Below are 288358 nucleotides of genomic sequence, written 5' to 3' on the forward strand. Positions count from 1 at the left end.
TTCGAAGGGCAAGCCGCTCCGCTGCCAGACAGCTCAAGATTCACATCATCTCGAGGCCCACGAGAAAGACAGCCGGTGGCGCGTACGTGACACCACGTGACACTGCAGGTCTAACCGAGTGCCAGCCGTCCCCGGCGGAGGAGCGAGTAACCATTTCAGAGGATTTTTATAATTCTTGACTGCGTTTTTAAATGCATGCGTGTTCCCGACAGCAAACGACAAAATTAAGACCTTTGGTGGGTACCTTTTCAATTATACTGATTTCTCGTGCGCCCTGCAGGGAGCCGAGCGTTCGCGAAGAGTAGCGGTCAAGCCGACTAGTGTGATGCGTCAAGTTCGTTGCAGGTCCCGTATGTCTCGTTGGTCCAGCTGAACAAACGTACTCGGCCAGTCGCTATTCTAATGGAGAACTGGCAACATCGTAGAATATGTTTGGCAACTATGTGACCGTCGATTACTTCCTGGTTTGGTTAAGAAATATCCTGGTAAATTCACTCCATATTTTATTGTCATTTAGATTAAATATTCGGAATTTATTCTCACGTTTCTCCATCTTGGCAGTCATTGGGATAACAAGGGAGGAGGGTTTGACGTACATGTGTGCTAGCTTAGCGGCAAGGGGTTCGCCCTTCGAGCGAAGCAGTGCGTTGGTTTTCGGTTCTAACCTCGCTGGAGACAAGGTTTTTACCTCTTCTATGAAAGGGCCTCTAGCAGGGAGGTCAAAAACCAGTAAAGAAACCCTGAAACAACTCCTCCTCTAATGCGTTTTGTTGCTATCTCTATTCTGTACACTGCAGATCTGAAGATTAAAAAATTGCTGAACTGCACAAGTGCTTGCTTTTTCTGCTTCTGTCAACTGTATTGGCATAACTGTGGCACCGAATGATTTGTTAACTGGAATTTATCTATCTATCCCTACCGCTACATTTGCATTCCGGGTGTCCATAATCAAAGTTCCAGTTTCCAAAAGCTGTAGAAAGAGAACATTGCTCAGACCGACGTCACATTTGAACAGCATACGGGGAAACGTCATGGAACAAAAAAATAAAAAAATAAAATAAAAAAATAAAAATAAAAAAATTACGAAAAATTTACCAATAGGTGGCGCTGTAAGCGTCTAAACATAAATGGGACCGGTTCAAAATGTGCATGACTGCAGAAGTTAAGCAGTCAACAGTTGTGGCGCTGCCAGTTACGTAAGCGCATCCACCGCGGCAAGGTCTTACCACATCAGACGCGAAAAATCTGTTTTTAATTGTTCTGGCGCCAAAACCCGCACAAAAACGCAAAATGATAGCGGTTTTTAACTGTCCTGGGGCCAAAAACCGCGTAAAAATCAAAATGACATTGGTTTTTAATTGTCCTGGGGACAAAAACCGCACAAAAAGCAAAATGCCATCGGTTTTTAATGATCGTGAAACTGGCGCAAGACATGTTCAGTGTGCGGTCCGCCGTTTTCTGCCACAGGCTGGAATCTTGAAACAGCATATTCCATAACAGATCGAAGTGTCTCCAGGGTCACGTTCAGAACGCTTTGCGCAATGCATGTCTTCAGTTCAGCCGCGTTCGTAATTGGAGCACTGAACACAACATATTTCAGATAACACCACAGGCAGAAGTCACACGGATTAAGATCAGGTGATATGGACTGCCAGGCTGCAGGGAAATGACGGATTATAATTCTAACATTTCCGAAATACCTCTTCAGTAGCCGCTTCACTGGCTACGGAGGAGCACCATCTTGCATAAACATGATGTTACTCACACATCCGCGCTGTTGAAGGGTTGGAATAACGTTGGTGCGCAAAAGACTCTCACAGTGTTTACTAGTGACGGTACAAGTAACAGGAACCACAGGACTCACCTGCTAGAAAAAATACGGCCCTACAATCAACGCTGCCGTTAACTCCACCTTTGCAGAATGATATTCGTGCGGACTTTCCTTTGCCCGTTATCTGAAATCCTGCGTATTGACATGTCCTTGGAGATGAAAATGAGCTTCGTCTGTCCACAGAATGTTATATGGCCATTCATTGTCCACTTCCATGCGAGCAAGAAGTTTCAAAAGAAATGGTTCAAATGGCTCTGAGCACTATGAGACTTAACATCTGAGGTCATCAGTCCTCTAGACTCAGAACTACTTAAACCTAACAAACCTAAGGACATCACACACATTCATGCCCAAGGCAGGATTCGAATCTGCGACCGTAGCAGTCGCGCGGTTCCGGACTGAAGCACCTAGAACCGCTCGGCCACCGTGGCCGGCCAAGAAGTTTCAGAGCGAACGTCTGTCTTTCTGGCAGGTCATCAGGAAGCAACCCCTGAACATGGGCAATTTTATGTGTATAACAATGCAGGATGTTTCGTGAGATTTTATTCGCCATGCTCACAACCAAGTCCTACGTTCAGGCAATTCCCTGTGCACGGCATGTTTGAACATCCCCTCTCGACCCTTCCTGCAATGCTGGGGCCACATCTTCGACAGGCTTCGGATCAGCTGCTTTCCTTCCGTTTGCCTCATCGCACTTTTCGAATTTTGTAATCATTTTCTCCAGACAGTTAGCTGACGTAGGATCAATGCTTTATTTCATAACGCTGAACCTCCGGAACTTCTGCAGGACTACTAGCACATAGTAACCGTACTTATAAAACAACTTTATCCGCAGAGCGCAATCCTTCATGCAGACAGTCATGTTGGGCGCCTCGAACGCAAACCAACGAACAGCCGTGCGCCGTGCGTCTGTTGGTGTACATATTCTGGGGCTTCGTCAGATTTTCGTTAATTTTTTTGTTTCATGACCTTTCCTACTGCGTCAATAATTCAAATTTTACGTCATTCTTTCTACGGCGTTTTGAAACTCGATCTTTAATTATGGACACCCGGTGTTTTCGTAGTAGTCCTGTAACACTACTTCAGTATTACTGCGGACAGAACGTAGACAAAGACCATTTTGAAACCAAAATTGCGCATTATACAACAAATTCGTTACGATTTGGGATACTTCGTTTCATTAAAAAATACCTTTATCGCAACATTATCGTAAGCCGTAATTCATTTGCATTAGTACACTTCATACTACATAGCTGTTTTTCTTTAGTTTATTGAACGCAGCAGATGTCAGCAGCCGTATAGTCTACCACATTATCTAAAACGGTCTCACAACGTTCAGATAGTTTTTTCCACTTCAAGCCTATAGACAATATATTGGTGGGACTTCGCCTCTTTGTATGTTAAGCTGTGTTAACAGACAGTAAAGCTGTGCAGTTCAGCATAACGATGAGACGAGGCGTGTCGTGGATTCTGTCACCGACTGTACATTTCGGACATTTATGACCGTTCAAGGGTGCGCTGGAAGCAATACCAGGGGAAATATTAGAGGAACCATGGAAGAAGCCGGAGAATGAAAAAAAGTATAGGAGGTCCATGTGCCTCATAAAGCATACGCATTAAGGCCCAGGTGGTAGCCATTATGTTTTTTGTTTTATTATGATTCTTGTGATTTTAGTTATTTTCTTTTGTGTATTGCATAGGTTACTGAAGTAACTTCTGGTAGGATCGTATGTATGTGTTGAGATAAGGATTATCTTTAATTGTTGGTGAAAGGCGCTGCTCAGAGACAGTAGGCTTCTTGGAGAGGGAGGTCCCTGCCCTCACGTTACCGTCTGCACAAGGCGAGGGAAAAGGAATTCTAATTTTGGGGGTGCTGTCCTCCTCCCCTGGTAGCGGGGGCGTTGCTAGAACATAACCTGGACATATGAGTTTTGTTTCCCAGGCAGCAGGATTTGGTGTTGTCTAGTTACAAATGGTTGTTAAGTTTAGTATTCAATGTATAGGAACTGCGGAACGAGATAAAGAGATTGGAAAAGGTGTCTCAAGTTTGCAGTAATTAGAAAGTACACTGACGGAAAAAAATCGCAACACTAAGGAGTAGTTGTGCGACATAAACAGAAGTTGGTAAGTGTGTGCCTACATCTGAAAGGTTATGTACGAGGGTTGTTTTTTAAGTAAGGGCCGTTTTTATTTTTAAAAAAAGATACAAATACTTTTGTAAAAAAACTTTTATTTTCTGATTCTACACACTTTTACCTATTTTTCTACATAGTTGCCTTGTTTATTTAAGCACTTGTCATACTGTACAACTAAGTTTTTAATTCCCTCTTCAAAGAATTCGGCCGCCTGCTCCGACAGCCAAGAGTTCACGGCCGCTTTCACTTCATCGTCGTCATTGAAGCGCTGCCCGCCAAGATGGTGTTTCAGGTACCGGAAAACGTGAAAATCGCTAGGAGCAAGGTCGGGGCTGTATGGTGCATGGTCCAAAACTTCCCAGCCAAAAGAATCAATCAAATCCCGAGTTTTTTGAGAGGTGTGAGGCCTAGCGTTATCCTGCAGGAGCAAAACTCCTTTTGTCAGCATGCCGCGCCTTTTGTTTTGAATTGCTCTCCGGAGCTTCTTTAGAGTTGCACAGTAGGCATCTGAGTTGATTGTCGTTCCTCGTGGCATAAAGTCCACTAGCAAAACACCGCGCCGGTCCCAGAACACAGTTGCCATAATCTTGCGCTTTGACAGCGTCTGTTTGGCTTTGACCTTGACGGGTGAGGTTGTGTGTCGCCATTCCATCGATTGTCGCTTGCTTTCGGGAGTGATATGGAATACCCATGTTTCATCTCCAATGACAATTTGACTCAACATGTCATCCCCTTCTTCCTCGTAGCGAATCAAAAAGTCCAATGAAGTGGCAAATCTCTTCCCTTTGTGGTCCTCTGTGAGGAGTCTGGGTACCCACCGAGAACACAGTTTCTTAAAGTTTAGGTTTTCAGACACAATTTTGTACAAAACCGATCTTGAAACTTGTGGAAATTCCAAAGAAAGAGTGGAAATTGCGAATCTTCTGTCCTCACGAATCTTTGTTTCGACTGCAGCCACCAAATCATCAGTGATCACAGAGGGCCGGCCTGAGCGTTCTTCGTCATGGACGTTTTGACGGCCATTTTTAAACTCTCTAACCCATTGACGCACTTTACCTTCACTCATTGCATTCAAGCCATAAACTTCTGTTAACTGACGATGAATTTCTGCAGCTGATAGGCTTCTCGCGGTCAAAAAACGTATCACTGACCGTATCTCACGCGCGGCGGGCGATTCAATAATCGTAAACATTATAAAGTAGCACAGCGATGCGTACACGTCAGCTACAGAGCTGCAACTTGCATCAGTGTGGACGGGAAGGATGCCGGCAAGTGGCGCGGTGGCTTGTTGCGGCGTCCGCGCGAACTACGGGACTATACGCGCGAACGGCCCTTACTTAAAAAACAACCCTCGTACATTCAAATTTCGCTCCAGTCACATAAGAGTGACGCTACGAGCATCAGTATGTGGATGCAAACCAGGATTGCTTTAAATACACTTGTAACGGTCATGAGTTTTAGTTGCCTTTGAGACTGGACATGGTGAGATGCTGTTAGTCAAAAGTGCTTTTAAAGTGACAAAGACGCTATTATCAACACCTCACTCTGTTTGAACGAAGTCATGCAACAGGGCTACGAAAAGCTCGATGTTCCTTCTGCGATATTGCAGAAAGACTTGGCAGGAATGAATCCACTGTACGTGACTGCTGGAAGCGGTGGTCACGAGAATGTACGGTGGCAAGATGGCCGGGCTCCGGATGGCCACATGGCACTAGTGCATTCGAGGGGATGTTTTTCAACGGGATAATGCCAAGAAGCTTTACGTACCACTGTGATTAGGAGGGTGAAAGCATCCGATTGTGTTACTCTTAGTTTTCCCTCTATTGGACTTTAAAAATGTGCAAGAGGCTCCTTAAAAATGGATGAAACAACATGCAGAATCACAATAGGCACATTTAGCGAAAGTATTGTCTGGACAATCCTCAGAACCACATTCCTGAGCTGCAGAATCAAATTTCACTTGAATCACATTCTTGAATTCAGCAACCTGTGCGGGCGTATTGTATCCAGCCGCTTTCCAAGAATACTGAAGCACAGCCTGATACTCTTGAGCAGACAGCTGAATATAAAAACAGATTGCGTTTTCATCATGAAAATTCTGTTTCCTAATTTAGTGTCGAAGTCACCACAGAGAGCCCTTATAAAGTCTGTTATTCTTCTTGTAATACCATCATAACGACCGGGAGAGCGGTGTGCTGACCCCACGACCTTCCTATCCGCATCCTCCATGAGGATGACACGGCGGTCGGAGGGTCCCGGTAGGTCACTAGTCGCCTGAAGACAGAGAGCTTTTTATTCTTCTTGTGGATATTTGTGCCGCTACACAGTTTTTAGGGAGATTAGTACGAAGTTATAAGAAAGCCACCATGAACAGTCAGCTGTGGGCTGGGAAGCACAGTGTGGCAACATGTCAGTTAGTACAACACATGCGCAAAATGATTTCAAGATGGGCTAGCCGTACTGAAGAGGAAACTTGTACCACACAGCGGTAATAGCCAAAGCGAGCAGCACGATCTCACCACACTTGTGAGCTACAGGACTGGAGGGTTCGGTGCCACAGAGCCGCTAACCTGCCGTCCACGCCTGCCATCGCCTACTCCTGCCAGAGGGCAGTGGGTCATGTCCTGTGCACAGCGGTCTCCACTTGCCTCTGCAGTGGACACATATGGGGCCTGAGACACCGAGAGGCCGTTCCACAGAGGAATGCCTTCGCAGCATCAATAGGAGAACTCCGCTGACGTCAAGGCCGTAGTCTACTGTAAGGCCAGCGGTCATCGGTCAGCCCGACGCCATTATCGCGGGGTGCCTATGTTGACTATGATGTTTGGTTTGTGGGGCGTTCAACTGCGCGGTCATCAGCGCCTGGAAACATTCCCAATCTGAACACAATCCAATCTCGCTACTTGCATGAATGATGATCTAATGATGAGGACAACACAAACACCCCGTCCCCTGGCAGAGAAAATCCCCAACCCGGCCGGGAATCGAACCCGGGACCCCGGGAACCAGAGGCAGCAACGCTAGCCACTAGACCACGGGCTGCGGACTTGGTACCTATGTCAGCATCTCCTCACCGAGGCGGAAGCAGCTGCCGGCCTGAGATGGCGGAGTGAGGCGTGTCTGCCTCGGATACTTTGTGATGTGTACTTAAATTTGAATAAAACATTTTTCTCGGTCAGCTACACTCTACAGTCTATATAGCACTTATAGATGACTTCCTGTAGAGCAGTGTAGCACTGTCAGACTGATTTTTACTATTGAATATGCATCAACGGTCCGTAGGATGCCGTTAAAACATCACCACATCCACACTATCAGACTGATTCATGTTTAACATTAAGCTCATCTGTTTCTTCCTAGCAGTTCTTTATTTTCGTTCTGTAGCGAGTGAAGTTGAAGAAGATTGTGTTTGATCTATGTCACGGAGGTTTTAACTGGTCTTAATAAGTTTCTCACCCCTCCTAGCACCATCACTGCCTGGCATCTCTTTGTCTTTGGACGTGTTAGACTTGGTTTTCAGTGGTGTGTCTGGGAACTATCAGCCTTCTGGATGACAGAGTGACTTGAAAAAACTATGACTTTGTAGTTATTAATAGCGTCATATCAGCATGATCAGTATGTGAGTGGCGCAGAAATGGCTTAAACCTGTTGTGCTGAGCCATTCTGTGATCGGTGGTTGTGACACTCCTACTGCCATGACAGGATTCTGCCACCAGCTGACATCTGCCACCTGGAGTTTTGCAGCCTCAGTACCTTCAGTTGTTTAAATCTTCCTATTCTACTACACCAATTGTTCCTGATGCTTCTGAAACCACTTCCCTTGGATGATCGAATATTAACTAGTACCTCTCCTCCCCCTTCTCCATCATCGACACTAACGCCTAACTATACTTTAGAATGAAATACAATTTTTATTACATGCTTTTATTCTTAAAAAGATATTTAGATTTTGTAGGAGTTCAATTAAAGCAAAAACTGATGAGTCAATGAGACAAGTGGTACAGCTTGTTTCTAACAGCCTTGTTAATAGAATGAGCAAGCGATTCTCAGTGCATCACGACCGCTACCTACAACTTCCTCACAGAAAAGAAATCTGTGTGTCCCATCAAGGGCAGACACTTGTTACAAAACATGCTTACTCTGCACCAGTCCTCTGCCTAACGACGTTCCGTTTACCCACACCTTGCAGCCATATTTAAAGTCAACCAAGTTTAAATCTATGCCCTGCACTTAGTTTATAAACCACTTGATTGTTGGACTCCTTACTTCTGGAATGAAAAAAAACTGGAAGACATCAAACAACCAATACTTTCTGCATGACCACTACCGCTCATCATAATAATAACAATACTGTGTATGGCCTACAGCACTGTAGTTGTCATTACATAGTTACTGTAAAATATCCTACGAAATAATAATCTTATCGAGAAACTCTGTGTCGGCCGCTGTGGTCGAGCGGTGCTAGGCGCTTCACTCCGGAACCACGCGGCTGCTATGGTCGCAGGTTCAAATCCTGCCTCGGGCATGGATGTGTGTGATGTCCTTAGGTTAGTTAGACGCTCAGAACCATTTTAACCATTGGGTACTCTCACCGGTATTATACCATTTCGTCGGAGCGTATGTCGTACTCGAAAGCGTTGAATTCCTTACTACCCACGGAAAATTCATTTTGACTGAATACTGGAAACTTCAAAATTTGCGAACTGAATCTTGTTTATTCTCTGTAGAGTTTATCTAAAATGTAACATAAACACGATGGAAGATTCTTAATAAACATTGTAAACTTACGTGCGAGAATTTAATGCAACTGCAACTTCTTTGTAATGATTTAAACACTGCGGTAAATCGTGACATTCTCTAAAGGAATTGCAAACGCCAGTTGCGCTGTCCAAACTATTAAAAGTTATTTAATCCTAGTGAGACACACTTAGTAAATGCTAACACAGCAGACATTCTGGGGTGTTAAAAACCCCAATTTTAATTTTGATGGTATGTTGTCATATAAGTACATATAACGTTACCCAACTACTTATTATTTCCAGAATGAGATTTTCACTCTGCAGCGGAGTGTGCGCTGATATGAAAGTTTCTGGCAGATTAAAACTGTGTGCCCGACCGAGACTCGAACTCGGGACCTTTGCCTTTCGCGTGCATGTGCTCTACCATTTGAGCTACCGAAGCACGACTCACGCCCGGTCCTCACAGCTTTACTTCTGCCAGTATCTCGTCTCCTACCTTCCAAACCTTACAGAAGCTCTCCTGAGAACCTTGTAGAACTAGCACTCCTGAAAGAAAGGATACTGCGGAGACATGGCTTAGCCACAGCCTGGGGGATGTTTCCAGAATGAGATTTTCACTCTGCAGCGGAGTGTGCGCTGATATGAAACTTCCTGGCAGATTAAAACTGTGTGCCCGACTGAGACTCGAACTCGGGACCTTTGCCTTTCGCGGGCAAGTGCTCTACCATCTACAGATAGTTTGGAAGGTAGGAGACGAGATACTGGCAGAAGTAAAGCTGTGAGGACCGGCCGTGAGTCGTGCTACGGTAGCTCAGCTGGTAGAGCACTTGCCCGCACAAGGCAAAGGGCCCGAGTTCGAGTCTCGGTCAGGCACACAGTTTTAATCTGCCAGGAAGTTACTTATTATTTGTCTGTAGGTTATTGTTGTTGTGTGTGTATAAAACTATTGGATTACAAGTAAAACTCTATGCATTATTATATATTGAACCCTTTAGTGTACTATTTTTGCACAAAATGTACATGGTAAATTTTTGGATTTTTTGTAAGTTTTTGTAACTGATTTAGGGCAATAATAAATTAATAAAAGTATATAATACAGAGTGTATTTACATAAAAAATACAAAATTCAAAGGTATAAACAGTAGTGTGGCTTATCCTGGACAATAATTATCCAATATTTTCAATTCTTGCACTCGTAGCAGAGTTTGACATGATGTTCGTCACACGTATACCTTTTCCAGGAAATACATCTAGTCTTTGTTTTTTTGTCTCTGTTTCTGGGTAGAAGTTACATCGTCTCTGAAGAGCTCGTCCATTACCTTGTGGGCGAATCACTGCTTCATTGTTTTGCACACCCATTATTTCACTAATTGAGTTGCGGATACTTCGCCTGAGTGTAGGAACTTCCAATTTTGCTTCGATATATGGTTTTATCATTGACAGTGATAACTCGATTAAGAACTTACGTCTCTTCATCTTTGTGTTTTGTGGCAGCAAATTGTAAAGGTTCAAATGGCTCTGAGCACTATGCGACTTAACTTCTGAGGTCATCAGTCGCCTAGAACTTAGAACTAATTAAACCTAACTAACCTAAGGACATCACACACATCCATGCCCGAGGCAGGATTCGAATCTGCGACCGTAAATTGTAAAGGACCATGGCATTTATACCACTTTGGCCCATCACTCCATACCACATTCATAATGGCTATCTGTTGGATTTCCTGCTAACTGTGTATGAATGACATAACCGATTGAATGAATCCTTCCCTCCTTTTGTTGAACTATAACATAAAACAACTTCTGGTTTTTGTGTGGTTTCATCAATCTCTTTGCTGAGATGCATAGAAGACAATAAAAAAACATTTTTGTTAGGTTTTGGGGAATATGAAACAAGCATCTTGTCATTATCAAAAGCAAAGTAAAAAGCTGCCTCTGATTTTCTTGCCGTGAACGATGGAGGTATTTCTGCTTTATTTAAACTCAAGGTGCCCACCATAGTTAATTTATGATCTTGAAGCTTACGGTGGAATAAAGGCACAGAACTGAACCAGTTATCAACTGTTATATTACGATTAGTTCTGTGGACTGGCTCAGACAATGTTCTTATATAATAGGATGGTATTGGTTCGTTATTTGGGGGTTTGAATTTTCCTACATATGGTGATGCTTTTAGCATACAAAATGTTTTAGCATCGTTCATCATAACAACCTTCAGGTCGTATTTATCGGACTTGTCTCTCATATACACTCTAAATGAACATCTACTGCTAAATCCTAGAAGCTGTTCATCTACTGTCACGTACTCTGACGGTATATACAAGGATTTACAGTTCTCTAAAAAATTTTCCCAAATACCACGTATTGCTGCAAATTTGTCTGTTGATTGCCTTTCTTGTCTTGTGGCTTTGTTATCAAATCGCAGGCATGATGCTATAAATTTGAAGTGGTTCAAAGACATAGTTGAGCAGTAAATAGATGATCCAAAAGCAACGGACCACAGTACTTGTAAATTTGCATGGCAAACTCGTTGTACCCCAGACAAATAAAGTAAACCTAAAAATGTGAAGAGTTCTTCTTTGGTTACAATCCCGTGATGGCTTTGTTTTGTATTAACTTCTTGGACTTTTCGTTCTATTTCTTGATTTGTCCTTAGTACAATTTCGTCTAAGACTCTATTATCTATTAGTAAATTCCAAGATGAGAAAAGACTACTTACATCCTTAGCCAGTCCTTTTGCTCCAGGCAAGTGTGTGACCAAATTTCTCGCTAGTGCTCGGCCTCGTCTCTCAGGTTCCTGAACGCTCCATATATGTCCATTTCTTCCAACGTGAGCAGCTGCATTTCTAACTCTTGCAAGTGGCACCGAAGTATTCAAAAGTCCAGGCACTAAGCTGCAGTTACTTTCATTTTGTGGTGGTTCTGGGTCAGCTTCTTCATTGCGATTTCTTCGTCAGAAAAGTCACTTTCTTCAAACACAAAGTCTGGATCTTCATCTGTATCATCACCACCAAAAATATTCTGAACACTTTGATTATCGCTGCCCTCGTCCATGAGCAAGTCTCTGATACTATCACTTCCTAAAGCCATATTATCATGAAAACTGCACCAAACACATTATAAGAACAGCGTTATGTAACAGACACAGTGCGGTGTTTAAAACCCCACTATGAGTACGTAAAGGACACACTGCGGTGCACGACACCCCAAGCGACAAACAATAAAAGCTGATGACTCAGAGAAAGTGCGGTAAACAATGACAGTGGTCGGTGCCTGTAGGCAATGGTACCAACTGAATTTAGAATGGGACCAAAATTTCCCTCTCGCTAAAATGTGGAACTATGGAAAAAAATAAAATTTGTTGGGGTGTTTAACACCCCACTGTGTCTCTTTAGGGTGAAATGGTTCCGAAAACCCTCCCCCTCCAAAAAAATAGAAATTTAGTAATGTAGCCATTTAGTTTAATAAATTATTTGGGAGATTTGGGACCAATTTAGGGAGATTTAAATTGTGATATAGGGGGAAATTGATTTCTTGTTGTGTAGGAAATGTACCTTAATGAAGCACTAGCAACAGCAGGGTTCAGCCAGCGCTCCCAGGTAGAATAAAAAGACATGTAATTACAATTAACCCTTCATGACATAATATTTAAACTAACCAATATTATTATTAACTAGCGACCCGGCCGGGTTTTGGGCTTCGCATGGGTAGCACTAAGTATCAATGGCCAGACGACTTTACTGACACAGCGTATTTTGTTTGCGAACCACGTATAAAATCATTCAGCCAACAACATTATATAAGTGAATATAATCAGTTTCATAGAGGTAAGCAATATAAGCAACATACGGCAGAAAAACTGCCGGGACGCAGACGACTAAATCATCCGCATCAGCAGTGCAGCAAAATCAATGTCCCCCCCAGTGACATCCCCAGCAGTCTTTGTTGTAGGCCACATAACAATGGTCCTAGGGCAAAGGCGTGCAGCAGCACTGACAGGGACACTGATGTCACACTAAACCCCTAATCAGGATTGGTTGTGTGAAGCTACTATTATACAGCACCCAGGATGTTACGCTGTGCTGGAGACATATGACCACCTCGACAGTAGTTTCTGGCTGTGCCATATGATGGAGGACAGCTGTAAGAAAAGAATTATCAATTCGATCAAATGTCTGGTGATACATGTTCGTAGGACATGACATGACGGGCTACCCCAAGTCGCACTGCCAAAAGACATGTAAAGACCTTCATGTTGCTATTTAGCAGGATTAAGGGGTGATGGTGTCTGATGTGTTGACCCCTGTGGGGTTTGTGAATAACCAAAATGAGGCCCTCTAGAAAGGCATCAGGAACTCTCAACATGGGGAATATCAGTTCTCCACAGATAAAAGTCCATGTGGGCACTAAGAAATATCAGAAAGCACAATAAAATTTGAGAGGAATGCCTTCAAGGCCTGGTGACTTTTTAGCTGCTCCTGCTCAGATAATACCGAGAAATTTGTCTTCAGTTACTGGTACCTCCAACTGGAATGCCGTGTCCTCTGGTATTGTTCCAAACATGAGCCGAGAGACTTCTTCACAGATAGCTGGTGAATGATGGTAGTTAGCATACAACCTAGCATAATGGGAGTGCAGGTAGTGTCCAGTGCCACATTAAGTGTTATGTTGTCTGCCTTAGTCATCACTGATGGTGCGAATCAGGACCCGGCACTGTTGTTGCCTGTCTGCTAGATGGTGGTATGTCAACAGAGCTTCCGAAGTCACAGTCACAAGTGCAGGCTCATATCACCATCTCTTCGAAGTGGCAGCTCATGAGGGCTGTGGTCTGTGCTTTGGTGCGGTTCACCATTGTACATCATCCAGGTGAAAACAGCATCCTAGGGCAGTCCCTCAACACTTGGTAATAAAAGTCCAGGGATTGCCTCCTCCAAGCTGCCAAGTCCCTGACATACAACATCATGGTCTGGCAGAGGGCAGGTTTTGCGCTGGACAGCCACCATGACATAGTAGATGGGTAAGCAGCATGGTGGCAGTGACACAAATCCCATGTCACCTTGATAAGCTGCTGACAGTCAGGTAGATGCCAGTAGGGCCACATTTAACTTCCAGAGATCCCTTCCATGGTGCATCCTCTGGAAGTCGAGGGTGACAGTACGACGTATGCTACATGGTTGGAGAAAGTGACAGGTCAAATCTCAGCCAGTCGGGTTCCTCCCAGCAGCAAGCTCCAGATAGTGATCAAGGTGACTAAAGAATGTGCAGTGCAGTGCATGAAATCACGCAGTCATCATGAACATGTTCCCATGTGTCTGCAAGGTGGAGACAGTGGATGGAAATTTTATGGTATTCCATTATCTCCTTTTTTACGCATATTCCAGCCATTCAGGAAATATGAAATGACTAGTTACACAGATAACTTAATATGTTACTAAACTCAGCAGCCCACTCTTTAATTAACTTTGTTGATATTTTATCAGAAGCAATAGAGTTTTCGGTTTTAAAGGTTTTATGGTGGAAATTATTTCTACAGGTGTAGTGAGGTTCATACTAAAATTACTGAAGTTATTAATACTGACTGATATCAGATATATCCATGCAGCATCTACTGAACTTGGGAACCCCTTCTTTTCTGTAACAGTTATGAAACACTTGTCAAAAAGCTTTGCAACACTGGCCATACATGTTACCAACATATCAGTTGCTCATAATGCTGTCTGCTCCTCTTCATAGCAGATTCTACCAGCCTCCTGGTTCACTACCTCCCATAGTGTCTTTATTTTGTCATCTGACATGATTATCTTTCCTTCGTAATACATTTGTTTTGATGTCCATAGTACTGTCTTAAATATTTTGCAGTATGTTTTGCAGTCAGCTATAGCATCAATATTAGAGCTCTTCCTGACTGACAGGTACAGTTTCCTTTTTGTTTTACAAGATACTTTTATTCCTTGAGTAATGAATGGCTTTTTTGTGCTCTGTCTCTCGATGTGTGTGTGTGTGTGTGTGTGTGTGTGTGTGTGTGTGTGTGTGTGTGTGTGTGCCTGTGTGTGTGTGTGTGTGTGTGTGTGTGTGTGTGTCAACTGTCATTTATATTGATCTGGTTTTATTGTTTTGATTATAAGAAATTATATTTTAAAAGTCTAAATTGCAGGACAGTATTCTCTAAAAGGCCATCTCTCATTCAAAGTCTATACCAAGTTTTCAAAATCAGAACTTATGATTGTTATGGATGGGGTTGGGGCAGGGAGTGAGGGAGGCATTGTAAATTCTTATAAATTAAGCACTGTTGGAGAGTGTCCTAAGATAATCAATTTTGGGTATACTGACTACTGATTATCCTCTTGAACTCAGATTTAGTAGATTTTAAAATGTAAGACAAAACACACCTTCAGCTGTCTATATTTCCAAATTTATTTGATTTTTGCTAGCACTTTTGGTGTTACACTACACCATCTTCAGGTCCCTTGACTGATGTGTATTGTCTGCATCACAATGCCAGAATCATGCTACAGTGGTTTGAGGAATAGGAAGATGAGCTCATGTTGATGTCTTGGCCAACAAATTTGCCTAGTCTGACCCTGATGGCCAAACCACCTGCCTATGATTTACGGGACTTGGTTGTGACGTGTGCATAGACATCTTGTGCCACATGCCTCCAGAAACCTAACAAGGCCTTGTAAAATTCATGCCTCGCAGAACTGTTGCTGTATTGGGTTCTACGAGTGGACCAAAATGCTATTAATGAGGTTGTTGTAATAGTGTTTTGGCTCAGGAATTATGTGTAACAAATAATGATCACTTAAATTTTGAAATGTTTAGTACAAAATGCATATGCTGTGAGCAAATAAGGCTTGTAGCTTTTTATTTCAATATAAATCCAGCAGATAATGTTGTGAATCAGTATTTTATCATATGACAGCTCATGTAAAATTACTTTAACACTTGTCTCTGACCTCATGTAGACGCTTTCTGCTTCAGTTTAATCGTTTTTTTACTTCTGTTCATCTGAACTTTATAAATTTGATGTTTCTTTTTACTTTCTCATTACATGAGATACTTTTGTCCACCATAGATGATAAAATGTGTATTTATTGACGCCTTCAGTGACATTCTCTTCTCTCTCTGCATTAGTTATTATTTCTATATTGTTCCCCTTAAACATACATTTCATTTTTTTCTCATTTTATCCAGAATAATTATGCCTTCCTCTTTTCCTGTTTTAGTTATTATGTCTCTACATAGCTTAAGCTACTAATTACTTGATACCAAATTTTAAACTAGTTTCAACCTAAATTAGGCTGCTGTTTTCTTGTACAAATTGAAGTTAAATGATGATGGTATACATACTTTTCTGGCACCTTTTCATATAGCCCACACACAAATAAGGTGCTACATGCACCAAGCAGCTCATTATTCAAACTTGCATTTTTCATGAGAATACACACAAACATTCAAACCTACAGTTACCTTTTCTCATGATGTAGAAGTCTAAAAGGTGTGAGTAGTTAGAGTGGAATGACTAGATAAAAGGGGAAGGGCTAAGAAGGAGTGAAGAATAAGGAGAGGAGGCACAGCATTTGGAGAGAAGGAAATAAATACTCAGCAGAGATAGCACCCAGAAGTGCAGAATGAGTGAATGGTATGTTGCACATGACAACGCAGGTGGTTGAGTGGGCAGAGGAAGAAGTAGCATAGGGACAGGCTTCTAAGAAAATAGCATGCATAGTCAACATCTGTAGAGGTGAAGAGTAGGAAGATATCTATGTAGATACTATAAATATAATTAATGTGAGAGGGAGTAAGAAGCATGTAATTAATGACAGAAAGGAGGGTTTTTTGGGTGGGGGGGGGGGGGGGGGGAGGAGGAGCAGGAGAAATAATGAGAATGGATGCACAGGGAACTGGACTGGAAAACACACAGAGTAAGCTTGAGGGAAAGGACTAAGTGATGTGAAGGCTGAGTATTAGAATGTGCGTAATTTTTTCTAATTTATGAATAACTTGCAATCTGTCTTAAAATTTTGTTCTTTTCTTTGCTCATCATGGTACTGTCATTGTCCCAACCTCTTCCTTTCACTATTTTTCCCAATACTTCTCAAACTGAAATTACATCTGTTAGATAATTGCTGCTTCTATCCCACATTCCGGTAGTAATTTCTGAATTTTTAATAGTATGACTGTGTGTGTATCTATGTTTAAGATAAGGAAGAGAGACAGTGAACATAGTTATGTGTAAATTGCTGAATGCATGTAACATATCATGTAAATTGTCAGCATGTTGCCAAATTTTCCATTGAGAACCTGTACTGTAATTGTAAAACTGATTTCATATCGTAGTGAGTGGTCTGATCTACAGAACATGCAACTAACTCACTAACATCCACAACTTGTACTTTTTCTTCCTTGATGACCTTATTACTTAGATTTTATCCCTGCCTTGTTTTTCATATGGTCATTCTTCCTTGTAATATACATACATACAACTTTCATACCTTTTCTCATTCTCTTTCCTTCTCTCAATTTTTCTCATTTTCGTACTCTCCTATTTCTTCCATATTTTGTTATTTAAGCATATGTGATATCATATTTGGTATTTTAATTGACATTTGTATGTTTATTTGAATAATTTCTTTTAGTGTTCATGTCATTATTTAAAATTAAAATAGTGTTGTGTTAGTTTAGTTTTCCTGGAAGGAAGCGGGGAAAAATCACGGCAATATTATGAAATTACAAATTTATTTCTGTCACTCTTCATTCACAGGACACACTACATAATTTACAAACTCAGTGAATGGAAATCATTAATTAAATGGAATACAGAAGAGAAAGACTAATTTTATTCTGCAAATACTTTACAAAAAAAATGCTTTATGCAACTGCTTACACACTGTGAGGAACTATGAGCACAACTTCAAATTAAATAAATACAGGACATAGACAGCAAACTGTTTAAATAATCAAACACATGCAAATTATGTCAGAATTCTAACACACAATGCTACCATGACAGAAAGTGTAGTGACTTACTATTTAGTACAAATCATGAGAATGTGATTTATTTAAAGGATGACAGTCATGTTGACAATAGTTAATGAAGTTTATGTAATGATATTTTTTGTGTTGCAGTCATACACTTTTTCTTATGAAAACACATTTCTGCTTATGATACTAGTTGTGTAATATACTACTGTGACTCAGTAGAGTAGCAGTTTCAGAACCTGGGAGTATCCTGTCAACTAATGTGTGGTTGTCCATTTCAACGTGTCCATGAAATTGTGAACAAAAACTCTAGAGTCCTTTGCCTCATGCATGAGGCTTAGAATTGCGTTTTTCACTTTCATTCCATATTAAGAATTTTTTACGAACATTCAGTTCTCATACAACGCAATACTCAAGTCACACAAGTCATCCTTTAACACCCTTAGTTCCTTTGACTCCTTTAACCTGTTGAAAGAGACGTAGTCTTTACTGAGGTAAGAAATACTTTTAGTAATACCAAAGCAACTGCAAAGCACAGCTAAAATAGTCTTTACAAAAAGTTAAAGAAAAAAAAGTGTGCATCATCAGAACAAATTTATACTTACACTTAAGTGTTCTTTTTCTCTTGCACCTGTCACCGCACATACAGCTCTTGTATGAATACCTTCAACTGGTAGACACTTACAGTCCTGAGTGAGTTCAACATTAGTAAGTGAATCAGCAATGTGCTGAGCAACAAACTTCTTAGCCTGTTTCAGGTTATTCTTGTTGAAAACAGTGCCGCTTGTCTGAAATAAAAGTTTATTTATTATCAATTTTTCTCTATATTTAAATAATCCTTGTTATAACACATTGCATGAACATTACATCCTATAATGTTGATGTTTATTCAAAGCATAGTGGGAGTAAGAAAATACAAACAAAAAGATAACTAAATATAACTTCTTTAAAAGTTACAATTTTTTATTAAATATGTGAATTGGATAAAAAATCAATTACCGCTAATGCAATTTGGCTGCATGCTGTTTCTGGGATTTTCAATGCTGCCTTTGCACTGCCACTGACTTCTGTTACCTGTCGTTTCTTTCCTTCCTGATTATAGTATGCATGATCGGCATCAAAGCCTGAAAGAGTGAAACAGAAGCGTGTACAAATTTATGCAAATGTTATTATTAAAAGAAAATAATAATAATAATAATAATAAATCTCAAAAATTTAAATCAATTATTCAGTTAATCCATAATAGAGTTACTAACCCACAATGTGTTTATTTTGAACGTTATCAACATTTGTGACTAGATGGAGGACAATTCCAGGACTACCAATTGAATCCTTCAGTTTCAGTGCTTTCACTGGCAGCTGTAACTTTGAAATATAAGATGAGTATACTTAATTTTTTAACTAAAAGCAATAGGTCATGCAATTAATTAGAAATTACTTACATGTTTCAAAAGTGTTGTAGTTTCGCAGGATGTGTCCAGAACATAGATAATTGATTTTGCAGCACCTGGCCTAAATGGGTAGTCCAAAATGGTCTCTGCAGTTGTGATGAAATGGAATGCTTGATCTGTAAATTCATCCAGCCAGTCTAAAGTATCAATGAAGCTTTCTAATGGAATTGGTCCAAGAACTTTCCGTTCACCAAACTCAATGTTCTTTTGTTTCCCATCATAACTAAATTTGCCACCAGCACTTGTGTAGAGGTGTGGATATTCTTGACCTGGTGCTCCATACCCAATTAATGAAATCCAGACATCGCTAAAACACAAATCATTGTGTTGTTAATTCACTCTAACGGTTGTAACTTAATTCAGAAAAAATATTAAAATCCAATTCAGAAAAATTATTAATATCTCTAACCTGATTCCTCTGCTGCCCAATTCCTGTGTGAGTTGAGAGACTATGGGGCTCACAAAATCTTTCACAGTTTCAGCATTTCCAGTCACTTGTTCCAGTACAATAAGTATATCTGCCGACTTCTGAGGAACTTTGACAGAGAATGACTGCCCAATATCAATAGCCGCATCTCCATTTACAGAACAGTGAACTGAATAACAAAATGAAAATTGATTATGCAAATATATTTGTAATACAACAGAATTTGAACATACCCCTCCCCTTCACACACACACACACACACACACACACACACACACACACACACACACACACACACACAACCCATTAAGTAAAAGTATTCTCAAAAGTTGGAATTAATTGAAAATTCAATTAAATAATGCCTGTTTTGGTATACAAATGGAAAAGTACAGGGTATATGTAGAGTATTTTGCAGAATGCGTTAACAGTGATGACCCAACAATCCTGCAAGCACTGTTTCCTATGGAAAACATCTCTCTTATTCCAGATGCAAATCAGAGTGCAGGGATCACATCCCATTCAGAATTCTCCCAGGATTGCAGTCACACATCACATATACAAAGGTATAAATTCTCATTCTAATTTAAGCATATGGAACTGATGACTAGTTCCAGCTATAATCAAGCTATGAGCTATTCCAAATAAAGGTTCTTACTTCACAGAAAAATACACACCAATAATATTTAATGAAAATTAAAACTGCTTATTACTCTGAGATTGAAATCCATATCTCTGAGTTTTACCCAGCCAATGACATGTCCATATGAATTTTATGGCCTAATTCAACATCTTAATTTCTCACATTCAATTTCTCTTATTACTCCAAATTTGATTGGTATCTCACATAACACATACTGATTGTCATACCAGGTACCATCTAGTTTCAATTTTCCACTATTGAGGGAAACTGGAAAATTTTATAGGAGACATATGTTGTACTCACATAAATACCATAATTTTCACATAAGTTGCAGAGCATTGATTTTATAACTAGAAAAAGAATTCGGCACTAGAGTAGGTCACTTATCTGACACTTCAAATTGTGTCCACTGTGCATTCTTTCCCTCCATTCTGCCTCACATTTCTGATCACATAGTTGCTTCATTTGTTTGTATTCACACTGCTCCCTGCATTTCACATATTTTTAGTTTTTGTTCCGTTTTTTGCACTCACTCACAAGGCAGTCTCTTCTGTTCCAGACTCTGACACTCTCTCAGTATTGGGAACACAACCCATGAGTAAATGAAGTTAGATAAATGTATGACTTTTACTGTCTTCTGAGCCCATGACTTCATTTATGCTTGTTGAGTATGCTACACAACAAATCTTCACGTATAACAAAACCCCTGAAGCCAGTTTATGAAAAAAATGGTTTATTCATAACTATTTTTTTCCCCACAACATCAAATATTTATCTGGTGCCATTTTCCTGATGCTTGTATTGACATTACAGAAAAATTAACTACATCCATTGTATTTCAACAATAGTAATTGGAACAGTAGAGTGCAATCTGTCTTCCTTAGCCGCACTGGCAAAAAACTGTTCTATGCCTTTTGCAACTGCTTTTGTGCCGTTCCACCTTCTAGTAAACCTGAACATGAGATAGCATGAGAATTAATGGAATGACATTAACTTAAGTAACTTGATTCCATTAGTTTTGGCTGTATCTCTAAACTCCTACCACTTTAGCTAAGATGTGGAGCAATTCATGTAGCAGTCTTTTACTGCAGAGATTCTTTATTATGAATGCTTCACCTGAAGTAGTCATCATACTCCCCACACAGCCAGTAATATTACAGATATACACCGATGAGCCAAAACATTATGGCCACTGCCCACAATGAGGTTGTATGCTGCCTGTTGGTGCTGAGGGCACCTGACATGGTAAGAGAAGTACCGGGTGATCAAAAAGTCAGTATAAATTTGAAAACAGAATAAATCATGGAATAATGTAGATAGAGAGGTACAAATTGACACACATGCTTGGAATGACATGGGGTTTTATTAGAACCAAAAAAACACAAAAGTTCAAAAAATGTCCAACAGATGGTGCTTCATCTGATCAGAATAGCAATAATTAGCATAACAAAGTAAGACAAAGCAAAGATGATGTTCTTTACAGGAAATCCTCAATATGTCCACCATCATTCCTCAACAATAGCTGTAGTCGAGGAATAATGTTGTGAACAGCACTGTAAAGCATGTCCAGAGTTATGGTGAGGCGTTGGCGTCGGATGTTGTCTTTCAGCATCCCTAGAAATGTCGGTCGATCTCGATACACTTGCGACTTCAGGTAACCCCAAAGCCAATAATCCCACCGACTGAGGTCTGTGGACCTGGGAGGCCAAGCATGACGAAAGTGGCGGCTGAGCACACGATCATCACCAAACGACGTGCGCAAGAGATCTTTCATGTGTCTAGCAACATGGGGTGGAGTGCCATCCTGCATAAACATCATATGTTCCAGCAGGTGTTTATCAGCTAGGCTGGGGATGATGCGATTCTGTAACATATCGGCGTACCTCTCACCCGTCACGGTAGCAGTTACAAAACCAGAATTACACATTTCCTCGAAGAAAAAAGGCTCGATAACGGTAGATGTGGCAAATACAACCCATACCATGACTTTCTCGTCGTGCAATGGAGTTTCCACGACAGTTCTAGGATTTTCGGTAGCCCAAATTCCGCAGTTGTGGGCGTTGACAGACCCTCGGAGTGTGAAATGAGCTTTGTTGGTCCACAACACGTTACTCAACCAATCGTCATCTTCTGCCATCTTTTGAAATGCCCAACCGTAAATGCCCTTCGCTTCACTAAATCGCCAGGTAACAGTTCATGATGCCGATGGATTTTGTACAGATAGCATCGGAGGGTATTCCTCAGTGCCAACCAAACAGTAGTGTATGGAATGCCGGTGCGATGTGTGACTGCACAGTCTCCATTTCTTCCTGAACTGTCTCAGCAGCACTACGCCTTGTGCTCGGTCGGCCACTACGGTGTCTATTGTCTAAACAACCCGTGGCTTCGAACTTCGAAATCATTCTCGCCACAGCTGCATTTGTCAATTGACCTTTACCCGTTCGAATCCCCTTCCTATGTTGATAGGATCATAACGCTGAACTAGCACATTCCCCATTCTGATAATACAGCTTCACTGAAAGCGCCTTTTCAGGTAACGTCAACATGCTAGCGCATCTGATTCTCTCTCTCATTACAGCTCATTTTATACACGATTGTCATGCGCAGTCACTGACGTTTTGCTGTCCAGCACCATCTGTTGGGCATTTTGTGAACTTTTTTTTCGTTCTAATAAAACCCCATGTATTCCAAGCATGTGTGTCAGTTTTTACCTTTCTATCTACATTATTCTGTGGTTTATTAAGTTTTCAAATTTATACTGACTTTTTGATCACCTGGTATATTATCAGAGCAAAGATGAATGGGGAATCATTCTAGTGATAATAAGGGGCGCAAAACTGGATATCCGCCAACTTAGTGACTTTGACATAAACCAGATTGTTGTGGCCAGTATATGGAGCGATCATCTCAGAAATGGCAAAGCAGGTTGCCTGTTCAAGTGCTACTGTCATGAGCATCTATAGAAAGTGGTTGAAGAATGCTGAAATCATGAGCAGGTGACAGGAATTTGGACATCCATACCTCATCAGAGAACATAGGGATCGGAGGGTTACCTGCTCTCTAAAACAGGATAGGCAGTGATCTGTCATAGATATGATGGCAGAGTACAATGCTGGCACAGGCACAAGGGTTCTGGAGCACACTGTTCAGTTCACAGTGTTGAATGTTGTCTTCTGCAGCAGAGCACACTTATATGTTCCCATGCTGACCCAAAAACATTGGAAATTATGATTACAGAGGGCGCAGTCTCATTGAGATTGGTCCACAGATCATTGGAATCATGTCACCTGGTCGGATGAATCCCACTTATGGTTAAACAAGGTTGATGACGATCCAGGCGAACGGTTGCTCAGAACATGCAGTATGCCATGCACGAAAGCATGTGGGGGTGGTATTATGTTGTTGGCAGATATTCACCTGGGCTTCCATGGGACCTGTGGTAGTATTTGAAGGCACCATGACATCTGTGGACTACATGAACATTATTAGGGTCCACCTGCATCCCATTATCCTTTAGGTCTTTCGCACCAGCAATGGCATCTTCCAGTAGGAGAATTGTCCGTGTTACAAAACCAGAGTCATACTGCAATGGATTGATGAGCATGATAGTGATATCTCACTCATGTCTTGGCCATCAAATTTGGCTTATCTGAATCCAATGAAACCCAACTGGGACACTATCGAGTGCCAGCTCCCCACCCACAAACCAGCCACTTGTAAATTACATGACGTGTGTGACCTGTGCATAGGCATCTCATGCCAAAAACCTCTGGAAACCAATTGAGTACTTGCATATCCATGGCATGCAGAATCTCTGCTGAATTGCGTTCCACAGGTTGACCAACATGCTCTTAAGTAAGTTGTCATGATGTTTTGGCTCATCAGTGTATTACCATTGATGTCACTTGTTAATTCTGTCATGGTATTGATGCAAACCTAACTATCACTGCAAATTACTAACTACAACTAATCACAGTAGGAGGTAAGTAAAGGGAAGCTTGGCAGGGTGCACTCATCCAGTCATAAATATTAACAACAGAGTGCCTTAGAAACAAATTAAATTAGTGTTATGCTATTATATTTAAAACTTACCACAGTGTGTTGGCACTGATACAAACACATTTTCAACACTGCAAGCTGTTACATATGCAGCTGCCGTCCTACAAGCAGCTAATTCCTTTTCTTCTTTTGTAGTTGCCTCATGTGCAATGTGATTGCAAGCTTCCAGATAAGGAGCTGGATCCACGAAGAGAGAGCATGGGCTGTAATAAATCAAAAAGATAGTGTACATGTAATGCAATACTCAGAAATTTGAGATGGAATTACAACGCTGGAATAAGTAGAAGAAAAACATAAGTTTTAAAGCTAAACTAAAATTTTCAGCTTCTTGTTTATGTGGCTATTGACTGCTCAACTTCTCCTTTCTGTGTTAGGCAGTTCTCACTTCATTTGGTGAATGACTGAATCAGAAAGATACTGTTAATCTAGGGCCCAGTACAACAATGGAAAATCCCTGTTGGAAAAAACAGTACAATAATAGAAAATCCTAGTTGGAAAAAACAATGGAGTGCATAAAAGAAGGTGGATATTGAAATATGAAGAATGGCAGCATTAATGGCACATGTTTGTTTAATCCACAGGAGGGCATCACAGATATAATAAAAAACTTGAATTAGCCAATGCAGAAAATTACGGCACAGTGCTAACTATCCCATGAAGCCCTACTTACAAAGTTTCAAGACCCAGCATTTCATGAGGGTTCTAGGAATATACCATATCTCCAACATATCACTCACATAGGGGTCACAATGACAAAGTTAGCCTAATCTCAGTGCTCACGGAGGCATTTAGGCAATTCCTTCTCATTCTCCATTTTGTAACAGAACAAGATAAAGCCTTAATAAGTGGCACAGTAGGAATTACTCTTTGCTATGAAGTTTACAGTGGTTTGCAAAGTACAGATGCAGATGAAGAAACATTGTTGATGTACCAGTAACATGCATTTACTCCATACGTAAGTTAATGAGCATAAAACATATGCAAAGAGCTAAAAATATGTAAGATAAATTATCTAATGTCATGTAAAATAACAACACACAAAGAAATTCCAGGAGCATCATCATCATAACAATAATCAGTGCTGTCAGATAACAGCCTTCTATAGAATTTTCGACATATTACTGTCAACTATGTTGCTCCTCTATGTTTCCTAACGTCATCTACCCATTTTCCATTACATCATTGTCTCATTCCTTTCTCTATTTCATGGAATCCCACAAAGAACATCCTTGGTCCGCCTATCACCTATTTGCCTAGCTATGTCCAACCCATTTCCATTCTGTTTTCATTAGAGTCATAATTATGTCTTCTGCTCTTTTCCTGACCAATTTGTTTGTTTTCTTGTGCCTCCTAGTAATTCCCAATATTAATCTCTTGACTGATTTTTTAGCAGTTATCAGATTTTGAATGATTTTTTGATCAAAAATCCACGTCTCACTTGTATCAGCCGAAACTGGTAGCATAAACCAATTGCGAGCTTACCTTTCCAGACACATCAGCTTTTTTTAATCTCATTCAAACTGTCAAAAGCACTACAGTCCATATTTAATCTTCTGTTTATTTATTTTGCTGTTCATCCAGTCACTGTCTTCAATTGCCCTAAATCTATTAGTCTCGTCCCTCCTTCACATTAAAATCTCCTATTATCATCTTGTAGTGGGTTTTGCTTTCACTTATTAGCTTTCAAAGTTTTTATAGACGTCATCTACTTTGCCAGCTGAATATGAGCATTGTGGTACATAAACGTGAATGATATCAGTGGAATATCTTTTCTGTCTTTAAAACCAGTTTTGCTATAATTTCTCACATTTTTCAATATCTGTAATATTATTTTTATTTTCTGTTTTAAATAAAGTACACCTATGCTCTGTTTCTCTGAAGCAAAGCACATGATTTGATTTCATTCTATTCATTCTCTGTTTTATTACTGCACTTCCAATAATCCCACTACATCTCATTTCATCTTAGCTCCCCTTCTAATTCTACCAATCTCTATTCTTGTTACAAGGTTATGCAATACACTGCCCCTAAATAAAAATGGTATAATCAGTTTGTTTTTTGACTGACTGATTTTTTTATTCATGCTGTTTTATCATACAGCACACATTGTACAACTGATACTGGACAGGGCAAAATGATGATACAGTTATATTTAGTATCAGAAAAAAAGAAGTGAGAGTAAGTAGGTAGATATTCTCACAATCTAAGTTTATCAGTTACTGTTTAAAGACAAATCACAATAAGGCTACAGTAATACAAAGTTTCGCCAAAATAAGAAGGTAAATTAAAATTACACACATATTCTTACTATATAATTGTTTAAGTAACATTTATTTTTACACATTTATAAATTTTTTCATATATCCAAGATTTGTATAGCAGGGCACTGGTGCCAAAGTAGTTAGACATGGCCCATGGTGTCACAGCAAATTGCAAGTGACTGCAGGGCCTTTGACAACCCTCCCCATTGTACACTAACCTGCCAGGGTCTGCAGAGTTTTGCAAGACCTATGTAGACTGCTAAACAACAGCAGAGCTGTGCTCACAGCACTCTCAGCCCAGATCTGACTGGTGCTAAATATCTGAGATTCGAATGAACAAAACCAGTACTGACCACATGCTAGCAAATTCCTATAGACCACAGTCAACATTTTCCTTTGGCAGTCAGTCATTGTGTCACCCGTAATAAATTTGGTCAGGAAGACTGCAGACTTGGCTCACCATAAGTGGGGCAGTGCCCATTTGTGAGAAGCCATTCATATTTGTTCTTAAAGGAAGTCATCAAGATTGTTACTTTGTGAGCATTTGGATTGGTCTTTAGGAGCTACCCTGATTAGTTCCCTACACAGTTACGTACCCATTATTCATAGTTACTGAAAAAGTTATATTAAGGATAAGTGAAAACAGATATAAAACTGTTCACAGGCAACATTTATCTGCTGAATGATGTTGACATACAACTGAAAGATATGGTAGCCTGTAAGATATTCTCAATATTCATACTCTGGTGGGCTATGGAAGTAGTTCAAATTAATGGAAAATACCTAGTATAGTTAAGACAGGGGCCAAAAACAAGTGACATCAATCAGTGACAACTGATACAGTTTTGTGAGTATTGACAGAAATGAGTTCAGCATTGATTGTATATAGATGTATCAGTTACTTGGCATTACTACATTTACAATTAAAAGTGATAGGCAATTTTATGACTGCAGCTTGTGTATGTCAAGATCTATGGAACTTATGCCATTTATTTGTCATCATAGAAGAAAGCGCTCACACTTAACTAGATCACGTGTAAACTGACATTCAATCACTGATAGTTATTTCTGTTCACATATGAGACAGTGATTCTCATTATGCTTTAGCTAGGGGAGGAATGGAGTATACTACATTCATCTAGTTTCAGCAAAATGAATTGAAATAGACATTTAGTTATGCCTGTTTCATATGATCTCCTGTTTGGAGTATTTTTGATTGATACCATGACAAACACATAACCGAGTTCATGAATTGTTGTATTAATGGCTTTCATAAGAAAGCTGCTACATCACTGATGGTTTTTATCAGAAGACACTTAGGAATATCTGTCTCTTTCCACTGCAATTATAGAGAAAAAATTTCTTTTTGACAGAGTCCCATCATTGAACTTGTCAACTTGCGCATGTCATGAGTAGATGTGTCCATCTGTTGCTTTATTCTAACATTTGTGCAATAAGTCAAATACAAATTGTATAGATGACTCTAAAGAGTTGATGTTGTTCCTGTCACAAATGATGGTGCAGAACATGTTCCCCATGTCTGATGGATAGCTGCCACAAATAATGGTTTGTGCTCTTGTTCCAACAGACATGCATGGGTTTCAAATTTAAGATATCTATAAATATTAATTCACATTCTCACTATCAGGAACCGTATATGCTGTTTCGTATTTTCTAATGAACCAGATACTAGTGATGAAAATCTTTTTCCTTGTATCAAAACTAAAAACAAATTTGGAGCACATATGTCACTGTACTGTTACAATTTAGAACCCTCCATAACAAAAGCATCTCAGATAAATTTTTCTGTTTAGTATCAGTGACTTTTTTTAGTCTTTTTCTGTTGAAGATAATTCAGTACCTGTAACTGAATATTTTAAAACACTTCTCTTACGTCCTGCAGTAGTTGTTACAGGAGGCCACCACTTATACATACATTAGTCAGCCCATTAAGTATTTTTTACTAAACATTGCAAGTTGTAAAAGATTTACATACCTCAAAAGACTGGCCTTTGAAAACACCTCCTCACATTCTTCAATTTTAATGTTATGTTCATGATGATCAACACCATCTACATCAGCACACTGAGTATTGACTTTCCATGCATTTCCAAATTCATTTGCTTGTTTAGCAACCTGAAAAAGGTTTTACTGAATTTAAAAGATAATATTTCAAAGTAATATTTCCAAAGCACATTTATATATATTTTTGCATCGTTACAACCAATAAGGCTAGAGCTAATTGCATAAATTTATTTTCATTTAGATTGAAATGATATATAAATTGTATAAGAAGGATAAAAAAAAAGAAATATACAAGAAATTTTAAGTGCTGTATTTTCCAAATTGCCACCTGCGAGCAGAAGGGAGATCATTTCATTTGTTCATGTATAAAATTGGTGCTTTCCTTTTAGACATCCAAAATCAGTAAATGATACAGTTTTGTTGTATCATATCTAAGACCACAAGTAAAAAATGGGACTGTCAAAATATTTTTTTTTTGGTGGAGTATGTTTCAGAGAAGATGAATTCTGATATGTTTTCTTATAATTTTTTTTACAATTTCTTATAAAGTGACTACAAATCATATCTTCAGTTTTTTTTTCAAGATTTTTGAGAGCACAGTGAACTAAGACAGGTCAGTTATTTGTTGATTACTATTTTTGTAGACTTTGTGTCAATATGAAATATTTGAAATCATCAAGAATAAACCAGAGGCATTGATTAAACTGAAAGACAGTCAAAAACAACAGGAGATCCATTATTCGCAAATCATCTTAGATCTTTAGACAATATATTGATATTAATTTATTTTCTCCTTCAGAGAATCAGATCCAAATTTTCTGGTGAATGTCAGCATATGTAGTTGCAATTGTCAAAGCTTGTTTAGAAGATACTGAAATATGTATGTACACACACACTGAGTCATCATCAAGTTTTGCATGCAGCAGTGGAGAAGCAAACAGCATTTTTTGACAAATGATAGATAGCAGGTGCCAAGAGGGCTGCACATTTGGCATTGACTGCATGATGTTGCAAAGGTGCCGCAGTGAGACAATGTCAATATTTATAGAAGCATGGGGAATCAATGAACTGTTTCCATAACTGTAGAATGCAGGAAGGACTAATAGTTGATGTGACAACTGAGTTTGATAATTTGTTCGCACCAACAGATGCAGCACTGGAGAACTGCTGTCTACCCAACACAACAATGGTCACTCTGACACGAGCTCTAGCATAACAATGTACCACAAATGCATGACAGCTATTTCCACAGATGGTTGTATCACCTAAAACTAATGGAAGTTCAGTAGTAAAACAGTTTGTCCAGTTGCAATGACTACATAAATTGGATAGTTCATAACTGGAAAAAATCTGTTGCATAATAGTTACAATCCACTCCACTCTGCTGTGTCTTTAGCAACACTACAAATTTATTGTATTGTTGCCCTTGCATACAACTGATAATGTTACTATTTTTTTAATAGGACTATCACCTTATAAGATGAGAAATCACCTAGGCATCATCATACTCATTGTGTAGGGTAGTCCGATCAATTTGGCATAGATTTTTGTAATCCTGGGTGTCTGCTACATTCATCATATCTGAGTCTTATTGAGTAACTGTGATTGCCTGGAATAACAACTTGAATCAGTTAATACTGCTATCACTTTGATATTCAACAGGAAACTGTGCCATCTCCATGGTCTTGTTATCCCAGGTCTGAACCTGGTAATCACCTCATATTTTTCTGGGGTGTAAAAGTCTGGAATGGCTGCACTCAGTCTTGAGACATGAGAAACTGTGCAATAAAATATGTAGCAAAATTTATGTGCCAGCCCCTGAAGAGGTATCAAATAATAAGGTTTGCAATTGCTGGAAGACACATGACATTTTTATTTTGACCAAGAATGCTGTATTGCATGCAACACGGTTGGCAACAGCATACCACTGATACTGACATATGATTATAACAGTGGCATGTCACATTCAAATATGTAGGTGATCACAAAACAATGATCATATGGGCTATTTACTCTCAAATATCCTACTCTCAAATACTGAAACAATAAGGTGAAAAGATATTTCATATTCAATTAAAAATTCAGCATTTTGTAAAATGGACAGAAAATCTCCCCAGCAGGTTGAAATATATGAGAGATAATCCTGAAAGTAATTTGTCTTGATGAATCCTGGCAACAATGCAATTTGACTGACATTTTGTATATACATCAGAAAAAGGTATTTTTTTGGCTAAGAATATAAATCATTTCACTTTCTTGTAAGTTGTTTATTAGTAGTGACAGATGCTGAAGATTTACAGAACTAAAATTGCAAACATTTGGTAAATCATGATTACCAAATCTGTAAAGAGTATGTGTAAGAGGCAATGAGTGAGGCAATGCTTCATAAATAGGTGTGAATGATAATTTCTGGGTTCGAAAATACTTATAATGAAGAACAAAATGGGTGCTAATCAGAAGTGAGTGAGGAACTGATGAAAATCGTCCTTCCATAATGGCAACAAAGTGAAAGAAACTGTCAACAGCTGGTTATCATCTCACACAGCAAATTTCCATAAGGAGCATATAAAAAAGTGGTTTTATTGTGTGCTACTATGAGTGGCTCAGAATTGGAGGCAAATGTGAAAATCATGGTAGGAGATAAGAAATATTTGGATGCGCAATAAAAAATATTCTTTTGTCTACTAAATCCTCTCCAAAGAGAAACATTTTGCTGTTCTGAAATATAAGTGCTGAATGTTTTGACAAGCTTCAAATCAGAATAAAAAATGTAGTAAACAAGTAAAAACAAAATTTGTTTATGAATCTTAATTCCACTTGACAAACGGAACTCAAAGAAATACAATATTGTTACCATTTATATTTTATCTTACTTGTCCATCTGGTTTGGTGAAGTCATCCCATGGTTCATTATTAATTGTTCCAAGTAACCCTCTTGTCTTTCCAAAATAGAATCCATTTATTTCAAATGTACAAAGTTCAATACTTGTTTCACAGGTAACTTTCACACCAGCTTTGTTTTGAATACCGACTCTGTTATATTCTCTCCAAGCATGGAAATCTCCTTCATCTGCAGGGTATTCTGTAGGTCTTCCATTAACCAATAACTGTAAAAAAAATCAACAGTAAGTGATGCTCCTGAAAGTATTTTCTATGTATTTATCAAAAAGCAACTACATTTTTACAAATACCAAGACTTAAAAAAAAAAAAATAAAATAAATAATGGTAGTGGGTTATTTATGTCCTCTGCCTGAGCACAAGTCAGATGTAACACTGTTTACACTTCTGATTAGTATATTTTATGTCTGTCTTTCTCTTTTTACCACTTTTGTAGTCAAAGGTTAGCACTGCTGCCTTTGCTGCAGAAGGACAGGGGTTAAAATCAGTACCTCCTCAGAATTTTTTCTAAGGCAGGGAGGTCTGGAATAGGGTCCACAGGGCCTCATAAGGCCAATTGAGGAGCTGCTTGCATAAAGAAACAGCAGCATCAGCACAATTCACCTGGCAATAACGACTGGAGAGATTAGCGACATGCTGATCACTTGTCCCACAATCACAGATCACCCCTCAGACTGCCTTGTAGGCAGCAGTTGGCCAGGTCTAAGACTAATCTATGAGTTGTGTTAACATTGTTTATTTTAATTTCTCCTTTTTATTTATTTTTTGTTAATAATTGATTACCATGGCATATGATTTGTCATCATGTAATGCCCAGTTTAAAAGAATTCTAATTGATAATATATAAGTTTAACCTTGATACACCATAGAGACATGAATGATTATTAATAGCAGTATAACTTAAAGTATAAAGTATGTAAAACATGTAGAATACTTGAGCAACATTATTAAATGGCTTTGCTTACCGACTTATCTGATGCCAACTCATATGTTGTTGCATGATCACTAACAATAATCGATTTGAGTGATCCACCTTCAATATTAGCAATTATCGTGAAGTTTCCATCCTGTGCATCTTGGGCCAAAATGTATGAACATATTCCTTTGAATGTTAGATGCCGACGATCAAATGTGAAGAAGTGATGCGAATTCAGTAGAATAGCTGTTGCTGCAAAATAAAATGAATAACATGAAAGTGGTTATCATCAGAATTAAAAGGTAAATTGTAAAGAAACTGACACCCCACATTAATGAATGTTATAGTTGTTGGAGGATATAAGGTACCTAAACTGGTGAACAAGATTTTTTTCTTTTCATTTTCTAATGAAAAATCTTAAAGTGCCAAATTTGTCATGTACAGACAGTCAGTATCATAACCTTGTAACTCCCTCAGATATTTCATCAAACATAACAAAATAGAAATCGTGCTACAAACAGTGTTTCTCTTACCATCATATGGTGGTATCAGTTTATCAATATCCAATGAAGGTCTGTAAGAAGCAATGAGTTCACTTAAACATGGCACTCCATTTGAAACAAGGTAGATAAATGGACTGAAACGAACTGAAAATACTCTTGGTAACTGTATGAAAGATGGCAGTGCTGCTGGAATCTGAAAGAAATAAACATACAGTTCTTAAACAGTTTCAATATTTGTTACATGTGTTATTATTTAGGTTTAATCTATCAGAAATTAAAATAAGATTTCTATTTGAGGACACAGAAAATTATCTACAAAATACTGCTTGACATTTATTTATTTATTATTGATTTATGAGGGTGGTTTGAAAAGTCCTCAGAATCACCATGAGAGATCAGTGCTAGCAACAAATTGTTCATGTGATATTCATCGGACTGTTGCCTGTGAACATGGGCCATGTCAGTGCTCTTGGAACAGAGCTGTGGCATTGATGTGGCTCCTTTGTTGTTCCCGCGTAGTGATTTGCAAAGATGGAAAAAATCGAGATTTGAGCAGTGATTAAGTACTTCACAATGAAAGGTATGAAAGCAAAGGACATTCATGCCGCTTTCCAGAATGCACTCAGGGACTCTACTCCTCTATATTCAACTGTTGCCAAGTGGACAAATGAATCTGAATTTGGTCAGGAGAGCTTACATGATGATCCGCGCAGTAATCGGCCAAGATGGGTCACTACTCCAGAAATCATTGCAAAAGCACACAAAATGGTCATGGAGGATCGCTGATTGAAAATGTGTGAAATTGCTCACGTTTGCAAGATGTCATCTGAAAGGGTATATGACATTTTAACTGAAGAATTAGAAATGAAAAAATTATCTGCAAGATGAGTGCCATGATTCATGACATGCTCCCGCACACATGCTGTCGCCATGGCGAAATTACACATCTACATTTATACTCCACAAGCTACCCAACGGTGTGTGGCGGAGGGCACTTTACGTGCCACTGTCATTACCTCCCTTTCCTGTTCCAGTCGCGTATGGTTCGTGGGAAGAACGACTGTCTGAAAGCCTCCGTGCGCGCTCTAATCTCTCTAATTTTACATTCGTGATCTCCTCGGGAGGTATAAGTAGGGGGAAGCAATTTATTCGATACCTAATCCAGAAACGTACCCTCTCGAAACCTGGCGAGCAAGCTACACCGCGATGCAGAGCGCCTCTCTTGCAGAGTCTGCCACTTGAGTTTATTAAACATCTCTGTAACGCTATCACGGTTACCAAATAACCCTGTGACGAAATGCGCCGCTCTTCTTTGGATCTTCTCTATCTCCTGCATCAAACCGATCTGGTACGGATCCCACACTGATGAGCAATACTCAAGTATAGGTTGAACGAGTGTTTTGTAAGCCACCTCCTTTGTTGATGGACTACATTTTCTAAGCACTCTCCCAATGAATCTCAACCTGGTACCCGCCTTACCAACAATTAATTTTATATGATCATCCCACTTCAAATCGTTCCGCGCGCATACTCCCAGATATTTTACAGAAGTAACTGCTACCAGTGTTTGTTTCGCTATCATATAATCATACAATAAAGGATCCTTCTTTCTATGTATTCGCAATACATTACATTTGTCTATGTTAAGGGACAGTTGCCACTCCCTGTACCAAGTGCCTATCCGCTGCAGATCTTCCTGCATTTCACTACAATTTTCTAATGCTGCAACTTCTCTGTATACTACAGCATCATCCGCGAAAAGCCGCATGGAACTTCTGACACTATCTACTAGGTCATTTATATATATTGTGAAAAGCAATGGTCCCATAACACTCCCCTGTGGCACGCCAGAGGTTACTTTAACGTCTGTAAACGTCTCTCCATTGATAACAACATGCTGTGTTCTGTTTGCTAAAAACTCTTCAATCCAGCCACACAGCTGGTCTGATATTCCGTAGGCTCTTACTTTGTTTATCAGGCGACAGTGCGGAACTGTATCGAACGCCTTCCAGAAGTCAAGAAAAATAGCATCTACCTGGGAGCCTGTATCTAATATTTTCTGGGTCTCATGAACAAATAAAGCGAGTTGGGTCTCACACGATCGCTGTTTCCGGAATCCATGTTGATTCCTACATAGTAGATTCTGGGTTTCCAAAAACGACATGATACTCGAGCAAAAAACATGTTCTAAAATTCTACAACAGATCGATGTCAGAGATATAGGTCTATAGTTTTGTGCATCTGCTCGACGACCCTTCTTGAAGACTGGGACTATCTGTGCTCTTTTCCAATCATATGGAACCCTCCGTTCCTCTAGAGACTTGCGGTACACGGCTCTTAGAAGCGGGGCAAGTTCTTTCGCGTACTCTCTGTAGAATCGGATTGGTATCTCCATCAGGTCCAGTGGACTTTCCTCTATTGAGTGATTCCAGTTGCTTTTCTATTCCTTGGACACTTATTTCGATGTCAGCCATTTTTTCGTTTGCGTGAGGATTTAGAGAAGGAACTGCAGTGCTGTCTTCCTCTGTGAAACAGCTTTGGAAAAAGGTGTTTAGTATTTCAGCTTTACCCGTGTCATCCTCTGTTTCAATGCCATCATCATCCCGTAGTGTCTGGATATGCTGTTTCGAGCCACTTACTGATTTAACGTAAGACCAGAACTTCCTAGAATTTTCTGTCAAGTCGGTACATAGAATTTTACTTTCGAATTCACTGAACGCTTCACGCACAGCCCTCCTTACGCTAACTTTGACATCGTTTAGATTCTGTTTGTCTGAGAGGTTTTGGCTGCGTTTAAACTTGGAGTGGAGCTTTCTTTGCTTTTGTAGTAGTTTCCTAACTTTGTTGTTGTACCACGGTGGGTTTTTCCCGTCCCTCACAGTTTTACTCGGCACGTACCTGTCTAAAATGCATTTTACGATTGCCTTGAACTTTTTCCATAAACACTCAACATTGTCAGTGTCGGAACAGAAATTTTCATTTTGATCTGTTAGGTAGTCTGAAATCTGCCTTCTATTACTCTTGCTAAACAGATAAACCTTCCTCCCTTTTTTATATTCCTATTAACTTCCATATTCAGGGATGCTACAACGGCCTTATGATCACTGATTCCCTGTTCTGTACATACAGAGTCGAAAAGTTCGGGTCTGTTTGTTATCAGTAGGTCCAAGATGTTATCTCCACGAGTCGGTTCTCTGTTTAATTGCTAGAGGTAATTTTCGGATAGTGCACTTAGTATAATGTCACTCGATGCTCTGTCCCTACCGCCCATCCTAAACATCTGAGTGTCCCAGTCTATATCTGGTAAATTGAAATCTCCACCTAAGACTATAACATGCTGAGAAAATTTATGTGAAATGTATTACAAATTTTCTCTCAGTTGTTCTGCCACTAATGCTGCTGAGTCGGGAGGTCGGTAAAAGGAGCCAATTATTAACCTAGTTCGGTTGTTGAGTGTAACCTCCACCCATAATAATTCACATTAACTATCCACTTCTACTTCACTACAGGATAAACTACTACTAACAGCGACAAACACTCCACCCCCGGTTGCATGCAATCTATCCTTTCTAAATACCGTCTGTACCTTTGTAAAAATTTCAGCAGAATTTATCTCTGGCTTAAGCCAGCTTTCTGTACCTATAACGATTTCAGCTTCAGTGCTTTCTATCAGGACTTGAAGTTCTGGTACTTTACCAACGCAGTTTTGACAGTTGACAATTACAATACCGATTGCTGCTTGGTCCCCGCATGTCCTGACTTTGCCCCGCACCCGTTGAGGCTGTTGCCCTTTCTGTACTTGCCCAAGGCCATCTAACCTAAAAAACCGCCCAGCCCACGCCACCCAACCCCTGCTACCCGTGTAGCCACTTGTTGCGTGTAGTGGACTCCTGACCTATCCAGCGGAACCGGAAACCCCACCACCCTATGGCGCAAGTCAAGGAATCTGCAGCCCACAAGGTCGCAGAACCGTCTCAGCCTCTGATTAAGACCCTCCACTCGGCTCTGTACCAAAGGTCCGCAGTCAGTCCTGTCGACGATGCTGCAGATGGTGAGCTCTGCTTTCATCCCGCTAGCGAGACTGGCAGTCTTCACCAAATCAGATAGCCGCTGGAAGCCAGAGAGGATTTCCTCCGATCCATAGCGACACACATCATTGGTGCCGACATGAGCGACCACCTGCAGATGGGTGCACCCTGTACCCTTCATGGCATCCGGAAGTGTTGCCACACCCGCCTTATTCACGTGATATGGGTCTGTCAGACTTCCATCTCTTCCAAAAACAGAAAATTTTTCTTGGTGGATGAAGATTCACTTCAAACGAAGAATTGATAGCTGGAGTTGACAACTATTTTGCAGGGCAGGAGGAAACTCAGTTTTGAGGTGGGATCAAGGCACTGGAACATTGTTGGACCAAGTGTATTAATCTACAAGGAGCCTACATTGAAAAATAAAAAAATTCGGTGATGTACTTTTTTTCTATTCTGTTTCGAGAACTTTTTAAACCACCCTTGTACATATTTTACCGATTCAAAATTGTTTTGAGCTCATTTTTTGTGAACCTATTGTCGGGAATGTTACAATTATGTCAGAAAAAAAGGTTTCAGTGTTCAAAAAGATTAATCCTGAAGCCATTCATAATGCAGTGGAGAGGATAGTGAAATTAGCAAAATAACAGTCACGTGAACTGATGAAGGAAAAAGAAGAGACACAGTAATGGAACAGAATTTGTGCTGAGGGAGACACAATTTTGAAGATAAAACTTATCAAGAATGATGAAATGTAATACGGGAAATGGAAAATGAGAGTTGAGAAAAAGAAGCTTCTGAAGGTGTAACAAATCAAATTAGTGGGACTATGAGGACATAAAATGAATTTAAGACGTTGCAGTGACATTTATCATAATCATAACCATCATCATCATCATCATCATCATATGGGACAAAAACTTATCACTAGGACATGATGACATCACTTATAAGTAAGTAGAGAGTAGGAAGCTTCTTACATAGATAGACTATGGAAACTACTGACTGGAAGACAGTGGCATACCCACTGTTATGCCAACGAAACAGGAATGATGATGATTTCACCAGTGCCATGTTTTAGAATCTCCATATCTTTTGCCAGCATTTGTTGCCAGTTTAGCTGGCCTCTCTGTATCCAGTGCCCAATTCCATGAAATGCCCAGTATGTAATCTTCGGTTCCTTTTAAGGTTGTTGCTTCTTTTATTGTGAAATTCCAGTAAGAAACAATCTGAGACAGAAACTGAGTTTCTTGGAACCTGATTTTGTTACAAATTTCCAAGCTGTGTTTTACATTGCAAACTTATCTAGTTCTGACTGTTCTAAGTGGCAATCAAGAAGTTTTTTGTGTGAGGTCCATCATGAAAAACTACAAAGTTGCATACTAATCTGAACTTCCAAATATTATACTAATTAGAAGTTTGAAATATTAAGATGACATATATTTCAACCATCCTTCTGGCAGTGTCTGGAAGACAGGACATGGGATGGGTTCTCTTGAAGTGATTCCAACTAAAATCATTTATAATGTTGATAATTATTTCCTGGTGGTCTTCTTAGATATTACACATAAAGGTTTTATAGAGTAGTCATAAAGGCAAACCCATAATATGGCAAAGAGTCTAATTAGATATCTTCAACTGTAGCTTCCAACTGCTTTATTCTTGAATTAAATGCTCAGAATGTGGAAAATGTATTCAAACTGCAAAAACGAGCCATCAGAATCAAAAGGGTCCACTGCATTGAGCTGTTCAAAAAATGGGGTATTCTGACATTTCCAAGTGAATATGTATTCCAAACTGGAGTTTTTATATACAAATTAAGCAATATGCACCAAACAGCTCCATACATGATCATCAAACTGGATATTAGTGATTGAGTGTACCTAGATAGAATGAATTGAGCAAAAACCCAAACCACTATTTTTTTCCAAGGGGTCAAGGTATAAAAAATGCCAAAAGAGATGAAGAACATTAAGGAACTCTTTAAATTTAAAACATATCTTAAAGAATATTTACGAAAAAATAGTTTCTACTTCATGCAACATAAAATTATTATACATAAATAAGCAGGTTGCCCAATTACAAAGTAGACAAAGAGGATGGAGTATGCTTGTAAGCAACACAATACATTGTAGTTTAATCCATGCAATACAAAACCAAGGTGTCTGATCGGAGGTGTCTTATGACTCATTTCTCTTGTTTGAAGCAGGCTCTTGTGCCTTATGTAATGCAGTGAAAAAAGGTGTATGTATATATCTGCATTATGAATTACATATACCCTGTTTTTTCAACTACGTACCTCTGTTATAAATGATATGTGTGCATCTATGCATGCGTGCGCACGTACATGGATGCTTGCATGCGTGTGTGCGTGTGTGCATGTGTGTGTGTGTGTGTGTGTGTGTGTGTGTGTGTGTGTGTGTGTGTGTGTGTGTGTGTGTGTGTGTAATGACGACAAAGCAATTTGTCTATGAATGAATGAGTAAATAAAGAGAAAAAATTAAAAAATGTTAATAGGACTTGTTTTCTTAGTTTATGTAGCAGTTGTAAATGCTCACAAGAATATACTTACATTGAAGTCATACAGATCCTTTGTATGTTCACCACCAGTAATTTCACTGACTATGAAATCAATTAGGGATTCTACTGCATCAACAGCCTTCTCAAAAATTACTTTTAGCTCCTTCTCTGTATCTGCATCTTTGTTTGTTGAAACCTGTAGATCACATTATAAATGATTACAATTAAATTAATAGGTTTCTTATTGGAATATTTTAGGTTCAAAATTAAATAAATTGCAACCAATATGTTCCTTATGTAGCTTAAGAAAGAAATGTAAAATTACCTTTTCAATATATTTTTCGATGGCTTCCAGGAGATCATGAATTTCTGGTGTTAGTGTTGATTGTTTAAGTTCACTCACAATATCTTGCACAAATACAAGTAGTTCTTGAGGTACTACTAGATTCTGAAGTTGTTCCAGTGTCTGCAAGATAGATCAAGTTTCATATTGAATTAATTTGTTACGACATTGAAGTTAAATGAGTATTCAAAATTTTTGCAGACTGCATGAAAGAGCTACATTCAATATTAAGTACTGCATGATCAACAATTAATAAAAAGAAAGAATTAGCACAAAATAACTGAATAGCACGCAGCCTTATTGTAGATCAGATTACACTATTTTATCATATTGTTCTACTTTTTGGATTGTTCTTCAAAATTTGGTACATACATCGACATACTAACAAGATTATTAAAAAAATACTGCCACACAGATTCTTTTCCATATAAACATTAATATCCTGACAACAAAGTATAAGGGTTGATAAAAGTCAATGAAGAGTCGATGATTTCTGTCAGACAAGCATTTGCAGCAGGCAGCTGCAGCCTTCCTCATGCAGCAGAACATTGTATTTTACCAAATGGGTTTCTTCAAACTGGCGCATCAGAGACATGGTTGCCTCAATGGTCACACTGATTTTTCCTGAGCAGTATACTGATTCTGGAGTGTACTGTCTTCAAACGGAAACTTTTTGATCACCCTTTATAGCTATAAAATTTATTGCACTATTGACAAAACCTTATCCCTTATGAATCAATATATCAGACTTCAATTTATGTACTTCTCTTATTATACTGAACCTTTATACCATATTTATTTTTATTTATTTATTTACACGTCTAGTTCCAGAGGACCAAATTGAGGAGCAAATCTCCAAGGTCATGGAACATGTCAGTACATGACATTACAACATAAAAGTATTAACAGATAAAATAAAATGTTTATGAACCCAAACAAGTCAAGCCAAAAGTTTAAGTCTGTTTATGACATGACTTACAATAAAAGCTCTTGTGCTTAAGATCATGCTTTTTCAATGCCATAAACACAAGTATGCCAGTTACTCAGTAGAAATTTATAGAAACTTCTTAACTCACACCTCAACAGAAGTAAATAATAAATGCAACAATGTCCAAGGTCTATGTATAAATGTAAATTGATTGACTGAATTTTTACTAAGACTGTTTATTTAAGATCCCACTAATACCACTATTTTGTGCCACATCTCTTCTTTATTTACACTGTCTATACTGCTAAGAGGACAACACATGGTTCGTACTTAGCTCAGTTAATAAAAATTATTTTTTAACTTTATCACAAAGATTTTTTTTCCTCCATGCTATTCAAATAGAAAATGCTAATACCATTTGCAAAAATAAAACAAAAAGGAAATGGCATAACTATCAATGATATCCCTAAAATACACTGAAATAAATCACAATTTTTTCAGAGATAATCCTTTACTTCCCTCTGCTATATAATGCATAAATGAAGTATAATATGATATTAGTGGTCTGTAATTTATACATCTATGATGCACGATTTGCAAGGACATTTCAGTATTAGTTATATAACTTATAAATAGGTAAAGCAACTATAAATGATGTACCAAAGCATGGTGTTTGATCAATGTAATGGTCAAAATGGTTATCCAACTATGTGACATGTACTGGTATGAAATGAGTTTGTTGGTGAATTGTAGTACAAATTGTATCAATGCAACTTGTGTATGAACAAAAGAACATTGCAAAATAGGAACTAATCAAATGAGGGTGTGTAGATATTCAGAAGTGATTTCATATTTGGGAGGATGGAGTTTTCTATGTCCAGCCATACTGCGTTAGGTTTTCCATCCGTGGTTTTCCTACATCATTTCAGGCAAAGACTGGGATTATTCCTTTAGTAAGACCATGGTCAACCACTTGTCCTAACCTCCTAAAACATCTATTCTGTGTTTATGTATATAGAGGTATTTATTTTTATTGTATTATGTTGACAAATCCTAGTTCCTTGTGAGATGATCCCTTGATGAATGAATGAATGAATGAATATATTCCTAAGGCAAATTTTGCAACTTCACAAGAAAAGTAATTTACAACTCTGAAACAACTGTTACAATTCCTGGCCTAACTAACTATTTCTTCAATATTTCTTTCTTGGCAACTGGTGTGACTTTCACCTTTGGTAATGTTTTTGTGTGTGAAAACTATAGTTCTTGATTACAATTCTGCATTTATCTACAAATTAATTATAAATCACTGTAAGTAGCAATTCTACAGACAATGATATATGATAGGATAGATTGCTACTCACCACATAGTGGTGGCATTGAGTGGCCATCTTCTTTCAATGTACCTGCCTGCCACTCAGTGCCTCCTCTATGTAGTGAGTAGCAATCTATTTCATACTGCTGTATTCCAGCTCAGATTTTCCATTGTTTAGTTACACAAACAAATTTGATGTATAGCATAAAAGAAACTTATTTAATGCTACAGCTAAACATTTTCCGTTTCTGAATACATTCAGTTTACTATGTATACCTATCCTTATGAATCCATGCATGAAATAAATTATGTGAAACAGGAAGCAGGGTTACTAATTGCAATATGTTGTGTAAGTTCCCTGTTATCTCTTATTAGAATGTCACTGACTTCCCGTTAAGTTCCCTTGAGCTGGAAGATATTATAGTCTTTTGTATTTGTCTGCAGCTCACAATGCCCTGCAAACCAGATACTCTGTGGCAAAAGATATTATATGTGTGAACTAAAATTCCTTGTTACAACATTCAGAATTGACAAAGGAGAAAAAGTCTCACCATCTGCGATCCATCAGCAACAAATTAACCTATTAAAGTTAATAAGTTTTATCTATTACTGTAACATTTAATCTACATTAGATTTTATCATTGTTCATTTTGCTGAATTTGTACATGGTGCACACAATTTATCAATAGGAGAGTTAATTTTATTTATATTTTAAGAAAGAACCACTGATATTACTTACTTCAAGAAAAACATTAAGTTAATATTTTCACTGTGTTAACATACTGAGGAACATAATGATAAATAAACCTCAAATGAAAGTTTAAGTTACCAGACACATGACCCACAATACAGTTCACAAAATATTGCTGATTCTCAATTACAAAATGAAGAAAAAACCAAAGACCAAGGAACTAACCTTGCTAAATCCAATGGCTGCACCAAAGTGAAGTCCCTCTATTTGCTCTACAATTGGTTTTGAAAATTCAATAACTCCTTCATAAATCACATCAGTGATTTTAGTAACAAACTTTCCAACATCTGTAATTATGGGAAATAAATTATAAATCACACAAAACATAAAAGAGATTCCATTTTACAAATCTATTACAAAATAAGTGAATAAATCTGTTTTACAAAAGAAAGGGCAATGCAACACAATAACGTTTCCTGTTTGGATATGATACATTATATATATATATATATATATATATATATATATATATATATATATATATATATATATATATATATATACACACACACACACACACACACACACATTGTCAAATTCACTGAATATCTAAAACTCTTATGTAAGACTACTGATCAGGAATTCCGAAGAGAAACAATAGTAGCTGGTAAAAATTCATGTCACTGCTGACTGGACATTAAAACCATGAACTACAATGGCATTAAAATTAGAACCCAGAATATCATAAGATTGTAAATGTGTTTAGTATCCAGCTGACTGGACAATTTCCAAGGAACAGAGAAGTGCACCTCATCACTGAGAAAGAGTAATGTCCAACTACATTAGTGGCCTCTGGCTGAGGCCCATAAGCACAAAAACTTAACAACAAAAATACTGTGAGTTATTTTCATCCACACAAGAAACATAAGTATTGAGAGTAAGCATGTTGAAATAATATGGTGTGAAATGACATGCTTATCTTAGAAACGTAGTTATACTATTGCTATACTCCAGATTAAAGGAAACAAAACTAAAAATATTTACTCATTGTGATACACCTTAATGCTGATTTTAATCTCCAAATGACCTATGACCCTTCTTCAAAAACTAAGTATATTTAGGTCTTGTGACAGATCTGATGATGTGTTGAATGGGTGATGTGGGCAATACCTAAGTGCTGAATACACTTGTCATATGGCTCCTCAGTGTCTACATATATGCACCTGTTAGAAAAAAATAAATATAATTGTTACTATTTTCTTTTGTCCACCTCTGTAACTGAGTTGTTAGTGATGTGACTGGCATGCAAAGGACCTGGGTTCAGTTCCCAGTATTGTCATTGATTTTTCGTTGGTGGTGAGATTGTAACATGGTGCACTCAGCCTTGTGAGGCTGACTGAGGAGCCATCTGAATTAGAAGTACAGACATCAAGCTTTAGAAAGGTGACAACAAAATGGTAACCACAAACGACCATATACAGTAACCACATATCATATGACAGAGGACGAGATGGTGAGAAGGTGGCATCATGTGGCCCTCCAGGCCTGTTTAAGGAGTTATCTTGTTTTATTATTATTATTTTCTTTTAGACATGTTTTGCAATAAACACTTGTCTTATCATTCTATTTTTAATATGATTTCTAGATACATCAAAATATTCTTTCTTGGAAAAGTAGAATGATTTTGTCAAGCAAATATTGGTATTCAGTACTTGATTTTCCATTTGTTGAGAATATATTAATAAAATTCAAATAAAGGCTAAAATAATCAGAACAGCAACACACTCTTAGTGCAAAAACTCTAAAATGAAAATGTTATAGTGGTATATTCTTCTCCTCCAATACAAATTTGCAGTCTTACCATTTGCCAAGTCAGCAAGTAAGGACAGGTATTCTCTAATATCTGCTTCATGCTTCTTGAGAATTTCAGCAACTGAAGAAAGAATATCCACTATGGTCTGGGCAAGTGTCTGTGTTGTTTCAACAATTCCTTCTACTAGCTGATTATATGCCTCTTGTAATGCAGGTAGTGATTTCTTCAGAGCATCAAGGATGGATTCTGCCAACTCATTAAATGTTTTCAGTAGTGCATCAATAGTAACAATAATGCCATTGACAAGAGTTGTTACAACTTCAGTGGCATCACCAATTATTTCTCTCCTGTTAAAAAAAAAAAAAAAAAAAAAAAAAAAAAAAAAAAAAAAACTACCTGAATAAACGTGTAGTAGATGCATTTGCATGAATTTTTATGTTTAATTTTTGCACTTACATGGAATAATAGGAATTAGAAAAATGTTCTTTCTGAAGTGGTTACTTATTTACAGTAAAATCTTTGTTTACATTTATTTCTCAAAACCTAAGAAAAATGTTAACAACACTTGACTTTATGATTAGTCAAACTGGCACAAGAAAATTATCTTGCCTTCATCTCTTCCTCCTCAACCATTTCCCACTGTTCTACAACACTATGAGCATACGTACCAGTTTTCGGATATCTCCTTAAGAACTTTGTCATTCGTAATTTCATTCTTCAAAGCATTTATCTGAGTTTCATAAGTGTTTACAAAACGTCCAAAATTTGGTAGACCACCTTTTAGTGACTCTGTCAGTCTAGTGACCTCCTTGGTTATTTCATTTCCTGCTTCCTGAGAAATTTCTTTTGCCTTATTTAAAACTTCTTTAATGTCATTTTTATGTGGCTCCTGGAAGCACATAAACAGGGTCAGGATAAAGCTTTAATGATAATCAGATACTGTGTTAATGACTTCCAAGCAACATATTTCTTACCAGTACAGACTGAATATTTTCTACAGACCACCTGAATTCAGGTTTGCGATCATCTTTCCTGGCTGAGAGGAAGGTATAGAAGAGTTCTTTCTTCCCTGATTCTGAAATGTAATCGGCTTCCACATGAACACCATCTGATAAATCTGCAATCAGTTCTAGCTTCTTATTTGGTGTACCTACAAAATGTAAATGAAGAACTGTCATAGTTAAAAATCTTATTTACTCAACAAAGAAAAGTCAGGTACACCATACAACTGCAAAGTAGTCCATCAGTTACAAGAAAAGTTTTCAAATATTACATTGACAATGAAACTTGTTTGGTTTATTAGGCAGTGCATATTCATTTTAGATTCTGTCATTACTACTAGAAGGCTAACTCCACAAGGCTTGGTTTCCACAAAACATTTCATTGATCATATGTTTTGAGAACAACACTTCCTTTTCTTCCTTACACATGTGGATAAGAATTATGCATGTTCTCATCAAATTTTGGAAGCAAATTGTGGCAACTTAAAACAACTATGCTCTGTAAATGAGAATGGTGTCTTGACATAATGTAAAGGGCAAAATCCTTAGGAAAATTTTATCCTGAAGATTTCAATTTAAATGATGGGCTTTACATCAGTCTGAAAAAATCTTAATCCAGGTGTCAGCAGAAATGTCGCTAATAAAACCTAATTAGCCAAATCATTATCTGAAAATAACTGTGTCTTTTTACAATTGTGGCAGGAATTAAATTGTAAAGAAATATGTTTCTGTATATGTATTTATTAATCCTTGTTAAGGTCATAAGATATGCAGCATATAAACTTTCATATGTATCACTGTTTTTCCCTTACCTTCAGAACTAACAGTGCCTTTGACAACTGGGAAGCCTTTGTTTTCACCTTCAAAATGAATCACTGATGTAGGGAGGCCAATGATATGTACAGATGCATCAACAGCAGCATGTTTGTTACTTCTTCTTGTGCTTGCATCAATATGAAGGAGATGATGATTGGGAACCTTTGCCTGAAATTTTAAAATAATAAATAACCTTCAATATGTTTATGTCTATTGACAACACATGCCTTTCTATTTTCGACTCACTCAATAAATATGTCCATTAGCTTAGCCTAATCAAATAAAATTAAATAACTTTGTTTTTTGTGTGCAAAATGGTGTTTTCAATACATGCATGTATATGCAATTAGGTTCAGGCAGTGTTAATACATAATAAAACTTTATTCATGATCATTTTATAATATTAAAAAGTTAGTATTTGACTCACTGTAAAGATTAGACATTGAGTTGCAGACAGGCATGACAAAAAGGCTATTACATGTAAGCCAGCAACTTAGTGTACTCACAGTCATATATATGTGAACACTTCTTTCACAATAGTTAGTACTTGGGACAGTAAGCACATCATTTCAGATAATATATCTTTAACAGAACATCAAGCTATTTGAATAAAAATACACCTTTTGGTTATCCTCAATAAGAGGATAACTTTAAATGGTAGTGAATACAACACCATTCATACATCTACATAAATTCTCTGCAAGACACTAAATGGTGCGTGGCAGAGGTTACCTTGTAGCACTACTAGTCATACCCTTTCCTTTCCTCACACATGCAGTAAATAGTAAAACGTCCCAATGCAGGAGTTTATCTGACTCAATTCATTACAAAGAACTGTCTAGAATTTTTGTATGAATTTAAAACCTTTACATTCTGTTTCTGAAATAAAACTTCAATGATGCTAGTCCTGGGACATTTATTCCACTGCTATGATCCTGTAAGCAACCCCTGGATACACGTCACTGCACAGGGCCACCAGTGTGCTACACTTCAAATAGTCTACCAACAGCAGCTATCCACAGGTGAGGCACCAGTGGCTGCCTTTGGTGGGTCACAAGACTAGTGCACACAGCATGATATCTGCCATGCCACCTACCAGAGCTCTCCTCTATATAAAGTTAGTGCAGCTGGTGCTCATCCTCAGATTGCAACCTACTGCTTATTGCTGTCTCAAATGATCGGCAGTACTTCAATGAACAGGGTGATCTTCATTTATCTGGTGCTAAAATATGTCAAACCACATTGTCTTAAACGAGCAGACCAACTGTTTGCAAGCTTTTGGTTGCATTAGTTGCTCTGTATTCTCAAGTACAGGTTTACAGTGCTTCTTGAAGTTGAACACATACAAAATGAGCAGTGCTGTGTGTTCAAATACTGGTATCACACAAGAGGCTGTTTAGGTGAGGCTAGGTTGATAATTTCACAAAAATATTTTTTTTCATAAACTTAAATTTATACCTCCACATTATCTCCATTGAGCTCAATGAATTTAGTTTAACAAGACCCCAGCTTCTTTTTATTCCTTCACAATTTTTTTTCAACTATCACACTCATATAAAGTAAAGATAATGCCTTCATTGTATAGAAGTTCTTTTTTCCAGATTGTTTACTTTTGTTGTATCAATGGCCAACATGCAAGCAGGAGCATTGCCCTGGTTGAAGAGAATATTTTTACACACTAATATTAGTCACCTCTGCTCTGTGCTTTATTATTTTTCTTGAACACACAAATTTCCAATTATTCCTATTAATGGCAAGCACTGTACAAAAATTCATAAGTTAAGCAGACAAAAATATGTAGGCTAATTCGAACCACAGAGAGCTCTATGATGTGTCTTTGTTATCAATGTAATATACTGAGGTTCTCATCTCAAGTTATCACTTTCAGAAAAGAACCCGCTTACACAGCCAGTGAAGGAGCACAGAGTCTAGTCGTTCCAAAGCATTGTGCAAAATGTAATTTGTAAATATGATAATTACTGCTTAAGGTTAAAGTCCTGGTAAAGACCAAAAATATCCTACTACCATAATCAAAACCAGAAAATTTTAGTCAAGTGAACTATAAAGTAAAATTATATTACAACACTTTTGATTATATTTGACAGAATGCTGAAAAACTTACATGCACAAGCAACTTCTCACTTGAAGCTTCAAACTGAAATTCAGACTCTTTTATTCGTTTGTCTTTCTTGTACTTCAACACAGAGTGCAAAGTAACTGATTTAGTAAGGATTATTGCTTCACCTCTGCCAGTTACATCCAACTCATGGCCCTATTAACAAAAAATTAATTATAACAAACAAAATACTCAAGTTGGAAATGTTTTTATAATGTGTAGGCAAAAGCTGAATATAAATGTAATCAAACCTTGCTTTTGACATCAAATGAACTCAGTAGTTTTAATCCATCATTCTGCTTTTGTTTCACAATATGAGACGAAATGGAGATTTTTTGATTCCTTTGTTTAAATATATCAACTTCCAAATTACTGTCAAAAAGTTTATCTTCAGATCCTAGCTGAATATAGCCTTTCACTGTAAGGTCCTGTAAATATATACATACACATATTATGTTATATATTATATAGCAGCCTCATTGTGTATAACATTGGGTAGTCATATAACTTAGTTGTAGATGAGGCAAGTGGCAAGCTTTATCGCTAATAAGACTGTGAAACTGTAAATAATTTATGAAGGCAACTAGATAAAAAAAAAGACTATGAGTGTCTTTTTGGAATATTACTCCTTGTAGAACTGCCACTGTTCTGAATTAAGACACAATAATGTGTAGATAATTAGGAGACATGCCACTGACTGCTGGTTTTCATTTCTCAAAAACCCTTTCTCTAAATACTCTTAACAGGTTGAGCTGTCATACACCTAAAGTACTTGTAATTTGATGGATATCTCAATACTGTCATCTTGTCAGTTTTGGCTTGTACACTTACACAACATTTTAGCTTAACTTGTTCTGTACATCTTTCATCAATACCTACATGGTGTTGCTTCAGACTAATGTCATGCAGAAGAGAGTTGGATGAAAAATATAGGAGAACTGTGATCCTGAAAAGTAATACAAACTATTTTGGAGGGTAACAAAAGATTGCTTGTCTACACTGTGTATCATCATTTGAGTGATACAGTTTTTCTTTACTCACAAGGGACACTCCCCATCACACCCCCCTTAGGTTTAGTAGTAAGATAGCCCATCAAAAACTGAACACAAACCAAGCACGAAAAAAGGAAGAAGGTGCACTGTAGAAAAAAATAACATAAAAAATAGAAACAGTGAACAGTCCAAGCTTAACAAGTGCAATATTGAGCGAACATCAACTGCTGTGTCGTCATGGTTAAGTGGTCATGGTGTTAGACTGCAAAGCGGATGAGCTGTGTTCAGAACTCCCTTGTGCTATTTATTTTTATTTTTTTCCCAACATTATGAACTGTCCATCCCATCAATGAAATTTTTGTTCTCTTTCTGCAGACTTGGCAGTTGTCATGCTATACAATGGTTATAGAATCGCAAACATGATGTACAGTGAGAGCAGGCGAGATACCAGATAGACGTCACACAGAATGCAAACAACAAATAAACGGGTGTGAACTATGTTACAACAAAGGAATTCAAGAGTCAAAACTTCCAAAACAGAATGCAATTTCAAAAATGTTAAAAACATATGTTTTGACAGAACACAGAGAAACTATGATTGTGAAACTGTTGTGTTCATTTGTTGCAGCTTATGTGACAAACTATTATGTTTTCATCATTTCCTTGGGAGTGATCACATTCACATTCATATGAACACCTAAATTGGGCAAAGAGGCATACCCCACTCACTAACAAGGCATACAAATTAGGTGCATCAATAAGAGATTCCTATCATACGACACATGTAACATCACTAATGCCGTGTATGATACACCAGATGTGTTTTTCGGTGAAGGATTTGGCTGACTTCTTGCCTTGTCATCAAACATTTGCAGTTCCCATCTGAAAGCCACTTCCTTTCGGCTGCTAATAGAGTAGTTGTGCAGAATCAACTGTCATTATAGGTCCCTTCCTTACACCTTGCTGTTGCAAATGGGCATTACACCAAAACAAATACACAAATTTGAATACAATAAAAAAAAAAAAAAAAAAAAGTGGCACAAAGGAAGTTTCAACACAGCTCGCCCGCTTGGTAATCCAACACCCTGACCACTTAACCATGACGCTGTCACTCTATCTGACTGCTCTATATTGCACTTCTTGTCCTTGGACCATTCATTGTTTCTATTTTGCTTTTCTTCATAGTTTATTACACCTTCTTCCTGTTTTCATGCTTGATCTGTGTTCAGTTTTTGATGGGCTGTCCACTGGGTTCTCTTACCACTAAATCTGAGAGAGGTGCAATGGGGAGTTTCCCTCGTCAGATGGGAAAATGCTATTAATTACATATGTGAACCAGCTGAACCTCCTGGTGAATTCCACAATATTTGTAGTGTTATATCAATGCTGAATAATACTGGCAAAACCAGTCACACTAATGTTAGCTTCAAATATCTGAACTATTAGTGTAAAACAGAAGACAATATAATATTTAGAATTTATTTACATCATTTCACTTACCTTTTCTAGATTTGGATGTGTGAACCTCAACTGACCTACATATTTATCTGTATCTTTGTCTTCAACTTCTTCTAATAATAGAATTAATGATGAGAAAGAATTAGGAAGACGAGTTTTGTCTAGCCAGACACTTGCACTGATTTGCTGTTTCCAGTGATTGGGTTTGACATCTGGTGCTACTTTGACCTCAGCAGCAATTACACGGCTTGGAAGTGTCACAGTGAAACCTGATGATTGTAATAAAGAAAATCTCATATTCTACATGAACATGACATACACAGTGGAGACATAGATTCTGAAGAAAATGAGTACAAAATTAGTTGTCTACTAAAGATTACACACATCATTTGCATTTCTAGAATACTTGTTTGCATTATAAAATATGCTTTCATTTTTTACACTTTTTCTGCATTTCAACATGGCAAACAGCCTATTTTAAGAAGAAATATCCTGCAATTAGCCTATGCAGTACACAAAAGAAGGATATTTGTAACACTTCTTTTGAGAGTCAGAGATCATAATCACCACCACAACAATATATTTTAGTGCATCACTTTATGAATGAGAAAGTTTTGCAACCATTCCATTACATATTATTTATGGAAATTTAAGTAGCACATCTTGATACATACCACCTCCTGTTTCCTTTACATATGCCTTATACTTGTATGTTGTGTCTCCATTATGACTTAAGGTCAGTGAAACTTGTTCGTCTATAAACCAGAAACCTCTTCTTACAGTCTCTGCAGTAAGTGCTATACCTGTGTCAACACCAACACTCTTCAGATCTACTAAAAACACTAAATCATGAGTTGTTTCCTTTGCATCTGTGAAGGAAGTCAGAAAAAATAAATAAATTTCACTAAGCAAGTTGAATATCTACTTATAAAGTATTACTTATTGAAACAAAATGTGCTTGCACTACTACTGACAAATGTATATGCTTAACAGACTGAAATAGGGGCAGTACTCAATATTGAACTTGCAGCATACAAAAATTGTAATAACAGAAGTATCTGAACACAGTGGTGTTATCTGAGAGTGCAATCATTCATCTTATACATAAGAACTGTTGAACAACAGATGGGCACATAGGTGTGGTGTTGAATGTAATTAAAACATCATTCCTTTCCCTGTAACTGCTGTCTGTGGTTCTATCAGTTACAGCGTCATGGGGAAAATTTGCTGTGTGTGTGTGTGTGTGTGTGTGTGTGTGTGTGTGTGTGTGTGTGTGTGTGTGTGTGTGTGTGTGTGTGTGTGTAATGTTTTTCAATGTTTTTATAGCTGAACTACAGTAATTAACAATTTCTCTGTGGGCACATACAATGCTTATTGAGTGTTATATATATAGAGGGTGCATTATTTCACTGATATTATTGTTTATCTGGAAATGTGATAGACAAGCTAACTAGCTGGAGACATGCAAAAGTTGGTTTAGATGATGCAATACAAATTCAATTACTTTGGAATTCTTCTTCACATGCCTATTATGTATATGCTGCATTCACGATTATGAATAATGATATGTTGTGGGAGACAGTTATGGAGCAACCCTGAAGTTGTCGTTTAGATATGGGAAGATTACTTTTCTACAAAACAGAATCAATGAAGAGTATATTTAATTTTCTTACCAGACACTGACACTTTTGACTGAATCTCAATAACAGCACAATTAGGTTTTCCTTCAGAACACTGTCTTCCTAAGGCATGGAATTCTTTGTTTGAAACTTTCAGTTTGTTGTGCAGTGAACCACGGCCCGCAACTTCAAATTCAAGATTATACTACAAAGGAAAAATAACATATTAATGTTTGAAAGTTCTTTTAAGAAATACAAAATTATAAAAGTATCAAACACAAATAAGCATACATTCAAAGACTGTAATTATGATACTCCAGTGCATGGTTTCAGAAATAAAATAACCAAAACTAATTACTGCTTTTCAAACTTTTCAGGACCACTGAGTGTATCAACACACAGGAACCTTACCAACACAGAGTTATACTTTAATTTTGTCATTTCCTGTCCCTAAAATCACTTTTGTAATCAAACTTGTCAATATCCTTCTTTCTGGTCTATGCACTTAAAGAAGTAAACCCTATTCAAATGCAGGATCGCTTAACAACAAGTAGCTTTCCTTTGCCATTAGATCTATGACAGTTTGCATTTATTCACTAACCTTACTGGTTCCTAAAATTATACCTCATTGTTGTCCCATAGTTTCCCTTACACATACCAATGCAGCATCTCCCATATGAGCCACTACCAGAAAGTATATATAAAATCAGTTACTATAACTATCAATTGTTTCTAAACTGAATCCCATACTACAAAGTGCTATTTTCATAGTTGGAGGAAAATCTGTTAACCATCAATACATTCTTCACATCATGTTTGTAAATTTCTGTTAGTCTTGAACCTGTTTTCTCTCCTTTCCATAATAATTTGATCGGTACAATAATAACATGAAGCACATGCCAATGAACACCCACCTATTTCAGTATACGGCCCTGGCAACAACTCAACATAATTTTGATAACATTGTCAATTTGTATTAGATTAATTATAAGTTCTCTTTACCAAGCAATCTGGATTTGTCCACCAAGAAATTGTTCAATAGAATTAAAAAGTGTGCAGTAGTAAATATTCTGTATAGGCAACATGAAAGATCATGTCACAAGTTGTTGGGAGTTACCTTGTTATCATAATTTTGGCTCTACATCAGAGTTATGGTCATGTAGAGCTACATAAAGGGAAAATACACCTATGCATACTTAGTCACATTTGCACAGGCTATATATTATTTCCAAACCTGGTAGGAGTTGTTAGAAGACAAAAGACAATGAGTCACTAAGTTTTCCATCAGATCACTACTATCTTTAGCACTTTAACAGCAATCATGAAGTGAGTAGCATTGTAATAGTAGTTACATAAGGGAATGTTGGTTTTTAGAACCGATAGTGAAGTAGTTGTGACATATTAATTAGTCACTTTTATGAAACCTTTAAGTGTCTGTTATTTCAGTATGTGATTTCTGTTACCATAGGTTGTTGGTAGAAAATGTTAATTATTTGTATATTGTCAGCACTGCATGAGAAAACAAGAGCTTGTTCCGGCAACACAGTTACTCTCTCCACAGCAATCCAAATGATAGGTGTGGCTTGCATACTCTGCTCTCCAGTATACTACTGAGTTAAAGCAGCAGGCAAAAGTACACAAATTATGGAAGAATAAGGTGAGTAGTTCTTGGTCCAACAGTTAATCATTGTCTCTTAGGTCAAAAATTGAAACACTCATATTGGGCCAGTGCACTTTGGTTATCTAAACCTAAAAGTGAGATCTTCAAGATCTGAAAGAACACTTGCTACAGTTGACCTTATCTCTGTTGGATTAATAATTTCCTTGGGCCACAGATTTCTGAAAATGTGGGAATAATTGGAAGCAGAAACAAGGATGCCAAATCTTGTGAGTTCTGTGGATGAATCAAAAATTCATATTTAAATATCCCTCAAGATTTAATTTTACCAAACATCTTTGTTGAGATATGCTCTGCTCTGAAGAATTTTTTCCCTTTCGTAATCCAGATGTCTTCACACATAATTTTGTCATAGAATTTATCCATAAAAATTTTACAGTATTCACCAGTTGTTCTACACTATCCAAGACAATCAATAATAAAAATTTCTCTTGCATCAAAGCAAACACTACACATAACCTTTCTGATAGATGAGACTGACTTCACCTATTTTGGAATAGAGCAATTAACCCACTGCTTTCAATGCCAACTGCTGTTTCATTTCTGGTGTTAAATGTGAATCATGTCTTATCCACAGTAGTAAAGCTGTGTAATAAAACAGTTCTTTCTCAATTTGTTCTAACATGGTTGATAAATTTGTTTATGCATTTGTATTTGGTCAGCACTGAACAAATGTGGCACACATCTTGGATAGAGGTTGTTCATAGTTAATTCTCCATGTAACATGTACAGTGTTCTTTTTTCTGATATGTCTGTGGTATCAGCTATTCCATATGCTTTAAACCATCTCATACGAAATTTTGGAATTGCCGTTTCCATCTGAGTTGCATCTTGGAGACATCCTTCAGATGGTTAAGCTGCAAAAAGACACAGTCACTCAACTATCCATTTCTTGACTGTTTAATGGGTGACTCCATATAAACACTTATAAAATTTGAATGAATTTCTGTTGATAATAAACCACCCAAAACACAGAATTGTTTACACTAAATACACAATTACCTTAAAATCCATTTAAAAACAGATACATAATGGGTCAACTTGACACTTCACTCTTTTCCTGTTCAACATGTACCATCATAATAAAAGCAAAAGTTCATTATCACCACATTAGTTCATTGCATCAATTTTTTAACATACTGTAAAATGTTAATTTTATATTTATTATATTAATTTGCAGAATTTTGCTGTGCACATGCTGTATGGTATTATGACAATTCCTGTATCATGTATGTGATGCAAAGGATTTTAATGAACTAAACTAAACATCAACATATATGTCCCATGTCATGAGTTTTTCATGTTGCCCTGGTATAGTAATAATATATTCTATTAAACAGTTATAAAGTCCTGTTGGTTGTTATCTTTGATTTAATTCCTTTCTTCTTCTTTTGCATGTGCCTCTTCCTCCATTTTCCAGCCTTATAATAAGTATGAAAAAAATCAGCTGACCTTTGTTATACAGTTTCATTTCAGATAAAAATAAACACTCCTGTCTGATACATAGTTCTGATGTGGTATTTATAAGTTTTGTATTACTTGTTTTATGTAGAGAGCTAGCCTCCTAAGGCAAAAAATCTTTTCTATTTTTCAAATTGTACAGATCTATTTTTAATACAGTTTTAATGGTTAATCTCCACAAAACAACTGGTAAAAACAGTGTATATACTCCTGTGTTCTCCACTCTTTTCAAGATAGCTTTATTTAGTAGCATATCAGTCCCACAGATGTGAAATGTGAATTCAGTAAAGTATATCTATCTTTCTTATTAACTGTTTGATAATTATTCTTGTATAACTACTGTATGCAGGTAATCTGTAGGTTCTGGATCACATTCCTATTCAATCTGAAAATGCTCTCATTTCCCTCAATTTGCTCCTCTCTTTTCTGGTGAAGGAATTGCAAGTTCCTTATGGTAATGAATTTGTTGCCTTTTACTTCAGTTTATAACTTCTTCCAGTTGGTAAGTTTAAGTTGATACACTCTTAATAGTTATTTTGAAATAAGATGTTCAAAAATATATACCGAGTTTATAAAAGTAACAAACTGATGTGATAAATGTAGTTTACACAAGACAGGATAGCCTTAAACTCCCTGGCTTATTAATGAATTATTACCTCTACACCAATTTCTTTATCACTTTCCTGCAGGAGATTCTGTCTTGAAGAACGGAAATTAAAATTATGACCTTTGTCTCCAATTCTAACTTGGCCATTTCCACTATATGAAATTTTATTGTTCTCTGCCTTGCTGTGGAAATTTGTACTGAAACAGAATAAAACTTTGAAAATTATCTTTACAACAATGTATTAACAACTAATATTAGGAAAATTACTGCTACATGAACTACTTCACTTTATCTTAATTGTTTGGCTGTAAGCAGAGAATGGCAGAGGACTGGAGAACAGTACACTGTCAATTTTTTCCTATTCTGAATTCAGACTGACAATTATGTTTAATTTTCATCTTGTACATGGATTGGATGAAAAGTAGTAGCAACATTGCTATGATTCAAAATAGACTTGACTGACAGACATTCACCATATTACATGCCCTCTCTATAATCGCCCCACACCTTGATCACCTTCCCCATTACATATGGAAGGCGGCGTACACCATCAGCATGTCCATCTTTGTTGATGTTGCGCAAGGACTGCACTACGGCACAGATGATGTCTTCTCTTGTGTTGTAGCATGTGTCACAGAGAGACTCCATGATTTTGCCAAACAGGTCGTAATCAATGAACTCATATTGGGTGAATATGGTGAATGTTCCAGTATCTCCCACCACCACATACTCAGGAACTCCTGCATCAGGTTCACCATGTGTCATCCTGCATTGTCATGAATTATGACGAGATGCAGTGCCAGAAGATGCCATCGCCATCCTGCATCGGGTTCACCATGTGTAATCGTGCATTGCCGTGAATTATGACGGGATGCAGTGCCAGAAGATGCCATTGCCATCTTCCCAGTGCAGGACAAAGGTGATGTCACAAGAAATTGCAGTAGTAGGCTACGGTGCCCATCTGTTAAGGTGCTTGATCTGGCATCCCACACTTTCAGACAGTGCACACAGCAACAGACTTAAAATACTGCTGACATTACTCACTATACTCCTTCATCTGACATTCTGCTATCAGCTACAGACTACTATTTGACACACATATTTCACATTACAATAGTGTTGCCACTGCTTTTTATCCAAATCTACTATGTGCACCAAAAGCATAAACAAGCATTAGCTACAAATTTTACAAATCACATTTTTGTGAGGAAGTGAAAGATCACACAATATAGCTCAGTGAAACTTGGACCATATATAGAAGGAACTGCTACAGTACAGTACTGAACAATACAGAAGGTAACTGAAAGAAATATGCAATGAGACACACAAAAATGACATTTTTATTCAAGGACAATAATTACACTTAGGTCACAAGGATTTGTGATGACCCATCGACATTACAAAAGGTGGGACATGGTTCTTAAGAGGGTGAGTGATCACCATGGATGACAGTGCATGCTCCAGGATGTGGTCCCATGGTGGGCAAAAGGTTACTAAGGAGTTTTTTCAATAGGGCATTCCATTCCTCTACCAGTGTGATTGACAACTGCTGGATAGTCATTGGTGCATGTGGATGTACCGCAGTGTGTCTCCCCAACACATCCCACACGTTGCTTGATGAAATTTAAAGCTGGGTAATAGGCAGCCCAGTCCACTCACTCATTCCAAGAGCTCTTGCAACTGTGCAGTTCAATGCGGCCCTGCATTGTCATCCATAAAAATGAAATCAGGGCCCAATGCACTCCTGAAAAGACGGGAGGTTTGGAGCACAGTGTGCATATGTGACCACTGAGTGTACCATGTTCAAAATTTGGAGGTCAGTACCCTCATGCAAATTTAAGACTCCCCATACCATAATAGCTGGACCAACAAAATGATCATGTTCAAGAATAGTGGATATAAGCTCACATGGTGAGAGATGGAAACACATAAAGCATCCATGCACTTTGTTGAATGTGATTGTTTTGGTGATCCAGGTGTTATGGTTTGGGGAGGTATGATGTTGCATGGGAATACTGACCTCAAAATCTTTGAAAATAGTACACTCATCAGTCAACATTATTGTGACATTGCATTCCTTCCGCATGTGTGTATTTTCAGTGGTGCATTAGCCCCGATTTAAATTTTATGTACGGTAATGTGTGATTGCATTGAAGAGTGCAGGTGAAAGAGCTCTTGGAATGAGAGGATATTCAACAAATGGACTGGCTTGCCTGTTCCCCTGACTTAACTCCCATCAACTCCATGGAGGATGCATTGGATAAATGTAGTGCAGCATGTCCACATGCACCAAAGACCATCCAGCAGTTGTCAGCCTTGCAGATAAAAGACTAGAACTCCCTATCACAACAGCTCCTTACCAATCTTGTGGCCAGCAAGTTGCAGATCATGCATTTCCATCTGTGGTTATAAAACTCATGTAAAAAAAAAAAATAATAATAATAATAATAATAAAAAAACGTTGAATGACTGCTGGGAGGACATTCATATTAACAGGACATACACATTAGTATGGTCTGCAGCAATGATTAGCATTTGAACCATGTCAGAGTCAACACTAATATTGTAAAATGTGTTTGCGGCTCTCATTTTCGCTATTAACCAAAGGTAATGGATCAGTGTGACAGATGGGCAGGATGTCTCACAGACGTATGCGCAAACCATATAGTCAAATCAGTGAGTTTGAAAGGGGGTGCATTATTGGCATGAGAGAATGTGATGCAAGCATCTAGAAAATTGCTGCTGTTGTGGGATAAAGTGTTTTGGCAGTACAATGGGTGTGTGCCATAGAACACAAAGAGGTGGGTCAGGTCGCACCACCCAGACCATCGCCCAAGAAGATTGACACCTCATCTGAATGGCATTACAGGACAGATCTGTGTCCTCATTGGCTCTGGCACAACAGTGGAACATATCGTACACTATCAGGGGTGACAGTCCATCGCTGTTTATTATGGCATAGGTTATGTGCGCATTGTCCACTTCTCTGCCTACCTTTAACAAATGTGCAGAAATATGTTAGACAGCAATGGCATGTGTAAAATTGTCACTGAGGACAGGAATGACATCAGATAGTGTTTTTGGATAAATACAGGATCTGTCTATTTAAAAATGACAGGGGGAGTGCCATCACAGTTACTTCATTCGGACAAGACATACAGTGCCAACTCAAGGCCTTATGGTGTGGGGGTGCTACTGGGTACAGCCACAAATCACAATTGGTCTGTGTTCAGTGTGATCTACATGAATCACATCCTGTGATCTGTAGCCATATCCTTTCTGCACAATACCCCAGATGACATTTTTCAGCAAGACAATGCATGACCACATGTTGCAGCATGAACACATGCCTTCTTTGTGTCACAGGATGTTGACCTTTTGCCCTGGGCCACCAGATCACCAGACTTGTAACCAATTGAAAATGTGTGAGATGTGGTGAAATGATGGGTGCAGTGCTGTAACCCAATGCCAACCACCACAGATGAACTTTGGAACCAGGCAAGTGCAGCATGGGTGGCTATACCACAGAACACAATTCACACCTTATACGCATCAATGTCATCATGTATAGCCCAAGTTATCAAGGCCCATGACAGATCCCATACCTACAAGGCAACAGGACATGTGCTGAAACAAGGTGACTGAAATGCTAATCATTTCTGGAGTACACGTATATATCTGGTGAATATGAACATTCTCTCTTTAGTCATTCAAGTTGTTCTGTTTTTTGTGTACATGAGTGTACATCCTGCCATTTTTGATGTCAGGGGAGGATCATAAATCACGGTGATTTCAGTGTAATTGTTGTCCTTGAATAACTGTGTCATTTCTGTTTGTCTCACTGAGTATTTCTTCAGTTACCTTCTGTACTATACTGTAGCAGTTCTTTCTATGTATGATCCAGGTTCATAGAGTTATGTTACTTGGCAGTGACACATGACAGAGAAGTTACTTTCATCTTCAAGTTTTGCAAACTAGTGTATTAAAGAAATAATAAATGTAATAGGTTGTTGAGTTCCCAAATGCAGTTTTTATTCACAGTGTCATCTTTGTACTTCTTGAAGTGAAAAGATGATAAAACTTTAAACTGTATTCACTGTAACTTGAACATGTCACAGGAATTACTCATGCATCAATTTTTTTTCCACACACACACGTGCACTCTCTCTCTCTCTCTCTCTCTCTCTCTCTCTCTCTCTCTCTCTCTCTCTTTTCATTAGCTACATTTTGTCATTTACTTCTGAGTATCACATACCTGCCAGAGAAAACAACTTTTTCTGCTGATTTTGCATTAAAAACAATTCGTTTACTGCCTTTTGCAGCTCTCTGGCCTGCTTCTAGGTGCCATTTGTTGAAATTAAACTTTGGAGAGTCGATGTCCAGTTTCAGATAGAAATCATCAATATCTAGCTTTATGTCACCATTGGCAGTCAGATATCCACCACCAAAAGAAACCCATTGCAGTTCAATAGCTCCATGTAACTCACTGTCACTTTTTCTCAGGAAGTCAACAAAGATTTTGGATGTTCCTGATGGTTGTACTGCAACTATGTCAATTATTGGAACACCTGGAGCAAATCCTAAGGATCCCTTAACATCAGTTTTCTTTTGATCTGCAATGACTGTCACTTCAAAATCAATTTTATCTGCTGGGTTGGCATTTTTCTGAAAACATAATAAAAAACCGTATTTACTAATAGAGTTTCTTTCGAAGTTAATAGTAACAAACAGCCCTTTTAATACTGGAACCACAAAAAGCTGAACTAGCCACTACATATATATGCAAAATTTTCAAAAATGTATAGCCAATGCCAACAGTCTCACACAGTTTAACATAAAAAGCCTTATTTATAATATGAAGTAAATAGTAAAAATACGTTACTTTACCTCCACAGATAAAGTGACATCCAAGTTGCCAAATTTTTCTGTTGGTGACGTAGCTTTCAGATGCAAAATGTGTGGTTGATTATCTGGCGTAAACTCAATATCAGTGGACACTTTGGCTTCCTTATTGTTACCCCATTTAAAAGACAGGGACCCAGCCTTCTTATTATCTATAGTAAATAAATGAAAGTGAATTAGTGCATTCAATTAGTTTCACATATCAACAAAGAACATTTGCACACATTTGGAAATTAATTTATACGTCCATAGACTCCTCTTCACTTAATATGTAACCTTAGAATGATCATTTGTTTTGCAGTAAATTTGAATAACTGTTCATTAATTTCTGCTGTTTAAAGTTTGAGTGCATTGTATGGGTTTAAGTTTAATATCATAATGAAGATAACACTGCACATTGTATATAAACTTGTGATATTCTTAGCATCAACTACATGGGACTTACAACCTGTATAGCATATATATGAGGGGACTACAAAAAGTAAGTTACATCTTTCACCCCACACTAAGACCATTGTGTAACCAGAGTGACACATTGTCAGAAGAGAGTACATGTTCTGGGTTTGCTGCAGATACAGTTCTGCATCATAGTGTGGGAATGAAATGCTGAGGCAATTGGAAATATTCGCCAAGTTGAGGTACATGGGACAGTATGAGTCTCGTGGACAAAACATTTAAATTGCACACAGATTTAGTGTGAAATTCTGGTGGTAATGGACAAATCAAATTATGTATCCAGCTGTACTGAAATGGCACCAACAATTTGACCAAAGTTGAACAGACATGGGTATGTTGATCAGAAAATATCAACATCAACCACAGATACCAATGTCCAGGCAATTGATGAACTGATTCCCAACAATTTCAGGTTTCTTGACAATGAGGGTGCTCTCACAGTAGTTCTCAGATGGCTCCATGAGTGAAGAGTGCATTTCTATCATCAAGAAATTGAATGATTTGTAGAATGTTCTGACTGTTGTTTACTATTGGTGACTAAGTTGAAATGTAGTGCAGCATTCAATGGAAGTTATTTGTCTGACATAAGAATGTGTCACTTATGTTTTGTACTTCCCTAATAAATCACCAAGTCTGTAGGAATTACATGCTGTGATTTTTACTTTCAAGTAGTACTTTGCTCCCCCTCCCCCCCCTCCCTCCTTTTTTTCATACAAGTTTAGGATTTCCCCCATCACAGTTACAATTTGCACTCAGAGATGTGATATGAGTACACCTTATGATATAGGTATTTATGAAGTAAGATAAAGTTGCATGTTGACGTGTTTGTTGGGTGAAGATAGGGTGCGCCATTCATCATCCCAGGCACCAAGGACCTTCTGCCACAAAACCAAATGGAGATCACACTCCAAAAGGCCAATCACCAAAGCAGGTGCACCGACAGCCTGTTTGGCCAGCGTGTCAACACGTTCATTACCCGGGATGCCGACGTGACCCGGGGTCCACACAAAAACCATGGAGTGGCCACAACGGGCAAGACTATGGATGGACTCCTGGATAGCCATCACCAGACGAGAACGAGGGAAACACTGGGCAATAGCTCGTAATCTGCTCAGGGAGTCACTACAGATAACGAAGGACTCACCGGAGCAGGAGCGGATATACTCTAGGGTGCGAGAGATGGCTACAAGCTCTGCAGTGAAAACACTGCAGCCATCCAGCAATGAACGTTGTTAAGATTGTTCCCCAAGAGTAAAAGCATAACCAACCCCACCAGCAACCATTGAACCACCGGTGAAGACTACAGCAGAGCTGGGAAATGCAGCAAGGATGGAAAGAAAGCATCGGCAGAGGGCTTCAAGATGGGCTGAGTCTTTTGGGCCTTGTGCCAAATCCAGCTAAAGGCATGGATGGGACAAACACCACAGGGGTAGACATATATGGGTCTGGAAAAGTGGTGGGAGAGGGAAAAACTCAAGCCCAGAGAGAAGAGACTGGACGTGAACCGCAATCGGACATCCCGATCAGGGCTGCTGTTCAGGAAGATGGACAACCGAGTTGGGGAACAGGAGACGGTAATTTGGATGCTCGGGCAAGCTACAAACATGTGCAGCATAAGCGGCCAGCAGTCGTTGGCGCTGGATCCGCAATGGAGTGACACCAGCCTCCACAACTATGCTGTCTACAGGGCTTATGCGGAAAGCTCCAGTTGGGAGTCAGATCCCGCAGTGAAATATGGAGTCAAGCAACTGCAACGTGGAAGGCGATGCTGAACCATAAGCCAGGCTCCCATAATCGAGACAGGACTGAATCAATGCCTGATACAGTTGTAGAAGGGTAGACCGATCGGCAACCCAGCTGGTGTGACGCAAGCAATGAAGATCGTTAAGATGCTGCCAGTATGTTTGTTTAAGCTGATGAATATGAGGGAGCCAAATCAACCAGGAATCAAAAACCAATCCCAAAAACCAATGCATCTCCACCACAGCAAGTGGTTTGCCATCAAGATAAAGCCAAGGCTCAGGCTGAACAGTGTAACGCCAGCAGAAATGCATGACCGAAGTCTTGGCGTCCGGAAACTGGAAGCTGCACGCTACGGCCCAAGATTGTGCCTTGCGGATAACGCCCTGCAGCTGCTGTTCAGCAACTGCAATTACAGTGGAGCTGTAGTACAGGCAAAAGTCATCGGCATACAAAGAAGCTGATATGGACGTTCCCACAGCTGCAGTGAGCCCATTGATAGCAACTAAAAAGAGGCAGACACGAGAGACTGAGCCTTGCAGGACCCCATTCTCCTGGACTCAGGAGGAACTATGGGAGGAACCAACTTGTATGCAGAAGGAACGAAGCAACAGGAAATTTTGAATAAAAATCGGGAGCGGGCCCCTAAGACCCCACCCATGAAGCATGGTGAGGATGTGATGTCACCATGTTGTATCATATGCCTTCCACATGATGGCAACTGGATGCTGACAGCGGGCAAATGCCATACGGATGGCAGACTCTAAGTAGAGCAGATTATCGGTGGCAGAGCAGCCCTTACGGAGCCCACCCTGAGATGGAGCCAGAAGGCCCCGAGACTCAAGTAGTCAGTTCAATCTCGGGCCCACCATGCATACGAGCAACTTGCACAGAATGTTGGTGAGGCAAATGGGGTGCCAGGTTTCAACACTCGTATGACAATACTTTCCCACCATTGTGATGGGAACTCACCCTCAACCCAGATACAGTTGAAAAGCTCAAGAAGGTGTAGCTGGGAGTCCACTGAGAGGTGTTTGAGCATCTGATAGTGGATGCGATCTGGCCTGGGAGCCATATCAGGGCAAGTGGCTAGGGCACTGTGGAATTCCCACTCACTGAATTGGGCACTGTACAATTCGGGGTGGCACTTATGGAATGAAAGGCTCTGATGTTCCAACCACTCTTTCAGGCAGTGGAAGGCCAGCGGGTAATTCTTAGAAGCAGAACTCTGAGCATAATGCTCCGCTAAGAGTTCTGTGATCGTGTCTGAGTCAGTACAGTCTGCTCCTTCAGGGAAAGCCCAGGTTTCTTGACGGGCGTCTGATGTCCACAGAGTCACCTTATCTTGGTCCAAACCTGCGATGGAGAGGTACGGATGCCGATAGTGGAGACATATCTTTCCCAGGACTCCTGCTTTCGGTGGTGAATAAGGCGTCGGGCTCCGGCACGGAGCCGCTTAAAGGTAAGGATGTGTTCCAGTGATGGGTGCTGCTTATGATGTGGGAGGGCCCACCTACAATCTCTAATTGCCTCAGCGATCTCCGGTGACCACCAAAGCACAGTCCTGTGCCAAGGGGACCCAGAAGAACAGGAAATTGCAGATTCCGCTGCAGAAACAATGCTGGTGGTTAGCGTGTAAACCACCACATCAATGACGTCATGAGAAAGAGGCTCAATAGTGGCAATGGAGGTGATCGAGATCCAGTCAGCCTTATTCAAAGCCCATATGGGGAGGAGCCCAGAAGATAGACGCTGTGACAGTGACAGAAAGATCGGAAATTAGTCACTACCGCACAAGTTGTCATGCACACTCCATTGGACAAACGGTAGAAGGCCTGGGCTGCAGACTGAAAGGTCAATGGTTAAGTACATGCCATGCACCACACTGAAATATGTGGAGGCACCATTATTTAAGAGAGAAAGGTTGAGCTGTGCCAACACATGCTCAACGACAGTGCCTCGGCCTGTTGCCACCAAGCCACCCCACAAAGGGTTATTTGTGTTAAAGTCGCCCGGTAATTGAAAAGGTGGTGGCACTTGGGCTATCAGTGCAGCCAATACATGTTGTGGGACATCACCATCTGGTGGAAGATAGATACTGCAGACAGTAACAGCCTGAGGCATCCACACTTGAACAGCGACAGCCTCTAAAGGTGTTTGAAGATGTACACACTCGCTGTAAAGAGAGTTAAGGACATAGACACTGACTCCACCAGATATCCTCGCATAAGCTGCCTGATTCTTATAATAACCCCAATAGCCACAGTGGGTGGGGGTTCGCATCACCGGAAACCAAGTTTCCTGGAGAGCAATGCAGAAGAAAGGGTGAAGGCTGATAAGTTGTCAGTACTCAGCAAGGTGGTGGAAAAAACCACCAATTCCACTGGAGGATAATATGATCGTGAGGCTGGGTAGGTATTGAACATTCAATGAGGTGGTTTATGCCTCAGGGTCACCTGCTGCCACCGACTGATTTCCTGAGGAGTCGATATCCACCGTGTCTGAGGGTCCAGCGAGATCCAGGTCCTCAGCAGACGACAGAATCTCCATCTCATCCTCAGACGCAGAGCTTGTAGGTAGCGGTGGGGTGGGTGCCACCACAAGTTCCTTGGTCTTAGGGGTCTTCCTCTTGGACTTTTCTTCACTGATTCAGTCTCCGGGACTGGGAAGGATCATGAAGCCCTTCAACCAGCTGATTTTGGGCACTTCAGCCACTGGCGGATGTCAGCCTTCCCACTGGTGGAAGCCTGGGAAGGGAGGGACCCAAGGGACCTCTTCTGAGTGAGAGGAGCTGAAGAAGTTGGATGCTTCTCTGGCAAAGAAGTGGGAGTGGATGTCCCATATGGTTAGGGGGTTGTTGCTCCCAAAGTAGGTGGTGCAGGAGTGACAGGGAGGGAATTGCCCCCCTACCATCAAGGGGGCAAGTGTAGTCATCTGGCTCTGAGAGGTGACTGGGGTAGGTGGAGCTGATGGGGCTAAAACAGTTGTAGCGGTGGCGTAAGAGGATGCCAGACAGACAGGATGGAGGCGTTCAAACTTCCGCTTAGCCTTAGTGTAGGTCAGTCGGTCCAGGGTCTTATATTCCATGATTTTCCTCTCTTTCTGTAAAATCCTGCAGTCTGGCAATCAAGGTGAATGATGCTCACTGCAGTTGACACAGATGGGAGGCAGGGCACATGGAGTATTGGGATGTGATGGGCGTCTGCAATCTCGACATGTGAGGCTGGGAGTATGTGGGAAGACATATGGCCGAACTTAAAGCAATTAAACCACCACATCCGGGGAGCGATATAGGGCTTGAAGCCACAGCGGTAGACCATCACCTGACCTTCTAAGGCAATGTATCACCCTCGAAGGCCAAGATGAAGGTACCAGTGGCAACCTGATTGTCCCTCGGACCCCAATAATTCTCCAGATTAAATGAACACCTCACCACTCCAAATTGGCACGCAGCTTGTCATCAGACTGCAAAAGTAGGTCCCTGTGGAATATAATACCCTGGACAATAGTTATGGGGTGTGATGCTGATAGAAACATCCCCCAATCTGTCACAAGCGAGTAATGCCTGTGACTGGTCAGAGGATGCTGTTTTTGTAAAAACTGCCCCAGAGCGCATTTTGGACAAGACCTCCACCTCCCTAAACTTATCCTCTAAATGCTCTACAAATAACTCGAACTTCATCATCTTGAAAGACTCCCCATCAGCTCTCATACAAACTAGGTACCAGGGTGAATAAGTCTTGCTGCCATCCTTGGCCTTTCACTCCTCCCATGGTGTGGCCAGGAAGGGGAACGATTTGGGGTCATATGTCTACACACTGAATTGAGGCCCTCGAATGCTTAGAGACTGCTGGCGGCTGGCAACCAGCAAGAGAAGATGTGCCATGCTTCATTGCATGTCATCCGCCCTGATTCCACCCACTCCGACCAAGGGCCCTTCCCACGGGTGCCATCCAGCCACACCTGAAAGGATGGCCATTGCCGGGAGTCCCGATGCCCCAGGGAGATAAGCATCTACTCCTTGGTATACGTGGGTAAGTCAACAGTGCAGGCATCAGCAGAGCAATCCCTGTGTTGTCAGGGGGCTACAACCAACAGAATACATGGCAGCCCCACCACAACAGACTGGCTACCACACTGGATATCAGGTGCAAAGAAATCCATGGTCGGCGGCGGCGGCGCAGAAAGCGACACAGCATAGTGGATGGCAGAAACCACACCCAGGAATGTATCCTCGCCCAAGAGATGGAGAACAAGTGGGACTGCAATGCGACGACAAGAAAGGGGGCTAAAGATCTCAACACACGATGGACACGATGCACCATGTAAGGTGCCCTTCCCCAATTGGCTCACTTTTCAGGAAAATTTTGAAATATGGTGGTCAAACACTACAGGGGACCATCACATAAATGCCAAAATGTGTGAGACTCCTTTTAATCGCCTCTTACGACACGCAGGAATACCTCGGGCCTATTCTTACCCCCGGGCCTGCAGGGGCTCCAATCAGGAGATTTCTAATATTTGTCATACAAGTGATTTTGTGATGTTTTAGACAGTGAAGGTCACTTGTCAATAACACATTACTGTTACTACTGACATAAAAGGAATTCCATTTGTTATGTATCAGAGAATATATTTTTGCTTTAAGCAAATGGAGAGAATGGAATTAATTTATCAGTAGAGGTTGAAACCTTTGTAAATGTCAGGATGTATAATTTGTTTCAGTTGTGGAACATGGCATCTGGAGTCTAGATGGTGCTCAGCTAAATAAACCCAGAAAATTTCACGAGCATTTATTCCACAAGTTTGGTTTTATTTTTTGCTAAGATTTTCTTAACAAATGAAGACTTTTTTGTCTGTTAAATAAAGACATAATGTTTACTTACACAGATAATATTCTAGTCAAGATCTCTTTTTAGTACTTGACTCAGGGACCATCAGGTGCTCTAAGCAAATCACGAAGATCATTGCCTCAAAATTTAATTGCAACTAAATTGAAGAAGGGTGAACTTTTATACAAATGTAAAGATAAAACACAATAATAAGAAACTATGTTAAAGAATCATGTGAGATTATGTACTTCACTACGAGGAAAGCAAAATATGTGACAGAAATACAAAGATAGAAGCAAAAAAAAATGGAGAAATCCCATAAAATTACAGGATGCCTCTTGAAGTTTGGGAAAGAAAACAATAAAATTTAAGCAGAAGGAACTATTTGTAACTTTGAGGAGAGCTAGACATCACACAATAACTATATGTGCACTTGGTAATAAGCCCAACACTGTGACTGTGCCTCCAAGTGTGTTAAAATTTCGGATGATTACTTAATTTTAGTGCATAAAAAATGTGAAAATAGAGAAAGAGACCAAAGTAAAAGATACACTGCTAAGCAATAAAATTGACATATACAGTTGTAACTATCCTACAGGTGGAGCAAAAATGTGAAAAAGGTCAAAAAGACATTGCTTATGCAAATGATTAGAGAGAGATCAAGATGCCAGTTATGTAATAAATCAGCGTACTCTTTTACAAGTAAGTATCAGAAATACGAAATTATGCTGCACTTCCATTGGCATTTAATTCTCAAAAATAAGGAATTGTGATAATGTTAACAATAAGCAACTGTGTTAATACCAACAGATCCAAAACAACAAACACTACACAACTAAAAGAATTTTAAGCATGGTGAATGAACCATTAAAATGTATTTCGTAATTAATAATTACTACAAATGAAACACATAAACTATTCAAGAGATGATGCAGTGGTGGTGCAGCAAAACTATGCTTAATAGTGTACTTCACAGTGTTCAGCCAAGTTGTCATTTCCATTTTATGCACAATATTTTGACAACTGACCCAGTCATCTCCTTGGTTGGTTGGTTGATTTGCTGGAGGGGACCAAACAGCAAGGTCATTGGTCCCATTGGTTTAGGGAAGGAAGTAGGCCATGCTCTTTCAAAGGAGTAATCCCGGCATCTGCCATAAGCAATTTAGGGAAATCATGGAAGGTATGAGCCATTGTGTTCCCGAATAGAAGTCCAGTGTGCTAACCACTGCGCCATCTCGCTCGGTGTATTCTTCTTCAGGTGCTCCAAGTTGTGCTGTTAGTTGACTCACTGCCTGGACTCTATAACCAACTCCTTGTGTCTAGTACACATAACAACACAACTCACAGCACTTGAAGATGATGATTTGGACAATCATCAAAATATTGTGCATAAATTGGAAATGACAACTCATTTGAAAACCTGGAAGTACACTATTAATCAAGCATGCTGAGAAAACATGAGAGATCACAAAAGTACACTTGTTTATTGATGACACAGTGATCTTGAGAGCATGTGAAGAACCAGCTGCAGATTTATGAGAATAAATACTGTAATACATAAAAACTGCAAATGAGTTTAAAAGTGGGGAATGAAAATTGTGAAAGAAAAAGCAGCTGATATAATTATAGTAGTCTAAGAAAGAATTGAAGGAGCATACATTACACCAAAATTAAAAAGACTGAAAATTGTTGAAAGCCTCTGAGACTTGTGACTGAGCTGTCTACAGAATACAATATTAAATTATAAGTTCAATTGAAGAGAACAATCAGGAGGATGATACAGCTACAGTGGGTGATTAATGTGAAACACAGAAGTACTAAAGAGATAGGAACAATTTACATGAGAACCATCCCATTCTTATCTTTGAGGTAATGACACAAAAAAAATTAAGCAAAGTCCAGATAAACAATATGAAGTCCCAGGTAAGCATGAAAGTAGAGATAATACCATGAATAAGCTGGAAAAATATATAAAAATTTACATTTTTAATACTCATTTTTTGAGTAAAATTAGAAATTCGATTTAGATTTTAATTTTGGAATATGCAGCAGTAATTGAACACTTTTTGTGTATCTATTTCACCTAAAATGATTTGGAGATATAAAAATAGAGACTCAAAGGACCCCCAAGAGTGAGGTTCCAAGTTGAAAATCTTATCAAATATTCAGAAAGATCTACTTGGAAAACAAAACCTGACAATTGTGGAATATGCAGAAGGCATTTTCCAAGAGGTGTGACAGATAACATAGAAGATGGACATTCATTATCTGACCCAAGATTTACTGAGCAATGACACTCCAAAGTGTGTATACATTTTTTTGATGCACCTTGTATTTGCTTTCACCTTACCTCCAGCATTACTCCATGTTGTTTCCAGTGTTCGGGGCTCTTCCTTTGGTAAAATAAGATCCCACTTGGTTCTACCCTCCTTCTCATCACCAGCAGCTTCTCCTATGAGTTTAAGGGTGTTCTCATTGTTCCAAATAAGGACATTGCTGACTGTGAACTGTGAAGATAAGTGCATACACTAAGATAAAATAATTAATAACCTTATTCAGTTACTCTATCAACTAAAGGAATGTTAATAGAGAACTTACATATAAAGATGGTAATTTATGATGACTGATATATGAAGGAATTCAAATAGTCTGCTGTCATAACATAGCTGAACCATCATTTGTTCAGGAAATATTTCTCTACCATCTTCATTTTATCTAATTTTGATAAGTTACTTACTTAACCCAGCCATTTCTACACATTCTCAGATTGTAGATAAAGTTTTGGAATAATTATAATGGTCTTATAACTTGCACATATGCTACAAAGATATGACCATAATAAACCCAAACTTATAGAAAATTTAGAATTTATTTAATGTAATAATCACTATTACGTCCAATTTTTGCATCACTTATGAAAATTGTGCTAACTAAAGAGATTGGAAGGAGCAGTGCAGAAAGAATGTGACAATATTTCAAGCTAAATTCAGTGAAGTACAATTTGATTGAGAGAATACTCTGGTACATATTTATATCACTTCTTCACAGTAAATTTTAATGTGCATTTCTCACCTCAGGTGCTGATTCAGGTTGAGATGAAAAAGTTCCTATTATGGTGTGTTTTAGCTGTTTCAATTTGTCAAAAGGCAAAAGTAATTCCACAGTATTTTCTATCTGCTTCACAGCAACTGGACTGTAACCTCTGTTTATCTTGCCCACAATGTTAGCTCGGTATCCTTGACTACATTCACTATTGAGGTTGTATGTTATGAAAGTTTCATCGATTTCAGAATTAAGCTTGATAACAGATGTTCTGCCACCTAATACTGAACCTTGACCTGAAAACTAATAAAATTGCATATTCTTGAAAACCCTCATGTCAAACAAATTGATATACAAATATTTTCTCACACTCCTGACTGAGACAAAAGAGGGTTTCTTCATTTTTATTCTCTTTGTCTGTTCATGACTGTGCAAGGAAATCAGACAAAAATAGTTACTACTTTTACTTTATCAAGACATATGTTTAAATAGATAATGTTCATACATAATGAAACTCGGCATTATCGATATTAATTAACTGTGAAACTACATTACTTTTTAATGTTAGTTTAATTGTTTTACTGATTCAATGTTTGTTATGTCACACAATAGCTGTGTTTCAATAATCTTGGTACAACAGTTAATTCAAATACACTTACATATTCTAGAGACTACATTCTTTTAAACATATCTGCAATATTATACACTCTGATATAAAAATCTTTGGTGTTTCCAGTATTTCTCATTCATAATTTTTGTCAGTTACATGCCTTGATTATCAGGGGTAACTGTCACCAGGTATCATAAGTTTAGCTTTTGATTGGACTGCATCTCACGGCACACCAGTACACTACACCATTCGCCACGATTTTGGTTCACATGGAAGAGCCTTCTGCATATACAGGGTGAGTAAGGAGGACAGGCACATGCTTTGAGAGGTAATAGTATTAGTGATTCTGAACAAAAACTTCATATGGATGTATGCCCTATTCCGAATGGTTTCCGAGATAGAACACATTTAATATCACTTTTGTATGTTTTTCTTGAATAACTCAAAAACCACATCCTCCAGCAAAATGTGTTGCAGTACAAAATTAAACTATATTAAATTTACTACAAAAAAGGTCCTATTCATTTTTTTCTCTAGAACAAATGGTTTGTGCAAAGAGAACGCAAGAGTGTTGAAGAACTCGCTCAACGTGCATGCGCTGTAGCTTATGTAGTTTTTGTAGGCCAGTCTGAGGTAGTTTCCCAACTTGATAGACCACACATGTCTCATATCAAACTGTTTGCCTCAACTTGCTACCTCAATATGCTACCTCAAATTGGCCAACAAAAACTACGTAAACTGCAGCACATGTGCATTGAGTGAGTTTTTCAACATTCTCGCACTCCCTTTGCACAAACCATTAGCTCCAGAGAAAAAAATGAATAGGACCTTTTTTGTAGGAAACTTAATATAGTTTAATTTTGTACTGCGACACGCTTCTGCAGGAGGATGCGGTTCTCGAGTTATTCAAGAACAACGTACAAAAGTGGTATTAAATGTGTTCTATCTCGGAAACCATTCAGAATAGGGCATACATCCATATGAAGTTTTTTGTTCAGAATCACTAATAATATCACCCCTCAATGCATGTACCTTTTTTGTGTTGGCAGAAGAGCCAACACCGTGTTACGAGTGGAGGCCGAAATGCACGCATTTTAGCTCACGCAGGCTGGTGTGAAGAGGGAAGAACTATACTGACGTGAGGTCTGGAACATGACAAGGAATGAGAATTCAGAAAGCAGACATAATTAGTTTGATACTTAACTTTAATCCATTAATGATGAATGTCGCTCTTGATGGTACATGATTCACAATATTTACATTCTGGAAGATAGTAACTGAATAGGGCACCTTGCTAGGTCGTAGCAAATGACGTAGCTGAAGGCTATGCTAAACTGTCGTCTCTGCAAATGGGAGCGTATGTAGACAGGGAACCATCGCTAGCAAAGTCAGCTGTACAACTGGGCGAGTGCTAGGAAGTCACTCTAGACTAGACCTGCCGTGTGGCGGCGCTCGGTCTGCAATCGCTGATAGTGGCGACACGCGGGTCCGACATATACTAGCAGACCACGGCCAATTTAAAGGCTACCACTTAGCAAGTGTGGTGTCTGGTGGTGACACCACACCTTTCCTCCTGACTCACCCTGTATAAGATTCTTTGGTTGAGTGGCAAAACCACATACTTCTTATCGAACTGTGAAAAATGTCTTTTGGTCTCAAGAAATTATGGCTTGTTAATCTAACTGAACAGTATTATATGAGGTATGTTCAAAAAGAACCCAAATTTTTGAAATAGCACATCAGCTGGTGGAGGGATTGTCCTGTGGCTACTGAACACATGTAGTGGTAGGTTCAGACAAAAAACTGCTGTTTGCTGCCTTTCATTCTGACTGTTAGTAAGTGAGCTATTGCTGAAGTGAGCACACACACACACACACACACACACACACACACACACACACACACACACAAGCTGCTTTTCAGATTAGTGCCAAAGTGTCAACGAAAGAACCTAAAGAACAGTGTGTGTGTGTGTGTGTGTGTGTGTGTGTGTGTGTGTGTGTGTGTGTGTTTGTGTGTGTGAAATTTTCCCGAAAAGTTGGCGAAACTTCCACAAAGGCATTGCAATTGCTTAGCCAAGCCTATGGGGAGGACTATACAACTTTTGCACAGTGGTATGAGAGGTTTAAGCATTTTCAACATGGCAGAGTGTTGGACAGTGATTATCCCAAGCCTGGATGACCTTCTGTATAAGCAGAAGATGACCATGTCAAGACAGTTCATGTTGTGATCCACAGAAATCATTGCTTAACACTTAGAGAAATTGCTGGTGTAGTAGGCATCAGAATAAACCTGAACTGTGGGAAAACCAGACTTGGATATTGCATAATGACAGTGCACCAGCTCACATGTCACGGATATCTAGCAAAATATCACATTCCTGTAATGACCGATCTATCATATTCTCCTGACATAGCCCCAGAAAACTGTTTCCTGTTTTCCAAACTTAAAATCACATTGAAAGAATGTTGTTTCCAAACCATAGAGGAGATTCATGACTATACTACTACATGAAATCTGCATGCCATCCCAGAAAATGTGTTCAAGGAGGCCGTCCAAAAGTGGAAGAAATGACGGGAATGGTGTACTGCCAGCACAGAGACTATTTTGAGGGGCACAGTGATTAAAATGTTGTGCGATAAGAAATACAAGTGTTATAGCAAAAGTTTAGTTTCTTTTTTAACACGACTCGTACATATAATTGCAAAAGTCCCATTTTGGAACACTGTTGGTTGCCTTAAAACTGGAAGAAAAATGATCGTCAAGATTACACTTGCATTACAGCTATCATCTGCAAGTTGATTAGATTTGGGATTATCATCTTTGAATGTTTCTGTGCTTCATCTTCCATCAGAAAATAAGGAGTGTATTCATAGTATTCTAACTGCTATTTTCCTAATACATCTGTGCATATAGCTTTAATGGTTCCTTCACTGGTATCTTCTCACATTTATCTTATTTTGCTTCAAATTCTTCAATGTTTTTACGTTTTTTCCATAGTTTTTTCCTTTGTCATATGGCTGCACTTTTTCTGTGATAGTGGATATTTTAAATCTTATTTGATGAAATTTTTAGTCATAAGCTAAATAAATAAACAAAAATTTTAAAACTATGACTAATGGGTGGCACAAATTATTTTGTAGGTTTCCTTGACTGAAATAACACGTTTCATACTGACCGTTCCTGGAAAGCTAGTAGTTGTCTTTCATGCTTCATATTTTGCGTGATAATGTGCCTACGATAATTTGTACTGAAATGTATGAGTATTTTGGAGGTAGCTGGTTCAAATCCTAATGGTGGTAGAAAATTTCAGTACTAACATTTATCCAGCAAGGAGAGGAGAGATGATGGCATAAGTTCCCGATCACCAAACTATACACAAATGTCCTGGATTAGATTTTAAATCTCTTTGCAATGCATCACTGAGTCAGCACATGTGACATTCTTGATGGTGATCCATCCATCAGATGGGGATGTTAGGCTATGTGGTACCCTAGGTATTCTTTGAGAAGAATAGACAATGTGCTGACATTGGGTTTCACCCTCTCCCATCTCTCATCATCATACAGCACACTCATGACACCACACATCCATTAGAGCAGGGCTTCACAACATACGTGCTTGCGGAGCAAGCTGTGAGCAGCAAGGCGCGAGCATGGAGCAGCGGGAGCACGCTACCCCCACTACCGGACCAGAGCGGAGAGTGGGGAGAGTCACGTGGGGCACACAACAGCTGCCGCCAGTCAATGTAAACCTGCGGCCACCTGCAAGGATATCACTCACGAATTATTACTGCGACAAATGAAACAAATAAAGGAGAATGTACACGTGCCACAAAATTTTATTAGCTTACTGTATGCCTCTACATTCGTATTAATTTGTGAACTGTTACACAATGAAAGGTGTCACTGAAGTGTGGGATTCTCGGATATCTTGTACTTTTTGCCATTTACAATTGCGTCTATGTTCAGAGTAGTTGTTCTTGTGCATTGTAGGCGCAGCGTGCAGTTTAAATTTCGATCAGACAATGGGTTTCTTAGGCGCGTCTTGTTACATTTCATTGCAGAGAACAGTTGTTCACAAACATGCGTGGAACCGGACATTGATATTATTGTAGCCGCCAGTTTGTGCAAACGAGGAAATCTATCCTAAGGGAATTGTCTGTAGAATTCCAAAATGTTTTTCTTGTTCTGAAATTTGTCTCTGTATTCTCTGTCACACTGCAGGTCAATAATTTCTTGTTGCAGCTCAGGATGAATCTCTTCAATATTCGCTGAATATGGAGAGGAGAACAGATCAGAATCAATGTCTAGTGCTGTCAGATCTTGAAAGTGTTGATCTAATTCTTCCTTAAGGGCAACTAAACTATGTGAATAACGTTCACAGTCTTTGTGAACAAATTGCATGGATGATAATTTAGGAAAATGAGCTAGATTTCCTGTTTCCAGCTGACTCACCCAAAGTGTCAATTTCATTTTAAAAGCTCGTATTCGATCTATGAAATGAGTAATTAGCAGATCTTTACCTTGTAGTGAAATGTTCAAAGCATTCAGATGGCTAGTTAAATCTGCTAAGAACGCGAGATCACATTTCCATGAATTTCAATTCAGGAACACACATGTTATTTATTTCCATGAACATATTTATCTCATCTAATAGGCAAAAAAATCTTTTTAATAATTCGCCACGACTAAGCCAGCGGACCTCGCTGTAATAAGGCAGGCTACCATACTGGCTTTCTACATCCTCAAGGAAGCTTTTAAATAGCCTGTGTTGTAGCCCATGCTTCCTTATATAATTGGTTGTACGAACAACAACACCCATCACATTTCTTAGAGCGATACTCTTTGCACATAAGTTTTCCTGGTGGATCACACAGTGAACGCACCTTATTTCATTCGGCATGGTCAGTTTTTGCATTTTCTCCTTCAACAGCGCAACGAAACCTGATTTTTTCCCTGTCATCGCTGGTGAACCGTCTGTAGACACTGAAACTAAAGAATTCCACGACAATCCTATATTTTCAACACTTTCTTCAACACTACTTAAAATATCACCTCCGGTTGTAATGTTCTTCATGGCTACTACATCGAGGAGCTCGTCCCTCACCTGAAGATCTCTATTAACACCTCTAATAAATGTGGCAAGCTGCGCTGTTCCAGTGATCTCAACACTTTCATCCAGAGCTAGAGAATACGCCATAAGATCTTTACAGATATTTGCAAGCTGGCTCTGGACGTCGTCTGCCATGTCCTGTATGCGATGCATAATGGTCATGTTAGATAATGGCACAATCCAAAACTGCTCAACTTGAGATGGACACAAATGTTCCGCTGCAACTACCAAACATTCTTTTATTAAATTGCCATCAGTGAAGGGGCGCAGGGATTTTGCTAAAAGCAAAGCAATTTTGTAACTCACTCTGAGAGCTGTCTCAGTTGATTTTTCTTCGTCGTCCAGATCTTCTTCGGATAGCTTCCTTTTCAGTTTAATAAATTCCTGTGCACAAACTGGTCCATCACATTTTCCACTTCTGTAGTCTTTCATGTGGTACGACATATAATGTCACTGCAAATTAAATTTCCTAAAAGAATTCAGCGTTTTGTGACATACTAAACATTTTGCAACACCATCTTTTTCTGTAAAAAGATACAATTCCTCACAATGGGGGTTGAACTGCGAAAGCATGGTTGGGGTTACACAACGGTGACTTGACATGATTCTTAACCAGCGAAGTGACTGTTTGAGCTGATCGTAGTACTTTAAACGTTACACAGTCGGTGCGAATTCAATAGGCATGCTGCAGCCCTATTCAAACGTGCGCGTGCATTTCCCCTCCCTCCCCTCCCTGCCTACTCGGCGACCTTGCACCTGCTTGCGAGCACGTGCCTGAGCAGACGCGAGTACTCGTGCTCAAAACTGGCCAGTTGAAAAGCCCTGCATTAGAGTCACCTACACTCGATGAGGCACACATAAGACACAACACTCATACACAATGAGGAAAGGGGCCCTTTTGTGAAGAAGAGGGAAACACTTTCAGATTAGGCAGCTGCTCCTACAATTTGGAGGTACCAAGCCAACAATACTGTAAGGTTTTTCCTTTCTTGTTTGGTAATGCTGGTGCTAAAGGAGATAAAAAGGAAACATTATGGATAACCAGCATGCTGGGTTGTATGTTTGTCCTGCCAATGTTCACTGATGTAAGTGTATGTGCAATCTTAACGTGGTTTGCATGTTATAATGGAATATACCATTCTGTCTGGCTGTTCCCTGCATCAAACAAGGTAACATTATGTATTTCAGAAAGTCTATTATTAAATGATACTTCTTCTTAAGTGATCTTGAAAATTGAAAACATTTAAAAAACAATAATCCTATTTTTATTCTGAAACAAAAAATTATCTTCCCTCTGATAAATACATCCACTCATAGCAAGAGGGCTGTACTTACCTGTCCAGAAATTAGTTTTTTCTCTCCCTGTGGAAGTAATTTTCCAGACAAGAACAGTTTCAGATCATGCTTTCCTTCTGTTTCAAACAAAAACTTTGATTCTCCTTGAAATGAATCTCTTGTTAGACCAGATTCAAGTAAGAAGTCTGTCTTCCACTTTGGCTGACTACTAGAAGCACTCTCACGATCTTCTGCTTGAAGGTGAAGACCCAGTTTAGTATCAGCCTGTGTAAGATGTAGTGCTCTTCCAAATTTAAAACCTAAGTATCTTCCAGTTGGAAGTATCAGTTCACCCTCTCCTTCCAGTTTACCATCATCTATTGCTCCAGAAAGGCTTCCTTTGAAGTTCAGTGTTGTTAGCTGATCCAGTAGTCTTAATGTGTTCCTTAAAGTGTAAACATATTGAATGAGTAAACTATAGCACTATAATATCAGAAGGACTCTAATATAAGGATTATTTTGGCAGTTACTCTAGTATGTGCACAGAGAACATTTTTGTTTATAGCTTAATAATGTAAAATAAGGGAAAGACAACCACTCACATATAGCAGATTGATGCATAGAGTGACAAGCAACAAAGAATGTGATTCACACTAGCTCTTTATCCACCAATAGTATGCATATTCACATACCCAACCACACAGACACCCAAATGCACACTCCTGTGGCTATGGCAAGAATTTGTTGTTATCAACAGATGAAATATAATATCAGATTGCAACACTGAAACAATTTGAGACAAGGTGGTCAATGCCTTTATGGAAAAAATGTTTGCAGTTGCCTATGGAACCATGATTGTACTCAGGTGTGCAGCTCTTCATCTGAAGCAAATCGATGGTGATGAATATCTTTCTTCAGGGCTAGAAAAATACACAAATTTCATGGGGAGAAATCAGGACTGTATGGGTGATGTGTAAGAGCTTCCCAGCAAAACTTCTGCAGCATTGTTGAAACAACACTGGCAACATGTGGATCTGTCCTTGCAATTTCCCCATATGTTTGGAGCCCTAAAAAAAGACATTTGCCACCACCAACTTGCTTCAGATGAAGAGGTGCATGCCTAGGTACCATCATGGTTCTTTAAGCAACTGCAACCATTTTTCTATGAAGGCATTAACTGTATTATCCCACAGAGGGATAAATATATTAACTGTTATGGTGTTCACTTTTGAAGTAATAAATATCCGTCAGTCTCATTTTCATTTGACTGCCCCTTATATATTTCTATGCAGTTCCAAAATTCCTCCTCCACACCTTTTCATATCCAGCTATATCAAATTTTCTTATACTAAGGTTTCTACAAATTCAGTTATGAGAATAAGACATCTAAAAATACGTGGAATTTAGGTGAAGTAGAACATCCCAAATTCCTCTGAGGAGACACAAGGAGTAGCAGAGAAGAAGACGAAGAATTTAGTGAAATGCAGATAAACACATAGTTAATTTTTTAACTGAAAGCTGTTGTGAAGATTATACTAAATTATTTCACTTTCATTCAAGGTAAAATGCTCCTACAAACAAAATTCTTTTTTACATGATTATTTCCTGTAATTTGCTGTTGTTATTATTGTGAACAACAAAAATCTGATATAAAACTGAATTATATATAAGACTTACTTTGAGTCAATTGATTTTTCTTTAACATCATTCTCAGTCTTAAAATGCAACTGTTTTGATTGATCTCTATCAGCATCCCAGTACAAATCAATTGCTGCAGAACGCTGTGATCCAGACAGTGTAAGATCTCCAGTTGCTTTAATTTTACGGTGCAGTTTTGGTACATCAATCTGCAGAGTGCCAGTTCCAACTCCATTGTTGTATTTGAATGTTACAGTTCCATCCAGGTAGTTTTTCACAAACAGCTATAATTAGCAGGATATATATATATTAGTATATTATGTGTAACAGTAAGCATCTAACTACTATATTGTTACTATGATCATGTAACATATGAAACTCATATTTTGCTTCAACTGCTACAAGTTCCATTCAAAATGAGAAGTGTTTCTGGTTCTGCAAAAGACAAGCATACAATTACTGATAATCACCCTGCCAAGAAGTGAGGTGCTCTCAGTATCTGTAAATTTGACTGTATCTTTGTTTGTAATTTACGTTTGTGAATAGTTCCAAAATTCCTCCTCCACTACCTTGCCATATCCAGCTATATCAAATTTTCTTGTTCCAGAATCATATATTTATGATTTTCCTGTAAGTTTTTGTTTTCCACAGTTGTAACCACATCATATTCCCAATATTTCCAGTTCTACTCATACACAGGCTGAAGTCTGGTGTATGCAATGGAAGCAACAGAATGTTTCCAAACCTATATGAAATACTTGTTCTCCAAATTTGCAACAACATTTTGTAAGCTAATTTTTTTTTTTCCTTTCCCCTACTGAAAATTTTCACTGAAGCTGTTGTGTCATCCAAACAAGACACAACCAGGGCAAAGCACGACAGATGCAAAGATGCAAGCTGGTGCCAGTGCCATAGAGAATCGCCACTTACACGAGTTCCACCAGCACCACAGGCAGTGCTGAGGATGAAGATATCAACTTCGCCTCAGCCAACTGCTGGCCGAGTAAAATCTGCCAATGACCAGACGACAACAGACAGAAGCCTACTCGGAAACACAAGAGCAGCTCTTGCACACTTGGTTATAGATCATCATCCAGGGCTGTCTTAGACAGGAAATGTTGTTTATTGAACTCTTAGAAGTGAACAGACAGTTCTTGTGAATTGCATTTGCTGTGTACAATGAACTTTACCTATGATTATTTGCACTTAGCCACTGTGGGCGTTTTTGTGTTGTATTACATGCAGTGTTGCAGATTTCATTATCTGACAAGTCACAAAGATAAGTAAACATTTTTAACTCATTTCTGTGACTTTGTTACTAATTTTTTGGAATGTTGTAGACCCTTCATTCTCCTATCCTGTTACCTGACCCTGGGGCATAGCTGTGTAATTGAAGTAGGGAGAAATTGTCTTAGCAGTGTACTGCACCAGAAGCCGTTCCACAAACTCGGCCTACCATAACAACAGTGGCAACTCGGCCTCCACAGCAGTAGAAACAAGACCTTTACAAAACTGGTGACAAGGTTTTACAAAACTGGTGATGATGGTTTACCAAAGAAGCTTCTTGAACATTTGTAGTAACCGCTTTGTATGTATTAAAACGCTGCATTTCAACTATAGTAGTGCTTGTATTTCAGCTATAGTAGTGCTTCCCTGAACTCCTTCAATACTGCCTTTGAAAATGTACTATAGTTCATTAATTTCTCTGACATCTATATCTTGGAATCAAAGATCATATTTCCATTCAGCCACATGATTTAAATTTTCTGGGGAGTTATCACTTATTCAGTTGCTGTGTTGGTCCTTCAGCAAAGCTATGGTTGTTTCCTTCTTGATTCTTGCCAACTCTAAGCCTGTTGCCCTTCTTTAAGGACCTTGGTATCAATGAAACATTGTAACCTAAATAACCTTGAAACTGCTTATCAATAATAATTTAAAAACAGTGTTACAGACAATGTTAAAAGTATTCTTGTTGCAGCAACAGAACAGAAACCAAACTATGAATCAAGGTTTGTTATTATTATGTATTATATCTACTATAAATTAGAAAATACATGAAAATGTAGAATATAAAATCTAATACTGCGAAGAAGCATGGAAAATTACTCATACCTATATATAGAACAAAAGAAGATGTGTTACATGAGGAAATAAACATTCAGATACAGGTTATTATACTCCAGTAACACATATTTAAAAATACATCAGTGATATAATTTACTCTTCTAAATTTTACCAATAATGATACAAAAATACATGAAAACAATACAGAGGAAAGCATACAGAAAATGAAAGCTGTTTTTTATGCAACTAAAGAAGAGGTGAACTGGACCTATTATTCAATAACCCATTAACAGAGTAAGAAAAATCCCAATAAACTTAGTGTAATCATCAGATGATTCATTAATAATTTACTTTCACTGACATAACTCTTTATTATTGTTTCATGTAATGCAGTCAGCTATTATTAATGGTATTCTGACTTATCTAAAAACATCCTGAAAATATCTTTTGTCTTATACTCTGTCATAATTTTAATTACCTTAGCATTGCCACTCGGATTTCCAGAACCTCTATTGAGTTTGTAAACAATTTCAAAGGAATCTTCTCCTTCACTTGACAGTTTAACATGTGCATTTACAGCTTGGGCATCTGTTGTGAATTCCGTGATTAATCTATAAACAAACAGAAAAATAAATTTGAAATAGTAGTGAAGTTATCAATACAAATCTTTTTCCACTTCTTGTACAGTCCAATGACTGAAACACAAACCTGACTGAAGTTTTTCCTTCAATCTTCAAGGTGCTTTCAGCTTTCAAGGAAGTGTGATATTCATCTTCAGTTGCAGACTTGATATCAACCTGGAGCTCATATTTTTTTCCTGATAGCACTATTAGTGTGTTTAGGAATACAGAATCATCCTTGGGCTTCACTTCACGAGAACTTTCAATCCGGATACTATTGTCAAGAATTTTTGCCTGTAATAAATGAAGTAGAGAGGATGAAATTTTTCTTTCTACATAATGAGAACATCCTGATTTACATAAATTCAAATTATTAACTTAAATCCTGACTACCTCCAAAGACAACTGAAAGCCTTGAAATTGGCTTTTTTAAAATATTGTTTAATTTTTTGAAGAAGCAATTTTTCATGTAATAAAATGTATCTCAGTAGTGGTCATTTGAAAATAATGTTTCACATCCACATGAAAAGTGCAATGAATTAGTGAAAATTTTACTTACTGAAAATTTTAATTCGTAATCGTCAGGGGCTTTTATGTCTCTTTTAGCAACCAAACTGGAGCTCAGCTCTAGTGCATCATACCCAAGTTTCAGGTCATACTCAAGATGCCTGGGCTTAGAACTGATTTCAAATTTTCCAAGAATTTCATGTCCAGTACCTATGACTGCAGTGAAAATAAAACCATTGCATTAGTAATTCTGTGGATCTACTGAAGTTAAAAATGTATTTGATGGATGAGAACAAAATTTAGACATTTACAAAAGCTGTATTTCTCAGACCAAGAGAATTACTGGTGTTGAATGTGCCAGTCTCTCTCTCTCTCTCTCTCTCTCTCTCTCTCTCTCTAAACTGTCTGTCTGATCAAGTTCTTTTTTTCTGATGCTATAACTCTACCCATCATGAAGCATTCAGTATCATTAAATTAATTTACACAACCTACAGAAAGAAGCAAAGAGCTAATTACAACCATACTTGGAATACTGACAGCTGTTTTACCAATTTCAAAGTATGTTTATATTTCAATGTTTATTCTAACCATGCAGCTTGTATCTGTATTCTGCAAAGGTCATTTTTACTTTGTACCTTATCTGCTGATATAATGTGGAATTTATGTAAAAGCCCAGTATTTTCAGGATATTCCAGACCAGTGGTAGAAATCTGCATTAGTAAAACTGATACGAAAAATAATAATTATCCAAAACACAAACTAAAAAGATGCAAATGTTGTAGCCATGGAGCAGCTATGCAAAACAGACTGGTATGACTTTGTGTAAAAGACTACCCCAAACTAATTATTATAGTATGCATCTCATTTTCAGTACAAACAGATGATAGCAGTAATTGTGCAAAAAAAGTTCTAATAAAGTTCTTACTAATTATACAGTAATAAAAGTGGTGTACCATCACTTCACTGATGCTGAAAAGGTTTTATAATGAAATTTTTGACTATCATGATGCAAACCAAATTTTTATAGTGGAATAAAATATACATTCCAAGGAGGTGATAATCATGAGGTAATACAATAATGGAAGGACAGTAAATCATTCGCATAAAGAAACAGCTGTATAACTGATTGTTAAGCAAGCAATATGACATAGCATAACAATGTGACGAAATCAAAAAGGTAACTGTAGTTTGTATTAACAACAAAAATTGTTATTTCTAAGACTGAAATGGTGAAATATAGAGTGGTGGAAAGTATATTAGAGATGGTACAGGTGGCAAATCAGCTATACTCTGCAGAAACTGTTAAAAACTTGAAAGAAACTGATATAAGAGACAATCTGAAAGAATTTCTCTCTTAGAGAAGAGGTGAATGAGCATGCTGATAGCATTTTAGATATGTTTTGCAGGACTGTTAAGAACACATTTTGGTTGTATCTGATGAATGTTTAACATATCAAACAGATAAAAGTTCTGGTCCGAGCCAAAAATAATATTAGAGTTTAATTCTTCTCCAATATTGTGGTACTTAGAGGCATAGTACAAGCTCAGATAGTCTTTAGAAATTCAGTACAGGCATACAATGACAAGTACATATCAACAAATAAAAAATTACTTCAGATTTAATTACTACAGTACAACAGTACTAAAGATAATCAAACAGTTATGGTGCTATTTACTTTGCTTAACTCTTCCTTACCTTTCGCTGATGTTTCTAGGTTGAACTTGTCCAGGGTCTCATATTTGCCTTTAATGAAATGTTCAATAATGATCCTCGATCTATCACTCTTCAGATCTCTTCCAGAAGCTAATATAATCTTGCTGTCACTCTGAAAATTTTAAAATAATATAAATGCTGACGCAATCAGTTCTGTGCATTTTATGGTGCTGGAAAACTTATTGTGGTTGAAACAACATTTTTGGTGCACACTATGACAAAGAGAGACATTTTGTATGCAGTGGTTCTAACTATTGTTGAGTTTTCTATATTTTTTATAAACTATACAGACAAAGAACCAATTGTTTAAATTGTTTTTCATATCCAGCTGGATAACATTACTAGAGTTACATTTTGCAAGTACATAACATAGGAGCAAGGGAGACAACTCACTGAATAACAGAGGCATTGAGTCATCAAAAAGCACACGGACAAGACTGAAAACTTAACTATCTTTTTAACAAATTCTCTCTCTCTCTCTCTGTCTGTCTCTGTCTCTCTCTCTCTCTCCCTTTCTCTCTCTCTCTCCCTCCCCTCCTCCTTCTTTGTCTCTACCTGTACAGCAACACTGCACCATTCTACATCTACATCTACATATATACTCCACTAGCCACCAAGCGGTGTGTGGCAGAGGGCACAATTCGTGCCAAAGTCATATTTCCCCCCATCTGTTCCACTCGTGGATTGCGCGAGGGAAAAACGACTGTCTGAACGCCTCAGTACGAGCTCTTATTTCCCTTACCTTTGAATGATGATCATTACACAATTTGAAAGTTGGTGGTTATAATATATGCTCTACATCCTCGGCAAAGATTGGATTTCGGAATTTAGTGAGCAGCTCCTTCTGTTTAGTGCATCGTCTATCTGCAAGTGTGTCCCACTCCAACCTTTCTATGAGATTTGTAACGCTCTTGCGATGGGTAAATGTACCAGTCATGAATCTTGCTGCTCCTCTTTGGACCTTCTCAATCTCTTGAATCAGACCCAACTGGTAAGGGTCCCATACAGACGAACAGTACTCTAAGACTGAACGAACTAATGTATTGTAAGCTATTTCCTTTGTTGAAGGACTGCATCGCTTCAGGATTCTACCAATAAACTGCAATCTAGAGTCCACCTTACCCGTTACTTGTGTAATCTGATCATTCCATTTGAGTTCATTTCGAATAGTCTCACCCAGATACTTCACTGATGTTACCGCTTCCAAAGACTGATCATTTATTTTGTACTCATACATTAATGGGGATTTTCACCTTGTTATACGCAGTAGGTTGCACTTACTAATATTGAGAGATAACTGCCAGTCATTACACCACACATTTATTTTCTGCAAATCCTCATTGATTTGTTCACAACTTTCGTGTGATACTACTTTCCTGTAGACTATAGCATCATTGGCAAACAGTCTAAGGCCGCTGTCAATACCATCAACCAGATCGTTTATGTAAATCATAAAAAGCAGAGGACCTATTACACTGTCCTGGAGCACACCTGAAGTTACTCTTGTTTCTGTTGAAGTTACCCCATTCAGGATGACATACTGCTCCCTGTCTGTTAGAAAACTTTCTATCCAACCACTTATGTCATTAGATAGACCGTAAGCACGCACTTTTGTAGGAAGCGACACTGCGGAACTGAGTTGAACACCTTTCAAAAGTCGAGAAATATGGCATCCACCTGGGAGCCGGTATCTAGAGCCTGTTGTATATCATGCACAAAGAGGGCCAGCTGTGTTTTGCATGACCGCTATTTCCTAAAACCGTGCTGGTTTCTGCAGATGAGCTTCTCAGAGTCAACTGTACCATTGTACCATATGTATGTGTGTGTACCCTGTATTTTCCTTCGTGATGGGATCTATGAAATTTGATGGATGAATGAATGAATATCTGATGATGGAAACAGACAAAATTTCTCAGCTGAAGAAATATAACAATTTCAAAATTGCAAAGTCCTAATGTAAAAAATTTTTTCAGAAAAAGTACCAAGGTACTGGTAGTGATTATGTTGACAGAACATTATTACACAGTACTTAAATTCATTCATAAGGATATTCACTACTCTGTACTTACTGAATCATCTCCTCTTTTGTTAATTAGTTGGAAACCATAACCATAGTCAGGGTACTGTGGAGAAGTAACTTCAAGAGCAATATCTATGCTTCTTGGTTCAGCATAATTCAGATGGCCATTAACATTAAGTTCATTTTTGTCCACTGAAAGTTTCAGGTCAAAAGCATAATTCCTTGGAGTAATATCCAGATACCCATTGATAGCGTATGTTCCTGCAATGAAAAATATTTGTACCTGCAGTTAATTGAGGTGACATCACACAAAATACAAAGAATGTCAAAAGCTACATGAAAACTGTTGAGATATATGAAACTTACATCAACAAGCAGGGCCTTTATCCCAAAACATTGACTCAGGCTGTACTAGATAATAACTTACTGATCATACTTCCATATGTGATAATGCTGAATGGACATGGAAAACCAATAATAGAAACAAAGAATTCCAGTGAGATTTGTTAATTACTGTTTATCTCTCTCTATTTACAGAATGGATTGAAGTCACTTAGCAACTGGATAATAAATGTATTGTTGCTATCAATGACAGTGGCAAAAGGACTAATTTCGAAACAATATGGTTGGAAATACATCCAGTACTCATGAAATGCCTCATAGTTACAGTTTTATGAACTGTGAAAAGTATCGCAGCAACCCATGATAGCTTCACAGAACACTGAATTTATGGTAGTAATATAGTGGTATGAAACTTTAATCATCACTAGTATTTGGGGCATAACCAGTAAAAGTGTGAGGTAATAAATTTGTCTTCTTACTATCCTTTTCGATAAATGTATACTTGAGCTATGATATCAAACATATTGCTTATATATAATTAACTGAAGAACTGTTTCTACAGAAATTGAAATTTAAAAAGGTGAAACCATTATTCAAAAGCGGTAACAGGTATAAAGATGAAAAATAATTTATCAGCATTCTCCAAAGTATCAGAGAGATTAATGAAGCAGTGGGTCACTAAGTATTTAACTACAGAACTGTAATCAATATGAATTTTAACCAGGACGAAACAGATAAATGCTTTTAATGGATTACATTGATGAAACAATGATAATTCTACAAAAGTAATGAATAAGTGGTAGGACTCATTTTAGAGCTCTCCAAAGCATTAAATACTGTTTATTATGCAATTATTTTAGACAAACTGGAAGTACATGGAATCTAAGGGGTAGGAAAAGTGTGGCTTGAATCATTCACATGTACAATATGTAGGTTACGAAATGTGCATCAGTTAGATCCAGTCATAATTACCAATTGGTACTCAATGAAAAACACTAGTTAAAATTTGTGTACTACAATGCAGTGTGCTTCATCCTTTACTATTACCCAGTTACATAGGCAACATATACACCCACAACAGTGTAACTATAATTCATGTTGTTCATAGATTATTTAATAATAGTGAGCAACATAGGTGAAGCTTTGTACAAACTTACTGATGAATTTTGATGCAATAGATTTACAGTTAATGAGAATGAAATAATTACACACAGACTGGAAAATTGCAAACCTAGATATGATGTTCAGTGGGTCAGACTTTGCAATAGCACATACCATGAAACTGGTGAGAATGCATGTTGACCAGAAAATACATTGAGAATAGTATATAATTAAACCTTCACAGACAATTCAGTCTGCTTTGCTTCAATAAGGTTTTCAAATGTCTGCACAGCAGAATATGTCAGACTGAAATAATTTAGGTATTCAGATCTCTGCATCATGGAAGATGTCAGAATTGAATACTTTAAGTACTATTGGATTAGTTACAAAATCAAGTTTCATTTAAAATAAATATTTAAATTACAGAAGTACAAAAAGTGTGTTTATGGTCACAGTCTACCTTGGCGACTTGCAAATAAATGTTTATTACCATTGCTACACTACATGTAACTGTACAAGCTTTCACACAGAATGTGTAAAAAGAACACAATCTCAAAAAGTGTGTGATCCACAATAAATGTTACTTTAGAATGAATTGTTATCATACCTCAAGAGGTTGGAAGAGGAAATGAAATTGAGAGTAGAATTAAAAATAACTCTATTTAGGACTTGTTTTTTTATTGTTTTGCAAATCCATTTGGGTATGCTGCAACTGTATGTGGTCAGTCAGACAAAAAAGAGTAGCAAGATTCTGTCTGTAGTTTTGGTTGGAAAAATGAAGATAATAGTGTAAGATCATGATAACAATGAAGTTATTATGAATGGATCAATTAAGTATATGTATTGTGTGTGAATGTTTCTAGACCAGCTACGATAGTAACTGAGTATCTAATTTATTTATGGTTAAGTGATTAGAGCTGTGTATGACATGTACTTTGATGTGTCCCACACCACTGTTCAAAACAGTCAATGGACAAATAAATAATGAAAATAAAGAAGGGAGAGCAGAAGAAGCTAAAATGACAAAATGCAGCAAGATGACATATTGAAATATGAGAAGAAAAACTAATGATGCGGCAGTCAGGAACAAACAGTTGTAAACATTTAATGACATTAAATACTATAAGACCCTACTAAATTTTAAACATTCATCTGAAAAATCAGCAATATTCTGCTTTTAATTTTGGGATTGGAATTTCCTTGTTAATTAACAGAACATTAGCCTCAATAAAATTAAAGAAATTGCTGGCAGATGAAATACTTACCCTTCGGTGTCTTCAGGGCCAGATCTTGGAATGTGTATTTATTCTTGCCATAATCCCTTTCAACCACAATTGCTCCTGAAAATAAAATAAAAGCATACTTGGTTCAGAGGAACTTTTGTAAGATACTTACTTGAACGAAAATGTTGAATTTTGTTAGCGTTACATTAAATTTGAAAGATCAGAAAATACATTAAGGTGTGGTTTTTGTCAAAAGTAATGTTACTAACAGTCTTCCCTTGTGCAAAATCAACACAATAATAATTTGATTTTACATACCATCAACAGTAATTCCTTCTGGTGTCTTATGTGCCTTTTTAACTTTTGCATTATTTTCCTTAGAAGGAGCTTTATATTCAAGGACTGGTCTGTATACTTGGCGGTTTGGATTGCCAGAAATTTTAACACCACCCTTGACTGAATATTCATCTGCATCAATAACAAGTTTGGCTGACACTGACTTTTCATTGTTATCATCTATTAAGAGACCTGTAGAATAAGAAGGCTACTTTAATGAGAGTTTCTTTACAATAGTATCAAATCAGTACATTTCATAAAGTATTAGCAACTTTTTTATGTGTGCTTTCTTGCCTCACTTCAGATAAACTACTTCATATTGCTCTATGTCAGCAGCTACATATTATCAAATTACTGAAAATTCACAAAGTACACGCAGTTAAATACATCAGTTCTAGAACACAACTGAGGTGTTTGGGCAAGCTATAAAACTTCAACCATATCATAGTAAGGTTAACTGAGGAAGACAGTGAGACAATGGTCATATGTACTTTCTTATAAACTACAGGAAAACACCAAGCATGATGAAACCAACAGCAAATAAATTAGGGGTAAAGGAGACAGTTCACGAAGTAGTATAAAAGATGAGTTGTTGACAGGCACATAAAAAAGAATGATAACATTGTCTTTTTATTTGTGTGTGTGTGTGTGTGTGCGTGTGTGTGTGAGAGAGAGAGAGAGAGAGAGAGAGAGAGAGAGAGAGAGAGAGAATATTTTCTCCTTTACACCCTCCTTTACACCTAATTTCTTTACATTCTACCAGAACTTTTCTATTATATTTGAAAACAACAATAAAGTATTTTTAAGTTGCTTCAGCTATTATTTCAGCAAGTATTTGAAATAATTTGTGTGATTAAAAGTGAATAACAGTCTAGAAGACTGAGCTTTAGGTCAGTGGCTTTTGAAAACTAATGTATCCTAGGAAAAATGATCTTAAATAATAACTGACTGTAAGATGATTATGATAGCAGAAAACCTGCTGCGGCACTCCATGTGGAACACTCCTACATAGTTTCTTATAACAGTTAACTTTTTTAGTCTAAATACTTTCTTACTGTATGAAAGACAGACCAATGAATATGTGTCATTTATTGTCCATTCTTCATACATCATCTGAAGTGCACATAGTTAGTATGTCCTAGAGAAGTTGGAAAAAGCATATATTTTACCCAAGACTGCTGACATCTAGATCAAACATAATAATATTTTGAGAATATACCCATAGCCTGTGTGTAATATAGGTAAAGCAGTAAAACTAAGGCCAAAACTTCAATATTTGTGTTTTGAAAGCAAGTTAGTCTTAGAAGTTATTTGGAACTTCAAATGGCTTGCATACCACTCAATTGAAAGCTTTGCTATTACTGGCTGCACAGACTAGGTCAATATCAGAGGAAAGACGTTTCCTTCAACATGACAATATCCCATAAAAGGCTGTGTAGAGTGCTATTGGAAAAAAGAACTATAATATGATACTCATCTACTTCAATGACATCAACTTGAAATTTGGGCAGAAATTCTAGTATGTGTGCCAATGACAGTTTTATTTCATTGCAAAAGTGAATGCATCATCTTTCAAGACAAATGCACTAATTATTCCAAAGTAAGTATTTAACAAAAAAAATCATAAAATAATCTCATTATTTCCCCCTCCAATAATGACTCTAACTTCTCAACCCACAAAAATTATAATACTAAGAACACATGAACCACAAAAAACAACACATTTTACCTTCAGCAACAACTTCTTTCCATGCAGATTTCAGAGTTGCTGTGACTCCTTGATGAGGTTTTTCTTTTCTTTCAACTAGCAACAACACTTTACGATCAGCACCAGAGCCAGGTGTATCAAAGAGAACTTCAGCAGATTTAAATGCTGACCCTGAAAATTAAATTCAAAGATAAATACTCAAATTAAATGCCATACGTTTTTCTGAGGGCTTCAAATCCAGTTATTTATTTCATATCTGATCAGCAGCATATTTTTACTATCAGTATTCACAATGAAGATTAATAACAATATTTATGTGATACATATTTTGTAAATCTTTTCTTATTGATAATATTTTGCAGTAAATATCTGTAATTGTGGACATACCGTCCTTCTTAAGTTCAGCACGGAAGTGGTATTCTGATACATCATCAGCCTCAATACTGACAGACAGATGACTAGGCCCATTAAGAGGATAAAAGGCAGCAGCATGTGTTGGTGAAACCCAAGGAACACTCACATTACCACAGAATGTCAAACCACTCACTGGAGATAACTGGTCGAAACACCCACGATACTGTTTGTAGTCATTTCTGTAAAGTGTTTCAAAAAAATTAAATTTTAGTGTGATGTATCTCTTGCATGACAGTTCATGATGCTACAACACATTTTTCTCATTAAACTATCATACAAGGGGACAGAGACATATAAAAGAAAATAAAGTGAAAAAGCTACCTTCATAGCGCTAAGTGAGCTGAACATACAAAGTTGAATAGCAAGATAAAGCAATTTCATCTTTTGGATATGCAAATAAAATATAACAGTACATGAACAAGCAGAAAAAGGTTGATTACAGTCAATTCAAACAAACATTTTGCGCAAAGGTACTGCTCTAAATTATTTACTATATTTTGGCACTAAAGAGCTTTTAAGGAAAGAATTTTATGACTTTTTTTTTTTTAAACATACATCCGGCAAAATAAATTAATAACTATTTTGAAAATGTTTGTATATTATTATTATTATTTTCTGTGTGTGACATTATCTAAGGCAAAATGAAACAAATGGTAAATAGAAATCTGTAATGAGATGATGAATTCTTTCAAAAACTGCTCATGGATATATTTCTAAGAAAATTACAGAAAGTAAGGCAGGTTATCACGATTTTTATTAACTTGAGACATCAATAAGAAAATAATATTTCTTAAAGACTCTCAGCATTATACACTGAAAGCAAAGACATCTTAATTCTGAATATGAAATGTGAACATGAAATACAGGTATTTCTTCACATATAACTAAGAGTTTCCTTGTAGTAAGAGACGGGATATTTAGTTTGCACAACAACAACAAGTGAAAAAAAGATAACTCTACTGTCCTTACATATAAAACAGTAAAACTGTAGCTTCAGTCAAGTGATGGGAGTTGAACTGACTAAAAATTTTTGAAAAATATTATTTCCATAAAATAATCAACTACTATGGTATACAGTCATTATGTATAAAATGTTAATATTGTCCTGCCTTTGACTGTAAATAATGTTTTTTAGTTTACTAATGGCGAGTCTCAACTGCATATTCATTATCAAGTGGTAGCTAAATGCATCAGCCCAAGTCAAAAACCACCTGACCACCACAATACAACATGTCTGTATGTGAAAAGTAGTAATAATAAATATATTAATTCTGAAAATCAAATGATTGGAAATACTAGTTACAATGGTAGTGGATGTTGTTATAATAACAACATTATTCAGCTCACAAATGAACAAATAAAAGATTATTCTTCCACTCATACAGTGCATTTATGTAATGAACTAATTCTAAGGAAAATAGATTTGATTACCCTTGCAAGTTAAAATGAAGTGGTGTGGAAGTTTCTGGATGCCCTCTTTCCTTAACTGTAGTAAGAACATCTGTTTTCACATCAATAATATCTTGTTTCTTCACAGGCAGGCCAACTTTAATGTCTATGCCAAGATCATTCAAGTTATGTACCGCAACATTGATACCCGTTGATGAATGCACATTGTAATCCAATTTTAAGCCACCTTCCACAACATAGGCATCAACAAGCAGCTTTCCAGTAAGTTCTACTGCAGCACTGGCAATGTAAATATTTAGATTCATTAGTTTCTGTAGTTGCAAGCTTTCATATATGTGAAATATATGGTACATATGAAATTAATGTGAATAAGTGATACACAAGTAACACGAAATGTGAAAATTTTAACACCCTAACCATATAAACTGCCAACAAGCTTTCATATAAAATTAAGTTCATTTTTCTAATCATCATATTTCCATAGAAAGTACTTCTCACATCTGTATCAGACATGTCCTACCTTATCATGAATTTTATTTTTTTATAATCTGATTTATATGTAACAAATTTTGCATGCTTCTTACAATAAATAGTAAATCACAAGGCACCTAATGTATGCAGGCCAATTCCAGGTCAAATGCAACTTAATTCTTAGACAATTCCCAGACAATGGTTGCAGTCTCATTCCACTTTGACATAATTTGGTGGCCATTTCAGCGCTATACATTTTTATAGTTGACTATATCATAATGCATATTTCATTGGATTATTTCTTCTCTAATACTGTCTGTGTTTTATCTCATTTGGTTTCATATTCACTTTCTATAACATTTCTTCCATGTACAAATTTTTTGGAAAACCCAAGTCATTCATTACTTGTAACCTGCTCTCAGACCTCATAACAATCACTTGTAATTATTTCTAAGCACCTGAAAAAAACATATATGACTTTCTTTGAGTCAAATTACTAGTAAATTATTTGTTTTTCTTTGGATGAAGTTAATTATGAGATAGCTTTCTTTCATTTTAGGAAGTAAAACCTCTGAACCAGTGGTATCTAAAATCACACTTCCTGCATTCATTGTTATCAAGTGAGAAATCACAATTGTTAAAAGAATGGACTTACATTCAGTGTGAGCAGATTTCTAATTCCCATCTAGCCATTCAGCTTTACATTCCCCAAAATTACTTATGGGTATGCTGTAAGTTTGGAGTAGTTAAGTCCATTCTTATTTAATTTATGATGTGTTCACTATCTAGTGACACTGTCCTGGGTGAAATGTTAAGCCTTGATCTATCTATCTTGCAGTTATTGTTGCCCCAGCAACTATATACCTTCCTTGCTTCTCTTCATTCTGATTTTTTACTTTATTTAAACTTACAATTAGATCAAACATGTAATATACCAGTACTTATAAAAGTAAACCATCGGTTGAACTGATAATACTCAGAGTACAAAAATATTATTTCTGTTATTTCTATTCCGCTGCATTTTGTTGTACCTACCTTCACTACATGACTTTAAATTTTTAAATTCTACTCAGGAATGTGGGGCTCAGTGGGTTAAGTACCAGATTACAAACCCAAAGATATAGGCACTGATTCCCAGACAAACCTAGGATTTAGCTTCTGTCACTTATCATTTCTTTCACTTCTGGTAACTAATTGTTAATGTAAAACAAATGCCAAATGGCACCATGATTCAAAATCCTCATTAAACTTAGGTCCCCCAATAAATTCATGTGTAAATCTTTTAAAATATCAAAGGCATACTGCCTCTAATAGGACCATGAATTGTAAGAAACTGGTGTCCAAACCAACCTTCACAATCAGGGCAACTTTATTATGATGGTAGGAAAGGAACAATACTATATCTATTTCAGTTTTAAGGAAATGCTGGACAAAACTAGCGATTTCTGTTTACAAAAAAACTCTGAGATACTAAAGCTTCTCAAAAATCAAATCACAAAGCAACTAATGATGTACCCAAATATCCTAGGCATTTTCATGCTACGTCACTACAATTTCCATCCTCAATATTAAACTGAAACTCATAATCACTTTCCTGGACTAAAAAAGAATATCTTTAATACTAATGTTGCTGAGGAGTAATTGCGTGTTTGCAGAAGTTCTCTGGAAGTATCTAAGAACAATGAAACCTTAATAGAAATTTCTGAGTGTGAAATGTCAGATACTACTTCCTCTCATTAAAAAAGTCTCTCAGGAATTTAGTTTGTCAGTGGTTCAACATTTTAACTTAAGTCTACTGCATAAATTGAAGATCAGTACTAAAGGGCTGAGATGTAACTGTCCAAGATAAAACTCATATGTTTAAAGTGACATTTTTTAAATCTTCATATTGATAATGATATAGTATTTATTGCCATTTTTGTTGTAAACATTAATGCCACGACCTTCCTTTCTTCTACAAGGTATTTTTGAATGTTCAAATGATTTAAACATTTTTTTTTCCTTCGATTGTATTTTTTAGGCTAAATGAAAACTACTGAGAAAGGTACTTTACATAGTGGCAAGGGGACATTATAAATCTTGCATTACTGAATCTGTTACAGTCTGTTTCTTTGTATGGAAATCATGTTTCAGTTAACTGCTACATTTGATGGATATTACTGTACACACACACACACACACACACACACACACACACACACACACACACACACACACACACACACACACACCAGAGTAACAGGCATTACCAATTAATATATAAATTTACCTTGGAACAAACTCTAGCCTGAAGGCTGCATTTTCTGGTTGACGGAGTATAGAACGAACATCTACTTCACCATTAAGTTTCAGACGTGCAGCAATACTTCCATCAATGGCTAACTTCAGTGGAAAACCAAGATTTGTTGGGTATGACAACTCTGAATCCAGGAATGTAAAGTGAGGCTCAAAGTCATACTGAAATACCAAGAAGATTGATATTATCAAACAAAAATGTTACTTACATTGACATAAGCATGATAATACTTAAGTAAACTTCCTAAAGATTTCTTTAGAATTTTACATTAGAGATTCAAGTAACTAATGGAACTGACACCTGGTAACTTTTTATGGAATGATACCTATCTAGAAATAAGAAAAAAAGATTTCATTAACACAGCTCACTTCCTTTGGCTTTATAGTTTTTTTAAAACATTTTCAACATCAGGTTTACTAGGCCCTGTTTATGCCTTCTTTCCTCATTTTTATTCATAACTGGATTAGACTTGAAAAGTTATTGAACTTTTGGACCTCCATAGCTGAATAATGATTGAAAACCACCACACCTGACATATAATTATGGTGGTTTTTTTCCAACACTGGATTAGACTTGATATTTAAAACAGGCAAAATAACCATGTCATAATCATAAGTTCTCAACTAGGTTAACATTAGTGCAAGGCAGAATGGCTTGTGGTGTTTTTGGCTCTATTGCTACTCCAAATGAATCACTAATATACCATACATTAGTAATTATATTATGAAAAGGACAGCTGATACCATTTAGCAGAGATGCTGAGTTGCAGATAGGCACAACAAAAAGACTGTTACACAGTAAGCTTTCAGCCAACACACACACACACACACACACACACACACACACACACACACACACACATACAGACACACACACAACACACACAAATCACTGTCTCTGGCAGCTGAAGCCAGACTATGAACAGTAGTGCATGAGGGACAGACAATAAGATGGGGTAAGGAAGAGGCTGGGGTGCACCCAGTCTTTTTACTTTTCTCTTTTTCCTCCCCCCCCCCCCCCTCCCACCTTCTGTCTAACCTCTCGACTGTGTGTGTGTGTGTGTGTGTGTGTGTGTGTGTGTGGGTGGGTGGTTCCCTCCCCCCAAAGGCCTCTCGGAAAGCTTATCGTGTGACAGTGTTTTGTTGCGGCTATCTGCAACCCAGCATCTCCACTATATGGTGGATAGCAACTATCCTTTTCATAATATTGTTACATTCCATCCTCGATTTTTCCATTGTTTGGTACATTAGCAATTTTATTTTATCAGTTTCAAGTAAGTGACAGGTGATAGGTACACAAATTGTGTATAATCTACTCAGCTTCACCCAGCTGCCACAGTAGGCCATAATCCACAATAGATGACAGTCATATTAACAAATCTAATCCAACAATAAACTACAAGAAACTGGTTTTCACAAATGCTATGTTAACTTAGCCGGTGTCAGCCAAATGGCACTATCTCAAAATTGAAGCAAAAATGGAAAGCAACTGTAGTTTCAGTAATGGATAAAATACTGACAATTTTAGTAAATCATAAACTTGTATACCAGTAACTACATTGTGGGCAATGATTGGAAACTCTCTATATAAAGCAATAAATGAAGTAAAATGATGTTAGCTGAATCATAAATAACAGACAGTGTACTATTGTATGCACAGTTACATTTACCTCTTTGATATTTAAATAACTTAGTATTTAGAGGTATTACATACATTAAATTTCTTGCTTTTTTGTAGTCCTTCATTAATTGTGTCAAATACTTCATCAACTACATGTTCAGAAGATTTTTGCTCATGTTTCCCATCATAATTAAACCAAGCAAGTTCTGATCCAAATGTTTTAAGGGATAAATCCAAATCAAGACTTCTGTCTTTCTGTGAAGGCAGTAAGGAATTATAAGCCTGAAACAAAAACCATGCATATATTTGACTTGACACAACAGTATGAAAGTTTTAAAGTTTGAAGTGATTTATTTTAATGTAGTTTCTAATGAACTACACAAGAAATCACAGTCATAACCAGAAAATTTACTTTGGTATGGTAATGTCAATGAAGATTTCTATTAGCAATTAATCAGTAGAAAAATATGTAGACTGCTTACTTTTAGTGACAGAATTTACCTGTTGGCGGATATTCTCCACAGCATCTTTTGAAACTGATCGCTTCTGTCTGAATGTTTTCTCAAATCTCTCTGATATCCTGCTGGCCAAAGTTTTATACTTTTCCTGGAATTTATCTACAAATTCATCGTCATCCTCTGACTCAATATATCCCTTAGGTCCCAAGTATGATTCAATGACATGGTCCAGATTTTCTGTTCGTGCAGCAATCTATGAAAATGCAAAATAGAAGTTTGTGTTAGCAAAACAATTTGTCCTTTGCAGTCCAAAGTTGAACTAATAGATTTAGCTTCATATTTGTCATTTAACAGGAAAATAACACATTATTGATTACAAATGCATTTCCTTGTCATATTTCTGTCATAGGTCTATACGTCTCCTTTGAAATAATCTAAGTGCAACAATATGAATGGACCCTTACGTATAAGTTATTTTCAAAAGATAACTATTAACAGCTCCAACTACATTCTGTGTGAATTTTACATGTTTTTGTTAGTAATCCATATATGTCTCATGACTTAATAAAGGCATAATATTGTTTTGCTGTGACAAGAAACCACCAGCAATGGCTTTACATATTCTGTCTTATACTACTGCCCAGAACAATATTAATCCTGGAAAAAGAAATTAAAATTTTACAGGCAGCATTGAGAAGAAGAGCTAACATGCTTTCCTTTCCCTGTGCTACCTGTGGTGGAAGTCAGCTATAAAATGCAGGCTCATCCTCTGTCTGAGAATCAATTCCCCAGTAATTGCATTTAATGGGTCATCCAGATTGTAAGTTCTCCACTATATCATTCCCCTCATTCTATTTTGATAGTTAAAACAATTTATTAATTTATATGTGTATCTCTCAGACATTTTAAATTTTTCCCTCTGTGTGACACACACAGGTTTTATATCATTTTTCATATCCACTCATGTCACATGGCTTTAAAAATGATAATAATGAACATGAACAATAAGAAATATAGAGTCACTGAAAAATGTGTAAGGTTAACAACACGTGGATTTTTAATAGTACACTAAAAACGGTGTATTGGAACTGATGATGTAAACAAGTATGAAACATTTTCCACTTATTATAAATATTGCTATGATATGGCATCCCCATTAAAAAGAATTAATGTGACACATACCTCAAAAACATTGTAGGAATGCCCAAAAATATCTGCTGTCAAGTTTAGAGAGACAGATCTGGGCAAATATGACGATTGTGAGAATATGACATTTGATTCAACTGATGCTCCAGCATTCAGGGCATCAATAGCGTACGAAAGTTCATAATTCTGTGAGTACTTTCGAATATCACTGGAAAATGTTTTCTTAGCTTTTAATTGCCCAAGTTTCTCTTTGGCCTCCGCTTTGCTAGGATCTGTTGACGCCTGAAGATTTTTCAAGTGGGAAACAACAAAGGAACCAACTGAAAAAAAATTTCATGAGTTAGTATAATATTCAAGAAATGTAATTTTTTTTTAATCATGAAATTGCTATGGTTTATTCCAGTTCCTTAAAATTTAAATGTGCATCCATTCGTATATTACATTACATTAATGATAGGTGTATATAATAAAAGTGTTTCCATCTTCTTGATAATAATGTGCATTCTTGTCTTTGTTCACATATTTTTTACACACTCCTATATAATTACACATAATGAATATATATCACCAACATTATTCAAGAAATACGCTACTTGTAAGAAATGCCCATACCTTGGATGATAGGTTCATTATCTAATAAATTACTTATTGCTTTCACCACATTATCACATGGACATTCAACCACAGCCAGATAGGCTTTGATTCGTAGTTCTGAATCTTCCACATGATCACGGAGGATTTGCAAAGCAGCCTGTTTTAACTGTAATGACAATAATACAAATTTCAAACATGCTGCAATAAAAAACTAGAAATTAGAACAGTGTTAATGCATTGTGTGAGTACAGTACTGTACATTTTTTCAAATATCATTTCATTCATGTTATAATGAAAATAAGGATATGATTGGTTAGTTGGATACAATCAAACTTCATTATAAGAGTCCCTGACAACAAATATTAGCACATATTTCTAACAGCTGTTGCTAAGTTTAAGCAATAAAGAAATGCAACCATTTAAATGTAATAGAAAAAACCCAATATCAGATGACAACAAAATTCTCTTATTTTAATTTGATGAAATGTCTATGCATATATAATGCCTTCTAAATGATAAGTGAAGGAGCTATTGCTCAGTTGTGAACTTATAATCAATAAAGATGTATTCAAAGCCCCAAAGGAAGTCTCACTATTTTTTTGCAATTTATGTTCCACTTTAAATACACATACCACATGAAGAAAAATGGTAAATTTAAAATATTCCCCCTGATGATTGACGAGATAGATAAACAACAGAAAATAAAATTGTGGATGACAGTGCTGTGTTGCTCATTATATGAATTATAAATGAAGTAGTTGTACAAAAATATGGAACATACAGGTCATAGAGATAATCACAGAAGCAAGTTTAATCTGCGTTTACATTTTATTTCCATTTTTCTAATAGCAATAACATATGAATGCTGTATTCAGTTACCAAAGAAATTTTGGATTTAAAATTACTTAAAAAATATTTTCCATAAGGTTATTGTTATAAGACAGAGTACGTACATTCTTACGGCAAGGATCATTTTGGATGACCTCCAGTGCTGCTACACGGACTCGAGGTCGCAATGATTTATCTAATGCCAGTTGCTTCACTTTCTCTCCTAGGGCATTATTAAGATGATGGATGTTCCCTAGAGCTTTAAGGGCTGCGATTACCTGATAAGAAAATAAATTATTAATTGTACTAATCATCTGAAAGTAAATAATTTAGTAGTTTTAATGTTACTTGCACACTTACTCGATTTTCTCCTGCCTTTGATGTAACACTGGCACTCACATGCTTTGAAAATTTGCTCAGAACTTCATCAAATTCAGCAACATTTTCACACTTGTGTTCTCTGCAATAACGGCCAATAAAAGAACCGATGCCGAGGAATGCTTCTGTTGGCAAATTCTTCTGGTCTAGTAAGCTCTGTAAAAAAGAGATTTATTTTAATTTATTTCAAGAGACACACAGTATAAAGCCTCATCCATTACAAACCAACTAAATTGGGAGACAATCGAGCACCTGCCCTATAGTTCTGATCTCTCCCCATTTTGTTATCATGCTTTTGGTTCCTTAAAAGAGGCCTTGAAGGGTCAATAATTCCTGTCAGATGATGATATGCAGCAGGCAGTTATGGACTTCTTCCAACAGCAGGAAACAGTGTTTTACCAAATGGGTATCTTCAGCATGCTGTGACAGTGGGGTGATTGCTGCAGTGGTCATGGTGATTTTACCTGATTGGCATTTTTATTCTGGACTGTATGGCCTTTGTATGGAAACTTTTTGATCATCCCTTGTACAGTAACATCCAACAGTCTCTTCTGGAACATTTACATAACATTAACTCATGGCTCTACATCTAACTCAAGTTGCTTATGAATAACTGAGAACTTTTTGGATAATGCCCTGCATAACATGATAAAAATAACTGTGACAAGTTTCATGTTACACAACCTGCATATTTATATAAATAACTATAATATTTAGCCAGCCGCGGTGGTTGAGTGGTTCTAGGCACTTCAGTCCGGAACCACGCGGCTGCTACGGTCGCAGGTTCAAATCCTGCCTCGGGCATTGACGTGCATGATGTCCTTAGGTTAGTTAGACTTAAGTAGTTCTAAATCTAGGGGACTGATGACCTTATATGTTAAGTCCCATAGTGCTTAGAGCCATTTGAGCATTTTTATAATATTTAATGTTGTGTAGGTGTTATTGTAGAACAAAATATTGCAACAACTTACAGGTTTCATTGTAGCTGTTGTGTAATAACTTGATAGCTCACATGTCAAGAATACTAACCTGTCACAGATAAATTAAACTGCTCATAGTTGTGTTGGTTTCAATTTATGTAGGTTCTGTATCATTTACTCTTACCCATTACGGTAAATTCTTAATTTCAATGATTCAAGACATCATGCGTTTAGTATTTGATCCTATGATCACTCTTTAATTGTGAACTCCCTACCTTTGTTTTGTTTTGGTTAAAATCAAGTAATCAAGTACTTTAGTAGTTAATTTTTTTTTGTTAACTATTGATTAAACTCTATACTTACCGATATTGAAACAACAGATTTCAGTGATGCATGCTGAATGAAGGCCAAGCTTCGGTACCAGTGGTTAGTAGTTATTTCTTTAGATTTTAACAGGAGTGCAATAACTTCAACAGCATCTCCTGTGCTTGTCCTGAACAAGGCATCCAGTAGTAGGTTCCTACATTATAAAAGTAAATAAATGTTGAGAAAAGAAAACTGTTAAGTCAATAACTTAGTCATATATAAATTTATCATATGTTTCATGTCATTTATATTTTGCATCATTGTTCCAATGAACTACAGTGACAATGTGTATTGTGTGAATGGAAAATAGTGCACCACTCAATGTGTCTTGTTGTGGATAGCTACAAATACCATTATGCATATACTGAACAAACTGATTGTATGTTCTTTACACAGTAAACTCAAAAGAAACCACAAAACCTGTGTGTTTGTATCCTCAAAATATATAATACATGTCATGGAAATTTATTCAGGTGATTAATACTCTTAAAGTCTATCTCAGAGTACATTGGTTTATATAAATCAGCAAAATGTCATTAAGATAGCATTAACACAAGAAAATATAACACAAAGGACATGAAATTTGAGTATGTTTTGACCACACTAGTTCTACACAAATACTCAATCCTGTTTATGTCATCTGTATGTAACACACAGCTGTATGTTACAGAGTAGGATGGCCACTGCTGCTGAGAGAGTGAGAGGGGGTATCTGGAGTATCCAAGTTCACAGAATGGCACTGATGTTTCATTCACCAGACTTCATTCGCCAGACAAATTGGGATGGAAAGTCATTGATAGTTTGGAGGCATGTTAGTCTCAAATGTAAGTGGCCCGGTGTATATACTGTAACCCTTCTGCCAATATGGAAGCATAGGGTCAGTATACATAACATATAACCAAGGAAGTTCAAACTTTTGCTGATGACTGTGCTTGATGACAAGTGTTCACCATTATGTACTGTAAGGAATAGCATTGATATCTCATCCCAATTATGTTCTACACTACAGTGTGTGTAGCAAATTTCATAAAGATAAGAAAGTGGATCACATTAACATCCATCAAACAACAGTGAAAGAATGTCTTCAGATTAGTCAATGTCTGTGTGTGTGGTGGCACAACTTTAGATGCATACATAAATTTCCATGTCTTTCCATGTGGTAATACAATGCAAGTTCTAATGATAATGCCAGAAGTCATGACTGTCCTATGTGATAACAGCATTCATCCACAAAGAGCCTGTCTTATGGCAACAGTAAAGTTGGAAATACCAGGTTGGTCCCCTGACTTGTGTCCCATAATGTCTATTTGGAATACTCTCGCAAGGCATCTTGTAGTCTTTTTGCAGTGCTTATGCCCAGAGCTTTGTTGCAATGAGAAACATTGGACAAGACGAATCGGTTAATCTTCCTATGGGTGTCAAAATGATCATCATTCATATCAGCATACACCATTATATGTAACAAATTAATCTTCCTATGGGTGTCAAAATGATCATTATTCATAACAGCATACACCATTATATGTTAAGTGTGGTCTATGTTGCTTGTGCTAAACTGAACTGAGATTATCCAGTTATGCACATTTCAAATTTTTATTCATTTGGATTTCGTTATTTGTCTGAAACAGTGTGTTCATGTTTTATTCATACCATGTCATGTGTTATAATGGTAGCTACCATTGCCTTTGACACATGCCTATTTGAATTATTTGACTATAACTATACATAACTGCAAACAGCCATTTATCAAATATTCATTTATTTCTATAAACCAGTTTTTGAGCCTCTCCAGGCTCATATTCAGAAGGGGCATGCAGAAGTAACATATTTACATCTGTAGAGTGATGCTGGGAGATGGCACATACAAAAATAAATATGAAACTTATGCATACCCCCATCTGGAGATGAGCCTGAAAAGGACTGAAAACTAGTTTATAGAAATAAACAAATATTTTATAAGTGACTGGTTGCAGGTATCAATGAATATACAGTGATGGTGTTCTACAATATCTATAATTGGATAAGATTAATCTATTTGATTTATTATTATTTTCATATGCCTTGCAGCACATAAGTAGGTATAGTGTTTTGTTCATTCAGAGAACTTTAATGTTCAGAATATCCACAAGTTATACCTTGAATTACCACACAAAATAATTGCAATGCACACCTCACAGTATCTAATTAAATTTGTCATAAAATAAAAGTTAAAGTTAAATAAGTGATGAGTGTTGTTACTTGCTTGACACTAAAACTTGCTTGACACTGAAAAGGTATCATAATGTGTAGCATAAAGAATGTTGCTTAATTATTTTGCCTTAATAAGATAAAAATTGGTTGGTCCCTACTTTTTCACACAGTAGGAGTTAACAATTTGTATCTGCTGTTCAAATACTTTGATACCCTGATAGACAGCTTTACTCACTGGAAGTGAGTACTGACTAACACCAAAACTGATTTTAAAAGTTGGAGAATAAGATTCATTGTTTCACACTGAAACATGTGGAATCTTTTAAACATATGATATTACATTTTACAGTTCAGTGCAATTTTTATAAGATATATCAGCTAAAGTTTAGGACTTCATACACTACCTTGCAGCACGTTTGTTGCTAAATCCAGCTCCGGCCTTTACATCATTGTAAACCTTAAGAATATCAGCGGAAGAAGACTGACGTAGCACAGAAACAAGAGTTCGAAACTTTGCTGCAGCATCAACAGTGACTCCATCTTTTGTAGAACTTTCAGCGGCATGTAGAGCAGCAGTAATAGCACTGCTTCCTCCAGGCACACTTTCCAAAGCATGAGGTGCTTCAAACACTATTGACTTAGGGACTTTAAATGAAGCTAGAAAAGATCAAGTTTAAATGTAAAGGAGTGTTGCTCAAGGAAGTTATATAAGATGTCTATGTCAGTTAATGCTTACCAGATATATCATATTTTATTAAAATCTATAAATTAAATAACATAAAAATGATAACATTTTTACAACTATTAAGATACAGTTATACAGGAAAGCAATATTTAATTATAGTTCAGCAGATTTGAAACACATTCTTCTCACAACATCATAAAGATAGACAATATGCACAGCATTAAAAGATCAAGAATGACAAGAACAGTGATAGCAGCGGCTGACATTTCAGAAGTTCTAGATGATATAAAGAGAAAAAGTAAGTGACTTTTCTAAAAATCTGATTCCCACAGATTCTCTGACACAATGTGTTAATTACAGCATTAATACATATAGCATGTAAATACATACTGAAGTTTCACATCATCAAAAGTGGATGTATGAATACTTGCAGTTCTATTTGTACAATAAATATGGAAAAAATTTGTAAGTAATGGAATATTTTTATCTCTCAATTTATGTTAATTTGATGGATTAGCTGATTTAAAATTCAAAACAAGACTTTAATATTCTGCTGACAATAAATATCTAATACAGGATGAAAGGTGTGATGGAATTTTTTGCACACTTTACAATGGGACAACTGCTGGCAAAAAAATTATTTATTTAATAGTTATAGACACCCAAGTTGTCTTCTTGCTAAATGTACTTTATACCCAGACAGAACAGACTCAGATAAGGATTTATTTTTGGGAAAACTGCTAAACTGCACATTTTTATGCAAGAGGCACTTTGACTTTGAAGTTAAAGCAAGAACTCATTACTTGTGATGGACAGTGTTAAATACTCAAGCAAATCATGCCAATATTTCCAACATATGTGAGGCTCTGCTGTAATACCATATGGAGAAGTTAGGTATATGTTAAATAATGTTTGTCACTAATGATCTGAAGATAATTTCAGTTACATTAACAAAGTAACTGGATTCAACAGCAATTAAATAATTGCTTTTAAACTGGGCAGAGAAACTTTCTGTGAAACACAAATGCACAAATTGCTTTTATAGCTCATAATCTAGAAAACAAAACACATATTTCACAAAACTGAACATACCAAGTGGTGGAGCTGGTTGTGCATTGTGTGCGGTAAGGGTGAGTTTAGTTTCCACAGTGGTTTTTGCTCCATTGCCCTGGTTTGAAAATGGGCGGAAAAGATATGATTCACGACTGGTAGCACTGACAATTAATCCACCTTTAATTTGTTGTTCTACATGTAAATCTGCATCAAGCAATGGTGTAGCATGTAAGTCCTGAAACATATTCAAAATAATTCTAAAATGCTGCAAAAATTCCATAAAATATAAAACTGCTTTGATATGAGGTTCATATTATTTTTATTACAATAATATAGTAATCTTAGTCATATTTAATATACAATAAAATGGACTGATGACTGCTGGAGTTGAAGTGTGTAATTGAGAATGTATTTTTATATTTCTGGACAGAAGTACAAAGTTCTTTTGTAGGAGATCCGTAAAACAAACTTTGTCTTGGTCAAAGTTTCTAACCGTAAGAAATGTCAAGTAACACCATGATTTTAAATGCACATAATGCAGATAATCATGTAGGAGTGCTAATCAAGAGATTACCTGAAGGCAATTACAGAGTTCACAGTCTCAAATTTATTTAAGAGTGAAGTTATGGATATGCCAATGAGTACATTATGTAGTGCCCCTGATACGATAAATACCAAAAAATTGTGTGAACGTAAAAGAGTCAAATAAAAGTTTTACCTACCGACTGTCCTGTAAATCGAGTTGATAGTATCTCTTGTATTAGATTCTCACGAGAAGCACATCTGTTTAAGTTCCTTGATTTTGAGATAACAGTCACATCACCACGTTGACTATGTCGGACATTTGTTGAGCAAATTCCAAATACATCCACCTGTTTGAACAGTAATAAAGACAAAAAATCTCACAACAAATAAAGGAAATGTTCTCTTGCATTACTACACAGATTGTAATAATATACACCACACTATAAATACTGAGAATTTGTATAACCAAAAACTACATCTCACTGACAACTTACCTCACTGGCTGATGAAGACTTTGTGTTTGGTATCTGAAGCAGTGAAAGTATAGCTCTTTTTATATTGAGACTGCTTTGGTTGTCACCTTCCTCAGAACACAGCTGCTTGTTGATAGAGTTTCCTTTGAAGTTTGCCAAGACTGGGTGTGCTTCGAGGTCCTTCAGGTTTGCATAGTTCTAGATAAACAAAAATGCAGGAGTAATGCATACATGACACAAATAGAGTGCATCAGTACATGCTAGTTTGCAACTGACTGAAAGCAGAAGCAAAAATCATATTTACAGTGAGGACACAGTCAATACGCACAAAGCTAATGACACGCCCACAGATTATGTGTAAGTTAATGTAGCTCACCATGCATTACAAAACTTATGGCTAATGAGCAGACTGATGGCATAACAATGTTGTCAGAATGAGTATGCTGAACTTTTCCTTTATTGATTGTTTTTTGTAATATTTAACCAATTACTGATTGCAAATTCAGTTTACACAATTACTGAAATTTGAAATGTATTGACAGTAGTTCTGTTGATGGAAATGTATGTACTCATTTATGAAGATCACAAAAATTTAAAGATGGAAGGCTGGCATAGGACTCAAAGAGATAAACTTTCATCTGCAAGTTCATATATTTATCCAACAAATGTTGTAAATAAATCTTTGTATCACAAACTTGACCGAAAATAAAAATTGCCAGCTCACTTTAAATATAAGAATGAATCGGAAAAATGGCAGCAAACATTACATGCAGATGGAAGAATAATAAAAAACAGAGGTGAAATGGCTTTCTTTCTCTCTGATAAAACAATGCAAGTTGTATGTGAGTGAGTGATCTACAAGAGCACAACAAACACGCAATAATTTCTGTTCTTCACCATTTGCCTAGTTTGAAAGCATTTTGGCATTTCATTGTTTTGAATCCAAGAAATATGTTATTCTATATGTAACACTGGATTTTCACTACTAGCGTTTTGTTTTGCTTTATGTTTGTAAATGGAGGACGTTTATGGAAATCAGCTATTGTTTCTTTATTTTTAAGTTTTACACAAATGAGGTGCTCTAGCTAATTTAATACACATGAAACGCAAATAATGTTTTTTTTTTCCACCAACAATACTAGAGAAAAACAACAAATCATTATAATCTACCTGTAGTTTGGGGCCACAGTCATATAATACTGTTTACGTGAATGTTTCATAATTTCACACTAAAGATTGTTAATTCCATTGTACAATAATGATGACATATTAGTAAATTTGATAGTGTGGCTTTAGATAATGGTGCCTGCACATGTAACGACCATTTCTGGTGATCATTTTATGGCGGAGTTGCTAAATGTGTGTCAGACATGTTTGTTTTATTTTTTCCCCAGACATTTTGTGAATATGTTCTCATTTATATGCTGTGACACCTGTATTATATAACTAGGTTTAATATATTTCAATGATGACTTCTTTTATAGAAGTCTAATCATGGGTAACATTGTGGTACTTGAAAATGGCCAAAATCCTGACTGTACAATAGAATAAACAATCTATACAGCCAAATGCCAGAACTTTCATTTAAATAATAAATCATGAATTTTTATAAGCAAACTTAGTTTTCTCAGGAACTGAGGAAAATCAGTGTGAACTCATAAAAAAATAGTCAGAAAGATTGAGGTGTTACAGCAAAGGGCACACAGAACATTGAATATGATAATGAAGCATGGAAAGTAAGACTGACATGAAGGATCAATTAGTAACAAATTCTAGGAGAGAAGATATTTTCTGCTGGTAGCAGTATGGTAGTATTAAGTCTATTATGTAGACTGCAGGTTGATGAGAAGAAATAGCAGAGGTAAGGTAGGACAAGAGTGAAAAGTAACAACCTGGGAGGGTAGTAATTGCAGAAGAAGAGATTTTAGAAAAGAATGAGGGGTAAAAATATAGTCAATGAATGTATCAATAGAATTAAAAATAAAACAAAAAGAAAAGTACATCTGCAATATACATGAAAACCAAGCATTAAAGGAAGACATGGAAGCCATTCCTGAGAACTGTCTCATTAAAAATTAAATTTGTGACTATATACGTACAGTTTGGAAACAAGGCCTATTCTTTCCACAAATGTGTACATGGCTAAGCATATTATGTTTAATGTTATTTTTTAAATGTTTTTGAGAACATTATTCTTGAAGAATCAAGTCTGTTGAGATCACTAGTAATTCTTTTTAATACTGTGATTGGTTTCACCAGATCTACACTGTGCTCACTGGATTCTTGTAACATTATTAGATGTACTTGCTTGTTACAACACTGAAAGTCACACAGTGATGTCACGTCAAATTGTCTGAGACCTCAGTGGCGCAATCAGTACAACATGTCATATGTTTTAATTGTAAGTTATTTTATTTGTCACATGCTGTTCTCTGCCACTTTTTATTACAATTTGATGCAACATCACTATGTGACTTTCAGTGTTGTAACAAGCATTTACATCTAATAATATTACAAGATCTGATGAGGATAGGGTAATTCTGTCAAAGCCAGTCATAGTAATAAAAAGAATTGCTAGTGATTTTGGTAAACTTGATTCTTCAAGAATACTACAACCTTCAGATAGCCCCCAATGAGTGACGCAATGTCAAACATATATAAATTTTTTAGAATACCAGGTCTACTGTTGGTGGGAATTTTATTTTACTACAAATATACATTAGTGACTCCTTCTATGTTGCCTCCATAGCTGAGTATACAGTGCTACTGACTGCCAGACAGAGGACCTGGGTTTGATTTCCAGTACTGCCAAGGACATATCCTCGGTGGGAGTACATGAATAGGGTGCATTCAGCCTCGTGATGCCTATCGAGGAGCTACTTTTCAAGTAGCAGTGGCTTCAGGTCATGAAAACCGGCACCAGCTGGGAGACCCATGAGCTGACCCTTCGTTCCTCCTTACCGCACCCAATGACACCACTGGTTGAGGATGACACGGTGGCCGGCCGGTATCAATGGGCCTGCCACAGCTTGAGGATGGAGTTTTAACTGCTTCTATGATTTATGATAAATTATGTCTGCCTGTAGAATAAATACATCAATAAGCTGCACATAACTCTGAAAGTTCAGATGTATAGCCAAAATGTAGTTGTCTGTATCTTCATTATTTGTTTATGTAAAATATATACCATGTGTGTGGAGGAATAAGCATAACATAAATATAGTTTAAAGATTATGAGCAGAACTGTGTGCCAGAATTACAGATATCTAAATCATTGCTGGTATTTCTTGATGTGTTATGGATTACACCGAATTCTCAGTCGACTTAAAGCTGGAATTTAAAATAATGCGCAGTAATTTTGGTGAAAGAGTCAACAGCATCCCTACCTTTGAGTCTGGACCATTGATTGTGACACCTCGTAGCCTCAGAACTCTGTTACACTCATCTGCAACACTTAAATCAGCTGTCGCTTTCAGTTTCAGTCGAACCGGTTCACCCTGTGTACCTGGTAAACTTGTCAATGTCGTTCCTTCGAAGCTGTAGGTGTACGTATGTCCTTTTTGATACTGGAATACTGATGATTGAGCTGCTGAAACAAACATATTGTGTTTTATTCTCCATAAAAGATAGAAATCTACATGATTTCAGTAGCAGGGAAATGGAATGAAATTTTATTAAATATGCCTCACGAATAAATTAGACAGCCTTGGAATTACAGTTGATCCTTTGGAGTAGCCTTTGAGTAAAATGATTTGCCTATTTGTCTGGAATAACGAATGTCATTATACACTTAATGGCTACTTTAATGGAGAGTATACATCAATTTGTAGAAAAAAGGGTACTGCAACATTATTATATGATAAATCACACTACTGTAGTACGAAGTAAACATCATTTTGTGGGAAAAATGGGACTGTAATATTACTATAAGATAAATCACACTGATACAATTATTTTTTGAATTGTTGTGCAGTAGTAGCAACCTTCGAGTTACCTGAGCTAGGGATTCGACTGTGACTGACTTAGCAACACATACTCCATGTAAAGACATTCACATATTTGAAGAGTGTTTTCTAAATCAAACCATGCCTCACTAAAGACAGAAAAAAACATTATAAATATCTGACAGTCTTTGAATATGACATGGTTGGTAAGAAAACTCATATTTTTCTATTAACTGGCCACAAATGTGAACCACTATGTCAAACCATGATAATATTTAGAAGTATGAATTCAGTAGAGTCACTTATTTATTTTCTTGGATTGGCCTACTGAGGATCACATAAATGACTTATATCTTCTTTCTTTCCTCCTCTCTCTCTTTCCAGTAGTTCTTTATTACTACCTGAGTTTTTCTGTTCTTTCTTCTATCCACATTGTGCCTGTCTTTTTGTTTGTTTCCTCCTGAAGGCCTTGAAACTTACTTACTTTTGCTCCATACTTTTTCCTTTCTACTATTTCTTCCTCCATATTTCCATTTCTCTAAGGTCTGCTTCAACTTCCCTGATCCACATAATTGTTTTTGTTAAAAAAGTTAAAAATTCTTTTTGTTATTATGTTGTCATCTCTCCTTTTTAGATGTCCATAGAATACAACTCTTCTCTTCCTCTTTGTGTCTTAATATTGGTCCTATTCCTTCATAAACTTCTTTATTGCTTCTTAATTTCCATTTCCCATTGTCATATTTTTGTCCCAAGATTTTCATTATTATTTTTGTTTCCTTCTTTTCTATTTCACCTAACTGTTTGGCTGTATTTAATGAAAGGTATCCTGAAGCATAGACTTTCTTGACAGTGTTGTGGTGACAGAGTTTTGCATTTATGGAGGTAAATTTCTTGTTATACAGCTTTTTTGTTAACTGAAAAGCCACTTCCATTTTCCTCACCATTGCTAAGTTAGCTTCTTTGTCCAAACCATTTGGTTGTATTACTTCACCTAGGTATTTAAATTTTGTATTTTATTCTTGTGTAACCAGTTTCCATGTATCTTAGTGCCTCCTTTGCATCTGTCATATACACTGTTTTTTCAAAAAATGTACATTGGTCTGTTTTTTTGAAACTATTTACTGTAGGAGATTTAGCTAAAATAGCAAGATCATCTGCAAAAGCTAATCAATCAATGTCTTGTAAGAGTGACACTAATTTGTTGTCAGATCCAAACTCTTTGTCCGTAGCTCATGGCCTAGTGGCTAGCATTGCTACCTCTGAATCACGGGGTCCCGGGTTTGCTTCCTGGCCGGGTTGGGGATTTTCTCTGCCTGGGGACTGGGTGCTTGTGTTGTTCTCATCATTCCATCATCATTCATGAAAGTGGCAAGACTGAACAGTGTTCACATTGGGAATGTGTACGGGCACAGTTGAGTGCCCCACAAACCAATCATCATCATCATCATCATCATCCAAACTCTTTTAAGGTGTTGAACAATGTCTCCCTGTCAACTGAATCATAAGAGTTTTTGAAGTTTACAAATGTTATATAAATGCTTTAGGCTCTCATTTACATTACTTATTTTTATACATCCAATCATCGTTTTAGAATTACATACAAATTTTCATGATAATATAATGGAAATCAATAGCTCAAAATATACATATACACAGAATACATAAGTATGCTTTATGAGGATAGGACAAGTGGTTGTTTGGCCATGGCCTTGATGAAGGAGCCATCCCAGCATCTGCCTGAAGTGATTTAGAAAAAACATGGAAAATCTACATCAGATTGGCTGGACACAGAAAACTACATCCTCCTGAATATGAAGTCAGTGTCTCAACAGCTGCACTCCCTCATTTTGTTGGTACCTATTGTACAATGTTCTTTGATTTACACACAGCTGGCTTCAGGTAACTTGTAACATAAATTATAATATGTGAAGAGTTCCTCCCATACAACATGAAGACTACAATAGTTTAATATGTAGTATCTGAGAGAGAAAAGTGTGCCAGCCCTGAAATGACTTTGTACACTGGACTGTCAGCCATTTAACCAGTACCAGTATACTTGCTAGCCTCACTATGTATTCTATGGCAGTTTTCCACACACACTTATGCAAATGCTACACTAATCCCTCACTTATTTCTCAGAAACACAATACACAAACAATAAAAATGTGAAAACACACAGAAAAAAATTTACCTGATATCTAGTTGCCTTATGTGACACTCCTTCATGTTAAATTAAATGAATATGTGGCAACATGACTGACATGTGGATGCAAAAAATAATAAATGTCAATAGCTGATTTGTGGAGGATTCAGAGAACTTCACAACTCTCATTTGTCATCTTCATTTCCCATTCATTCAACATCAAGCTGGGTTGGGACATAAGGTACTTCTCCACTTTCCACCCTCTTTCCATCATTCATCTTCTGTAACTGTTTTGTTCCTGGACAGGTTTCTCCTTAAAATGGTCTTGATCAAGTTAATCCATCTTGCTCTGGGTATCCCTCTTGCTCTCAAACTTGGCCTCCAGCATTCATTTTGGTATTTTTCCATCATCCATTCTCTTTACATGTCCAAACCATTTTAACCTACTCTCCTCAGTTATATCATCCAACTTGCCTACTCCAATTTCCTTCCTAATTTCTCAATCTGTTCCTCCTCATTTTCCCTAACATACTACCTGGGAATTTCATTTCACTTGCTTGGATCAGTTATATCATCCAACTTGCCTACTCCAATTTCCTTCCTAATTTCTCAATCTGTCCCTCCTCATTTTCCCTAACATACTACCTGGGAATTTCATTTCACTTGCTTGGATTCTACTCTGTTCTCTTCTTGTCATCATCCAGGTCTCCAATGCACAGGTGTAAAGCATGTCTTGCACAGCACTTCCTTACACTTCACTGGCATCTCCCTTCCCCAGACTATGCGCCTCCTATACTGATAAAATGCATGGTTCTGTTGCACCCTTTCTGCCTCTGTTCTTGCATTCTCACACTACCTAAATATGTAAAGTTGTCCACAATTTCAATATCCTGTCTTTTAATGTGAATTTATCCTTTACGTATTCTGCCTCCTCCAGTTACCACCACAGTGCTCTTCTCTAAACTGCATTTCATTCCATATTTCTTCATTTTTTTCATTTAAGATTTGTAGATTTCCTGTACATAATTACTATTAGTACCCCACAATACAGTACCACTGACAAATAACAATAACTTCATCTCCCTTACTCTATGACCTTTTTTTTGTATCTTTTATGGTTTCACCCACAACCATTAAAACCATTATAAATAGTAATTGCAACACCACACTTTCTTACCTCAGCATTGTAACATTCCTAAACCAATCAGTCCTTCCAACTTGGGTCTGGACACAGTGAAGTAATTGTCATACACTGAAGAATTTTAATTTTTTGTTTTCCAGCTGTCTTTCAATTCAAAGTTTCCCATACCTTTTCTCTGGGAACACTATTCGATGCCTTCACTGTGAAGAAATGTCACTATCAGATCTTTTTGGTACTTCCAATGCCTTTCCACCAATTGTCTCATACTAGAGATTGGGTTCACTGTCGATCTACCGTGCCAAAAGCCATACTGCTCCTCTTCTAACTGCCCTCCCACATTTCCCCTCATTCTTCTTTCCCAGTATCCTCTCAATTATTTTTGCTACTTATAATATGAGTGTGAACCCTCGATAATTATCACATTGTTTTCTCCAGAATGAATTTTCACTCTGTGGTGGGGTGTGCACTGGAACCATTGATACTTATCACATTCTTTCCTCCAGAATGAATTTTCACTCTGTCAGTAGAACACTTGCCCATGAAAGGCAAAGGTACCAGACTGGGGTCCCAGTCTGGTACATAATTTTAATGTGGCTCGAAGTTAAATACTTTTATGTCTCCCTTCTTGGACATTGGAATTCTTCAGGCACACATTTTTGAGTCCATATACCTCTTAGCAATCTCTACAACCACTGTAGCCCAGTATATTCAGCTGCCTTTATCATCTCCATGATGATTTCATCCATACCACCTGCATTTCCCATTGTCACTCTTCTACTTCCACTTCAGGCATTATAATATCACTCTCTTCTTCCAGGTGACAAATCTCTCATCCTCAAAAATGTCCTTGACTAATATCATATAACAAATTATATTAGACAACAGATAATGCAGAAATGTAAGCATCCAAGGGATTTACTTGAACTGCAGCTCTAGGGGACATCTGAGTGGCTTAACATTCACATAGACTATAGCTCTATGGAACATCTGTATGGCTTCACATTGGCCTAGATTAGACCACATTCACACAATTGGAGAATCTATGGCATGCCATATAATTTCTGCAATTTTCCCCAAGTTCACACTTTCAGGTCTTGTTTCTTTTTTTAATTTTTAAGGGTTTCTCTTTCCTCCTAACAATTTCTATTGTTTCCAATCATCACTAAACATGCTCTATGATTCCATTGTGTTTAGAGAGCCTTGTAAGGCCTAGTACAGTTACTTCAAAAACAAAACAGTATTGTTGAGACTACAGTGTCATAATGCTTTTGAAATTCTTTATTTCGCATTCTGCGAACTGGGGATACTTTGCATCGTATCCCAAATGGTTTTCCTTGTAATCTGGTGAGCAAAATACTAATCGATAGTTGATAATTCATCTTCAGTTCGATAGTTGACATTGCTTAACTCCATTCTAGAGGTCTGTATTGTACCCAGAATGCTTGGATTTGTCATAGTGTGTTGTGGGAATATTGCATCTATCTCTTCTGTAATTTTGATGTTAATACTTTCATGTAGTTCTGACACCTGAAAGCATTTCTAAGATAAGAAAAAAGTTTATTTGACTCACAGTACTTTTAGAATATCTGTATCATAAAATCTCTCACTGTAAGTTACCATGGAAAGGCACAGTTCAAGTAAGTATAAATGCCTGCCAACATTTAGGTTGTATTGTGGTTACTTTGCACCAACAGTGTTGCTGAGCAAAGTAACAACATCAATTATTTTCCTGAACTGATTATAAATAATACTGCACCACAGGCTTTACATGTGTTTTTTCTGTGGTTTGTTAGTTCTACAGTCTTTTCTTCGGCTGTTTCATTACTAACATATCGACAAATCATAATAGAATACCTGGAATTTGTTGTTATGCAGAATATTCTTTGGAGGTGCTGGATAAATGTTTGATGCAATTATAGAATGAATAATGTCAACAAGGGCTGCAGAAATCCATTTCAGCATACCTAGGCAAACAATAGTTAAGCTAAGGTTGGTAGCTACGGAAAACAAGTGAATATCTGCCCGAAGTCTTAACGATTTCTATCGAACCAGCTACTGTGCTACAGCCAATCAGCGCGCCATAACTCTTCGAGAGTGAATAAGTTAATAGGTCCGATTTTCTCAGATTTTTTTTAGGTGGCAAAGCGAGTGGTACTTACCACTGAAGCTAGCAGCAACTGGCTGCCACCTAGGTCTGGTGTGAGGATGAGTTAAACTTCAGAATTCAGTGCTGTAATCTTTCCTTTGCTACAAAATGTGCGCATTTCAGCATTTCATCTCTAACAACGACTCTCCCTCTCTCTGATTACCAAAAGTGAGACAGAAACATTAATTCCAATGCAGCATTGAGCAAAGTGAAGTCTACTGCAATCCTGACAGATGAAAATTTTTCTGCCTTGCTGTAAGTGAAATTACGTTTTTGTTGCATTAATAAATACACTAATGAGCCAAAAGATTATGACCACTGCCCACCACTAATTTCAATGAGCGTGAGAGTGGTGCTGCGAACACGTGAGGCACTAGGAAGCAATGTAAGCGGTAGAGACGAGTGGATTGTCATTATAGCGAAGATGCGTGGGGCCGGAAATGCATAAATCCACTGATATAAGCGCTTTTGACAAAGGGCACATTGTTCTGGAGCTGCGGCTGAAAATGAGAATCTCTGAAACGCCGAAGATGGTCGCCTGTTGGTGTACTACAGTCGTGAGCACCTATGGAAAGTGGTTGAAAGATAGTGAAATAATGAATAGGCCGTGTGGTATTGTACGAACACGTCTCATCACAAAACGCAGTGGTTGGAGGATCCGTGTAATCCAGGAAAGGCAGTGATCTGTGGTAGATCTGACAATCCTGGTGCAGACAGAAGTGTTTCAGAGCACCATTCAAAGGCCATAGTTGAACATGGAGCACCACATCCCACGACCCCTACGTATTCCTCTGTTAACCCAACAACACTGTCAGTTATGATTGCAGGGGGCACAGCATCACTGAGTCTCCACTGTGGGTCAATAGAAAAGTGTCGCCAGTCGAATGAGTCGCATTTTTTGTTACACCAGGTCGATGGTTGAGTCCTTACACGCGGTTATCCAGGCGAATGGCTGCATGAAATATGCATCTTACCAGAGATGTAGGCCAGTGAGGACATAATTATGGTGTGCGGTACATTGAGTTGGGCTTCCATGCTATCTATGGTGGTAATCGAAGGCATCATGACAGCAGTGAACTACGTGAACATTATTGCGGACCACCTGCATCGCTTCATGCTTGAAGTCTCCCCCTATGGCGATGACATGTTCCAGGAGGATAACTGCCAATGTCGCAAGGTCAGAATTGTGCTACGGTGGTTTGAGGAGCATTATAGCGAACTCACACTATAATGTCTTGGTCAGGAAACGTGCTTGATCTGCACCCATTGCAACACATATTGCGTGCCAGCTACGTGGCCAAAACCACCATCCCATAATTGCAGGAATTGTTTGATCTGTGCATAGAGACCTGGTGCACACACACTTCTGAAAACCTGACAAGGGCTTGTAGAATCCAAACCAAGCAGAATCGCTGCCGTATTGTGTTTGCACAGTGGACCTACACGCTATTAAACAGGTGGTCACAATGTTTTAGCTCATTGGTATATTGTGCTACCAGTATATCACAAAATAATTTGTCTTATACAGCTTCTCAACAGATGTTTCGTATGCTTGCCATTCATATACACTACTGGCCATTAATATTGCTACACCACGAAGATGACGTGCTACAGACGCCAAATTTAACCGACGGGAAGAAGATGCTGTGATATGCAAATGATTAGCTTTTCAGAGCGTTCACACAAGGTTGGCGCCGGTGGCGATAGCTACAACGTGCTGACATCAGGTAAGTTTCCAACCGATTTCTCATACACAAACAGTAGTTGACCGGCGTTGCCTGGGGAAACGTTGTTGTGATGCCTCGTGTAAGGTGAAATGCGTACCATCATGGTTCCGACTTTGATAAAGGTCGGATTGTAGCCTATCGCGATTGCGGTTTATCGATCGCGACATTGCTACTCGCGTTGGTCGAGATCCAATGACTGTTAGCAGAATATGGAATCGGCGGAGTCAGGAGGGTAATACGGAACGCCGTGCTGGATCCCGACGGCCTCGTATCACTAGCAGTCGAGATGACAGGCATCTTATCCGCATGGCTGTAACGGATCGTGCAGCCACGTCTCGATCCCTGAGTCAACAGATGGGGACATTTGCAAGACAACAACCATCTGCACGAACAGTTCGACGACGTTTGCAGCAGCATAGACTATCAGCTCGGAGACCATGGCTGCGGTTACCCTTGACGCTTCATCACAGACAGGAGCGGCTGCGATGGTGTTCTCGACGACGAACCTAGGTGCACGAATAGCAAAACGTCATTTTTTCGGGTGAATCCAGGTTCTGTTCACAGCATCATGATGGTCGCATCCGTGTTTGGCGACACCGCGGTGAACGCACATTGGAAGCGTGTATTCGTCATCGCCATACTGGCGTATCACCCGGCGTGATGGTATGGGGTGCCATTGGTTACACGTCTCGGTCACTTCTTGTTCGCATTGACGGCACTTTGAACAGTGGACGTTACATTTCAGATGTGCCACGACCCGTGGCTCTACCCTTCATTCGATGCATGCGATACCCTACATTTCAGCAGGATAATGCACGATCGCATGTTGCAGGTCCTGTACGGGCCTTTCTGGATACAGAAAATGTTCGACTGCTGCCCCGGCCAGCACATTCTCCAGATCTCTCACCAACTGAAAACGTCTGGTCAAAGGTGGCCGAGCAACTGGCTCGTCATAATACGCCAGTCACTACTCTTGATGAACTGTGGTATCGTGTTGAAGCTGCATGGGCAGCTGTACCTGTACACGCCATCCAAGCTCTGTTTGACTCAATGCCCAGGTGTATCAAGGCCGTTATTACAGCCAGAGGTGGTTGTTATGGGTACTGATTTCACAGGATCTATGCTCCCAAATTGCGTGAAAATGTAATCACATGTCAGTTCAAGTATAATATATTTGTCCAATGAATACCCGTTTTATCATCTATATTTCTTCTTGGTGTAGCAATTTTAATGGCCAGTAGTGTAGCTCAAATTTGGTATTCTAGGAACTGTCTTGACACTGTGGATCTCGGGATATTGAATTCTCTAAGGTTTTCCCAAATGTAATGTCCCATGTGTCCAGCTGCAACTACCATTCCGCGTTCAAAGTCTGTTAATTCCCGTCGAGCGCCCATAATTACGTCGGAAACCTTTCCATATGTGTCACCTGAGTACGAATGACAGCTCCGCCAACGCACTGCCATTTTATACCTTGTGTACGCGATACTACCGCCATCTGCACATATGTGCATATAACTATTCCATGACTTTTGTCGCCTCAGTTATGGCAGAGGGTACTTTCCATCGTACCAGTTACTACGGCTTCTACACGTTCCATTCGCATATGGACGCTCTCGGAAAGAATGATTGCTCAAATGCCTTTATGCACGCTGTAATCGATCTAATTTTGTCTTCAAGGTACCTGCTGGAGCGATATGTAGAGCCAAGGCCGTCCGCACCTGGAAGCAAGTGGTGTGCACCCCCTCTGGCTCTCAGGCAAAGGAAAAAATGTAGAGTAGTCAGGTGTTATTTTTTCAAGAAAATGAATTAAAGACCTACAGCTGTAGCCCCCCCCCCCCCTACTCACTACAAACTATTAAACTGTTGTATGGGCGGCCTTGCGTAGAGCGTCGTCGTATGTTTCTAAATTCTTCACTCATTACTGGTTAATGAAACTTTTTAAGTAGACTTTAGTAGCGTTGTATCTCTTGAAACTCTTATCAAGATCTGAGTGAATATTTGTGGAGCTTTTTTCAGGCAGCACTTCATTATAGATAACTCCATAATCTGTGAAAAGTCTAAGCTTAATATAAATATTACCTGCATGGTCATTAACAGACAACATGAGCGGCAAGTGACTCGACGCACGTCCCTGGGACACATCTGAGCTTACTTCTACACACGGTACGCCATTGACCCCCAATCCGATATAACTTGCTCCGTCCTCTCTACCAAGAAATCCTCAGTAAAGTCGCAAAATTCGTTTGATGCCTAATAAGATCGTCTTTTCGTGAATAAGCGTCGGTGTGATGCTGACTCAATTCCTTTTCGGTAGTCAGGAAAGCTGCGAAAAGCAAGGGTTGACACGATGTTTTCGTAATCCACGTACGCTGCCCTTGAGGAGGTCGTTCTGTTAGAGAAACCTCATTAAGTCTGAGCTCAGACTGTGTTTAAGATTCTACAAGATTTGGATGGCAAAGATACTGGACGATAGTTCTGTGGATCACTTCTGCTACCCTTCTTGAACGTGGGAGTGACCTGTGGTCTTTTGCTATCGTCCAGCTGCTGGACATACGCTATGTGATCAAAAGTATTCGGACACCCGAAAAACATACCTTTTTCAAATTACGTGCATTGTGCTGCCATCTACTGCCAGGTACTCCATATCAGCGACCTCAGTAATCATTAGACATCGTGAGGCTGCAGAATGGGGCGCTCCGTGGAATTCACGGGCTTCGAACGTGGTCAGGTGATTGGGTGTCACTTGTGTCATATGTCTGTACGCGAGATATCCACACTCCTAAACATCTCTATGTCCACTGTTCGCGATGTGATGGTGAAGTGGGAACGAGAAGGGACACGTACAGCACAAAAGCGTACACGCCGACCTCGTATGTTGACTGACAGAGACCGCCAACAATTGAAGAGGGTCGTAATGTGTAACAAGCTGACATCTATCCAGACCATCACATAGGTATTCCAGACTGCATCAGGATCCACTGAAACTACTATGACAGTTAGGCGGGAGGTGAGAAAACTTGGATTTCATGGTCGAGCGGCTGCTCATAAGCCACACAACACGCCGGTAAATGCCAAAACGACGCATCGCTTGCTGTAATAAGCGCAAACACTGGACGATTGAACAGTGGAAAAACGTTGTGTGGAGTGACGAATCACGGTACACAATGTGCTGATCCGATGGCAGTGTGTGGGTATGGTAAATGCCCGGTGAACGTCATTTGTCAACAGTAAAATTCGGAGGCGGTGGTGTTATGGCGTGGTCGTGTTTTTCATGGAGGGGGCTTGCACCCCTTGTTTTGTGTGGCACTATCACAGCACAGGCCTACATTGATGTTTTAAGCGCCTTCTTGCTTCCCACTGTTGAAGAGCAATTCGGGGATGGCGATTGCATCTTTCAACACGATCCAGCGCCTGTTCATAATGCACGGCCTGTGGCGGAGTGGTTACACGACAATAACATCCTTGTAATGGAGCGACCTGCACAAGGTCCTGACCTGAATCCTATAGAACACCTTTGGGATATTTTGGAACGCCGACTTCGTGCCAGGCCTCACCGACCGACATCGATACCTCTCCTCAGTGCAGCACTCCGTGAAGAATGGACTGCCATTCCCCAAGAATCTTCCAGCACTTGATTTAACGTATGCCTGCGAGAGTGGAAGCTGTCATCACTATATTGAATTGCAGCATTACCGATGGGGGGAGCCACGAACTTGTAAGTCATTCTCAGCCAGGTGTCCAGATACCTTCGTATATATACACAGCGCATTTATCTTACATGGGATCTATAGTATATCGTTGTTGAAAGAGGGGTAGCTCAACCGTAAATTCTGTTTACAATTTGATAGGGATTACATTTGTTCGATTTTAGCGATTTCAGCTCTTTCTCAATGGCACTGACACTGACGCCTGTACCACTAATTTTTGCCGTGGCACGAGAATTGTGCTGGGGCAGTACTACAGGGATTTCCACTGTAATCCCTGTAGTACATATGAAAACGCAGTTTAGCTCTATATCCACTTCACTTATTTTTAGCACCCTCTGACTTCCACCTACTACCATACGTAAAGAAAACTGTGCCTGGTAACGTCCTGTGTACAATAAATAGAGCGTCGCAAACGTAGACGAGTATGTTTCATATCTTCCAGAAACGCACTTTTTGGATGAAATTACTCATTGGAAAAACCTTGAACAACTTGCGTCGACCTAAACTGGGACTGTATCGAAAAATTGGAAAATAAGTGCATTTTTGTCCTAATAAATACGATCTTACAAGGGCGTACCCACAATCTGAACTAGGGGGGGCAGGTCGTACTAGTCTCAGGAAACAAGGACTCGAGACAACATACAGCACTTCTTATTAAATAAAACAGTAAACCAGTGAAAAACTGCTTTTAGTAAACATTTTAAATACAAGAATGCACTTGTACAATCCGAGAAAACTTGCACCATTTCTTATTAAATAAAACAGTAAACTAGTGAAAAACTGCGAATATCTTCTGGGGGTGGGGGTGGGGGGCAGCTGCCCTCCCCCCCCCCCCCCCCCCCCCGCCCTGCCCCTCGCTTGGTACGCCCATGCGATCTTACAGTACAATTCACGTTGCCTTCGTGCGTCATGGACAACCTACACGTCCAAGACTGCGTTTGAATGCAGTGCTGATGGAAATTGCTATGTAAAATTTCAGTGTGAGCAAATGGTACGTCAAAGGCAGCAGCTTGAAATAAACTGTTAACGTACTGGGCGGAAGTGTTGAAAATTGCGGATGACAGTCGCCGATAAGCACTGTAAGAATACTGATGCCGGTAGGGTCGCGCGGTCCAGCTTTACGTCCCAACCTCCGATCATGGACCAAATTTGCTCAGTTTTTAGTACATGAAGATCTAAGATTACAAAAAAATTGATAATTGTTTCAAAGCTGAGTAAATTTTATTAGAAGTTACGTAGGATAATTCAAATTCCTAGTTCTAGGAAGATATTATTTACTTTTTTAGTAAATTGATAGTGTTTATGTTTAGCATTACCAGAGTAATACAGAAAATACTTACGTGAGCATTGATGGTTGCAGTCCCCCGCAACTGAAACAGGAAATAATTTTTTTTCAGTTTGTAGCAATCATTGTATTTCTTATCGCTAACTTAATACACTCTACTATTTATTTCATTTGCAGCTGTTAATGAAAGTATAAATCCCTCGATTCTTGTATAAAGTGATATAAAGATCTGTGCTGATGTAATTGTGGTATTAAGCAACTATCAGACGTCATTTTCATTTGACATATTCGGGCGATTTTTTATGAAAATATGTCGATTTCTACGACTTGCTCAAGAGCAATAGCGTTACTCAGAATGATATAATGTAGGGGGAGGGGGGGGTTACACCTAGATTGGTTTGAGTGCCAAGCTCTTCTTTGTCCCTATTGCCTCTTCGAATCTACGGAATTCCGCCTTAGGTTTCCGAGTATTCGCCCGTTTGTTACTTTCCCCTTCCAGCCGTCAGACTGATCTACGACACATATTACGAGTTACTCAATCTAAACGGTAAAAAAAAAAGCTTGCGTACGATCCGTCTGGTGGTCATCAGATTCCTATTTCGCTCGTGTAGCGCGAATGCGACGCACTAATGAAGGATGAGTCCAACATTCACTTAGAACAGATGAAAGAGGAAAACACGTTAAGAAGTACATTTTAGTTCAAAAAATGGTTCAAATGGTTCTGAGCACAATGGGACTTAACATCTGTGGTCATCAGTCCCCTAGAACTTAGAACTACTTAAACCTAACTAACCTAAGGACATCACACACATCCATGCCCGAGGCAGGATTCGAACCTGCGACCGTAGCAGTCGTGCGGTTCCGGACTGAGCGACTGAACCGCTAGACCACCGCGGCCGGCAGTACATTTTAGGCTATTGTCGATGTGATGAGTGTTACGTTACTACTGACGATAAAGCAAAGCAGCTTCGCTGCGTTTCTTCGTTCTAACAGGAAAGTACTTATCCACAGTACCTGAGGAAGAGGAAGCTGGTTTGAATGCTGTCGGTGGGAAGTGTTTCAACAACAGAAATTGGCATGAAAGCTCGAGAATAAGTGTCTGATTACCATAAACAGCGCCAACGCAATAGACTGAATTTCGAACCTCTCCGAAACCGCACGCATAATGACGCCACAAACCACTCTTACTGACGATTAATGTTTCGGATAGGGATTTTTAGCGAGAAAATTTCACTGGTTCATTTTTGAAATGGCACAGGGGATCAGCCTTCATCTTCAGTAGTGCAAACGTGGTGATATAATTTACACATAATAATCACGATCACGTACTCCGAACGATTACACTAAGGAAAGAATCATACTCATTACTCTACTGGTAAGAACAGGAAAACTCAAGGTGTATCCGGGATTTAGTCTGTCTCCTAAAGCTACATCGCCCTTAATCAATGCTAATCTAAATGAAATGGAGGGTTTAGGATTGAAGGTGGACTACTAACCAACGATCCTCCTAAGGTACTTCAAATACAGAAAGTAATATTTGGCAGGTAAAGCAAATAAAGTCTTCTCAGTCTCCAAAAAGACATGTAAAAGAGTGTATTTATAACACATTAAGGTAACAGTTAGGAATGCTGTATTATATGCTGCTGAGACGATGACCCGTGCGGTTCTAGGCGCTTCAGGCTGGAACCGCGAGACCGCTACGGTTGCAGGTTCGAATCCTGCCTCGGGCATGGATGTGTGTGATGTCCTTAGGTTAGTTAGGTTTAAGTAGTTCTAAGTTCTAGGGGACTGATGACCACGGGTGTTAAGTCCCATAGTGCTCAGAGCCATTTGAACCATTTGAGACGATGACACTAGGAATAAATGGGGCAGAACAACTAGAGAAAGAAGAGAGAAAAATACTGAGAAAAATACTAGGTCCCAAAAGAGGTGGAGAGAGGTGGATGCGAAGACCTAGGGAAGAATTGTACCGGAACATGAGAACATTATCCGGGGAAATCAGACTCAAAAGGGCAAAGTTTGCTGGGCATGTAGTTAGGATGAGTATGGACAGAATGACGAAGAGAGTGTGGGAAACAACAGGGAGGACAAGGGGAAGGACAGGAACCAAATGGGTTGTTGAACTTCGGAAGGACTGGTTGGAATTGGGGATCAAGGTCGAAGGAAAGGAAAATTGGAGGAACAAATATACACCAACAAATATGCCGGAGATCAATGACATAGAAGAATACAGGCAAAGATTAGAATGTCACCAGTGGAGCCGCCAGGAGAAATGGAAACTGAAGATCTCAGAAGAAGAGTGGGAGAGGAGAAGAGAAAGAATGAAGAGGTTCTGGGAGAAGAAGAGGAAAATGCAGTCCACGAAGGGGCTACCCGTGGTCCTACAGAGGCCGTAACGCAAGAAGAAGAAGACATTACGGTAACACCTCAAAGTTTCATAAAGAACCGGACGACAGTTGAGTAAATTCTATCAATAATTCTGTACTAAAATACCAGATTAAGTTAAGTAAGTCACTGTTATGTGCACTGGCTGGCCTCGGGCTGTCAGATGCTTTTACCCATGTCATATTTTCAAGGGAGCAGACTTTACTTGCTGGTAAACTACATTAATGATGGAAGCCATTCTTAGTACAATTTTTCAGGTTTGGTAAATGAAAGGCTACTTCTGTAGTTAGTGACAGAAATGTCACGTAACTCTCATTAAAACATCTTGAGGGAGGTTTCTGGCTCTGACTTCAAAACGATATTTTGAGAAAGCAGCTATATGATGTGGATGAAGCTATCTGTTAGGTGGAACGCTGTCGCGGATGAATGTGTAGTGAAAACAAGTCGGTTTCTGCACCTTAAGCAGACCATGAAAGAGGCCGACTAGGTGAACGAACACATCCAACCTACGGATCAAATACAAGCAGTGTTCTACGGTCTCGTCTAGTCTGCGACAGAGTGCCAACGATGAGCCACTTCTTCACCTCATGCTCGTCCAAAACTGGTGAAGTATACTCTCTGGACCAGATGCCACGCCGGCCGATGTGGCCGAGCGGCTGTAGGCGCTTCAGTCTGGAATCGCGCGACCGCCACGGTCGCAGGTTCGAATCCTGCCTCGGGTATGGATGTGTGTGATGTCCTTAGATTAATCAGGTTTAAGTAGTTCTAAGTTATACGGGACTGATGACCTCAGATATTAAGTCCCATAGTGCTCAGAGCCATTTTTGAACCAGATGCCACGATGTAACCACAAAGTCGGAGCTCGGCAGCCGAGGCGCATGGATGACTGGCGAGGAAGAACGAATAAATATAAATCTGAGATAACGATCCCCTCCAGGTCAGAAAACATACCAGTCCTAAGTTATGTATCGGAACCATTTCAGTATTCCTGCTAAACTGGAAAATAATAATAAAAAATACCTGAAGAACACGGACAAAATAAACCGTTGCGTACGTATATTTTAGTGTCATAAGGTCTGTCCGAAAACTACTAGTAAGTGTAGATGAAATGAATTACATAAATGATAGCAATAATATATACATATCGTCATTTTTCACATCAGAAGTGATAATATACACACTACTACTGTCATTTACCTTCGACGCTATTTGACGCCTATAACCACGCTGTCTCAGCGATAAAAAAATGGTTCAAATGGCTCTGAGCACTATGGGACTCAACATCTTAGGTCATAAGTCCCCTAGAACTTCGAACTACTTAAACCTAACTAACCTAAGGACACCACACACACCCATGCCCGAGGCGCGACCGCAGCAAGTCTCAGTGATAATACAATCTTTGTTCAGAAGCGTTGTAAAGTTGATCTTCATCTTCCAATAAAAAATAGATAATTAATACAAACTTCTAAGGTGAGCCGGCCAGTGTGGCCGAGCGGTTCTAGGCGCTTCAGTCTGGAACCGCGCGACCGTTACGGTCGCAGGTTCGAATCCTGCCTCGGGCATGGGTGTGTGTGATGTCATTAGGTTAGTTAGGTTTAAGTAGTTCTAAGTTCTAGGGGACTGATGACCTCAGATGTTAAGTCCCATAGTGCTCAGAGCCAGTTGAACCATTTGAATTTCTAAGGTGATGTTATCATGTATGCAACGTAATTTTATCCGCTTACGTTCCTTATCTTTTGTGCTTCTCACCAAAGTATCCGAATAACATCACTCTTAACAGCTAACCATAAGTGGTAAGAAATATAACCTGTTCATGGTGAGGTATTACACCTCGAAATTCATGAATGTAAATATTTCTCATGTAATTTATCAAACTATTATTCTTTGCGGGTTACAATAAGTTTTTTCGTAGAATCAAATATCTTCAACTCTGGCTAAGAATACAGATTATACGAGTCGGATAAGAACGTGTCATACGATCAAGTATTTGTGAGTAATCTTTAACTTTTCCCTTTCTTTCAGGTTTAGCTCCATACGCCCGGAGAAGCAGTTATGAATGGAACATTGGCTGGTTTGGATAGGGATAGCCAGTCGCTTGGATTACATAAGGAACCAGACTGCTTCCTCATAGCAGCCCAGTATTTAACCACTGAATCACGACGCTATTTGAGGAAACTATCAAACCATGTTATAAGCAGCTCAGATTCTGTATGAGAACTGCCATTGATGATTTACAGTTGTCTAGTGTATATTACACTTTACATAAACGCATAGAGAAGTCGTCAAATAATGCCATAACACTCAACAGAGCGAGGCAAAAATCAATGCCAAAAATCCAGGTTTTGGGACTACTTACTGAAGAATTCGCGAACCCCATCTACGCTCTGTAAGGCAGCTCTGTAAGGCTGCGTGACAAATTTCTACAATACGAGCCGGTAGATTACGTCAGTAGCACCCTGGGGTTGTCTGTGGAGGACACAGTTTTATAGAGGACTTCGCGTCACTAGACAACTTTTACGAAAGGAAGAGAGACCTGAGGGTAATCAACTCTTGATACGAGAAGGTAATCCACAACGAAAAAAAGTGATAGCTACAATGAGAGTCATAGCCTCATGATACCAACGGAGGAGATTCTTGACAGAGCAATAGTTGCTCCAGGTCACGAAAGCTGACTGTGGTTTGCTGACCCCACACCCCGAACTCCAGCCCGACCTATTCTCAAATGCTTCAAATGGCTCTGAGCACTATGGGACTTAACTTCTGAGGTCATCAGTTCCCTAGACCTTGAACTACTGAAACCTAACTAACCTAAGGGCATCACACACATCCATGCCCGAGGCAGGATTCGAACCTGCGCGGTTCTAGACTGTAGCGCCTAGAACCGCTCGGCCCTCCGGCCGGCGACCTATTCTCGAGTCCTATTCGCCAAATTGGGATTTGCTACTAGTTACATTAACAGATGGGATACAGAGTGAGCTGTGCGATTGCTCACGAGTTTGATCACTCAGAACGAGAGCTTCACACAAATGTTCAGCTCCAGTGGAAGACTCTACAATAAATACGTCGATTATCAGGAAACTCCGAAAGCGGATATACCAAGGGAGGAACGAAGATTAATAATCTAACGGCTCGTCCACGACGAAGAGTTCAAATGGTTCAAATGGCTCTGAGCACTATGGGACTTAACATCTGAGGTCAGTAGTCCCCTAGAACTTAGATGTACCTAAACCTAACTAACCTAAGGACGTGTCACACATCCACGCCCGATCGTAGCGGTCGCGCGGTTCCAGACTGAAGCGCCTAGAGCCGCTCGGTCACAGCGGCCGGCTATACGACGAGTTCGATAGAGATCGGGCACAAGCTCAGAGTGCACATGGATTCGGAAGGAAATGGGCGGTGCTCTTCTGAAATAAAACATCAAAACATCCCGGTACTAATCGATTTAAGGAAACCACAAGAAAGTTAAATCTGCATGCGCGGACGAGGATTTGAACAGCCCGCCTCCCATATGCAGGTCCAATGTCTTACCCACTGCGCCACCTTACTCACTGGATGTTCCAAGACGAGTCCACAAGCATATCACATTCTACAGCGTACATCTTCTGCAAAAACCGAGAAGATAAAATTAGAGAAATCCGGCCTCATGCGGTGGTGTACCGTTAATGTTTGTTCTTGCGCACCGTTCGTGAATGGTATAAGAAGGGGTAAATGGTACAGGTGCATTATCTATCAACTCCCACATACTTCATCGTTGCTGTAGGGTACAACTGTGGATTTTGATTTAGTAATTAAAAAGTTACCGAAGGCAACCTTCCCCATACGTGGCAAATTTCTACAATAAGTGCCAGGTTTTAGGAGGACGAGATAAGACACAAACTAGCGAGAAAGAATCGTATGTGATTCCCGCTGTTATCGGGTGTTGGTTAGTCAGCCGAAGATAAACAAGAACCCTGAACTTGGCGAGCCAGAGGTTGAGTCCGGGTCGTAGGCTATCGGCGTTTGCGCCCTGGCCTTCACGCCCGCAACTACGTTTCGCGATAAACTTGTCTGCCCTTCTGCAGAAGGTGTCGACACGTGTCATCTAGCCCAGCGACACACGTCCACGCCAGCTGGAGCCACTCACATTCAGAGCACTGTGAAGCAGAGCGAAAACTGGGCAATCTCCTTTCGAAGGCGTCTCGTTGTTGCCTTCCTCGAAACTATACATGATTTCAATATTGACGACTGCATTCAGTAAAAATTGTGTTCCGACTGTAATGGACGACTATGAAAACAAAAAGGAAGGTAATAGAGAAATCAAAGGGTTGGCACCTTTCGTTCAAAAACTGCACCATGGGGCCGTCTGACAAACGGATTAATATTCACTACGTCTTATACTACCATTCCATTTCTCACAATGGAAAAATTGGGAAGTCAATCCAGGACCCGGCAAACCATTTTTGTCTTGCAGTCCAAATTCTATCAATGAATTTTTTCACGATCTTCTTCATTAGTTAAAAAAAATCTATTTTCAAGGTGATAGCTAATGAGTAGCATTTGCTTTGGAAGTAGAAGAATCGCAGTAAACTTCACTGGTTTTAATTTAAATTTCACTTTAAGCGACTAGTTTCGCGGTCGTTGCCCCATTTCCAAGTGCTTTTTCTTGTAATCAGCTGAAACCTGACATCATCATTGGTCACAGACTCAAGTGTAAACGTGATCAATGACGATGAAAGGTTCAAAATGGTTCAAATGGCTCTGAGCACTATGGGACTTAACATCTGAGGTCATAAGTCCCCTGGAACTTAGAACTACTTAAACCTAACTAACCTAAGGACATCACACACACCCATGCGCGATGCAGGATTCGAACCTGCGACCGTAACAGTCGCGCGGTTCCAGACTGAAACGCCTAGAACCGCTCGGCCACCGCGGCCGGCATGGAAGGTTCCAGCTCGACAGCTAAGCTGGTTATGCGAATAAACGGTTTAAAATGGGCCTACTGTCCCGAAGATAGTCACAAGGAAGCGAAATTTGAATAAATAAAACAGAAACAGTGCAGTGGAGCTTCTATTTCCAAAATGGCTCCGTCTATTAAATTTCCATAGCCATCCATTCCGAATCGAGTATTCGTGATCGAGCGCCACCGTGTCGGACCGCTAAAGTGATCCCAACAAAAAATGATCTCTTCAAAAAGATAATACCAGATGACCAGTTAAGTGTTGAGACTGCGGTTGTGAATCCTGAATGACATACTTGGGTTTCATCGTCTTACGGAAGGCGTCTAGGAAGAAGTTAAGGAGAATGCAGGAAGGTATTGGCAGAATGCTACATCGCTCCTAAAGCACTTGATACATTAACCGTGCAACGTTAGTATTTCTCTAAGAAGCACATACAATGCGCAAGACTAAACAATTTATCTGAGATGAACCAAAAACATTTTTTGACATTCTATCGCAGACTACTCGTATGATTCCACTTTTGCTGTGAATTTGCAGCTGTTTGAAGCTGACGGAAGCAACATCGTTGAGCGGAAGATAGAGGTAGACAACTGAACACGGTAATCGACGATGATTTCCATCCATTCATACTGCTCTTTGAAGCAGCTAAATTCACTCAAGGTGGCATCAGTGTAAAATGTAAATGACGTGGAGAGACACTTGTGTTTATTGAGGTGCAATTAAAACATCGATTATTCGTAAAATTACGATGCGTTGTTATGGACACTCAGGTAAATAGACGTGTTGTCTTACCGAATCATCCCGCAAGTGAATTTTATAGGTTCCTCCTATAAGATAAGCTTCCTCAGCAAGGTATTCCTTTAGCTACAATAGGAGACGGTCTGAAGTTGACATCTCAAATGAAATTAAATTCTCTGAACTTTAGTCCACTCCTGTTGGTGTGACTCATTGGTCATTAGTCACTGGAAGTTTGTGTGGATTATATTGGAAGCTTGAAGTTATCAGAATACCAGTACACCTACATCTACATGCACACTCTACAAATCACACTTAAGTGCCTGGCAGACGGTTCACCGAACAATCTTCACAATAATTCTCTATTATTCCACTCTAGAACAGTGAGCGGGAAAATACAACCACCTGTATGTTTCCGTGCCAGCTCAGATTTGCCCTATTTTATTATGCTGATCGTGTCTCCCTATGTACGTCGGCGTCAACAAAATATTTTCTCATTCCGAGGAGAAAGTTGATGATTGAAATTCCGTGACGAGATCCCGCCGCAACGAGAAACGCCTTTGTAAAGTGATGTCCACCCCCAATCCTGTATCATGTCCGTGACACTCTCTCCCCTGCTTCTCGATAATACAAAACGTTCTGCCCTTCTTTGAAACTTCTCGATATACTCCGTTAACCCCATCTAGTAAGGATCTCCCAACATCGCGCAGCACTACTCCAGAAGAGAACAGGCAAGTGTAATGTAGGCAATCTTTCGTTCGCCTTCCCGGCAACATTTCCTATGTATTCTTTCCAGTTTAAGTTGTTCGTAATTTACGGCCTTTAGTTTCGATTGATTTATCGTGTAACCGAAGTTTAACGGATACCTTTTAGCACTCATGTGGATGACATACATTTCATTATTTACGGTCAACTGACAATTTTCGCACCATACAGATATCTTTTCTAAGTCTTTTTGCAATTTGGTTTAGTCTTCTGATGACTTTAAATGACTTTAAACGACGATAAACGACAGCATCATCTGCAAACAACCTAAGACGGCTGCTCAGATCGTCTCCTGGATCGTTTATATAAATAAGGAACAGCAGAGGGCCTGTTTTACTCTATGACTTTCCATCGATTACTACGAACTGTGACCTTTCTGACAGGAAATCACGAATCCAATCTGATGACTGAGACGATATTCTATAAGCGCGCAGTTTGATTACAAGGCGCTTGTGATGTATGGTATCAAAAGCCTTCTGGAAATGTAGAAATACGGAATCAATTTGAAATCTCTTCTCGATAGCACTCGACACTTCATGTGAGTAAAGAGCTAGTTTTGTTGCGCAAGAACGATGTTTTCTAAATCTATGTTGATTGAATGTCAATAGACCATTCTCTTTTAGATATTCCATAATATTCGAACAAAATATGTGTTCCAAAACCCTGCTGCATATCGGCGTTAATGATATGGGCCTGTAATTTAGTGGATTACTCCTATTCCCTTTCTTGAATAATGGTGTGACCTGTGCAACTTTGCAGTCTTCGCGGATGGATCATTCGTCGAGTGAGCGGTTGTATATGACTGTTAAGTATGCAGTTATTGCTTCAGCATACTCTGAAAGGAACATAATTGGTATGCAGTCTGGACCTGAAGACTTGCTTTTATTAAGTGATTTAAGTTGCTTCACTATTCCGAGGATATCTACTTCTGAGTTACTCATGTTGGCAGCTGTTCTTTATTCGAATTCTGGAATATTTACTCCGTCTTCTTTGGTGTAGGAATTTCGGAAGGCTGTATTTAGTAACTCTGCTTTAGTAGCACTATCATCGATAGTATTAACATTGTTATCGCGCAGAGAAGCCATTGGTTGTGTCTTGCCACTAGCACACTCCACACATGACCAGCATCTTTTTGGATTTTCTGTCAGGTTTCGAGACAAAGTTTCATTGTGGAAACTATTATAAGCATCTCGCATTGAGGTCCGCGCTAAAATTCGAGCTTCTGTAAAAGATCGCCAATCTTGGGGATTTTGCTTTCGTTTAAATTCGGCATTCTTTTTCTCGCTATTTCTGCAACAGTGTTCTGACCTGTTTTGTGTACCATGTATCAGCTCCGCCTTTGTTAGTTTATTTGGCATAAATCTCTCAATTGCTGTCGATAGTATTTCTTTGAATAGACGCGAGATGAGACTTCGTTAGCCGTGTCGCGATCTTTGTAAGACTAAGTGAAGAAAGACAAGAGCTTAGACGCTATTCAGTTGTTTATAAATTAATAAACTGAAGATTAATTTATTTGCGTATTCTTCGTCATTTTCCTATGGGTTGTCTTATGTGCAATATTCAAACAGCTGCAGCTTCTTATTGACTAGGCACCAGACACATGCTCTCATAGATGTTACATACGAACCTGCTCATACTAACGCTCTCTCAAATATCCACTAATTTTTAGCAACATTCTATAATTATTTTTGTCGGCCTATAGTCCCAGTCCAACTCTAGCGTGCTCCGATCGCTATTAAGTTAATTTGACTGTGACGAGTTTCTGAAAATCAGTCACAAACTTCTTAAATTGAACCAACTGTGTTATAAAAAATTTTATCTTCTGGCCCCTTCGAGGGAACAATTGTTCCATACTGATTCACGTTGGTGTGCCACAACTGCTGTGACCAGAAAGAAATATTTTACTCATGCCAGAAAGCGGTTTCGCGGAATCCTTACTCACATTGGACTACATAATTAAGGAATGACACTGACAGTTTAATGAGGGCATTTTCACTATTTAGGCAACCGAGCGAGGTGGCGCAGTGGTTAGACACTGGACTCGCATTCGGGAGTACGACGGTTAAATCCCGCGTCCGGCCATCCTGATTTAGGTTTTCCGTGATTTCCCTAAATCGTTCCAGGCAAATGCTGGGATGGTTCCTTTCAAGGGGCACGGCCGACTTCCTTCCCCGTCCTTCCCTACTCCTATGAGACCGATGACCTCGCTGTCTGGTCTCCTTCCCCAAAACAACCAACCAACCACTATTTAGGCCACTTCAGTGATTGTCACACGGATGACACGAGTTCGATCTACGGCATCGCCAAGGATTTACCTTCAGCGGGAAGACTGGAGAACCCTCACTGGGAGTGGGTGTGCTGACCGTGTGCCACTCCGATAATGCTGTCCAGTCGAAAAGCTGGGGCAGTGACCAAGTTCTAGATGGACTGTAGTGCCAAGAACTTCACTTCACCTGGCAGGGAACAAGTCCCAGACAACATAAAAAGCCGGTGCTAGGTACTTTGTAAATTTTCTTCTTATTCGTGATCCACCTTTGAGCACAACTGCAATCGAGGATGGAAGAAAGGGAGGAAGAGTTTAACGTCCCGCCGACGATGAGGTCATTAGAGACGGAGAACAATCGCCGGCCGTCGTGACCGAGTGGTTCTAGGCGCTTCAGTCCGGAACCGCGCTGCTGCTACGGTCGCAGGTTCGAATCCTGCCTCGGGTATGGATATGTGTGATGTCCTTAGGTTAGTTAGGTTTAAGTAGTTCTAAGTCCAGGGGACTGATGACCTCAGATGTTAAGTCCCATAATGCTTAGAGCCATTTGAACCATTTTTGGAGAACAATCTCGAATTTGGAAAGGATAGGGAAGGGAATCGGCAGTCCTTTTCATACGAATATCGTGTCATTTGCCTCAGGTGTTTTTGGAAAACCTTGGAAACCTATATGTGGATGGCTGAATGGTGATCTGGACCACCGTACCCCAAATGAGAGACCACAGACCACAATCTAGAATGAAATTTTCACTCTACCGCGGAGTGTGCGCTTATATGAAACTTCCTGCCAGATTAAAACTGTGTGCCGGACCGAGACTCAAACTCGGGACCTTTGCCTTTCGCAGGAGAGCTTCTGAGAAGTTTGGAAGGTAGGAGACGAGGTACTGGCGGAATTAAATCTGTGAGGACAGGGCGTGAGTCGTGCTTGGGTAGCTCAGTTGGTAGAGAACTTGCCAGCGGAAGGTAAAGGTCCCGAGCTCGAGTCTCGGTCCGGCACACAGTTTTAATCTGCCAGGAAGTTTCAGAGTCCACAGTCTTACCATAGGGCCACCTTGCTCGGTAGCTGCAATGAAGACCAACATATTTGATAGATATACTTCAGTGTTTGTAGAAATCATATCACAGAGAAGCCGTGCTGGCGTTGTTGGGAGGTACTCTGTGTCTACAACAAGTGAGAGTTGGTTGGTTGGTTGATTTGGTGGAGGGGACCAAACAGCGAGGTCATTCATCCCTTCGGGTTAGGGAGGAATGCGGAATGAAGTCGGCCGTGTCTTTTCAAAGGATTGCCTGAAGCGATTTAGGGAAATCACGGGGAAAATAATCAGGATGGCCAGACGCAGGTTTGAACAGTCGTCCCCCGGAATGCGAGTCCAGTATGCTAACCACTGCGCCATTTCGCTCGGTACGTGAGAGTACTGGATCAGTCCGGACGATAAAATCCACATCGTATGAAAATTTTGCGCTCTTAAAGAACTCTGTAATGTTTACTCCTTGCGTATTTAATGTCCACCTTGCATAATTAATGTCCACTAGAAGTTCCAAATAACGACCGCAGAAAAAAAGAAAAGCCCGAAACTGGGTTTCGAGAACTATGAGACCAGTATCAAGACAACCAATAGTTACGTCATATGCGAAAGAAACTGGAAATTTTCAATATAAATGACAGAATAAGGGACAATAAACTAAAACTGAAAGTATATGTTGAACGAATAAGTAATATCTTGCTGGAGTGTAAGCGAAAAAGTGTGACAACGTACAGGGAGACCTCTCACCGAATGCGAGGCCGTTTCCCTTGTAGAAGGTATCGGCCCAATGATCAGGAAAATACCAAAGAATTCCGAAAAGGCCTATCAGTGACGATTGTTACTCATTCTGGGCTCGGTTCTCCGATTGTCTATTTCCTGTGAGTGTCCAGTCCTTTGTCATTCTGTATCGTTCCACATGCATCATATGATCGCTCCCGCATTTCAATTTTACGTTGAAATAAAGAAAAAAGAAAGCAGAGAGGGAGATAGGCAGCTACGAAGCAAATGCTCAGGTTGTGGGAAATCACGGGAAACCTAAATCAGGATGGCCGGACGCCTGTTTGAACGGTCGTCCTCCCGAGTGCGAGCCCAGTGGGCTATTACTGCGCCACCTCGCTCAGTACTTGAAAGTACTCGATCAGTTCGGACTATGGCACTCCACGTCGTATGAAAAATTTGCCCGTTTAAAGAACTCTGTAACCCTAAAAATATCAGGGTAGCCAACTAGGCAAACTGTGTCACATAATTTTTGAAATATCATACCAGGGGTCGTCGACAACAAACTTACACCAACCAATGGAGCAGGAATTGAGCGCGTTGGTTACGGGTGTGGACTCCATTTCGGATCAGTTTTGCTTCAGTTCGCAGTCCATTGATCACGATTTAAGTTCTTCGTGAGACATGTCAAAATGTATGTCACAATTTTAAGTTCTTCGTCAGACATTTCAAAATGTATTATATTTGGCTTTCGTGTCAACCTGTGCTGGCATTACCATCGCGTTAAGATGGGATTCTTTACTAATTACGGATGCAGCCTCGTTGAGGTTTTTAGCTGACAAGCTGTCTTCACAAAACGGATTCACTGCCCCGAATCTCGACAAGCCATATGACACGAGCTCAACTGTATTCAGTACTGTTAGCAAGTGTTGAATTACTACAACGTAAAATACTGCAAAATAACAAGACCAAGCAACTACGAAAACTTTATTGTTTTACATAACGGTTCTGAGACGTGATCACGTTCCTGTCCACTTTCCATTGGTGCAACATTTGCTTTAAACGGAATGCATTTCATTTACTCTTTCAGCAAAGAACACTACTGGATTCCTGATGAATTCTGCGTCAAGTTACAAATGATAATGGGATTTTCCGATGAAGCTTTTGAGTATGGCCAGAACATCATAAAAATAAAGATTTCCGATTCTATCTTAAGATGCAGTTGCTGGTTGAAAGATTATTGAGATACAGAGCCTAGAAGCTTCAACACTGTTATATGTGAATTTTTGTTTTCATAGGGTCATAGGGTTTCTACAATCCATGTATTTTCTTTCCGACTCATCACTAAGTACACGAAAAGCATGCGTCCTTCAATGTGAACACCAAATACGGTACGAGAACACATTAGACATATTACTGGAAGTCGCTTTAAAACATTTATGGGTGCATGACATTTTATTTGTATCACGCGGCAGCACTTAAATATGAGACATACACGTTAAAATCGAAGTATTATGGGAAGAGAGAAGAAGAAATGTAATTGTAATATGATGTCTCATATTCACAAAAATATTCATCAGTGTACCAAGATAGATTTGTAGATATGTACAAAGGTACTTTATCTTATAAAATAGTGCCAGAGCGTAGTAAATTTGAGTACTGATGTATATACACTCCTGGAAATGGAAAAAAGAACACATTGACACCGGTGTGTCAGACCCACCATACTTGCTCCGGACACTGCGAGAGGGCTGTACAAGCAATGATCACACGCACGGCACAGCGGACACACCAGGAACCGCGGTGTTGGCCGTCGAATGGCGCTAGCTTCGCAGGATTTGTGCACCGCCGCCGTCAGTGTCAGCCAGTTTGCCATGGCATACGGAGCTCCATCGCAGTCTTTAACACTGGTAGCATGCTGCGACAGCGTGGACGTGAACCGTATGTGCAGTTGACGGACTTTGAGCGAGGGCGTATAGTGGGCATGCGGGAGGCCGGGTGGACGTACCGCCGAATTGCTCAACACGTGGGGCATGAGGTCTCCACAGTACATCGATATTATCGCCAGTGGTCGGCGGAAGGTGCACGTACCCGTCGACCTGGGACCGGACCGCAGCGACGCACGGATGCACGCCAAGACCGTAGGATCCTACGCAGTACCGTAGGGGACCGCACCGCCACTTCCCAGCAAATTAGGGACACTGTTGCTCCTGGGGTATCGGCGAGGACCATTCGCAACCGTCTCCATGAAACTGGGCTACGGTCCCGCACACCGTTAGGCCGTCTTCCGCTCACGCCCCAACATCGTGCAGCCCGCCTCCAGTGGTGTCACGACAGGCGTGAATGGAGGGACGAATGGAGACGTGTCGTCTTCAGAAATGAGAGTCGCTTCTGCCTTGGTGCCAATGATGGTCGTATGCGTGTTTGGCGCCGTGCAGGTGAGCGCCACAATCAGGACTGCATACGACCGAGGCACACAGAGCCAACACCCGGCATCATGGTGTGGGGAGCGATCTCCTACACTGGCCGTACACCACTGGTGATCGTCGAGGGGACACTGAATAGTGCACGGTACATCCAAACCGTCATCGAACCCATCGTTCTACCATTCCTAGACCAGCAAGGGAACTTGCTGTTCCAACAGGACAATGCACGTCCGCATGTATCCCGTGCCACCCAACGTGCTCTAGAAGGTGTAAGTCAACTACCCTGGCCAGCAAGATCTCCGGATCTGTCCCCCATTGAGCATGTTTGGGACTGGATGAAGCGTCGTCTCACGCAGTCTGCACGTCCAGCACGAACGCTGGTCCAACTGAGGCGCCAGGTGGAAATGGCATGGCAAGCAGTTCCACAGGACTACACCCAGCATCTCTACGATCGTCTCCATGGGAGAATAGCAGCCTGCATTGCTGCGAAAGGTGGATATACACTGTACTAGTGCCGACATTGTGCATGCTCTGTTGCCTGTGTCTATGTGCCTGTGGTTCTGTCAGTGTGATCATGTGATGTATCTGACCCCAGGAATGTGTCAATAAAGTTTCCCCTTCCTGGGACAATGAATTCACGGTGTTCTTATTTCAATTTCCAGGAGTGTATCTTTCATCTTCATTTTTTGTGAAAGACTTAGGGAGATTATTATACAAGCAAATGACGAATGAAGACATCGTCTAAAAATTCTTCAGACTGAGGCAGAACATTGTAGTCAGAAGAAATGCTCTACCTCGATAATTTCTTCTTTATCTAGTAGAAGGAATGAAAACTACAAATTTAGCTAGGAAAAGGATATTTGTATTGTAACAAATAAGCCCTCGGTCACAAATATTAAGTCAAAGGATATTTAGATTGTTTGAACGTCCATGCCTGTTGTCCAAGCAAGGAACATAATTGCATTTCTGTTGGCAAAAATATAAAATCAGTATGTGACAACAGGTGATTAAAACAAAAGGGGATTGCAAATGACTTAGAATTTTTTTTTAATTTCTTAGAATAAATGCTTTCGGGGCGTTTTCGAGTCAAGTGGGTCCACAATCACCACGGAAGAGAATGTCTGGAAGAATCGTTCAGCATTACAACAAACAGACCAGCGAACAGAAGTTCAACAGCGATGAAGTCCATTTAGTTATTTCGTAACCATTGTTTGACATACAGATGCAGCTTTGCGGATAACATATCCGTGAACCCAAGGATGGTGACTACAACTTTAGAACAAACGCTTGTGATTATTTGATGCGATCGCCGGGCAGGCAGCCTAGCCGCGCAGTACGGCCGTACCTACTGCTACAACGACGTGAATTGGATAATTGCAGACGTCCCATGCATGGCGCTCGTTACGCTCACACCGTCACAGGATATTCGCAGTGGATTTTAGACCGTTTTAAACAGCAATATTGGCTGGACTACCATTTGTGAAGGTTTTTCAAAATATACGAGATTTCTTTCTAAGAGAAGGAAGTATTTTGACACTCGTTCTTCGTCAAACTGATCCGTAACATATTGCTTCTTTGTGTCAAAAGCAAAGTAACTGCCGCAAGGTATGAATTATAAGATGAAGTTTTTCGTAGATTTTAAAGCGAGACTGATCAACAGATTAAATTTCCACATTCTGTGAAGGACGACATTGGCAGAGAACTATATTTCATAGTGCAATGAAACTATGCGAAGCAGTAACATAACTCAGATAAAACTATAGTTACATGGAGCCCATACTTAACTATTATTAATGGTACGCGGTTAGAGGAAATTTTCGTTCAAAGTCGTATCGCTACAGTAAATGAATTTCAATATATGAAGAGGAAAAGGCAACCATCCATTCAGCAGAGTTTTGTTTCATGTGCTTCACGCCATAATGACATGTACAAGCCCTAACAAGTTTGAGTTTAGATTTTGCGACGATGAAAACAGAAGCCTGCTGAAGATCAGTCTGGGATTCAAATTCCTTGTCATAGGTGAATGTTTTACTATTCTTCTCTACTCGCGACCGACGGCCATTAAGTCTTAAAAGAGTAAATCAGAATGCACTCTGTGAAACAACATAAGCTTAATTAGTATTAAACAGTTTAACCTTTCACATCGTAGCGAAGTAAGAGGAATACAGCGCGCTGAATACGAACATTGGCAAGGAACGTGAAAAATGTGAAGATCCACTGTTGGAAATTCTCAGTGGCGATGTTTTCCTTTGGAGCATTTACGGCTACTTTAAATATAACCTCATTACTTTCTGTATTGCGCCCCTTGATTCTTTACTACACAGAATTATGCTGACTTTTCACGTAGATTACATACAAAGTATCCTCTCTAACCATTCTCTCATATAACAAAAGTTTAACGTTTGAAAATTAATTTTGCGAAGCGAGCTTATTACGGAAATTTACTCAAGTACTCGAATCGTTTCTTGGTCTAAAAAAAAAAAAAAATCACCTCATCGAAATTTTCTCATGTTGCACAGTTAAATTCTGTAAGTCGATATAAAGATTTCTCCAATACAAGTGACTAGAGCTTAAACACAGACATCTAATGAAGCACAAGACAGCTGTGTACTGTAGAAGGGCTCACAGGATGTATCAGCTCCACAGTACAAACTGTCTCGGAAACATCTAAGCTACTAATTTACTTGCAATGAAGCGAACAGTGTCTCCTGCTCGTGAAACTTTAACAGCAGCTTAAAAGCTTCTTTAATGTAGCACTCAAACAAAAATTCGGAGAACTAAGGGACACAGAAAAGCTGTAAAACAGTTGCTGACTGACCTGCGGAGAAGCCACCAGATGAAATCGCTAGTGTAAGTAGGAACCATATGTGTGGAGGCGTCCCCATGGTGACGAACTCACTACAGGACCACCGGCAGCGGAGCGCCCGCAATTTATACAGACGCGCTCCCCACCCAGCGGGTGGTCACGTGGCGCGTTGCTGCCAACTGCCATCCGCTCCGCGCATTGTTACCACCTGCTGCAACAATGACGTCTCACCTTCACATCTGCACCGCTACGCACTTGGTACCGGACGCATATTCGCTGTTTTATTTCTCAGTTCCTTATTTTCTCTCATTGACGCTAACTGATGTCTGAAAGTCCTCTACAGTGACTGTGGGAAAGAAAGCTGCTTTCCGATGTTGAGTAGTTTTACATATGTGGCGCTGGAGTAAATTGAGACCAGATCGGAATAATCGATGCAAATTCGATACCCGACGAATAACCTGTTTTCTGGACAAATACTCAGGAAAACTCCATTTATTTCGCTAAGAGTAGATATTTCGTCCTAAAGTTCTGGCCAATCCAGACAAGAGTAGTGTCCTAATTTAGGAAAATCCTTATACTTTTGTCATCACTCTGTAATGTCTCTTGCAGCGGCCTCTCCGCGATATTTTCAGATTTTTTTTATAAATTATATAACTCAGTACATATCTCGAAATATCTCTTCTTATCTTACCGATTCCTAAACTTTAATATACGATGATTATCAATACAAAGTAGTTTCAAACCCTATTATTCCTTGAAGCGTGCATTTACTCCATGGAATAGCTTCTCTGCTATCTATGTTTTCTCTTATGAAAAGAATGATTCAGATCTTGCCGATTAGCCGTGAAACAACGAAGATGTATATGTATGTATTGTTGAGCTAGTCGCCATCTTGAGGAGATTCTGTATGAGAAGGAATTTAATACACAAACTAAACTAAAGTAAGTGTGTTCGCGTATTATTTAACTGATTATTATTGTCAGTGTCTGCTTACTACGCTGTGTTGCACGGGATCAGTGGAAACGTCTGATTTACACTGGACGAACCCGCCGTTTTGTACGCTCAAGATATCCAGTATGTTACTTTCAATAAATGGGCTAACACGGTCTTACCAGCAGATCTCCGGTCTTCCCCATGTGATCACCGAAAGTTAATAATTATTACAAATGTTTTCAGGAGATCGACTGACAATTTTCGTCGCACCGAGACTTCGAAATTGCTTCACTTCCTTATGGAATTTAAGTTAAGCTCAATTTAATCAGGATAGAACAGTATTGAACTGTGTGAATGTGGTAAGCCTGCTTTGTGAATGAAAATTAACTTAATATACGCATGTTTTTTACTATCCTGATCAGTGAAGCTAAATCAGACCGGTGTGAGAGAGGTTTTTAAATTTTAGATCCCACAAAAATATTAAAACTCCACACTTTTTTTAAAGTTACCGGTCACTTCGATTATCATTTCTTTCCAGACGCGTTTTGAAGAGCTGTCTTCATCTCCCCTGGCGGTTTCTATGTATTCTACAGCTGTTTTACTGTTTTCGAGCATCTTTATTTCGGTCTTCTATATACTGTAAGCTGATGAATCGAAGTGCTAAAGCCTATTTAGGAGAAGTTTAAAATGAGCAAGCATCGGTAATCCAGCAAATTTATTCACGCTTTTCACGAATTCAGTTCTGAAGTATTGCACATCGCAAATAAAAATCGCTACTTTCACAGTGGGAGACCCGCATTTTTCGTCAAAAACGCGGAAATAAATCAAGTCATACACAAGACACGTAGTCTACATTGTTTTTATCACAAATCTACATACATTTCTTTTGTCAAAAATTGAACACTTCTTGTTGTCATAGACCATTGTATCATTGCCATGTCTTATGTACAATTCCCTCCCTGTTATCATGGGCGTCTGAAGAAATTTTTCCAGGGGGGGAGGGGACAAGACCCTAAAACTGCCATTATTTTATGTAAATGAGGTAATTAGTTTCGAGACTTGCATTGACGCAATAACTAAATTTTATAGGGGATACAAAAACCTTATCATATTCCGGAGACTGGATGGTTCACTCAGCATGAATAAAAACTCTGTGCTCCAGATTTCTGGTGGGAGGGGGGGGGGGGGGGGGCAGGGGGCATTTGCTCCCCCTCCCTCCCCCCGCTGCGGACGCCTATGACGATTGTATAATATGAAGCACCCTGAGGACATGTGATTTTGTTATTCTCCGGATTGCGTGAATCTGTCTGCTTTTCCTTGTTCGATGGCGTGATGAGATGTAATACCTCCGAATTCCTTATCAGAAAACTCTTGTCGCTTTTTAAATGAAACGAACGTTATTAACATTCTACATCCTTGTTCGTCATGCGTACATATTTGCTGCTCTCTGGCGCTAGAGGGCATCGAATTGTAGCGTGTAACATAGAGGAGTGTAACGTGACTACAGTACAGATGTTGGTGGATGAGAGACGGCGTGCTGTAATCAAACTTCGAATTCGAAGAATTCGTCCACACATGGAGCACCATTTCCTTCAGCATGACAATGCAAGACCACACACGAGCGCTGCGACATCTGCAACAATCCGACGCCTGGGGTTTACCGTCGTCGATCATCCTCCATACAGTTCCAACTTGGCCCCATGCGGTTTTCATCTATTTCCGAAACTTACAGAACACCTTCCAGGACTTCACTTTGATACTGATGAAGTGGTGCAAGTAGAGGCGAGGTTGTGGGTCCGTCTACGAATTCAAACATTCTACAGCGACATCAACAAACTGATGTCTCGCTGGGAGAAATGTATTCTGTGCTGACTGTGCTGACAAATAAATATGCAGACATGAATAATAAGGATGTAAGATATTATTAACGTTTGTCTTATTTAAAAAGCTTTAAGAACTTTCACATAAAAAATTCAGTGTCATTACGTATCAGTACGCCCTCGTACATTGTCCTCCTCTAAGAATAGAAAACAGTTCGCGTGATATGTTGGGAATTACTCAAACTTTGAGCAGTGGATGCCCAGTTCCGTTCTTTCTTTGAAACGTGAAACGTCCGTGGGCATCCCTCAGTTTTTAACCAATTGACGTGGCGTTGAAGTGAAAACACTGAAATTTGCTTCTGCAGGAGCGGATTTGAAATCTCCGCCCGGCAAGCCTAATTTAGGTTTCTCGTGGTTTTCCTAAATAACTTCAAGTGAATGTCAGTATGATTTCTTGGATTAGACGGCCGGTTTCATTCACTATGTTTTTCCAACTGAGCTAATGTTCTATCGATATCGATGTTAATGATACTTTAAGATGTAGCTTATTTTTCTGTCGGCTATAAATATTTTAAGACGAATGTGCGTTAAGTGTGAAACACCCTTAACAGCTCCAGAAAGAGCAGTGATGCATTTCGCGATCATTCCTCCAACACAGTCGATAACAATATTTAAATTTGGAGTCACTAGAATGGACGTAAGGATAAAGACATTAACTGTTTCATAAAAAATTGTACAACTTGTAAGTATACAGCTCCAATGAATATTCTTTGAAACCCATCTACCTTTAATACACTAAGGGAGCATTATTTCAGGCTAACAAATTCGAACACGACCATAGTTTTTTTCAGTACGTCACTTTGACATTTGTCCAAATTGGTGCAGCCAAATAACGTAAGGTCGAAATAAAGATGAAAGCGACTGCGGTTCTGCGAAATTATCTTCCGAACACGCGTACTAATGGCTAGGAACGGAAAGCTTCTCTTGAAAGTACAGACTACTGTAAAAAACTTGTCCAAAAAATGTCTTTACATAATTAGTTTCTTTTGTCACTGCCCAAAATAACGCATTTTGATGATTATATCCCCTATGCATGTCAGAAATATCGAAGCCTCGTGCTCTTCATAGAGGGAGCACAAAGTGATCGGTGGAGAATGTCTATCGTAGAAGGTATCTTGTCGGAAAAAGTATGTGCTGCGTTAAATCTATTTTTATGCTCTTAAATGTCGTGTATGCGATCACTTGTTTCCCTCATATTCAATTATACGTGCAGCAATGAAGGAGATTTCGTGATGAAAATGAATTTCATTGTGTAATCTCGGAAAAACATCCGTGATGACTGCAAAAACTGACATAGAGATTTTGCATTCTTCGAGTTCCTCTTTTGAAATCCTGTTTTAAACAGGATGTTAGCGAAAGATATGATCAACTTTCTGAACATGTTCCTTAGACCCAGGAGTCATGCGTATGGAAACGCTTTGTTTCCATGTTATAACTCGCATACTAAAACTCTTCACAGTACATTAATCGTAGGAAAAATACAGGAACAGAACTAGCCACCATACCATACGAGCCTTTCCTTACATAAATATTCAAAAGGAACTTTTGGCTACATCCGGTTAAGTTATAATTCACTGATTCACTGAACCGCTGATTAACTGCAAAAATGTGCAGAACTACTCACACAGTACTTGCACTTGTCATAAGCGAATGGAACAGGTAGGACAAAGGCTAATATTGGTACAAAGCTTCGTCATCTAAGACGTAGGGGCTTGCTGAGGGCGTATTACCCGTCAGTGTAAAACGTTAGAGTGAATTAATAAAATATAGAGAAAAGATAAGATGGTGGTTTCAATGTTTCGCCGGCCGGTGTGGCCGAGCGGTTCTAGGCGCTACAGTCTGGAACCGCGCCACCGCTAAGGTCGCAGGTTCGAATCCTACCTCGGGCATGGATGTGTGTGATGTTCTTAGGTTAGTTAGGTTTAAGTAGTTCTAAGTTCTAGGGGACTGATGACCTCAGCAGTTAAGTCCCATAGTACTCAGAGCCATTTGAACCATTTTTTCAATGTTTCCTGTGTTCTACACAATCTGCCTCTAGTTGAGTACAATGTACAGAACGTGCATACATTCATTTAAAAGTGTCAGGAAGGTCCTTTAGGATGTCGTTCATCTCGAGCATCACACTGACTTGAATGTCGGTTACATCATCGAAGCTTTGACCCTTCATGTGAATTTCTGGAGTTTGTCGATCTGTGGTAGGTTCGTATTGAACACAAGTCTCGTCATCTGTGATGATTTGCGTTTTGCATTATAATCGAGTCGCAAAAAAACGTCTACGAGCCGTTGAATTTTGTGCGGGAGTCGAGGTGTGCGTGAGAAACTTCGCACGCACTTCCCCTCTTCTTCAGAACATTCTGAAGAATGTCTTGAACACTTGATTTAGTGACGTTATTACATTGCGATTTGTTACGCAACAACGTTGACACACCACTGCCGCACATGCTCTACTTGACACAGCCTGCTCAGAAATCACTGGGCGCATATACATCTGTTTGCAGATCTAATAAAGAGGAGACCACAATGTTGGGATCACAGAGTTACTGCAAACTTTGTACACCTTCAGTAGGCCATTAAAACAACATAATGTGCAAGTAGTAAGGTGCAATACTCTGGCAGTTCCGAGAAAATCGTAAGAGAAGTTTTACCGTTCTATTATTTGGCTCATGTATCTGCACGTAGGTACCGGCCGTTACAGTTCGTGGTGGTCAACTGAGTAGCCGGCAAGATAGCTCAGTGTGTTCGGTCAGAGAGTTAGCTGCTCTCTGTAATAATAATAATAAAAAAAAACTGAGTGGATCAACGACGAACTTGAACGGGTGTCATAGAACGTCCGCCCCGAACAAATGCAATGAACAGTAACGAACAAAATTAAATTAAAAAAAGAGGGATAGCTGCACACTGTGACAAAAAAACTGAGTGAATGGATCAACGATGGACTAGAACAAGCGTCATGGGACGTCCGCCATGAACAAATACAACGACCTACAACGAGCAAAATGAGATTTAAGAAAAACTGATTAGCGTTCGAGGTTCGTAAAACGAACATGTATGAGACGACAGTTCGACTCCCGCTCATGCTTACTTATTAATCTTTTTTTCGTCACTGATCATATTATTTAATTTAATTGACATTTTAGAGGTAATATAGTTTCAAAAAACCACGTTTATTTGCATAAAATTTTAGTGTATTTTATGTATTTGTCTACTTACTATTTTTAATTTTATTTTATTACTAGAAGAAACATATTTATAACTATCGATAGGTAAACGAAGAAACGCAAAGAGTTTTCCTGAAAATGTGTGCACGCTTCGAGCTGCAGCCAGAGAAGCATGCCTCGTTTGGCAGTTATCCGGCGTAGCGGTGAGACGTTGCTAGTGTAGCAAGAACGAATAGTGTAGGTGCGAATTTTTTTAATATCACAGAATTTACACTTGTACTACAAAAATGAAGGTGACCCCCTGTTTGATTTGGGCTGTCCAAGCCTGTCCCTCGTCCTTGAAAATTTAACTAAAATTAGTGAATAGTAAAATCACAAGTGAAATTCAGTACAACTTCATGAAAATGAAAATGCGCACAGTTTTTTTTCGTTATATTACCTGTCAAATATCATACAAAATAAATAATATGAGCAGTGATGAAAAAAATATAGATAAAAAATTATAGATAGTGGGAACCAAAACGTCGCCTCGTAGCGTAGTTACTGTTCTGACGTCCTTTATATGCAAGGAATAAAATGAGTCTTGGAAATATATAGGTTTAGGTGTAGCAACAGAATGAGGTCCAGCCGATAACTCTGTACTGGTGCGACTCGCTGATAAAACCAACGCGATCAGAAGGCTTCCACGATAGACACTCATCCTGAACAAGACATTGCAATATCTTGAGCTCTCCGTGTCCTCATTCGAAATGAAAATAATTGAAGAAAGGCACTGAGTAGCTTTCTGGAACAAATTTTTGAATTCATCGTCTGTTTATAATGATTTTTACGTCAACGGGACAGTAAACCCTGAACTTCGCGCCTGTCTTCCGAGTGCTTTACTTCTTATGCAACTGATAAATGTCTGTTCGTCGGATTGTGAGGAAAAGTGCAGAATCTTAGACCTGATATCTTCTTTTTAAAAAAGTCGGGCTTGGCAATAAAATCTCTTTAATATCATCACATATCATTAACTATAGAAGAAAAGTTCTACTTCTTTTGAATGAAATGCTGTCCCATGTTTCTTGACAGAGCGTAGGGGAACGAGACGGGAGACCCGCACCGCCGTACTAGGCAAGGTGCTAATGGAGATGGTTTGCCGTTGCCCTCCTCCGAAAGTAATGCGGACGAATGATGACGATGATGAAGACGATACAACAACACCCAGTCATCTCGGGGCAGGTGAAAATCCGTGACCCCACCGGGAATCGAACCCAGGACACCGGGCTCGGACAGCGAGAACGCTACCGCGAGACCACGAGCGGCGGACTCCACGTCTTTTACACGCGTTATACACTAAAGCGCCAAAGAAACTGGTATAAACATTCGTCTTCAAATACAGAGATATGTAAACAGGCAGAGGACGGCGCTGAAGTCGGCAACGCTTACATAAGACAAGTGTCTGGCGCAGATGTTAGAGCGGGAAATGCTGCTACAATGGCAACTTAAAAAATTTAAGTGAGTTTGAACGGGGTGTTATAGTTGGCGCGCAAGCGATGGGATACAGCATCCCCCGGATAGCGATGAAGTTGGGATTTTCCCGTACGACCATTTCACGAGTGTACCGTGAATATCAGGAATCCGGTGAAACATCAGATCTCCGACATCGCTGCGACCAGAAAAAGATCCTGCAAGAACGGGACCAGCGACAAATGAAGGGAATCGTTCAAAGTGACAGAAGTGCAACCTTCCTGAAAATTGCTGCAGATTTCAATGCTGAGCCATCAACAAGTGTCAACGTGCGAACCATTCAACGAAACATCATCGACATGGGCTTCCGGAGCCGAAGGCCCACTTGTGTGCACTTAATGACTGCAAGACACAAAGCTTTACGCCTCACCTGGGCCTGTCAACACCGACTTTGGACTGTTGATGGCACTACTGCGTTCTCGAGAGGGCCCTACACGATATTAGGCCGGTGTACCAGTTTGTTGGATCTTCAGTGTAGTTATGAAACCAAAGTCAAACTCAGCAAATACACGAACTAGCACAAAATTTCTCCATCAGCGCATAGACTGCGGCGATACAACGAAATTTAATTTTCATTTTATTGATGCACGTTGGTGGACTTGAAGCGCGAAATAGTACTGTTTCTATGAGGTTTTGAAGTAGTCGAATTGTCTGTGTTTGGTTCAACTTATAAATTGAAATATCGTTTTGGACAGTTTATTCCATTAGTTGATGGAGAATAAAGAATTGTGCTATCAAGACCTTTCTGCATTTCATAGTTGTGGATAGTTTATTGCCGGCTGAAAATCTTTCAAACTTATTGAAGGTTTACAGAATGACTGCTCTTTATATTCAACTGTTAACAATTAACGTGTGACCTAATTTATGGGCAGTTGTACTTCTCTTGGAGGCAATCGGCGTGGAAAGTGTCTCAAAACTGCAACCACAAATGAAAGGATTGAATATGTAAGAAATAAATGACACCAGATTGAGTGAAGGGTTAAATATGAAAAAGCTTTGGGCAAGGTGGGTACCACAGTTGTTGAATGATGAGCAAGAAGGTGTAAAACCAAAATTGTCGGAAACCTATGCTCTGATTTATTGCTACGAATGACACAGGAATCAACTACTTTACGACAGAAAAGAAACTTAGATCAAAGCACTGAATGGCAGCCAAACTGAAACGCTGAAGCCTACGATACATATATATCGGCGAAATGCCGCGAGTAATGAGGATAATGGGCAGGGGCACTACATCCGTAGTGTGTGGATAAGTTGAGAATTTGGGACTGACGGGGTGCGTGCTAGAATAGTCCGTGATGGGCCGTGCGGTTCTAAGCGCGTCAGTTTGGAACCGCGTGACCGCTACGGTCGCAGGTTCGAATCCTGCCTCGGGCATGGATGTGTGTGATGTCCTTAGGTTAGTTAGGTTTAAGTAGTTCTAAGTTCTAGGGGACTGATGACCTCAGTAGTTAAGTCCCATAGTGCTCAGAGCCATTTGAACCAAGTCCGTGATGTTGCAATGAGCATTGTGTTTAGTTGGCGCAGGGGTCAGCACATCTTGCCCAATGTTTTCGGGAATAGAATCTGCATTTTTCTTTTTAATTACGTTGTGAAGCAAAAAATACTGGCGAGTACTACGCAAGTATGCTGAACCAGCTGAATGGAAAAGTACTTGAGAATAAGCCCAGATTGCAAAAGAAACAGGTCATCTTTTACAGAACGCTGAAGGGTGTTTTGAATATGGGAAACCAGAGAGATTTAAAGTAGAAATTTGTGAAATATCCTCCCTATTCAGGAGATTTGTCACCTTCTGATTTCCATCTGCTCCTCCATGTAAAGACTCTTCGGACTGAAAAACATTTAGAGTCTTATGTAGAAGCAATGTCGGCTACAAATGTGTGCGTTGTTGAACAGTCAGAACTCGCAAGGATCAAGTTAGACTAAATGATTTGACCTAAGAGGTTACGATATCGAAATTAAATACTTTTGTACTTTTAACACAAATCTTTCACTGCAGGCTGAGCATTTTTTACCTTGAAATCGGGTACAGAGAGATCAGAAACGGCCGGCCGTTGTGACCGAGCGGTTCTAGGCGCTTCAATCCGGAACCGCGCTGCTGCTACGGTCGCAAAATGGTTCAAATGGCTCTGAGCACTATGGGACTCAACTGCTGTGGTCATAAGTCCCCTAGAACTTAGAACTAATTAAACCTAACTAACCTAAGGACATCACACACATCCATGCCCGAGGCAGGATTCGAACCTGCGACCGTAGCAGCCCCGCGGTTCCGGACTGCGCGCCTAGAACCACTAGACCACCGCGGCCGGCGCTACGGTCGCAGGTTCGAATCCTACCTCGGGCATGGATGTGTATGATGTCCTTAGGTCAGTTAGGTTTAAGCAGTTCTAAGTCTAGGGGACTGATGACCTTAGATGTTAAGTTCAAAAATGGTTCAAATGGCTCTGAACTCTATGGGACTTAACTTCTGAGGTCATCAGTCCCCTAGAACTTAGAACTACTTAAACCTAACTAACCTAAGGGCATCACACACATCCATGCCCAAAGCAGGATTCGAGCCTGCGACCGTAGTGGTCGCGCGGTTCCAGACTGTAGTGCCTAGAACCGCTCGGCCACCCCGGCCGGCTCAGATGTTAAGTCCTTAGAGCCATTTGAACCATTTGGATCAGAAACAGTCCGAAAAGCTTGTAAGGGTGTTACACGATAGGTTGTGCTGAGAAATAATTTTTAAGAAAAGAAATTCTGTACGTTGCACCGTTTCCGATTTAATTAGCATTGAAGTTAGCAAATCAGGGCGTTGCGCGCGCAAATTCAGACAGCTCTCCAGAGAAAGTGTCGCCTTATTTGTTCTTTGTTTGGTTTCCTGAAACCGAACAAACGTAGCTTTTGTTCATTTAGCTTCAATTTGTTATTTCCGAAAAAGACAAATTTTAACTGGTAATTATCATCTGAACCCCTAGATGCCCGTGCGTTACCCCATTTTAGCGTAAGTGCTTGAATTTGAGTGCGTAACGACCTGATTAGCTAAAGTCAATGCTCAAATGTGTGTGAATTCCTAAGGGACCAAACTGCAGAGGTCATCGGTCCCTAGACTTACACATTACTTAAACTAACTTATGCTAAGGACAACACACCCATGCCCGAGGGAGGACTCGAACCTCCGGCAGGAGGGCCCACGCAATCCGTGACATGGCGCCACAAACCGCGCGGCCACTCCGCGCCACAAAGTCAATGCTAATTAAATCGTGGCGCAACGTAAAGAATTATTTTTGTAACAATTATTTCTCAGCACAAACTACCCTGCAAACTCTACAAGCTCTTTAGACTGTTTTTGACCACCTTGTCCATTTCGGTGCATACTGAAGGACGATGTCATGTAGCATGCACTTACGAGTGTCAGTAGAAATGAATAATTTTGCAGATCGTGTATGACATTTCACAACTATCCGCTTGGTATTTGTAGACTACAGTAGATACTTACACAGTAGTTACGTGGTCAACGCTACGAATGCCTGTTGCGAAGACACACTGCATGAAATATCGCAGAAATGGCGACTTATTAGAAATCCATTATGGTGGCCAACAAGGTTCAAAACACTAAGTCCCCCGTTATTTCTCAATCACATTAACGCTCACAATTAATGAGATTGCTAACTGACTAATTAATTAACTACAAACTCTGGGCAAAAAATTAACTTTAGGCAAATTATAATACCACAGCTATCAGGAGAATGGAGATGTAGTGCCCAAAATGTAATCTCCATAAGCGTCATAAATTTATTATACATGGGTGCAAAGAGTTTAGTCTCATCTTCCAGAAGTGCTGTAAGTGGCAGATTGAGTTACTAATGTGTTCTTTACAAAACGAGGTCTACAATTGTCTTCCTTCATGTTATCAGATTTTTTTTTTGCAAGTCGCAGGACTATAGGAAGGACCACACAATCAGCTTATAATCAAATTGCGTGTTTATGGAATATTGTCTCAGTTATGCGACTGGATTCGTGATTTCCTGTTACACAGTTCTCAGTAATTGGCGGAAAGTCATAGAGTAAAGCAGAAGTTATTTCTGGCATTCACCAAGGTAATATTACAGGCCCTTTGTTGTTACTTATCTATATAAACGATTTAGGAGACAATCTGAGCAGCCATCTTAGGTTGTTTGCAGGTGATGATGTCGTTTGCCGTCTAGTAAAGTCATCAGAAGATCAAAACAGATTCCAAAACGATTTAGATAAGATATCTACACTATGTGATCAAATTATCCAGACACCCCAAAAAAACATACTTTTTTCATATTAGGTGTATTGTGATGCCACCTACTGCCAGGTACTCCATATGAGCGCCTTCAGTTGTCATTAGACATCGGAGAGAGCAGAATGGGGCGCACCGCGGAACTCACGGACTTCGAACGTGGTCAGGTGATTGAGTGTCACTTGTGTCAAACGTCTGTACGCGAGATTTCCACACCCCTAAACATCCCTATGTCCATTGTTTCTGATGAGATAGTGAAGTGGAAACGTGTAGGTACAAAAGCGTACAGACCGACTTCGTCTGTTGACACAGAGACCGCCGACGGTTGAATAGGGTCGTAATGTGTACTATGCAGACATCTATCCAGACCATGACACAGGAATTCCAAACTGCATCGGGATCCACTGCAAGTACTATGACAGTTAGGCGAGAGGAGCGAAAACTTGGATTTCATGGTCGAGCAGCTGTGTAGAGCCAAACATCACGCCGGTAAATGCCAAACGACGATTCGCTTGCTGCAAGAAGTGTAAAAATTGGACGATCGAGCAGTGGCAAAATATTGTGTGGAGTGACGAATCACGGTACACAATGTGACGATCCGATGGCGGGGTGTAGGTTTGGCGAATGCCCGGTGAACGTCATCTGCCAGCGTGTGTAGTGCCAACAGTAAAATTCGGACGCGGTGGTGTTATCCCTGTAATGGACTGGCCTGGCAAGAGTCGTGACCTGAATCCTATAGAACTCCTTTGGGATGTTTTGGTAAGCTGACTTCCCGTCAGGCCTCACCACCCGACATCGATACCTCTCCTCAATGCAGCACTCCGTGAAAAATGGGCTGCCATTCCCCAGGAAACCTTCCAGTACCTGGTTGAACGTATGCCTGCGGGAGTGGAAGCTGTTAACAAGGCTAAGGGTGAGCCAACACTATATTGAATTCCAGCATTACCGATGGATGGCGCCACGAACTTGTAAGTAATTTTCAACCAGGTGTCCGGATACTTTTGATCACGTAGTGTATATGGTGCGAAAATTGGCAATTCATCCTAAATAATGAAAAGTGTGAGGTCATCCACACAAGTGCTTAAAGGAATGCTTTATACTTCAGTTACACTATAAATGAATCGAATATAAAGGCCGTAAATTGAACTAAATACCTAGGAATTACAATTACGAACAATTTAAATTGGAAAGAACACATAGAAAATATTGTGGGCAAGGCGAACGAAAGACTTTGTTTTATTGGCGGAACACTTAGAAGATGCAACAGATCTACTAAGGACACCGTCAACACTATACTTGGCCGTCCTCTTGTGTGGTACTGCTGCGAGGTGTGTGATCCTTACCAGATAGGATTAACGGAGTACATTGAGGAAGTTCAAAGAAGGACAGCACGTTTTGTATCATCGAGAAATACGAGAGAGAGTGTCACGGACATGTTATAGGATATGGCGTGGACATCACTAAATCAAAGGCATTTCTAATTGCGGCGGGTTCTTGTCACGAAATTCCAATCACCAATTTTCTCCTTCGAAAGCGAAAATACTTGTTGACAACGACCTACATTGGGAGAAACGATCATCATAGTAAAATAAGGGAAATCGAAATCCTCACGAAAAGATACAGGTGTTTGTTTTCTCTGCGCGCTGTTCGAGAATGGAGTAACAGAGAATTATTGTGAAGGTGGTTCAATGAACCCTGTGCCAGGCAATTAAGTGTGATTTGCAGAGTAGCCACGTGGACGTAGATGTAGATGATGTAAGACGAAACTCAGTGGCATTCGGTTTAGCGGTATTATCCTCGTCTCTGATAACGCACGCGTAAATATTTCGAAACTGGCGAGAAGTAAATTTCAGCTATTTGGTTGAGGAACACTTCAGTACCTCTCTACACTGCTCGCCAAAAAAATTGAAGCACGCAGGAGGGAGGGAGGAAACGAAATGAAACATCACTGACTGAGAGGGTATGGGATGTTATTTCAATGACTCCAAACTCAAGTCAAATTTACAAAGAACTTGGCAGTATGAAGCCACTTATCAGTATGACGTTGCAATCTCTGTGGCTTGGATACATGGACTGATTCAGTTGGAAATATTGTGACCATTTTGACTCATCAGATCCATTCCGTGGTACAATTTTTGTTCCACAGTGGGGATACTGTGTTCCAAGAAGACAGGGCCCGGGTTCACACAGCTCGCATCGCCTGATTTTGTGAGTAAGAGAATGAATTTTCCCGTTTCCCCTTGAAACCACAGATACCAGGTCTCAATATTATTGGGCCTTTGTGGTCTATCTTGGAGATAAGGGTGCATGGTCACTACCCACTTCCATCACCGTTACCTGAACTTCCCACTAGTTTGCGGGAAGAATGGTATAAGATACCACCGAAAATCATACAGGACCTGTATTTATCCACTCTGAGACGACTGGATGCTGTTTTGAATGCCAACGGTTTTCCTACACCGTATAAGGCATGCTAATGTGTTGTGTTTATGGCGTTCCCATATTTTTATTCACCTCCTGTATGTTGTGTGGCTAATCCACAATTAATTAATTTTGTTCTCCTTTCGGCGAATCGTGTTATAGGTCCCTTAGGCAAGCCCTTGCTACATGAGTGTACTCTACACATCTGGCCACCAAACGTCACGTTGAAGAAATCTACACCACTGCCCATTAAAATTTCTACACGAAGAAGAAATGCAGATGATAAACGGGTATTCATTGGACAAATATATATTACTAGAACTGACTTGAGATTACATTTGCACGCAATTTTGGTGCATAGATCCTGAGAAATCAGTACCCAGAACAACCACCTCTGGCCGTAATAACGGCCTTGATACGCCTGGGTATTGAGTCAAACAGAGCTTGGATGGCGTGTACAGGTACAGCTGCCCATGCAGCTTTAACACGATACCACAGTTCATCAAGAGTAGTGACTGGCGTATTGTGACGAGCCAGTTGCTCGGCCACCATTGACCAGACGTTTTCAGTTGGTGAGATATCTGGAAAATGTGCTGGCCACTGCAGCAGTCGAGCATTTTCTGTATCCAGAAAGGCCCGTACAGGACCTGCAACATGCGGTCGTGCATTATCCTGCTGAAATGTAGGGTTTCGCAGGGATCGAATGAAGGGTAGAGCCACAGGTCGTAACACATCTGAAATGTGACGTCCACTGCTCAAAGTGCTGTCAATGAGAACAAGAGGTGACCGAGACGTGTAACCAATGGCACCTCATACCATCACGCCGGGTGATACACCAGTATGGTGATGACGAATACACGCTTCCAATGTGCGTTCACCGCGATGTCGCCAAACACGGATGTGACCATCATGATGCTGTAAACAGAACCTGAATTCATCCGAAATAATGACGTTTTGCCATTCATGCACCTAGGTTCGTCGTCGAGAACACCATCGCAGCAGCTCCCGTCTGTGATGCAGCGTCAAGGGTAACCGTAGCCATGGTCTCCGAACTGATAGTCCATGCTGCTGCAAACGTCGTCGAACTGTTCGTGCAGGTGTTTGTTGTCTTGCAAAAGTCCCCATCTGTTGACTCAGGGATCGAGATGCGGCTTGCACGATCCGTTACAGCCATGCGGATAAGATGCCTGTCATCTCGACTGCTAGTGATACGAGGCCGTTGGGATCCAGCACGGCGTTCCGTATTACCCTCCTGAACCCACCGATTCCATATTCTGGTAACAGTCATTGGATCTCGACCAACGCGAGCAGCAATGTCGCGATACGATAAACCGCAATCGCAATAGGTACAGATATTATTTCGTCAGAATGTTGAGTGTGTGGAGAAATAAAATGCGAAGTTTACATAGCAGTGATGAAGACACTAGGAAAGTGTATGGTTCAAATGGTTCAAATGGCTCTGAGCACTATGGGACTTAACATCTGAGGTTCATCAGTCGCCTAGAACTTAGAACTATTTAAACCTAACTAACCGAAGGACATCACACACATCCATGCCCGAGGCAGGAATCGAACCTGCGACCGTAGCAGTCGCACGGTTCCAGACTGAAGCGCCTGAACCGCCAGGAAAGTGTATTGAAATCGGTGACGAGTACTTGGACAATTTGAATGCAACTGTTCTGTATGACTCTTTGTTTTTTAATCGGTAAGTGTTTTAAAACGACAGCTGAAATTAATGAGGACGATTAGCGTTTAACGTCCAGTCGACAGCACAGTCGTTCTAGACAAAGCACAATCTCGGGCTGGGGGAGGACCTGGCGTGTGTTGTTTTCACAAGAGAACCTTCATGTGGATGACCGGAAGGAGATATCAACTGCCGCCATCCCGAGTACGAGTAAAGCGCTTTAGCACTGTCCCATCTCGATCAATGTTACTCACAGAGCCCCCGTTTGTAAGCAAACTGAAACAGTGAAATAATAAAGCAAAACAGTGAGAAAAAATGGGAAACGCGCGGTGCCAGACTGTAGCGCCTAGAACCGCTTGGTCACTCCGGCCGGCCCCTGCGGCCACACTGGATGACCTGAGACGTTTCTGGAGGTTTAGCACAAGTAGGGGGTTCTTTCAAGTTCAAGCCGTCATTAAGGCGGAGGGTGGACACATACCATATTAACGCCCACTAACAGGTGTCCAGATAGTTTTGATGAGGTAGTGTGTATGTGATTCAAGCACAACCGTCAACAAACGTGGAGAAGTCTACATTTTTTTTCATGCTCTGTAACCCACCGTGCGGTACATGGGGGAGGGTACCCTTTACCACAACTAGTCGTTTACTTTCCTGCTCCACTGGCAGACAGAGCGAGAGAAAAACGACTTTTTATATGCCTCCATATGAGCCCTAATTTCTCATATCTTGTCTTCGTGGTCCCTACGGGAAATGTATGTTGGCAGCAGTAGGATCGTTCTGCAGTCACCTTCAAATGCCGTCAGTACTTCGAGGAACCTAGACATACAAAAAACTGAAATAGACAGTATTCATGTTATCTTGTAACACCATGCACAGGAAATTGTTAGTTTTCAACTAATCATTATTAATTGTGTCGATATCATCCGTTTATGGTGTTAAGTAAATAAATCCATCGTAATGGCAATAGTGTTACGTAGTCCCGAATTTTCACAACAAAATATACAATAAATATTATTGCAGAACATTCATTGTTGAAGACCACAACAACAACAAATGTTCTACAGTAATATTTATTTTATATTTTGTTGTGAAAATCCCGAAGGACTACGTAACGCTATTTAAGGACATCAGTCGATGAAAGGATGACACCGGGTACTGTCCGAAAGAGAATTACAGCGGGTAGGGAACGCAACACAGCGTTCATCGTGTTGGTACTCTTCACGCTCGGCTGCGGTGGCCTCGCGCGAAATATAGCTACAAACCGGAAGCTGCACGACGAGGCGAACAGGAGCCACTAACGAGAAACATTCCAGCTATTAAATATTGTTTTCTCGAAAAGCTGTTACCAGATTTACGAGTCTCTATAGTACTGGAAGTACTGTTGTATTTTCAAGAAATTTTGGAAAACTTTCGGCGATGTGACATAAGTACTTTATGAAATCATTGAATTGTGACCCTTTTATAAAATCTTGTAAGCAATTTCCTCGTATACTCTAGGCGCAGATGGCTAGCTAGGAACACAAATCGTATCCGCATACCAGATTGACGGCTAATTTAGTGATACACCGGCTAACTTGAGTGTGGATTTCCGACGGTTTTTCACAACTGAGTTTGTTACCCGTTCCCTCTTTCGGAATTCCACACAGAAATACACTACTGGCCATTAAAATTGCTGCACCAAGAAGAAATGCAGATGATAAACGGGTATTCATTGGACAAATATATTTTACTAGAACTGATATGTGATTACATTTTCACGCAATTTGGGTGCATAGATCCTGAGAAATCAGTACCCAGAACAACCACCTCTGGCCGTAATAACGGCCTTCATACTCCTGGGCATTGAGTCAAACAGAGCTTGGATGGCGTGTACAGGTACAGCTGCCCATGCAGCTTCAACACGATACCACAGTTCATCAAGAGTAGTGACTGGCGTATTGTGACGAGCCAGTTGCTCGGCCACCATTCACCAGACGTTTTCCGTTGGTGAGAGATCTGGAGAATGTGCTGGCCAGGGCAGCAGTCGAACATTTTCTGTATCGAGAAAGGCCCATACAGGACCTGCGGCATGCGGTCGTGCATTATTCTGCTGAAATGTAGGGATTCGCAGGGATCGAATGAAGGGTAAATCTACGGGTCGTAACACATCTGAAATGTACCGTCCACTGTTCAAAGTGCCGTCAATGCGAAAAAGAGGCGATCGAGACGTGTAACCAATGGCACCCCATACCATCACGCCGGGTGATCAGCCAGTATGGCGATGACGAATACACGCTTCCAATGTGCGTTCACCGCGATGTCGCCAAACACGGATGCGACCATCATGATTTTGTAAACAGAACCTGGATTCATCCGAAAAAATGACGTTTTGCCATTCGTGCACCTAGGTTCGTCGTTGAGTACATCATCGCAGCCCCTCCTGTCTGTGATGCAGCGTCAAGGGTAACCGCAGCCATGGTCTCCGAGCTGATAGTTCTTGCTGCTGCAAACGTCGTCGGACTGTTTGTGCATATGGTTGTTGTCTTGCAAACGTCCCCATGTGTTGACTCAGGGATCGAGACGTGGCAGCACGATTCGTTGGGATCCAGCACGGCGTTCCGTATTACCCTCCTGAACCCACCGATTCCATATTCTGCTAACAGTCATTGGATCTCGACCAACGCCAGCAGCAATGTCGCGATACGATAAACCGCAATCGCGATAGGCTACAATCCGACCTTTCTCAAAGTCGGAAACCTGATGGTACGCATCTCTCCTCCTTACACGAGGCATCACAACAACGTTTCACCAGGCAACGCCGGTCAACTGCTGTTTGTGTATGAGAAATCGGTTGGAAACATTCCTCATGTCAGCACCTTGTAGGTGTCGCCACCAGCGCGAACCTTGTGTGGATGCTCTGAAAAGCTAATCATTTGCATATCACAGCATCTTCTTCCTGTCGGTTAAATTTCGCGTCTGTAGCACGTCATCTTCGTAGTGTAGCAGTTTTAATGGACAGTAGTGTAGTTAAGCCGAGAAAACAGAGATAACAAAATTTACAATATTCGAAGGCAGCTAACACGACTTTCTTCTCTAGACTGTGTAGAGAGATATGACTTGGAACCACAGGAGTATAATAATTGTCATATACAGGGTGGGCATGTTCCTATTATGCGAGGACGACGAACACGTTTATATTTTTTGCAGCATTTCCAAGAAAAATTGCGCAGTGCTTAACACACTAGACTCTCATTTGGCAGCGCTAGGGTTCAATTCCCCACGGTTTCATACACATTTAGATTTACGTGATTTTCTTTAATTGCTCAAGATGAATGACGGGATGGTTATTTGAAAAGAATGCTGCCGATTTCCTTCCTCAATCTGGACACTGTTCTGTCTCTAATAACTATGTCATCGACGGAATTTTAAACCCAAATCTTCCTTCCTTCCTTGGCTGTATTGTTGCGCGACTTGCCTTGCCCGACATACTGTATACTTCAGATGCGCTTCATATTCTTATTCTAGGCTTCGGACACACACTGGAATGGTTAGGCGTATTTATTTACGTCTTTTGCTTTCATATATGACACGTTTCATTTGCTCAGGCGGCCGGAGTGGCCGTGCGGTTCTAGGCGCTACAGTCTGGAGCCGAGCGGCCTCTACGGTCGCAGGTTCGAATCCTGCCTCGGGCATGGATGTGTGTGATGTCCGTAGGTTAGTTAGGTTTAATTAGTTCTAAGTTCTCGGCGACTGATGACCTCAGAAGTTAAGTCGCGTAGTGCTCAGAGCCATTTGAACCATTTTTTTGAGCCAGCCATTTGCTCAGGTATAAAAATACACTACCTAGATTAAGGTGTGGAGCACCCACAAGGGGAGAAGGAAACAAAACTAAACTTCATGGGGTGAGAGGGTACGTGATGATATTACGGTGATTACAAAATAGAATCAAATTTACAAAGAACTTGGCAGTATGAGCCCACTAATCAGTATGATTTTGCACCCTTTCTGGCCTTGCTAAGTGCACTGATTTGGTTGGGGAAGGTGTCATAAGGCTGTTGTATCCTCGCCTGAAGCTAGCTAGCGCATAAATATTGCAACTGGTCGTTAAAATCCCGGATACTGGCACTAGGACGAAGATAACATCCGAGACTTTCCCACACATATTCTACCGGGGACAGATCTGGGTATCTTGCTGGCCATGGGAGGACCTCAGCATCACGCAGATCCTTCAAAGAGACACGTGTTGCAGGTGTGCGAGCATTATCCCGTTGAAACATTGCACCGTAATACTGTCGCATGTGAGGTAAACACATGCGGACGAAAGATGCCTGCGCCGTCTGAGTTCTCTCAGTGTCTACCAGCCGTCACCTGAAGTCACATCCGTTGGCTCCCCACACCATGACGACAGGACTGACTTCGCTGTGCCTGTCCAATAGATTGTAAGAATGGAACCTCTCCACAGGTCGCCGTCATACTCGTCGACGATGGTCATCCGTGGTAGCTCAGAACAGTGATTAAAATTGTGTGCGGACCGAGACTCGAACGCGAAAGCAAAGGTCCCGAGTTCGAGTCTCGGTCCGGTACACAGTTTTAATCTGCCAGAAAGTTTCATATCAGCGCATACTCGGCTGCAGAGTGAAAATCTCATTCTGGAAACATCCCCCAGGGTGTGGCTAAGCCATGTCTCCGCAATATCCTTTCTTCCAGGAGTGTTAGTTCTGCAAAGTTCGCAGGAGAGCTTCTGTGAAGTTTGGAAGGTAGGAGGCGAGGTACTGGCAGAATTGTAGTCGTAAGGAGGGGGCGTGAATCGTGCGTGGGTAGCTCATACGGTAGAGCACTTGCCCACGAAAGGCAAAGGTCCCGAGTTCGGGTCTCAGTCCGGCACACAGTTTTAATCTGCCAGGAAGTTTCATCAGTTATTTTACTGCTCAAATAGCGAAACTCATCTACTAGTTTAAGTGTCTCGTTTCCTAATCCAATTCTCTCGGCATCACCTGATTTCATTCGACTACATGCCATTATCCTTGTTTTGCTTTTGCTGATGTTCATCTTATATCCACCTTTCAAGACACTGCCCATTCCGTTCAACTGCTCTTCCACGCCCTTTGCTGTCTCTGAGAAAATTAAAATGTCGTCGGCAAACCTCAAAGTTTTTATATCTTGCCGCGCGGGATTAGCCGAGCAGTCTAGGCGCTGCAGTCATGGACTGTGTGGCAGGTCCCGGCGGAGGTTCGAGTCCTCCCTCGGGCATGGGTGTGTGTGTTTGTCCTTAGGATAATTTAGGTTAAGTAGTGTGTAAGCTTAGGGACTGATGACCTTAGTACTTAAGTCCCATAACATTTCACACGCAATTGAACATTTTTTTTATTTCTTCTCCCTGAACTTTAATTCCTTCTACAAACACTTACTCGATGTACAGACTGTATAATATCGGGGATAGGCTATAACCCTGTTTCACTCCCATCTCAATCACTGCTTTCTTGTCATGCCCCTCGCCTCTTATAACTGGCATCTGGTTTCCGTACAAGTTGTAAATAGCCTTTTGCTCCATTTATTTTATCCCTTCTGCCTACAGAATTTCAAAGACATTATTCCAGTCAATATTGTCGCAAGCTTTTTCTACGTCTACAAGTTCTACAAATGTAGGTTTGCTTTTCCTTAAGCTATCTTCTAAGAGAGGTCATAGGGTCAGTATTGCCTCGCGTGTGTCCACATTTCTCCGGAATCGAAATCGATCTTCCGCGAGGAACCAGTTTTTCCATTCCTCTGGAAGGAATTCGGGTTACTGTTTTGCAATCATGATTTATTAAACTGTTAGTTCGTAATATTCATACCTGTCAGCATCTGCTTTCTTTGGAATTGGAATTATTACATTCTTCTTGAAGTCTCAGGGTATTTCGCCTGTTTCCTACACTGATGAGCCAAAACATTATAACCATTGCCTATCGCGAGATTGATTGGTTCCTGGTGGTACTGCGGGCACGTGACGCAGTAAGGAAATAATGTAAGCGGAAGAGAGGGGAATGGGCCGTCATTATAACGAAGATGCGGGCCGCAAATGCGAAAATCCACTGACATGTTCGGTTTTGACAAAGGGCGCCTGGATGTGGCGCTTCGGCTGGAAACGAGAATCTCTGAAACCGTGAAGGTGGTCGCCTGTTGGCTTACTACAGATGTGAGCACCTATCGAAAGTGGTTGAAGGACGGTGAAATAACGAGTAGACCGTATGGCATTGGACGACCACGTCTCATCACAAAACGTAGAGGTCAGAGGTTTCCCCACTGTGTAATCCAGGATTGGCAGCGATCTGTGGAAGATCTGACGATAGAGTACAGTGCTGGTGCAGACACAAGTGTTTCGGAGCACACCGTTCAAAGGCCATTGTTGAACATGAAGCTACACATCACACGAACCCTATGTGTTCCCGTGTTGACCCAACAACATTGTCAGTTATGATTGCAGCGGGCACAGTATCACTGAGTTTTCACCATGGGTCAATAGAAACGTGTCGTCTGTCGAATGAATCGTGTCTATTGTTACACCAGGTCGATGATTGGGTCCTTACACGCCATCGTCCATGCGAATGGCTGGACAATACATGCACCGCACCACAGATTCAGGCCGGTGAGGGCTGCATTAACTTGGGCTTCATGGGATCTGTGGTGATAATCGAAGGCATCATGACAGCGTTGAACTACGTGAACATAGTTGCGCATCACCTGCATCGCTTCGTGCTTGAAGTCTCCCCCTACGGTGATGATATCTTCCAGCAGCGTAACTGTCCGTGATGCAAGGTCAGAATCATGGTACAGGGGTTTGAGTGGCATTATAGTGAATTCACATTGATGTCTTGGCCACCAAATGTGCTTGATTTGTACCCAGTGGAACACATATCGGGTGCGAGCTGCGTACCCGTAAACCACCATCCCGTAATTTGCGGGAATTGCTTGACCTGTGCGCAGACATCTGGTGTCAAAAATGGTTCAAATGGCTCTGAGCACGATGGGACTTAACTTCTGAGGTCATCAGTCCCCTAGAACCAAGAACTACTTAAACCTAACTAACCTAAGGACATCACACACATCCATGCCCGAGGCAGGATTCGAACCTGCGACCGTAGCAGCCCCGCGGTTCCGTACTGCGCGCCTAGAACCACTAGACCACCGCGGCCGGCATCTGGTGTCACATACTTCTGGAACCCTACCAGGAACTTGTGAAATCCATGCCAAGCGGAATCTCTGTTGTACTGTGTTTGAAAACTGGAACAACACGCTGTTAAACAGTTGGTCATAATGATTTGAAGCATCAGTGTATATAATTCACAACAGATGGAACAGTTTTGTCATGGCTGGATCTACCAAGACTATCAGTATATATGACGAAATGTCGTCTACTCCAGGGGCCTTATTTCGACTTCGGTCTTTCAGTGCTCTGTCAAATTCTTCTTGCAGTATCATATCTCCAATCACCTATTCCTTTACGTCTTCTTCCAATTCTACAATATTGCCTTCAAGTTCATCTCCCTTGTGTAGACCCGCTCTATACTCCTTCCACCTCTCAGATTTCCCTTCTTTCCTTAGGACTGCTTTTCCATCTGAGCACTTTAGATTCGTACAGCTGCTTCTCTTTTCTCCAAAGCCCTCTTTTAATTTCCTGTAGGCAATGTCTATCTTTCCCCTCGTGATATATGCTTCTAAATCCTTACATTTGTACTGTAGCCATTCCTGCTTAGATATTTTGCACATCCTGTCAATTTCATCTTTTGGGCGTTTGACGTTTGTATTCCCTTTCGCCTGCGTCATTTGCTGTTTTTTTGTATTTTATCCTTTCATCAATTAAATTCAATATCTTTTGTATTATTCAAGGACTTCTACTAGGCCTTGTCTTCTTACCTATTTGATCCTCAGCTGCCTTCACTATTTTATCTCCCAAAGCTGCCCATTCGTCTTCTACTGTAATCCTTTCCACTTTTCTAGTCAATCGTTGGCCAATGCTCCCTCTGCAACTCGCAACAACCTATAGTTCTTTCAACTTATCCAGGTCCCATCTAGTTAATTTCCTACCTTTTTGCAGCTTCTTTAGTTTTAATCTGCAATTTTAACCAAAAAATTGTGACCAGAGTCGACATCTGCCCCTGTAAATGTCTTACATTTTAAAATCTGTCTTACCATTATACGTATAACCAATCTGAAACCTTCCAGTGTCTCCAGGTGTCTTCCACGTATACAACCTTCTTTCATTATTCTTAAACAAAGTGTTAGCGATGATTAAATTTTGTTCCATGCAAACTTCTACAGGCAGCTTCCTCTTTCATTCCTTTCCCCGAGTCCATATTCACCTACTATTTTCCTTTCTCTTCCTTTTCCTACTATCGCTTTCCAGTCCCCAACCACAGTTAAGTTTTCGTCTCCCTTAAATATCTGAACAATTTCTTTTTTCTCATCCTTCATTTGCGTACATGCTCGAGAAGGGATTTAACATTCCACCTCCGATTCTTGGAACGTTAGTTTTGTTTCTCCTGGTGACGACATCCTCCTGATTAGTCTCTGCGCGGAGATCCGTATGGGGGCTATTGCACCTCCTGAATATTTTTCCCAAGTGCTATCATCATTTAACCATGCACCAGAGCTGCATGCCCTTCATAAAAATTATGGCTGTAGTTTTCCCTTGCTTTCAGACGTTCGCAGTACCAGCATATCAAGGAAGTTTTGGTTGATGTTACAAGACCATACCAATCAATCACCCAGACTCTTGCCCCTGCAGCTACTGAAAAGGCTGCTGCCCCTCTTCAGGAACCATATGTTCGTCTGACCTCTCAACAGATACTCCTCCGATTTGGTTGCACCTACGGTACGGCTATCTGCATCGCAGAGGGATACAAGCTCCTCCAACAACAGCAAGGTCCGTTGTTCACGGTGGAGGTAAAAGAAGTTATAGGATGAATATCAACAAAAGTAAAGCAGTTATATGGAAATTATCATCGAGTGTAAATTTAAATTTTAGGGAGGCTTTTGTGAAGATATGTGTTTGGAGTGTAGGCCTGCACTCAAAAGAAACGTGGATCACAGGCAGTCCAGACGAGGCAACAATAAAAGTTTTTGAAATTAATGCTACAAAAGAAAATTGAGAATTAGATATGTAGATCGGATAACTAATGTAGAGGTACTGAATCGAACTGGAGATAATGCAAATCCATTTCATTCAAAGAAGAGACGGTTTTATAGAACACATCCTGAGGCATGAAGGAATGTACGGTGGTCAATGCTTAACTTCAGTCAATTGGTTCAAATGGGTTTAGGCCGCAGTAGATACAGGGTGACAGTTACTGAAGTACATGGAAAAAACGGAAATTAGTTACAAACTACTGCGTGCACACACTTAATTCAACATGTAAACGTCACTACAGATATTCGGATTTAAGTTATACCTGTTCGATATGCCTGCCAACATCGGCGATGATGTGTCGCAGTCGAATAGCGAAATTCTGCATGACTCGCTGAGGTGTGGGAACATCGATGCTGTCGATGACCTCTTGAATGGCTCTTTTCAGCTTAGCAATGGTTTTGGGGTTATTGCTGTACACCTTGTCTTTAAAATAGCCTCACAAAAAGGAGTCGCATGTGTTCAGTTCCGGAGAATACGGCGGCCAATCGGGGCCCTTGCCAGTGTCCTCTGGGTACCCCAGAGCCAGAATGCGGTCCCCAGAGTTCTCCTTCAGAACATCAAACACTCTACTGCTTCGATGGGGTCGAGCTCCGTCTTCCATGACACACATCTTGTCGAAATCAGGGTCTCTTTGGGTAAGAGGGTTGAAATCATCTTCTATTGCAGATCTCTAAAACGAAAATGAAAAACATCCCTTCGGTATACTTTTACATATCTGGTTACGCGGCATTATGTTCCAAATCGATTTCTTTCGTTCTTTCACTGAAGAAAGAGCTTCACGACCGCGCAAGCACGAGTAGGGCAGTGCGTTTAGTTAAGGACTACGGCACTTTCTGATTGCCAATATTAACAGCCTACCCGAATGCTGTTCCTGCTCCACTGTGAAAAATTTGCACCAACTGCTGTATATAGTACGTGCAGGCACAAGAAATTCGGGACCAAAACCATCCTAGTTTGTAGCAAAGTTTCGTTATTAATTGGGAAAGACTCTAAAGGGAACTTCCTTGTATACCTATGAATGTAAGCACTAAGCACTCCGTCTTCAGGCCACAAGTGGCCCATCGGGACCATCCGACCCCCGTGTCATCCTCATTGAGGATGCAGATTGGAGGGTTGTGTGGTCAGCACACCGCTCTCCCGGTCGTTATGACGGTTTTATTTGACCGGAGCCGCTACTATGCGGTCGAGTAGCTCCTCAATTGGCATCACGAGGCTGAGTGCATCCCGAAAAATGGCCACAGCGCATGGCGGCCTAGATGGTCACCCATCCAAGTGCCGGCCACGCCCGACAGCGCTTAACTTCGGTGATCTCACGGGAACCAGTGTATCCACTGGGGCAAGGCCGTTGCCCATACCTATGAATGTCCTAGCTGTTAATTGATGACTTTATCAAGGACTTCTATAATAAATTTGTTAGATAACTTGATAACAGTCTAGTCCCCAAAACCGGCCGAGTGTGGACGAAGATATAAGACAGACTAATTGTAGAAGTCTGCGTCTACAGTTCAGTGAGGTCATGTCCAGTGACATTAATATAACCACCAGTCAAAACCCTGAATAACCACCTTTTGCAGTGCATTCAGGAACAGAGTCAATGAGGCTCTAGGGGTACCGACAGGGCAGCTGCTCTAGGTTTCACGGTGGAGGAGTCATGGCGTGAACAGTCCGATCGAAATAATTCCACATACTCTCGATATTCGACAAGGTTTAAATTCGGAGGGGGGGGGGGGGGGGAGGGAGAGTGCGGTAAACTCATCCTGGTGCCCTTCGAACCACGTACACTGCGACCTGTGTGAGACTTTGCATTGTCGTGCTGGTAGATGCCATCTTGCAGAGGAAAAGCAAACTGCAAATAAGAGTGGACATGCTCCGCAAGGATTGATGCAGACCTGTGTTGAACCGAGCGGGGAAACGCAGTGGTTAGCACACTGGACCCGCATCCGAGAGGACGACGGTTCAAACCTGCGTCTGACCATCGTGGTTTAGGTTTTCCGTGATTCCCTTAAACCGCTTAACCCATTACTGGCCATTGTCCCTTTTTTCGGATGCGTATATTTTACTACGTAAGCAATGGAGGTTTTAGCCTTTATTGTTGCACCTAGATGTTCAACTAACTGCTATAATGCTTGTAAATGTAAAATAAATAACTTTTTTCCAAGTACTTCATGTCAGGAAAATTATAAACTTGCCGATTTTTTGTTCTCGCACTTGGCAGCACTGTATGTCTGCTGGTAGTTCCTCGACGACATTGAGCTGTGATTTAGTTGTCTGGGCGTGTTTTTATGAACATATGGATGTCCGTGTAAGATTACGTATACTTCTGATTTTTTCAAGTAAGTGCAATATCGATATATTTTATGCGTCCCAATAATGGGACAATGGCATGTTACACTATCATTTATTGTTGATGTACCCATATGGGTGGCGCAGAGCTATTGGACAAGCGGATATCACTTTATAGGACGAGGATAAGGTCAAAGAAATGGTGGTGGCCATTATTCACACAGATGATAGATATCTGCATAGTAAACACATAGCGTGCGTACCAAATTGCTAACTCTAATGAGAAGCTCTCACTTTTGGATGTCCGACGGAGAATAGTGATGTTTTACCTATCAAAGAAAACAGGATCAGTACCAAAACGCAGAGGACCACAAGGAAGCAAATTGATGGGAGAACGGGTGAGCACAGATGTACGACTAGATCCTGGAAATCATTTCAATGTGTCAAGTAAAACACAGAAAAAATGTGCTTACTGCAAGAAAAAACAACAAAAATTTGTGATAGGTGCAATGTTGGTGTACACGACAAGTGTCATACTGAATAGACATTCAATAATATTAAAACATTCTTTATTTATTGTTTGTGTTGTTTCTTATGCATGGAGAATAAGGTTGTGAATTTGTATAGAGCATTTGGCCAATGTCCCAAAAATGGGACGGTCTATAGTTTTTGTTCTAATAAACTGAAAATTTTCAAAACAACTTTTTATTCAATTAATCACTCAATGTAAAGTATTTATGTATAAAAGTTTGCAAAAAATGATCCGATAGAGTTTTGGCCAGTAACGGGTTAAGACCTCGTTTTTCTTCTTCATCCTTCCCTATACCGAGCTTGTGTTCCGTCTCTAATGACCGCGTTGTCGACGAAACGTTAAAACCTAATCTCCTCTGCCTTGTGTTATCCATTGTGCCTTCCAGGATGACGAGATCACCCAGGGAATGCAACGAAACGAAAACATTCCCGAGACCATAATTGTTGCAGGGTGTTTGCTTCCAGACGTTTCACGCCGTAAACACCAACGGCCACCACGGCATAAAACGTAAGTTATCTAACAAGTTCCCCTGTCACCACTCAGTGGACGTTTGGTTCCGGTACTGGCGTGCAAATTACAGACTTCGTCGCCAATGAACAGCAGTCAGAAAGGTGTGCATGAACTAAGCGCCTGCAGCGGAGGTCCTTACGCAGCAACATCCGCTGAACGGTCGTCGAGAGGGGCTTCTTGGTTCATCTGGGTGGTCAGTTGCCCAACAGTTACATGTCTATTCCCCTGTACACATCGCAGCCACCGTTCACCCCTGTTATCTGTGGCCCGTGGAGCACCACAATTACCTGGGTGCCGATTTTGAATAGCGCCATTATTCCAAGCACGGTGTCCTATAATCATGGCGGCACGTGAACAGTTTACAGATGCAGTCATTTCGGACATGCTTTCACCCTTGGCCTGAAAGCCAACGATGATACCCTTTGGACATCAGATAAATTGCTCCGTTTGCGATTTACGACAACGACTCACTGTTTTCCTGCCTCTACTCGACACGCTTTGTATGCCCTCCACTGCTAGTGCTGCCACCTGCCGTGTGTGAGTGGTTGTTGCACGTTGACGTCGAGCATAGACGGTGGTCGCATTGATGTGTATAATAACAGTAAGTGAGGTTTTGTACTGCGAAACAACAGAGTGTCAGAACTTCGGTAAAATTTTCAGTATATCGCAGAATCTAGAATTCTAGATGATGTTTGTTAGGAGTAATTTAATTAAAGTGACATGGTAATGTCGTTGTGGCATGCTGACATTTTGTGAGAAACTTAACCTGCAATTATCAAATGGTTCAAATGGCTCTGAGCACTATGGGACTTAACTGCAGAGGTCATCACTCCCCTAGAACCTAGAACCACTTAAACCTGACTAACCTAAGGACATCACACACATCCATGCCCGAGGCAGGATTCGAACCTGCGACCGTAGCGGTCGCGCGGTTCCAGACTGTAGCGCCTAGAACCGCTCGGCCACTCCGGCCGGCCTGCATTATCCATATACCGTTGAACCCACATTTATGAAAAGTGTATCTACAAGGCGCTTTCCTCTATTCAGACAAAGTGAGGGATACGGAACCCGTGAAGAGGTCGAATTGGATCCAATCAGTAACTCGTGGGTATAGTGCGCAATTTTTGTTTCATCGGAGCACGTCCCTATAATGCACTCCTAGCCATTAAAATTGCTACACCAAGAAGAAATGCAGATGATAAACGGCTATTCATTGGACAAATATATTATACTAGCACTGACATGTGATTACATTTTCACGCAATTTGGGTGCATAGACCCTGAGAAATCAGTACCCAGAACAACCACCTCTGGCCGTAATAAAGGCCTTGATACGCCTGGGCATTGAGTCAAACAGAGCTTGGATGGCGTGTGCAGCTTCAACACGATACCACAGTTCATCAAGAGTAGTGACTGGCGTATTGTGACGAGCCAGTTGCTCGGCCACCATTGACCAGACGTTTTCAATTGGTGAGAGATCTGGAGAATGTGCTGGCCAGGGCAGCAGTCGAACATTTTCTGTATGCAGAAAGGCCCGTAAAGGACCTGCAACATGCGATCGTGCATTATCCTGCTGAAATGTAGGGTTTCGCAGGGATCGAATGAAGGGTAGAGCCACGGGTCGTAACACATCTGAAACGTAACGTTCACTGTTCAAAGTGCCGTCAATGCGAACAAGAGGTGACCGAGACTTGTAACCAATGGCACCCCATACCATCACGCCGGGTGATACGCCAATATGACGATGACGAATACACGCTTCCAATGTGCGCTCACCGCGATGGCGCCAAACACGGCTGCGACCATCATGATGCTGTAAACGGAACCTGGATTCATCCGAAAAAAAAGACGTTTTGCCATTCGTGCACCCAGGTTCGTCGTTGAGTACACCATCGCAGGCGCTCATGTCTGTGATGCAGCGTCAAGGGTAACCGCAGCCATCGTCTCCGAGCTGATAGTCCATGCTGTTGCAAACGTCGTCGAACTGTTCGTGCAGATGATTGTTGTCTTGCAAACGTCCCCATCTGTTGACTCAGGGATCGAGACGTGGCTGCACGATCCGTTACAGCCACGCGGATAAGATGCCTGTCACCTCGACTGCTAGTGATACAAGGCCGTTGGGATCTAGCACGGTGTTCCGTATTACCCTCCTGACTCCACAAATTCCATATTCTGCTAACAATCATTGGATCTCGAACAACGCGAGCAGCAATGTCGCGATCGACAAACTGCAGTCGCGATAGGCTACAATCCGACCTTTATCAAAGTCGGAACCGTGATGGTACGCATTTCTCCTCCTTACACGGGGCATCACAACAACGTTCCACCAGGCAACGCCGGTCAACTGCTGTTTGTGTATCAGAAATCGGTTGGAAACTTTCCTCATGTCAGCACGTTGTAGGTGTCGCCACCGGCGCCAACCTTGTGTGGATGCTCTGAAAAGCTAATCATTTGCATATCACAGCATCTTCTGCCTGTCGGTTAAATTTGGCGTCTGTAGCACATCGTCTTCGTGGTGTAGCAATTTTAATGGCCAGTAGTGTATTTCCTGGCGCAGTTTAGTTTCTCACGAAGTAAGTAGTTATTTTAATTTATTGGCTTTCATAACTTGCCCATACATCCATCTCAACAGTGGTGACAGCGCAGATACCGAGGCGGACTTACGACGCAAGTGCGGCTTTTGAGTGGGTAGTAAAGAGTTACCGAGCAGTCTTGCAACATGCTTTATATTAAGACATCCATGGAATGTTCATAATTTTTGACGTCATTGAGGAACCACAGCGATTGTACTTAATATTTTAAGAAGAAAAGCAGTCCAGACTGCAATAAATGACTTACTTTAAATTTCTCAAATTTATTTACGTCTTTTAAATTTTGATACTGGAATTAAAAGTAAAAGTAAATCATTTATTGCGATCTGGACTGCAGTTTTTTGTCAGACACCTTCGAATGATCATGCCAAATCTTCGTTTATGTCTCAAGCTCGATTCCCCGTTTTGTAATAATAAAGCAAAATTTGAAGATGGTGCTTATATTTATTGCAATAATAACGGCTATGCTGAACACCCTCTATAAGCCAGCTGTACACACTCTATAAGTTTATTGGAAATTTAGCCTTTCAGATGAACGCGGAGCAAGTCTGTACAAAACAACAATTCGAGCGTATCTCAGTGTAAACTCAGTGAATGAGTCGTTAAGAAATCTTCGTCGAAAAGCTTTGCTAGTAGCTGCCTTCTCACGAGTTGTTAACCTGCCCGGGACTGTGAAGCGCCTTGCAGGTCGCAGTCCAGCTGAAAGCTAAGTCCACATGTTACAGGAAGCTGAGTACTGTTAGCCGTCATCCTTGATACCGAATCAAACTGCTTGCCGTTTGTGTCTCTGCGGCTCCGTGGAAATATTCACGTGAAAGTTACGCAGCATGTAATATTGGGATATTGAGACAGCTGTTTCCTACCTGCTTTATTTTAGAAGTTTGAGTCATACTCCAAGACAGTAATTTTATTAAGATAAGCGTCGTGTTAGCAACGGAGAGACAAGCCGAGTTCCCCGACTTCAGTATTATCACATCATCATATTGTGAGTGAGTGCTACATCAGAGCTTGCCCAGGAACAATAACAAATCTGTATGAACTGAAGGATGCTGGAGTTTCTAGAAATTAATATGTAAGGAATAAGCTTGCTGATCATGTCTCTTAATCCAGTCAACTTTATTAGTATAAATTTATTGTATATTACATTGTTTTTATTACTTTACTTACTGTTCATTTTAATGTTCTTTTTGTCGATGGCTTTAATGCCCATTAAACTAGTCATCTTCATGTAAAATTTATTGTTCCTTTCCTTGGCTCTTCTCTAAGGCCATTTTTACTGGCTATCTTACAGTCCACTGCGTCACACAGTCCACTGCATATTTTATATCTATTTTATAACTAATGTACGTAAAACTTGATGTACTTGTTTTCTTAGCTCCGCATCTGGAGCAGTTTCAATGCCCGATGTATCATACATGTCAAAGTGTTTAGCCAAACGATAAATTAACAAACAACTGTTCATTCACTATTCTCATGATCCAACACTTTATCCGAATAAAGAGGGGCAAGTAGCTCGTTTTGCAAATGATACAAATATTTTTCTCAAGCCAAAAAGTCATCAATAATGAAAGTTGGAAATGATATTTTGGGGAAGTTATTAATTCTGAAAAAAACGTAGTTCATCCGCGTTTTATAGTGTCAAAGATAACCCATTTTCAACTGATGTAGTGTATTAACACGAAATTATAAAATAGGTTGAAAATGTACGTAGCATTGGAGGGCAGCGTGGAGGGTAAAAATCGTAGAGGGAGACCAAGAGATGAATACACTAAGCAGATTCAGAAGGATGTAGGATGCAGTAAGTACTGGGAGATGAAGAAGCTTGCACAGGATAGGGTAGCATGGAGAGCTGCATCAAACCAGTCTCAGGACTGAAGACCACAACAACAACAGGTTGAAAATTCAATGTCCTTGTACATGCACAAGATGCGAATTAGAAGTGGGAAGACTGAGTAAGGTATCTACTCATATTTTTTTATTCAACCACTTTTTTCATACGACTTATTGCCAGTTTGGAATCATAAAAATCGGTAACTTACCTGATTCTCATATTTTCATTTATTGAAGTCGTAAAAAGTCTTATTTCACTTATGTACGACAGCGTGGTGATTATAGATGGATCTCATGCCCGTACTGGGAAAAGACGAGGAAAGAAGTCGACCTTGCCCTTTGCAAAGGAACCATTCCGGTAGTTGCTTTATGCGATTTGGGAAAACTATGTAAACAAATGTTGATGGTATAGGGACAGCAACCAGCCACAAATTTACTTTCAGTTCCTTTATTGAAAGGGTACCGTTACCAGTTTCGAATCGTTACGATTCATCATCAACATTTGTCTTCAGATAACAACTGCGGTCTCCAACCATGTCATCATATGACAAAACTGCATTAGACTATGTAAAACCTAAATCTGGGTTGCCAGATGGGGACTTTATATCTGCCGTCATGCAGAACTCTAGTTCCGTGTGCTAACCACTACGCCACCGAGCTCGAGCTCTAATGAACGTAATTACAACTGAATCAGTCATTTCAAAAGGCCATATATCCACCAAAGTAAAATTTTTAGGAGAAAGAGAAAAAAACTGTTTGAATTGCAAAACCGAAGTGTAAAATGTCTTCGTTAGCATTTAGACTAAAGTGTAGGATATTTAACTTAATGAACCATAAAATTGTGTGCCAGAACTATACACGACCTATGTTACGGTCGAGTAACCTATGTGGACATATGGCCTTTTCAAGTGGAATTGCCATGCGGTTCTAGGCGCTATAGTCTGGAACCGCGCGACCGTTACGTCGCAAGTTCGAATCCTGCCTCGGGCATGGATGTGTGTGATGTCCTTAGGTTAGTTAGGTTTAAGTAGTTCTAAGTTCTAGGGGACTGATGACCTCAGAAGTTAAGTCCTATAGTGCTCAGAGCCATTTTGAACCAGCCAAGTGGAATTATTTTTATGAAAATAAAATTCTACGAATAGTTGATACCTTGCAGCTGTGTCAGGTAAATAAGTGATAAAACATATAAGTAATAAGAAATGCAGCATTATGCATATGTTGGCATGCTTTTTATTAGACAATCTTTAAGTTTAGAACAGTACAAAACAGAAAAATCATCAAAAGTTTTCTTTATGTTGTTGCAAAAGTCCTATCACAAGGCAGGAACGAATGTCCTCTAATTGAAAAATAATGAACAGTCTTTTCAAATCGTCCAGGCGATGCTACAGCTAACAAAATCTGACCACAGTGTTGTTTTTATTGTGACCAGGGCATCCATCCGAGAATATATGCAGCTCTTTCACCTCTTTGGGAAATTTTCCGGAAAATACTTGTTTAGGTTCAAATGGCTCTGAGCACTATGGGACTTAACATCTAAGGTCATCAGTCCCCTAGACTTAGAACTACTTAAACCTAACTAACCTAAGGACATCACACACATCCATGCCCGAGGCAGGATTCGAAACTGCGACCGTAGCAGCAGCGCGGTTCCGGACTGAAGCACCTAGAACCGTTCGGCCACAAAGGCCGGCATTACTTGTTTAGCAAAGAGCAGACTTTACTGGGTCATTTACGGGCCTGCACTTCATGATACGAGAAAATCGTTGCCTTATGATCCTCAAAGTGACAACGTAAAATTCAGAAACCCACACATGTCTGTAAAAAACACTTCCTGCACTGGAATATCCAGCAGTGGGATGTTCTGCATGTAGTCAATAGTAATGTCAGCTACATTATTGTTTTCCTAGGCAAGCTTCTTGATTGCATAAGTTTTCTTGTAAAATTTCTTGGCTTTGTTTTTATGTACTACGACTTCTGCTGTAACCACTCTTTTAGCGTTGTCATTCAAATGCGAGCTTTTAATTTTTTGATTCACCTCCTCACATGACGAGCACGTGTCAATCTGCGGTTTTCCAAATTTGTAATCGAAATTTTTCTTGAAGAATTTCAAATAAAATTTGTAGTTCACTTTAGCAGCAGGATATTGTTGTTTAAATAAATCATGCATTTTAAAAAAATTCTTTATTCACAAATCTTTATAATTATGCATATGCAACTCACCACCTTACACGATTAGTGGGTCCTTAAATGTTACATATCATTGTAATTGCAGCTAATTTACTGTTCTTACAAGTGAATTACAGCCAGTACAAAATTACAGTGGGCAACTTTATTACTATTAATACTCTACTTTGTAATGGCTACTTATGTCTAATCCCTACTGCCTGCAGCGTCACATGTGTGTCAGCAAGCATATAAACCTACTATGCAGCCTTGCTCACCGAGCTAACCCCGATGAGCGTGCCCTTGACACTGGGCAGGCCGAGGATATCTATTGCTGCAGGTTCCTATTTTAATTTCCTTACTCTAAGTCATACTATCTAAGTTCTATTCTATGTCATATTAGGTGCATGTCCTGATTTGGTGTTATCACACCCCACTCCACCTAGTCCTGCGCGTGGCGGATTCCAACTATAATGTAAGTCTGCCTGTCCACGCACAGGCGGTATAGGATTAGGGTACTGGACGCATTTGGTGTTTGTTATTAATCACGGATTAATAGTTAATTAATGTCCCTCAGATATTTCGTCAACACTTTCCGTGATAGCTCGTTTGCCAAACTGTTCAGAGTTTGAAATGTATCTTCACGTCTCAGTAAGTGGTAAGTGTCATTGTTAGGTAATTGGTCTCGCAGTGTGGTTGCTACATCACTGAAAATGGGGCACTCGTAAACCACATGGTCGGGAGTACCCTCTGATGCGCCACAGACCCCAACCGACATAGGTATGTCGGGTAGGGCCCATGTCCAGTGAGAAAATAGAACAGTCCCCGGGTTGGCTCGAAGTACTTCATATCTAGTCCTTCCTTCACATCAGGTAAAATTTCAGATGTTCTTCAGCCAGTTCCTTCCGCTTCCCAAGATTCCTGCCACAACTCTTCACCTCTTTTCCTTATCACACACTTGTCCTCAACCACAACGCCCAATATGTCCCCTGTTCTCGTGATATCCCCTTTTATGGCCCAGTACCACGCTACTTGTTCTCTAATTTTGATGTCCAGTTGACTGAGTCCCATTATAACTAATAGGCCCCCCGCTGGAGATGTCCTGTAGGCCCCCACAGACCTCAATATCATGTTCCTCTGCACTCTTCTCGCTGTCATGGCGGGCACTACCCTCGTGAGCCTGTGCGCCCAGACGTCCGAGCCATAGCCCATTATTGACGTTAAGATGCTGTTATGATATAGCTTTATGAGATGAGGGGGAAGATGAAATCTTTTATGACCTATGGAGATAAGATTGTTAAGCACTTGCAGGGCTCTCTAGGTTACGGTTTCAATGTGTTTTCCGAAGTTCCACCTTTCGTCTACGATGATTCGCGGGTAGCGCGTCTCGCGTCACCGAAGAATTGGTGAGTCCTCAGTTCTCACAGTGGAATTCCTTATCAGCTGTCCTTTTCAGCAAAAGATATATAGACTTGCTCGGTGAAATAGTTATCTTTGTATTTTGGCACCATAGTTGTAATTTTCCTGTAGCCCTTTCTATTTTGGGCTCTATGTCTTCTCAGTTTCTGCCGCCAATCAACAGGAGGAGGTCATCCGCATAGGCTATCACCTTTAGCGCTTCTTCGCTTTGTTGTAGATTGTCTAACAGTGGCTCCATGTGGATGTCCCAGAATAGGGGGCCTAATATGGAACCCTGTGGGCATCCTTTTGTTATTGTTTATCCCACTCTTCCGCTAGGGGATGATAGCCAGATCTCCCGATTCTCGCAGTAGCTCCTCAGACAACCGCATAGCGGCCCTGGACACTATTTCTCCCGCAAACAGGAGAAGAGCGAAGGCCACCACAAATGGTCGAAGGTGCCACTGATGTCCACCATGATGTCAACTACGTACTTGTAAGGGGTTGAGCCACAGATCTCATCCGCCAGGACGATTGCATCAGATGCCGACCGTCCAGGCCTGAAGCGGAACTGCCTGCTACTCATCCCGCACAGCACTCGGTGTGCTGCCAGTCTGTCAGCCAGCAAATTTCTCTAGTATCTTCGCAAACATGTCCAACTAGCAGATGAGTCTGTAAGATTTTGTTTCAGCCGGGTCCTTTCTTAATGATCACGACATTTGCAATTTTCCAGATATTTGGGAATTTTTTCTGCTTGAGGCACTCATTGAATAGACGAGTGAGTGGTGTTACTAGCTGGGGGGCCAAGAACTGCACCACCCCCACCCCAATGCCGTCTGGCCCGGGAGCTTTCCCTCTCTTCAAAGATTTTATGTTGGCAGCCACCTCCTCTTCAGAAAAGGGGTAGACTGCCATATCATTGATGTATCTTCCAAGGTCTTCATTTCTTAATTGGCACTGTCCTTCAGTCTCCCCATCTGCACTGTCGTCAGGCGACAGGGAGCGGAGGAGGACCTCAGCAGTCTCCTGCCAAGATTCCGTCATCCTGTCCCCATGCCTGACTGTTGACAGATCCATAGGAGAGCGGATTTTTTCCCTAACTAACTTATAAGGTACCCTTACCGCCTGTAGTTCCTTTTGGAACCTCAGCTTTGCCTCCCGATGTTGCAGCAACCATCTTTGCCGTTCCTACCAGACGAAACTGCGCTGGTAGGGCCTTCTTACCCTTCTAACAGACCGACGCATGTCCTCCAGTTCGGCTGACCATGGTGACGGAGAGGCCGCCATGGCCTTCCTCCTAATTGGTACGGCTGCCTTCACCGCTCTGGTTATCGCGCCCACCAGCTCCTCGGTTCTCTCACCCACGTCTATGTCCTGGTGTGTGTCACCTTCTGGCAATGCAAGAATGTCGCACTCCCTCTCTAGGCGCTCCCAATCTGTTCTTTTATAATTCATCTGTACGTCCCACCCCATGGCCCAGTGGCACACTCTATCACCTAAGGTGAAAGTTATAAGATTATGATCACTTGTGGTGGCATTATCTTCAACCTTCCAAATTTGCATTTTGACATCCAGCTGCACTGATAAATATTTTCTTTGTGTGTTGTTCGACTAATAGACTTCATGTACAGTGAATGATTCAGTATAATCATTAATCAGGGAACATACTTCTCTGAGGATTAAGTTGTGTCTTGAACCCTCCAACTTGCGCTGCATGTCAGCCAGTAAGCTGTCTAGCAGTAGCAGGTAATTTAAACGACGAACATGTTTGTCACCTATTCCATGAAGACTCAGTAACGCATTTTTACAAACTTGGTAATGATAATGAGAATCAGCCATTCGCACTTCGGGATTTGTAGTATTTGACTTCCTTTCTCTTTTTACCAGAAGCGCATCAATTAGACCCTGTGAATAACAATTCTAAGCATCTTTATCAGCAAAACTAATCATGTATGTCAACTTTGGTATTTGTATTTGCATTTGTCACAGTCTCGAAACACTTTCTTAGACAACTGAAAACACCAACACAATCAATCAGCATGTGATCAAACAGCGCATTTTCAAGGCACAGCTCCAGGCTAGTTATGACTGTATTTCTAAGGCTATTGCCCAGTACTGCAATAAGTTATCACCTAAGGTACAGCTGTTGTGTTCTAGGCTCTACATCAGTCACTACACCTACCTGCATTGGAGTCCCGTTTCGCGTGCTGGTACGTTTCCACCGTAGCTCACATGGCTGTTTCCCTTCCACTTTTGCTCTTTTTATTTCATCACATTTACTCAAACTACCCTTTTTCCCTCTCTTTACACCCTCACAATCACTGGCGCTACCACTTTCACTCATTTCTAACAGAAGAACATCATAACCCTACAAGGTCACTCATTGCTAGAAGCACATCATAACCCTACAAGGAAGCACTGTCAATTGTCTATGCAAATATGTGCTCGGCACACAGCGCTTTCAGCCTAACATCTGGCGACTCCGAAAAAGCCATATTGCAGAAGATATGGCTCTTTCCCGCAGAACGTGAAATACGACTCTCAATATTACCCACTAACGAGTGAGCGTCGTGTGATGCTGAGGGAATTAGATTAAGAAATGACACACTTAAAGTAGTAAAGGAGTTTTGCTATTTGGGGAGCAAAATAACTGATGATGGTCGAAGTAGAGAGGATATAAAATGTAGACTGGCAATGGCAAGGAAAGCGTTTCTGAAGAAGAGAAATTTGTTAACATCGAGTATAGATTTAAGTGTCAGGAAGTCGTTTCTGAAAGTATTTGTATGGAGTGTAGCCATGTATGGAAGTGAAACATGGACGATAAATAGTTTGGACAAGAAGAGAATAGACGCTTTCGAAATGTGGTGCTACAGAAGAATGCTGAAGATTATATGGGTAGATCACATAACTAATGAGGAGGTATTGAATAGAATTGGGGAGAAGAGGAGTTTGTGGCACAACTTGACAAGAAGAAGGGACCGGTTGGTAGGACATGTTCTGAGGCATCAAGGGATCACAAATTTAGCATTGGAGGGCAGCGTGGAGGGTAAAAATCGAAGAGGGAGACCAAGAGATGAATACACTAAGCAGATTCAGAAGTACTGGGAGATGAAGAAGCTTGCACAGGATAGAGTAGCATGGAGAGCTGCATCAAACCACTCTCAGGACTGAAGACAACAACAACAACGAGTGAGCGGTATATGATCTTTTCAAATGGAATGCGCGTTTCTCCAAGTACTTACAGATTTTGAATTAAAATGGAAATGTTGTGGGGAGGACATATGGTATTTTCTAAATGACTGATTCAATTATCTGTGTGGTTCTCACGTGTCCATCTTGTAAACATCTCCTTAAGCTGTTGGGAATATTGACCACAGCCTCACAGTACACCTATTCAATGCTATAATTTATTGTGAGTAATGGTTTGAATTTGAAAGTTGTAGGGATGATAACTAATACAACGCCAGAAGTAAAATCGGTCTGTACTACAATGTTGTGTGTCTAAAGCTGCCATACAAAACGCTGACCGACACGGCTGTAAAGCTCTTTGACTATCTGGGCACGAAAATATAATCTCTGACAGGTAAAAATCGTGTTTTCAGAAACAGATCTAAGCTGTTCATCCTTAACAGTTCGTTCTGTGCTGTAAAAGAATCACTGACTATAATTATGTTTTCAATTGCAAAGCTATAAATTTCCACCATGTTGGTATATGAGGGTAACACGAGAAGTTTCCGCCTTGGCAATGAAGCACTTTGGATTATCACCTGAATAATGCACTTACTTTTGTACCGAGTTCTTTTTAAGGTAAATGCACTTTGCTCAATGTTTTCCAGTGAATACAATACCTCCGTGAAATGCTGTTTAGGAAAATCAACAAAATATCCATCTACGCCTCTGATAACCCCTTATTCGGAAAACAGTTTTCCGACAAAAAAGCATTACAGTCACGAAATCCTTTACACATGGAACTACGGTGCAATCGGAATGTGCTAAATTGAAAAAGGTGATACATAACAAGCATCATGGATTCCTTAAACATCGATTACGTGAAACACAACTCGCACTTTTATCAAATGACATCTTGAAAGCCACGCATCAAGGCAGATAGGTAGATGCAGTATTTCTAGATTTCCGAAAAACATTTGAATCAGTACTACACCTACACTTATTATCAAAAGCACGAATGTGTGGGGTATCATGCGAAATTTATGACCGGATTGAGGATTTCTTGGTGAGAGGGCACAGCTCATTATCTTCAATGGAAAGTAGTCGATACATGTACACTACTGGCCATTAAAATTGCTACACCAAGAAGAAATGCAGATGATAAACGGGTGTTCATTGGACAAATATATTGTACTAGAACTGACATGTGATTACATTTTCACGCAGTTTGGGTGCTTAGATCCTGAGAAATCAGTACCCAGAACAACCACCTCTGGCCGCAATAACGGCTTGGACGGTGTTTACAGGTACAGCTGCCCATGCAGCTTCAACACGATACCACAGTTCATCAAGCGTTGTGACTGGCGTATTGTGGCGAGACAGTTGCTCGGCCACCATTGACCAGACGTTTACAATTGGTGAGAGATCTGGAGAATGTGCTGGCCAGGGCAGCAGTCGAACATTTTCTGTATCGAGAAAGGCCCGTACAGGACTTGCATCATGCGGTCGCGCATTATCCTGCTGAAATGTAGGGATCCGCAGGGGTCGAATGAAGGGTCGTAACACATCTGAAATGTAACGTTCACTGTTCAAAGTGCCGTCAATGCGAACAAGAGGTGACCGAGACGTGTAACCAATGGCACCCCATACCATCACGCCGGGTGATACGCCAATATGACGATGACGAATACACGCTTCCAATGTGCGCTCACCGCGATGGCGCCAAACACGGCTGCGACCATCATGATGCTGTAAACGGAACCTGGATTCATCCGAAAAAATGACGTTTTGCCATTCGTGCACCCAGGTTCGTCGTCGAGTACACCATCACAGGCGCTCCTGTCAGTGATGCAGCGTGAAGGGTAACCGCAGCCATGGTCTCCGAGCTGATAGTCCGTGCTGCTGCAAACGTCGTCGAACTGTTCGTGCAGATGGTCGTTGTCTTGCAAACGTCCCCATCTGTTGACTCAGAGATCGAGACGTGGCTGCACGATCCGTTACAGCCATGCGGATAAGATTGTGTATGAGAAATCGGTTGGAATCTTTCCTCATGTCAGCACGTTGTAGGTGTCGCCACGGCGCCAACCATGTGTGAATGCTCTGAAAAGCTAATCATTTGCATATCACAGCATCTTCTTCCTGTCGGTTAAATTTCGCGTCTTTAGCACGTCATCTTCGTGGTGTAGCAATTTTAATGGTCAGTAGTGTAGAAATAACTTCGCGTGTTCCCCTGAGAGGTGTGTAGGGACCCTTGCTGTTCATGTCGTGTATTAATGACCTCAGACTTTTCGCAGATGATGCAGTTATATATACAGCGAAGTACTGTCTGATGAAAGCTGCACAAATATTCAGTCGGTGGTGAAAATATTAGCAACTTGTTCTAACTGTTCAGAAATGTGAAACTGTGCGCTTCACAAAACGAAAAACCACAGTACCTTATCACCAAAGTATTAACGGGTCGCAGCTGCAATCAGTCAACTCAAACAAATATCTGGATGTAATACTTTTAGAGGCATGAAATGGAATTATCACATTGTATCAGTTGCAGGCAAAGCCGTGGCAGGCTTCGATTCATAGGTAGGATACTTGGTTAATGAAACACTCCTCTAAAGATACTGAATAAAAATCACTCATTTATTTATTTTATTTACACGTCAAGTTCCGTAGGACCAACTTGAGGGGCAAATCTCCAAGGTCATGGAAATGTCAGTACATGAAATTACAACATAAAACTAATAACAGATAAAATAATATGTTTATGAACCCGAAAAACGTCGAGCCATAAGTTTAAGTAAACGGAATCAACAATACAACAAGAATCAGCTTAATTTTTCAAGGAATTCCTCGACAGAATAGAAGGAATGACCCATTAGGAAACTCTTCAGTTTCTATTTGAAAGCACATGGATTACATGGGTTCCCTACTAGTTGTGTGGGATCTGTACCAAACAGTAATAACACGGATACATAACGTATACGGAGATGGGTAGCATGAATGGTCATAGGTTTGTTTGACCCGTGGGTTAGTGTCACAGAGATGCTGAAGAAGCTGAACTAGCGGACCTTGAAGATAGACGCAAACTATCCTGAGAAAGCTTACTTGCAAAGTTTGAAGAACCAGCTTTAAATGACGAATTTAGGAATATACTGCAATCACCTGTATATCACTCCCACATGGAAAAATTAGAAATTTGTGGCAAGTTCCTATGGGACCAAACTGCTAAGGTCATCAGTCCATAGGTTTACACACTACATAATCTAACTTAAACTAACTTATACTTAGGACAACACACATACACATGCCCGAGGGAGGACACGAACCTCTGATGGGGAGAGCCATGCGAACCGAGGCAAGGCACCCATAGACAGCACGGCTACTCCGCGAGGCCCTCCCACATGGATCGCGAGAGCAAGATTAACTTACTTGAAAGAAATAAGTTTCCTGAATCGGCTGTTTTTTATTCCCATTATATTTTTATTTTGTGTAATACGACGTTTCGACTGTGCAGCCATTCTCAAGCAACCACATACGTACCAGAAAAAACATCTACAAGCGACAGTAATCTCATATTTTGGCATTCAAATTAGGCTAGAGAGGCATATGGAACCGAATATAGGTGACAGGATGCAGATTCTCCACAAACTGATTAAGGGAAAGTTATGGGCATTTTTTTCTGTTACTGTTATTTCACTTCCACCCCAAAGCGGCGGGCTGAGAGCGAAGGAAATCGTTATTTTGTCAAAGGATTCACAATTTGGAAAGATGTTTCGTCCCAACTTCCACTCAACCACACTACTTTCCATAGTGGTCTAACACATAGGCTCTGGCTCAAGAGATCTCGGACAGGAGCGGGCATTTTTAGTCGTTTTAGTCCCTTCAGGATGGCCCCAGATCTACTTATCATGCTATCAAATGAGTACCGGGGAACATTCCTGGGTGTGAAAAGACTAGGGCGATGTGTGTGCCACCCCCTCTCTCCCAGTGCCACAGCGAAGAAATACGTTATTGCAGTGACTGTGTTATTCCGAATTACGATACAAAGTTTCTTCGGACATGCATCCATGTTCGAAGGAATTTTAAATCGCAATTCGATATAACAGAGACATTGCAATATCGTATTTATCCGCCGACACTGGGCAAGAAACTTTCAAGTAAAATGTCTCACCCGTACGGGTCTGTACATAATGGACGTACGAGTACAGGTTGTAGACGCTTGGTTGACGACATATGGAAGTTTGGATGTGGCCTTGAGTCGTGCACGGATAGCCAAATGGTAAGACGACTGCTCGCGATAAGCGGGAATTCGGGGTTCGAGTCCCGGTCCAACACAAATTTTCATTGCCCTCATTCAATTCTACAATTGACGGTTGTCCATATTCGCAATTGCGAATACATTTAATGTACAGCGGAGAAAGAGTGCACCCTACTTGTAGTCAGTCTGATGGTCCAGTCACGGACTTGCACCACAGTCTTTACAGTGTATTAGTAGTTTTGACACATGGAAACGAGATACCCACTTTCAGTGCGATAATCCTTAAGAAACATGAGATTGCTAACTAAGCAATGGAGAGGTGCATGATAGGAATTACTAGTAATATAAGCGAATAAATACTATTGTTATTACTTTAATGTGCCGACACTTGACTCACTGTCATTCGTCCTCTTGCTTCACGGTAAAATGCAGTTAAGATTTACAATCACTTAATTTTGCATACTATTTTAAATGTTCTTTATTCATGTCCGAACCAATCTTGTGACACAGAACACACTCTGGAGACGGTAGGATGAGGATGTTATGCAGATGGGTGCCAAACAGTCATGTCTAGTAGTCAAGCAGAATATACCTACTGCTTATCTTCTTGGTGCATCAGGCACTACCAAGTAGTCCATGAAGTTTTTCCAGATCTTTCCCTCACACGAAATTTCGTTTTAACTGTTCTTGAAACTGGTTGTTAATAGCGTGTTTTACTACAAAGTACATGTTAGTTTTTCCAGTGTGTTTAATTTTTGTGCCCTTTCCGGCAAGAAAACCTGCTTTTTCTAGGCGCTTCAGTCCGGAACCGCGCTGCTGCTGCGGTCGCAGGTTCGAATCCTGCCTCGGGCATGGATGTGTGATGTCCTTAGGTTAGTTAGGTTTCAGTAGTTCTAAGTCTAGGGGACTGATGACGTCAGATGTTAAGTCCCATAGTGCTCAGAGCCATTTGAACCATTTTGTTAAGTCCCATAGGGCCTAGAGCCATTTGAACCCGCTTTTTCGTTACCATCTAAACGACAGTGAGATAGTTCTCACTGACCTGCAACTGTCTTTTTGTTTTATTGTGGAAATTTAATTACTTGTTGGACTTCTTTAACATGAAGCTTTTTGGGTGTTGTGTGTTGATAGCTGCCGATATTGCTTCTATGGAATCTCAACATACAACAAATGGCTCTGAGCACTATGGGACTTAACAGCTGTGGTCATCAGTCCCCTAGAACTTAGAACTACTTAAACCTAAGTAACCTAAGGACATCACACACATCCATGCCCGAGGCAGTATTCGAACCTGCGACCGTAGCAGTCGCTCAACATACAACAGCGTTGTCGGAAGTGTGTAAATAGTTGTTTACTTGACTTGTAGCAGTTCTGATGGCTTCAACTTTGCCTTTAAAATTTGAGTGGTATGGTCCCAAAGTTTGTCACGAAGCGAAACGCCAACGTTTCTTTCTTTTCCCATTAATGAACCATCCATGTACATGCGAAGCAATTGATCTTCATTGTATCTTAAATTTATTGTTTCCAATGCTGCAGCTCTCATTATTAATTTATCTGACTCACTTTTTGTAATTATCCATTACACTAATGAGTAAAACATTGACCACCTGCTTAATAGCTTGTTTGGCAGTCTTTGTAACTTGTGGCTGGGAAACCGCTCACCCAGCTCTTTTCCTGCTCGCTGGATAGGATGTGAAGCCGTTAAGCCTGAGTTCTAAATATTGTAATTTCTTCAGAACAACTTATCGGATTTTGAAGTCTAACGTCACTGGATTTGTCTGGTTGTGACTAGCAACAGAAATTATAATAGCTCTAACTGAATAAGCGATGGTGATACTCATATTTTTATAATTAATATATCTATGAAAAGAGACTATACGTCGTTTAATGAAGACTTTCTCACAATTCATGTGGGTGAAAACAGAATTACTATATCTTAAATGGTTCAAAAAAATAGCTGAGGTGAACTGCTTGGTTGAATCAGTTGTGCGCGTGTTTTGACTTTCCAGTTGGCATCAAACAGATTTGGAACTTTTGCAAATGATACAAGTGTTGTAACTCTTGTCAGTCAGTTACACACTTACACACACACACACAAACACACACACACACACACACACACACACACACACACACACACACACACACAATAGAATAAACTTTAGTAACATACACTGACGAGCCGAAACATTATAACCATCTGCTTAATAGCTTGTTTGACCGTGTACATCATTGATTCTGCGTATCAGGGATCCGACAGCTTGTTCATAGGTTTGCGGAGGTATGTGGCATTACATGTCTACGCACAAATCATGTAAGTAGCTGCTGATTTGCGTACACAGTGTTGGTGCCTGAAGTGACGCGATTGGGTTCCATAGAATTTACAAAGAGCGAATTGGTTGCCGAGACATCAATGTGAGTTCACTATAATGCTCCTCAAACCTCTGCAGCACGGTTCTGGCTCCAAGACGCGAACAGACATACTGCTGAAAGGTGACACCGCCGGCTGGGAAGACATCAAGCATGAAGGGATGCAGGTGGTCCGCAGCTGTCAGCGTGTCTTCGATTACTACCACAGGTCCCACGCAAGCGCAGGATAATGTCTACCATGGCTCTCACAGCTCCCACCACCCTGCGTGTGTGGCGCGCTGCACGTTTCGAGCCGCTGTTCATCTCGATGACAGCAGTTGTGGATACGCCCGTCGACCTAGTATAGCAAAATTGTGATTCACCCGACGAGCCGACACGTTTCCATTGATCGTTTGTCGAATTACGATCGTACCGTGCCCACTGCAATGGTAACTGACGATGTCATTGGGTGAACATGTGAACACGTAGGGGTGGACTGCAAAGAGATGCCACAGACCACCGTCTATCCTACTTTACAGAGCAGACAAGCCTCCGAATCCCCGTTCTGTGAAGAGTCGTGGACATCCTAACATGTAGCGCCTAGTGATAGTTTCATTGTCCTTCTACCTCTTTCCGTAGATGCTCACGACAGTAGCACGTGAACATTCAACCAGCTTCACCGTTTTCGAGGTACGTGTTCACAGATTCTGCGTAATAATAATCTGCTCTTTGTCAGAGTCAATTACATCATTGGATTTCCCCTATTTGCAGCCCATATCTTCGCTAGGGTGATCCCCCGTCCGTGTCTGCTCCGCTTATATACTTTTTTTTACCGCGTCACGTGCCAGCAAAGCCACCAAAAATCAAAATCGCTCTGAGCACTATGGGACTTAACTTCTGAGGTCATCAGTCCCCTAGAACTTAGAACTACTTAAACCTAATGTGGTGTCACTGCCAGACACCACACTTGCTAGGTGGTAGCTTAAATCGGCCGCGGTCCATTTAGTACATGTCGGACCCGCGTGTCGCCACTGTGTAATCGCAGACCTAGCGCCACCACCAAGGCAGGTATCGTGATACGAGAGAGCACTCGCCCCAGTTGTACGAGAACCTAGCTACCGACCAGATGTACGAAGCCTTTCTCTCTCATTAGCCGAGAGACAGAATAGCCATCAGCTAAGTTAATGGCTACTAACTAGCAAGGCGCCATTAGCCATACAGTGATTGTACTTAAAGTCTCCTGTGTATCGTCAAGATCGATGTACCACCATGTTTGAGTAAAGTTAAGTATTAAACCTGCTCCGTACTTTTCTTCCTAACATTAATGACGTATCCTGTTCCAGTACTTCACGCCCGTCTGCGTTAGTCTAGCTTGCCTTTTCAGCCATCTCAACTTCACGGTGTCGGCCCAGATACCGACACAACATTGGCGACGAGGGAAAAGAGTTCTTTCTGATTGCTTACATTTAATTGTGTCATGGCTTCGCCACATTCTCCAGATGTACTGTCCGAATTTTATCGCTTGCAGAATCAGCAGACGCAGGCGTTACTGGATGCCCTTGGACAGCTCGTCCAGGGTCAACGTACCATTCAAACCGATGCGGCCGCCGCCGCTTCTTCGCTACCGCTGCCACTAAACGCTGTTGCACCTCCCTTTCGACCATACGTGGCAGCCGATGAGACCTGGCACGAGTGGTCTCGCCAGTTCAACTTTCATCTAGCAGCCTACAGAATTCAAGGTAAAGAGCGGCAGCCGTTTTTGCTTTCTTGTGTCGGTGTGTCCACATACCGTGTGATAGTGAAATTGTTTCCCCGACGCGACGTAGCAACTCTGTCCTACGAGGAAATTTTGTCTGCATTAGATGCCTATTTCAAAGAAACAGTTAATGTGGTTGCAAAACGGTATACGTTCTTTCATACAAAACGTACGGCCGGTCAAACTAATAGGGAGTGGGTAGCAACATTGCAAGGACTTACTAGGGACTGTGCCTTTGACTGTGACTGTGGTCTTTCTTATTCAGATACAATGGTGCGTGATGCAATTGCACAGAACGTTTCTGATGTTCGCATACGGGAGCAAATTTTGAAACTAGTTAATCCCTCCCTTCAACAAGTGATAGACATATTGGATAGACAGGACACACTTGACTGTGCTCAGGAATCTTTTGAAACTTCGCCAGCCGTGTGTAACATTAACCGGCCTGCTGGACGCGCTGCGCGGCCCGGTAACCGGGCCTCGCGCACGTCCGCACAGCTGCCGCCGCGCGCTAAGCCACGTGTGCCGCGCCAGCCCACAAATGTAGTGAAATCGTGCCCGCGGTGTGCTACTAGACATTCGCGTGAACATTGCCCGTCACGCCAAGCTATTTGCTTTTTCTGCAATAAGAAAGGACATGTTCAAAGTGTTTGCCAGAAAAAGCTCAGATCAGACAATCACAATCATTCCAGGCCCTTTGCTTCGCGCCGGAATCGAACCAAGGACACTCAGGCTCGTGGACCTTCGCCTATGGACATTCATGTCGTTAATTCCACTTCGTCCAGTGACACTTTCTCTCACAGTAACTGTGATCGTCCCACAAAAACTGTGCGTCGACGTCGCCGGAAATCACGTCAATTAGCAAGTGATTCTGTACCAGTGTCTATTCAAATTGCACAAAACAGTCGCTTTTGTCGTCAGCAGGACAATAAACTTTTTGTGGACTTAGACTTTGAAGGCAAAGTGATACCATTCCAGCTCGATACCGGAGCTGCAGTTTCATTGCTCAATCATGACACGTACAAACAACTGGGCAAACCTCCGTTGCGGTCCGCAAATGTTAAGCTAACTACATATTCAGGACAGCAGATCCCTGTGTTAGGACAGTGCAGCCTTCTTGCAACATACAAGGGACAAACAAAACTGGTGTCATTTTACGTTCTTCGTTCTTCTTCTGCAGTGAACTTGTTTGGTCTAGACTTGTTTCAGTTGTTTAACATGTCTATTGTAAATCAGGTGCTATCAGTGAATCAAACTGTGCCTTCAGACAGTGTTTCTAGTGTATGTGAAGAATTTGCAGACATTTTTGCACCGGGCTTAGGTTGCGCTAAAAACTATGAAGCACATTTAGAACTGAAGGTAAACGCGCAACCGAAATTTTTCAGAGCGCGCAATGTTCCCCACGCATTGCGTCAGGAGGTCGCAAGAACATTGCACACTGTAGAATCACAAGGTGTGAGTGAATGTGCGCAATGCCTCTTCTCTTTCAGCTCCGCTTCATCGCGTACGCCGTACAGGTGTTCCGTTCGTCTGGACGACGGAATGCGAACGCGCCTTTCGCCAGTTGAAATCGGCGTTGCTTTCTAATACTTGCCTTACGCCATTCGATCCCCAGAAACCCCTTTTGTTGATGGTAGATGCATCGGATTTCGGGATCGGTGCTGTGCTTGCGCACAAAGTTGGCTCCCATGATCGCCCTGTTGCCTTTGCGTCCAAATTGCTCTCGTCTGCGCAAAGAAATTATTCACAGATAGAGAAAGAAGCTTTGGCTCTCGTGTTTGGTGTTACTAAGTTCCATGATTTCTTGTATGGTCGTCACTTTACCATCATCACAGACCACAAACCTTTGACATCGCTTTTTCATCCGTCCAAGCCTGTACCTCCACGTACAGCGCAGAAATTCATTCGCTGGTCTATTTTCCTCTCGCAGTACCGCTACGATATCTTGTATCGGTCCACTGCTAAGCACGGAAACGCCGATGCGTTGTCCCGTTTGCCTGTTGCTGAGGATAAAGCATTCGATTCTTCCGAACTTGCTTGCATGTTCATTGATTCGGAAACCGATGAAGTGGTCGAATCGTTTCCGATTGATTTTCGTCGTGTCGCTACAGCCACAGCTGCTGACCCTGTCCTTGCTACTGTTTTGCGTTTTGTTGCTACGCAATGGCCTTTGTCAAAGTCTCGGATCGAGGATCCGTTGGTTCGCCGATTTTTTGCTCACAAGGAGAGACTTTTTGTTCGACGTGGTGTTTTGTTGTTGCGTTCTGATAATGATCAGTCCAGAGTCGTGGTCCCACGTTCGTTACAGTCCTCTGTTTTACGGCTTCTTCACCAAGGACATTGGGGTATAGTGCGAACGAAACAACTTGCTCGTCAGCACTGTACTTGGTTCGGAATCGATGCTGCGATTACGAATATGTGTTCTTCGTGCCCGGCGTGTGCCGAACAACAATCCGCACCGCCGCGGAAAGTCTTTGCATGGCCAAAAGCCACTTCCCCTTGGCAACGCTTGCACATTGATTTTGCTGGTCCATTCTGGAATGCTCGATGGTTGGTTCTGGTCGACGCCTTCAGTAATTTTCCTTTTGTTGTCCGGATGTCTTCCACGACGTCCTCCACCACCATCCAAGCGTTGTCTGCTATCTTTTGCATTGAAGGTCTGCCGCAGACTATTGTTTCCCACAATGGCCCACAATTCATGTCCGCAGAATTTCAGTCATTCTGCCAGGCCAATGGTATTCAACATCTGACATCCGCGCCGTTTTCGCCTCAGTCCAACGGTGCCGCGGAACGATTGGTCCGGACTTTCAAGTCACAGATGTTGAAATTGAAAGAGTCGCATTCTCGGGAGGGCGCATTGTTGCTCTTTTTGTCTTCGTATCGCTCTCAGCCCCGAGATGGTCGCTCGCCGGCTGAGTTGCTCCACGGTCGTCCTCATCGCACCTTGATGTCTTTGCTGCATCCGCCGCATCAGGTTCCTGTGCAGCGGCAGACTCCTGCTTTTGCTCCAGGCGACGTTGTATTTTATCGCAACTATCGAGGTTCACGGCGTTGGCTCGCAGGGCGCATTCTTCGCTGCCTCGGCCGCGCGATGTATTTGGTTTTGGGGGCCTCTGGTGAGGTGCGTCGGCATCTCAATCAGCTGCGCCTCTGTCGTCGCTCGGGTTCTGCCGCTCCCCGTCTGCTTTCAGCGACGGAGCCGTCCGGTCAGCGCCCTGGGGACCCATCTACTGGCTCGCCTCATCCCCAGGTGTTACCGACGATGCCTTCCATTTTGCCCCATGGCGACGCGCCGCCGCCGCCGCAGCAGCAGCAGCCGCCGCCGCCGCCGCTTGTTCTCCCGCCGGCGCCGCCCGCATTCGACGCTTCGTTGCAGCCGCCAAGCGCCTCCCAGGGTCACGCGCCGCCGATCGCTTCCCGTGACCAGCTGTCCTCCGCCATGGAACTCCCACCCGCTCCGGACCACATGACGTCATCGCGCGTCGGCTACCCCGACGCAATGGAGGTTGATCCTTCGGTCCCTCCTGTCTCTTTCCGGGCGCATACACCGCATGTTGACGTGCACCCTGGACTAGTTTTTCAGGCGTTTCCTAGCTCCCCTCGGACCGAATGGCCGGGTGCGGGTGGCACAGCCTCGCCTGTTGTTAGGCTCCCCACCTCATCGCATACGTCAACATGTGGTCCTCCCCACGGCGGGCGGAAGCCTTATCACACGACCGTTCGCCGATTTGCGGGGGAGGAATGTGGTGTCACTGCCAGACACCACACTTGCTAGGTGGTAGCTTAAATCGGCCGCGGTCCATTTAGTACATGTCGGACCCGCGTGTCGCCACTGTGTAATCGCAGACCTAGCGCCACCACCAAGGCAGGTATCGTGATACGAGAGAGCACTCGCCCCAGTTGTACGAGAACCTAGCTACCGACCAGATGTACGAAGCCTTTCTCTCTCATTAGCCGAGAGACAGAATAGCCATCAGCTAAGTTAATGGCTACTAACTAGCAAGGCGCCATTAGCCATACAGTGATTGTACTTAAAGTCTCCTGTGTATCGTCAAGATCGATGTACCACCATGTTTGAGTAAAGTTAAGTATTAAACCTGCTCCGTACTTTTCTTCCTAACATTAATGACGTATCCTGTTCCAGTACTTCACGCCCGTCTGCGTTAGTCTAGCTTGCCTTTTCAGCCATCTCAACTTCACGGTGTCGGCCCAGATACCGACACAACACCTAACTAACCTAAGGACATCACACACATCCATGCCCGAGGCAGGATCCGAATCTGCGACCGTAGCGGTCGCGCGGTTCCAAACTGTAGCGCCTAGACCCGCTCGGCCACCCCGGCCGGCTGCAACGCCACCAGGCGGCATCCAAAGTCGCTGGGGCAGTGATCATAATGATTTGTTTGGCGCATCAGTGTATGTCAAGCTGGTATTGCAATTGTGGAAGCAGAACTGTGAGTGTGTGGGAAAATAAATTTTTCGTCATTAACATTCGGTAGTTTGTAAAGCAATCTTATGTTCTCTGCTTTTTGTATGAAGCTAATTTGTTTTTTCGAATTGCCTACTATTATTGTCACATGCATCTTTATATATTAGCGATTTAATATTATTGGACAGACTTATCAGTTTCTCATACTGAAGCAGTGCTAATCTTTGAATACTTAGTTCACTGGATTGTAATCCAGTCATAACTTTCATGGGTACTGAAGGTATTGATTTTACTCTTCCAGTTATAATTCTTAATGCTTGTTTTGTGACGGCTCCCAAACCCAAGGTCCTCGGCGGTACTTTTGGTGCAGCGACCTCGAATTGTATAAAGCGTGGGTAGTGACCAGGATGTAGCTACGTCTGTTGGCCGAAAAATAATTAATGACAAGAATTGCGCCAGCTAGAATGAAGAGATAACTTATCTCTATTTCTGACGAAACGTGCACCAGCAATACAAGTCCAAGTAATATCCAATAGTAATCCGTGTACTGAGCCTAGTCGAATACAATAGCTAATATCACACTGCAATGGCTCCGCTATAAACTCCACGAAAGACTAGCAGAAGACAATCGACAACAGACTGTCCGTCCCGGGGCCAGCGCTCCTCCTTACGTGCAAAAGGCACAGGGCGCTGCGGACCCGAGCTCAGCCATGGCGCGACCTCTTCCGTCGGCGGTAACGCCCTGAGACGCCGACGGCCGCGACAGGAACTGTGGCCAGCGATGTCACGGTCAGGGCGCGCGTGCGCGAGTTGGTAGGTTGGTTGGGTCCGTGGATACAACAGCTTGGTTCTGGCCATTTTCAATGCTGCTGATATTTCTGGTAATAGGTGGAACAATAGGTTTTGAAGCTATTGTTGAGCACTGTCCTCGAACATTCACATTTACTACAAGCTAATCTCTTCAGTACGCTGAGTCTGTTTTTTTTTTTCTTTCTCAGCAGTTCTATTTATAAGGGTGTGTCACGTAAATTTCTGATCCATATATACCTCTAAATATTTGGAGTGTTCATTCTACTGTATATCTTCCCTTCCAATTTTTAGAGTAACTTCTGGATAAAAGTGACGCACAGAAAATATTTCGTAGTAGATTTTCTGAGAGTGTATTTTTTTTATAACGTTTTCATGTGATCACATTTCAAGGCGATTTATCCCTTGGTTCATTTTATTTGATAATTGATTTCTTTTGTTGTTTGGTAATGAAATCCAAATAACTGAATCATCTGCGTACAGTGCTCTTTTTATTTCTTCTGTTGTAGATATGTATGAGGAGAGGTCAATGATGAAAGTATTAAATAATGTCGGACTGGTCACAACACTCTGAGGAACTCCTTTCTTGGATGTATTATATTTACTTAATGTATTATTTATCTTAGTTGCACATAATAATGTATCACGAAACACAGTAAAGTGCACGACGTAAGTATGGCTGTAATGAAAATAAAATGGACATGGCAAGACTCTTAGCCAGGCGAATGGATGGTAAATAACGCAAGGAAATTCTTTGATGGATCCAATGAAATAACAACAGATAAAGGCGACGATCTCACAGAAGGTGTGCATATGGCATTAGAAACTATGCAGGATGTATGGATTCATATGACTGATGACCATAGATGTTAAGTCCCATAGTGCTCAGAGCCATTTTTTTGTATGGATTCATATACCTCAAGACTGCAATACACTGAGAAACCGGAAGAAGACATTCCTCCTGGAGTGAATATCAAATGGCCGCTAAAGATGTACGTCAGATGGTGCAAGCAATATGTAAGGCTTCGATGGACAATATCCCTCTTGTTCCTTTACTACAAATCTACAATTTTATTTGTTCGTAATTGCATAAGATATGAGTACCAAATTTTGAGTGAAAGAGGGTGAATGGCGACGAACTTACTATAAGGGACAATCAAACAGTTTCCGTTTGAGGACGTTGCTGCAGCGTATACGCAACCCAACGCGACACCAATACGAGTATGTAAGCACCTATATGTAGGCAAGGGATCGGTCTGGTATTCCTGTCTTTCTGAAGCGCTTGAGGTAAATGCAGAAATGTGAACTATGGCGACGTTATTTCCAAATGCGTCCAAATGGGACCAACATGCCGTTATTATTTTAAACATCCATGGGACAATGTAGTGTGTACGGGGCAGCATATCTGTAGGAAACTACTGTTGTGGCATGGCGTACCAAGTTCCGTGCTGGTCGCGATTCGACAATAAACGCCGGTCGCTTCATCTATTATGGACAATAACAGGCCGGCGGGTGGTGATGCGACTAGGTTGGACCGACGAATAACCATTCGCCCACTAGCAAAGGACGACAACAATCATCAGCTTCGGTACTGCGTGCAACACACTATTTGGCAGCAGTTAGACTTCCGTAAGGTCTGCAGCCAGTGGCGCTGAATGCCGAACAAAGAGCGAACTGGATGACTGTTTGCCTGAAGCACCTGATGCGTTTCAATGCTGAAGGGAACACTTTCCTTGAGAGCATCGTTGCAGTCGATGTAAGCTCGAGCACCACTGGGAACCGGACTTGAAAGCGTCGATGATGCAGTGATAAGGAAAACATAAAAGCGCAGAGTTTAGGAGCTGAGTTTTGAGAGATTAAACCACTGTACTATGAAAATGTACGTCATCGAAGCAGATGATATTTTCCAAAGAATTCCGCAGAAATCAGAATGAAAAGGGAGATAACAGTTTCAGATCCCGATGTCAACAGAGAAGAACGCTATGGTCACAACTAAAGTGATGAGGGTTTGTCGACCTTGAAAGAAATTTCATATGTCTAAAGAAGTTAGTAGGCACGTAGTCCAGTCATTTCGAACGACGTTCAGATTAAAAGTAAACGCATTTTGTTTATGGCTATAAGGATGTGTAGACTAAAAGTAAATCGGTTTTTCTCTTTTTCTCCATCTATAGAAATGCCACAAACATATGTTCCTGATGGTGTTCGAATAGTGGTTAATTCATCAAAAGTTTCGGTCGAAGAGGGGGGAGAATATTTCAATTTTCCGAGGAGAGAGATCTCTCCACAATGTTACTTATAATCCGTCTTGATTGCATAAAATGTGTATTCACATGACCGGTTTCGGTTCCTCTAGAACCATCTTCACATCTGCAATTTCGATTACAGGAGTAACCCGTAAGGTTGCGGTGTGTGGACAGGTGCTACTATTGCATCCTCTAGAAGGTTCCAGGTAATGTTATTAGACTGAAGGTGGAAATTGTTTTCTTTCATCCTGAAACACATTACCGTTGCAGACAGGTTACCGTGCGAATTAATCTCGCTCACAGCTGACACTGTAATTCATCCCAAAGATATTCTCTAGGATCCAAGTTTTAGGTTTGAACACGATATTCCAGCAAATACAGGGTGACATTTATTGAACTATATGAAATAAAATCGTCATAAATTCTGAACAGTTTGCGTTAGGAGGTTCAAACTGCACGGCTGGCGCGGGGCATTATGGGAATTAGTATGCGCATGCATGGTTTCGTTTAGCGACGAAGCCCACTTTCATATCAATGGGTTCATCTATAAGCAGAATTGGCGCATTTGGGGGACTGAGAAACCGCATTTCGCGTTCGAGAAGTCTCTTCACCGTCAACGTGTGACTATGGTGTGCAATGTCCAGTCATGGAATAATCGGTCCTATATTCCTTGATGGCACGATGACTACCGAACGGTACTTGAAACTTTTGGAAGATGATTTCATCCCCATTATCCAAAGTATCCTTGATTTCTACAAGCAGCCGGCCGAAGTGGCCGTGCGGTTCTAGGCGCTACAGTCTGGAGCCGCGTGACCGCTACGGTCGCAGGTTCGAATCCTGCATCGGGCATGGATGTGTGTGATGTCCTTAGGTTAGTTAGGTTTAAGTAGTTCTAAGTTCTAGGGGACTGATGACCAAAGCAGTTAAGTCTCATAGTGCTCAGAGCCATTTTTATTTCTACAAGCTGTGGTTCATGCAAGACAGAGCTCGGCCCCATCGAAGCTGGAGAGTATTTGATGTCCTAGAGAAGCACTTTCCCAACCGCTTTCTGGCTCTCGGGTACCCAGAGGCCACTGACATGAGCCTCGATTGGCCGCCATATTCTTCTGACCTGAACACATGCGACTCCTTTTTGTGGGGCTATATTAAAGGCAAGGTGTACAGCAATAACCCCAAAACCATTGCTGAGCTGTAAACAGCCATTTAGGAGGTCATCGACAGCATCGGTATTCCGACACTTCAGTGGGTCATGCAGAATATCGCTATACGTGTGCGCCACATCATCGCCAATGATGGCAGGCATATCGAACATGTCATAACGTAAATCCGAATATCTGTAGTGACGTTTATATGTTGAATAAAGAGTGTGCCCGCCGTAGTTTGTAACTAGTTCAATAATTGTAACTCTGTGCACTTGGCTCTTTTTGAATCCACTATGCAGTAGCCCTTGCTTTGTAGACAGGACCATTATCAGACAGTAACAGAAATCGTTCAAGGTCAAATTATTGATATAGGGTGGGAAGCTTGCTACTGTTCATTTTTCATTATCCAAAACTAATAATGGGTGCCAAAACGAGGGAACTCTCCCAGAACATGACACTGCAACTAACGAATTTCACTTTCGCCAAAACACACGTACGTAACAAATAATGCACGTAACGCATTCGCCACGCTCGGTCACGTTCGTCTTAGCGCCACATCATATATTGTGACTCAGCACATCATAAAAACTTTCTCCACAACTCTGCGGACTAATTACGGTGTTGTTTTGCAGTACTCTGGACGACGTCACACCCTCACACCCTGCCGCTTTTCAACAGGGGCTTCTGGGCGGTAGCATTAGTACCAAAACTGACGAATCGTTCTATTACTGATTTATGTTAACTTACAAGGGATCATCCTTGATTTGGTTCAAATGGCTCTGAGCACTATGGGACTCAACTGCTGAGGTCATTAGTCCCCTAGAACTTAGAACTAGTTAAACCTAACTAACCTAAGGACATCACAAACATCCATGCCCGAGGCAGGATTCGAACCTGCGATCGTAGCGGTCTTGCGGTTCCAGACTGCAGCACCTTTAACCGCACGGCCACTTCGGCCGGCATCCTTGATTTAATTTGCGGGGTACGTCGGAGAGTCAAAATAATGCAATATGTATTTTCTCGTTTTCGTCCAGTTTAACTTTTAAGGGATAAAATACACTCCTGGAAATGGAAAAAAGAACACATTGACACCGGTGTGTCAGACCCACCATACTTGCTCCGGACACTGCGAGAGGGCTGTACAAGCAATGATCACACGCACGGCACAGCGGACACACGAGGAACCGCGGTGTTGGCCGTCGAATGGCGCTAGCTGCGCAGCATTTTTGCACCGCCGCCGTCAGTGTCAGCCAGTTTGCCGTGGCATACGGAGCTCCATCGCAGTCTTTAACACTGGTAGCATGCCGCGACAGCGTGGACGTGAACCGTTTGTGCAGTTGACGGACTTTGAGCGAGGGCGTATAGTGGGTATGCGGGAGGCCGGGTGGACGTACCGCCGAATTGCTCAACACGTGGGGCGTGAGATCTCCACAGTACATCGATGTTGTCGCCAGTGGTCGGCGGAAGGTGCACGTGCCCGTCGACCTGGGACCGGACCGCAGCGACGCACGGATGCATGCCAAGACCGTAGGATCCTACGCAGTGCCGTAGGGGACTGCACCGCCAGTTCCCACCAAAATTAGGGACACTGTTGCTCCTGGGGTATCGGCGAGGACCATTCGCAACCGTCTCCATGAAGCTGGGCTACGGTCCCGCACACCGTTGGGCCGTCTTCCCCTCACGCCCCAACATCGTGCAGCCCGCCTCCAGTGGTGTCGCGACAGGCGTGAATGGAGGGACGAATGGAGACGTGTCGTCTTCAGCGATGAGAGTCGCTTCTGCCTTGGTGCCAATGATGGTCGTATGCGTGTTTGGCGCCGTGCAGGTGAGCGCCACAATCAGGACTGCATACGACCGAGGCGCACAGGGCCAACACCCAGCATCATGGTGTGGGGAGCGATCTCCTACACTGGCCGTACACCACTGGTGATCGTCGAGGGGACACTGAATAGTGCACGGTACATCCAAACCATCATCGAACCCATCGTTCTACCATTCCTAGACCGGCAAGGGAGCTTGCTGTTCCAACAGGACAATGCACGTATCCCGTGCCACCCAACGTGCTCTAGAAGGTGTAAGTCAACTACCCTGGCCAGCAAGATCTCCGGATCTGTCCCCCATTGAGCATGTTTGGGACTGGATGAAGCGTCGTCTCACGCGGTCTGCACGTCCAGCACGAACGCTGGTCCAACTGAGGCGCCAGGTGGAAATGGCATGGCAAGCCGTTCCACAGGACTACATCCAGCATCTCTACGATCGTCTCCATGGGAGAATAGCAGCCTGCATTGCTGCGAAAGGTGGATATACACTGTACTAGTGCCGACATTGTGCATGCTCTGTTGCCTGTGTCTATGTGCCTGTGGTTCTGTCAGTGTGATCATGTGATGTATCTGACCCCAGGAATGTGTCAATAAAGTTTCCTCTTCCTGGGACAATGAATTCACGGTGTTCTTATTTCAATTTCCAGGAGTGTATATCCTAAAAGGTAATTTGGCATATTAACTTTAGAGGGAATATTTTCGAAACCATGATATATTAAAAAATGTGTTTCATTTAAACGTTGAACTGTAACTAATGTTCTTTAAAACGGGGCTGGGCTTTTGTAGTAATTCGAAATTTTTCAAAGTATCCCACCACCATTAATTAATTCTTAAAAATGAAAACTTTTGTTACAACATAAATTGAAGAAGTTTTCATGTGACATCCATCCATGTGTAACGAAGCTGCTATCTGAAACACCACTTCTGGACAATGTGCGGTCAGAGTATTTTCAACATACCAAATGAAAATATGTAAACTTTCATTACTCTTCTAATTATTAGTTTTACATATTTTTGTTTTGTTCTAAAACTATTATTATCGTTTTAAATTCATGTTTTTTTTTGTTTTTGAGTTTATCGTTTTACATACGTGGGCCAAATTACCTTTTGGGGTGTTTTCGTAAAAGGACATCATATTCGCTATTGATGTCCTTTAAAAAATTTTATATGACTGTGATCCCCGACCATGAGAATTTAATAGTGTGGGGTGTGTTTTATCCTCTAAAAGTGAAATCAGGCAAAAACGAAAAAAAAAAACATTTTACATTATTTTGAATCCTAGAAACAACTGACAAGTTTCATCAAGATCGTTTATTCTGACGTGGGAGTGTTCCATTGTTAGTTTAAATGGACGTTTTCTGCAGTAGTTGGTAACTGCATAATATGACCACTGCCTCGTTCAGTTCTGCGGTCCTTTTGAGTTAATTTCCTAGACTCTGCACAACGATAAATGGATTTAGGATTGGTATTTTCATGACGTTTAAACTTCAAAATAATCTGCAGCTGCACTCCGAGAGCCATTTTACGGTATGTGGCGGAGCGTACTTGTGATATCACTTTAAACACTTTCATTTCCTTCATATTCCGTTACATTCGCAAGTGTTGCATAGGAGCAACGGTCGGTCAGTATCCATGGGAGCTCTAATATCTTTGATTTTGTCGCCACTTCGCGAGACGTTGTGGAAAGAATTAATTCGTTACCGACTCCTCTTGGAACTTACGTTTGTTGAGCTTCTCCATAACGTTCTAGTGCTTAATAAAACATAACCGAGATGAAACGCGTCATTCGAGTCGGAGAACAAGTCCATGTGTTTAACATATTGTCCAACATATTTATTTACAAAATCAAAAAGAAATTAACAGACTTCATCAGGGCTTTTTCATGCTATTCCTCCATGACAGAGGTAAGACCTGGGTCTTCCACTCCGTAAGTCACGTACATTAAAGACATTTACTGAAAACCGACGCAAGTAAAACGTATATTGTATGGCAATTGCAGGTTCTGCATACAATCAAAGGAAAGGCTTGCACTGGTAGAATCAGTTTCAGTTTTCGCTTTAACTGCACGTAATTTCTTGAAGTATTTATCAGGACGCCTCTTGTGCACTATTAACTCTGCTGTTGCTACCCTTTTACTGGCGTCATTCAGAGATGGACTTCTGACTTTTGCTCCGAGCTCCTCATATGTGCAACACGTATCCACTTGTGGTTGCCCAAATCTTAAATTAAAATCTCCACAGAAAATTTTCAAATAAAATTGGTAGTCAACTTGAAGATCCCATTTAATGCTTTTGAACATCTGTCACATAATCTTCATATTAAGTTTGGGATCGAGATAATTCCATTCTTCATTCGCATAATGTGCTTTCTTGACCAGACAATAATTGATGTGATTTTTTATTTCCACTATTAAAGTCAGTGGTTTTGCATTTCCAGGATGACATTTCCCCCTCTTTTCTTCTGGAGATTCAGCTTCTTTCAAAGAATTGAACAGGCGCATTATTGGGTCACGGCTTACATTAAAAACATTTTGGAAGGCGGTTTTACAAACCTGATTCTTAGCTTCAGACCTTGATAACCAATAAATGTATGACTATCCTTTTGGTTTTTTCCTCCCAAACTGTTTATCACTTCTAGGCTTATTTCTTGTCACTAGTTTTACTTCTGTGAGGCTTTGAAGAAATCCATCCTGTTCATTTTTTGTTTGGAAGTCAAAAAATTTAGTGTATAATTCTATCTCTCTGCCCTCCGTTTCCTCACCCGACAGTTGGAAACAGAACACCATATTCGTTTGAATTTTATATTATACGTTATTATGTTCACTGTGGTAATTAAACCTTAATTTTGAAGCAATACTAAGTTTCAGGTTAGAACTCACCTTGTCATAACCATGATGTTTTGGCTGAACTTTCTTTCCTTTCCAATTTGTATATGCTTCATTTTTCACTCTTGCTCGTTTTACGGCTATATGTTTCGGAAACCCCACTGCATTCTTTCTTTTTCGTTACTACATGGCATTTGTCGCTGCTTGTTGTTCATTAGACAGAAGTCCATTTACATAAATGAGGAACAATAATGGACTAAAGACTGAGCCACTGGAAGAATTCATTGGAAGAATTCTTATGAAATGTAGCTCGTCCACGTAGGAGGTTGCTTACAAAACCCTCGTTCGACCGATGCGTGAATATTTTTCGTCGGTCTAGGACCATACCAGAAAGAACTGATAGAGGAAATAGAGTAGATCCAAAGAAGAACAGCGCGTGTCGTCACAGGTTGGTTGGTTTGTTGGTTTTGGGGGAAGAGACCAAACAGCGAGGTCATCGGTCTCATCGGATTAGGGAAGGACAGGGAAGGAAGTCGGCCGCGCCCTTTCAGAGGAACCATCCCGGCATTTGCCTGGAGCGATTTAGGGAAATCGCGGAAAACCTAAATCAGGATCGCCGGACGCGGGATTGAACCGTCGTCCTCCCGAATGCGAGTCCAGTGTGCTGTCGTCACAGCTTCGATTAGAAAGCGCGAAAACGTTAACAGAGATGTTCATCCAACTACAGTGGCAGATGTTTCAACAGAGGCTTTGTGTATCACAGTGTACTTTACCGTTAAAATTCCGAGATCATACATTCCTAGAAGAGAGTCAACCAATACATTTTGATTCCTCCTACGCATATATCACTAAAAGACTCTGGAGGTAAAATTAGTGTAATCTGAGCTGACACAGATTCTTAGCGCAATCGTTCTTCCCGCGAACTATTCGCGACTGGAAAAGGAAAGGGTGCCAATAACGGTGGTACACAAAATATCCTCTGTAAGGTGGCTTGTTGAATGTAGATGTAGACGTAGCGTGCTATGTTAATGAACCTAGCTTAACTGTTATATTTTTAGTGCTGTTCCTACCCGTGGATTTTAAACCTGTGATCTGCTGACATCAGTTTCTGCCTCTTTGCTTGATGAGGCCCTTATGGGAATGTGTTTGGAAACGTTAGTGCAGAAACAAAATATTTTATATTTCGTGCCGTTCATGAAGCGTTTTTGAAAAGAGGAACGGTTAATACAAATTTGCTTGCCTATTTTCTGTTCACTGTTCTCCAGTCAACATTATTGAGTACTTAAAGTAAACGTTATTCTTTTGAAGCATCGAAAGTATCGATGTACTTGTACGTAAACGAAATTTGAAATCTAGCGGACTCAGCCCAGTGACGTCCGCCCCCGGTAGCTGAGTGGTCAGCGCGACAGACTGTCAATCCAAATGGCCCGGGTTCGATTCCCGGCTGGGTCGGAGATTTTCTCCGCTCAGGGACTGGGTGTTGTGTTGTCCTAATCATCATCATTTCATCCCCATCGACGCGCAAGTCGCCGAAGTGGCGTCAAATGAAAGACTTGCACCAGGCGAACGGTCTACCCGACGGGAGGCCCTCGTCACACGACATTTCAGCCCAGTGACGAAATATCTAGACGCTGACAAACAATATTTGAAAGACGTAACTTCAGTTTCTGCCTGTTAGCCAAAACATTGAAATGCTATACGTGTGTAAAGATAAGAAGTCGTGGCCTAGCAGTCAGACGTATAATTCGCAGACTGTTGCACTACGTTCTATACGAGGACTATCTGACGACAAAAAATTCAGAAGAATAGCAAATACGTAATGAGAAACACAGCCATGTTATTGGCGAATATTTCCGCACACCGATGTGCCACAGCAAAATTGTTGTTTTCAATAGCGGACAGTGCAGTTATACAGTTGTATCGAAATATCGATTATCAAAATACAGGTTCAGTGGTTTATACACCTGCATCGTCTGCGGCCCCTGACAGCCATCCAGATTTCCCTGGTTCCTCTAAATAATTGCGCGCTAATGTCAGATTGATTCCTTAAACGGGCCCAAACTGCTTTTGATCCTAATCGTCAATGTGCTGAGCAAGTGCTTGTCTCCCGTGACTTGGTTGTTGATAGAACGTTAAATCTTACCGCTCTTTCTTGAGAACGGAACAAACACTCACATATGTACCTTGAAAGTTCCACCAAAATATTAGATTCTTTGCCGTCATTGCAGTGAAATTCTGCCATAATTGTGAAGATATGTGTTTAACACCCTGTTCATGACAGTGTCATTAGAGACGACGCAAAACGTTCAGTAGGAAATTGGCCGTGACCCATCCAAGGCAAACGCCCCAGAATTCGTCTGAGCCTGATTTTTTGAATAGTGATGTTAACCTCACTCGTCTCAGATGCTAATATATTGCTTTATTAGCAGTATCAAATCTCTGGACGACAGGTATAGAACCTGATCATCCGTGTCTTCTTCATTACTTGGCAACTGATAAGGAACAGAGACATTGATGGACAGGAATAATCATAGCTAATGGTGGACGTCTTGAAACACACTAAATTCGTAATAGAGGTCTGCCTCTATTTTTAACGAAAAATGGAACAGATTTCACGAAATGGGAAAGAAGGATTACAGTCATAAATAACGTCCATACGTCGGACACCAAACATAAATGTCGATATCGGACTCTCAGTAAGAAATTTGCCTTTTTCTGGTACTAACGCACATTTTGTGCATACTATTCATGCTGGCTACCAAACTGTTGAGTCCTTGGGGGATATTGTTCCCCTTCTCTCTCAAGGCGGTTTCCAGTTCTTGCACAGTTCAGGGAGGGAGTGTTCATTGAGAAACACGTCTACCATGAGCATTCCAGGGTTTAGGTCCGTGGAGTACGCAGGCCATTCCGTATGTGTAATATCTTCCATTTTCCAGTGTGTCCGACACTTCAGCGGTCCTGTGCGGGTGGGAATTTTCGTCTGTAAACAGAAAGCCAGGGCCTAGCGCACCCTAAATAGACACACATGATCCAGAATAATCTCCCTCCGATACTGCTGTTCTGAAACGGTGTATCCCGCAAAGTTATGCAGCGGTGTTCTGCCATTGTACATGATGCCAGCCCACATCGAAACACCTGGGCCATAACGATAACGTTCATGACCATTCCATAGTGTGTAGCGTGTTCCCCTCTTTCTCCAGACTAACTGATGGCCAGAATCACTTGCCGTAGTGAAACGCGATTCGTCGGAGAACATGGCTCGGAACCACTGTTTCTGATGCCAACTTACATGCTCCCCACACTAACGAACTCTTTCTCGACGATGGTGTGGTTGGGGTGGGGCCCATATAACGGGCTTCCCAGCATTGGGGCCGGCCGCTGTGGCCGAGCGGTTCTAGGCGCTTTAGTCTGGAACCGCGCTGCTGCTACGGTCGCAGGTTCGAATCGTGCCTCGGGCATGGATGTGTGTGATATCCTTAGGTTAGTTAGCTTTAAGTAGTTCTAAGTCTAAGAGACTGATGATCTCAGATGTTAAGTACCTTAGTGCTTAGAGCCATTTGAACCATTTGAAACCAGCATTCGGACCAGCCTGATTTAATCGCTGGAAATTGGTTCTGGCAGAGACACCTGTATCGGTAGCGATTGCAAGGTTTTGCAGCGATCTGCCTAGGAGAGAGATGCCGGGCGGATACGATTCGGGGTAGGCGCACGTCCTGAAACGCCGGGAGCGGCGTGCTGAAGGACGCGGCTATCCGGGCAGGTCCATGCATTTAAGGGGACACGCCTCTGAACGGGGTGCATTTTTAGCATTATCTTCACCCTCATAGTGCAACTGATCTATAAATGAGAGATAGCTCAAAATTCTTACACACAATTAGGGTCATTAGTCAAAGCATTTCCCAAAAAATCATTGAGATATTTATTATATTTTGGTACAGACAACAATATTTATAATAGTATAAAGAACGGAACACTATTTCATTCCGGTACGATTTTCTTTGGAACCACTGACTGCACAGCTTGGAAAAAGTGTCAGAGTCCAGACAACATTCACATAAGTGTTTTATGCCTTCAATTTGCTTCCCTGATGATGATCTGTGAAAAAGAAAAGTAATTTATTTTGCTACAAAAAAAAATATTTAAAAATGTAGCTCAAATATCACCGACATCATCATCATGTTATAAATTTTTCAGGAAGTAGTAGTCAAGGGAGGTAGAGGAGGTCATTCATTCTAAATATCTGTACCAATTATTGTGGGTTTAACTTCAGTCATTTAGGAGATAAGTGTACCTGAATGATGAAAATTCAAGTTTTCGGTAAATCGCAAAAGATTTGCAGAATTATTAACTTACCACTATGCTCGTTTAGAACATTCCAGCTGCATACTCCAGTTATCCGCCTGTTTCCGTATGCTCCATGCTCTTTCTCTTCATTCTCTTCTTTATCCTTGACTCCTTGGTAGTAGCTTCTGCAGCTGTCTCTGCTCCGGTTAGTCGCTGCTTATCAATAGCAATTAGAGCTGAAGCCATATTCCTTCCCATCTGGATGCTCAATTTCTTCATAACACTGATCCTTGAAATTGCACCATCACTGAATGTTATTATTGCATCCATAACACCAATCGTCAGCACTGTCAGCCCAACAAATACAGTTTTGGGGATTCTCTCCCATATACTGCTGTTGAAGCTTTCATTTGCATTCTGAGAGAGACCATGCATACATTTCCTCATTAGATTTTTATTTGCCAGATGCCTATATAGAGGCCTAATTGCCTCCAATACAGCAAGTGGTAAGGAATGCTTGTGGATATATTGTATGCCTGTACCATTGCTCAACCAGTACTTGCACCACGAATCTTCCCCTTTTGGACACAAACCATTCTGTGGGGTTTCATCTGTTGTCACTCTGTGAAACCATGTTGTCCAAACAACTCGTCCCATGTTCTCCAAATCTCCTACATTTCACCTTATTGTTAGTCAATAATATTGCGTCAAAGAATCAGTTTCACTTTTTGTCAGACGACCTGGACCACCTATGTGTTTTCCATCTGGCAGTTCTTTCCACTGAAGTCTTTACACAATTTTCCCAGCCGATATTCCATTCTTTTTTGTACATGTCCAACATATTCAAGCTTTTCTAGCAGAGTGTCCCCATATGGTCTGTCATTAACAACAGCGGTGTGTCCTTTACAGTCTCCATCCCCAAGGCAGCCTACATACCTCACACCACAACTGACCTCTGATCTTCTAAAAATGCTTAGAACTCCTCTCGTTTCCATGTTTCCACTTGGGTCTTCAAAGTTCCTTACACAAATATGGGTGCCAATAAATTTGCTTGAACAACCCTGGCAGTGCTTTGTTACACATTCATAATCCAGTATCTTATCAGTTTCAATAAATGTGGCAGTTACAAACCCATTCAGAGAAGTATGACCTCTCTTCTGCCAAGAGCCATAAAACGCTGCTACAATGTCTGTACTCTCAGACAAGGCTACTGCTTCTTCTGCTGCTCTTTTCATTGAATGTTCACTTACACCACATAAGGCATTATGTATTAATTTATTGTATCTGTCAAACCTCAGTGGAGGTGGAGGCAAATGCATCACTGCACTAAAAGTCTGAGCAGCTCTCCTTCCCCTTACAATACGTCGCTTTGCATAAGCAAGCTGAACATTTACACTGTAATGTCGACTATCAGTTACTGGCGATTTCATAGTATCACTGTTCATCTTAAACGAGTTACAGGCAATCACTAATCGACTTTAAAGACCTTTCCTTGTTGAAATGTCCTCAGAAACGTCAATACTATCTTCACAATTGCAGTACTTACATTTCACAGCACACTTCAAAACACTTGACAGCATATTTAGGTTCACAATAACATTTACATCGTTATTGCTGCTCACAGTACTACTAGGCTTGTTCTTATTACACTCAGAAAGCGAAAGTTTACGTCTAGAATCACTGCTTGTAGACACAGTTTCCGTGGGCGACTTTTGAAGCAACTGATGTGTATTATTCGGTTGTGTTTAGAACGCGTTGCCGCGAAACTTTCATTTGGGGCAAAATTTCTTTACTTTCGGCATTTGTAGGACAGGAAGCACATACACAGAATCAAAACAACACACAGCAACTACAAAACCACACGTGAATGAAATTCCGAAATCATATATACTCAGATCTTTGTTTACATTCGAACCATAGCCTTCTAGACATGCCTGTACTTTGGTTCCGTGAGTCAGTGCCTTCTAGAATACACCTGTGTTAACGATTCGTAACTAACGACGGAAAAAACGAATGAACAAAATAATGCATCACGTATTCTGACACACTTCAAACTGACAGATGGGCGTGCCCCCAGTGCAACATTATGCTCAACCTCAATTTTAGAACGAACGGAAAATGATAATATCTATAAATAATAAATTTTTGAAATCAGCATGAAATGCTCTTTTCTATAGACCAAGAAATTTTTTTTCAAATTTTTGGTCATTTTCACGAGCATGTCCCCTAAAGGCATATACAGTAAAAGAAATATTGAATAACTTCTGTCTTCTATGGAAATAACATGTTGAAATGATGATGCTCAAAATTCCTTTCGTACTTGGGTTTTCCATTTCCTAGTATTAGTACGAGGCCTCCATCCATGTAGGGAGGTGCAATGGTTCACAGATACTGTACTGAGAGAGAAGTAACGATATTTTATGCGCTGTTACAGTGCATACTTTGAGACTGGTGACCATCGCTCACTACGGGAATATACTGTCGCTCTATAAGGCCTATAAAGGCCCAAATAATGGTTACGGACCATTAGTATCTTTGGCGAAGTTGGCAGTTTAGGATCCTCTTCCATTTGTATGGTTTTTATCCTAAAGATTTGGGACACTCTTTATCTGAGCTGTAAGCGTGAAACCGATATGCCGAGACTACACTGTTGTACTTTCTCCGAAGTTAAAAATAATGCAATCTGAATCCATATTAAACTTTGCCGAACTTGTACCGTAGAAAGGTGTGAAATGAAGCAGTGTAAAGTATGTTAAATAGATGTGCATCTTCGTATTTTCGCGGCGCATATACTGATCCATAAAATTTCGGGCGTGCAGCCGCATAAATTTGACTTCTTCTACTATTTCGGCTGAATACCGTCCAGCCACCTTGAGAGTGAGCCGAGGTGACTGACGCTCCAGCACTTGCTCCGTCCTTTTATAGCCGTGGACCGCACCACTGCGCATGCACACATTAGAAGTCAAATTTATGCGGCTGCACGCCAGAAATTTTATGGGTATGTAAAACAGACTTTGAGATTAGAACCATGTCTCTGAGCATACGTAGATAGATCTAATAGTTTAGAAATTAGTAGTTTATAGACTAGAATGTAGTGTCTATTGGCTCACCCTCCTTCCGTATCTCGACCTTAAAGCGCTTGTGGAGAGTTCAAAGGCAGGTTACGTATGTGCGTTAAAAATTTGGATCGTGCTAAAAGGCTCAAACCGTCAATAACGGCGGAGGAGGTCAGTTTCATAGTCACACGTATTCGGACTGTGCCCAAAACCAGGGGAATGACTTCAGGGCAATACTGACGTGTGGTGCTTAAGGGGGAACGACAGGGTGACGGACGAAAATATTGCTCAAATTCAGGATTTTTTCCCCCGTGGTGGAATGTAATAGTGAAATGGGGTTTGCTCCAATGAATAAAACATGCATTAATATCTTCACTGCGTAGTCGCGATTTTCTCGAGGTAGCTCTGAAGGAGGTAGACCGAGATGTAATTGTGTTCATCGTAGGGATTAAAAAAAACCGGCGAAATTATAGGTATTTGAAAAAATTGCCATTTTTTGGACCCCTCTTTTTTTGACCGAAAAAGTACTAAATATCAACATAAAAAAAATCGGCTGCGATGAACTGAAGAGAATTCAGTTTGCTTTGAGGGAGACCAAAAATCATTAAAATCGGATGAAAATTGCAGCGTGAGCGACGACAACCATGCCGAAAAACATGGTTTTGAGAAAAACGTACGCCGGCCGAAGTGGCCGTGCGGTTAAAGGCGCTGCAGTCTGGAACCGCAAGACCGCTACGGTCGCAGGTTCGAATCCTGCCTCGGGCATGGATGTTTGTGATGTCCTTAGGTTAGTTAGGTTTAACTAGTTCTAAGTTCTAGGGGACTAATGACCTCAGCAGTTGAGTCCCATAGTGCTCAGAGCCATTTGAACCATTTTTGAGAAAAACGTGTTTAAAGTTTCACAAGTATGTATCATATAAAAAAATTGACAAAGCTTGAAACTTACAGGATATCATCGATAACTAGTCCATAACAGCTATCGCCCCGGCTAGTGGATGGCCGCTTTCTGCTACTTTGACCTGATAAGTCCTCATTTTCGTCCACAAAACCCTTTCCGTCGCTGAGCTCATCGCCGCTAGCGTCTCTGTCTTCACAGAATCGGCGCATTTCATCGCCGATTTTGATTTGAAGGGCAGTTGCCACGTGTATTAATGCAGTGGGGCCTACAGTGAATAGACATGCGGCCAAATTTGAAGCAGTGTTGACAATTTCGCCTCAGCTGTGTGTTACTTTTGGAACGTGTCTCTAAATGAGAATATTGAAACTCTAGGTCGCATTTTGAGTAAAACCTCCCAAACAACGCTCCAGCAAATCAGGTTTACTCGAATCAGTATACATAAGGTGATGGCATCATAAAGACTTGTGGCAGCGGCGTTTTGTGTTGAGCACGCTCGGCTTCAAACACTCATACAATCGTTACTTTTTGGACTTCAAGCATAATATTTTGGGGAATAATTCGTCAATGTATATACATAAAAATTCTATAATAAAAAGAATCCAAGTGTTTTCGATCGTCACCCTGTCGCTACCTCTTAAATGTTTGGACTGTACTCGTGGACTGACGGCGCGCATTGTTGCACTTACGGAAGACGGTCCTAACGACGGTTTCATCAAGCAAAGTGAGAGAGACCATCGCGCGGTAGGAAGCTACAATTTGTGAACTGCTTCTGCTAAATTACATTTTTGTGATAATAATTTTATTGCTATAGAAGGGTTAATGGCATAGATGTTACCACACTGTATTTCTTTGGTGAGCAGGTACGCGCGAAATATTCAAATTAAAAATTAATTACTCCAGAACACATTAAATGTGCCCGGTAGTAGCAACTAGCAATGTGAAACTCGTGGGATGTGTCGGCTGCAGGACTGAAATGTAGATACATGATAATTACTTTCATTTTAGATGAATCACCAATTTCAGGCCACAGATATTTTCTTAGTATTACTCACTTTAGAATAAACCAATGATGCCTACACTTCTGTTACAATCTTTAAAGATACTGATATTTTCTCAAAATAAATTAATATTTAACGAAAATGTTGCCCATTCTATTTTCTTATCTCAAAATCGCTTAGTATGGGTTGTTAGTTCTTTACGGCTGTGTATGAGAAATCCATTGCGTTGGCAGACGTTGGATACATACCACATTTTAATGATCGTGGTAAAATTAACTAAGACGTCATCTCAGGAGTAATTTCTTTTCAGGAGATGACTCAAAGTAACAATCTCAGTAATATTTTCCCTTAATGTGTAATATTCCTTCCTGCGTAAATGTGTCTAACGTCATTCGTACAAATTTACTGCTGCTGTCGACCAACTTACTTTTGATGGTATATTTCTGACCGTGGTGGCACAGACTACGTGGCTTCCGCAAAGCAGATGGTTAAAGCGTATCAGTTTGCCTATGACCCTTGTTGAACACAGTTCTGCTACAGAACACATCATCAATGGATAGAGATTAGGCACTGCACAAGTCCCAGTAACATGCTGAGACAGGGGACTCGAATGTAAACCTAGCCCAGAAGTCTGAACAAGAAGCGATGAACAAGTCTTTTATTTGATTGGTCAGCTAGCTTTTTAAGTCCTACAAATCTGTAGATCCTGTCGCCATTCGAAGTGAAAACCTCTTCAACAGTTCACACATGTTGGTAAATTTGTTACCCTCTATATGTATCCTGTAATGACATTCAGTTATGCCAATATCTTTTTCCTATGGTAATCACAACCCTTATGCACTTAAAACACCACGTAGTTATTAAATTTCACAATCCTCTCTGGTCCCTTAAGCAGAGGTTCAAATGGCTCTGAGCACTATGGGACTTAACTTCTAAGGTCATCAGTCCCCTAGAACTTAGAACTACTTAAACCTAACTAACCTAAGGACATCACACACATCCATGTCCGAGGCAGGGTTCGAACCTGCGACCGTAGCGGTCGCGCGGTTCCATACTGTAGCGCCTAGAACTGCTCGGCCACCCCGGCCGGCCCTTAAGCAGAGGCTTCAGTTCCACGGCCACATAAGGACGGCTATTTTTATGCTTACACTGTTACCAGTTTGTGATAACACAGTCCTCTGCTGTCTGTCTCCAGGAACATACGGGATCCATAAACATTTCTTTGAAATAATTCGGCTGATACAGCATGGCGAAATGCTCTGTCCCTTACACCAGTTATGGGTCTTATAGTATAATTAAGCTTGATATTGCGGTGGTGTCATAGTAATTCTATCTTCTCATTTTGGACTCCGGTTTCACATGACAAACGTTGTGAGACAGCTATGGAACTTGTGTAAACGTTGACAGAAGAAGCAATTTAAATTGCCCAAAATTTGGCAGCAGTAGGTTTGAACTTTTATTTCCACTACATGCGGATGCAGGAGAAGATTTTTATTTCAAACTACACAATATTTAATGTGAACAGATTTTAATTATTTCATTGTTACAACAGAATAAAAACGGCAGCTAGTTGACCAAACTTCAACTTGTCGGTTGTTTCTACACACGATAGCAAAGTTAAATAACTGCTTCATTTACTTTTGAGAGAAGAGCAATTTTTTTACAAAAGACTTGTGTATAGATCAGTAATTATAAACGCTGCCATGGTGAAACAATTAAATGCAGCAGCTTTCATTTAAAATTTCACTTATTTGATCCAGTAGTTAGAAGTTAGTTTGAATAACACATCAAATCATATACATATTAACGTTGCTTATAATATCAGTTTGTTAAAGAAATTAAATTACATATTATTAACTTATCAAGAAAGGCACCTTCAACTATCAAACAGCGGTTTGGGGGAGGAGCGCTTCGATTCTCTTCTGTTATTTCAAATATCTCTGACACTCTAAGAACTGTGTGCTGCTGTTACTCAATTTTTGGAATAGACTTTCTAGCAACGGGGAAAGGTGAGTTAGAACTGTTGTCGAAAAAGGCGAGTTTTCGCTAGTAAAAAATTAAGATTCTGTCTGTCACAGGTAAAATACAGAGTGAACTGACCAAATATTGCGGTTACAACATTGCCTTACAAAGGCTAACAAAGATATTAAAATATAAGTTCTCCAGGAACTGTGGAAATGGCCTACACAGCCCCAGATTTAAGCCCACTTTAAATCTTAGCGCCACAGCATTTGACAGCTGGGTCAGTATTCAGAAAGTTTCTTATATGCATTAACAGATTCAGATACACGTAAACTTTTTCACTGTTAGTTAGCTAATTACGTGATCCATACATCATTTTCACATTTTCTATTGAAATGCTGTGGAACGAGTCAATTTTCACACTACGTATACTCGAATTTTTGTTGTATGGCTGTATTCTGGCCATGTGCAGATTAATTAACAGAGCAGTTACTTAAATTTAATAATTGATATAAGCAGTAATCTTTTCGATTGTGTTGCAAGTAAAACACTACATTAACAACAAAGCAAACATATTTGTCCATTGTACTGTATATGCTTATAGTGTTTCATTAAATATCCGTTTACAGACTGAAAAAAGCTGTTCAGAAGAGACTATTTGAAATTGGATTTTAAATTTATTTGTCTACCTCTCAGACAATTTTCGGTATTGGACAAATGATCAAAGATTTTTTATGCCTGCATACTGAACTTTTTTTCTGAGCTGCTGACAGCTTTCGTTAATGAGTAAACAACATAATTTTTTTCTCTGTTGTTGTAGTTGTGCCATTACTATTTTTCTCAAATTGAGGTGGATTATTTATGACAAATTTTGTTAGTGAATATATATATAGTGAGGTATCAATACTTTCTCATTAAGTGAAGCGTTACTCCAGAAAATTGTTCCATAAGGTAAAAACGATGACTAGACACATAAAAAAGTATGTTGAAATGTTGTTTTGGTTAATCTCTAAAACAATAATTTTTCAAAGAGCTAAAGCTGCTGAACTTATCCGTTTGAGAAACTCAATAACGTGTTTATACTACTTCAAATTTGCGTCTACAGGCACACTCAGAAATTTGGAGTATTCTTATTCATGACCTTCTGTTCGTGTGCCGCTTTTCTTATTGGTGTTGGTCTACTTTTTATGCAGAATTAAACATACTGCGTTTTTTCGAAATTAAGGTAGAGTTCATTAACTGAGAACCAACTATTACTTCTTTGAGATACGTTGACTAGCCGAAACATTATGACCACTGTCCGCCGCAACGTTGGATGCCACCTGGTGGCGCTGCGTTCACGTGACGCGGTAACAAAAGTACGTAAGGTGGTCAGACACGGATGGGGGATCACACAAGCGAAGATATGGACTGCAAATGGGGAAATACATTAAGATAAGTGATTTTGACAAAGGGCAGATTATTATTACTCAGAGTCCGTGAACGAGTACCTCGGAAACGGCGAAGGTGGTCGAATGTTCACGTGCTACTGTCGTGAGCATCTACGGATAGAGATAGAAGGTCAGAAGGGGTGCAGCGTCATCTTGATAAGTGGGCTCATACTGACAAGTTCTTTGTAAATTTTACGCGATTTTGTAATCACTGATATAACATCACTTACCTCCTCAGGCTGTGAAGATTCATTTCGTTCCATTCTACCAGTCTGGGTGCTGGACTATTTTTAGCAGGGAATGACATGTGATTTTTACAAAGATTTTTGGACATATTATTTGCAGTTATATTTAACTGTTTCCATTTATTGTCGGTTCTTAAATCATACAACGGCATCTCATGCGAAATAGTGATTTGTGTGTCTACTTCATACTGAGGGTGTTTTAAAATTATGTGGATCGCTTTACCATGCAGATACCACTCTGGCGTCAGTAAATGTTGTACAGTGCATTGGTCATGGCTCGTGCCCCGTTAGAAACTGAACCAGTCTCCAACTGGGATTCGAATAGCTCGTTCCATAACCTTTCCTGTTGACGAGGACACTTCGTATACTATTTGGACTATATTACATCCGTCCCATTCCAGTTGTTGGACTACTAACAGGGGCACCCCTACGATAGTTTTTAGGGGTGAGGGGAGGCCAGATCTGGGGGTATGGAGTAATTTTAGTATTTTGGAAGATGAATGGCGACTTGTAAGCAGCCATAAGAAATTCCCATTTCCGACTCTGTTAAAATCCTCCGTAATTGTTGTGGTCTTCATCCAGAGACTGGTTTGATGCAGCTCTCCATGCTACTCTATCCTGTGCAAGCTTCTTCATCTCCCAGTACCTACTGCAACCTACATCCTTCTTAATCTGCTTAGTGTATTCATCTGTTGGTCTTCCTCTACGATTTTTACCCTCCACGCTGCCCTCCAATGCTAAATTAGTGATCCCTTTATGCCTCAGAACATGTCCTACCAACCGATGCCTTCTTCTGGTCAAGTTTTGCCACAAATATCTCTTCTCCCCAATTCTATTCAATACCTCCTCATTAGTTATGTGATACACTCATCTAATCTTCAGCATTCTTCTATAGCACCACATATCGAAAGGTTCTATTCTCTTCTTGTCCGAACTATTTATCGTCCATGTTTCACTTCCGTACATGGCTACACTCTATATAAATACCTTTAGAAACGACTTCCTGACACTTAAATCTATACTCGATGTTAACAAATTGCTCTTTTCCAGAAACGCTTTCCTTGCCATTGCCAGTCTACATTTTATATCCTCTCTACTTCGACCATCATCAGTTATTTTGCTCCCTCAAATAGCAAAACTCATTTACTACTTTAAGGGTCTCATTTCCTAATCTAATTCCCTCAGCATCACCCGACTTAATTCGACTGCATTCCATTATCCTAGTTTTGCTTTTGTTGATGTTCATCTTATATCCTCCTTTCAAGACGCTGTCCATTCCGTTAAATTGCTCTTCCAAGTCGTTTGTTGACTCTGACAGAATTACAATGTCATCGGAAAACCTTAAAGTTTTTATTTCTTCTCCATGGATTTTAATTCCTACTCCGAATTTTTCTTTTGTTTCCTTTACTGCTTGCTCAATATACAGATTGAATAACATCGGGGATAGGTTACAACTCTGTCTCACTCCCTTCGCAACCACTGCTTCCCTTTCATGCCCCTCGACTCTTATAACTGCCATCTGGTTTCTGTACAAATTGTAAATAGCCTTTCGCTCCCTGTATTTTACCCCTGCCACCTTCAGAATTTGAAAGAAGTATTCCAGTCAACATTGTCAAAAGCTTTCTCTAAGTCTAAGATAAGTCGTAAGGTCAGTATTGCCTCACGTGTTCCAACATTACTACGGAATCCAAACTGATCTTCCCCGAGGTCGGCTTCTACCAGTTTTTCCATTAGGCTGTAAAGAATCCGTGTTAATATTTTGCAGGCGGTACTTATTAAACTGATAGTTCGGTAATTTTCGCATCTGTCAACACCTGATTTCTTTGGGATTGGAATTATTATATTCTTCTTGAAGTCTGATGGTATTTCGCCTGTCTCATACTTCTTGCTCTCCAGTTGGTAGAGTTTTGTCAGGGCTGGCTCTCCCAAGGCTCTCAGTAGTTTTAATGGAATGTTGTCTACTCCCGGGGCCTTATTTCGACTTACGTCTTTCAGTGCTCTGCCGAACTCTTCACACAGTATCGTATCTCCCATTTCATCGTCATCTACATCGTCTTCCATTTCCATAATATTGTCCTCAGGTACATCGCCCTTGTATAGACTCTCTATATACTCTTTCCATCTTTCTGCTTTCCCTTCTTTGCTTAGAACTGGGTTTCCATCTGAGCTCTTGATATTCATACAAGTGGTTTTCTTTTCCCCAAAGGTCTCTTTAACTTTTCTGTAGGCAGTATCTATCTTACCCCTAGTGAAATATGCCTCTACATCTTTACATTTGTCCTCCAGCCATCCCCGCTTAGCCATTTTGCACTTCCTGCTGATCTCATTTTTGAGACTTTTGTATTCCTTTTTGCCTGCTTCATTTACTGCATTTTTATATTTTCTCCTTTCATCAATTAAATTCAATATATCTTCTGTTACCTAAGGATTTCTACTAGCCCTCGTCTTTTTACCTACTTGATCCTTTGCTGCCTTCACTACTTCATCCCTTAGAGCTACCCATTCGTCTTCTACTGTATTTCTTTCCCCCATTCCTGTCAGTCGTTCTCTAATGCTCTCCCTGAAACTCTCTACAACCTCTGGTTCTGTCAGTTTATCCAGGTCCCATCTCAGAGTCCCTGGAAATGTCTTACAGTTTAAAACCTGGTTCCTAAATCTCTGTCTTACAATTATATAATCTACCTGAAACTTTCCAGTATCTCCAGGCCTCATCCATGTATACAACCTTCTTTTATGATTCTTGAACCAAGTGTTAGCTGTGATTAAGTTATGCTCTGTGTAAAATTCTACCAGGCGGCTTCCTCTTTCATTTCGTACCCCCATTCCATATTCACCTACTACGTTTCCTACTCTTCCTGTTCCTACTATCGAATTCCAGTCACCCATGACTATTAAATTTTCGTCTCCTTCACTGTCTGAATAATTTCTTTTATCTCATCATACATTTCATCAATCTTTTCGTCGTCTGCGGAGCTAGTTGGCATATAAAGGTGTACTACTGTGGTAGGCATGGGCTTCGTATCTATCTTGGCCGCAATAATGCGTTCACTATGCTGTTTTTAGTAGCTTACCCGCACTCCTGTTTTTTTATTCATTATTAAATCTACTCCCGCATTACCCCTATTTGATTTTGTATTTATGGTTCAAATGAGCACTATGGGACTTAACAGCTGAGGTCATCAGTCCCCTAGAACTTAGAACTACTTACACCTAACTAACCTAAGGACATCACACACATCCATGCCCGAGGCAGGATTCGAACTTGCGACCGTAGCGGTCGCGCGGTTCCAGACTGAAGCGCCTAGAACCGCTCGGCTACCATGGCCGGCGATCTTGTATTTATAACCCTGTATTCAATTGACCAGAAGTCTTGTTCCTCCTGCCACCGAACTTCACTAATTCCCACTATATCTAATTTAAACCTATCCATTTCCCTTTTTAAATTTTCTAACCTACCTGCCCGATTAAGGATATGACATTCCACGCTCCGATCAGTAGAACGTCAGTTTTCTTTCTCCTGATAACGGCGTCCTCCTGAGTAGTCCCCGTCCGGAGGTTCGAATGGCGGACAATTTTACCTCCTGAATATTTTACCCAAGAGGACGCCATCATCATTTAACCATACAGTAAAGCTGCATGCCCTCGGGAAAAATTATGGCTGTAATTTCCCCCTGCTTTCATCCGTTTGTACTACCAGCACAGCAAGGTCGTTTTGGTTAGTGTTACAAGGCCAGATCAGTCTACCATCCAGACTGTTGCCTCTGCAACTACTGAAAAGACTGTTGCCCCTCTTCAGGAAGCACACGTTTGTCTGGCCTCTCAACAGATACCCCTCAGTTGGGGTTGCACCTACGGTACGGCTACCTGTATCGCCGAGGCACGCAAGCCTCCCCACCAACGGCAAGGTCCATGGTTCATGGGGATCAACTTTTAAATCATTTTCTTGAACGAGAAGCATTTAGCTGCACTATATTTTTTGCGTTCATTGAAAGCTGGGGCGGGGGAATGGGCGCCCTTCTGCACTAAAAAATGGTTCAAATGGCTCTGAGCACTATGGGACTTAACATCTGAGGTCGTCAGTCCCCTAGAACTTAGAACTACTTAAACCTAACTAACCTAAGGACGTCACACACATCCATACCCGAGGCAAGATTCGAACCTGGGACCGTAGCGGTCGCGCGGTTCCAAACTGAAGTGCTTAGAACCGCTCCGTCACACCGGCCGGCCCTTCAGCACTAACTTCCAGTTAAACAGCTAAATGTTATTGGTATTTCTTTGCCCTGTTTCCTTTTAGCTCCTTCTAAATTACCAAATTTCAGTCAGTTCATTACAGCCTTGTGCCTAAACGACATGCTGTATGCCGTATGTAACCATAGACGGCTCTAATGGCTTCGCACCAGAGGTTCTCGTGAACGTAAAGAGCTCAACTGTGCACCCTATGACGACCGATGCAATAAACTGAAAGTGAATCTGGTGGTGTCTACGATATATATCCTGATTGCACGAAACTGTATTTTGTGCATTACTGATCCTATACCCGCTGGCATTGCAACAACGATTTTTATGTGTTACGGTTTTCTTGTAAGTGCATGCCAAGGGAGTAGATAGTCAGTGTGAAGTAGAATCCCTTCAAGTCCATCGTTGAGTTAATTTTTAATTATAGTTTGGTTCAAATGGTTCAAATGGCTCTGAGCACTATGGGACTCAACTGCTGAGGTCATTAGTCCCCTAGAACTTAGAACTAGTTAAACCTAACTAACCTAAGGACATCACAAACATCCATGCCCGAGGCAGGATTCGAACCTGCGACCGCAGCGGTCTTGCGGTTCCAGACTGCAGCGCCTTTAACCGCACGGCCACTTCGGCCGGCTATAGTTTGGTTTTCACCAACTTAAATATAGTTCTAAGAGGTGACATTATTAGCATACTTCAATACACAACTCTTGCATGGAATACCGCACCTCATACGTTCCTACCTCCAATAGAGGTATGGAATGTCAGACTGCTACTTTCAGTGGATCATCTGCATTTGATACGACTCTTTCGGTTAAGTGGTCCTCATCTAGTGACTCAAGTAGGGAGTTTGGCAACTATACCCCTCAAGAATTGTCTAAAATCGATCACTGTGGGAATACTTTTTTGTTTTTGTATGTACGGATTTCATCTATTACCTGGTTGATAACATCTTCAGTCGATTTTATGTATCTAAATTCTTACTGGAAATTGCAAAATATTTAGAACTCTGTGTTCCTGCAGGCAGTAATTCAAGGAGCTGCTACATGAGGAGCCAATGCGTTTACGAAACAAATTGGTCCCTAGGCAATACGGCTCTCGTGATCTTTATCCTTCGAATTTATCCTTCGAATTTTTAAAGCTGTTCAGTTGTGGACACTCTTGACGGAGAGACTTTGTTCTATGTGTCTGTTATGAACTTCAGGTACTTCCAATCGCTACACTTCTGCCCTGTTCCCACTGCGCGGTCGCTGCCTGGAGCCGGCCGCGGTGGTCTAGCGGTTCTAGGCGCTCAGTCCGGAACCGCGCGACTGCTACGGTCGCAGGTTCGAATCCTGCCTCGGGCATGGATGTGTGTGATGTCCTTACGTTAGTTAGGTTTAAGTAGTTCTAAGTTCTAGTGGACGGATGACCACAGCTGTTAAGTCCCATAGTGCTCAGAGCCATTTGAACCATTTGCTGCCTGGAACAGATACCACCGCTACCGTGTGTAAGCGAACCTGTGAAAATAAATTAGCCTTCTTTGTTTCGGAAGTATATCTTAAAGCTGGACGGAATTAATTAAGTGTCTATGAGGAGCCCAGAAAAATAAAAATGTATGTTTTGGTTCGGATATTCTCTAGGGGTTTAGCTGCCTAAATCGGAAAGTCTTTCTTCATTCACATTCATTGAGCATCTTTCCTTTGCGAAACGCGAGTGTTGCGTCGTAAGTGTAACAGTTGATGACTTGTGTTGTAAATGTCGTGTGACTAGGGCCTCCCGTCGGGTAGACCGTTCGCCGGGTTCAAGTCTTTCGATTTGACGCCACTTCGGCGACTTGTGCGTCGATGGGGATGAAATGATGATGATTAGGACAACCACAACACCCAGTCCCTGAGTGGAGAAAATCTCCGACCCAACCTGGAATCGAACCCGGGCGCTTAGGAGTGACATTCTGTCGCCCTGACCTGGGGCGGACACTTGTGTTGTGTAGTGCGGTGTTTGTGTGGCTAATGATAATGATGAAAGCGAAGTGAAAGGAAGCAACCCGATGCCTACCCTTCTTCAGTAGCTCCAAGGTGGCCTTTGAACACAATGCTCCATACTGACGGATGTTAACAGTGTCGAATGCCTTCACTGCACGAGATACTGACAAGCAGTTTGGAATGTAATTCTATTGACACAAGTATGGTGGTCAGGATCTGTAGGCTGCTACTTTTTCCACCACCACAATTTTGAAAAGCTGCCCGCGACTGGGGCTTCACCGTATAGACGTGCGTTAGTAGGCTCGGCTACGTAAGCGTGAGAAATCAAGTAATGCGGTTAATCAAATGAATGGCTAACTTATTTTAGTATACAACTTCGAAGTTCTCGAAGATTGGATACTCATAAATGTTGTGTACTGGCCTTATGATTGTAACATAAATTCACTGTTCAAACAATATTTTCATATTGTATTCATGTCATGGCAAGTCTCCCACAGTTACATCATTCTTCATGCCATTCGACACTTAAATTTCTGTTACTGCTATCTGAACAACTGCTTTATTTTACTGTATTCGGCAGGAGCTGATAAGTCTTCCGACTCAGCTCCTCTTCGTAGCCACCTGCAGCAGTTTTTCTACTAACACTCTTCCTAATACGCAACTCTTGTTTCAAGTACTGCTTCTGCTTTTTCGTGATCACTTTCTCCAGATCCTCACTGATCGCTCTCTTCCTGACAAAGACTTAGGTATATCCCACGTGTCACTCATCTCCACGGTCAAAGGCAAGACAGATGACAAAGAGGCCTAAATTCAGTGCTTTGAGATAACAAACTAAAGGTCGGAAAGCTCCCGTTCAAGTGCAGCGCTCCTGAAAATAAGCCACTAGGTGGAAGAAGAAACAATAACACTGTCTTATCTATCACGGTAAACAATCAACAATCGACAAAACAAGAAGCGTTCGCAGTGTGTGAGAGCTGAGACGCCTTGGGAATGTGAACTCTTGCAGTGTACTACATGGATGTGTGTGAAACTTCATAACACATTAATTCTGTGTGGTGGAACGAATTACGATCACCGAGCTTTACGTATCGCGGAAAACACTTAACCAACTGAGCTATACACGTACACCTCAAGGCTTCCTGAACTCTCCATCCTACATGTGCCTCTGTCATACTTCTTGAAACTTGATAAAAGCCCTCTTGCATTTTTACTGGTGTAGTGCCTATCGGAGAAGCAATGTGGTGGACTGTGAGTAAGCCACACCCTAAGAGCTTCAGATAGATTTTTCTTCAGAATAAAATTTTCTTTGTGGGAACAATCGCTAGACTGTGGTTTACCATCCTACTCCATATCCTTTCTTCTATGGATAATTTGTCCAGCAAGATATGCAGAGGAGCCTCTGCCAGATTTCGAAAAGTGGTAAAGTTACCTCGGATGGCTTAGCTGGTAGACATAGTCCCGCACGCCGGTTTAATCCGTGAGGATAATTCGGTACACCGTAAACCCCAGTGCAGACTGGAAGTTTTATTCAGGATTTAACGTGATGGGCTCATTTTATTCGCCACGCACTGTTCTTCAACGCTAGTAATATGATCGGTGCTCCTTGTCGGTGAGTCTTCCATAATTTACTTCTGTCCACTTTATTGGTTTTTTGTGTGACTTACCTGCGTGTAACACACAGCACATGTGGCGGTTATAAACTCTACTGACACCTTTTAAGGAGCGTTCAGGGATGCCCCTAGAAGCCTTCCAGAGTAATAAAAATGGATAAAATCTTCTTTTTCTTCTAGTCGCATTATCTCGAGTAAAAGTCTCAAACGTTCGACAGCTGCCAAAGCCTTTTTGATCAACTACCGATTTCTGGGATGCTGAGGTGTCCTCCTTACCGGACATGCACTAGAATCTTATAGAACCCAGGCTTTTTTTTCTATTTATGGGTCGAAATTATACGTGCATGTGCAGACACACAAGGTAGTACACAGCAGCTCGGCCGCGATGCAGGGCCAGGCGACGCCATGGAAAGCGAAGAGCTCCGCCTCCAGTGCCACAATTCCCTCCTCTCTGTAAACGTAAAGCCTCCTTCTTCGGTTTCTCTGGTAGACAGACGACTCTTTCTTGATGTGATCTCACAGTGATGTGGCACTGAATTTGTTACTAAACCTCAAGAACGCCAGGAAGCCGATTACCAACGCCATGTGTACGAACGCAAATACTTTTACAATGAAATGAATACCCGTGGCTGCATACAGGCGTTGATATAAGTCAACGGGAACAGTTGAAAATGTGTGCCCTGATCAGGTCTCGAACCCGGGATCTCCTGCTTACATGGCAGACGCTCTATCCGTCTGAGCCACCGAGGACACAGAGAATAATGCGACTGCAGGGACTTATCTCTGGCACGCCTCCCGTGATACCCACATTCGCAACTTATTGTCCCGCACTATATTCCCAGTGTCCCTGCCCATTATACCCGTTACTCGCGGCTTTACTGCCGATTCCCGTAAGAGTTTGGGCACTGGTTGTGCATCTGCACAGAAGAAGATGGTCAAATGGCCTGTGAGCCTTCGCCAACTGCTCGTCTCTGCTCATCTGTCCACACTCTCTTGGGTCGAGGTTTTGGCTCATCTTCTTCATAGCTTGCGTTTTCTATAAGTAGCCTAAAGTGATTCCTGTCACGTATTATTTCTTCTGTAACACCTATTTTGTTGGCGTCTTTCTTTACTGCTTCTATCCATCCTACAGCTTTTTCAGCTTACTAACGTAATTAAAATTTTCTTTGTAATCTGTGTTTCTTCCATTCTTTTTAAATGTCTATAAAATTTTAGCCGTCTCTTCTTCATTGTATCTGTGATCTTTTCTGTATTTTTGTATAGGTCTTCATTTCTCCTTTTAATCCACCTATTTTCCTTGTTTTTCTCATGACCTAGAATTTTTTTTAGTATTTTTCTCTCTCTTTTTACTAGTTATCTTAATTCAGCTTTCTTATTCAATGTTAGGCACTCTGATCCATACGTTGCTTGTGTCCTAATAACTGAATTATAATGTTTAATCTTCGCTTGTATGAATATTGATTTCCTATTGTAGTAGTTTTGTGTTAATTTATATGCAAATTCTAACTTTTTTTATTCTTTCTTTATTTGTTGTGTTGTCCAGTCCATTGGCTTGGATCCACTCCCCCAGGTATTCGAATCTATCAACTCTTTTAATTTTTCCATACTTTGTTTTCATAAACTTTTCTGTATTATGTTTGTGTTCTATATACTCGGTTTTTTCATAGGATATTTTTAGCCCAGTCTTTTCAGCAATCTCGTGTAACTATATATATATATATATATATATATATATATATATATATATATGCAAATACTTTTGATTATGCCATCCACAAGAAAGCTGCTTTGGAAGTTAATGAGTGGGAAATACTCGTCATCCAGAAAGATTTGGGAAAAGTGCGTGGCGGACCGCTGTGGTCGAGCGGTTCTAGCCGCTTCTGTCCGGAACCACGCGGCTGCTACGGTCGAAGGTTCGAATCCTGCCTCGAGCATGGATGTGTGTGATGTCCTTAGGTTAGTTAGGTTTAAGTAGTTCTATGTCTAGGAGACTGATGACCTCAGATGTTAAGTCCCATAGTGCTTAGAGCCATCTGAACCATTTTTGAAATGTGCGTCATCCACAAGGGTGATTCCGATTAGAGGGACCGTGTACAACAATGTTAGCAATAAGGAGTTCAGAATGCGGAAAGATTAGGTGCATGTAGACCACACGGCTCAATCTTTTGTGCCACCAGATTGGACAATGTTACAAGTTCAAATGTTTGTTATTTCCTAAGGGACCAAACTGCTGAGGTCATCGGTCCCTAGACTTAAGCACTACTTAAACTATCTTGTGCTAAGAACAACACACACACCCATGCCCGAGGGAGGACTCTAACCTCCGGCGGGATGGGCTGCGCAATCCGTAATATGGCGCCTCAAACCGCAACGACCACTCCGCGTGGCTACGACAAGTTCATTGAGTGAATACCCATCAAACGAAGGGGCAGCGTGAAGGCAAGTGTCAACATGTCTCGTCGGAGTCAAATGGCGCAATATCACCATTTTAATAGACTCACACGGGGCATACCATTCTTCTCGCTAATACAGAGATGCACGTGTGGACAGAAGAGGATCGTACGAGCGGCTACTGGACTACAAGTGTGACCAGAAGATAACCGCCATAAAGTACCGCACTGCTTCGTCTAGAACTGGCTCGGTGCTGCAGCACTGGGCCTGTTTGCAATGACAGTTCCACGCCGTTTGCTGCAGAGTAGACTGCTGGTACACATGTCACTGTGTCAAATTCCACTGATAAGTTGCAGACGATTCTCTGCAGATCTTCCTGCATCTCTCTACAGTTTTCTAGCATTGAGAATTTCTTATACACAACAGCTTCCCCAAGGAACAGCCTCACGAAACTCATGTTACCTTCCAGATAATTGACATATATAGTAAACAATAACAGATTTGTACAATCCATTGGGATACACTCGAAGCTAACTTCCACATCTGACGATTTTGCCTGGTTGAGAATGGCATGTTTAGTTGTACCTGCTAGGAGGACCTGAATACAAAAGTCACGTTAAATGTATTCGCAGTTGCGAATATGGACAACCATCAGCTGTAGGATGGAATGACGACAATGAAAATTTGTGCAGGACTGGATCTCGGAAGCGGATTTTCTGGTCATCGCGAGTAGTTGACTGTCCATTTAGCTATCCGTGCACCAGTAACAGCCACACCGAAATTTCCATAAGTCGTCAACTACCTGTCGACAACTTGTACTCATACATCCATTACGGATATTCCCGCACAGGCGAAACTTTTTGCTTGAAAGTCGCTTGACCGTTGTCGGCGGATAAATACGGTATTTCACTGCCTGTGGTATTCCGTACACTATGCAAAGTCCCTGTATGGGAATATATATAATAGATGTACGAGTACAGGTTGTCGACGCATGGCTGACGACTTCTGGAAGTTTTGGTTTCTCTCCGAGTCGTTCACGGATAGCAGAGTGGTAGGACGACCGCTCGTGATAAATAAAGGGTTCCACTCCCGTTCGGACATAAATTTCCATTCTCATAATTCAATCCTACAGCTGATGGTTGCCCATATTCGCAATTGCGAATACATTTAATGTATTTCATAAAGCCGCTGTGTCTATTCCATATGCATGTCCAAAGGAACTTTGCATCGTATTCGGAATAACACGGGTACTGGAAATCGTAATCAAAAAGTTGGTCCAGTATTCCGTAAATTCGTAATTTTTTCCGTATTTTCCCTAAATAATTTCAGGCGAATGTTAGGATAATTTATCAGATGAAGGCTACAGATGATTTCCATCTTCATCCTTGTCGTAACTACATAGAGCTTTGTCTCTAATGACGGATGGTCTACCCCTCTAGTTCGAAAATTTGTTAAGGTCGATGTTCCCAGTCCACTCCCAACTGACTCTGCCAGAAAGTCCTCGGTTATATTCCTGGGAAAGGTAGCTGCATTAGCTCATAGTTGTTAGCAATCAACTACTTTACTGACAGTTTTGCAATTGGAATAATTCTAATCACAGAATTGCCATCCAGAGGTTTGAGCTAAGGACGACCAAGGGCTACGACATGCCCCGACAACTTGTATTTCCTGTCATGCACTTGAAATAACAGGTTCGATACTCCATGTGAACAGCAGTCTCGCATTACTGCTACTGTTGGAACGTTGTTATCAGTGAACAACGGTGATATGTATGTACGTTACAACATGGAGCGTTTGCAGTGGGCAAGTACATTGAACTGCAGGTCAGTGGAGGACCATTACCTTCGTAGACTACGCTCGGTTTGACTCGCAAGGTAACAGGTGGGGGTCAAAGTAAAAAACAAAAAATGTATTATTTATTCGAGAGAATACTATATCTGATGCTCCAATTATTATTGGTACAAGTTAGTTACCAAATACACCAATTACGCTGAAGAGCCAAAGAAACTGGTACACCTACCTAATAACGTGTAGTGCCCTCGAGCACGCAGAAGTGCCGCAACACTACGTGGCATGGACTCTACTAATGTCTGAAGTAGTGCTGGAGGGAACTGACACCTTGAATCCTGCAGGGCTGTCCGTACATCCGTAAAGTACGACGGGGTGGAGATCTCTTCTGAAGAGAACGTTGCAAGGCATACCACATATGCTCAATAATATTCATGTCTGGGGAGTCTGGTGGCCAATGTAAGTGTTTAAACTCAGAAGTGTGTCCCTGGAGCCACTCTGTAGCAATTCTGGACTTGTGGAGTGTCGCATTGACTTACTGGAATTGTCGAAGTACGTCGGAATGCACCATTGTTGATGCAGGTGATCAGACAGAATGCTTACGTACGTCTCACCTGTCAGAGTAGTATCTAGACATTTCAGAGGCCACGTACCACTTCAACTGCACACGCCCCACACCACTACAGAGCCTCCTCCAGCTTGAACAGTTCCCTGCTGACATGCAGGGTCCATGGATTCATGAGGTTGTCTCCAAACCTGTACACGTCCATCCGCTCGATACAATTCGAAACGAGACTCGCCCGACCACGCAACAAGTTTCCAGACCGATGTCATGTTGACGGGCCCAGGCGAGGCGTAAAGCTTTGTGTTGTGCAGTCATCAAGGGTACAAGAGAGGGCCTTCGGCTCCGAAAGCCCATATCGATGATGTTCCGTTGAGTGGTTCACTCGTTGACACTTGTTGATGGCCCAGCATTGAAATCTGCAGCAATTTCCGGATGGGTTGCACTTATGCCACGTTGAACGATTCTCTTCAATCTTCGTTGTTCCCGTTCTTGCAGGATCTTTTTCCTGCCGCAGTGATGTCGGAGATTTGATGTTTCACCGGATCCCTGATATTCACGGTACACACGTGGAGTGGCCGTACGGGAAAATCCCCACTTCATCGCTACCTCCGAGATGCTGTGTCCCATCGCTCGTGCACCGACTATAATACCACGTTCAAACTCGCTTTAATCTTGATAACCTGTAGCAGCAGTAACCGATCTAACAACTGTGCCAGACACTTGTCTCACACGGGCGTCGCCGACCGCAGCGCCGTATTCTGCCTGTTTACATATCTCTCTGTATTTGAATATGCATACCGATACCAGTTTTTTTGACGCTTCGGTGTGTAATAGGCATTCGTGTAGATAAAATTATTACCAATGCGAAAATCTGCTACTATGCGTCAGTCATGGACTGTGCGGCTGGCCCCGGCAGAGGTTCGAATCCTCCCTCGGGCATGGGTGTGTGTGTTTGTCCTTAGGATGATTTATGTTAAGTAGTGTGTAAGCTTAGGGACTGATGACCTTAGCAGTTAAGTCTCATGAGATTTTACGCATGATTTAGGTTAAGTAGGGTGTAAGCTTAGGGACTGATGACCTTAGCAGTTAAATCCCATAAGATTTCACACACATTTGAACATTTACTATGCGTCAAAACATCTGTGAAAGAGATACTTTCGAAGAACATCTAATCTTAGTGTCGAGTAATATATGTCTCCGTGGGTACACAGACCTCGACGTTTTTCCGCATGGAGCTGCGCACATCCTTAGAGATGAAGTATTCGGTATGTTTTCGTGTGTACGCCCTTACAATGGTGCAATAGGAGACTACGAGGTGATATGAATATGACAACGTTCGAATTCAGAGGGTTCATGTCATGGAAGGTTACCTTCATCGGCGAATGGAGTTATAAACTCGATCATCACGGAGTTTATTCTCTTCATCAGATCCTTTGCAGCTTTTCAGAAAAAATGGTATTCACTTCCTACGGTGTAGCATTCCATTACATGCAGCGTTGCTGTACGGGATAATCACACACTGTATTAAGTTCACTGGCTCTATCTTAAATTAATGTTCTGAGTCAGATCTCAGATCTGAAACTGCGCTTTCATGTTTTATTTAGACCATGTCGCGCGTTCTATGCTTCGTCTAAGTCTGTTACATTTTACCAATACTTCTGGAGATATCACTACTTTTGGTTTTTCCTTCATGAATGGAAACCACTGAATTTTAATGCTTTGTTAAATCTCCAAATTTTGCGGCGTTTCTGGTACCGGACGAAATTATATGTGGAGACTATGTTATAACGAATACAAAATTGCGATCGCCTCTCGTAAATTTCGGGTTCCAGCTGCTATCTGTCAAACGCCCTCGACACTGAACTTGATTTCAAAGTCATAGTTACATCACCAGGACAGTGATGTAAGATCAAAGCTGTTTGTGTTGTTTCAACTCGTGCCAAATATTGGTATCATATCCAACTTAAAAGAAATGAAACACTTCACCTCACCTCACTCGCCCTTAACCGTTACAATAAATATCTGACGGTCTTTCTATATACTAATCCATAACTACAGATATCGGACAGGTTTTCCACATACTCAGTGTTCCACTAGTATGGGCGGCAGTTTGATGCCTGTCATTAGTTGGTGTTACATAGAAGCTAATGTCTGCAAAAGTGGTAGATATTAAACTCTTAAGAGTGACGCCATTACCTCTTAAGATGGTAGACTTCTTTGATTACTAAACACGAAAAGTAGTCTAATTCTTTTCACTTGTAACGAAAAGACTTTAATGACCGTATATATAGTTGCAGCTATGTTGCAATAACATCCTCGCCTGAAAATCAAATAATGTGAGGTTTTCTGAGTGTTGGTAATTATTACAATTGCAAAACTGTCAGTAAAGTAGTTGATTGCTAACAACTATGAGGCTCCATCGCGCAGCTATCTTCTCTCACATTTGCGTCGTCCTCCTAAACATTCCTTCACCTGCTTGACATAGATGACACAAGCGGACTGCAATAATATGTGCATATTATTGTTTCGTGTAGCACTGATGAAGTAACAACTTTTTGAAGACTCCTGGCTGTCAGCGTAACTTCCCTCTGGTCATTTCTACGCCTGTATGGCGAACAAGCAGGAAGCACTAGGTGTGACAACAATGTTTCGATCGTACAGTATATAAGGAACACAGTAATATTAAAAGCTGGAAGGCTGAAGGATGCCCACGGCTCAAAAAATTAAAAAAAAAGTCTGTTTACGTGTAGGTTTCAATAACATTTGTGTTCCTCAATTTATGTACTACTACACATATGGAACATCGAAAAGAAGACATCATTTCGCGCAAATATTATCTGCGCTTTGAAAGTCATGTAACTGAAATTGAGATTGTATTTCATTCAAAGTTGGCGAAGTTTGAAAGAAGTTTGTACCTACATTTTCAACATTTAGTTAATGGGCTGCTGGATTCAGACATGGTTGTATTTAGCTTGACGACCATCTAGCGACGACTGTATCAGCACTGTAGTCAAGGTGAAAAATTAGTGCAACTGTGCATTACAGATGTGAATGATAACTATTAAAGGTGTCAGATATAGTTGTTACTCTAGGCGCATTAGGAGAAATAGTACGGCACATTTTACATGAAGCAATAACTATCAGATGCCCTTTTTGCAAGATATATGACACATATTTAATGTTGACCAAAAGAAAAGAAAAAGATGAATTTCTCAGAAATATTTGTAACGTTTTAAAGAGAGTGTAATTGATTTATCTCGTCAATTAGTTGCTATCTGTGTGAGACAAGGACGCACTACTTACTGATAGAACATGAAAAGCAATATGATCGGTGTTTGCCGGTAGCCCTGCATATAAGAAAAAGGACATCGATATCATTTAACGATAACATTACGTTCAGGGCTGTGTGGGATGCTAGAAGAACCATTATTTTTCATTACAATATTATAGTAAAAACAGTAATTGGGAAATATTATATAGTTATTCTGGACCAGCAAGGAGAAAGAAATACGTGAGAAGTGGATTGGACTGCAAAATAAAATGTTGTATTTCTATAGGGAAATGCATATGTTCATAACGGTACTTTTTCAGCAGAGAAAACTAAGCGAACTTCAAAATGGATTATTGGAACAGTCATCCTATTCACGACATTTTAACACTCTCTCTTTCGTCTATTGTCACAGCTAAAGAAATTGCGACTGAACAACAATTTAAGTCATAATGACTTGTTTGTCTGTGGTTGATGGATATTTTACACACCTTCGAGAACCGCACTTGAGTGATAGAATCTATTTGCTGGAAAAATACTGGACAGTCTGCATTGGAACCAAATATGACATCGTCAAAAATGAGTGAAATTCGATAAGCACGATTGTTCAGTACCAGATTAGACCCCATTGTAGCTGCCCCTGTGTTATGGCTCATAGTTCAAAAGAAGGCAAGGGCACGACGTTTACAATGGGACCACGCGTAGTAAAGCAAGGAAGTAAGACAGAATTGAACGCCTCGCTGGACCCGAGGGCATTAGACACAAGAACCGGCCTTTGAATGCAAGGACTGGGAAAACACGTGGTACTGACCTGTATAAGGATGACTGGACCGAAAAGTGAACCTCACGCGTTCCATGTACGGTTCCAGTCTCTGAAGCACTTCAGTACGTCACTTGGTGCATTTATGCATAGTGAAGAATGTTGTGTTAAGGCGCGGTGACGATAAGGAGCACATTGTAATTGTGTCCTTTGAACACACGAGAAGAAATATAACCTCTTCCTAAACATTTATCACTCATGAAAGTCCAGTCACTGCCCACAACGGGACTGAAGGATAGAATTCATTCTCTGGCAAATGAAAAGTGTCCAGTACCGTATTTCAAAAATGGTTCAAATGGCTCTGAGCTCTATGGGACTTAACTTCTGAGGTCATCAGTCCCCTAGAGCTTAGAAACACACATCCATGCCCGAGGCAGGATTCGAACCTGCGACCGTAGCGGTCGCGCGGTTCCAGACTGTAGCGCCTAGAACCGCTCGGCCACTCCGGCGGCAAATAGCGTATTTGTTGCAATGGCACGTCACCAGGGAATTCCGTTGAACGTCCACACGGTACGGTGCTTATGAAAGGGATATCTGCAGACTGTTATGCTGAACATCTGGAACTGTACCCCAAGATATCTCCGTTTCCGCGAAGAATGGTGCTTTCATAGTAACATGGTTAGTTTTCCTATGTGACTCACCTGGTGACAATGGATGGAGCTTCCACTCTGGGCTTACAAACAAACTGCATCGTAAACAATGGAAACACTGACCGTCGACCATCTAAGGCAATCTCATGAGATATGATTTGTCTGAAATCAATCGACAGCATTTTAAAGGATCAGAAAATTGCTTTGACTGATTAGCTCGTACATTGTAAGGCGACAGGATAATAAGCCTAATAGAGATTGAATCAAAATGGTTCAAATGGCTCTAAGCACTATAGGACTCAGCATCTGAGGTCGTCAGTCGCCTAGACTTAGATCTACTCAAACCTAACTAACATAAGGACATCACACACATTCATTCCCGAGGCAGGATTCGAACCTGCGACCGTAGCAGCAGCGCGGTTCCGGAATGAAGCGCCTAGAACCGCTCGGTCAGAAGGGCTGGCCCAGATTGAATCCATGCACCGGATTTACGACCGATAGTTCAGAACACCAGTCATATTATTAAGTGGTTTCCCGCACTTCTTTGTCGAATACTGTTTTGATGTATGACAAGACAATTGTACTAGGACCTCAAATGAAATGGAACAAGGTTTATCCTGAGTACCAGCGCAGACCAACGTGTAATAACGTCAACCTGTTCGTGTGGTGCATTATTTCATGTCAGAATTTTTTGAAGCAAGGTTACTACAATTGTTTTCGTGATATTAATGAAATGATTTAAGTAGGCTCGCAGAATTTTTTATGGCTTCTTTCTGCAAGTTAGGCAAAGCAGTATAGCGCCAAAAAAATTTACAGCACTGTAAGTTGAATAAATAAGTTCATTATATTCTCAGCAAACTGTTACCCGCGGCTACGCTCGCATATTAGCAGTTTTGTTATGATGAGTCATGTTAAGTAACTAAGCTATTGTATTAGTCGACCACAATATTATTGCACCCGAGAGTGAGGGCACTTCAGTCGACTTATCGTGAGTTTTTATCGTGATATTTCACGAGGACATGCCAAACCACTTGATGGTGTATGAATAGGTGTATTGAAATCATTCACAGTGCAATGCGTTTTCCTTAGTCACCACTTACTTGTTTACTGAAACGTCACCGCATATTTCCGATAATAGACATAGGAGTCAAAGTGCAATACTTGCGTGGTATGGTAATATGTGCAATAATGTCAGCTACTCTCACGTGTCCGCCTGTCCAGGTATGCGTAGCATGATGCATAGATACGCCTGCCCATCCTCCAGCTACCCCAACTCATGGCTCGCATACAGTACTGCCACCGAGCGGTATATGTAGACGGGCGTGGGCAGGTGTTTGCATCTACGCATTGTGCTATTGAAATAGTTGTATATTATACAGTGTGTACATTACGCAACAAATTGATAGTTTTTTAACATGGTTTTATGTTCACTGATGTTAAAAAATGTGTTCCATCCCCAACTTTACACTTTTAAGTGTCGAATTTTATTTTTTTCTTTATAAAGTAGCCTATGCTCTGCCTCAGGGTCAGGCTATCTCCATGCCAAATTTCATCGACTTTGGTTCAGCGGTTTAGTCTTGCAAAGGTAACAGACAATCATACTTTCACATCAATAAAACTTTAAATTGCCATTGATATCATTTTTATTCATGATCTGATTTTGATTAAATAAAGCCTGTATGTTGCCCCAAACTACGCTCGTGTTACCTGTGAAAACTCCGTGAATATTCGCCCAGTAGGTTTGGAGATCTGTGTGTTCATACAGACGACCTGACAGACACGACGGTTTTAGATAAAATTTTAAATATAAATATTTTTCCCATGATCGGATTTTGAGGAAATAAAGCCTATATGTTTCCACAAACTACGCTGAAGTTACCGGTAAAAAAACTTATAAAAATTCGTCAAGTAGTTTTGAAGATTAGCATGTTCAAACAGACAGACAGACACGAAAGCTTTACAGTTTTATTATTAGTATAGGTTTGGCGTCATTACTTATCATCGTCCTGTCATCCTTTTCAGTTTCTCGAGCCGCTAACTAAAGAGGGTCAGAAGTGTGTATACAGGCTTGAGACTCCCTATGTTGACGAATAATAACAGTTAGAAATTTGTCATTCTCGACCCAAAGCAAGTATTCAGATTTCTGGGGCTAGCGAACTGTAAGATGGCTCCTAACATTTTTCACGTGTTATCTTTAATAACTGGCATATTGTTGAAAATGACATTGCCTTAGTTCTACGATTTTCTCACAACTGTCTTACTTTTTTTAATTAAAAAGGGTTTCACGCTATGTTCCTGGAGCTCTTATCGCGCATATTTCATTTGTGACAACTTGGAAGTGCAGTATGACTTTGTAGCTCAGTCAAGGCGGCCGGGGTGGCCGTGCGGTTCTAGGCGCTACAGTCTGGAACCGCGTGACCGCTACGGTCGCAGGTTCGAATCCTGCCTCGGGCATGGATGTGTGTGATGTCCTTAGGTTAGTTAGGTTTAAGTAGTTCTAAGTTCTAGGGGACTGATGACCTTAGAAGTTAAGTCCCATAGTGCTCAGAGCCATTTGAACCCTTTGAAGCTGAGCCAAAAACAAATTTTATGTTCTCGTTGGAACATTAACGCAAGGATTGGCAAACATCAAATAAAGGAGTAAGGTTGAAAATACTGTGGTATACTGCTATTATTATTTTTTTTCTATTTGATGGATATGTACTAGATAAATTTTAGGGAGTACGACACATTGCAAGAAATTTATTATTGTTGCAGAAGAGATGGAAGTTGTGTTTACAGTATATAACACTAGACAGTTTTATACGTAGTACCAGTGTAACTAAATTAAAATATTCGTGCCCTAAAAATGTGACGACAAGAATTTTGTTGGAAAATTTAAGCAGTGGTAGACCTGCAGGCTGGGAGATGTGTGTGTCACAGTTTGTCATCTGAAGACAGCTACTATCTAGTTGCCTTGCTGGCGCCTTTACCGCCTTCTCCGTTTGAGGTTCAAATTCCGCCGGCGGCGCCAATCAGAGCACACATGAAGCATCTAAGCTTCCTCGGCCGCTATCTGTGAAAACATCTGAAACAAATACTCACTGCTTCTGGTCATTCAGTGGGGGATGAGAACATTACACAGATCTGTCAAACATCATTCCTGGCTGCTGTTTTCGCTTGTGAGGAATACACTGCGTCATCACTATTGAAGCCAAGTAATCAGGTGGACTCTAGTCTCGTGTCCAGCTACTGCGGTGAATGTACCTGTCGATAGCCCGCATCGTCGATAGGACTCTTCTCGCTTTTCCTGCACAACACTAATCAGGCGGAAAATAGTGATCAGTCATGTAATACGAGAATAATGTGACACGTTCCAGGCTAGACAGTGATCTTAAGGTAAAAATGGACGTAGCCTTTTTAGGTCAATTCTAACTTTCCAGTGATTTCCCAGTGAGGAGATACCATCCACTAAGAGTGAGATACCATCAGTAAAATACTCAGCTATGACTGCTATAACCTCTTCATTGGACTCTAAATATTTTTCATTTACAAATTTTTTTGACGATTGGGATAGTTGTAGGCTACAAGGTGACAAATTTTATGAATTGGTTGGATATTCCAATAAAATATACTTCACTTTCTTAGTGTTTCCGTTGTTAAAGGCCGTATGTTCGCATGCGCTGTGTTGGAGAGGCTGCTTTTGATATCCAGGGCGCTTCTAAAGTATTTTGCCTTCTAGATGGTCGAGAAGCCTTGCACTGTCTTTGAAATTTTTTGGGTTGTCTTGCGAAATAGTCAATAGGAGGAATCCCTGCTCCATTACAGAAAATAATTGCGGTAACTTTTGCGGAAGTTTTATCGACTTGAGGTATTATTCGTATTTATTTAGGTTAGCAGAAATGTTCCAAACAAGGATATAGAAAGCGTTGGAAATTACTACTTTCATGACGAAAAATTATTGTTAACGAGTAGACTATCTGTGCTCCTCACGAATATTCTGACAGACAGTATAATAGCGAATGGCACACAAAAATGAAAATCAACAAAGGAAACAAGATTTATTATATCGTTTCTCACTATTAATGTTCGATATTCTGACGATAAAGATAGTATTATTGAAAACTGACAGACAATTTTGCTGTAGGTGATTGAATTTCTGCAACAAAATCTTTGCATATATATCCACTGCGGAGATAATGATCCTCCAGGATGAGGGACACACACTAGAAGGCTCTCTACAGTGTCTCAAGAGGTGTGATCCATATTCGTGAAGGCTATAATTTTAACAATTAGCCGGCCGCGGTGGCCGAGCGGTTCTAGGTGCTTTAGTCCGGAACCGCGCGACTGCTACGGTCGCAGGTTCGAATCCTGCCTCGGGGATGCATGTGTGTGATGTTCTTAGGTTAGTTCGGTTTAAGTAGTTCTACGTTTTATGGGACTGATGACCTCAGATGTTAAGCCCCATAGTGCTCCGAGCCACTTGAACTATTTTTTTAAACAATTGCTAGTAAAAAGTTCATGTAGCCATTTTACAACTTTTGTACGTGTAGATTTACAGATGTATGAGTGTAATGACAGTCCTCTTTGTAACTTTCCTTTTAACGCTTCGTGAAGGTTAATGGAAAGCATCAGGACGGATTCAACAATGTTTTTAATAAGTTTTAAAATGGACCATGTCGTTGGAAAGAGAAAGACAGACAGCTAATTTCCATTAATTATATGTCAATGTTGGAAATCATGAATGAAGTAACAGATTGGAATGAATGTGAATTTCCACTTTGTTAAGGCTTTAGACTTATTTTCAGCAAAATCTGTGCTAACAGCCCTTCATGAACAAGATACTGATTAAACTTAAAGTTACTATGTAATGCTACAGAGTCAATTAGACTTCATCAGGATAGTGAGAAATTCAAAACTGAACGAGATGTCAGAATGGAGGTTCCACACCACCAAAATTATTGACAAATTTTTCTTAAATAGAGAGAATGAATAAAGAATACGTGTTAATGGAATATACAACCCCGCTAGCCCCCCCCCCCCTCAAAAAAAGGAAAAGCTGCACCACGAAGGATTTATCAGACTGGGGAGGATATCGGTGGATGTGATGTACATCAGTACATCAAGGTCGCCGGATCCCTCCCCAACTCAGAACGTTAGAAGCATTATGGGGCGGGGCCTTCCAGCCCGCTCGGGATTTTGCCGATCTAATTCGCCAATTGGACAGAATTTGGTACGATATCCCTCAGGAGAACATCCAACAAATCTATCATAAATGCCAACCAGAATAACTGCTTGCATTAGGGTCAGAGGTGGATCAATGCATTACTGACTTGCTCAATTTGTGAAGCTCTTTCTCTTTACTAAAACATGCAGTTTTTCTGAAATTGTAGTCACTTCTTTGTCTGTACACGTACACTAAACCTACTAATTTCCTTCCCATTCGGATAGTTCCTTCGTGGTGCTTCGGTATTTTTCTTGTGTTACCTTAACTACCTTCGTTTTGCAGATGATATCATTTGTTCTAGTGCAAATAAATATCAAAATTTAATGGAAGGATTTAATAGTGCGACGTAGAAAGTAAGTTTGGAAATTTTTTTTATGAAATATAAATAATGTATAACCAAGATATTGAACAGAAAGTGTAACAGTATAACAATGAAATACGGGAACTAATTGATGAGATTTCTTTTTTTTAATTTGGTCCAAATTAAGATAACGAGTGAATGAACAGGAACGTAAACGAATTGATCAGCAAAAACAGCCAGCCTGGAATGCTTCTGGTGAACTAAATAGCGATTTCAGAGATAAGCTTCTGATTTGTTTGAAAATAATGTTTGTTCGATTCTATAAAAGTAGCTCAGATATTACAGTTTCGTAATAGTGAAGTCAGCAGAAAAGAAGTAGAAGTGAAAGGAATTGTCGGAGCCTTCTTCAAAGGAATCATTCGGGTATTACCCTTAACCAAATTAGGAAACAAATGGTAAAATGAATGAGGACGTCAATATGCAACTTCAAAGACAATGTGATCCGATACTGAGGAAATGATCGAGGGGGGAAGATGTGTGAATCCCGCATTGCCATTCTGGTCAATGTCCTAGTGAAAGTGGTTTATCGCAGCCGTACTCTGAGACATGCCACGAGATAGGAAACCAAGGGTGGCGTGAAAAACGATTTATTAACATCAAGCATAATTTTCATGAAAGTGGCGATAACCAGTGACAGATGCCAGATGGCAGCACTAGCAGTAGAGGGTATTGAAAGCATGTGGAAGAACGCCATCGATCCCCATGCGGAAACGGATCGATTTATCTGACATCCAAGACGGCGCGGTCATTGACTTCCGGTCAAGGGTGGAAGAATTTCCGAAACTGCTAAGTTTGTAAACTATTCGCGTGTCACGGTGGTTAACATACAGGGTGTCCAGAAAAGGACTCCCTGATTTCAAAATTAAATATCTCGAAAGCAAATATCGATAGAGGAATGCAGTAAACGGTATGTTTATCGTGAAAGCTGTAAGAAGTTTATACAGCAGTTTGAAATAATAGTTACAAAAGCTGCTAACAGATGGCGCTGTAATCGTCATACGTAATGCCTAGTATAAATAGTGATCCGAAGCCTAGAGCAATCAGTTCCACTATTGAAACGTGAAAGGAGGTTAGCGTACCGCAGGAAGAGATTAAAACCATGTACTCCCTTGAACAACGCGTTTTTCTGGTGCTAGAGTACCACAGGTTAGAAGAGAGTCCTACGGCAACAAGGCGAAGTTTTCAAGCACGATTTAATGTTCCAAAAGGACCCGATGCGAAAACCATTCGTATGCTCTTCGCAAAATTTCGACGAACAGGCAGCGTAACTGATGATCTAGTGGGGCATGTTGGCCGCAAGCAAACCGCAGTTACGCCCGAAAATATCGCCACAGTTTCTGGAATTATTCAGCGAAATCCAATGTCATCCGTCCGTAGAATTGCATCTGAGACTGGTTTGAAGCGTTCCAGCACGCAGAAAATACTGAGAAAGAGCCTACACATGTTTCCATTCAAAATTCAAATGCACCAGGCCATACCCGTACGAGCTGTGCAACAAAGTGTTGCCTTTGCTAATCAGGTGCTCACAATGATTGATAGTGAAGGATCTGATGTTGGCTGCATCTGGTTTACAGATGAAGCACACTTCCACCTGAATGGATACGTGAATAAGCAGAACTGGCGATTTTGGGGTTCCGAAAAGCCATATTGGTGTGAAGCGAAACCCCTGTATTCTCCTAAAGTTACTGTGTGGGCTGCAGTATGCAGCAGAGGCATTATTGGCCCTTTTTTCATTCGAGAAACGGTCACTAGTGCACGTTACGTTGCAATTTTGGAACAATTTGTCGCCACACAGCAAGCGTTAGAGGATCGACCAGGTACTGAATGGTTTATGCAAGATGGAATCCGACCACATCGGACCGAACAAATGTTTCACTTTTTTGAGGAATACTTCGGGAATCGAGTCATTGCTTTGGAATATCCCAAATTTACTGGTGCAGGCATGGATTGGCCTCCATATTCGCCGGATTTGACTCCCTGTGACTTTTTTTTTGTGGGGCACAGTGAAAGACATGGTCTACCCAAAGCATCCCGCCACGCTGGACGAGCTTGAATCGGCGATCTCTGTGGCATGTGAATCCATTTCGGTTGAGACACTACGAAATGTGATGGCGAATTTCATTCTTCGTTTGCGCCAGCTCTGTAGTGCCAATGGTGAACATTTTGAAAACATTGTGATTTGATTGTTTGCAAAGATTGTTTTCATACGATTATTTCACTTATGTATGCTGATATGAGCTGTACAGCGTACAGTGCCATCTGTTAGCAGCTTTTGTAACTATTATTTCAAACTGCTGTATAAACTTCTTACAGCTTTCACAATAAACATACCGTTTACTGCATTCCTCTATCGATCTTTGTTTTCGAGATATTTAATTTTGAAATCAGGGAGCCCTTTTCTGGACACCCTGTATACTGAGCATGACAAAATGGCTTATCAAACACCGGGGCTGCGGCAAGTGTGGTGCACCAAGGGCCGTAGACAGACCCCCACAACCGCACGAGTGGTCGACTGTGAAGAGCGGACAAATTGAATAGCTGGGCGGCGGCCATTAGAGTGGTAAACTGACGCGCGGAGTTCGAATGTTTATACATCGCCTTTGGTTATAAAATGCCTTCCCTTGAGTTAGGTTGCAAACATAATGCCTCATTTAAATACGTTACTACAATATACTTTTTAATTTATGAACAAACAGCAACTAGTCACTGTTTATGAATTTATCTTACGTACTACGTGGAATCTGCCGTAGCTAAAAGTTATGTACTGGACCCCTAGCATTTTTCGTAGTTAATTTATGATAGATGTACGCAAAATGCATCAAAATACTCGAAGATTTGCCCACTATATTAATAAATATTTTCTGACTCTACTTTGCTTTAGATTTTATGACGAGAAGTGCGTTATATATGGCATAGTGCTTTGGCAACTCACGACCAAATTATCAAGTTTCAACCTAATCTAGACCATGAGAACACTACCGATTAGCCACATTTCTTCACAATGATCAGAACATATAAAATGGTATTCTGTCGGTCGGAAATCTTGCCTCCTGACAGCGTGTAACCATTTTTGTAACAGCTGTGGTTTTGAGAAAGGAAACCTGCAAATAGATGCACAGACATTATGCTAATACCGTGTTACAAAAATATTTATTAAGCAAGTGCACTGACATACAAAACTACTTAAAATACTCACATATCTGTGAAATGTTATATTCGTTCCTTTCTCGAATTTATTTGTACAATTAATCGCTGCAGAACTCTTCACCATTGTACTTCTTTTGATTGGAACGTACAGGCAGTAGAATTACGAGTAACAAATACTGTATGTACGCCCCAACAAATATACAACGTTGAATCAGGGTCTTCATAAAAAACAATACTACACAACACATCAGACTACAACCACTATAATGGCGTCCAGCCGGAGGTTCAAATTATCCCGCGACTGCAGCGCCATCAGTGGGTCTAGTTATTTTTTACAAGGTCTTTGGCCGTAGATGACAGGGTGAACGACGGCTGCGGCGATGTGTACGGGCGAACAGACGTGCAACTGTTGAGCAACTGACCGCCCAGATGAACCAAGGGGCTACCAACATTATCTCCTCAACGACCATTCAGCGAACGTTTCAGCAGCCGCCTGGTTCACGCATGTATGCCGACTGCTGTTCATCAACGACAGAGGCTGGAATTCCCATGTCAATATCGCAACTATACGTCCACTCAGTGGCGACATCTGTGATTTTCAGATGAATCACGTTTTATGCTCCATCGGACAGATGGCTGTCGGCATGTGTGGCGTGAAATGTCTGATAGTAAATATCTGCAGCTATTGTCGGAAGGATCCATTCTGGCGGAGGGAGCGTTATGGTCTGGGGAATGTTTTCGTCCCATTCCCTGTGTGATGTCCTCATACTGAGAGGCACAATGGGTCAACACAAGTCTGCATCTATCCGTGGGGACCACGTCCACTCCTACATGCAGTTTGTTTTTCCTCGGCACGACGGCATTTACCGGCAGGACAATACGTGTCACACAGTTCGTAGGGTGCGTGCGTGGTTCGAAGCGCACCAGAATGAGTTTAACGTACTCCCCTGGGCACCAAGCTCCCCGGATTTAAACCCAATCGAGAATCTGTGGAACCAACTCGATCGGGCTGTACGCGTCATGGATCCTCAACCGAGAAACCAGTCGCAGCTGGACACGGCATTGGATTCGGCATGGCTCCAGTTTCCTGTCGGCAGCTTCCAGATTCTCACTGACTCTCTCCGCGCAAGTCTCGCAGCGACCCGTGCTGTAAATAATGGTTATTTAGTGTTTTATCAGGTGGTCACATTAATGTGACTTGGCAGTGTGTAATAAGGCTGTTGATATAATATCGATACATCGATATATCGATGTTTATTGTCATAGAATAACGATACATATCGCCTATACTTTCCCTACCGATAAATCGATACAAGTAGTATCGAGTGCCGATATTTTTATTTTATTTTATATGTTTTCACAATTTGCAGTACTTTTTGAAGTTGTTCTTTTGAAACTGTAGTAGAACATAATTTTACTTTCATTGTGTAAAGGAGTCTTACTACTTTTTGAGCTTTCGACACGTCCAATTTATCTTTTTGACTGTGTGAAGCAATTATATGCCACACAAAAGAAGAAGTCCGAATGTAATTGGGGGGGAGGGGGGGCGTCAAGGTATGAATGGAACAACAAGATTTCCGATGTGAAGAAACAGCACATCAGTTACATTAAAAAAAAATTTTTAACGCAACTAATGTGCTATTTCTTCACATCGTCATTCTTCAGAAACAGTAGTTGAAATTGACGAACAAAAATCTAAACGACAAGGTTGGTCCTTGCGGTGGGTGGAGACGTTGGGGCGGGGGGTGGGGGGGGTGGGGGGAATGCTGATGTAACGAGCGCTTGGCACTACCAACAGAAACTGCAACTTTTAGCTTCATCACGCAATTTCGACTCAACTGCTAGGTCGCTGGTGTTAACAGACATGAAAAAAACAGGAGAGTCGACATGAAGTGTTCCGGAAAAACCCGATATGTGACAAAACCGAGCGACGGACTCATCGGAAACCTTTTATTGTGCCACTTACATGCTGTTACCACTGTTAACGAAGTGGTTGCCGCCAGGCGTGAAGTTGCATCGTTTCCCTGTCAATTCTTGCTCTGAGGGGGTAGGTAGGCTGCTAGTCGGATGTAAATAATATCTGCTAATAAATCAACATGCCGGCCAGAGTGGCCGAGCGGTTCTAGGCGCTACAGTCTGGAACCACGCGACCGCTACGGTCGCAGGTTCGAATCCTGCCTCCGGCATGGATGTGTGTTATGTCCTTAGGTTAGTTAGGTTTCAGTAGTTCTAAGTTCTAGGGGACTGATTACCTCAGAAGTTAAGTCCCATAGTGCTCCGAGCCATTTGGACCAACAAATCAATACTTAAATATACAGCTCTAAAACCGGCAGTATATCTACAATGCGAAATCGATGTCATTATGGGCCGGAAAGTCGATATTTTCTCCATCGGTAAATCTGTTTATCGATACTTTTATCCACATATCCAGTGCTTATGGTGATAACATTTTAAATATCGATATATAGGACACCCGATATTTTTAAAAATATCAACAGTCCTAGTGTGTAACAATGACTAGTTTGTCTACGGCATTAATGGCTGACTACATGTAGCCGTACTGACGATAGTCCTACTACAATCTGGAGGTTAATGGAATTCAGCAATAGGCAATCGAAGCTTTATAGGTGACCAAATTTGGGGAATGATTATTTTCATTTTGCTGTGGGGTGAGAGGGTGTTGCGGACTCGAATGATTACTGCTCGACGCAGCGCGGGGTATCCGTGGGGTCGAGAGCGTCTTGTCACGGTCCGCGCGGCTTCCCCCGTCGGAGGTTCGAGTCCTCCCTCGGGCATGGGTGGGTGTGTCGTCCTTAGCGTAATTTAGCTAAAGTTAGATTCAATAGTGTGTAAGATTAGGGACTGATGACCTCGGCAGTTTGGTCCCGTAAGACCTTACCACAAATATCCAAGAAAACTGCTCGACGAAGGGCACCAGATGACGGCAGTGTAACCTATGAAATGAGTGGAAAGGAGAGGGTAAAAGCCGGTGAGAGAACGTAGCCTACTCGTTTCTTCTGCCACAAGGATTCAAACCGACTGTCTGCAAGTTGCAAATCAGCGGTTAAACATACGTTAAGAAACACGGTTCGACTCGTCTCGGCTGCTGGAAAGGATTTTCAAATCTTAACGATTGTGCAACGACGTTCGATGTTGAAGTCTGATACAACTGTAGATTATTCCTACCTTTATGCCCTATGCAAGTGTTCTTTTTAGCTGTGGCGATTCCCCCTTTTTCATCCTCTCTCTCTTCTGTAGAATGCTTTCATAGAACTCAGGCGACTTGCAGAGTTTAGATGCACATGTAGAGCTCATCCAGCGGTTTTCGTATAACACCTCACGTGAATGAGGGATTCATACCTTAAACAAGGCCACGGCCAGTGTATTTCTCATGTCTTTTCCAACCGACCTACAGAATAGTCTCCAACGACGCTCAGTTTGATTTTATTTTTCCTCAGGTTCCGTTGGACGCTCTGAACCAAAGCTACTCAGTCACTGAACGTGTCACTACTTACTACAAAGGATACGAAAGTAAAAAAAAAAAAAAAAAAAAAAAAAAAAAAAAAAAAAAAAAAAAAAACATAAATTTTTGATAGTGCATACAGATAAGTAAAACAATACATATATTTGAAAATTAGGGATTTATCTGTTACAGTTTTCTGTTTCGCTGGAAGGCTTTTAAACTTACTGAAAATAGAACCACCAGAGTAACGCATACATCTCTGTAACAGGGTTGAGGTAGTGTTGTCCAAATAAAAATCTTTTTTCTTTCCAATGTTCGCTAAATGAGCTGCAGATACTTTTAAATGAGTCCATGTTATTACCCAAAATTCTCATGAGAGAGTACGTGCCCAGCCGGGCGTAATGTCCGAGCGGTTCTAGGCGCTATAGTCTGGAAACGCGCGACCCTACGGTCGCAGGTTCGAATCCTGCATCGGGCATGGATGTGTGTGATGTCCTTAGGTTAGCTAGGTTTAAGTAGTTCTAAGTTCTAGGGGACTGCTGACCTCAGAAGTTAAGTCCCATAGTGCTCAGACCCATTTAGTACGTGCCCAGAGACGAAAAAGTTGTATCTCCGACACGCTCGAATGAGCAGAGAGTGTAATGTGGCTGCAGCTACACATTTAATGGAATGAAACATGCATTGAAAGTAGATAAGCTCGTTTGTTTTGTGATCATACTACAAAACTACCCATTAACGTACCATATCTTATTTCTACAGTATAAGATGTAAGCGAATTATAATAAAACCGTAACTTCGGTCGCAGGTTCGAATCTGTCTCGGGCATGGCTGTGTATGATGTCCTTAGGTTAGTTAGGTTTAAGTGGTTCTACGTCTAGGGGACTGATGACCTCAGATGTTAAGTCTCATAGTGCTTAGAGCCATTTGAACCATTTTTTTCGTAATTCCGGCCTGAAATACGAAAGGGAATGCAAAATGCACAGACTGCATTAGCGTCATGCACTTCTCTAGTTGCTATTTATAACAGAGACCACTGAATATCTTCGTACAAAATCGCATTTACTGTCCTTTAAGTCTTTAACATCGTAAATAGGATCTTTTCCAGTACTCTGAATGATTAGGATAATTAATTCTCAACGTACTTTGTCATTTTGTTTTCTTAACGAAGACTGACGCAAACACTTTTATCAGATTGACGTGAAATGAGCTTCGAAGAAACTAATTTTGTTTTTGCTTGTTGTTACAGCGAAATCTTTAATCCAGAATGACAATGTTTCTTCCCAGAAAACTTCCAGCATACATGCCGATTCAGGAATCGCATTTTAATTTTTTTTCTCTTCCCTTTATTTCGCATTGTAATGGCGTATGCAGCTCGCCGGCTATCTGCGACGTGCGCGGTCAAAATATATTGGATCGTCCTGTGGACGTTGCAGGCGAGTGCATAGCCTCGTCCTCGGATTATTGGCAAATTATCTCACATTTACGCAACCAGACGCAAAAATAATGTCGCAACATCTTGTCAAGGAAGCACAAAACAGAGCTCCAGACGCCTGACACAAACGGAACTAAGATCTCGTCGTCCTATGAGTCAAAACGTTGTAGGGTGCGGAGTTCAAACCAAAAGATTTTCATATCTTTACTGCGAAATTTGTTTTGCTTGGAAATTTCCAGGATCCGTTGACAAAATAAAAGTCGCTTTCCTAACTAATCGCTCTTATGTCCTTGTTGACTCATCTGAAAACATCGTGTAAACATTACACAAGACTGACTGAATGCGGAATTTCAAGTGGCTTTGTTGGATCCAAGTCCTTCGTTACTATGCCTGCAATATGCTGTTTAATGAACCCTTTAATACAAGAATATTTGTTTCATTCCGTACTTCCACTGTTCCGATAGTCTTACAGAAAACTAGAATCGCGAGAATTACAGCGACGTCATACACTGCGATGTTTTGTAGGCATTTTTCTTTCTAAAATCCAAGAGTCGTCATGCGGAGCAACATAAAAAGTACTGCATATTTGTCTTTGTTCCTCATATGTGACAGCCGAATTATAAACTAGACTGTGAACTAATTTGGAATATTATAAATCCATTTTCAAGTCATAACACATGAATTTATCACAATAGCAAGCAGACTGTGTGAGTACAAGGAGTTGTTGTATTGCTCAACGTAATGGATTCCCCAATGCTGAATTTTGACGTATTACGCTTGCAACACATCTAGTTGTTTTTACTTGAAAATTGATATGTACCATCCAAAACTGTAACAGAAAGAAAGTAAAAAATATTTAGTACGTACAGGTCACTGACTTTACACTCTCAAAGATGGTGAACTTGCGTGAAATTACTGTCGAAAGGGAAGCACAAATAGTGGCAACCGCAATTTTACAGATATAGCGAACACATGAGGAAACATTTCCACGTGGAGCCACAACTATTTGTAGCGTTAAACCGAAACTAAGAAACCTACTTTAAACTACAAATGTCCAAATTTCTACTCTGCTTACCTCTAAAATACTGACACATAAATGTGTAAACTAAAAATGGAACAAAAATTACTTTACATTTCTCTGACAAACTTATATTTTCCTACGAATGTAAATAAACTGATCAATAGACAGTTTCCATATCGCGAACTTTTCTGAGCGCATTAAAGTAATATTTTCGCCTGAGTGTCATTTTTAGGTTTAATACTTCCACTGGACACAGCTTTCGCTTCATTTAATCCTTATTCAATTTACTTCACCGTGTGAAGCTTGTTTTCCTCTGTTTTTTCGACCTCACCAAACAATGAATTTCCAGATGGACTCTATGGCTCTGTGGCACTGGGTTCAGAACACAACACAACACACTCAGACATAAATGCACTACAATGCCCGCTCTGTCTGTCTTAAAAAACATTGCTAGCAAGAATTTAAATTTTCAGTAACGTATCTTATTCAGTAACAATCTGTGTAAACTATGAGGAAACTTTTTAGAAAGTTAAAATATGCAACGTTTAGCGAAAATTAACCTTATATTCCGTTGCCCCCTCAGATAAAGATGATACAATATGTACTTTCCTTACTTGGTTTCTGAAAGTGAGTATATAACGCTTATCTTTCAAACATGTGAAAAAGACAACCAGTAAGCTACAATTAAGCTATTATGCGGTTCTCTGTAAAACAGACAGGATTGATAATTTCATGTGGATCACTCAGCCTAATGGACAAGACGAAAAATTCTAACCCACGAAGGAGTTAGGAAAATACAGCTGACGTTCCACCTTACGAAGAACACCAACAATAAGAAAGCAATATCAGTTAAAGCCCTGAGTGCCCACGCGCTTCCGAATACTTGGTACTGACAACAATGAAAACAAAGAAACTGTGAAAAACTCTAAGAAAAATTCTTGGTCTTAGTTAAAGTCGACAATATATATATACACTGAATAACCATGAACTATGCCATATATGTGATAGAATAACAGACACGTAAGAAATCCTGAGATCAATTTCTTCGGGCGTATTTTGAAAATGTACGAGTCTAGATTCGGTTTTTATCGGTTGAATAAGTCCAACAGAAATGGCAACTCATATGGAAAATGCTTCTTTTAAATCAGTTTCAGGCAAAGCCCATTTCATCGGATACAGTTATGTGACATAATGTTGGAGGCAGAGCATTTGACTGACTTCACTGCAAAATATGAAGCACAATGTATTGCATAAAAACAAACTATATGAAGATAAGCGAATAGTTATATTAAATAACTAGTTTGTAAAGTAAATTAGTCTGACTGCACCATTACAATAAAAGACATAAATGTTTAACATAAAAATCTGGATGCATACGGATATACAGGGTGTTACAGAAAGGTACGGCCAAACTTTCAGGAAACATTCCTCTCACACAAAGAAAGAAAATATGTTATGTGGACATGTGTCCGGAAACGCTTACTTTCCATGTTAGAGCTCATTTTATTACTTCTCTTCAAATCACATTGATCATGGAATGGAAACACACAGCAACAGAACATACCAGCGTGACTTCAAACACTTTATTACAGGAAACGTTCAAAATGTCCTCCGTTAGCATCCACCCTCCGTCGCATGGAATCCCTGATGCGTTGATGCAGCCCTGGAGAATGGCGTATTGTATCACAGCCGTCCACAATACGAGCACGAAGAGTCCCTACATTTGGTACCGGGGTTGCGTAGACAAGAGCTTTCAAATGCCCCCATAAATGAAAGTCAAGAGGGTTGAGGTCAGGAGAGCGTGGAGGCCATGGAATTGGTCCGCCTCTACCAACCCATCGGTCACCGAATCTGTCGTTGAGAAGCGTACGAACACTTCGACTGAAATGTGCAGGAGCTCCATCGAGCATGAACCACATGTTGTGTCGTACTTGTAAATGCACATGTTCTAGCAGCACAGGTAGAGTATCCCGTATGAATTCATGATAACGTGCTCCATTGAGCGTAGGTGGAAGAACGAAACTAAAATGAGCTCTAACATGGAAATTAAGCGTTTCCGGACACATGTCCACATAACATCTTTTCTTTATTTGTGGGCGAGGAATGTTTCCTGAAAGCTTGGCCGTACCTTTTTGTAACACCCTGTATAGACATGGAAGTATCCATTATGAATCATATGAAAAGTTTGTCAAATTTTAAATTCCAATTTACAAACATAGATGCAGTACAAATACATGTGGCAGTATACCAGTAGTGTGGTAAAAACTGAAATTGTTCCAATCTTTGCTGCACATACCTTATCTTTGTCCTCCAGAGTAGTGTAACTGTCGTGTAAAATTTGAGCTTAATGAAATTATATTTGGAGGTCGCTCATGTTCTTTTTTTTATTTCAGGCGAATGAATAATTGAATATGGCTACTACTGCTACTAGTCAGAGATCTTCTTTTGCAAACTGGCTCCTTGGAAAGCAAGTACCTCAGTTGTCAACAGCAAGATTCCTCGTATATTATACATGCTCAGAAGTGTCCAATTTCACCACGGAAGAGTAGCACAAGACACTCCCAGATAGTTATAAATTGACTTGTGAAACTGTAGTTTCAATACGCAAGCGTGCAAGGATTATAACGCAGCGAATATATTCGTATGTTAGGAAACTATCTAAGCTATACCTAAACGTAAAGAAAAACAGAAATAGATAGGCAAAAGTTGAAATAATGAAAAAAATATATCAAAAAAGATCTGTAGAAGTTATTTGATAATTCTACGAAAATGCATAGGAAGAGGACAAGCAATTTGTTAAAAAGCAAAGAGAATATATCTCTTCTTCTAGTTTGACAGGAGCTGATATGAAGATAGTAGCAAAAGAAACCAAGAAGAGGGAGCGGGAAGAAAATGATAGAATAAAACGAGTTCGGTATGAAGAAGAACTGAATTTTACCATGAAACGAACTTGAATCATCTCTTTTTCCACTTCTTCATCATCATGTTCATGACTACTGAAACTGATGACAAAGAGGGGCTTATGGGCGCTCAACGTCGAGGTCATCGTGATGACAAAGAAGAATATCGATCATCCAAATCATGAAGTACACTTTGAACATCATTTGCTGCGGATATTCCCTCCATAGCACCAAATGTACGTGTAATCACGTTCGAGTCATCTAAAGCCCCAGATCGTGGGACAGTATTTGTAGCTGGAGCCATTGCACAGGCGCTAGGTCATAATGTTTCTGATTTAACTATCTCAAAGGACTTATGGGTGCTCAACGTCGAGGTCATCGTGATGACAAAGAAGAATATCAAAAATGGTTCAAATGGCTCTGAGCACTATGGGACTCAACTGCTGAGGTCATTAGTCCCCTAGAACTTAGAACTAGTTAAACCTAACTAACCTAAGGACATCACAAACATCCATGCCCGAGGCAGGATTCGAACCTGCGACCGTAGTGGTCTTGCGGTTCCAGACCGCAGCGCCTTTAACCGCACGGCCACTTCGGCCGGCAGAAGAATATCGATCATCCAAATCATGAAGTACACTTTGAACATCATTTGCTGCGGATATTCCCTTCATAGCACCAAATGTACGTGTAAACACGTTCGAGTCATCTAAAGTCCCAGATCGTGGGACAGTATTTGTAGCTGGAGCCATTGCACAGGCGCTAGTTCATAATGTTTCTGATTTAACTATCTCTAGACGTTCGAGCAGGCGGTCGAGAAGGAAAACAAGGCAGGCAGTTGTAGAATAGGAAGAGAAAGGTAATAATTTGTATGGTACTCATCTTTTACACTGGTATGGCAAAATGCTTCCAGATATCAGTGATCGAAAGAAAAAAGTCTAACCGAATTGCTGTCTTTGTTACTGGAAATGGACAAGAGAAGCTTCTAGGAGTTAAATGAAAGAAAAAAAGAGGAACTGGTGAATCTGAGGCTCAGGCCTGAATAAATTTAGTTAAAGAGTGGAATCTGATGTTAAAATCAAAAGACTTGTGTTCTATACCACAGCTAGTGACACGGGGCCTCATAAAGGATCGTGTACAAATATCCGAGAAACTTTCAGTACAGAGTTGGTGTGAATTGCTTGCCGTCATCATGCTCTCGAAATTGTATTATCAAACGTATTTTCCTGTATTTTTGGTACGTCTACAGGTCCTGAAACAACACTGTTGAAACATTTTCAACAAAAATGATCTTCAATTAATCACTCTAATTATTCTAAAGCACTAGACGAACTATTCAAGGATCCAGTAATGAAAAAATTGCGGCATGAAATGCTGGATATTTGCCAAATTCTCTACATTCCAACAACCAAGAGATGATTATAAAGTTTTCTTAGAATTATCCTCAATGTTCCTTGGTGGTGTAAGACGTACTAATGAGTCATTTCGAGCTCCTGGTCCATCGCATCATCCTCGATTGGTGCCCAAAGGCATTTGTGCACTGAAAATATTTGTTTTGCAATCACAGTGCGAACTAACACAACAATAAGTCCAGAAGATAACTGACTTGGCTTTATTTGTCAGTCTTCTTTATATCAGGGTGTGTAATGAAGCGCATATTAGTGTCAGAACTCCTTACAATGATATCAGACTAATGACCTTCCTCAAGAATTATCCCAACAAAACTGTAGCTAATAAAGCATATAAGGCTCTTTGTGGTCATCTTTGGTTTCTCTCTGAGCACTTGGTTGGCCTAGCCTTATTTGAAACGGAGACAAAGAAAAACATGGTTTGTCACCGCTGCTCTCAGTTGAAAGTAGAAAATTACCCAGCAGAATGCTTTATCGGACTGATCCAAAAGTACAATGAAACATTCACGAAGGATGAGAAACAGAAACAGTTTCTTCTTCAAATTGTATCCAAAATCGAAAAGAGCATCCTACTTCTTCAAAAGCTGCTCTAATGGTACAATTTCACATTTATCAAGAGACTGATTTTTTTCCTTATAATATAACAATTGCATGCCCTAGAGAGAGCTCTGAATGTAAATATTTTCTGATAAAAGCTTTTTTGTGTTACTTTTGTACATATGCGCACAATATGAGCCTTATGGAGCTATGAAATCTCGAACTACAGTTTTTTGTACCACTTTAATATACCAGTTCATGGAACTAAGACTTAAGGCAAGAGAAAATAATCTTTGAGTTTCAAAATATTGTACAGTGTCATTGATATACCACATTTTATTAATACATGTACTATATACTCTTCGGTAAGACAGGAATCACAGTTTGGGGAGGGTATTAATTTTAACAACTTTCTCGTTTTATTAATATTCATGTGACCTGCTCTTAGTCTATTGATTATAACAATTTCTTTTCTCGTGAGTGCCGAATAGAGAAACAAAGAGTGGCGTGAAACACGGTTTATTCACATAAAGAGAGATTTGCAATAAAGTGGTCATGACGCAAAGGTAGATTTATGAAAAAAGAAGACTGTCATATTTTGATCACACACAATAAGTGAATAGACAACCTACTGCGCCTCTTGTTCTACAAATACTGAATTTAGTTCTAACAGCGTTTCTACAGTTATATGCGTTCGAGCGTCTGCAGCACTAACGGCTGATTGCATGTATCTGTACTGACGACAACCCTACTACAAACCGCAGACTAATGAAACTTCAGCAGGCGACTAAATTCGAGGATTAATTATTTGCATTTTGCTGTAGGATTAGAGGGTGTTGCGGACTGGAGGGGTTAGTGCTCTACGAAGGGCACCTTCATGGCGGCGGTGTAACCCCTGGACCCGGAGTCAGCTAGTTTAGTTCAACAGGCAAGTCAACTGGGAGTGTTGGCACAGCGGCGATAATGTTATCGAGAACTTCGGGAAAGCTGCCCCACACACTGCGCGTGCCGGCGGACTTGAGCTTACATAAGACGTCGAGAAAAGTAATAAAACGTTGCTTGCAGACTACATTCAACAGAAGAAGACATAACTAAGATTATAACCCAAACAAATTTTGCTACATATTTTTCTCTTTAATAGAAAAATGTAAAAATGCTAAGATCTGAACAGCACTGATCGAGAAGAACTGAGAAAAATAACATGACTGTGAGTCACAGAGTACAAGTCTTGCAACAGAGCAGATCCACATTTCCGAGAGCAAGAAAATATTGTCTCTGCCTGGCTGTGAAATACCTTGTGTTTTAGGTTGAGTTATTATAATACATATTCCCCTTGTGAGTCAATGCTCTTAGTCCAACTTCTTTCCAGTGAGTAGATTCATACTAGTGAAATGAAGTTCTGGGAGGTGAGAAAACACATCTTTCTCCAGCTTAAAATTTCTGTGGGCGATGAAATAAATGGTACTTAGGTGGTGCCAAATCTGGTGGTTAGGTTGTGTGCTGCACTCATTTCACAAATCACTTCTCTCCGCATTCCCATTGGCAAAGCAACTTTGTGAGCAGATGCGGTGTCCAGACGCATTAAGATTTTTGTTCTTCTTTAGGTATCCAATTTTCTTGTCAAGTATTTTTTGCAACCAGATGGTCCATAAGTCCTGTGCAGTGTTCAACAGTCGTTGTTTTAACTTTAGATAGCTAATCAATAAGATAAATCTATTTCGAATTCCTGGAAACACTGACCATAATCTTCATGGCAGATGATACCGACTTTGAGACCTCTAGTGTAATGCCACCCGTTTCCACTCACTGATCTGATTACTTTTTCATTTCTTGTGTGAAGTGGTGAATTCACGTCTCTCTCACAGTAACAAGTCGGGGCATAAAATCAGTTTCATTATTTTTAAAACGGTCCATACTTTTCTGGGAAATTCGGTATCGTGTATATGTTGGATCAGCACTTCACAAATTCATCATCCATCATTCATAAAGTTTTCTCACAGTTAAGCGTTCGTATAAAATATAACGAAAATTTTTCTGCTGATGTGCTGGATAAATCTTTAGTCGTTAATTATCTACTACTGTGTCGTTCCATTTTATAGCTGTTCTCATCTTTGGGAACATCATTCACGTGAATCCTCTTAATTAGAGCTACATCCATGTTAGAATCCAGCCACCTGTTGAAAATTAAGGAGATTTATGGTCTATCCATTGAAAAGAAACACAAACATCAAGTATAATTACAAAAAATTTTGAACTAAACTATTACTAAGTTAAAATTAGCATTTGACTTACGTTATTCAGAAGTTTACAGCAACGGCAGTTTACAACAACGTGATAAAAGTTAAATTTCGTTGATATCAACCAGATTTCTGTGTCAGAACAATAAACTTTCATCTTGCCCTGTAATTACTGCCTCCCTGTACAACATTGTTTACATATGGTTAGCAAAACCAATCATATTATTTAAGAAGCAAATGCAATATGAAAGCACGTGGCAAAATATTATCCTAAGTCTATTAGAAAGCAACGCTTCGCGAGTAGCTTATTTCCCATAGTTTGAATGTGACGCGAATTATAACATTAAGGTAGATACCTAGGTTACAAGTGCATTTGTCACTTATTTCAAGGTATCATGTACTTCCAAACAAATTAAAAGTTCAGCAGAACGGTGGACAAAAATGTTCTTCATTTTTTCCAACTTAAAGAGTTTGCACACACATTCCGACTTCTGATTAATGTACTCAGTTTGGGGTGTGATCACCTATGGCAGCAATACGGGCCTGATAACGACGGGGCATTCTGTGAATAATACCAGTCTCATGTTGAGGCAGTAAGGCCATTTTTCCTGTCATCCTGCAGAACTGTTCACAAGTCTTGGAGAGTGGTTGGTAGTTGCAACCCGTGTCCCAAGTGCATCCTAGACGTACTGCATGGGATTGAAATCGGAAGAGCGTGCAGGCCCCGTCATCCGTGCAGTGTCTTCCGTCTCCAAGAAAACATCAACCACCTGTGCACTACGAGGTCGAGCATTACTATGAAATCTTGACCCTCAGCACCTCGCAACAACCTCATACAAGGTCCCAAGATCTCGTCACAATATCTGATATCAGTTAAACCTTGCCGATTCAACGGTACAGTTTCAAGAACGAGTGGTCAATACAATCCCTGCCTACACCATTAGGAGTCCCCCTCGATACTGGTTTCTTTCCACAGCGTTTGGATCCTGAAATCCTAATCCACGTTCCCTCCAGATGCGAATCTGTCGAGAATCATTCTCCGGACCAAATCAGGTTTGATCTGAGAAAATAACATTGGCCCACTGTTCGACCGTCCAAGTGGCATGTTGATGACTCCACTGTAGACGTTTCCTTTTGTGAAGACACGGCAGAGGTATACATGCAGCAGCTCTCCGATAATAAAGTCCACTCTGTGGAAGCCATCTGTACACCGTTTGCCCTGACACAACTCGTCCAGTGAATGCTGCGAGATCAGATGCCAGCTGCCGTGCAGTACTAAGGGGGTACCGTCCTGCCTTTACAGTCAAATATAGGTCTTCTCTTTCTGATGTCACACGTGGTTGGCCGTGCCTTGTCTTCAGGATTCGGTCTCGGTCTCTATAACCTGTCATCACAACCGAGAAACAACAGAACGATTCACATTAAGCCAGCGGGACACATCAGTTTGTGACTGTCCGCCGTCGCGGTGGCCGAGCGGTTCTAGGCGCTCCAGTCCGGAACCGCGCGACTGCTACTATCGCAGGTTCGAATCCTGCCTCGGGCATGGATGTGTGTGATGTCCTTAGGTTAGTTAGGTTTAAATAGTTCTAAGTTCTAGGGGACTGATGACCTCAGATGTTAAGTCCCATAGTGCTCAGAGCCATTTGAACCAGCCATTTTTTTTGACTGTCCTGCTTCCATTCTTACTAGGCCCTCCATCGCATAGAATCTGGCAGGCTTCTTCTCTGTGCCATGCTGCAGTCTCTATAACTGTATACACAGCGACTGTAGGTACGGGACTACCTAGCAAGCACTACCCTGTTTGATAGGTGCCCTGATGGCGTCGTTGGCGTGGTTGTCCGTTGCTCTGAATGCCATGGTCTGTGCAGAACATGATCTTACGGACATCTGTTGACCGTTTGTATGATTATATCGTGTATGAGACGCAGGAGGGGAAAATAACAGTTTGTTGCTTTAATTTTGGACACGAGTGTATATGCGTACACAGGATAGTTATGTTTTAAGTGTTGGGGATGACTACCAGCAATCTGTAATGTGCCTACAATTATCATTGAGGCCTGCATCCACATTTCTGTGACCCGATAATCTACACAGTGGTGACAAAAGTCGTTACAGAAGTAACTGCTACCAGTGTTTGTTCCGCTATCATATAATCATACAATAAAGGACCCTTCTTTCTGTGTATTCCCAATACATTACATTTGTCTATGTTAAGGGTCAGTTGCCACTCCCTGCACCAAGTGCCTATCCGCTGCAGATCTTCCTGCATTTCGCTGCAATTTTGTAATGCTGCAACTTCTCTATATGCTACAGCATCATCCGCGAAAAGCTGCATGGAACTTCCGACACTATCTACTAGGTCATTTATATATATTGTGAAAAGCGATGGTCCCATAACACTCCCCTGTGGCACGCCAGAGGTTACTTTAACGTCTGTAGACGTCTCTCCATTGATAACAACATGCTGTGTTCTGTTTGCTAAAAACTCTTCAATCCAGCCACACAGCTGGTCTGATATTCCGTAGGCTCTTACATTGTTTATCAGGCGACAGTGCGGAACTGTATCGAACGCCTTCCAAATGTCGTGGGGTACGCCCTGATATCTTATTGGACCCCCTTTTGCCCGGCGCCAGGCAGCAGCTCGTCGCGGCAAGGACCCAACAAGTCGTTGGAGGTCCCCTGCAGAAATACTGAGCTATGCTGTCTCTACAGCGTCCATAATTTCGGAAGTGTTGCCGGTGCAGGGTGTTGTGCACCAACCGAACTCTCGCTTATATCCCATAAATGTTCGATGGGATCCATGTTAGGCGGTCTGGGTGGCCAAATCGTTCGCTCGGGTTGTACAGAATGTTCTTCAAACCAATCTCGAACGACTATGGCCCGGTGACATGGCGCATTGTCATCCATAAAAATTCCATCGTTGTTTCGGAAGGCTGCAAATGGTCTCCATGATAAACATTTCCAGACAATGATCGGTTCAGTTGGACCAGAGGACCCAGTCCATTCCATGTAAACACAGCCCACACCATTATACAGGGTGTTACAAAAAGGTACGGCCAAACTTTCAGGAAACATTCCTCACACACAAATAAAGAAAAGATGTTATGTGGACATGTGTCCGGAAACGCTTAATTTCCATGTTAGAGCTCATTTTGGTTTTGTCAGTATGTACTGTACTTCCTCGATTCACCGCCATGATTTTATACGGGATACTCTACCTGTGCTGCTAGAACATGTGCCTTTACAAGTATGACACAACATGTGGTTCGTGCACGATGGAGCTCCTGCGCATTTGAGTCGAAGTGTTCGTACGCTTCTCAACAACAGATTCGGTGACCGATGGATTGGTAGAGGCGGACCAATTCCATGGCCTCCACGCTCTCCTGACCTCAACCACTTGACTTTCATTTATGGGGGCATTTGAAAGCTCTTGTCTACGCTACCCCGGTACCAAATGTAGAGACTCTTCGTGCTCGTATTGTGGACGGCTGTGATACAATACGCCATTCTCCAGGGCTGCATCAGCGCATCAGGGATTCCGTGCGACGGAGGGTGGATGTATGTATCCTCGCTAACGGAGGATATTTTGAACATTTCCTGTAACAAAGTGTTTGAAGTCACGCTGGTACGTTCTGTCGCTGTGTGTTTCCATTCCAGGATTAATGTGATTTGAAGAGAAGTAATAAAATGAGCTCTAACATGGAAAGTAAGCGTTTCCGGACACATGTCCACATAACAAATTTTCTTTCTTTGTGTGTGAGGAATATTTCCTGAAAGTTTGGCCGTACCTTTTTGTAGCACCCTGTAGAGCACCACCACCTTCCACAGTGCCTTGTTGACAACTTGGGTCCATGGCTTCATGGGGTCTGCGCCATACTCGAACCCTACGTCAGCTCTTACCAACTGAAATCGGCACTCATATGACTAAGCCACGGTTTTCCAGTCGTCTAGGGTCCAGCCGATATAGTCACGAGCCCAGGAGAGGCGCTGTAGCCGATATCGTGCTGTTCGAAAAGTCACTCTCGTCAATGGTCTGCCATAGCATATTAACGCCAAATTTCGCCGCACTGTCCTAATGGATACGTGAGTCCCACGTCCCACGTTGATTTCTGCTGTTATTTCATTCAGAGTTGCTTGTCTCTTAGCACTGACAACTCTACGCGAACGCCGCTGCTCTCGTTCATTAAGTGAAGGCCGTAGGCCACTGCGTATTGCGTGGTGAGAGGTATTGCCCGAAATGTGATGTTCTCGGCACACTCTTGACATTGTAGGTCTCGGAATATTGACTTCCCCAACGATTTCCGAAATGGAATGTCCCATGCGTCTAGCTCCTACTACTGTTCCTTGTTCGAAGTATGTTAGTACCCGTCGTGCGACCATAATCACGTCGGACAGTTTTTCACATGAATTAGTACACATGACAGCTCCGCCGACGCACTGACCTTTTATAGCATGTGTAAGCGATACTACCGCCATCTGTATATGTGCATATCGCTATTCCATGGCTTTTACTCACCTCAGGGTATAAAGACTGAGAAGCATATTCTGAAGAAGAAATACACAATAACATTGCTGAAGCTTGGATTGTTCGAGGGTGTGAGTTCTATTACGAGTCAGACAGGTTGAGAATCAGATGTTTCGCATGAAGATTTGCATTTTGTCACTTATAGAGTGATTATTGAATGTAAGGGCTCCGTGAACCACTACTTTCAGTTGTTTCAGAGACTTTTAATGATGTGGTCTGATTCCTACTGTAATAATTTAATAGATTTCTTAGAAAAGCTATCAGATTTAGAGAAAACGGCCTCTACAATGATTATAATCCAACTGACAATCTCAATCGATGAAGTAACAGAGAAATTCCTGGGCAACAGCAGGAATGCTGTCACAACATTTCAAACTGGAAATAACCTGTTGGTGATAAAAAATTGCAGGAATGGTAGCATATAACGAGACTTTACTTGCTGTAGGTCCACAGTGTAACTGGAAGATTGTGCGAGCATTGGAACTTTAATAGTGGCAACTAGTTATTTCCAACTTATACGACGCAGATACAAGTTTATAATTTTTAATATTCTTCAGAGCAGTCACCAGAATTGTGTACAACCCCGTTGCCAGCGATGTCGAAGTCGTAGGATACCCCTTAGCAGCATTTGTTGTGTTGATAGTTCCAGAAAAATGGCTCTGAGCACTATGGGACTTAACTTCTGAGGTCATCAGTCCCCTAGAACTTAGAACTACTTAAACATAACTAACCTAAGGACATCACACACATTCATGCCCGAGGCAGGATTAGAACCAGCGACCGTAGCGGTCGCGCGGTTCCAGACTGTAGCGCCTAGAACCGCTCGGCCACCCCGGCCGGCGATGATAGTTCCAGTGAAGCAGTCTATGGTCCCACGAATTTCTGCGACAGTTGCGAAACGAATGCCATGAAGTGATTCCTTCAATTTCAATTTGAAGACAGAAGGGCTTAAGTTCCGGGGGTGCGGTGGGTGGTACAGTACTTCCCAGCCTCTTCGATCGGGCAAATCAGTCACAAATTGCGCCTTAAGCGTCCGGGCATTATCCTTCAAAACGATGGGCGGGTCCTGCAGAAAGTGTCATAGCTTCTTTCTATTAGCTGTTCACTTTTGTAACACTGTCTATGACCTGCTCAGAGAAAGAGGCGGCGACACTTTCTGCAGAAGCCGCCAATCATTTTGCAGCACAATGCTCGGGCGCCTATGGCGCAAATTGAGACTGATTTGTTCGATCGAGGCGGCTGAGAAGTGCTGTACCACCCACCACGTTCCCCGGACGTAAGCCCTTTTAACTTCGACTTGATTCATAAAGTGCAGGAAGCACTTCATGGTATTCGCTTCGGAACTGTTACAGAGATTGGTCAGGTAAAACACTGCTCCACTAGAACTGCAAGGGCTATTCGGAAAATAACGTCCGATCCGTCGCGAAATGGACACAACAATGAAAGTAAAAAAATATTTATTTGCAACAGCTTAGACGTTTGTCGTAGCTTTGTACCAACTTTCCAATACCGTCGTCATAGAAGGCAGCCGCTGATGCTTCTCACCACTTCTTTATGCTGGTCTGCAGTTCGTTGACTGTGCCAAAATGTTGTCTTCATAGCCAGCGGTTCATGTGAGTAGAGACGAACATCAGAGGGAGCCAAGTCCGGGCTTTATGGTAGGTGATGAAACACTTCCCATTGAAAATGCTTGCCCCTGAAGTGTGCAGCTGAGAATTGTCATGAAGAAGGAAATGCATGACAGTTACGTAACGTGGGGTTGCATAAAATCAAGCGAAACATCTCAGCGGCCACCCATATTTGGCGGGAGATACTATTGTTCTAGGCATCTTTACGAGTTCACTGTGGCCGGCCGGAGTGGTCGAGCGGTTCTAGGCGCTACAGTCAGGAACCGCGCTACCAGCAAAGGTCGCAGGTTCGAATCCTGCCTCGGGAATGGATGTGTGTGATGTCCTTAGGTTAGTTAGGTTTCAGTAGTTCTAAGTTCTAGGGGACTGATGACCTCAGATGTTAAGTCCCATAGTGCTCAGAACCATTTGGACCATTTTTTTACGAGTTCACTTTGCTCTCAGAATTGAAAAGAGAGACGTGACGCGATCGACAGGTGTACTAGAGACACTGCCCAAGACATGTGAGGAGAAGATCAGTGTTTAACGTTCCTTCGACAACGAGGTCATTAGAGAAGGAGCACAAGCCTGGATTAGGGGAGCATGGAGAAGGAAAGCGGCATTGCTTTTTTGAAGGAACTATTAAAGCATTTGCCTAAAGTGATTTAGGGAAATCACAGAAAACATAAACCAGGGTGACTGGATGCAGGTTTGAACCCTTGTCCTCTCTAATGTGAGCCCAGTGTGCTAACCACTGCGCTACCCCACTCGGTCCCAACACATCTGTGCAAAGCTTCATGGGGATTTCACTGTCATTTCCATTTCGAGATCTGTTGGACCTCACTTTCTGAATAGCCTTCGTATCACCAAAACTGGTGCTGCTAACACGGGAACCTCCCCATCGCAACCCCCCTCATATTTACTTATAAGTTGGCACAGTGGATAGGCCTTGAAAAACTGAACACAGATCAATCGAGAAAACAGGAAGAAGTTATGTGCAACTATGAAAAAAAGGCAAAATATACAAACTGAGTAGTCCATGTGTAACATACGCAACATTAAGGAACGGTGAGCTCCGGGGCGCCGTGGTCCTGTGAGTAGCGTGAGCAGCTGCGGAATCAGAGGCTCTTGGTTCGAGTCTCCCCTCGCATGAGAATTTTACATTCTTTATTTTCGCAAAGTTATGATCTGTCCGTTCGTTCATTGACGTCTCTGTTCACTGTAAGAAGTTTAGTGCATGTGTTTTGCGACCGCACCGCAAAACCGTGCGATTAGTAGACGAAAGGACGTGCCTCTCCAATGGCAACCGAAAACATTTGATCGCAAGGTCATAGGTCAACCGATTCCTCCAAAGGAAAACACGTCTGATATATTATATACGACACTGGTGACGGCATGCGCGTCACATGACAGGAATATGTTGTCGGCCCACCTAACTTGGCGAATGGGTAAAAAGATTCTTCTACCTTACCCGATTTAGGTTTTCTTGTTTAGGTGTAGCGTCCCCATACTACGGCGCAGTTACTTCGCATCGGAGGGATGGATAATAATTGTCTGAAAATAAAAAATTAAAATTTTTTCACGAGGAAAGACTTGAACCAAGAACCTTTCGTTCCATAGCTGTTCACGCTAACCACGGGACCACTGCGCTCCAGAGCTTACAGTTCCCTTAATGTTGCTTATCTTGCACATGGACTACTCAGTTTCTATATTTTGCTTTTTTTTTCATTGTTGCACATAGCTTCTTCCTGTTTTCTCGATTGATCTGTGTTCAGTTTTTCAAGGCCTATCCACTGTACCAACTTATAACTAAATCTGAGGGGGGTGCGATGGGGAGGTTCCCTTGTAAGAGTATTTATTCTACGACTTCCACATCATTTTCAGTGGGCTGAACACAATGATGCCGACTACGTTCAAGGGCATTAAGTCTTTGAGGTATGTATCTATTTTGTAAAACTTGTAAATAAATAGTTACCACTGTTAAATTCCAACCATTGTGTTATTGAATTTGTAGATGGATTGTATGTATAAAGGATGCTAAATTTAGGACACAGAGATGCCTCCTCCGACAGCAATAATGGCTCTATACTATCTGTACTTCGAGTCGAACTGAGCTTGGATGACAGATATCAGTACATCAGTCGATGGAACTTCAGCTCTGTACAACAGTTCATTCAACCTAGGCCGGCCGGGGTAGCCGAGCTGTTCTAGGCGCTACAGTCTGGAACCGCGCGACCGCTACGGTCGCAGGTTCGAATCCTGCTTCGGGCATAGATGTGTGTAATGTCCTTAGGTTAGTTAGGTTTAAGTAGTTCTAAGCTCTAGGGGACTGATGACCTCAGAAGTTAAGTCCCATAGTGCTCAGAGCCATTTGAACCACTAAACCTAGTGTTGACCAGGTGGTGGAGTGCCAGTCTCCCAGCAGCCCATGACCAGTTGTTATCCAATGGATGAGATACGTGAAGAACGTGACGACCATGCCAACAGTTGTACACTCTCTGTATCCTGGTAAGTCAGGACAACATGAGTAACATGTACTCTTACATTATTTTGTTGAAAGATAACGACACAGGGACCCCGAAGATAGGGTACAGCCTTTGACATTAACACATCAGAAATGCAAGGTGTCCCAGAAACGTTGCGACGAACTGCGAGGGGGTGCAGAAGGTGTCTTGAGAAATAAATCGATGATAGGAACCCATGTCTGAAAACGTTATCAAAGGATGCTAGAAAGCGTCGAAATTATAGACGCCGGCACCTGCCATTGCAAGCCGTCGCTTCCTTTAAACATAAGTACATGTCTCGGTGACGCTAAATGTTATTACCATTACATAAAAAAGTATTATCTTCTCAATAACCTTCAAATGGTAAACTACACCTTCAATTTTTATATATACACTACTGGCCATTAAAATTGCTAAACCACGAAGATGACGTGCTACAGACCAAATATTTAACCGACAGGAAGAAGATGCTGTGATATGCAAATGATTAGCTTTTCAGAACATTCACACAAGGTGGCGACATCTACAACGTGCTGACATGAGGAAAGTTTCCAACCGATTTCTCATACACAAACAGCAGTTGACCGGCGTTTCCTGGTGAAATGTTGTTGTGATGCCTCGTGTAAGGAGGAGAAATGCGTACCATCACGTTTCCGACTTTGATAAAGGTCGGGTTGTAGTCTGTCGCGATTGCGGTTTATCGTATCGCGACATTGCTGTTCGTGTTGGTCGAGATCCAATGACTGTTAGCAGAATTAGGAATCGGTGGGTTCAGGAGGGTAATACGGAACGCCGTGCTGGATCCCAACGGCCTCGTATCACTGGCAGTCGAGATGACAGGCATCTTATCCGCATGGCTGTAACGGATCGTGCAGCCACGTCTCGATCCCTGAGTCAACAGATGGGGACGTTTGCAAGACAACAACTATCTGCACGAACAGTTCGACGACGTTTGCAGCAGCATGGACTATCAGCTCGGAGACCATGGCTGCGGTTACCCTTGACGCTGCGTCACAGACAGGAGCGATTGCGATGGTGTACTCAACGACGAACCTGGGTGCACGAATGGCGAAACGTCATTTTTTCGGATGAATCCAGGTTCTGTTTACAGCATCATGATGGTCGCATTTGTGTTTGGCGACATCGTGGTGAACGCACATTGGAAGCGTGTATTCGTCATCGTCATACTGGCGTATCACCCGGCATGATGGTATGGGGTGCCATTGGTTACACGTCTCAGTCACCTCTTGTTCGCATTGACGGCACTTTGAACAGTGGACGTTACATTTCAGATGTGTTACGACCCGTGGCTCTACCCTTCATTCGATACCTGCGAAACCCTACATTTCAGCAGGATAATGCACTACCGCATGTTGCAGGTCCTGTACGGGCCTTTCTGGATACAGAAAATGTTCGACTTCTCCCTGGCCAGTATATTCTCCAGATCTCTGACCGATTGAAAACGTCTGGTCAATGGTGGCCGAGCAACTGGCTCGTCACAATACGCCAGTCACTACTCTTCACTACTCTTGATGAACTGTGGTATCGTGTTGAAGCTGCATGGGCAGCTGTACCTTTCACGCCATCCAAGCTCTGACTGAATGCCCAGGCGTATCAAGGCCGTTATTACGGCCAAAGGTGGTTGTTCTGGGTACTGATTTCTCAGGATCTATGCACTCAAATTGCGTGAAAATGTAATCACATGTCAGTTCTAGTATAATATATTTGTCCAATGAATACCCGTTTATCATCTGCATTTTTTCTTGGTGTAGCAATTTTAATGGCCAGTAGCATAAATTAGTGAATTTACTGATGACAGTTTTGTTGTCTATGCCTGCGGTCACTTTCAGAATTCAAAATAATAATCAACTTCATTGATTTAGTAAGATTGAACCTGAAATTGCTGGTGGACCCATATACGATCACAATAAAATAAAACAGTGAATTTTGAGGCAGCATGAATGAGAACAGTGGTGTGTTTAAGTTTACAAAATAATGTCAAATTTTATTAATTCTTTCATAACTACAACGAGCTGATAACTCTTACACAGGAAATGACAAACACACATCAGAAAAGGGATGGTGTTTGATTGGCAGAACATTCATTGGGGTGGAAGCTATACAAATTCTCCCCTGAACCAATCCCTTTTACAATGAAATTTGCCTTCGTTTAAATGAATCTACCGTGAGTCCCAACACTATTCAAATGGAATCAACTACAACCAAGTAACTCTTCAGGCTTTCCCGGCGATCTAATGACATCTTGGGTTGTCGGGTGTTCTGCCGGATATCAGCGTAGTACTTGCACGATATTTCGGTCACGTAGCTCGAGACCTTCATCAGGTGCGACCTGAGACTGCTCCTCGAGTGGACCTGGTCCAGTATTTATGCCTATGGCCTTCCCCCTCCACCAACGGCTGCAGGCGCTTCCTCTGTGGTCCGCGCCCATTCCCTGTGACCTGCTGGAGCGTTGCTGCTCCGTTTTCCGTCCGCTGCGGTTCTAGGTGTTCCCTCTGCGGTCCGCGCCCACCAAACCCGCTCCTGGGGGTTTCATCTACGGTCTGGGGTACCAGGCGTTCCCCCTGCGGTCCGTGCCCGCTCACCACTACCTGTTGGAGCGTTGCCGCTCCGTTTTTCGTCTGCTGCGGCTCTGGATGTTCCCTCTGCAGTCCGCGCCCACCAGTCCCACTTCTGAGTGTTCCATCTTCGGTCTGGAGCTCCTGGCAGTCCGTCAGGGGCTCGTTTACCATCTCCATGTCTCTGGTTCTTCTGTTTGTGTAGTGTTGCAGCTGTCCCCGTTGCTCCTTTAACAATTCCAGAGCCGAATCCCAGGCTCTGCTTAGCTGGTACCCTGTGTCACGATTCATAAGATCGTCAGCCATTTTAATCTCAATCGATTCTCTTATAACACTGTCCCAAAATCTGGGTGTTTGTGCTAGAATCTTCGTATCCTCATACTTCATGGCATGATCTAGTTCTAGACAGTGTTCAGCAATGGCTGACTTAGTCACCTGTCTTAATCTAGTGTGCCTTTGATGTTCTTTGCACCTGATCTCCACAGTTCTTGTCGTCTGGCCAATGTAGGACATGCCACATTGACAAGGTATATTGTAAATCCCTGGTTTTCGACCTGGGCAACATCCAGAGCCGCAGCAGACGAAAAACGGAGCGGCAACGCTCCAACAGGTCGTGGTGAGCGGGCGCGGACCGCAGGGGGAACGCCTGGTACCCCAGACCGTAGATGAAATCCCCAGGAGCGGGTTTGGTGGGCGCGGACCGCAGAGGGAACACCTAGAACCGCAGCGGACGGAAAACGGAGCAGCAACGCTCCAGCAGGTCACAGGGAATGGGCGCGGACCACAAAGGAAGCGCCTGCAGCCGTTGGTGGAGGGGGAAGGCCATAGGCATAAATACTGGACCAGGTCCACTCGAGGAGCAGTCTCAGGTCGCACCTGATGAAGGTCTCGAGCTACGTGACCGAAATATCGTGCAAGTACTACGCTGATATCCGGCAGAACACCCGACAACCCAAGATGTTACAACCAAGTATATCAGAAACTATGGTTCACCTGAGAACAGGGAGTTGTGAATGCCATTTAACAACCCAACACCAGTACAGCAGTAACCGGTACAGCAAATGGCTCTATCCTGTCTGTACTTGAGTCGAACTGAGCTTGGATGACAGATTTCAGTACATCGGTCCATCTTACTTCAGCTCTGTACAACAGTTCATCGAATCTTTCACCTTGATTCAGGCTGCAGCAGAAAACGGCACACTGTCGACGAGGAGCGGCAGCGCTAATGTTCTGACACGACTACGACAATTTGTAAATTATGTGGTCTGGCGTTCTGGTTATCAGAAGGGGGGCAACTCTCCTATTAGAACCCTGAAATCCCTGCAGATTTCAGTGTGATGTGCAACCGTTCGCTGGTCTGGCCTAACCAATTTGACTTTCATGCACGACGGTGCATGCTGGAATTGTCAAACGTCAGACGGCCGACTCAGGACGAATAAGTTAACCATCGTGACATACCATATGTCCGAGATGATATGCAGTTCCACTGTAGGTACAGTTGGCAACTGCCACTGGCTCCTAGGCAACCACAAGGTATAGACCACAAGTCTCACCCACTCGGGAAAGACCTGAAGTTTTCCACCAGAGGAGGACCAGAAGGCAAAGAATGGAGAGAATCAAAACCACTTTCCACCAGGTCTTGGTATGGAAGCCGAATCAGCACAAACGAAACTGCCCACACTTTACACAAACCAACTGAACTATCCTCTACTCATTGAATCTCCCTTCTCGATTGTTGTGCTGCCCTGGTACCCCATCCAGACACAGTACGCTGGGGGAGCAAGCCTCCACTTTGCATACCCTGAGAGGAAGTCTATCAGCGATTCCAAATCTCTCTTGTCTGAAAAACGGAGATTTTAGACTAAAAAAGCATCTATCCTGATGGGACTACAGTCCCCCATTTATGGGGAGATTTAATGTTTCCAGGCCGACCATTTCCAGTTTCTGAAAGAAGGCTATGAAGCTTCCCAGGCTGTTCTGCCAGTGAAATATACAAGGTGTAAATTTTAAGTTGACAGACCAGAATAATTCGAAAAATAAGCTTCACACGAAAAAATGTGTAGAATCCGAAGTTGACTGTTTTCGAGGGGGACATTTGCTGGTGCTAAAATTATTCCGCCACCCCAGTCCCCTGGGGGTGAGGCGGGAGGCAACTTTAAAATTTCAAATGGGAACCCCCATTTTTTATTGAAGAATCAGATTCTACATAAGAAACTACGTACATTTTGTCTTAAACATTTGTTTTGATTCTTGGTAGTTGGCACTATAATTCAAGAAGATCCATGTTCTCATTTTTGCATGGAAAATGGTTACGGATAAATAAAAATACTTATTTACTTCGTAAATTTTGATTCGCTAAAACTAAAACTCTCCTTTTCTCCCCATATGGTGGGGCTTGATAGAGAGGAATTACAGTTTTACAAATGTTGACCCAAATATTAATTTTTTCCGTAGATTCGGATAAGTTTTGTTTCTTTCGTGGTCATGAGGCCATACAATTTTTAATTGTTTATTTTAATTTAATTACTTTAATTTAATTTTATTTTAATTTTATTATTTATTTTATTTATCTGTAACCATTTTCCACACAAAAATGAGAACACGGATTTTCTTAAATTACAGCTCCAACTACCAGAAATCAATACAAATGTTTAAGACAAAATGTACGTATTTTTTATGTAGAATCTGATTATGCAATAAAAAATGGGGGTTCCCGTATGAAATTTTAAAGTTGCCTCCCGCCCCACCCACAGGGGGTGTCGCGGGCTAATTTTAGCATCAGCAGATGTCCCCCTCAAAAATAATCAACTTTGGATTCTACACATTTTTTCGTGTGAAGCTTATTTTTCGAGTTATTCTGGTTTGTCAACTTAAAATTTACACCCTGTATATTTTCCGGGAATTCAGCCAGGTAACACTTTCAGCGACCGCCGATATTTCGGCGGGAGAACACCCCGCCATTTTCAAGGCAAACTGCAACGAACAGGCGATGTACATGCAAATTTAAAACCTCGATTCTCGGATTGAAGCAGGAAGGATAACACAACACTAGTGCTACCAAAGATGACCAAAGTCAGAGCTATCGATAGTGAGACTACGAATTCACAGGTGAGGTAGCATTGACTGTGTCCCTCTGTTTCTTCACAAGGGAGAGAGCCGGATTCCAAACAGAGTTTAAACAGAAACCTCCATCCCTGTTAACGAGGTTGCTCGCTAATTTAATCTCAACTGCCTCCTTAATAACATTGTCCCAATAGCTGGACGTGCATGCCAATATCTCGGTGTTATTATATAACATGGGGTGACCAGTATCCAAGCAATGTTCGGCAATAGCAGATCTACTTGGCTGCTGTAATCGTGTGTGCCGTTTATGCTCAGTACATCGGCACTCCACGGTCCTGATAGTTTGACCAACATATGCCTTCCCGCAGCTACAAGGAATACGATATACACCCACCTTACGCAGTCCAACGGAACTCAAAAGCGCTCTAATTTTAGATGGAGGTCGGAAAACACATTTCACATCGTATTTCCGCAAAATACGACCGATCTTGTTGGACGTGTTTCCTACGTAAGGCAAAAAGGCAGTTGACTTAGGTGTTGACTCAGAACTATCATCAATCACCCGATGTACAGTTGGTCGATCGTAGCAATCAATCAAAAAATGTTGCGAGTGTTTCTGTCTACGGTCCTTCAGTGTACAAAGTCATGTTTGCTGTCGAAGTGGTGACCTAGTGGCAAGCACCCGCGCCTATAATTTCGACGCTCTCTAACGTCATTGAATAGCGTTTCCAGACACGGGTTCTTATCTCGATTTGTTCCTCAAGACACCCTCTACGGCCCATCGAAGTTTGCCGCGACATTTCTGGGATACCCTGTGTAATTCCTGCTGTCCAAATTACCAACTTTGCGAAACAGCAGTGATGGTGTTGCGTACCTAATGGCGCACCATTCCATCTCGTCAGGTACTGATCCTGTAGAACAACGACTAATGCAATTTGTATATGTTCGTTTTCTGCAGAGTCTCTAAAAACGGATTCGTCTATCGAGATGCTCTATACAGAACCACGACCTGTCTGAAAAGACGACGTGATGTTACTGGTGTGTCCAGTGCTGTCTGTGCGCTCCACTGTCAGCTCGCTTCTCTCTGTTCCGCAAACGGAAGCCGCAGCAATGATCGTCGTGCTGGCAGTCCGTGGTGTTCTAAAGGTCGCTACACTGTCTATGTGGATACTCGTCTAGCTGTAAGCAAGCCAATTTCCGGACTCAAGGTACGTGACGTGTTTGTACGATCCTGAACGGTTGGCCAAACAGTACACTGAAGAGTCAATACCTTACGATCACCTGCTTAATAGCGCATTGGTCCAACTCTGGAACGTAATACGGCAGCGCTTCTGTGTCATGGCGTCCCAGATGTGTTCCATTGGGTTCAGATAAGGTGAATTTGGTAGCCATGAAATCAACGTTAGTTCACTATCGTGCTGCTCAAACCACTGTGGCACGATTCTGGCCTTGTGACATGTACAGTTATCCTCTTGGAAGATGCCATCATTGTCAGGGAAGACATCAAGTGTAAAACGATGCAGAGAGTCCACAGTAATTGTCACGTAGCCCACAGCTCACAGTGTCTTCAGGTCCCAGGGAAGCCCAGGTGTACGCCCTCATAGCAACCTTCATCATCCTGCGTACATGGCGTGCTACATGTTACGAGCAGCCATTCGCCTCGATGATATTGTATCAGCACACGACAAGCGCCCTGGTGTACGAAGAAACATGATTTATCCGATCACACAACACGTTTTAGTGTTCCGTGGTCCAGTCTCGATGATTCTGAGTCCGCTCCAGTCGTAACTGACAACGCCTTTCAGTCTACATGGCAACACATAGGGCCGCCTGCTGCTGAGCTCAATGTTCAGCAATGTGGGCTCAACATTGTGCTCTGTGAAAGTGTTGCCGCTGCAATATGTTGTGCATGAACTGACATCTCGAAAATGTCTCATAAATGTTCGATGGGATTCGTGTCTGGCGGTCTGGGCGGCCAAATCATTCGCTCGAACTGTCCAGAATGTTCTTCAAACCAGTCTCGAACAACTGAGGCCTGGTGACATGGTGCATCGTTGTTTGGGAACATGAACTCCATGAATGGCTGCAAATGGTCTCCAGGTAGCCCATCATAAGTATTTCCAGTCAGCGTTCGGTTCAGTTGGACCAGAGAATCCAGTCCATTCCATATAGCCACAACCCACACAATTATGGAGCCATCACCAACTTGCACAGTGCCTTGTTGATAACTTGGGTCCATGCTTTCATGCAGTCTGGGCAAGACTCGAACCGTACCATCAGCTTTGATCAGAAAACGGTTTTCGTGCCGTCTAGGGTCATGAACCCAGGACAGGAGCTGCAGGCGATGTCGTGCTATTAGCTAAGGCAGTCGCGTCCGTCGTCTGCTGCCTTATCCCGTTAACGTCATATTTCACCGCATTATCCCAACGGATACGTTCGTAGTTCGTCCCATATTGATTTCTGTGGTTATTTCAAGCGTGTTGTTTGTCTGTCAGCACTGGCAACTCTACGCAAACGCCGCTGCTCTCGGTCGTTAAGTGAAGGTCGTCGGCCACTGCGTTGTCCGTGGTGAGAGGTAATGCGTGAAATGTGGCATTCTTGGCACACTCTTGACACTGTAGATTTCAGAATATTTCATTCGCTAACGGTTTCCGAAGTGGATTGGCCCGTGTGTCCAACTCCAACTACCGTTCCGCGTTCAAAATCTGTTAACTCCCGTCGTACGGCCATAATCACTTCGGAAACCTTTTCACATGAATCACCTAGGTACAAGTGACTCGTCCGCCAATCCACTGCCTTTTTATAACTTGTGTACGTGGTACTACCGCCATCTGTACATGTTCATATCACTATCCCATGACTTTCGTCATTTCAGTGTATCTGCCGATGGTCACCACTTACCGAACTAAAGTGCGGGCAAAATTCCGACCTCCTCATTCTGAACATCCAAAGCCTTGTCGCCTGCAAGTGGTTTCACCGTCCTTTAACCAGTTTCTATACATCCTGCCAACATCAGCACGCAAACAGCCGAGCAGCTTCGCCGTTTCCGAGATGTTCATTCTTAGGTGCCGAGCCATAATGATCCGCCTTTTGTCAAAGACGATTATTTCAGTAGATGTCCCCATTGGCGGCCTATGTCGTTCCTATAATGGTTTCTCATTCGTCTCTGTTCCGCTTATAGAGTTGCCTTACCCATTTGAGTACTATTAGTTTCTGCCTGAAATCACCACCATTATTGTTATTACACTGCTGGCCATTAAAATTGCTACATCAAGAAGAAATTCAGATGATAAACAGGTATTCATTGGACAAATATATTACACTAGAACTGACATGTGATTACATTTTCAGGCAGTTTGGGTGCATAGATCCCGAGAAATCAGTACCCAGAACAACCACCTCTGGCCGTAATAACGGCCTTGATACGCCTGGGCATTGAGTCTAACAGAGCTTGGATGACGTGTACAAGTACAGCTGCCCATGCAGCTTCAACACGATACCACAGTTCATCAGGAGTAGTCACTGGCGTATTATGACGAGCCAGTTGCTCGGCCACCATTAACCAGACGTTTTCAATTGGTGAGAGATCTGGAGAATGTGCTGGCCGGGGCAGCAGTCGAACATTTTCTGTATCCAGAAAGGCCCGTACAGGACCTGGAACATGCGGTCGTGCATTATCCTGCTGAACTGTAGGGTTTCGCAGGGATCGAATGAAGGGTAGAACCACGGGTCGTAGCACATCTGAAATGTAACGTCCACTGTTCAAAGTGCCATCAGTGCGAATAAGAGGTGACCGACACGTGTAACCAATGATCCCCTTAGCAACACACTGGCTGATACGCCAGTATGGCGATGGCGAATACACGCTTCCAATGTGCGTTCACCCCGATGTCGCCAAACACGGATGCGACCATCATGATGCTGTAAACAGAACCTGGATTCATCCGAAAAAATGACGTTTTGCCATTCGTGCACCCAGGTTCGTCGTTGAGTACACCATCGCAGGCGCTCCTGTCTGTGATGCAGCGTCAAGGGTAACCGCAGCCATGGTCTCCGAGCTGATAGTCCATGCTGCTGCAAACGTCGTCGAACTGTTCGTGCAGATGGTTGTTGTCTTGCAAACGCCCCATCTGTTAACTCAGGGATCGAGACGTGGCTGCACGATCCGTTACAGCCATGCGGATAAGATGCCTGTCATCTCGACTGCTAGTGATACGAGGCCGTTGGGATCCAGCACGGCGTTCCGTATTACCCCCTTGAACCCACCGATTCCGTATTCTGCTAACAGTCATTGGATCTCGACCAAGGCGAGCAGCAATGTCGCGATACGATAAACCGCAAGACCGGCCGCGGTGGTCGTGCGGTTCTAGGCGCTCCAGTCCGGAGCCGCGCTGCTGCTAGGGTCGCAGGTTCGAATCCTGCCTCGGGCAAGGATGTGTGTGATGTCCTTAGGTTAGTTAGGTTTAATTAGTTCTAAGTTCTAGGGGACTGATGACCACAGCAGTTGAGTCCCATAGTGCTCAGAGCCATTTGAACCATTTTGATAAACCGCATTCGCGATAGGCTACAGTCGGAAACGTGATGGTACGCATTTCTCCTCCTTACACGAGGCATCACAACAACATTTCACCAGGAAACGCCGGTCAACTGCTGTTTGTGTATGAGAAATCGGTTGGAAACTTTCCTCATGTCAGCACGTTGTAGATGTCGCCACCTTGTGTGAATGCTCTGAAAAGCTAATCATTTGCATATGGCAGCATCTTCTTCCTGGCGGTTAAATTTCGCGTCTATAGCACGTCATCTTCGTAGTGTAGCAATTTTAATGGGCAGTAGTGTATTATTATTATCATTATTTGAAATACCAGTGCCTTTAGCATGAAACCACCCATGCTCTTGCAAGACAGAAAACTCGAAGCCTGACGTAGTTCTGCGAATGTAGTCCATTGTAGCAGTCACTTACATCGTTGGAAGCAACAGTCGCCATGAAGACTGTGTAATGTGGTTGTAGGAGATTGTGACATGCGGTTTTCTTACAGTGATGATAATGTGGAGATCACATGACAGTGAAAGTAACTATATCTTAAGTTATTGTCACGCAAATTTTTGTTTTAACTACAGCTGTTATGAGTGGTGTCGATATGAAATCACTGGGCAAGTAGGTAGTTTTGATATAAGTTTATTAAATTTTAGGCCCTTGTTCTTTAGGACTGTAATTTGTTGTAGGCATTGTGAATTCATAGAATTTTCGAGATGTGGGATTATGTCTTGAAAAATGTGAAATTGCTTTCAACTATATCACATGATGGGATGGATGGTTGAAAACTGTACATCCTAGCAGTTCCAGAATGAAACCAAAGCTTTAAAACAATTTATTGTCTACTTTTTACCAATATATTCTTGTATTCGTTGCTTACTATGATAATAAAAGGTTAATTTTGTGAAAAATATGTTAGATTGTATTCCAAAGTGAAACACCCTCCTTAAATTTCTTCTTGTATTCGTTGCGTACTGTCATGATAAAGGTCAATTTTGCGAAAATTTTTGAAATTAATTTTTGTTGTTGTTGTTGTTGGGATTCTAAGGGTCAGCGGCCACAACGTCGCCAGGCGGCATTTAATCTCATGGTGGGTAGTAGCCATAACGTTTTAGCTCATCAGTGTATGTCTGACCTCTTGAACGCTAATAGCTTGGGGCTGTTCAGATCCTTCATGGTAATGTGTATGGCCCTCACAAACACATCGCTTCCACATTCACACGAGAAATGTGGAATCCTGAGCAACGATAGACCGCTGTCTCGGAAGGTTACGCTCCTGCCGCTGTTGACTTCCAAAACGTGCTGAAAGACGTTTCTACTTTTTGCGTGAGACAATGAGGCAAACACGATCTTCTTATAAACAAACAATATTCAAATACTATTTCTGAATAGGAAACCATATACCTGATATTTGCATATATACGCTGTAAGACAAAAAAACAACGCACCGTGGAGGAATTATTCGAATGGGATGGAAATCAGTAGATGGACATCTACAGATAAACGAATGACTACAATCGCAGGGAAAATGAATGATTTAGTCAAGAGTAAGAGATTCACAAAATGAGAAAGTCAACAGCGCTTTGGTCCACCTCTGGCCCTTATGAGGGCTGTTATTGTGCTTGGCATTGACTGATAAAGTTGTTGGATGTCCTCCTGAGGGATATCGTACCAAATTCTGCCCAACTGATGCGTTAGATGGTCAAAATACAGAGCTGGCTGGAGGGTCCTGCCCATAATGCTCCAAACGTTTTCAATTGAAGGTAGGTCCGGGGATCTTGCTGTCCGAGGTAGGGTTTGGCATGCACGATGACAAGCAGTAGAAACTCTCGCTGTGTCCGGGCGGCCATTATCTTACTGAAATGTAAGCCCAGGATGACTTGCCATGGAGGTAACTAAACGGGTCGACGTACCGCTGTGCTGTACGAGTGCCATTGATGACAACCAAAGGGGTCCTGCAATGAAAATAAATGGCCCTGGCTGTCGGATTGTATGGCGGGCGAGGGTCAGGCTGCTATCCCACTGCTGTCCGGGGCGCATCCAGACATGTCTTCGGCCTGGAATCTCATTGACTGTAGTAGAGTTGTCTGCTGTGCTGAGTCCCTCTTCAAGCTGAACCCTGATGATCAGCGAAGACGTGTCTGGGGACGCCCATGACACTGGTGGGATACCAACCAGAGTGCTGAGAATTTTTCCGGGTTGTATGGCCGTAGTCCATGGAACTTTTCAATCCCTGACGTTTCGTCCAAAGCTACGTTGGACATCTTCGCAGGTGGTCCTGGTTGTGCTGAGTCTTGCCGACTCCGAAGATGTCCAACATAGCTTTGGACGAAACGTCAGGGATTGAAAAGTTCCATGGACTACGGCCATACAACCCGGAAAAATTCTCAGCAGCTGAAACATCTGGTCGTGAAAGCCTTCATTGTATGACGAACCAGAGTGTTGCCCATCATACGATCCAACAACCAGGAGTGATGGTCTGGGCTGCCATCCTTTTTCATAGCAGGACCGCTTTGGTTGTCATCCGTGGCGCCCTTACAGCGCAGCGGTACGTCACCGATATCCTACGTCCCGTTATGGTTCCCTTCATGGCAAGCTATGCTGAATTTACATTTCAGCAAGATAATGCAAGCTGCACACGGCGAGAGTTTCTACTGTTTGTATGTGTGATTGACAAACCCTACCTTGGCCAGCAACTGATAAAGTTTGGACCATTGTGGGTAGGGCCCTCCAACCGACTCGGTATTTTGACGATCTAACCTGCCACCTGGATAGAATTTGGCACGATATCCCTCAAAAGGACATCCAACAACTCTAACAATCAGTGCCAAGCCGAATAACTGCTTGCGTAAGGGCCAAAAGTGCACCAACACGTTATCGACTTTCTCAATTTGGAAGCTATTTCTCTTGAATAAATCATCCAATTTTTCTCAAATTGTAATCATTTGTTTATCTGTACATGTCCATCACATCTACTTATTTCAGTACCATTAGAATAATTCCTTCGTTGTGCGTTGTTGGGTGTTTTTTGTCTCAGAGTGTACAGAATGAATGGCGTTACTTCTACCTAGTTCCTGCAGTTGCGCTGACGTGCTGATATTTTTCACACAGCATGCCAGTTTGCCGTTTGTGACATACCGACTTCATGGTGTTGGAATTCTAATCGTCAGCTGTCAAAATCCATGTGAAATTGAAATGATGTTTTGTATTTATAGCTTGCGATTTATAGTGTTGCATGTTGTAAGTTTCTGCATATTGTTCCAACAATTTCACTTCATGCATTGATATGCATACTTCTTCCGCGTTAATTGCTGCATTTCCTTGCACTCTATTACAGGAATATTTACACATTTATTTCTTGGTTTACTTATCAGCATCGTATGGTTGTCCCTTATTAGGTATTACATGTCTCCAACATAGTTTCTCAAGCTTCTGTTTTTTTTTGTTTTTTGTTTTTTTGACAAAATACATTTAATTGAGCACGACACGGGATCTGGGGTTTAAAACACTCGTGTTCGACCAGCCAACTCGACGAGGTGATAGGACCCACCGAAATCAAAATTCACCTAATTCGAGGTTAGTGATGGTGCGGAAGTTTTCCGCTCTACTTATGTAAACTGTTTTTTGTGGAAAAACACAGTGTAGATTATGGAGAATGTGTGTGGTCGCCTGCAGCGAGGATATGTCTAAAGAAAAACGAAACAGTAATATATTGATCGAAGTACGAGTTTGGAATTATAATTATTTGTTCTTTTACTTTAATGTCTATTCTCATGTCTCAAAGATGTTTCAGTGCCATTGTATTATCTTCATTGGATGCTCCCTTATAAGCTGAACTTTGTGTAAAGCTATGTAGCAATTGTCCTCCGATTTAAAATTATTATTGCGTGTAGTGAGGAACTTCATAGATTATTAAAAATTACTTCCACGAGATAATTTCGATTTCGAACTGATAATATAAATTTCATTCGAAAGAAACTAGGAAATCTAGAATATTAAAAGCTCTTGTAATACATCTATTCCTGTAAAACGACTAGTTCTGAAACGGTTGAGCAGCTGTTTCCTTTAGTTTCGAACTTCCTACAGACTTGGAAAAATATAATGATTTTTTAGCATTCAAAAAATATTGCGAAGGTGGTAAGTTACCTGCAAAGGCGTACTCATAAGTAATGCCTCCGAATATTTTATGTGGAAACTGTTAAAGCTTTTAAAATAAAAGAAATGTTATTAACATCTTACATTGTTATTCTTCATGTCTACGTATCTGCTGCCCTCTGCCGCTAGGGAACTTCGAATTGTAGCATGTAACATGGCAGAGTGTAAAATAATTATGTCGGTGCCTGAGACAGAGCGCACTGTATTCGAGTTTCGAATTCGAACAGTTCCTCTACACATGGAGATCTTCTCCTTCAGAATGGCAATGTCAGACCAAACAAGCGTGCTGCAACATCTTTAACAATTCGACGCCTTAGGTTCACTGCCATGAGTCATCTTCATACAATCCTGACTTGGCTCACCCAGTTTTCATGCATTTCCAAAACTTAAAGAATACCTTCGAGGACTTCTCTTTGATAGTGATGAGGCAGTGAAAGCAGGGGTGAGGTTGTAGCGCTGTCAACAAAGTCACACATTCTACAGTGACGATATCAACAAACTGGTCTACAGTGACGATATCAACAAACTGGTCTCTCGTTGAGAGAAATGTGTTTGTCATCAAACTTACTATGTTGAGAAAGAAATGCGTAGACATGAAGAATAAAGATTTATAATCTTAATCGCGTTTATTTAATTTAAAAAGCTATAAGACTTTTGGAAGGAAATTGCGGAGGCATTTCTTTTCAGCACGCCCTCGTATAAATTTAAGAATATTAATTATATCCAACGCATATTAATAATACACACCAGGACGACAAGAACAACATAATTTCACATTTTCAGTAAAGCTATGTATCTGATATCTCGTGTGATTTAACTATGTCTTCTATATCCATTTTTGTCATTAACAATAACATTATGTGGAATGTATAATTAATTTCCTAGTTACAATCCCAGATGTAGATTCAGTACGCCCTTCTTGTACCGTATAAATGAAAGTATATATTTATGCTTCTTCCATCTCTAATATTGTTTTCACAGATATTCATTATGTCCCAATTTAATGGGTATGTAACATTGCACTCATGAAATCTGTATCATCATTTCTTAGTGTTTGATTTTGTGTATGTCTCTTTACTATTTCCTTCATAATTCACTATTATACTCTCTTTGTGTAGGTCATCAGTCTCAAATGAAGCTAATCTTTTCCTTTGATTCTATGAGCTTAAGTCACAGTATGTTGGACGGTAGTAGCTGCCTCCTTCCCAGCTAATGCAATGAAGTGATTTATTGGTAATTCAAATATAATAAGTCGCTGATACATAGTAAGGCTATTTATGATTTTAGTCCTTACGTCAGGCATTTCCAGAATTGCTACTCAGTAGGTATGCGAGTGTGTAGCGAATAAATTAGATTTGTCAATGTGCTTGTTGTTCACGGTATCTTAGAGCGTATCATAAGGCTGAAAATGCAACACAATACAATAAACAGATGCAATCTTTATAGAAACAGGAAGAGTTAGTTCATTCGTTGCGTCAGATGTGGAAATCCTTCGAGTAAACATTCTTGGAAGACGTCTTCGAAAATTCTGTCGACGCAGATACTGATAAGACGATAAAATTCTGCTACGAAACAAATTAGGTGGACTGCAATAAGTCTGACACTGGGGTCATAGTTCAGAGGCGGCCTAAATCACTTACTGAGTGTGCCTGAATGTTTAATTGCGTTCGTTTATCATGGAAAGAGTCTCCAATACATGTGCGTTATCACGAGAAATGTATGCCACATTTTAAATAGTGGATTCTGCCAGTATACCGTTGAGTGAAAGTCCTTGCTAGCTCAGGTACAGGAACAGTAGCCAGAACAATGAAGTTGCTATTGTACCTTGAATACTTGCAGCCCTGGATTCATGGTGTAGTGTGGAAGCTAATGCAGCAATGCAAATTTTATACTAGAAAGTTCACATACACACGAAAATCCGAATGTGGAATCAGTACGAGCCGACTCCAAATCTAATTTAAACTGAATAATGTGTTTTGTGATTTCCTTAGCGCACTCTAGGTGAAACTTTGTTGATTTTTTAGTAATACTATTCCAGATTGCCTGTATATCCTTGATAAAACTGAGCAAGTATTCCCGCTCCTGCAAACCTCTCTACTAAAGTGATATTATACGTCACAGATTAGGCATATCTTCCGGTTATTTATTAAGAGGAAATGCTAAATATTCTTGTAAATCGAGAGACTAAAATGTTAAGTTAAACATAAGTTTCTCCCGGTAAAACACATAAAATGATCTTAGTACGTAGAGCTCTAGTCTCGAACAGTTAGGACACATAGCCTATATGAATGTGGCCCCAATTCAAATTTTTCCCGACATCTCTTTTGCAAAAGAGTGAATCGAAAATAAAGATAACATAAGCTTCCGCCATCAAACTCGATTCCACATTCGGGTATACTGACACTTCGTATTACAGCAATGGTAAGAATTATTTTACGGGTATCTACAACACTTCTGCAAATCTTCCTTTCATCAGATACCAATGCATTTTGATCTGTATTGGAATAAATTTATGTCTAACCTCTAAACTCTCTACATGATTGCTTAGTTAATGCCCATGGCGACTGTGAATAGTGGACCACGTAAATACATCTTCAGTGGTTCGTGGAGACAATAGTAACTGGATAATGAGTCGGGCCTGCCAGAAGAATAATCCAGTAGCTCCCATCTGCAGCGCTTCAACAAAACCATCTTCCATACAGCGTCAACCTAGCAACCATTTCTTGCGTTTCTAGACACAAATTAGTGTAATTCCCATACAGTACTTCCATAGTTTGATCAGAGATCACACATCAAAGAACATGTATTATACGGACCACAGAGCATATAGAAGTAATATAATCAAGGAGTCTTAAGACGAAGGTCAACCACACCACATTGATAAACGTCAAGAGGGGGGTTACAAGCTGAATAGGACGTGAGGTTGTAGACCTCTCTGAAATGTGTGGAATTACGAATCGTATTTTCTCATCTCTTCTTCCATTTATTTCGTACCCGTGCCATCCTTGGGAATCTGGATCTCACCTAGTCATAGTTTTCCTTAATACATCCTTACGTGCTGAAATTTGTGGAAGGTTTTGAGTTGAGTTAGGTTTTCTTTCTGCCATCAACTAGAGAAATTTTCAGTCGCTGTCTTCTTTCGTCGGAACTCCTTGGAAGAAAGCCAGTTTTATGATAACTGTGATCTAGTTGTCGTAGTTGAAAGTCGGCTGGTTACAAGAATTCACGAAGGCATCACAGGTTCAGGGTCTTCTTCCTCTTGTGTAGTTGGCCTCTACGCTGACAAAAATTGTGTTGAGGCCTTCTACGCGCACGTGCGACCACCCTGAAAACTTCTGCAAGCAGTGTTTGACAGATTTTATCATTCGCTCCCAGTGGGTCACCGAAGGAATATTTTGTGGAGTATGACGTTCAAAGCTGATATGGACATTCAGCAAATTGTTATCACATGGGTACAGAGACTTAACGCAAAACTTCTCTCTTTTCCGTAAGGATGTCGACGTCAGTGGAACAAGTACTTGGACAAGCCTTGAGTTTTTGCTACAAAGAAAGGACTACCAACGAAATACCGAGGTGTAAACTTTTAATCAAAGGCTCTGGTTGCTACATTATTTTGTAAGGTCCGGTAACTCCTAGGTGTCTCACGGTTGTTACTGTTTCCAGAGGGTTGCTCAGGAATAGCATAATCGTTTAGCAATAGATGTCTTTGCCTATTTACCAGCAGTACTTTACACGTATTTCCGTTCAGGACTAACTTCTAGTCCCTGCACCAAACTTAGATCCTCAGGAAGTCTTCCTGCACTTGGCTGCAGTCCTCTGGCGTTACAGCAATGAATGCGAATAGTCCCATTGAGATTTCTGCGTTATCCACCAGATATAGGCCGTTTATCATAAGCAGCAACGATCTTGGAACCCTCGCTTCGGGTACTCTGGAAATTGCTTTTGCATCTATCGATTTCGTTCCATTAAGAACGAAGAGTTGTGTACTGTCTGCTAAGAAGTCTTGAAACCAGCCACAAATCTCGCCCGGTACTCGACAAACTTGTATTTTTTTTCACTATAAACGACTATTGGAACTGTATGAAATGCCTTCCGGAAGTCAAGGAGCACGGCATCTATCTGCGCGCCTTTGTCTACGGCTCTCTGGATTTCGCGGACGACCTGTGTTTAGCAACATCTGTGCTTACTGAATACAGGTTGATTTTTACAGCGCAGATTTCCCTTCTCCAAATCAGCCAGAGTGCATGAGCATAAAACATATCCCATAATTCTACTGCAGATTGACGTCAACGATATAGGCCTGCAATTATGTGCATTCGCTTAGAGAACACAATCTGCTCACGGTGAAAGAGCGCCCAAGGATGAGATGCTATGGACCTAACGCACTGTGCAATGTAGCACCACCCACCTCCCGTGTGTTTCACTGTAACATAATGACAGTACAGACAGTAGCAGTTAAAGGTGTACAAATTCTTAGTACATTTTCGGTTCTGTGATGTGACATACAGGATGTTCCAAAATGTTTACTCTGATGATAAACAGTTATTACTACAAGAGGCAGTGAAATGAAATCTAGACGGACGGAATGAAGTGTGTAAAATGTTTATTATTTCAAAACTAATCGCCATAACTGGTAATACATTTATCCTACTGTGACACAAGACAGTCAGCGCCTTCGTGGAAAATGTTTGCGTTTGCCTACGGAACCGTGATCATGCCCACATTTTGTCAAGTTTCTTTCGACCACACTGGAGAAGTTTCGCTGGGAAGCTCTTACACAACCTCTATACAGTCCCGATCTTTCCCCATGCGATTTCCATATTTTTGAAGCCCCGAAGAAAGACATTCGTGGGCGTCGATTTCCTGCGGATGAAGAGGAACACGTCTGGGTACAATTATGATTCTGTAGGCAGCCGCAAACATTTCACCATGGCGCATTCACCGTCTTGTCTCACAGTGGGATAAATACAGGGTGATTACAACTAAAGTTAAACTTTCAAAACGCTGTAGAAATAATACCATTGGTCCGAATGACGTCAAATTGCAACGGATTATTAACGGAGAAGGGGGAAAACGTATGGAAAAAGAAAAATAAAGTAGTGTGAAAATTGACCAATAGATGGCGCTGTATGTGTCAGAATACGTAAATGGAAACACCTGTCATGCGCACGACCCACTGAAGTTGGTATAAACACGCCGGGTACACGGCTTTTCCTCCTTTCGTGCCTGCGACGTTCGCCATGACTGTCTCAATGCAGCATCGCGCTCTGCTTGTAAAGCTGTATTACAAGGATAATGACTGTGCACACGTCGCTCTGCAAAAGTTCCGCGCACTGAAGGGTTTGAAAAAAGGCGTTGTTCCGAAGACTGCCGTGGGTCTGGAGGTAATGATTCGGAAATTCGAAAAGACGGTGCAACCTGGTAGAGGGAGGAAACGAATTGATTCAACGTCAGTGGAAGCAGTGGCCACATCAATGCAGGAGGAGGCGAGTGGTGGTGTGCAAACGTGTAGTGCACGGAGAATTGCCCGAACATTGGACATAACCGTGAGCACGGTGCGTAAAATCCTACGAGACATCCTTGTTTGCTATGCATTCAAGATTACTCATGTGCACGAGTTGCTTCCTGTTGATCTGCCAGCAAGAGAGACCTTTGCTTTAGAATTTCTTGCTTGCATGGCAGTGGACAATGATTGGCAGTGGAAGAATTTGTGGACAGACGAAGCCCACTTCCATCTGACAGGATATGGCAGTACACAGAATTGTCGAATGTGGGCAACGGAAAATCCACACGCAAATCGACCAGTACCACGTCATCCTGAAACGGTCACTGTTTGGTTAAAATTAAAAATCGATGTGACTGATGCTTTTTATGCCGTTTTTTAGTTCAGCACAATTAAAAACCGATGTGAGTTATGCTTTTTATGCGGGCTTTGACCTCAGGACAATTACAAACCGATTTTTCCCATCCGATGTGATATGACCTTGCCATGGTGGATGGGCTTATGTAACTAACAGTATACACCTGTACACCCATGGACACAGAGTAGTACAGTTTGTTTAGCGTCAATCGTAAACCTTAGGCATTGTTGTATGATTCATTTGTCATTTTTTGTTGACCACTATTAAATTATGATGCTTTCAGTGCCATATATTGGTACATTTTGTAACTATTTATTTTTCTTCTGCCATACGTTTTCCCCCTTCTCCGATAATATTCCGTTGCAATTTGACATCATTCTGACCAGTGGAGTTATTTCTACAGCGGTTTGAAAGTTTAACTTTAATTATAATCACCCTATATATTAACAACTATGGCGATTACTATTGAAATAATAAACAGTTTAATTACGTTTCTTTTCATCTATCTCGTTTCCATGTGACTGCCTCTTATGCTTGCCTATGTCACATGACTATTATATCCTGTTTTCAGTGTGTTGACAAACTCATTAAGTTTCCACAATGACGTATTTCAGTTTCTGAATCTGTCGCTGGGGATGCTCGTAAAATGGCGGCACCAGTGCAAGAAAAAGCAGAATGTGTTGTGTGGCAGGCTGAGATGAAATCTCTGTCACGGTGCATCGAAGGGTCAGAACAATTGATCGGATACCACCGCCAGATGTCAAGTTGATGAAGGCAGGGATGCAAAATATTTCAGATATAGGCAGAGTTGAATAGAAGAAAAGCAACTCCCGGCCTTCAGCGTCTGCAAGACTATCGATAACTTGTGGACAGTGTTTAAACTATTACCATCCACATCTGTGAGAAGTACATCACGTCGGCTCCAGGTGCAGAAGACGATAATGCACGGAGTTTTACACAACTTTTGCAACCATAGTCTTACAAACTCCATATTTTACGTGAACTGAAAGCACTTGATTTTGAACAACGAGAAAAATTTGCCAATAATTTGTTATTCCATGTTGAATTGAATGAAACATTTTTTATAGCAAACACCGTTTCAAAGTGAAATAGACATAACATACATATCTGGGGCAACGAAAAGCCAAGACTTGTAATGGAACACGTAAGGAATACTCGTATCCCGAGGACAAATCTGTTATGTGTTATGACGCGCGACAAAATCTTCCAAGCGTTCTTCTTCCATGAAACGTTTCTGTGTTCTTGGATAAGTTTCAGAATTATGCTATAGCACAACTCCATGGGATCAAACCCCATATAATGTCTTTAACTAGATGGAGCACCACTTCATTGGGCAGAATGGGCTCGGTAGGCTTTGGACGAAGGATTTCAGTATCGGTAGATTGGAGGGATTGGCCTAATACCATGCCCACCGAGACAGCTGACACCATCCCACTGGATGTTTTTCCTTTGGAGATGTGTTAAGATTAATGTGTATACCACTCATATACGTACACATTGCGTCAACGTATCAGTCAAACTGTTGAATGTGTCATACAGCAGCTGTTAACAAAATGTATAGCTGAGGTAGGTATAGTTGGGATATTTTGCGTGACAGCAGAGGTGCGTACACTAAGTGCATTAAAATAAATTACATTTGACTGCAAACTTCATCATTGTGTGAATGCATGTGGCAAATATAGCATCTCTATCGATGTCAGTTGTAGAGTTGTGAGCGCTTTCAATCAGGGACACCCTTTATTGTACAATTACAAATGGAAACTCGTATTATGTATTTTTTGTCATGGTGTAGACAATTGATTTGAGTTCGGATTAAGATTAATCTCTGTTATCTGGTATGCATACCAGTTTATGATTGTCTTTCGTCTTTTGTAAGCCCAAATTACGCTGTAGTTGACGAATTGGAGCACAGTTCCTGTTTAGAAATGTAGCGAGACATTTGTGTTCTAGATGTTGTGTTGTACAGTATGGCAAAATATTATTGTTAATGTACTCTGGATTGTACATGGACTGATAGCTATGAAAATGCTCTGAAGACATCGAGGAACTGGAGCTGAGTGTGTATTAAAAAGTGGTAATGCCAGAAAGTATTGATAGGCTGCCAATAATTGAAGTGTAAAACTTCCTTGAAAATCCAGTATCAAGGCGAACCGACGTAATTTATATTATTTTATGTCACAATATTAACTAATCTGGGGTTACAACGATACGATTTTATCTCAACAGACTACCTTTCTTTCCAGTTCAGATCTGCTACCATAAAATTACACTGGTGTCCAAAATTAAAGCAGAAAACGGAAATTTTGCAAGGTTGTGTTTATTTTGCCCCAAGACGGTATAAACAGGTGAAGTAATTAGAAAAATGTAAATAATACACAACTTAAACAACTGCAATATGTATAACGGTAGACACAGCTGTTCTTCGTTTTTTTCAACTTATGGGATTTGCACACACATTCCGACAACTGGTTAATGTGCTCAGTATGGGGTACTACCACCTCTGGCAGCAACACAGGCCTGACAAAGATGGGGCATGCTGTGAATGATGTCATCAATCTCATGTTAAGACAATAACGCCCATTCTTCCTGCGGAACCGAGCGAGGTGGCGCAGTGGTTAGACACTGGACTCGCATTCGAAAGGACGACGGTTCAATCCCGCGTCCGGCCATCCTGATTTAGGTTTTCCGTGATTTCCCTAAATCACTCCAGGCAAATGCCGGGATGGTTCCTCTGAAAGGGCACGGCCGACTTCCTTCCCCATCCTTCCCTAATCCGATGAGACCGATGACCACGCTGTCTGGTCTCCTTCCCCAAACCAACCAACCACCCAATCTTCCTGCAGAGCTGCTCGCAAGTCTTGGAGCTTGGTTGGTGGACACTAAAGTGATGCAACCCGTCTTTCTTGTGCACCCCAGACATGCTCTGTAGGATTCAAATCGAGAGAGAAAGTAGATTACGCCATGCGTGCAAGATCTTCCGTTTCCACGAAAACATCAACCGCTCTTGCTCCATGAGGTCGATCATTCTCGTCCATGAATACGAGGTCTGGGGCCGCACCATCTGGCAACAACGGTACATGAGGTTCCAAGATCTCGTCACGATACCTGACAGTAGTTAAAACTTGCCGATTCACCCATACAATGTCATGAAGAGGTGTTCACAATCTCTGCCCACAATACTAGGGATCTCCTCGATATCGGCCTCTTTCCATAACGTTTGGGTCCCGGAATCGTGTTCCACGTTCCCTTCAGATGCGAATGCGTCGAGAACCACTCTCCAGACCAAATCGGGACTCATCTATGAATCGAACATTGGCCATGTGGTATGTTGACGACTCCCCCTAGACATTCCCTTTTGTGGAGACGCATCAGATGTACACATACAGCAGGTCTCCAACGATAAATGCCACTTTGCCGAAGCCTTTTGGACAACGTTTGTCTCGATGCAACACGTCCAGTGGATGTTGCGAGGTCAGATGCCAGTCGCCGCGCAGTGCTAAGGCGATACCGTCGTACCCTTACAGCCAAATAACGATCCTCTCCTGATAGCACACGTGGTCGGCCGTGCCCTGGTCTTTGAGGCACTGTTTCGGTCTCTATAAACTGTTGCAACTGAACGATTCACATTAAGCCATCGGGCCTAATCAGTTTGCGACTGTCCTGTTTCCATTCTTCTTATGTCCCTCCACCACAGAGAGTCTGATAGACGTCTTCTTTGTGCCATACGTCACCATCGGTGACTGTATACTCAGCGATTGTGAATGTGGGACTACCCGGCAAACAGTACCCCGTTTGATAGGTGCCCTGACGTCATCGTTCACGTGGTTGTCCGTTGAACGGAATGCCTTTTCTCGTGTAGAAAATGATTGTACGGACATCTGTTGACAGTTTGTATGATTATACGTTGAATTACGCACAAGATGGGGAATAGCTTTAATTTTGGACACCAGTGTATATGCATAAGGCTGTTTGCCACAGATGACCTAATATAACTTTTTACATATGACTGCCAAATTTTAATAATTTTATGCCTATGCGAGCATAAATTTATAGTTTGGAGAATGTTCTGAGTAAAAAATATCTTTTGTTGGACTTGCGCCTGCCCATCGTGACTGACGCTGCCCTTTTGCTGATGTATCACAGTCGTGTTCTAATAATGAGTAAGAAAACAAGAAGCGGGTAAGCCACTATGAGCAGCATAGTGAACGCATTATCGTAACCATGATAGACGAAGCCAACAACCAGCACAGTAGTACAAGTTTATATGCCTATTAGCTCCGCAGATGAGGAAGAGATTGAAAGATCTAATGATGAGATAAGAGAAATTATTCAGGTAGTTAAGGGAGAGGAAAATTTAATTGTGATGAGATACTGGATGGAATTCGATAGTAAGAAAAGGGAGAGGAGGAAAAGTTGTATGAGAACATGTACTAGAGGAAAGGAATCAAAGAGAAACTTGCCTAATAGAATTTTGATCAGGGCATAATTTAATCATAACTAACAGTTTATGAATCATGTAAGAAGGTTGTATAAGTCGCAGGTTTTAGACAAGCAGAGATTTCTAAACCAGATTTCAAAATGAAAGACGTTTTCAGGGACGGATGTGGGTTCTGACCTCAGTTTGTTTGTTGTAAACTGTAAGCTAAAAATTAAGAAATGGCAACAGGTAGGAAATCTAGGAGATGGGACCCGGAAAAGCTGAAAGAACCAGTGATAACTGAGAGTTTCAGAGGGAGCACTAGGCAACTTTTGACTGAAATAGGGATAGAGAATACAGCAGCAGACGAATGAGTAGCTTTGAGGACATGAAATAATGAAGGCAGCAGAGGACCAAATAGATAAATGGACCAAACGTAATAGATATCCTTGGATAATACATAAAATATAGAATTTAACTGATGAAAGGAGAAAAAATGCAGCAAAAAGAGATAATACAGACATCTATAAATGAGTTTGGTAGAAAGTGAAAAATGGCTTAGCAGCAATGGCTAGAGGACAAACGCAAGGCTGTAGAAACATGCATGACTGGGGTAAAGATATTATTCGCCTGCATTAGAACTAAAAATATCTCTCGAGAAAAGGGAATAACTGTATGAACACCAGGCTCCCAGACAGCAAGCCAGTGCTAAACAGAGAAGGGA

General features: G+C 40.9%; 1 protein-coding gene and 1 pseudogene across 2 annotated transcripts; both read right to left on the reverse strand.

The window, feature by feature from the left end:
- Positions 1–17427: 17427 nt before the first annotated feature.
- On the reverse strand, positions 17428–141568 carry LOC126471173 (apolipophorins). 2 transcript variants are annotated; one of them, XM_050099277.1, is made up of 55 exons: positions 141493–141568; positions 123475–123504; positions 110713–110912; positions 107348–107524; positions 107051–107200; positions 106368–106563; positions 104995–105247; positions 102398–102554; positions 101097–101270; positions 100862–101014; positions 99927–100074; positions 99351–99634; positions 98212–98421; positions 97804–97992; positions 96064–96251; positions 93345–93602; positions 91887–92092; positions 91521–91670; positions 89774–89983; positions 89498–89572; positions 86839–87050; positions 84752–84881; positions 83108–83271; positions 82637–82842; positions 82407–82539; positions 79904–80148; positions 78287–78671; positions 71257–71529; positions 70535–70691; positions 61142–61308; positions 60510–60919; positions 56304–56451; positions 52563–52713; positions 51564–51758; positions 50932–51158; positions 48691–48867; positions 48446–48595; positions 46320–46491; positions 45481–45656; positions 45175–45395; positions 44555–44853; positions 42919–43040; positions 39742–39882; positions 39469–39612; positions 32899–33061; positions 32415–32617; positions 31424–31657; positions 28522–28661; positions 24298–24467; positions 19548–19734; positions 19130–19445; positions 18944–19052; positions 18687–18811; positions 18293–18475; positions 17428–18152 (listed from the first exon to the last, which is right to left on the reverse strand). In XM_050099277.1, exons 1-55 carry the CDS (start codon positions 141557–141559, stop codon positions 18114–18116), a joined length of 10149 nt encoding a protein of 3382 aa, XP_049955234.1. In that variant the 5' UTR covers positions 141560–141568; the 3' UTR covers positions 17428–18113. The 2 variants fall into 2 exon arrangements, with proteins under 2 accessions (XP_049955234.1, XP_049955235.1); XM_050099278.1 differs by having other exon boundaries at positions 18944–19046; positions 141493–141564.
- A 26126-nt stretch (positions 141569–167694) lies between these two features.
- LOC126472329 (5S ribosomal RNA) lies at positions 167695–167812 on the reverse strand (annotated as a pseudogene).
- Positions 167813–288358: the final 120546 nt, after the last annotated feature.

The sequence above is a fragment of the Schistocerca serialis genome, chromosome 3, assembly GCF_023864345.2.
Source record: "Schistocerca serialis cubense isolate TAMUIC-IGC-003099 chromosome 3, iqSchSeri2.2, whole genome shotgun sequence".
Classification (NCBI taxonomy): domain Eukaryota; kingdom Metazoa; phylum Arthropoda; class Insecta; order Orthoptera; family Acrididae; genus Schistocerca; species Schistocerca serialis.

Excerpts from the sequence above, each read along its gene's own strand:
- LOC126471173 (XM_050099277.1), bottom strand. The coding sequence starts at position 141,559 with ATGGGGACGCCTCCACACATATGGTTCCTACTTACACTAGCGATTTCA. Across the intron at positions 106,564-107,050 it reads CTCGATTTACAGGACAGTCG|GACTTACATGCTACACCATT; the intron begins GTAGGTAAAACT and ends AATATGTTTCAG. Across the intron at positions 99,635-99,926 it reads TAATGAACCTATCATCCAAG|TTGGTTCCTTTGTTGTTTCC; the intron begins GTATGGGCATTT and ends ATTTTTTTTCAG.